At 40.0% G+C, this 271,666-nt stretch overlaps 6 protein-coding genes and 3 long non-coding RNA genes across 34 annotated transcripts; 4 read left to right on the forward strand and 5 right to left on the reverse strand.

Annotated features, from left to right (window-relative positions):
• Positions 1 to 6,250: 6,250 nt before the first annotated feature.
• Positions 6,251 to 21,092, reverse strand: LOC101914754 (plasma membrane ascorbate-dependent reductase CYBRD1). Its single transcript, XM_055812106.1, has 4 exons — positions 20,640 to 21,092; positions 13,194 to 13,402; positions 10,577 to 10,731; positions 6,251 to 10,385 (listed from the first exon to the last, which is right to left on the reverse strand). The coding sequence occupies exons 1-4, from the start codon at positions 20,824 to 20,826 to the stop codon at positions 10,085 to 10,087; spliced, it is 852 nt and encodes a 283-aa protein (XP_055668081.1). The 5' UTR covers positions 20,827 to 21,092; the 3' UTR covers positions 6,251 to 10,084.
• Positions 20,759 to 22,704, forward strand: LOC114012081 (uncharacterized). The gene is made up of 2 exons (XR_008748418.1): positions 20,759 to 20,838; positions 21,642 to 22,704. It is a non-coding gene; the product is annotated as an uncharacterized LOC114012081 (long non-coding RNA).
• Positions 22,705 to 31,192: 8,488 nt separating this feature from the next.
• DCAF17 (DDB1 and CUL4 associated factor 17) lies at positions 31,193 to 48,259 on the reverse strand. Of its 2 annotated transcripts, none has more exons than XM_013298858.3 (14): positions 48,113 to 48,259; positions 46,772 to 46,875; positions 45,328 to 45,418; positions 44,261 to 44,400; positions 43,436 to 43,514; positions 43,166 to 43,255; positions 42,178 to 42,285; positions 41,543 to 41,648; positions 37,879 to 38,021; positions 36,370 to 36,479; positions 35,886 to 35,973; positions 34,207 to 34,290; positions 32,646 to 32,801; positions 31,193 to 31,893 (listed from the first exon to the last, which is right to left on the reverse strand). In XM_013298858.3, the coding sequence occupies exons 1-14, from the start codon at positions 48,257 to 48,259 to the stop codon at positions 31,705 to 31,707; spliced, it is 1,635 nt and encodes a 544-aa protein (XP_013154312.2). In that variant the 3' UTR covers positions 31,193 to 31,704. The 2 variants fall into 2 exon arrangements, with proteins under 2 accessions (XP_013154312.2, XP_055668064.1); XM_055812089.1 differs by having other exon boundaries at positions 34,195 to 34,290.
• On the forward strand, positions 48,236 to 83,294 carry METTL8 (methyltransferase 8, methylcytidine). 16 transcript variants are annotated; one of them, XR_008748417.1, is made up of 16 exons: positions 48,580 to 48,599; positions 49,240 to 49,352; positions 51,535 to 51,586; positions 51,677 to 51,750; positions 55,742 to 55,897; positions 60,320 to 60,411; positions 65,148 to 65,539; positions 66,113 to 66,162; positions 68,669 to 68,732; positions 69,064 to 69,203; positions 72,265 to 72,371; positions 72,467 to 72,532; positions 77,604 to 77,744; positions 78,087 to 78,211; positions 82,138 to 82,192; positions 83,186 to 83,294. XR_008748417.1 is itself a non-coding variant. In XM_055812094.1 (15 exons), the coding sequence occupies exons 6-14, from the start codon at positions 55,755 to 55,757 to the stop codon at positions 73,861 to 73,863; spliced, it is 1,245 nt and encodes a 414-aa protein (XP_055668069.1). In that variant the 5' UTR covers positions 48,581 to 48,599; positions 49,240 to 49,352; positions 51,535 to 51,586; positions 51,677 to 51,750; positions 54,430 to 54,530; positions 55,742 to 55,754; the 3' UTR covers positions 73,864 to 73,899; positions 76,965 to 77,104. The 16 variants fall into 16 exon arrangements, 15 of the variants coding, with proteins under 15 accessions (XP_055668072.1, XP_055668078.1, XP_055668074.1 ...); XM_055812094.1 differs by lacking the exons at positions 77,604 to 77,744; positions 78,087 to 78,211; positions 82,138 to 82,192; positions 83,186 to 83,294 and adding exons at positions 54,430 to 54,530; positions 73,673 to 73,899; positions 76,965 to 77,104 and having other exon boundaries at positions 48,581 to 48,599; XM_055812097.1 differs by lacking the exons at positions 48,580 to 48,599; positions 77,604 to 77,744; positions 78,087 to 78,211; positions 82,138 to 82,192; positions 83,186 to 83,294 and adding exons at positions 48,236 to 48,361; positions 73,673 to 73,899; positions 76,965 to 77,104.
• A 1,350-nt stretch (positions 83,295 to 84,644) lies between these two features.
• TLK1 (tousled like kinase 1) lies at positions 84,645 to 176,173 on the forward strand. Of its 7 annotated transcripts, XM_055812083.1 has the most exons (22): positions 105,392 to 105,808; positions 111,485 to 111,541; positions 130,845 to 130,963; positions 134,790 to 134,861; positions 140,546 to 140,621; positions 143,276 to 143,322; positions 143,689 to 143,775; positions 144,887 to 144,976; positions 145,839 to 145,931; positions 147,158 to 147,268; positions 148,981 to 149,117; positions 150,364 to 150,552; positions 157,737 to 157,803; positions 161,425 to 161,522; positions 165,430 to 165,511; positions 165,788 to 165,879; positions 165,966 to 166,055; positions 166,843 to 167,012; positions 168,183 to 168,318; positions 170,908 to 171,019; positions 171,315 to 171,422; positions 174,416 to 176,173. In XM_055812083.1, the coding sequence occupies exons 1-22, from the start codon at positions 105,664 to 105,666 to the stop codon at positions 174,590 to 174,592; spliced, it is 2,355 nt and encodes a 784-aa protein (XP_055668058.1). In that variant the 5' UTR covers positions 105,392 to 105,663; the 3' UTR covers positions 174,593 to 176,173. The 7 variants fall into 7 exon arrangements, with proteins under 7 accessions (XP_055668063.1, XP_055668061.1, XP_055668058.1 ...); XM_055812088.1 differs by lacking the exons at positions 105,392 to 105,808; positions 111,485 to 111,541 and adding an exon at positions 84,645 to 84,896; XM_055812086.1 differs by lacking the exon at positions 111,485 to 111,541 and having other exon boundaries at positions 105,367 to 105,466.
• On the reverse strand, positions 97,519 to 105,080 carry LOC114012079 (uncharacterized). Its single transcript, XR_008748419.1, has 3 exons — positions 104,960 to 105,080; positions 103,276 to 104,833; positions 97,519 to 102,692 (listed from the first exon to the last, which is right to left on the reverse strand). It is a non-coding gene; the product is annotated as an uncharacterized LOC114012079 (long non-coding RNA).
• Positions 176,174 to 176,605: 432 nt separating the features above from the next.
• LOC114012076 (uncharacterized) lies at positions 176,606 to 193,923 on the forward strand. 2 transcript variants are annotated; one of them, XR_003554308.2, is made up of 4 exons: positions 176,606 to 176,764; positions 179,849 to 179,944; positions 190,937 to 191,010; positions 191,828 to 193,923. It is a non-coding gene; the product is annotated as an uncharacterized LOC114012076 (long non-coding RNA). The 2 variants fall into 2 exon arrangements; XR_008748436.1 differs by lacking the exon at positions 191,828 to 193,923 and having other exon boundaries at positions 190,937 to 191,752.
• Positions 193,924 to 194,583: 660 nt separating this feature from the next.
• On the reverse strand, positions 194,584 to 209,631 carry GORASP2 (golgi reassembly stacking protein 2). 2 transcript variants are annotated; one of them, XM_055812306.1, is made up of 11 exons: positions 209,466 to 209,630; positions 203,112 to 203,207; positions 202,099 to 202,179; positions 201,113 to 201,316; positions 200,610 to 200,696; positions 200,012 to 200,142; positions 199,272 to 199,404; positions 199,028 to 199,151; positions 198,578 to 198,664; positions 196,426 to 196,521; positions 194,584 to 195,635 (listed from the first exon to the last, which is right to left on the reverse strand). In XM_055812306.1, the coding sequence occupies exons 4-11, from the start codon at positions 201,254 to 201,256 to the stop codon at positions 195,316 to 195,318; spliced, it is 1,122 nt and encodes a 373-aa protein (XP_055668281.1). In that variant the 5' UTR covers positions 201,257 to 201,316; positions 202,099 to 202,179; positions 203,112 to 203,207; positions 209,466 to 209,630; the 3' UTR covers positions 194,584 to 195,315. The 2 variants fall into 2 exon arrangements, with proteins under 2 accessions (XP_055668281.1, XP_055668280.1); XM_055812305.1 differs by lacking the exon at positions 203,112 to 203,207 and having other exon boundaries at positions 209,466 to 209,631.
• Positions 209,632 to 226,817: 17,186 nt separating this feature from the next.
• Positions 226,818 to 268,039, reverse strand: GAD1 (glutamate decarboxylase 1). Of its 2 annotated transcripts, XM_055813094.1 has the most exons (18): positions 268,023 to 268,039; positions 266,452 to 266,529; positions 261,013 to 261,159; positions 259,112 to 259,174; positions 254,100 to 254,258; positions 253,137 to 253,379; positions 250,529 to 250,619; positions 245,842 to 245,954; positions 244,329 to 244,444; positions 244,145 to 244,224; positions 243,886 to 243,940; positions 242,705 to 242,821; positions 242,480 to 242,544; positions 239,090 to 239,168; positions 237,320 to 237,469; positions 234,901 to 235,008; positions 234,099 to 234,188; positions 226,818 to 232,478 (listed from the first exon to the last, which is right to left on the reverse strand). In XM_055813094.1, exons 3-18 carry the CDS (start codon positions 261,080 to 261,082, stop codon positions 232,305 to 232,307), a joined length of 1,773 nt encoding a protein of 590 aa, XP_055669069.1. In that variant the 5' UTR covers positions 261,083 to 261,159; positions 266,452 to 266,529; positions 268,023 to 268,039; the 3' UTR covers positions 226,818 to 232,304. The 2 variants fall into 2 exon arrangements, with proteins under 2 accessions (XP_055669069.1, XP_055669068.1); XM_055813093.1 differs by lacking the exons at positions 266,452 to 266,529; positions 268,023 to 268,039 and adding an exon at positions 262,443 to 262,825.
• Between the last annotated feature and the right edge of the window lie 3,627 nt (positions 268,040 to 271,666).

Below are 271,666 nucleotides of genomic sequence, written 5' to 3' on the forward strand. Positions count from 1 at the left end.
CGGTATATTGTTTCCATTGTAGTTGGACATTTGCATTAAAACACAAATAGTTTCTTTGCTTATCTGTGTTCTTGGTTTGAGGCTAGTGGCTTTCCTGCCTTTTATTAGTTGCAGCATAATCTAAAATAGAGGCTGAATAAAATAATTGACCAAGAATATAGCTTCAGATAATGTTGTCTATGTGCCCCACTCTGTCTTTCCCTTTTCTGTCTCTCCCTGGGGGAAAAGCAGTTATCTTCCTTATGCTAAATCTAGTTCCTATCCACAGCAATCATGTAAATCTTGGCATCAGTCTCACAGCAGAATAAAAAGTCAAATCAGCAGGAAACTTCCACATAAACGCAACAGGCAGCCCCAGGAGGAAAAAAACCCCAACAAAAAAAAAATCTTCTCAAACTCTTCCATTTATTTTCTCACAGGAATAAGAGTTCTAATCATTAGACACACTCGGGTTTTCTTGTAATTTTTAAGATAAAATGCCTTCAAAGAATAACAATTCATTGTTCAGCAAGCTTGCCAGCTTTTCAAAGCCTTTTATTTCAAAGCTTCTTTCTGAATAAACAAATCTATAAAGAGAACAAATTGAAGTTTCTGCTTTTCCTGGTGTTTTGCATAAAGGCTACACAAGCTGTCTTCTCTCAAAAAGGGTCACACCTCAAATTATAGATTTAAAGTAACCAAAAATTGTTGGATGTAGCCGCTGGGATGGATTTTATGCATTTTACATATAGACTGACTCTAAAGCCACCAAAAATATTTTTAATGGAAAATTCAATGTTATATCAAAACCCCAAGGTATTCTTTATTATTACAATCTTGCGTATTCAAAGATATTAATAATAATTTGATAAGGGGTATTTTAAATGTTTAGCGATAGACAAAGGAAGACTAAGTCTAATACAAATAACTATCATATAAACATGTTGACAACATAATAAAACTAAAAGTGTGGTCTGTATTATAATCTGAATTTGTACATGTTGGACTGAAGTGCAAAATGTCTTTGTATCCAGTTATTACATTCCACAAGAGCTTATTTCAGAGTGAATTAGTCCTTTAAGGCATTAGGAGGAACTGTCTTGTTATGTCTTAGTATGACTAAACTGACTTGCCTTCCCCAAAATGACAGAATTATTACCAGTGCTATAAAACAGAGAAAACATACTCGGAGATAAAAAGATTTTGTTTGCTAGAGCAGAGATTCAGGGAATACAGTCAGGAATAAAATGTCCTTAGAAGCACTGGAGAAGGGAGCTTGAAATAAGGAAGTATTTAGTGAATAGAGCACATGTAACTCGGTGGCTTGGAAAGTTTAACATTAGTAAGTGCAAAATAATGTAATTTGTAGGGAAAATGTGAAGAAATGTCTGAACTCTCACAGGATTGTAAATACCTCTTAACTTAGGAAGGAGACCTGGGCATTGCTGTGAAGAGCTCAAACCGTGTGTAGATTCCGATAGAGGTTCCCATGTTTATTTCTGTGTTAGTACTTGAGTAACAATTGAAAATTACAAAGAGGCTCAGAGTACATAAGACTCCATGATGACTGGCATAGGCTTATGAAGGAAGAAGCGAATATAAGCACTATGTGTAATTCTGTGCCAGAATATTTGACTTTGTAGAAAAAGCAGGTACAGAGTAGAGGTACAGTCAGAGATTGCAATAGCATTGAACTATACTCTCTCTGAAGTCCACTAAAAACTCTGGAAGCAAGTCTTAAGATACCTTTTTTCCAAAGTGGAGTAACACTGCTGTGGGGGATTTGAACCCCAGCTGCTGTGGGAACAACTGCCTGCCTGTGAACTTTCATTTATTTTTATTTTGCAGTACCATTGTCAGGGGCCCGCTGCTTGGTAGCACAGAACAGTTCATACAAATCCACATATAACAGTGCTTTGTTTCCTGGGCTGTGGTCGTTAATTTTAAGTCACCAGCTGTATAACTGTCAAGACAGACAAAAGAACTAGGAAGCCTTCTACTGCAGCATTTTGAAAGCTGCTGCTTGTTTTGCAAGGCCCTTCCAACTTGTGCTTACAGTATGCAATGAAGTGAAGACCAGTTTTGCCTCTGATTTTACATTGCTACAACTTTGAGAAGCATGCTCACACATTTCCAGCTGCTGCTCTTACTAGGTATGGGGGCCTGTGAACTGATGGTATCATTTAGTATCGCTGTGTAAAAGCAGAAAAAAGTGGTACTTTATTTTTATTGAGTAACTGTCCAGCAAACATCTTTGTTTACTCCACACGCCTCATCCATTATTTGTGAATTATAACTAAAAATGTAACTTTAAGGCTTTATAAGCAAAGTATTTCCATAAAACCATTTTTTGCCAATAGACAGCATCAGCACAAAGGAAACAGACACCTAGTTAAAGAAGTGAGTTTATCTATACTTACATTTAAAGCAACAGAAGAGTAAGTGAAATAATACAACAAGAATAAAACAAGACAAGGTAATGCACCCACTCGCTAGTACATATAACAGACTATAGTGGTTAAAAAAGAAACATCACCAATTGCCTTAATATTTTTACCATCATCCAGATCCACAGTCACAGCAAGGATTTAAAGAGCCAGCGACAGGGAGGTCCCTACACAGTGCACCTACTCATAGGTGAGGTCTCCAAAGTCACTATAAGAGGGCCCAGCTTTTATACTGTTAAATAAACAAGCTTACCTAGTTTCAAATGTGGAAACATCTGGTTTCACTCTTGTCTTAGACCTCACCAAAGCCTGGCCAGGGCCCCATGAGGAACCGAGGGAGTCTCCCTTATCTACTTTATTTTAACCACCAGCTGGCAAACAAGGCCACGTACCTGGTTTCATAGCCTTGACTACCTGCCTCTAAGCAAGGAAGGGTGCCCTGTATCTTCACTAATGATTAAATTCTATCTAAGCTACATCTTTCACTAATGATCACATGTATTTTGCTAATGATTGGATACTAAATATATATGTATATAATGTTTGGTTGGCAGATTCTTCTAGAGGTCAGCTTTGGCTCAGCGCCTGTTGCTCAGGCCTCAGTACTTCAAGCATATGAAGAGAAGAAATAGTTATAAATGGAGAAGCCGCAGCCTGTCTACAGCAAACAGTCCACGAAGACTGATCCATTCAGCTCAGAACACAGGCTGGGTGTGCAGGAAGGTTGCTGTCAGGAGCTGGCCGGGAGCAGGGCAGGTGTGGAAGTGGCCGCCAGGCTCAGCACCACCAGGCCAGTCCATGGTGCTGAGGCAGGCTGGCAGTGGTGCTAGGAAGCCAACCCACCCGCCATAGCCAGGCCCGCTGAGGTATGGGGCCCTGTGACCACCAAGCAAGTCCACAGTGGTGGGGCCAGGCAGAAACCAGGCCAGGAACAGGGCACAGGCAAGGCCCAAAGCACCCAGGGTGGGCTTAATGAGAGCCCTGGGGCTCGTGAGCAGGGGTGTGTGGGCGAGGGTCCCAGGTGAGGCTGGTCAGGGCCATTGAGGCCTATTAGTGCATCTGGGGCCCTGACAATTCTAACAATAAATTATCCATGGGAGGCTTGCATTTGGGACAGACTAAAGTGATTTCAGGGGCTGTGTCTTGTTTAACTTTGGTTTGAATTCCTTATTACAGATGCAGTAATAACAGCAACAAACACTGGTGTAAATTTTCTTACATTTTTAATCCTGTTCTCTGTATCTGCTCAGAAACAGTAGCCAGACAGTATTAGTCGTCCCATTGCCACAGCAATCTAATGGGCTGCCTCTTAACTGTAATGGCAACTGGTGTTTCTAACAAAAAGTTCAAGCTGAATTGCTAGGGTACTGCCTGTACGGGAGGTCTTTTAACATGCTACCAGATCTAATAATCACAGCAGCAATGAGAGTAATGTCCTGGAGGACCATAATTACACTGAGTTTTGCCACTTTGTTCACCTAAATACAAATACTAAGCTTTCTGAAAAACTATGGTGCCCTGTCTACATCCCTACTCCCACTATTACTAGCACCATAAACTCATTGCCACAGTTAGCTATAGGAGACAAAATAGCTTCCAGTATAGCCTGGGAGGACAGGTAAGCAAGTCAGTTAAATAGCTGTCAGTAGTACTGAAACCAGTATATTCAGTGGAATATATCAGAAAACATGCTTACAAAGTCAGTATCCACAAGTAAAGTAAATTAAAAACAGTTTGCATGTATCAGAGGTAAGAACTTTACTTTTTGGTTATTTGAAAATGGCCGTAATGTTCACTTTTTGAGGCTCAAATTTTATGTGAGACTGCAACATCAAATGGCAAAAATACTACAAGTTCCTGTTTTTTTCTGATTCTTGCTACTTTCCTATCTCATATATGAGCTTATCCTTAAACTTTCATGCTCTTATGTTCTCTTTGTTGTGCCTTTTAACCGAGCTTGCACTCACACAGAAGTCTGAGGTACAGCATAATGTAGAACAGTTGCCCAACACCTGAGATGAAGAAATACTGTATTTTAAGTGATCCCTTTAAAAGAATATAAAACTAAATATATAAATTCTGACATGACTGTGTGTTTTATGTCTACAGACCTTGTAATTTTATTTTAAAGCAGATGACTCATCATACTGAATAATCTAAACCAATGATAAAGTAGCATCTGCCAAAGGCCGTCTTGGTACTGCTTGCCACCTAGTGGATTACTGCTTGTATACACATATACGAAGGATCATCTGCTACAAAAATACTTGAAAATCTGCTTATTAATCACACTATTTAATAATATCCTACAGGTTTGAGTACCACTAGATGGAATTTTTTTATATTGAAATGAAATGCTAGTGAAAACAAATAAAAATTGCAAACATTTTCACAACTTTTACCCATTTTCCGATAGCTCTGTTTATAGCTATTGCTTGACTTGGTGATAGGCAAAAGATGGAATTTGAGAGCCAACAAGTAGTCAGTATACATGGCCATGGAGTCAACTGTAAATTTAAGCCCCAAGCTAACATATGTTTGTTGCTAGTCTCTGGTGACCGTAATTGCCAGACATAAGTGAGCTTATTATACCAGTTGTTTCTACTTCCTTTATTAGAGTTAGCTGTGGCCTTGTCATTTTTTTAGAGTTCTGATATGCATACAGTAGTAACTGGATTTTCTCAATGTTACATCCTCTCTTCTATTAGCCACATCACTTGGAATGGTTGTCATGCATTTTGTTGACCTGGACTTTAGTCTCTTCCTGTAGAGTAATTTACCCTTCATTACTGCCCACTAGCCTTACAGAGATCAAAAGTGTTGCACATACCTTAACACAAAAATCTGTACATAGGTTACAAGGGTTCCATCAACTACTTACAAAAAACACTTCTCCACACAAACACAGTCCTCCTGCCAAAATTTTGAGTTCCCTCTTTCAAGTGTGAATACAATTGAGCTTTTACTGAATTTTGTAATAATCAACATATTGAAAAAATAGAGACCATTTTATCATAATTTTCCCCCCAAAATCCAGCCTACAGGAGACTGTTAAGAGAAGTTATCAGCAACAGGGAATTGTCAGGTTTGAATACAGCAATTTTTCTGCTATACTGATGATTCTAACAGTATGTTTTACTCTTCCATGATGATGATGATCTCGGGAAGTTTTAACCAACAGTTGTATGATATTCAGGAATAATCAGTTTATGCTTTATACTTTTAGAAGAGTTTCCAATTAATCTTACTAAGATCGAGAACATACCTTAATTCTTACTTGTTACAGATATATTCATATAGATGGTTTTGCCATTTATAGCATTTTATGATCAATAACTTAATAATTGTGCAGGTGTTAAATCCGGGCCAGAGGATTCCATGGGGTCAAAACTTTTGCTCTATGCTCATTTTTGTCTGAGGGTATTTGGATCTTACAGTGCATTATGTGACCATTATACATCAGAATTTATGATCTTTCCTTGTTTGCTGTGGCAATCTTATGACTGAGGATAGTTTTGGGGTTTTTTCCCCTTCTAACAACTGCTATGAGGAATTTCTATTGTGATCAGAAGGTGAAATACACATTCTTTCTTTATACAACAAATTCCTTTACTTTCTGTTATATACTTATTATCCTTCTAACATTACAGAGTACATAAATTCCATCAGGAAGATCATCAGGAATACTTGGAATTAAGAAATATTTAAGAAATTTTGTACAACTATCCTCCTGTATTCAAAAAAGTAATCATAATTTGATCTGTTGCCAAATTTAGAAAGTTGTATTTTAGTATAATAATATAAAACTGTACTCAGTGGTATCATAAGCTTGAAAAATAATTTTTATTGACATACAAAAAAGAATAAGGAAAATAGACATTGTAATTAAACATTTGCTTTCATCTACAAATAAGTACTGCAAGTAACAAAATAATTCTTTATGGTCTCGTGAACAGTTAGAATCAGAGGAAGGAATTTTCTGAAATAGATGCAAAAGAAAGTCTTCTGAAATAGAAAATATTTGGCAATATCTTTTTAGCCTCTCAATAAAATATCCACATAAACAAGTAATCCATATTTACAATATCATAAGCGATCTTTTTGGTTACATGTAGTAAGAAGTGTATGTGTAATTACTGTACATTCAATTTTAAAATCTAATTTGCACCATCATTTCTCACTTTTATTCATGTTGGAAACACTGTTCTGCTTCTGTTACTGCGTGACAGCATGTAAATACATTTAAAAGTATTTTTTTTCAGGCATCTTAAAAAGGTAGCACTTTTAATGTTAGCTTTTGTAACTCCCTATGTTTTTACAGGAATCCAGACTTGGAATGTAAGTTCTACAGTCATGTCCCTCTAAAAACAACAATGTAGAAGATTTTCAAACGTGCACAGAAATCCCAGTAAAACCCCTGAAGTTCTACCTCCCACTTACATCTTTGAAAATACACCTTTTTATTTCCTGTGTCGCTACTATTACCTGTAAGTACAGGTAAGAAAAGTTACATTAAAGGGAAGTTAATGGAAGGCCACTTTGAGAAGCAGCTTTAGGACTATGGGTTGTTTTTTTTTCCGAGAAAATTACTCTCCAAAGTCCAATGTATTTTTATTTAGCACTTGAACTAACCTTATATGTTGCAAGGATTCTTAAAGACCTTTTAAAACAGTTTAGAACAGAAGCTAAAAGCCTATAGCATGTTGAATCTGTTTTAAATTGCATGCACCAAGGTTGAGCAAGGTTTAGGAGCTCATAGCTACTGCATCTCACTGGGATCTTCCAAAGACCAAAGCAGCCAGAAGCCCACAGTTCGTACACATGAGATAACACTGATCATGATAATTTCCCAGCATGGAATCTTCCAGCTCCCACTGAGTTTCCACTATGATGTTTAACCTCAAAGTTGAAAAACAAAGATATAGTCTGGCAGACTACCCTCAAAAGGTCGCTAATCCTTGATTTTTGGTTAGTTTTGTATCATCAGAATAGAGAAGTAAAGAAATGCCACCATTCTTTTTCAAGTATCATTACACTTGAATAGTACAGTACATGGAATAAAATGGAAAACAGAAGGCACACTGGTTACTATAGCTTAACTTCAATAGCATATAGAACCATTCACCTAAAAGCAGTTGATTTCAATACATCCAAGTCAGTGTTGTAACAAAATCAGTAACAGATTTTGTGGGTTTTTCCCCAATATACTGTACAGTTAAAGTTTTTTCCAGAACCATCCTTAGACAATTGTCTACCTTCTGCATAAACAGATGACTTAGTACTATGCAAGTGTTGAATGAGCTCATTTTCACAGGTGGATGAAACACAGTAACAGGCCAATACATACTAACTTCAAAGGCTGTCGCCTGTGTGAGTGCAGTATAAAAAGCTAGCACAGTAAATTACTAGAACAGTTGAGTTCCTTTATTCACTTCACCTGTTACACTTCAAAAGCATTAATACAGCACCTCTCACAAAGACTAAATGTGCCTCCACCAGCTGTAAGATGCTTACTGATCTCACCAATAAAAGCAGACTTGTTGAACAGAACAAGATCAGAAGAAGACAGCACAGTTCAGTGTTCTCCAGAAGCTGCTGCTAATCCCTCCTCCTACTTAATGTTCAATATATAAATTTGTAATAGGATGCATAACATAATCACGTGTCAGGTGAGCACTAATGTCATGTAAAACAAGCGCTCTTGTTTTTCTCTCAGAAAGCTGCTATCAGTACTATATGGATTTTATGCTGAAGCTGCGCAGAACATTTTTAGGGAAGACAGATAATTGTGTGGAACTTGAAACACAGGGAAGAAGCTGTCTGATCCATTGCATGCCGTGGGACTGGAGGAATGCTCACACAATAGTTTAGTATTCCTTCCGTCATACTTGGATTCTATACTAGTGCATTTAAAAACAGCCATTTTATCAAATTAAACAATACACCAGTGCTAGGTGGGTTGCAGTCACCCACCAATATATGTAAGTGAAAACCCAGAACTTGGGGATGTAGTCCTTGAGTACCAAATGGTGCAGCAGAAAAGTATTTCAAATAATTTACTGTGCTAGCTTTTTATAACACATTCAGCAAATAATCAAATGTTAGTACAAATCAAGTAACAGGAACTGAGGTGCTTCTTGTCAGACAAGATGCAAAATAACTCATGACCAAAATTGTTTGTACTGATGCAACACTGAACTACAAAAATTGCATATTTTCTAAAGGTTAATGTTTAAACATTTTAAAAGGCTGAAGATTATAAAAATGTATGTAGTCTTTAAAAAAATAGGAAATTATATGCTGCCTGAAACTGTCTTTATTGCAGCACAGTGGTAAATTTGGACTTGTAGTGGGCTCTGCAGCTTTTACAAGAGATTACAATAGAAAGGCTCACAATTTTGGCCATGTGCAATCAAAATAATCTACCATAATTATTCTTCTATACTAATAAAAATATAAATATTGTTTTTATCTGTGAAAATAATGAATGAGGTTAATACTTTAATATTCTAATTTCTAGAAAGAGCTATAAAAGTAAAGTGCCAGTAGAGACTTAAACTGCATTATTTAACACTTTAATTTCAAATAAAAAAGTCATAGAGTTTATATAGTTTGCTTACAGACTAAGGTATGTCTTCATGCCCATCACGATAATGATTTTGAGATTTGGCTTTCATTAAATGGGTAGTGTTTTAATCAAATGAGCAAAGCTCAGCTGTTTCTTGGAGGAAGCATGTCTCACTTCAAGCTCCTTTCCTCTGTGAGACTGCTAGCAGTCTTCTCTGGTTTATAACATCCTAGTTTCTAGTCTATGCTATAAATCAATAGAACCATGCAATCAAATAAGATAGTAAAATACTACCTTCTCGGAGAAAAGGAAGACTTGGCTTAAGTGATACATATTTTCCTAAGTGTGTATATGTAGCTTTCCAAATAAGACAAATTCTGCATTTGGATGTCTTACAGTTTTCTTCGCTTTCAGTAATGATTGTGCATAATCCAAAGCCAGATGTTGTCTGTATACAATATACTTGGCAGAGTCAGTTAAGAGTCCAACAGATGTGTTCTGATTAAAAAAACACCAAACACCCAACATAGAAGTTTTTGAAGGTAACCTAAAGATCTGAATTCAAAATTTTAGACTAAACATTTTTATGGTGCAACTCTGCAAATTGCTGAGTGACCTCAAGTCCTATAGATCTTAGCAGCTGGTGAGGGGGTTAATCAGCCTGAAAAATCAAGGCTTTAAAAAAGTGGACATTATCAGAAAAATTATGAGTGACCAACTAAATTCTGCTGTCTGGTATACTTCATGAGTCTGATACGTAACCTGCAAAATCACTCAGAGCAAAATTTAGTCTGTCTTGTTAACTTTACATGATTATAAGAGATATAAGCATTAAGTTAAGACATTTTCCAATTTTATGATTTTCCCATTATGTGATGTCATTCACACTCTCATTTTTTAAATGTGGACTGGGCATGAACCAATATAATATATTTGGGACTTACTGGAATTTATATTCATATGCAGAATACTTGAGTATCTTTGAGCAAGCTATACTGAAAATATAACTCCAACCTATATATCTATCAATATAACTAAATTGGAAGGAACCAAGGAGGGGTTGGCAGTATCATAGTATTGTTACTTTTCTTTACATAGTTGATCGTTGGCCTGCTTCATCAAGTTTGAGGTTTTGTTTTCTGGCTGCTTCACTATTGGTCCTCAGATCAGATTTATCTGCATTACTACTGTCTGTCATTGTGGATTCTGCTTCCGTGCCTTCAGGAGTCTCTCCAATGGGCTGCAGAAGTTTAGCATTCTCTTCTGGGGGCCGCTTCCAATGGGGTCTGCTTGCCATCCACAAAATAAGTGCACCAAATATGACAAGCAAAAGACCAAGACAGTTGACCAAAGTTGCCTCTGGTGGGGATGCACTGTATGTAGGATTTTTCCTTTGGAAGGGAAAAAGAAAAAAAGGTCAGTTGTTTTAAAGATAATCCTGGTCTAAACCCAGCAGTCTCCTGCTGAGTAGGAGGTCTTTTTAAAACAAACCAAAACAAAACTGTCCCAATACTATTATTCTGTGCAAAAAGAAGTACAGTTTGCAATGAATAACCTTAATAAGTGCAAATTAAATACTTACAATGAAAATATAAGCTTTTCTGTGATTCCCATGAGAGCTGTTGCAATCACTGTTGCAAAGATGGTAAGACCCAGATAAACGTGTATTGGCATGAACGCTGCTCGGAGAGGAACTGGAGCAAAAGGGAGCAGAAAGACAGCAAAACCCAAGAAAAGCTAAACACAAAACAGATTCATAGTTAAAGCTATATGGGAAACAAGCTACACTTCTCAGGCAGAATAAAAATCATCATAAAAAATCAATTTTGAGACAGCTTCAGGTACATATTTGAGAAGAATTCGCGTTTTTATTTCTGAATGTGTTTCCCTTCAAAACCAAACCAATAATTCAGGATTAGCCCCTGGGAAGAAGACATGAAATATTTCTTAAATAATCCCACCTAATCTCAATGTCCAAAGTTACTGGTAATGCTAGAACTGCAACCAAACTAAGTACTGGGAACACAAGTTTTTAGTGTCACTAATTCAGCAATATATTAAAGTTTAAATTAAAGTACATTCCTTTAGAAAGACATTGGTCTCTCAATATGTCAATCAGTTGGCATTTACAGAGTGAAGATGTGTGTGGTGGCATGAAGTTATTCAGGGGACACGAGTCCTCCCAGTAGCACTAATTTTGTGATGGAAGATAACCCATCATGTCACATGGTCGCAGTCACAGGCTTGCCCAGTAATACTGAAGCTGCATCCCTTCTTTGGTTTGTTCTACCATTATTAATCCCTGCTGCTAAATTAGAAATAGTGTATGAATTTGTATTTCATCTTGCTTTAACTTCCAGTCTTAGTCCTTGGTTTGTCTTTCCATGCTGGAGAAAAGACCCAGTATTTTCTCCCTGGGAAGCTTTTTAATACACTGTAATCAAGTTGTCTCTTAATCTTCTTTAGATCTGCTAAGCAGTTGGAGGTTTTAAAGTCATTCACTGGAAGATAGTTTTTCCAGCTCTCAAATTACTTTTCCAGATTTTCCTTGCATTTTTTTTCCATTAAAAAGAATGTATTCCATAGCATTTCATATTAGTTTTGCTAATGCCATATATGGCAATCAGATAATCTCTTATTAGAGAATTTACTTTTCCTGTTGTCACAGCATTGTGAGAACTCGTTTTACATTTTTGCCCTATGCTTAAATGTATGTTCTTGTGCTATACTATACTAACATATGTTTGGCTTAAATACAATATATGTACACTATTGTTCCTGTAGGTATAGTATTATGTGAGCATCCCTCCTTGATAATTTTTCAATTCTGAGATTAACATGCCATTTCTGGCAAATGCCAAGTGTCTTCTCTATTAGCAGAGATCCTACTTTACGAATATTTTTTAACAACAGTGCTCAATCACTTAACAAACATCAGTCTCTTGACTGGAGACTTAACATCCCAGTCTGCCGTAAGTAATGCCACAGTTCTCTTGATGAGACAGGCAAGGCATTAAGAGCCATTGATCATGTTTATAGTAGCAATATTAAAAGTAGAATTAAGATCTTACAATTCTTTATCTTAACCATTAGAAAAGGTGCTGATATTCAGTATAGTAGTAACACACAGCAGCAGTAGTAGTAGCATTTCAGCCCTGAAATGAGTGCATTATTAGGATAAGGAAAATCTTAACATAGCTCCTCATTCATTTGTTCAACTGTAAAGAATATACTCAACAATGCTGTAATATGCTCTCTTTTCCAAGCATTAAAAGCACTGTTTCAACACTATTTCCTGTACCTCCTGGCCTGAGCAGTGAAGGATAAAAGTTCAGAACCCTCAAAAAAGTTCAAATCCCTCAGCTGGGGATCTTCTGTGCTTGGTCACCAGATAATTAAGTCTTATTTTTTCTTTTTAGTGTTCTGGCAAAAAAAAAATCAAGAATCATAATTTGAAGGAACAAAATAAATTTCCATAGTGTAATAATACAATATAGGGAATTCAAAATGTATATGCAGAAACATCACATCTGTATGTGTACACACTAAATGTCATGGCATGCCTGCTCATCTTCTATGTCAAATGCAAAACATACTAAGCTCATTTTAGATTATGATAACTGGAATTCTCTGCCAACAAGAGCAGTTACAAGTATGCACACAAACATTTATCAAAGTTTTGCTGATTCAGGAAAACTGGTTAGCCAGCAGTAGCTCATTCAAATGTCAGATCCTTTAGATCTGCACTGCTCCCTGCTGCGCTTGTTCTGCTGATAAACAAGTCTTGAGGCCAAGACGTGACTACTTAAAATAATGATAGCTGGAAAAAAAGAAAAACAATAACTTCATTTGAGACTTCCTTAATAAAAGCTCTAACTATATTTAAATATGCTGCCAACAAACCAAATAACTTGCTTTAACTTCAGCAGTTTATAGAGCTTGGAAACGCACTACTGTATAACTGAATAGTAAATAAACTGCCATTATCTCAGCAAATCAACAAAATATGCTTTAAAATACATTTTTCTTTGAAGTTAAAGATACTGTATTTGCACATGTGCATACTAATTTGCCAAATCACATAATATAAAATGGGTATCCCAGTAGTTAGAGGGTATTAGTGAGGGCCTATTGTGCCTGAATTACTCAACACGTTCTTCAAATTTACAACTTGTTTATAAATACAGTTAGATTCTGACCTGGAGGGAATAAAATATAACAGCAGCCAGCCCAATCCAGCTGTGCAGACTGTACATGTTAGGAATGTTCCTGGCATTGTGGTATTCAAAGACGGCTACCATAGAAACAATCGCAAGAATCATAGCTATGGTATTTAATCCAGCATGTATGAACTTCATTAGGAGTTTGCTGCACTTCCAGGTCCAGGGCAACCTGTACACAATAATAGCTGAAGAAAGAACAAAAACAAGATGTTATGCCTTACAGGGTAACTTCTCTCAGATTTTAATAATCGTGCCTCATTCACATAGTTCTGTTGTAAATTACAGGAAAATCCAGCCTTTAATCCTCTAAAACAGTCTATTAAAAGGCTTTTTCTCCTACATATAGCACAGCATATTCCAAATATACAACTGAGGCTTGAGTACAGCTTTAGGGAGATTTCTTCCTAGTTTAAAATAAAACCTTCAGCATGTTTCAAAAAAAACAGCAAACAACTTGGTGTCATCTTTTCCTCATTCCTTAAATTGATCTAACAGGGATTCTGCACAGGATTTTGATTTTTCTACTACTAGTCAGATGGGAGGAACAGGGCCCAATTCTTCGAAAGACCACCTATTGAGAAAGTGTGTAAGGTTATTTTGTAATATTTATTCTCTTTGCCAACTTTGGATAAAGCTGTTGTCACTAATTGTGCAGATACTTGTATGACAATCTATTGCATTGATATTAATAGGACTACTTTAAATGCAAAAATGCTTCTCAGCATAAGGGAATCATAATCGGACTCTTAAGAGACCAAAGGATTTGGCAACTACAACTCTCCCACCACTGTTAGATGAATATAAGGGAGTTTTACCTGATTTTGCATTAATAACTAGCGGACAGCGTTTTGTCCAGTCTGAACAAAACCACAAATTCTAGTGATCTAACTCCACATGGTAGTAAGAATACCTTGGCCTAGGGCTGCTTCTTGCCAAGCTCTTTTCTCAAGGTCCCCACAGCTCCTTCCCTGCCCCAAGGTCCCCTCCCTGTCATATGACCCAGGTGCTTTCCACAGGGGACACACACTGACCAGATTAGATCACTGAAGCCCCAGGTACATCTGATTACAAGCTAGGTAGTAATTCTGGATGTGTGACAGCCCATAAGTATATTCAGATAACAGGGGACAAATATTTATGAGGACACCTGATCACTTGACCAATAAGGCTAATACCTACATCCTTAATGTCTTGCCTGAGCAAGACGACTGAGCTCCATTCATCTGATTCATCACATCCTCATTTAAGTTTTCTGCTTATGAAATTACATTAAAATATTTACACACAATTAGCTATACTAAAAAAAAAAAGAATATGAATATATGCAGGTTTTTTAAAAAGTTCCTGTTCCTGTTCCAAACATTAAGAAATAGTTTTCTTAATGTACCAGGAAAGAGTTTTACCTGATAAATGCAAACATGAGGAAGTTACTTAAGTGATTCTCGTATGCCTTACTCCTTACTTCTCCATAACCATAGCCTTTTATGCAAAAAGCATAGGTTATAGAAAATAAACAGAAATATTCATTCTGTATGTCATGATGAATAATAATAAATTACTAATTTCCAAGGTCTGTTTACACTTTTTTTAAGCTTGGATGCATGCCAGGAAATACAGTAGTGCACTAAATATTTCACAAAGAAAACACTGTTCACAAATGAAATTTCCAGACTACGATCAGATTTTAAATCAATGTATGCTTTTACATACTGTGTGAAAATATAGTACTGGAATGAAAGTGTCTCTTAGAATATTTAAGTGCATACAGTACTTAGGTAGTTCTCAGCTTTCTACTTTTTAAAAGTAACAATAGTAAATCCTACAAAACCAGGAAGATAAAAGCCTTGGTTTTAAGACAGTTTAACATTAATTAAAATTATTTTTATAGACACCGGTATGATTCAGCACAACAAGCTTATGATCACCTCCAACAGTTCCCCAAAAGATACAAGATAGTCTTATACCTTGTTAATATTGACATAATTGCCTGCATCAGACTATTATTAATTAACTTAGTACTAATGATTATGATTTCTAATTTTGTATGCCAAAAGGCCCCAAACAAGCCTCAGCGTCCCACGAGGATATTCCCATTAAAACCTCCTTACTCCATCTTACCATATGGCCCATAGTATTGTCAGTGATTTATTCCAAGTGCAACAGAGTACTGGACTCTGTATGTCTTGAAGTAAACTTGATATGCGTAAACGCTTGTCTCACTTTTCAGTCTTTGATCTCAGAGGATCAAGTCCAGAGTAAAATTTTTGTGTAACATTTTTCTTTGGTGCATAAGATGCTGTCATCTACTTGATTTAATGTCCAAAATCACTATCAAACTCCCTAGTCATACGTTCACATAGTCTCAGATCTCTGTCTGGGCCATGAATTTTCTGGGCTGTTTCCCATAAACAGTATGATAGGAAAGCAAAGATTACAGACTGATGGTTTGGACACTTGTTAACAGTCCTGTGCATTAGCATATTACATGCCACAGCCCAGGACATGTGCCTGATAGTACAATTTGGTTTAATCCTCTTTCCGTCAGGGCTGTGCATGAAGTCATACACTGCAACTGGAGCAGACCTGACTGTTGATTAGTCCCATTTCTTCTGTTCCCCTCTTGTGTGCTTCCCCCTGCCTTTGTCGTAACTGATGTTTTTATAACCAGCAGGAAGAAGCAAGACGATGTGGGGAGCAAAGGGGATAGGAGGAAGCATCTGCTTTCAGTGGTGCAAGCCCTTAAAAACTGACTCAGACATGATGTGTAATTTCATCTCAAAATGAAAATAGCCTGGGTTAGAAGGACATACACAGTTACAGCATTTTCAGTGGTGACATGCTAAAGCAGTCCTGTGAAGAACTTTCTCTACATACAACTCTACTACTGTTAAGAGAATTGACAGTCTAGGCATCCTTTGACACAGCTTCTTCACTCAGATCTCAGCTCCTGTTTCGATCTCTGATTTTAAAGCACATCACATAGGGGAGAGTGGTCTTGCATTATCTTGTATGTGGCATGGGACACCTGTTCTTTGCCAAACGTACAAAGCAGAATTCTAGGGTTAGCTCTTGTGTATTTCTGACTGGCACGTGCTTCACATGCTGTAGGGAGACGTCATGGATTGCTCATGAGATGCCTTCCTCCTTAGAAGGCACACAGCGTGGCTCTGAGAGTGCACTGGGGGGTCACCGCACAGCACCTTACAGCTGCCAGAAAGAAATGTTCCTCTTCACTCCACCTAGTTCCTCTCCTGCTCCTTCTTGGCTGATCCTGTTGCTTACCTTCAGCAAGTTTTGAATGCCCACTAGATTCTTTGGGAACCACTTTAACACCAGAATGGACAAGTGCCCATTTATGACTTCAAAGGGACTGTCCTGGTCTCGGCTGGGATAGAGTTAATTTTCTTCTTAGCTGGTGCAGTGCTGTGTTTTGGATTTAGCATGAGAATAATGTTGATAACACACTGATGTTTTAGGTGTTGCTACATAATGTTTATACCAAGTTAAGGCCTTTGCAGCTTCTCAGGCCCTGCCAGCGAGAGGGGCTGGAGGGGCACAAGCAATCGGGAGGGGACACAGCCAGGACAGCTGACCCCAACTAGCGAAGGGATATTGCATACCATGGGACGTCATGCTCAGTATTTGAACGGGAGGCAGCTGGTCAGAGCCAGCTGATCAGTGCTCGGGGTCTGGCTGGGCATTAGTCAGTGCATGGTGAGCAACTGTATTGTGCATCACTTGGATGGGGGCTTTTTTCCCCCCTTTGGGTTTTATTCCTTTCTCTCTCCTTTTCATTACAATTGTTGTTGTTATTATATTTTATTTTATTTTAATTATTAAATTGTTCTTATCTCAACCTACAAGTTCTACCTTTTTTCGAATTCTCCTCCCCATCCCCCTGAGGCGAAGGGGGAGGGAGTGAGCTGGCTGAGGTTAAACCATGACAGGGACTCAAGCCAAGCTCATCATGAGAGCTACCTGCATCTTGACAAGTTGGTTGTGATGAGACCCTTAGAGCTCAGCAGTCATTTGCCCTTCCAATTCTTGAGAATTCCACAGCCCATTGGATGTTAGCAACTCCAGCAATTAGATATTTTTCCTTTGAACAGTTGTTTTGTTATGTTTGAAGCAGAGGTAATCATGTTTGTCAGATAACTCAGAGCAAGCATTATTTTTAGATGTGATTTCAAGATGAAAGACTGCTTATTTTAGGATATATTTGCACTCCTTCTCCTTGCTTTTGCACATTTCCACCATCTCCCTTCTCCCATCTATGGCACTTTAGAGACCCTTTGTGCAGGCGATTCAACTTTCTATTCCAGCAAAAATTGTACTTGGTGTGGCTGGGTGGGTGTTAGTTTTCTGCTAGTTGAGTTAATTCAGTTTTTGGGTCTGACAAGGGGCAGAGCTGGAACAAACCAACCAGTAGGAAGTTGAAATCTGAGTCAAGGAGAAAGCTGAAAGGAAGAAGTATAGGAAAAGAGTAGGAATATTTCAGCCACAGCGATCTGTTAGATTCTCTCACCCACCTAAGTAATTTCATCCGTACGGATGAAATTTAATTGACTCTGTAATACCACATGATAATGTGGCAGACCAGGATTTTTCCTTCTCTTTTCTCTGTAAGAACTCTTAAGTAACATTCCTGTTGTATTCTTTTATTAATATAGTGCTGACATTAGGCTACAGCCTTATGTTTTAAGCCTGTTTAAAATACAAGTTATATAATATTTATCAATATAATTGTGCAAGCATCTCTCAAGATTTCTAGTGTCAACCTACAACTTTATTGTATAGTGTTTACATGTGGTTTTTTCCTATCTTTTTTTTTTTTTCAAAAATGTTGCTTTACAAATATGCACACAGACTTTTATTGCCTGTGTTTTTCCCACTTTAAGTCTAGAAAATCATCTGGACAATTACTGTGCACTGACAGTGTTTTGTCAGGTATCATTTACCTATAGATGCTGATCTACAAATAGTAAGTATTAATACTAACATGCCTACAGCCTTTTCATTTGATTGACAAGATATATACAACACATTTATCGGGGCACATGTTCTTCCTAATATGCAATTATAGTCACCCCTTTGCCTCCTACAGACAACAATGTAACATTTCTGTCCTTTGTATAGACCTTCATGAACTCAAGAAACAGTTGATACAGTTATTATTTCAAACACTCCACACATTTAACCAAGATATTTATTAGCTGTTCCTTTCTTCTTTTAACTACTTAAAGAGTTCTTGTACGTGTGAAAGAGGTATCCTGTTCCCCAGTCTTATCCAAATTACTTTTAATTCAATGGCAGACTTCTGTCAGCCAAATTAGAATCAGACTCACAGTGGTATCATATGTTGTTTCATCTTATTTACCACAATACTCCTTCAGTCTCCAACTTCGCTTTTCTTGTTATATAACAGGATTTCCTCCCTAAATACAAATAATGCTCTATTATCAATGAATTCCTTGTATATGTTCCTTTTTTTTTAAGCTATGGTAAACTTCCATTTACTTTACATATAACTTTAACTACACAAGGCTTGAGGCAACATTCTTACTCTGTGACATAGGGAAAAACTGAGTTTCAGAGGGGAAAAAAAAGAAAATGTGTAGGAAAAACCTGCAGAAAAACTCCCCCCTATTTTCTTCGCAAAGCCTATGCTTATATAAAAAACAGTAGTTTGATCACAGTACAGATCTTAGTGAAGTCACCAGGTGTTTCTCATTGCTTATTTATAGCCTGAAATCACACTTCCTATTGAGCAATATTACATAAAACAACTTCAAAATATTGTTTATTGCTCAATAGCAATTTGTAACTTGAAGCCACAAAGCTGAGAACACCCCCCACACCCACTGAAAATACGAAATTTGCAGTGCATGTTCAAATCACAACATTCCCTTCATAGCCAGAACTGGACAGCCACCCCCTCCTGCATCTTCCAGCCTCTCACTGGCGAGGCTCCTGCCGAAGCAGATGAACCAGCACATGTGATGCAACCATGTTCCACTGGAATGAACGTCCGGATGTGCTGGACAAGCTTTCTGGCTGGACAAATGCAATATAATACTCAGCAGTGAAGCAAGTGTATGTAACGTTATTAAAAATTAAATTCTAAGTTGGTCTAGACAAAATTCGAGCTTATCTTCTGTTATAAAGAAAAAATACTCCTGCTTACGTTTATACCTTAAGTCTTCAGGAGGTCTTTGTTACTTAAGAACAGTACAATCTCCGTCCTCTCCCCTCAAAAGTCAGTGGTAAAGCTGTGGGAGAATTTCCACTGTTCTCTGCAATATTTATTTGCCCTTCTTGGAGGAGTTACTAATGTTTCACTTGGTTCTCTTCATGTTGAAACTAGCAAGAATTTTGTCACTGACTTTATAAAAAATTACTGTGGGAAGCTGTTACCTGTGTCAGATTTCTCCGTTAAGTTTTAATGCCATCAGCAAAAAATTGACACTCCCAGATTTCAGGGGTTTTAAGGTACCTTAAATAAGGTGCCTTTATTTTTGCAGTATTTAGGTCTCATTTAAATACATTCACAGGCTAGATAAGCACCTCTGTGGTGCTCTACCATTATCTGCTTCTCAAACTTTACTGGGAGCACGGTGTATTTCTTTCCTAAATTGATACTATCAACTGCAGTGTGTCTTATTTAGGTTTTTTCTTTGAATTAGCCACTTACGCTAACAGCAAAAACAGTTCAAAGTCCAGTATTCCTGCTGGCCTTGAGGAACAACCCCTGTACTTAAGACCTAACATACTAATTGTGTGGGATGGAAAAGGAGATACTGTTCATGTTGTAAGTGTCATGGGAAGCATTTAAAAGCCACTCCAAGGCTGAGCTCTGTGCAATCGAAAGTTCATATACTCTATTAAAAAACAAACAAACCAAACCCCAAAGCCACCACTGCACCGTAATCGTTTTATATTATTTAGGCAACGGGCTTCAGAATGAATTTAAAAGCTGTGGTTTACGAAACAATTTATGCTAAGTCTGGGCCGATGAACTGCGTTTGGACGATGCTTATGACGCTACATTTTCTCTGGCACAACCCCCATTCCTGGATCTGGCTTCAGTGGTACTGAGCTTCCCTTTCTCCTCTTGGGACACGGGAGAGCCAGAAGAGCGGGAGCCAAAGCCAAAACTTTCCTAGGGGGCATTCCTGGCGTGTGGACCCGCAGCTTTGCATAAACACGGGCTGGCGGGGAAGCGGCACGTCGCCAGCAGCGCTCCGAGCGCCGGGCCATCCCCGGCCAGGGTACACAAGTGCTCGCAGGAGAAACACACACGGCACTGCGGGCTTCTTACAAGGGACCCTTTGTCCCTCCTCGGTGACCCGCTGTCAGCGCTGCCGGCCGCCCCCGGCCCGCCGCGCCCCCGCCCCTGCCAGCCCCGGCCCGGGCCCCACGCACCGATGCCCTGGATGAAGACGAAGCCGGTGACGACGAGGACGGGGTGCCAGTTGAACTCGCGCGCGCTGCCGTCCCAGCTCAGCCCCTCGCGGTAGTGGAAGACCCAGACGAGGGAGAAGATGACCGACACGAAGCCGGCCAGCAGCGCCGAGGCCAGCAGCGCCAAGAACCGCCCGTAGCCCTCCATCTTCCGAGCCCCGTGCGCGGCAGCGGGCGCCGCGAAGGCAAGGCGGGGCGGGCGGCGGGGCCGGGCCCGGGGCCGGTGGCGGGGCGGCGGGCGGTGGCGGGGCCGGTGGCGGGGCGGCGGGCGGTGGCGGGCCGCAGCGCGCTGCCCGGCCGGCGGGGAGGCCGCGCCGCAGGGGCGGGAGCAGGGCGGCCCTCCGCACCCCCCGCCCTGCCCGGCGGCAGGCCAGCCTCCGCCGGCCGCCCCAGCCCGCTCCTTCCCGGGGAGGTGCCGCTTGGAGTTGTTTCAAAGCCCGTTTTTAGGGGCTCGCCGGGAGCGTTCCCCTGGCGTGCGCAGCTCCGCCCGCCAGGCCGGGCTGCCCTGCAGCGCAGCCAGGAGCGGGTCTCGGCGGGGTCTGCGCCGCGGCTGCCGCGGGGTGGGCCGGGCGGTGGGCGAGGGCCGGTGGGTGCAGGAACTTACAGACGTGCCGTAGCGGTGCCGGCACAGCCGTAACCCCTCCGCAGATCGCGCAGCCCGGCGCCGCTGCCACGGGAGGCAGGCGGCGCGTGCAGAACGTGACGGGCAGGACACGCTCCCCGGCGAGATGATCCCGACCGGTCCCGGCGGATCGCCCGAGCGCCGCGGCATCGGGCCTCGGCAAGGGAGCAGCCAGGGCAGTGCCCGCAGGCGCGGGAAGGGCCGTGGCGGGAGCGGGCGCGGAGCGGGCGGGCACAGCAGCCTCGCCAGGGGGGCGACGGGCAGCGCCAGCCAAAACCGTAACTCGGTAGATTAGGCCAGGTCTGTCAGACCGCATTCGGTCACTTTTTCCTTCGCTGTAGAACGTTCAGCTGGCTCTGAAGCCTGTCCGACGGAGCAGGAGGATACGGCCAAACATACATTCAGCGCTGCTTTTCTGGTATTCGATTAGCTTACTTTTGAGACATACATAGTGTCAAAATACATAAGGATTAGAAATGCATTAATTGAGAGAAAAAAACCCTACTGTCCTCTCTGGCTAGTCTTTGAGCTGTCTGGTATCTTATGCTCGAATTGAAGCTTAAAAAATGAAAGGAAACAGTTTTAGGGAACTTAAAATAGCTTCAGTAGAATAACTGCCAATTACAAACCCAGTGCTTACCGAAGTGTTGGAAACATCTACACAGAGACATGAAGACCAAGCCAGATTGGAGTGGGATGCAAATATACTTCATCATTCTCTCTAATCTCTGAAAAATAGATGTTGGTCCCCGACGTCAGCTTGAGCATCACTTGCGTAATGATGTTCAGCTTTAATTTGCATGGATTTGGTGTGACCTGTTCTCAGCATTTAAGTAGCTGCTCATCCTAGTCACAATGGTAACTAGAACATTGCTATTGTTCAGGTTCACAAGTCACAGCATCTAAAAGAAGTCAAGATCCAAGCCCTGAACCTGCTGATGAATGCACTCGTGTGAACTTCCAAGGATGCCAGCTTGTCAGTAGCTCATGAGGCAAGCAGGTCGTCTCAATATTATGTTTATAAAAATTTTACTGAGTTTTCTGTGGACTGCTTAAATGAAGTTAAAAATATATTTTTCTCTACTTTTCTGGAATCCTTTACTCATTGTCTCTTAAACCATCAAATTGTCTCTGTTGTATTTTCAAAAATTTAATGTTTAGTTATAGAGTATTGTAAAAGCTTCAGATTTGTGTTGAAATGTTACATATCACAAAGCCTCAGTTTCATACTGCTTGTCAATTCCATACAGGGAATCACAAAATGATTACATGTAATTAAAAAAAAAAGGATTCATAGGACCCCAAATGTGTCTATTCTTTCCGGTTACATGATGTGGTCTAACAAAATGCCTTTTGTCATTGTAAAGCCTACAAACTAACATAAAATATTTATTGTAATCTGCATTCTATGAACCTAAATCTCCAAATTGCAAAATGCTTCCAGTTCCCACTGATTTCACAAGCTTTGATTACATCCAGTCACCCCGACAGTCCCGTATAGGAACCTTCTACCCAAGTGGATTTTAATTATGCCTAAAACTGTCTTACAGAAGACGATCAATTCCTATAGCTCAAACTGGTGCACCTTGTTAAAGCAGTCTATAACAAGAGCAAACACAGAATTTTATTGAACTGAAAAATGAAGCCCGGTTTTTCCAGCTAACCGTGAACAAGTTGTTTTTAAACCAGAACTGAAGAAACATGAAAGCTTACAGAGTGCTAAATAAACCAAACCTGAACCAAGCGCTAAATAATTTGTTAGACAAAGTGAAATGTGTTTTATGGAACGTCTGTAATGCAGAAGATATTTCAAGCAGCACAATTAGTAACTTCCATCTGTATTTCTCCTTGTTTGCTGTTCTTCCACCTCTTCATGCCCACTTGATGCAAATGTCGGATTGGTACAGGATCAGAAGCAATATTTAGCACAGCAACGATGTCCAAGGGGATTGCATGTTTACACGGGGGTGGGAGCTCACCATCATACAGCTGACTGCTGAGGGCTGAATGACGCACTTGATGATCTGTTTGGAACATAAACCCCCACTGGCATAAAAATGAAACTACCCCGTATGGGGCTTTTAAGTCTCTTGGATCAACGAACACCTGCTTTTGTTAACCATTACTGTGGATAGGTGCCACAGCAGTATGTAATCTCTGTTCTTTTCTACAGCCTCCTTCTCCTGGAGCATGTTTGTCGTGGTTTAACCCTGGCTGGCAACCAAGCACCGCGCAGCCACTTGCTCACTCCCCACTGGTGGGATGGGGGAGAGAATCGTAAAGGTAATAAAACTCGTGGGTTCAGATAAAGACAGTTTAATAGGTAAAGCAAAAGCCGCACACACAAGCAAAGCAAAACAAGGAATTCATCCATCACTTCCCCTGGGCAGGCAGGTGTTCAGCCATCTCCAGGACAGCAGGGCTCCATCACACATAATGGTGACTTGGGAAGACAAATGCCATAATGCCCAATATTTACCTTTTCCTTCTTCTTCCCCCAGTTTATATACTGAGCATGACATCCCATGGTATGGAATATCCCTTTGGCTAGTCTGGGTCAGGTGTCCTGGATGTGTCCCCTCCCAGTTTCTTGTGCCCCTCCAGCCTTTTTGTTGGTGGTCCCTTAGGGTGGTACCTGCTTCAAGTGGAGCCCTAGCTATGAGCCACTTCTCTCCAGGGCTATGGCTGCTGCAGCATGAACTTATCCGCAGCCACAGATGCTTGGAGGTGTACCTTCTCCAGCATGGACTGGTCCTCAGACCACAGTCCCTTTAGAGGCATACCTGCTGTGGCACAGACATGACCATGGCCACAGATGCTTTGAGGTATAACTGCTTTGGCATGGACTTATTCATGGCCACAGATGCTTTGGGGTGTCCTGCTCCCCCATGGACTCATCCACAGGTCACAGCCCCTTAGACTTGAGTTCACACTGGAGTCCCAGCCTGTCCAGTACAGCAGTGATGCCCTGGCTATCTGCCAGCCCAGGCATTTTGCCATTGCTGTTATCAAAATGTTCCTGGGCACAGCAGAGTAAGATGATAAGCAGTACGGCAGCACAGCAAGCAGCAAAAGCAAAAAGCAGCCACTAACGAGCACTAGGCTCTAATACACAGTAAGGCAAGCCGGCCCTGTGACAAGCACGGACACCTGCCCTGTAATAGCTAAACAGCAACAACAGCTATGAATTTAAACTAGTACATTCCAATCAAATCTGTCATTATCCTGAACCCTTTGAGGCCCACATTGGGTGATGAAAAAGGACTGTCATGGTTTAACCTCAGCTGGCAACCAAGCACCACGCAGCCACTCTCTCATTCCCCCCTGGTGGGATGGAGGAGACAATCAGAAGGCTGAGTAATAAAACTCGTAGGTTCAGATAAAGACAGTTTAGTAGGTAAAGCAAAAGGTGCACACGCAAGCAAAGCAAACCAAGGAATTCATCAGCCACTTCCCCTGGGCAGGCAGGCATTCAGCCATGCCTGGGAAAGCAAGGCTCCGTCACGTGTAATGGTTACTCAGGAAGACAAATGCTGTAAGGCCGAATGTCTCCCCCTTCCTTCTTCCCCCAGCTTATTGTATACACTCAGCATGACGTTCCATGGTATACAATATCCCTTTGGCTAGTTGGGGTCAGCTGTCCTGGCTGTGTCCCCTCCCAATTGCTTGTGCCCCTCCAGCCCCTGTTGCTGGCAGGGCCTGAGAAGCTGGAAAGTCCTTGACTTAGTGAAAACACCACTCAGCAACAACCGAAACCACAGTGAGCTACTGACATTGTTCTCACACCGAATCCAGAGCACAGCACTGCGCCAGCTACTAAGAAGAAAATTACCCCGATCCCAGCCGAAACCAGGACAATGTTGATTTTTTCCAGTACAACACCAGCTCTGTCAGCATGGTGCTCCCTCTTAGCAGCTCTGTCAGGACACCATCTCATACACACTTCTTTATCTGCACTGCTGCATTGTCAGATCTAGGAGTAGGATGACTGTGACTTCAGACCTGGAAGAACCTACAAAGCAGACAGACAAAATAAGACCCATAAAACAGACAGAGATTCACAGATTACTTTGAGGAGGATGGAGCGGACCCATGCCTGTAGTGTGGCTGCAGTATGTGGCTGCTTGGCAACTCCTGTCATTATTGCTAAAGCATTCGTGTATTTTGAGGGCAGCAGCCTGGGCATAAATATACATGAATGTTTATCTAAGCAACACACCATGTCACCATAGATCGTTATTTTGTGCTTTTGATGTAACTTTTTTAATACAGGAAGTTGTTTCCAGTGACCGGTAACTTGTCACAGCTGTAGTTAGCATGTGGCTATAGTCTCTTTTACCAGCTACAACTTTATCTCTGTTTTTCCATGCTGGACAAGTCCTTGAAGATCCCAGCCTTAAAACAGGACATTCCAGACGAGTTACAGTCTCCTTCAAAAGATTTGGATGAGTTTTTCAGAAGCCCTGGTGGCTGTTCATCTTGTAAACAAACAAAACTGCTGAGATAGTCCAGCCAGGTTTGCTCTGGCAGCCCATTTAACTGACTCTTGTGGAAGCTTTAGAAATTAGTCCCTCAGAAGTTACCTTACCAGGAGTAACGCTGACCAATGAGCTTAGGTAGTTAGTGTTTCAGTGGCACAAACAAACCAGAATGATCCTTTCACTCTTTTTGGCACTGAGTTCCATGTCTAAGCAGCAGAACCATTTGACCTTTGCTTTTGAGGGCATTACTTACTTATCTTTGCAAAAATTGTGACTGTTGAATGGGACCCTTCCTAGAAATAATCTTTTTGTACTTTCCACCCTGGAGGGAGCTTTCACTGAAATAGCATAAGGTACGCAGTGCAGCTTTTGTCCAAAATTCTATACTAGTTATAGGCCAGTCATTACTACCTGTGCAATGAAACTCTTTATTGTCCTTCAATCTGTAGACATTTTGCTTCTGTGAGTTATGAAATACTTTTCTAATAAAGTATTTTGTAAATTTTTTTGAAAATTGTGGAACTGTGGGGCAGTAGTTGGAACTGCCAAAGCAAGACTGTAAAATTTTACGGCTTGCACTTTTTATTTGGCTTGTGCTTTCTCATTTTCTTCCCCATTGCTCAGCAGCCTTGTCAGTGAATATGTACTCAATGACAAGAGAAAGACAGGATGTGCAATCTTTTTATGCTCTAAGCAAATCTTTTCAAGAGAGACCAGTCCTTCCCATCTTTTCAGTCCCTAGGCACTGTCTGGGAAACTCCTCCTACATTTATCAAACACAAACAGAGACAGCGGTAGCACTTCTGGGATCCCATTTTTGCCTCTCTGGCCAGATAGCTGATCATTGAGACATCATGGTGAAGTAGAAAATAAAAAGTGATTTTGTTGAAGCAGAAATGCTGGAAGTATGCTGCTTTGGCCACAAAACAAATGTTTATAAGACAGTTATAAAACCAAGCCAGCTTCCAGGCGGTAGAAAGAAAGGGCAATGGCATTCCAGAGGGCTAAACAGATCTCAGCCCAGGAGCATGGAAATGCACTGTGACCGTGCTGCAAGTTGCATGTTAGAGGCAGGCAACACACGTACGTACCCAAAGCTGAGACTCAATGCAGATCCAGAAGATAATCAGGAAAACTGTCAATGTGTGAGTCGGAATGTGGGGCATCCAAGCAAACACATTAACAGACTGATTTTCCCCATCTGGCTTCTGGCAAGCAGCTGTTGCTGGGGGCTGGCTGGTGACCCTGAAATCCTGTGGATCACGTGGAGTGCATTGCTGCTCCTGCAGCATCTCAAGTACGCCAGAGCTCTTGAGCCACTCTGCAGAGTAATTCCAGGGAATTTTATCTTCCCCTTCCATGCTTCTTTTATCTTTTCCTGAGAAGAATGTGCATGTATTCTTCTCTAAAAATGTAATATTCCTAAGAACACCATATTCCTTACCCACTCAGACAGGAATAAGGCATTTATACTCCTAGTTTACTAGGATGTTGTTAAGCTGTACCAGCCAAAGCAGTTCTTACAATTGTTAATACTGTAACTCTTCACTCTGCTAGGATACCTGGTTCATTTTATTTTTTTAAAAAACATATTTTTGTATTCATTTTATTCTCTTGTCATCCGAAGCAAGCAGTCTGACTACTTTAAATTTATTTAATCTATAAACATTAGAATGCATTGATAGGAAATTCTTTTGGAGCTCCTGAAGGTTATTTCGGTCATAATTTTGGTCAGCAAAGCAGAAACAAATACTAAAGTTATAGTTGTGTAAATGCCAAGTCTACCAACCAGAGTCAAGTGGTCCTCTCTGAAAATCTGAGATTGTGAAATAGCTGCAAAACCAAGATGTTCGGTTAAAGATCTCTAACATTGGTTTAAATACTGGAAAACTTGTTTCCTTCTTTCAGTGCTCATAACCTATTCAGTCTGCCTACCAGGAGAGACACCTGGAATTCATGTTGATACACAGAAACTTTCTTCAAGTATGAACAGGGCTAGCTGGCAATTACTATACTATTCATCCATTCCTCAAAAGTAACATTTTTGCAGGAAGTGTCTGGGTTCTTTTTTTAAATTTCTTCAGTTCACAGAGATAAATAAAAGATTTAGAAAAGGATCAGGTATGCCATGAAATTATTAGTAGTGAGGCAATGTGACATACGTATCAGATCAATTCACACACCTTCCAGAAAACAAGCTCTTTCAAGGTTTTGTGCTGGTGACTGTAGCAGTACTTGGCAGTTATGAAAGAGCTCAGTCACTGTTTTAGCCACTGTCATGTGGTTCAGCCTTAGAAAACCATGTTTTGACAACTACTTCCCCTTTTTCATTGGTATCATTTAGATTTCGTACATTTTGGCAACAGCAGAAAGCTTGGATCAAACAACCCTAGGTGAAACCCAACAGGAATTCACTAGTCTGTGACTTTTTTACTTAATAGACCAGCATTTTCCCTTTTGCAGGCAGAGTGCCCGGAGACTTTGCTTTAAGCAGCTAACAGCAGCTCCTCACAACTGTTCTTTAAGAAAACACCCAGTCTACATGCCACGCTATATGGGTGTCCTCCTTAGCAGGCATTCCTAATAGCAATCTTTAACATAACTAGGCAGCAAACCAATTTGTTTATTAGCTGTTCCATCGTGTGGGATAGCTGTCACAGTTCCATAAGGAAAAAAAATGTTCCTCGCTGGTGAATTTTTGGCAGTCTTCAGTTGCTGTTAAGTAATATAAATGGTATTTTTCTCAATAACAAGAGGAAAATAAAAGACAAAATGAGAATAAAATCAGAAAGAAACTGTGCTGTTAAAGTAACTGGATAATTTCAGAAAAAAAGAATAAAGAAACATTTCTCCACACTGAAAATGCAGAAAGTTTGGGTAAGGTTACCTAATTGAGATTGTTGGCAAAAATGGCTAAGACCCTTCCAATTCTATGTTTGCAGTACACATTTGAGAATCTTTACTCATGTTAACAGTTCATATAGATATTTACATTTTCATACATACACACATATATATTCTTTTTTCCTTAGGTATCTAGTCCTAGTGAAAATAATGGAAGCATGAGCTTTTCAGCTTCAAGCTTTTAAAATATGTACTCGGCCCAGTTACTCGAGACTGCGTTTGATCTAATTACGTGAGGCTTTACCTGCAGGCTCTGGAAGCCGTGGCGGGAGGGGTAAGCGCCCCCTGAAACACACAAGAAATAAGGGAACTCAGCATGTCACTCCAATAGTTCCTTAGTCCAATCTTTTGTAGAACTGAAAACTGTCAGTAAATGGGTTTCCTAATCATAAAGCAGTTAGCTACTGCCTGTGAAAAGTGAAGAACATTTTGTCTTCTGTATTTTATTCATCTTAATTTCTGAATGTATAAATGCAAAGTAAACTGCATTTGAAGAAGTTTCTCCCGTTTTTCCAAAGCCATTTTGTTTGTCTTTTCTTGTACTAATGTCACACTTCAGTGCTTGCAGAGATAATTATGCTGGGCATGTGCAGAAGAATAATTTTTCCTCTGTAATGGAAACCACATGAGTATCCTCAGAATTTCTCCACTTTACAAATACTGTTATTCTTTAGCATACTGAATTATTCAGATTGTGTAAGAGATTTCCAAGTACCTAATTTACATTGTGAAAAAGAGAAAGATAAGTGCTCTAGAATCATCATAAAAGGACAAAAAACTGTAGGTCTACAGGTCAGACCTAATGCATTTATTCAAATTTCGTATCAATTCGATACTGCACAATAGTACAGCTCTGCCAGCAACAGTGACCACAAGTGCTTACATATAAAATCTCCCAGCAAAGTACTACTTTTTTTTTTGGTGGATGGGTTTTGTTTAAAAAATTTAACTTGAAATAAAAGCTGTTGATTCAGGTGGGCTACCACCAAGTATGCAGGTATTTGTGTTTGGTTTGGATACAGGGCTATTTTTAACAATGTAAAAACCTACTGGTTTGTGGTCAGGATTTTCCTACCGTTTAAACAGAAGTTTATTTTTAGAATTTTCTGGGGCTCTGCATAGGCATGAAAGCAATGCTGCTGTTCACAGCTTGAAAAGCACAGTCCATAAGCATTTAGTGATTCTGCTTCTGTGATGAGTCCCAGGCCGTTCCTCTGTAGGCTGTGAATATACTCTTAGAAGCGTTCAGCGCTAGTCATTCTGGATTCTCTATCCTTAAACGGCTTTCTAGGTGTTCTAAAGTAAACAGAAACACCTCTCCTGTTTCTGAATGAAAACATCTGTGTGTGACATTCTAGGATGGAACATCTGCCATTATCTGTAGTGCAGCAACACACTATGTAGAGGGATAGAATTTCTTACACAAAGCCCATAATCTTCATCAAAGTCTGGACTGCCTTTCAGTCATTATAAATTGCTACGTTTTTCAAAAGATGGACACTGATGTACAGTTGTTGATTTAGCAGGATATCACTGCAAAATTCTGCAATAATTTAAAAATAAGTCACTGGAAATTATAGCAAACTCTCAAAAGCTACAGCTGATCTTCACGAGCAATACTTGCACTACTTAATAAACAATGAGGTTTAAATGTCTTGCTCCAGGAGGTACTGCTTTAATAATCCAAACAGAAATGAGCATAAAATAGCAGTATCTGCTTAAGAGTTGGATTTTCTGCCCAAGAGTACAGATTCATATTAGTTTTTACCTTCGTATCTTACTTCTATAGTAGCAGATAACAGACGGGTGCTCTTTCCTGGTTGAAAAATTATGGAAGCTAGGGTGGAAGTAGTGCTGCTGCTGCTCTTTATTTCTACTGTTGTTTCATCACTTTCGATGTCCTTTATGTGTTTTTTTATTTTTTTCCCACAACTGTATTTCACTTTTTCTTCTGTATTACACTTTTTATAAAAAATTGCAATAGGTAATTTTTATAATACTTCTAGAGCTCTTCACTGCTGCATCAGCTAGAATGATCCACTTTATTAGTAAAGCTTACACGGAAAAGAAACATTTGCGTTTAGAATTACCATGCTCATGATAATGGCGGTGGGTAGCAAGAAATCAGATGGTGTTCGTCCCTCCAAGAGCTAATCTCCTGAGCCCATCTTCGGCTTGCCTTTGGAAACACTCTTTATCACCACAACGTCTGCAGCCTGTGTTCTGTCGTGGGTGTTTTTTAATTTAAAATGAAAGCTTGCATTCTGCAGAATCTGAATATACCACATGGAACTCCTGTGTATCAGACAGGCTGCACACAGGGATCAGGCTGAGCATCTGGTAGTTTTGGCTCAGACTGAACAACTCATGACCCTGGATACAGGGAGCACCAGATAATTGCTTGGGTATATATATACACGTATATATATATACACACATCTCTCTCTCTCTAAAAACCATATATAAATATATAGTTATAAAAATATGTAAAGATACATAAGAAAGGCTGTAAAAATACATGATTTATTAATACTTCTCTTTAAGCCAAAATAAACACAACCAGAAAAGCTGAATTATTTCATTTCTCACAAAACCAACAGGATTTTTTAAAAGTGGTTTAATGGTAACTCTACCATTTTCATATTACAGATAAAATTTATGCTATACAGTTTTACACACTTTAATTAACAGTCTGTATTAAAGTTGCATCGGTAAAACCTCATAAGACAGATCACAGCAGATGGTAGGTTACCTTTCTCCTTGATGTCCAGTATTTCAATCCAATTGCTGAAGAGAAGCAATAAATGCTACATCTAGCATCAATGATGAACTGATAAATACAGGAAAAGCCATAATGGACAAATGTACAAAGTTATAGAGAAAAAAGAAACAAAACCTGATGCAGTAGTATGAAATGTTAAGATTAAATCCTGCCTGCAAACCAGCAGTTGACTAATTTATATGTATGAAGTCCTTAAATAATATCCAAATTGAAATCTCTGTAGTTGTTGTTTATGGCTTAAATATATTCAAAAATTCTCCCTCCTTTTTTACAAAATGCTCTTTCTGTTTTTTCATGGCTTGAACATTCATCATCTTTTGCAGTATCACAGACCATTTGGTAAACGTAACAACTGAACCTCCTGTTAGGCTTCTGTTCTATATGTAGTACAAGGTCTTTGTCAAAGTAAACTTCATGACTGTAAGTCTGAAATGAAAAAAAAGAAATTCTGATTGTAGTTGCTATTGCCACAACTTGCTAATACACATACCAGTTTCCTTGGGGAACAAAAAAAATATTTAACCCTGGTGACCTCCATGATCAGACAGAAATTTTGTATGGATACACACAGACTGCTCTTCCAGATAAAGGACAGATTTTGTAAACTTAGAGGTTTCCCACATGCCTATTTTAAGAACCTAAATGTAATTCAGAACATCTGATTTAAGATCCTAAGTTGCCCATGCGGTCAATGATAAAAGAGGTGCCAAAGGTGCTGAGTATTTCAGACCATCTATACTGGATGACCACCTGAGCTTGGACTGCATAAACAGCCCCTTCCATCTCTCCAAATGTGAGATCCATGCTTAATTCTATGCATGAATAGTCCAAGTTAGTGAGACTATTTATAAAGTTAAAAAGTTAAGCTGACATAACTAGTCAGAGCATGAGTAATGACACTGACAATAGTTCAGAAATATATAAGGACAACCCCTCCCCCAACCAAAAAAGTAAACAAATCTACCAACAAAAAAATCTTAATTTCAAAACATGGAGATTTTCAACTACTGTCTGATAGAATACTTATAATTTTTGAGTTACAATATTATTTTGTACAGATCTCATCTGTAGTACTTGGCAACACTATTTATGTATCTACTTGAAATATGAACAAATAAAGGTAGGTAAATGGGTATGGGGAAGTGTTAGCGTAAACAAAAGACAGGAATTATTCTCACCACGTCCCAGGACTCCAGTAATGGAATACTCTTAAGTAGAATTCCACGTTCATTACAATGCAAGTCAAGGTGAGCTCTTCCATCAGCTCCTACCTGAGTAACTGCCACAGTGGATAACAAATCCAATTCATCTTCATAGTCCACAATTTTGAATGTCTTAGGAAAAACAAAACCTCATTTACAAAACAAACATAAATTCACATTCCCCTCCACCTAAACTGCATAGCTCTTCTTTCAGATGAGAGCAGAATTGGAAAAATTGTAGTTCTTGTCTTCTGGTCTGATAAGATGACTTTGCCAGCCTGATACCCAACAGACATCCTTCCCAACATAAGTTGCCCAACATATTTCAGCAAAATACCTTAAGAGAGAAGAAGTGATGTTCTGAAAAATCCTAGTGTGCAAGTAGATGTATTTTTTATATATATGTCATACAGGAAATAGAAAAAAGTGCTTTGAAAGTGGTAGAAGAAACATTTAAACTCCATGCCCTCTCCTGAAGCAGACATGTTCAAGAAAGAGTAGCTTAAAACCATTGCTGGTTTTGAGGGGACGGGTTTATTAGGGTAATTCCAGTCACAAGAACACCTTTATGTTCTGCTGAGAGCTCTCTCACGCTCTGCAGAGTAGTGACAGTGAACAACTAAGACCAAAAAGCGAAGATTGTGAACTGCCTTAACTGCCTCTATCTCACTGTCATGAACCTGGTAACACACTCTTTAAATTCAAGCCAGTCTTTTTCTTCCAAACTGGAAAACTATATATTGGAACCACAAATAAAATGTGACAGCAAGAAAAAGAGTAGTGCACAGACTAATTTTTTTTTTTTTTTTTAAAGTGGATAGAAATGAACCTTAAGGGTCGTATTGGACTGTCCTGTATTTTTACCATAGGAAAATCCACTTCCTCAGAAAAAAGTCAGTGCCAGAAACTGATGAATTTTAACTGTTGTGCTTATGTCAATTACAGCTCCAGCTCTAGCTAGAGAGCTAAAAAATGTTCTTCATAACCTTTCAAAGACTCAACATAAAGGCATGTGGTGTTTTCACTCTCAAGAAGCAGTTGCTCCAAGGAAAAGTGTTAAATACCTTATCCTGCAATCTAATCAAAGTAATTGGGAGAGAAAAATATAGTTTAGAGATACTATGTCAAAGACTAAAGGAACCTAAAGCAGAGGAAAAAAAAGAAATATGTTTCATAAAATGTTTCATAATAAATGTTTAAAGGATATGCTTAAATGGAGAGAAGAGCAATGGTTCATCACATTAACATCTCATTTCTGTGCCACTGAAATTGCATGGAGTTATGACTGTATCATGGGGCATAGATCAGTTCCTAAAAGAAAGAGACTATCCAAAGCGCACATGCCAACCAAGGAGAAAAGATGACAGACAGGGGAAATAAAGTAATCAGAAGTTAAGAAGACAGACATAGAAGAGAAATAAAGAACTCAAAGATTAACACAGCTAATGGTTACAGCCACTACATCTGACACAAGAATGACTTCTGGCTAGCTAAACATCTTAATCCATGAAATGCTTTTACTCACTACATCAGTTACCTCTTGTTCTGGGTCATCATCCAGCAAGTTAAAACGCTTTTTCACTACCCGACCAGAAGCTGTTACAGTAGCAGCACTGTTCACCTTTGGAGAAAAAGAAAAATGTGGCTCTAGACTTTGGAGCATTTTAGTTCCTTCCTATCTATTTGACAATGTATCTATTTCATGTCTATTGCTTCCTGACCTTGTTTTAATCTCAGCTCTTGTTTTACTCACTAGCTATGTATGGCTTTAGTCCTGCTATCTCTTCTTTATGAGGGTTCATGAACTCATTTGCTTTAGTTGAGATACTACTGATGTTTAGTTATATTCAGAGGTTCTCGGTCCTGCAGAGGTGGCAAAGGTTCTCAGCTACCATAATTTTGAGAAAGGAAGTGACTGGAGCCAAGATGCTGCAATGAGAATTAATACAGCTGAGTCACTACCCATTTGTTTCTTAAACTCTTACTTACAGAAGACAGGAAAGTAGTATCTTAAATCACCACAGCTGCTTCCACTGAGCTTCATTAACACCAGAAAAATTCAAAACTGGGGTATCAGTCTTGGAAGTCAAAAGGAAAAGGCACAGCACAGACCAGCTTAGTACTTATATTTTTGCTCTTATTGCAACAGAAGTTATCTAAACAAATGTTAACAACAACAAAAAAATGGTATGGCAAGTCATTAGATGACAACACTTATCCTTTCTGAATTCAGCAGGTTTTATTCCTAAGTTACTGTAGATTGTTAAAGACACAAAGATTTCTTCTGCAGAAGCTTCGAAATCAGTATTACTGATTTCCAGGGACTTTACAGTACTAATAAACTATAAAAACTTGCTTCTATGTAAGACATAATTTTATATGCTGAAGCAAAATGACAGTTCCAGGCACTGCCAAAAAATCTTCTCCACGAGTGTGCTCTTTAACCTTTTTGACATTTAGGTTATCTTTGTGATTTTTTTGTTACAAAAGACTTCATGAAACAACCAAGGTGATTTAACAGCTCATTATCCCCTCACCACTTGGTTCTACCTTTCTGCACTCTTCTGACCCACCGATGATTCAGTTATGTTCTGTTCCAGCTCCAGTTAACCTCACCAAGTGAGCTGAAAAGTACTCATCTCTTCTGCTGGGTTATAATTCTATTATTTCAGTGTACTGATTTGGTTCACCAAGGGCTAGATGAATGCCAAACCTGTCCCAAGGGGGTGACAGGTATCTATGGCCAGGACAAGAAACAGACTTTTGGAAGCTATGTACTGTCTTTGTTGCCTTACGAAGACTTATCCCTAAGTTACAAGAGACTTCAAATATTTCTAAGCATTTGTATGATCAACTTACCTGAGCACCAGAGATGCGCACAATTATCACCTGGTGGCACCTTCTTTTGAAGGAAATCTGTCACCATCTTTTAAGAACTTACTGTTTTATATCAGTGATACATGGTTATACTGCACACCATAAAGAATGCCAAAAACTAAGGAACAGACTGGAGGTTTCAGAAAGCTATCCTGAACGTGTTACTGTTTTCAAGATTTGTTTCGTACATGTTAAAGTCCAATGAAGATACACAATGTCTTTCAATAAACTTTGAATTAAGCCCATAAAACACAGTGATTACTCACATAGGCAAAACCCCTGCAAAACCCCTGAGTATTGCTCAAAATCGTATGTTGTGATCTTGGACTTTAAACTCACACAGTTTTCTCTGTTGGCCACAATCGTAAAATCTTCTGCAATCTCCATTTGATCTGTATTATTTTTAACTTCCTTAAGCTTCAAGACTCTACAAAAGAAAACAGAAATGACAAAATAAATCATGTATTCAAATCCACCTACTACAACAATTCTATATTTATAATTTTAAAAAATCAGGTATATTAAAACACCAGAAAAAACTGAAATGAAATTACATTATTTTTCTAATTTATATTTATCAGTGAAATTTTAACAGAGTGGTCCTTGAACATTTTTGATATCAAAATCTAGTGTTGTCTGCTAGTGCCCACAGTCATCACGTAGAAATCTGCAGCCAGAACTTCTGATTCTAAAAAAATTAATAAACTTTAGTTTCTAGGCCTTGATGAGTGTTTTGTCTTGCAAATTGTCAAACTACTGAATCCATGCAGTTATGCAACTTTTCCTCTAATGAAAATAAGATTTGAGAAAAAAAGATTCATACTTTATCAAATCTGGTCCCACGTGGATTATTCTACCTGACATATCTGGGTGGAAATATATCCAATCAGGTTCCAGCGAACAGCATTTCATATCCTGTATGCCATTTTTTGCCTGAAGAAGGAAGGGAAATCTTAGAATATTAGTATTTCAAAAGTCTCACAGATCTAATCGAAGAGGAAACACTGAGCTCCTCTCCACGTACCTCTGAAGGTTTTAAAGTATTGCCCCTAATCATGACCATAAAGGATGGCAGTGGAACAGTAATAATGAGGATGATAATAACAACAAATCAGTTCCAATTCTCAAGATAATCCATGGAACAGGTTCAACTTTTTTAATATGCAATAAACAATGAACTTGTACCACAGCTATACATGGTCCTATCTCTTCTGAAACTAAGCAAAATAAAGATTTAGACTCACTCTACAGATACTGCAACAATTCCAGCAATTTGACTGTCAAAGACACGAGATGTGTCAAGACATGAGAAAAGCATTACCACAAAGTTTGACTTGAGCTTCAAACCTCATGCTCAGCCTCTTTTGTGCAAGTTATTTCTGGAACATGTAAGCCTGGGATAGGTTGTGATTTCAGCTGCAAGCTGGTCAGAATCTTGGGATATTGGTAGTGGCTTTTTGTTGTCAAATTTAGCTGGCCCTCATTGTTCAAATTTCAAATGTATGAACCCACATAGAAAAAACCTAGGTGAGAAAGGATTGTATAAGTCCCTTTGAATCAAAATTGATCTTCAGCTATGGTTGTGAAAGATCTGTTTTGAAAATAAGAGATAGGAGGGGGATCATTGATTTGGTCAGGCTAGTAAAAGAGATGAGGACATTTACAGACGGTAAGTTCTTCAGTGAAGAACCTGAACAGGCCTAGAAGTTGCTTGTATTACAGTTATCTTCAGGTCGAAACCACAACCAAAATAAAAGCTGAGATGGAAAGCTCACACAAAAGAATATATAATTAACAGTACATAAAACCAGTTAGGAATGTTGGATTAAACTGCATAATAAAATCTTTCTAGGGAGAGAGGGGTTAAACTGAGTAATAAAATCTTTCTAGGGAGAGAGAGAGAAGGTGCAAATCAGGGATAAACTACAAACATTAAGGAAACTTAGTCTACAATTTCTTAAAATATTTCTTTAGTCATGCTATTTGGTAGGCTGACTAGTAAGAAGAGCATTAAGATGTTACCATGCAAGGAATCAGGTAATGAGATTCTGCTTGAGCCTTAACTTTTAAGTTGAGAATACAGTGCTGTGTAGCACTGACAGTGCTATGATTATATTGGAACGAAGGAAGTATCAGAAGCAGTACTAATTCAGAAGAACGTATTTTGTGCATGATTCCACTGGATAGCAGATGTAACACTGTGGGGTGATCCCTGTGAGAGCACCACACTGGAAAACAAGGGTATGGTTACCTCGAGCACTACTCAGAAGAAGAGATGAAGACAAACGTTATACACATTCATTTCAGAGAAGCTGCTATCTGAATATATTACCAAAGCATTGTCTTTCAGAGAACAAATATGGAAGACTCCTTTATGTTTTTTCTTGTTAGGTGTGATGATATAATGCCAAGGGTAACCTCCAATTTGAAATGCATTCTCCAGAGAAGATGCTTCAAATAGCAAAGGTGGGGTATCTGCAAATATTCAGTAATGTTAACACCATTAGTAGCAGCACAATCATAATTCCATTGATCCTTACAATTCTAAATTCCAATAAAGCTATTAATTCTTCAGAACTTTTGAAGATCAGTGGAAATACAGTGGCTGTGATCTTTTTTCTAGCTATCCTACCTCACCTAGCATCCAGGCACACATCTGCAGTTCCCTGTGGAAAGTTACTGCCTTCTCAGATCTTCATGCTGAACTGCTCTTCTGATACCTTTGACTTACTCCATTCCAAATGAACTGGACAAGCAAAGATGTAGCAAACAATTAAAATTAATCTAGCTCATCCAAATGAGAAAGGACATACACATGAACAGATCAAAGAGCATATCAAAAGGGTCACTATTCTCCTGGGTAAAATAGTGATAAATAGCTGGAAACAGACTAACAGCAGCAACCTCAGATCACAGAATTAAATGCAGAAAAATACCCAAATCTGAGTGTTTCTTCTCCTTTTGTGTAATACGAATGCAATCTGTAGTATTCATAAAAATCTAGGAACTTTTGAAATTAGTGGCAAAAGGTATCTAGTTTTCCCTTCAGTTCAGCTGGGATAAATTAAACAAATGCAATAGGCCATTCTTACAAGTCTTCTGCATACTAAATGAGAGAAACATCTTTGAACGAAATGGAATGCATGGAGCTTCACAACTTCTACCAACTAGCTAAATAAAAGCAATTTCTACAGCTGCTATAGCTGAATCAATTTTAGACTGAAGATCAGCTCTTTCTAACAGTACAGAGAAGTGCTTGGGAAAAAAATGAGAAAATGTAGAGAAAACCTGCAGTTAGAAGGGGCATTTAAACAGGCAGAATATAAAAACTCAAGCTGAATCAGTGTGAGGAGAAGAAGGTTCTGATCTGGACTTTTGCGCCCCAAAGATCTCATCCAAATTTCTAGTTGTTCTTGTCCTGCTTAATTTAGATCATTATCCAGATCCTAGCCAACTGTGCTAAGATGTCACATGATATCAGAAATTATGTTTACGGACCCCTGCTCTATTTTTCCTTCATTCAAGTTTCCAACAACTTAACCATGCAGATTGAAAGGAACTGGTTCACTGCTTATGGAAATGAAGTCTTTTCTAAGCTGCAAAGTGGCTGTCTTCTAGTTGTCTTTTGGACTAACACATAGGAAATGGGAGATTCTGTACAAAATAGGTTACAAAAATCAAGGAATCTACTGAAAATACAGATAATGTTGAAGATGGAAGCATAAGCAGAGGAGCTATTGGTATTAAAATACATCAGGAAATGAAAAACGAGTCAGGAAAATTTGTTAACATTTTATCCTATTAATTTTTTCTTTTTAAATAAAGCATATACAGCATGGGCCCTCAAAAATTCTGGTAGATGGACTAAATGATAGATTTAAATGTGTTTCAATAATATATCAATCCTAAGCACTACAGGCTGCTGATAAAAGATGTCTGTTCATTTGGCAAAGACTTGCAAGATCATAGCCCACCTAAACCACTATGACAGGTGATTCTGCTGCCTCAGCTCCCTCCTTCATGATATGTGTCACTTCCTCTTGTTGCTCAACACCTCCTTTTCTCATTGTTTGCAAGTCCTTTCTCTAGCATTGCCAGTTTTCAATCTCCAGCTGAGCTTCTTTGTTCACTTCCTTAAAACTCTCCAGCCTCACCTAAACATACAGCCATAAAGTTGCTCCTGGCAGCACTAACAAGTGTTTGTTCTAAATGTAAAGAGAAAGTCTCAGCAAAGTATCTTCCTCTCTGCTTTTTAAATGAAATTACCTTAACCTCTAATAATAAATCAAACTACAGTTTTAAGTTCTGGATCTTTCAGAAAGTGACATAATGAAGATTTATAGGCACCGTTCCATTCCTTGCACTGTGACCAAAATCAAATTCCTTACTCATCGATAGCTGTAAATTACATGGTAGGTACATGGTAGCCTATAAGTTTTGACTCCTATACACTTCCTCTTGGGCACCTAACACAGCATAAAAATAGCACCATTATAACAGCCATGTCTTCAGGCAATTTATGTAGGGAGGCTAGGAGTAAGCAAGCAGGAAAATTACACAGTTAAATTATAGTAAATACAAGCTTAAACTCTGCAACTGTTAAAATCTCACTCACTGAAGCATTATGTTACACTGAACAGTCAGCCAGCCATCTAATTCTTAAAAGAAAAAAAGCTCAAAAACCACAGGAATGCAATTATCTCCAAAGAGCAGCCACGGCAAATGTCTGTCATAAGTTCAAAACTTCCTAACCACAAATTCTTGAATATGATTCAAGATCAAAAACGTTTTCTCCAGTACATGGGTTTTAAATCTCAAAACTAAAAACTACAATGATCTGTAAGACATCTTGAGAACAAACAAGAACAAACAAGCAAAGGCTTGCTATTAAAGCTCCCATAGCATGTTTTCCACAGGGCCCCTAACATTAAATTATGGTTTTGTAGACTGAGACAGAGAGGAAAAGGAGGAGAAATTTCTCTTTGCAGAACCTGAGACATCAATTACAGGAGCCTATTACTTGGTTTTGATAAAACATTGCATTATAACTGAAAGCCTTCACTATGTAAGTCTGTATTTTAGTTTTGTGTATTTCCTCAGGTTTAGGTAAATCTGGTTTGGTTTGCCTGTTACTATCTGACACTGTTTGCAAACACAAAGATCAAAAGCATTTTTTATGTGGACAGTCAATAAAAACATTTAATACAGAAACATTCAAGATTAAATAAATAAAAGCATGCGTTATTTGACATTGGTGAAATCTACTTTTTTTTTTTTGGAAATGCCTCAAGTGTGAACCTATGAGAATGTATTTTTATAGAGTTTTAAAAAAAAAGTTTCAAAGAAAGTCTTAGGCTTTGGTCATTTATTAAGATTCTTAGCACAAACTTCTAATCTCAAATGCACCAACAGAAATTATTGGTTGGTTTCAGAGAAATTAAAGTTATTACATAAAGCGAAACATTCATAAGTTAATGATCTGAGGCATAAGAAATGTTTTTAATAGAAAACTTGTTCTCTCATTGGGAATTAATTTTACTGAAACTGGCACATTTCTCACAACTGAGAATTACCAAAATGCAACTTGGACAAAGTTTATTTGATCTCCTTGAATTCCCTCTGCAAGTTAGATTAAACATTCTCACATCTTTTGCTTACATACTGTATACTGTTTCTGGGTGTCACTAACAGCTGTCCTAGCCCTTCCTCTTTCCCAAGATCAGCTGTGTCTCAGAAATAAGGAAAGAGGAGTTTCCACTTCATGCATTGCTTATGAAGTTTTTCAAATAACTTAGTTGCAGTACTGGTTTTCTAGGTAAGTCCTATGTAATCAATCCTTGTAATTAGAAGCAAACCACATTTTCATTATAACATAAACCCAGAAATACAGCTATAGCACAGTATGAGCACAGTAATTTCAAAGGGGTTTTTTTGGTGTGAAGTCATAATCAATCCTTAAAAGCCCCCAGCCAAGGTAATACAAAGATCATAAATACCTGTTATTTTAATGTTACATGGAAGACCAAATGGATATTTTCCTACAACTCCCACTTGACCATTCCAGTTGAATTCATGTCCCAAATCAAATGGCTGTTCCATGAACTAAAATAACACAGAACAATTTAGCTTTATTGATGCATATTTACTTGCTGTTTAGTTTTACTGCTCTGTTACTACTGCATTCTTTATCTTGTTAGATACTACTTGAAGTCTTATTTTCGAATTAATGTTTGATTTTTGATTGGAAGAATATAAACTCAAAAGTCTCATTGCAGTTCTGTTTCAGATCAAACAATCTTCTATGGCCATCAGTTTCTAGCCTTAACTCTGACCTTTTACTACAGACTAGTGTGAAGAAGGGCACATCCTGGTCTGGCATTCACATAGCTCCTCTCTGTATGTGCTGAAGTGCTGCCTGACTCTGTAGCTCTTACATTTTGCCACCTGTAACTGGTGTGGGTAGAATTTTCTGATGGTTTACCCACTTGCATCTTCTGACTGTAAATAGATTTAGGCAAGAACTCTATCCTTTGACACATTCCCCATGTACCTACATGGCATTACATGAATATTTAAGATTTACTGCCACAAACTAGCATAAGACTGTATGAAAAATTTCATATTTCATTACCTGTTCTGAGATGGCCTGGAAGTTATAGAGCCTGACCAGACCCATGCTACACATTACAATCAGGATTCCATTAGAAACAGCAACATCTGTCACACTATTACCAAATATCTGGAAAAAAAAGGAAGACAAAAATATTCTATTAGGGAAGAAACAATTCAAAGACAATGCATAATACCGACACTATGCCCTCAATTTTGCAATCGCTTTAATTTTTCGTTCTGACCAAACCCTACGGTCAGTGTTTTATTTCATGAGTTTTCTGTAACTCATCTGTTCTGCTGCGTTTCTGTAATACTTTGCACTCCAGTAACACCTGGGGTTGGACTAGTCATATTCTGCAAGCAGATTCATTCTTTAATCAGTTCTCAGTATATATTATGCTACCGTCATTATGATACATGAATAGATTATATTAATAAACAGCATTCCATAGGAATGTTAGCAACGCTAATAACTCTATCTAAAAATACTGATTTCAGATCTTTTCTTTCTTCATCGCCAGAGTGAAATGCTAGTCTAATCACTGCCCTATGACTGTGTACAACCGTACTAAAACGACACTATCCAGCTGTCACAGAGTACAGGATCCTCTCTGAATCCGAATTTGCAACTGCATATAGAATTCATAGACTGTTACTAGAAGTGGGTCAAAGGCACATCTATCTTTTTTTGAAAAGGGGAAAAGAAGTCTACAAACACTTTAGGATTCCCCAATTCTTATGACTGCTATTAAGTAAAGGCTAAAGTCCTTTTACAGGTCAAAGAGTAATCCAATAGCAGAATGCATTTGTATTTTCTCTTCTGGTCATTCAAATTAAGTATCTTCCCCATAATGCCCGTCAGACACAAGAACATTACTGTTAATTATTATTTCAGGGCACAATGCTTTTATAAGCTGTATGACTTCTGAAACTCTGGGACAATTGTCTAAACTATGCCTCTCCTATAATTACAATACAGATCACCATTAATAGAGGAATTAACTTACCTTTTTGTTTATTTCTAGCATTCCAATGAATGAAAGAGGCAAAACTTGGAACACAGCAAGATAGAACAATACAGATTGTTGGATACCTGCCTGGGAAGGAACAACAATACTGAATATCATTATTATCCTTCAGGCATTTATTAGTGGTAGAACACCTTCATCTCCTGCCATAATAACATAGCATAATAGTTCCATCTCTGTCCTTGTAGATTTTTTTTTTAATCGATTTTGCAAAAATTTAAGAATGTCAGAGTTTTTCAACCAACTTACCTGCCGTGCTGCTGCAGGGAGCTTATTCTGAGCTGACTTTACAACCATTACCTCTTGAGGAGTATCCCAGCTCAGATACCTATTTGTGGCAAGAAAGACCTATCTTAATTACTTAAAAATAATTTGATAATAAATACATTATTTCATATAAAATATAATCTGCTATAACCAGGCAGATTCCTGTGTCCAGGCAAACTGTTCGGTATCTGATTCCAGAGGTGCCTGAGATGTCTGCTGTTTGCAATGGCTTATTTCATTCAGAATTGTCAAGAATACTGAAAGTATGAACATTCACTATTTTATTTTCTCTACTTCCCTTCACAAATCACTGCTTTCTTATCCTTCAGCCTAAAGGAAACAATTTCTCCTGAGAAATGAAAAAAAGATGCAGTGTACCAGAAGCAGTAACTGCTCTGCTTTTCAAGAGCGTAAGAGCTGCCCTATGGAGAAGAATGCTTGCGAGTTAAAGATGACTTAAACTTCAAACATATTTTTCTTATGTTTTATGAAGTTTGTTTAAAACTCTTAAATATCCTCTCCTGGTATGCTCCTATTGCAATATTAAAGGTTGTAAAATTGTCAGAGAAAAGGCAACAGTAGCCTAGTTTTTGTAGCTTTTGTTAAACTTAATACCAAATTTGAGACCCTAATACTTAAGCAGCCAAAATTCTTCTGTAGAAAACAGCATGCAGGAACTCCAGGCAATGGGCTAGACTAACAAACCAGAAGTCAGCCATAGGATAGTACTAAAATAAACATGATTTCCTTTCTCCAGCAGAGTACTAATGATTCTTAATTATATAAAGGCTAGTCAATGTTTAATACCTGAATTTGCAACAGGAACCAGCAAGGTATATTTTTTCCAGTATTTCTCCAGTATCAGCAGAGAGACGTAGAAGCCAGTTCTGCACTGTCAAGACTATCAGGGAAGATTTATAGTCTGATGGACTTGGTAGCATTTCCCCCTGAGTAACAAGAGGTTTTCAGAAAAGAGTTTGTACCAGGAGGATAAATAACATTTTGACACAGTAAAAAGAAAACAAAAGTTAATATACATTCTTCAAAAACTAAAGGTGGAAAGCGGCCTGCTAATTACATCTGGATGTCTAAGCTCATGTCTGTGCCAAACAGTCATCTATCACATAAATAATCTGTTGTCACACTTCTCGCAAGACATTTACCTTTTCTAGAAAAGACACATTTAAAACTTTCTTGCTTTGCAAAAAGGAAGTATAACTGCTTATCGATCTAATTGATGAGTCTTGAGAAGACAATTGTTTAAGTATTGCAGAATAAGACATTGTGTTAACTCGACAATAACTGCCAAGAATGGCATTTACACTGCTTTATTTTTAGACACCTCAATATTCCTAATTGAGGGACTAATATTCCTAAGATAAGGATACTGGATGAGAGAAAAACTCAACGAGGAGGGAAATTATAGAATCTATTCGCTAGAAACCGCAGAAGAGCTTTTGGGCGGAGTCGCTTCAATGTGTTTTCAGTTTATCTGCTTTTTTATGTCAACAGATCTGGTAAAAACTAAAACTCCCACCTACTGTCGTTGCTAATTAAGACATAAAGAAAAAATTAAACAGAATTTATATTAGAAGGTATTAGAGTTAGTTGCAGAAGCATAAAAGCACCATTTTTAAAATCTTCCACAAAAGCTCATAAAAAAGCATTTGAATGCGCTACTGAGGAATTCAGAGTATACCTCTAAACATTAGGTGAAAATAGGTAAGCGTGTTGCAAACCTTAAATGACCTAACTCCATAAAAACACTGAGAAAAAAGTTTGCAGGGAAAGAACGCTCTAGTCTAAATAAGTTTCATTGGAAGATATTAATCTGGTTTTTTGCACATCAATGCCCTATTAAAAAGTAATCTTACCAGTGGACTTTCCAACAATAAAGCATCTTCTATTTTTTCTGACTTTGAACACTTTGGCTTTTGATAAAGTATTCTTGGCTCTTGTGCAATGCTGGAGGAAAATGATTGCTAATCATTAGTATACTTTATAAACTACTTTCTATCAACAAGTAATTTCATACAGTTTTATAAATCCTGCCTTCTCTTTAGGCAGGTCAGAAATCGAAACATCTTATTTTTACTTTGTAAACATAACCTGAAATTGCTCAATAAACAATAGTTAGTATAACATAATACTTAAAAGCTAACCTTCTCTGTATTTGTGATTTGGTATTGTGGGGGCTTTGGCATTTTTTGGTTGGTTTTTGTTTGTTTGGTTTTTTTTTCCCAAGAGCAAATTTAATAGTAACAGTCTTACTTTAGTGATGTACATTTAAAAGAATGCGTATTCCAGAAATTAATGATCACCCTGGAACCTTCCCCTTGAGCTCTTCCAGTGTTGCCTTTCATAATATAAAGGCATGGCATCATGTACAGGTATTTTTTAGAAAACCCTGCTACTAGAATAAAAGCTTCATACTATGCACAGTTTTCCCCTCAGGGAGAGGATGAGTCAAAGATAAACCTGAAAGATGTTAGACAGGTTAATCCAGTACTGGAAAGCATTCAGACAATTTAGGAATAAAACCTGACTAAGTAGATTTAGATCTCTGCTGTAAGTGATAGATTAATTTAATTAACTCTCAGTCGTTCACACTGACAGAGTAATTTGTCTTATGTACCATATGACACTGTCTCAAAACTGTTCTGACAACAACCTCCAAGTTCCTGCTACTTCCCTCACAAGAGGGGTGGGCAAGGGCAAGGACTGGTGTATGCAGAACTTGCTGTCCACTGCCGTGCCCTGTGCTGCCTCCTAAGCTGTGCCTCTGCAAAATGATCATGTAACAGGAAAGTACATCAGATTAGAGAACCGATCTGCAGAATACATTAACAAAACCCAGCAAGTACTCGGCACACTGTACTTACACGTGAACAGTAATTTACTTCTTTAATGCAGAATTCATAGACATAGTACCAAACTTGTTACATAGGCTGATTTTGTGACACGTTCTTTAACACACTGCTAGTTACCAGATCACAAAGAAGTACTTGTTCATTTGGCTTTTTAGTGCAAAAATATTAAATGGTGGGAATCTTCCCCTCCTGTTAAAGTCCTCTGACAGCTGAAGTTGCACAGAACTAGTAAGATCAGACTTTGTTTCACCAAAGCAGGTGTCACATTAAGACGCAATGGCATCAGAGTGTCATTTAACGAAGACTTATGCGCCTGGTTATTTTTTGTTCATAAATTCCACTCAGTTCACAGGGGCTATTTGGATGAGTAAAGGCAGCAACACATCTAGAACAGATTCACAGTGTTAAAACTGTAAGCCAGGGTAACTTGTAACAATAAATTTATTACCTGCTAACACAGCGCTGGTAATTGTCTAAGTAAATTCTTCCCCTTTCATATGCAATAGGAGATGAAGAATGAGTTGTCCAAACATTCTTGAATTTAGTACTTTCCTGAAACAGACAGTGGTTGCAGCAGTGATAGCTTCTGTAACAAACCTTGCTTTGCTTTTGGAAAACATTTTATTTGGCTCTTGCAGCTTTAATAACTTACTTTAATTGAACCTTTGCTCTTGAATACATAAAGGAAAATGTTTTCTTAAACCAGATTAAAATACCTTTCTTAGGGAAATCCTGTCTTTTTTTTAAACCAAATTAAAATATTTTTTATTAGCTATTACGGACAGCATGGGTAATTAATATTTCGTCATTAACTTTCCTGCATTGAAATTAAAACTGGCAACTAAACTTTGATGGCAACTTTTAAAATCAAGGATAAAACTAAATACGCACACAACTATTTTACATGTAATTAATTGAATTTACTGAACACATGATTACACTCTGCTATTGGTATTTTGTGTGAAAGGCAGAAAAATGTGTTTACAGTTACTTGCAAAAAGTGGCTGAAATGCTACTGGGATAAACTGTGTAAAGTTTCTTCCATGCATTAGAGACATCAGGAGCTCCATACCATTAACAAAGGTTTGGGTCTTAATAAAAAAAAAAAAAAAGTATTTCTGTAAGATGTCCTAATTTTTATTTCAATAAACCTTGCATGCCCATTGATGTAGTTGCATAATCAGACACTAGCTGACTTCCAATAAATATGTTTTCAATATTACACAATTGCCAATTCACTTCCACATACTGTCAATGCATTTCTATTAACTACTGCATGGGAGTATCATACGTCAATTGGTTTGATAAAAAAAAAAAGTTCACTTTAGTCTGTAATTAGTTTAATTACTATTTGCTCTGTAACACACATTGCACTGACACATTCAGGCTTTATGTTTGCCTGAAGACCTCTGCTGATTATCTTGTTTTGTTGTGAGAACTCCACTCAAATTTAACATTGATGCTCCACCAAACACTATGAATTTAATGGTTATTAAATATTAAGCCACCTCAGAAGAAATAAGTGATTAAAAAAAAAATCTCAAAAAAAGCTATTTCTAGCATGATTATTAGATTTACAAGTGCTTCTGCAGTTTTTCCACAGCACAGTCCCCACACTTCTAGGTCTGAGCCTTATGAAACAAATTCAACCAATTTCTAAATCTCTTCAGCAAAACTGCAGCTTTTTTCTCTCCCAGAGTCGGTGTGACCGGGGACCCGGGACCCTCCCGACCGCGGGCGGAGCGCGGGGGGCGCCCCAGGGGAGGGCGCCGGGTATCACCGCCGTTACCTGGCACATTATCTTTCTGAGAAGTCCCAGGTTTTGTCTGTGGGCGACACCAGCGTCTCTGGCGTAAAAGCCGTGGGCCCTGCGAGCAAGCAGGCAGCAGACGTTGGGGGAGGCGGCCCTCTTCCCGCCGGCTGCCTGCGGGCGCATCGCTGGGCCGGGGCAGGCCCGCCCGCTTCCAGCCGCTCCGGCGGGGCCCGCAGCCCCACGGGGCCCGGGCCCGCCTCGGATCGCCTTCGCCCCCGCCGTGAGGTAAAGCGAACCAGGAAAAGGCCCGGGAGGCCCCGGCTCTCCGGTTCCCCGGAGACGCCAACGAGCCCCCCCGACAGGGCTCTGCCGCGGCCGCGCCGTCCCGGGGCGGAGCCAGGCCCGCTGCCACCGCGCGTACACCCGGCGGGGCGCGCACCGCGTCTCCCCCGCCACCGCCGAGCCACCCACGCCAGGCGGCAGCACCCCCGCAGCGCCACCGCCTCCCCCCGCCGCCCGCCGGGTACTGTAGTTTTCGCCGGCGGAGCTGCGCGGCGCGGGCGGACTACGCCTCCCGCCATGCCCCGCCGCGGCCCGCCCGCTCCCTCAGGCCAGGCGCGGCGGGCGCCGCCCGGGGCGGGCCGGGCTGAGCCGGCCGGGAGCAGGTGGAGGTGCCGGGCCGGCCGGGGGCCCGCGGGGCAGGAGGAGGGTCGCTGCACGGGGGTCGGTGAGAGCCGCCGTTCCCGCCCACGCCCCGGGCCCGCTGCCCCAGGCCGGGCCCCGCTGCCTTGCGCTGCGCTGAAGGGAGCGGAGTAAACGCAGCGCGCGTCGCCGTGCGGAGCGTGTCAGTGGAAGCATTTTACGCGCCGATTTTTTGATCAAAAAAGGCGGGAAGGTTCTACTAGTGACAGCTCAGCGCAAGCAAAGCGGGAACCTTTATCTTTTTTTCTTTCCATGCCCTCCCGCTGGGGTGAGCCCCCGGCGGCGGGGCGGGTGGCGCCCTCTGGCGGAGGGCGGGGGACGCCCGCGGCAGTTGGGGTGCCGCGGTGGCGGTCTGAGGGTACCCGCACCCGGGGTGAGGGGTGGGCTGAAAGGGTTTGTTTAAAACTCCGGGGTCGCCAGCAAGTCTTCAGATGTGTGACACTTGGTTTTTATATTTTTAGAGCTGCATCCCAAAAGTTGTCACTGCCCTCGCGAGCCTCTTGCCAGCAGAGCCCCTGAAGTCTGTGGAAAAACTCGTGTCCCTTCCTTGCCAGAGGCCAGGCGCCCAAGCGGGGTAACGTGGAAGCTGCTGATCTTTTATCTGTTTCTGTCTCTCCTTCAGGATCTCTGAGCGGAACCTTTAGTCTTTGCTGATGCTGTAACAAAAGAAAGGTTCCCCTGGTTTGCTGGGGCTTTGCAATTATTGCTATGAAGTGAGCTAAACTCGCAAACACAGTGGCTGCAGTTGCTCCTCTGAAGAGGACGTTAGAGGAGCATACTGTTAGCTGGATCTGCAGCATTGCCAGTGACTTCAGAGCTGACAGGGCAGGTTGCACCTAAGCAAAGTCCTCGTGGACATCTGGAGTCTTGCCAGGGATGTAAATGAACGAGGGTCTCCAGTGATAGTAGTTAAATGCATCTTGCTCTATCTCTACTTTCAGCATCTTTAATAAAAGAAAAATGTGGTGGTTAGGCAACACAGTTACATGTCCAGTATTTTGTAGAAAATAGGGTTGAAAAACAATTTAAGTGATTGAAAGATATATTTAGAGACTTAGATGGATGTTCACTGGGCCTATCTATCTATACATAAAGTCAAAACAGCTTTTTTTTTAGTTGTTTTTTTTCTTCTTCCTCTCTAAGCACCAGCCAGCAGAGGGTGCACAGGTTAACTAGGAATCCTTATTTCTGAGCTATGTTTACCATTGCTCTTGATGTTAGACTTGTGAGTAGATTAATCTAGTAAATCAGCTTTGTGTTGTATTTTGCTGTGTAAGTAACAGGAAAAGATAGGAATTACCTCATGGAAGAAGGGGGAAAAAGTAGAGGATTACACAGAATGCTTCCATACTTAAATCCCATATCCTACCAACACTCATGGTTACGTGGGAAGACAACTTGTCTGTTAAATTAAACAAATGTACAGGTATTTACCGAATTGTAGCCTAAGGAATTATTTATGAATTTGGCTTTTTATGTCATGCAATATCTAAGAAATTTGTACTGAGTGACTGGTATCTTCTTGATTTTAATTATTCAAATTATTTTAGTTGCACTATTTCTGAGTGTGCCTTTAGTAGGTGTTACAAACAGGGAACAGGAGGACAATTAACACTGAAAATGTTGTTATAAACAGATTAAGTACAAAAGTAGAAATTCCATTCCAAGAACTATTCTAGAATATTGAAATATAGTTTGAGCTTCAGTTGGAATGAAAGTATTCTTCACAAGTTGAAGTATCTTGGATTCAGTGTCTTGAATTCAGTTAAAATACTTTATTAAAGCTTCATTTTAAAGGTAAAATAGCCTTTGATAGTTAAGTCAGAACATCCATATTATAAATTGAAATGATGCAATTTCAAAAAAACACTTGTCCTGATCAAAACAAAATCTCTCCATGATTCAAAAAATAAAAATGTTTGAATATATCAAAGTGTCAGCAAAATTCCTACATTTCCTTAAAATACTGATTTTCTTGAGTTAGCATTTTTTTAATGAGCTTCTATCATAATGTTTTATTACCTGCCTTTGCAAGTGAAAAAACAAATAGGAACTCAGGTTTAGTTTAGGATAGAACAAATTACATTAGTTGCCTGTAGCACCTGAATTCCATCCATACAATTAAAATAAAATGCTTCTGTTAGTTATTTCATGTTCACATAAATTGATTAAAGATTCAGTAAATCTGTCTTTCTAAGGTAGCTGTTTCTTCCTTGTTGGCCATTTGTGTCTCTGATTTTGCAGTTGCCATTATTTTATCTTTAGTTGCATTTTTTCAAACTGTCTTCATTACTTAAAAACAGATTAACTAGCATAGCTCATTCCCTCGGTATTGAGGAGAAGGCTTTCTTTGCTTCCACTGTTTTCTGAGATCAATAGATGCATATGCCATCAAGAATTAATGCCATAGTTCATAGTCTCAATGGAAGAACATTTTCCCTTTTTTATAGGAATGGTATGATTGCTTCTTAAAAATAAAAGAATAAAAATACAATTATAAAACCTGTAGTTTCATAAGATATTGCAAAAATAGTTTATATAGCAGAATAATTCCAACACGAGTATCATGATGGAGAATAGTGGCTGTGAAAAAATTCTCAATAAATACAAAATTAGGATATTAAATAATAATTTTTTTTTAATTCTCAAGGGGTTCTAGCTCTCTGTTTATCCCTAGCAGCTGTTTGTCTGCTTTCTTACTTTTAGAAGTGATTGTGTAGTACCTACATACTTTTGTGGTTTTTTTTTAATCCCAGATAACATACCTTCAAGTTCTGTTGCTGATCTTCTGGATGCATGGTGATTCAGGTAAACGTTTTCAGTAAATGACTTGTTTTATCTCCCTCTGTCCCTCTACCACTGTGTAAACTGTTTCCTCTTTGCTTGACTATTTAACAGGCCACCTGGCAGGTGGTGTAAGAACAGGATCTTCTTACTGAATATTTCTGTACATGCGGTTGAAATTGTATCTGGTAGGGTTTGTTTGTTTTTATCTGCTGTTGTTTTTTAAGTGATGTTAACTGTGCTGTCTCTACAGGAGTCAGAATAAATTTAAATACCTTTTTGTTTTTGTTTTTCTTTTCCCCTTGGGAGTCAGTTCTCTGCAGAAGTTGCTGTGTGCCCACAGGGAGGTCTGCATCGTTACTGGAGATGATGCATGAGAAGGAAAAAAACTTGAGAGTTTTAGATCTGCTGAGTTTGAGAAGTTGTGAAATATCCTATTGTTTCAAATGTGCATAATTTTAAGTATATCATTGAAAGAGAAATCATGAAGCCCCAAGAGGGCATGTTTGTAGTGTAGAATAGCATTAAGTGTTCACTTAATGAATGAATGCAGTTGACAGTAAAGTCATCGTTGTCCCCCTGCCTTGATTTGAAATATTAAGATGTATGTATGTAAAAAATAACCACTGTCTTACCATTATCTTGAAGAATTTTTAACTTTATGTCACTGATTACACAAAACTTATGCAAGTGGCAAGGTGTTCTGAGTTTTGGTAGCGTTTGATGGTGATAAAACAGGTCAGCTATGCTTCACAGGAGAGCATTGGGGATTAATTGTCAAGTATTGTGTAGATAAGCTTCTAGGTGCCAAGCAGAAGTAATTGTATGAAGTTCATTGTTTCCAGAATACTTTTCAGTCTAGAACTGTAACATAAGCTGCACATAATCTTCCTAATATAGGGGCGTTTTTTCTTTATAACAGAGACTCTACAAGTAAGCTTAGTTACTGGAGATGGAAGAAGTTGTTAGCTTTGTAGGTGGAGATGAGTCAAATTTCAAAATGTTTTCATCCAATAAGTTCACTGAACTAGGTTCTTGGACAAAACCAACAAGTTATTTCCATGTGTTGTGTTCCCCCTGACCCCTGACATCTCTCAGAACTGGTACTTCTCAAGGGTTTTACTCTTCAATTAAGTGGCTTATGCATGCTTTGGTGTGAAATTCACTATTTTAAAAACAAGATTACAACAGTTCTTTTCTCCTCTGTCTTTAGTTTTTCCTTGGTGGATGTAACTGCTCAGAGGTTTTAATGCTAACATCAGTTAGGAATGTATTATTTCAGGTATAGCTAGCTAGCGCTTCATGGGTATGCTTTCTTCTGCATGTCTGCCTTCAAAAAGCTGTACTAAAGGTGCTGTGTAGACTGTTTGGGGAGGAGCAGAGGAGTTTCAAGGCTGTTTTTTTTAAAGTTTCTCAACTAAACTGAGAGCCTGATCTGTATTCATAATAATGACAAAATTCTAAAGGCTAAAAGGCAGTGCTCCACAGGTTAAAAAAAGCCTTCCATGTTGCTTTTCAGCATGGTTACCAAGTGTGTTTTTTCTTTTAAAGTTTATTTCTGAAAAATAGTTGTGCTGCTACAAAATGTAGGTATTTTTAATGTAATTCAGTTTCATGATGATATCCTTAAAGAATAATCAAACATAAAGCCTTTCTGACCCTCTGAATGAGGAAATAACACCTAATTCTTTCAGACAACATTTCCTGCTGCTATGGCTTCAGGGTATGATCATCTTATCTGACAAAGAAAAAGAGTGTTTGCCTGTTTCATTAACAAAATCAATTAGAGAAACAATTGAGCAATGACTTGCTTCTGAAAATGTAATTTAGATGCTTTTTGAACTTTTAGTAACCAGATTGCCTATTAATCTCATGATCTATGGATCACACTAACTCTCAGGGATATACATACACATCCCCAAGGAGTTCCTTCACATTTAACACCGGATATAACAGTGAACTCGACTTACCCTGCTCTCCTTGCATTTTCTTGATGTTTCAGAATGTATCAGCAAAAATTGGTGCAATTATCACTCAAAGGATCACATTTTCATAAAAAGAGTTGCCTCTGGATTTTACTGATGCAAGATCATCTTAGTCATCTGACTATAATCCCATCTGTGCATCTTTTCATGTTCTTACTGAGATATTTAGAAAGCCAAGAAAAATTATGTGACTAGCCTAGCAGCTGAATCACTGTATTTTATGTTGAGTATCAATGCTGGCACAGGAAATGCAAGATACTAACTCAGGTCTTTTTGAATGATTGAAGGAGGAAGAGGATTTGTAAACAGTCTGCAACATAATCATGGAATCCTTATCCACACATTTCTATAATTTAATAATAATAATTTTATATCAGATTGTGGTTTGGGGTTTTGGGGAATTTTCTGTTTGTTTTTGTTTTCAAGAACATTGCTTTTATGTAAATTACACATCTTACAGAAATAGTCATGATGTCTTAATTTTCATGTCTCGTAATTACTATTTCATAATATCTCTTATATGTTAATAATTATGTGTTGTGTTATGAAAAATGCATACATATTTTCAAAAGCAAAGCATGAACTGTTTGTAGTAATTAAAGTATAAACTGGAATTGTTTCAGTTGCCGAGCCACATTAAAAAAATAAGAAGGAGCCATAACAAACTCATTAACATTAGAAGGGGGGTTAATTTTTTAATAGGACTAAATGTTAGATTTTCTCTGTATGGTGATGCCCCATATACTGCTAACATTGCAGTCCCAGCAGCCAAAATTTATCTGGATTTATTTGGCGTTGACAGCCAAAAAGCAAACCTAATTTTATTTAATCTTTGACAAATAAAAAGAAATATTAATATTTCTTCCTGTTTTTTTCCTGTAGGCTTAAAATGAGTAAACAATGCCCTTTTTGAAGCATATCTCATTCAAAAGTACACCTTAAATGAGGAATTGTTCATTTAATTGAAGTGATTCCTTTGCCAGGTTTTGTATTGATGTGTACAAATTATTCTTTTTTTTATTGTTCACAATACTTGTGATGAAATAGTATTGTTTTCTGCAAGATAAAAATCTTGAGTTTGTAACCAGTTTGCACAGAATGTTTTCTAATAATGTCTCGTGCCTGTTCTTTTATAACTACATTTTGTATTTCTAGTGCATTAAATTTGTATGTGTGGTTTATACAGAAGCACTCAAAAAAAAAAAGGGGGGGGGGGGCAGGAAAGAAAAATAGGACTAAGAATAACGTTTAAAGTCATATGCAGAGCACCTGAAGGGAAAAAGAACAAAGGCCCATCAGGAAATTGTATAATAGGAGAGGTATTTCGTTTTACTCATCTCCTAGAAAGGCTATCTTAATGAGAATATGCAAAAAAGTGCAGAAAACCAACCAACAAACCAAAACAGAACACAAAAATACCCCCTAACAATACAAAATTCTGGTAGTAGCTACAAACACTTGTTATCTTTCATTAATACTGTATGAAGAGATTCCAAGTAAAGTAAAATATAGCAATTTAAGACAGAATTGTACATGTAATAGAAAAGCCTCAGGCACTTTGTAATATGCATGAATAGAAGTCAACATTTAAACCCGCTCATTTCAAAGAGGGCATTGAACAGAGATCAAAAGAAGACATGGCAGAAAGTTTGGAAGTCTCTCTGGTGCATAATGTTTACATGTTAAAAAAAATATCTTTAATTTCCTACCTAAAAGCATAAAACCAGAGTCACAGTTCTAGAATGAAATCTTTTGAAGACCTAGTCAGGTGACCAGTGAGTTACCTAGTGAGTGGGGTGAAAAATGTTAATCTTGGTGACAGTGTGTACCCACTAGAACAAGTGGTTTCTTTACGGGTCAGTCCTTGCTTGTCGTCTTAAAGGTACAGTGTCAACTTGGTTTCTTGTTTTATTGTGTATTATCTTTTTTTCATCTGCCTGACAGACCTTGAAATGATACCAAATAATTCATCTTTCAACTGGTTTCATTCCAGTAGCCTACTTTGGGATTATTTGGGCTTTCAGTGTGCTAAAGGGATGTTGCTGTTTTCTAAAAAGCATTTAAATTGATACTACAGTAAAATATTATTACTAAAGCTGATATTGGTGCTTAATTATTTGACCAGTTTCTCATGTAAGTGACATAAACAATTAAGTTACAGCAAAACTGTAATTTGAGTTAATTGTGTTTTCAGGTCTCTAAACAAAATGAATTTCATTACAAGGCTTTCTGCTTTCTGTCTGAGAAAAAGCAAGATGCAGCAGAGGCACCAAAGTAGTAGACGCCCAGCTGTTCCACTTGGATCACGGATTTTAACTGATCCTTCTAAAGTTTTTGAGCATAATATGTGGTGAGATGTTTCTTCAAGACTGATTTTCATAAATTTTTATGTATTTACTATGATGAATAATGGGGGGTGTGTGTGTGTATATATATATATAACAATGGACTGCCAGAATAGACAGTGTAAAGTCTACTTACACTAATTGTGTAAAGGTAGTATTACAGAAAACTTGAGGTTGTCACAAGTAATGTGACAGTTATGAGTTTTCAGTGTCTTGACTAAAAATCTGCTGAGCCAATAGTTAGTCACGGAATGAAAGACAAAATATTGTTATAGATCAGTAATTTATTAGAAGACAGAAGGTGTAGAGATAAGATAGCCTGTGCTTTTTATAATGGCAGAGAGTACTAGTTCAGTACAACAGCATTTGCATGCTGGGTTAGTGCTGTATTCTAAAATTGACACTGTTTTGAAAGGAACATGCAAATTACTTGTGTTCTCCTAAAGGTATACTGAAGATGTTACAGATAGTTCAGGAGAGATTTCATACAGTGCACAACTGTTAAAAAAAAAAGTAAACTGAATCTTAACATAAATAAGTGATGTAACAGCAGAGAAAACATTAACATGTAAAGGTTAACAAAAATAAGAATTGCCCTGTTTTGCTGCAGTACATCTCCATCTATGAATGGTATTTTTATGATTAATGCGGGCTCAGAAAAGAGTGAGAATGCTGGTCAACACGGGGGGAAAATTGAGATTGAAAAGGCTAGGATTTTTGACCATGGAATGGAGGTGAATACAAAACAATAAGTGATACAGGAAGTGTCAGAAGGATATAGGAATACCTAAATTTGTCTAGAAAGTAGAAAAGTATCTACCTAAGATATCTGGAAGATGAGGAATTTTTATTCTTATAATTCATAACTTAAGAACAAGGAATACTTGATGAGAAGAGGCGAATTTGGAAGCTATACAAGAAATTATTTTCTGGACTATTTTAAAGTGTATTTTTGATTTCTGCCACACGCATTTTTGAGAGCAAGGATTTAGCAAAATTAGAAAAGGGACTGGATGTGGCTAATGATAACCAATGGCTAACATAACATAGGAGTAACAGATGACAAGTTTCAGGACTTTACTTCATGAAAGTAATCCTCAGTTCTTTTAAGACTTGTCCCTTGCTGGCAACTGTCAGAGGTTAATAGACAAGCTTTTGTTCTGAAATGAAGTTTCCAACTTGCTGGGTTTTTTAGAAGCTATTATTCTTTTTAGTAGTCCATTTTATTTATTGGTTGGTCCATTTTACTTTTTAATTAGATTATTTCAGAAGTTTCTCTAATAAAATTCTGATGAATAAAAACATCTTAAGAGAAGACTATGATGCAGAAGACTGTCTTCTGGTTAATAAACTAATATCTTCATTATTCTTTTTAGTCTCTAAATTTGGGCTTAACTCATGAGGTAAGATATGCAACTAGATCTGTCATCTGTTACTGTTTTCTAAACCAGATGTCCCCAAGCCATGGTCCTCAGCGCATGCTATCTTATGGTCGAATGTGGAGTTATTTATACTTCTGTAAGTTCCTTGGTCAAGGAAGCTGGAAGCTGGCTAGTTATTGTGTTAAGAGTGTGAAGTTTGTCTCAGTGTTTCATAAATCTATATGCAGTATAGTGTTTAAGCATCTTCAAGACTCAGTAGCTCCTGCTAGGTGGAAAAATCGTTTAATTGTGTGAATGCTTGTTCAAATGTAGGCTATATAGTCAAGGCAGGAAAAGATTTTAAGATAAAGGCCATCCTTTTCTGTAACATTGGACCTCAATGAAACTCAGTTTTGTTTCATTTTTTAATTTCCTGCCAAATAGCTGATCATGTATTGCTTCAGATTTTCTTGCTAGCTTTTGGTGACAGTCTAATACAGAGTTATCAAACTACGATGCAGGTGGTTGGGATGGATTGTGAAGATGGGATTGCAAGGAACAGGGTTGTTTAGAAAGTGGATCTGCAGATGAATCCGTCCATGTATCTCAGAAGGGAAAACAGGTGAAACTGAGTGGGAGCAGAGGTTGCATGGAAGTTGTAATGGTCTTAAAAAATCAAGAACCTGGCTATGAAGTGAGAGGAGGTCCTTGGATCTGGAACTTGCTGAGTCAGCCGGGGTCTCACCAGGGAGGTAAGGGGGATCAGGATGAGTGGTGGTTGAACTAAATATTAGATCATGCAGGGTGAGCATAAGAGAATCATCTACCTTAGCATTCAGCTATGAAAATTTATATCATTTTGTTTTCCACTTACCATCTTTGATACTTCATAAAGTGGCATCTTTCTTTTTGCCTGTGTGTAAATTGGCAGGGAGCCAAAAGCTGCTACCATTGCTGCTAGGAATACTAAGCAAATTAAATCTGGAAACTAATGCTTTAGATATTTGCTGTGGTCCTTTTCTGTCATTTCAAGAGAGAATAATGAATGATATTAAACATTGGAGCAAAAAATGTCTGCTTCTATTCAGGTTGTTAACTGGCATAGTTTTCATATGTTTGTTTTCAGAGATAATTAAACCCTATGTTAGCAAACAAATTAATGGAAAAGGGCTATGTTGAATAAGCTGAACTGAAAGTAGCATTACTCAATCTCATGTCAGGCCTACTCATATTAACAGATCTGGTGTGGTTAAAATGGGTAGTTTGCTTTGCTGCTGTCAATGCTTAGCTTAAAACACTTCTGTATTTAAAAACTTCTGTGCTTAGAATTCTTCTGTGTTGTTTTCCTGCCAACTTCTATTGCTGAAGGAGCTGCCCCATTTGAAGCATCCAAAATACGTAAACAGTTTGCATAAGAACTATGCTATGTCCACTGTCCTTTGGATTTTGATCAAGACATGCTGCTACAGTCCTGTGTTTGGGGTCTTCCATATAGAAATTTATAGGAAAGAGCCAAAAGATCTTTCTTCAGCTTTATGAATTTCCAGGGAGGGGCAAAAGGAAAAAAAGATGTTGATGATGATGATGGACTTCAGGCACCTATAATATTGTGTGTAAAGCCTTTAAGGGCTCTGACAGACACACAATAATGGATTAAAATTACTCAGCTAAAGCTTACACCACAGCAAGTCATCTGTCGGAAGGGCTGGCTATAATGTTGTCATCTGTATAGTCCTTGGTTTCAGCTTGCTGAAATAGGCAAGGTCAAAAATGGTGATGGCATTGAGGGAAGCAAGTCTTTCCGAGAGGATGACTGCCTAGTAATGCTTTGGTCATTCAGTTTTATTCTACTACGGCACATCTGTCAGAGCCTTGACACTGCACAGAAACATTTGGTATATGAACAAATACAGGAAGGGGAGAGGCAACCTGCTGGGGACAGTAATGAGAAATACTTCAGTACAGATTTGGAAATCAAGTCTGAGGCAAGCAGACAAATACATACCAATTAGCCTCCCACAATTAACAAAAGAGAAACAGTGAAGGTCTAAGGATTAGATTATCTATATGTCACCAAGTATGGAGCAGGAAGATGCTTGTTAGCTTTTAAAGACAACTAACTCTTTTCAAGTTGGCACCTTGTTCCTTTTCCCATAGTAACCAATGGAATTTTAGTCATAGGCTTTCAGTTAATTAATTTCAGTAGGATTAGGATCTAATAGCGTACATGAATTATATTATCGAATTTAATCTGATTTCTAAAACTGTTCAGACTGATTGATTTGGAGGGACAGCTGATTTGCTTTTAAGAGCTGCCAGCAGCACGTTTTTGGGCACTCCCCATTGTGGCCTGATCCAAACAGAATCTGCAGGGAAGGCAGTTTAATCATCAGGGTCAGATCTTGGCTTGATTTTTTGACCATTTAATGTAGGAAAATAACATTTTGTTAACCACTTTACACAAATAAAGATAGCATAGACTGGAGCCATTGTAGCACTGTTTGTCTTTTCTTAGGAATGTCTCATTCTTTTTTCTCAATGTTTTCTGTCTCTATTCACCAAATCAGTAAAATCCTGTTCTTCTTGAATAGGTGGATTATGCTCCCTGTTTCAGGAACAGCTGATTCTTTTGCTAAATTAACTTTGTTCCTCATCATGAACATTAGTAATGTGAGAAGTTTCTTGCATCAGGATGTTTGCTGATAGGTCTGTTATTCTATTCAGCTAAACACAACTTTAATGGGACACTCAAAATACTTTCTTATACAGGCACTCAATTTATAGGATATGTGTTAATTCTGTTATTAAGAAAAAAATGCATACTACTACAGTATATATATACAGTATATATACTCAAGTATAACTTCAGTTTTACCTAACTAGTAACTTTTATCTATTATATGCTGAAACTTAGTTTTTAGCTGTCAGTCTCCTTGTGGTCATTTGCTTGCATTCAAAAAGAAAATGTACTTGAGACAGTGTAGGTAATTTGTGACTGTTTTCCCTGTTAAAAAAAGATTATGGAAAATGCTATTTAAAGGCTGGTTCTTCAACTGTCTTTTGCAGGGACCACATGCAGTGGTCACAAGAAGAAGAGGAGAATGCCAAGGAAAAAGTGGCAGAGAACTCACTTGTGAAAGTCCAATGGGAAGATCAAGGTAAACAATTTCCTAATGGCTTAAAATGGCTTCCTATTTTAATGCTATTAAAGCATTTAAAGATGGTTTGAAATCCAGGAGCAGTCTTTTTATTTCTACATTCTCTTGTCTAAATTTGTGGTTGGGTCATGTCTGTTCCCTCCTCCCCTCCCTTCCTTTGTTGCCTCAACAGATCGTATCAAAGTGTGTTTTTCTAGCAATTCAGTTACTTATTTGAGCAATTTTGCATTTGGTGGGTCAGTAGGCTCTGTGTAAAACAAGTACATCAGTATGGTGGAGTTGCAAGTTCTGGCTCCTTTTGCAGTGCTTCAGAATAAAACTGCTAATACACAGGACTGTTACTTCATCAAAAGGAATTAATTTGCAGCCAGCTAGGGTGCTGGGGATTAAAATTCCCATGTACAATACTCAAATGCTTTTTAATGATTTGTAGAGTATTTAGAGAACTAGTGTTTGTACATTGCACCATTTAACTTTCATTTAAGTGCCATGAAATTGTACTGGTCCCAGCTGGTGCCAGCTTGCTGCCTTGGCTGGGCTGAGCTGGGAGTGCTTCAGGAAGCAGTGTGTACACTTTGCGTGGAAGGTATTCCAATACATCATGCGGAATCTGCTCTGTAAATGATTAAAGAATTTCATACCTGTTTTTTAGAAGGGAAACTGAATGTATTCTGCATTTCTGAAGAATGATAGCTCTAGGTTCAAACTGGTAAAATAAACCCTAGACTAAACTCTAGAATAGTTATGTATGCTAAAGCCCTAGTATCAACTTGATAGTAACATAGAAGACTGGATTCTTGATTTGTTCCTTTATTAGAAGGATATTCTGAAAAGAATTACTTGGATGTCCTGGAACCTCAGTTTACTTAGCGTGTCTTGAACCTGTCAAATTAGATGGTGTCCTTATGATCCTGTGCTCAGTTTCATTGGTGTAACTAGGGTACATGTTGGATTTTAATTGAATTACCTGTGAATGCATCTTGGATTGTGTGCCCTTCATCACTTTGAATGCTATGGGATTGTCACCCTGCCCTTTTCTGTTACCTCTCATATTCTTTATCTAAATACAGGAGTATGATGTTTGTTTTTCAAAAATTACGTCTGGTATCTGGTATTTTCATTTGGTTTGTGTATAAAAGTTGAAAAAGAGCTCATAATTGAGAAGTAAACTGTGTAACCATGTGGCTCACGGAACCTTTCATTCTTCATCTCCAATCAATTAGAACTTAGTTTGTGCTGGTGAGAAATGGAATAATCAGGCATTTGTCTATTGCCAAGAAATACAAGAATTCAAGGACATTTCCTATGAATGCCCCTCTGTTTAGAACTTGAATAGGTGAGCATTGCTGATAGTGTTCCTTCAGAAAGCTTCAGCTTCATTCTGCAAGTGGAAGTACATTTTGGCCTATTTGTGTGAACAATGAACTAGACTGAAGCTAACAAGCAGGTTATTTTGGGGCCTTGGAAACTACAGTAAGGGGGAAAAAAGACAAGACAGATTTCAACAATACTACTGCATCACTAAAACAGAGTAGTTCTGATGAGCCTCATTAAAACAAGGGAAGTTAAACTGAATGAACTCATGATACTACCTTCTGGAATTTGATTTACTTATTAACGCATCCAGTTTCTTCTCAGGCATACCTATTTGTATTGAAAGATTCTGTTAAGGAGAAAGATCGATTGACTAAGGGATTTTTTTGTCTCAGAAGGTTATATGTTTATTAGTTTTGTCATTTTTACAGGCTTTGGAAAATTTGGTAGTCAGACTACTTAAATATAGAAACTGAAACAAAAAATTGATAATAATACTGGATGCGTGGTTATTACACAGTGGTGCAGGAGTGACCAGAGAAAGAATGGAAAGTAAAGTGTTCTTTCACTTGAATCTATGTAATGCCATACTAATACAGTCTGAAGGGCTGACTTTAGCTATTGCTTTCCTTCAGTTCTGAAATCTGGAAAACTTGATGGGAATCAAACTACAAGGGTTCTGTGCAGACTTGTGGGAAAGTAGTGACTATAACAAGGGGTGATGATGATTTAAGAACCTTTTGAGTAGAAGGGTTGGGTTATTTTATACTGAAGCTGAGCAATCTGTGAATGTGCAACTTACACTATCGAAATCTGGTATATATGACCTCAATCAACTCTGCAGTTTTATTATAAAACAAGTCTGTACAATTACTCTGCATGGCTGGGTCTTGCCCTTTAATAATACAATTGGAGGTATTAAATGTTAATTTTAAAATATTATGCAGATTTCTAGGACAAGGCATTCTGCCACCTCCTTTCCGCTTCCCACTGCCTGTCTGTGCCTCTAATGATAATACTCAGCCTTGTTTATCTCTGAAAAGCTGTAGCGATTAAGGAAATAGTATGTTAAGATTTAAATGAGAGAAGCAGGAGAAATGCACCATATATTTATTCTGTGCATTTGTATTAAAAGAATTAATGGGTCAGTGTATGTGAGTAAGGACAGAATAAAAAAGGCAACACATTATATGATGTACACTTAATAAGAGATGTCAAACAAGAAACAGTTCTGTAAATGCTTTGGGAATGAGGGGGGAAAAGCAAGAAAAAGATTTGGTTTGGTACTTAAGGATGAGGAAGGGAAAACCATCAACAAAAGAGACATTGAAAAAGCTGTAATTCTTATCTTTTTATCAGTCTTGCTTTGAAAGGGTTAGCTGCAGTCCAGTGGCTAGCACAATTAGTGCTAGAGAAGGAGGAAAGATCTTGTTCTGGTACTGAGGAAGAACAGGTTACAAAGTACATCCATAGAGTACATGAATGACTAGGAAAGCAGAAAAGAGAGTATTTACTTTTTTAAAAAGGGAGGTGGGAAAAGAAAAGAGTCAGATAATTAGTTTCAGTTCCTGGAAAAATACTGGAAGAGTTAATCCAGAGCTTGCAGACACTGGGTTTGGAAGAACAAAGGATATGAATACTGGCCAAGAAATGTTTTTCAAAAATAAATCATGTAAAATCAAGCTAATTTCCTTCTTGGAGAAGGTTACCAGCCCCGGGGATAAGGAAAGAGCAGCAGAAGTCCTGAAATTTATCCTTAGTCAGGCTTCTAACTTGCTTTACTTGACATTTTCATAAGCAAGTTAGGCAAGCGAGAGCTAATGAAACTGCTTTTGGGTGAATGAATGCCTAGAGAGCCTTTCAGAATTGGAAGGCTGCGCTGGGCAGAGAAGCATTTTGTTCTGTGTCCAGATCTGCTTGGTATTTTCATTAGTGACCTCAGGAAATGGGAGACTTGAAGATGATCCTAAGTGAAGAGATGTTTCAAGTATGTTGAAGGATGGGATTAGGATTCAGAAAGATCTGGAGAAATGTTGGAAAAAAGGATCTGAAAGATAAAAATTTGCTAAAAATATATGTAGAATACTTTGCTTAGGAATAATTCCTTGAAAAATATACTAGGTTCTGGAACAATTGGCTAGGTAGTCATTTTGCAGAAGATCTGAGGGTTGTGGTGAATCACTAGCTGAATCAGCAGTGTCACGCTGTTGCAAAATGGCAAGCTGGGAGTTATAAACAGGATTACAGCCTGTAAACCTTGTAAAGTATTTTTTTTTGCTCTGTGTTGATAATGCCTTTACCGGAATACAGCACCTAAAGGTAATAAATCAACTGGAGACAATCTAGAGAAGAAAAATAAAAATGATCAGAACTTTAAAAATCATGACTTCTGTGGAAAAAAAGGAGAGTTAGGTTTAGACAATCTAGAGAAGAGCTTGTTTATGGGAGACATAGTGAAAGACTTCAGTTGCTTTATCTGCTTTGTTAATGGGCCAAGAATTACTGGACTTAAATTGCAGTAAGGAAGTTTCAGATTAGGTAGTGGAAAAGGTCTCTATCTGTACAGATGGTGAAGGACTGTAATTATTACTGAAGAAAGCTGTCAAACCTATATGAAAGGTTGTATTTTAAGATTGCACAAATTTCTGTGGAGAAGGAGTATGAGTTCCCTGACCAGTGAAAACCTTTCCAGTCCTATTCTTTGACATTCTAACACTGCTAGAATGTTTTGTGAACTAAAAGTTAACTCAGAGGTCTATTGTAAGACTCTCTGAAGTGTTTTGCAAGTAAGAAAGCAAAGATTTTGCTTCTGACTGTATTGTTACATTCTGTCAAAACTGCATTGTTGAATGGTTGAGTGAATTACTGTCTGTTGGCTGCGCAGTAGCATTTATCATTGCAGTTCACAGAACTAGGTTTCTAGTTGATGACTTTTTTGAGACATGACTACCTACCAACAAATTTTCAATAAAACATAAATCAATCAATAAAACAATTTGTTTATAGAATTTCATAAATAATGAAATTAATTTCAATTTAGTATTTCTTAAACAGGAAGAACATGGAGAACATTCAGTTGAAAAGATGCATTGTTTTTATTGAGACATGAAAGCTTGCCTAAGAAATTCACAGGTTTATATTTTGGTGATGTTTTGTTATGCCAGTATATTAAAAAAAAAAAGATGCAGAAAGCCTGTCTGCCCCATCCTAAGTAGCATAAAATCTAATTAAACCCTCATGGGAGTTATTTTGAGCACAGGTTAAGACAAGACCCAAAATTTGTATGTTTTTATTTAAATATGTACAATGTTGGAAACTATGGATTTTTAAACTGTAAATTTGGGTCCCAAGTTCCATTTTGCTTTACAGTATTTTGTAGCTAAGCTTCTATTCACCAAGTTTTTGTTTTGTTTGAATTTCAGATAAATATGAGAGAGAAGCTAGCAAATATTGGAATGAATTTTACAAGACTCATAAAAATAATTTTTTCAAGGATCGCAATTGGCTGTTTCTAGAGTTCCCAGAAATTCTTCCAGAGAAAAGGAGACAAGAGTTGAAAACAGAAGAAAGATCTTCAGAACACACAAAAATAAATAGTACCAACAGTTTTTTACACAAAAATGAAATGTTTGAGGAAGGAGAAAAATATTGGAAGAAAAATGATGGAGGTGGTTCTACTGCTGTACAAGGATATGTATATAATAAAAAGCAAGAAAAATCTCCTGCTGACAATCCTCAGGGTAAAGTCTGTGGAGGAGAACTTGGCAGGCTAGAATCCTTCCCTGGTAGTGATGCCACTTACAGAATATTAGAGGTAATGCACTGCAAATACTCTACCCATCATACAGAACTCAATTGCTCAAAAGCCTGTTAAAGACGCTTAATAAATATCAAGAAAGTAAGCTTTCAGAATTGTACGTACTACAGTCACTTATGGCAGAAACTTTCAGAAAAACCTAGAATCTTGGCTTTGTTTTCCCTTTAAAGTTTATCCCAAATCAGAATTGAGGGCTAGACTGTCAGATTCAATTTTCGCTGGAATTTGGGTTTCAGATTTCCTAAGGAAACTTATGCCTTAAAGTGCTCTGTTCTTGAAGTACAAGTACTTGACTAATTTGTGCCAAATGGTGAAATTGGACAAGAATATCGTATTTTCCTATGCAGTTTGAGAGGTGGATTCTCTCTTAACTTTAGAAAGCCATTGAGGAGAAACATGATCATAGCAATGATTTGAGAATTGTAGCACGAGCTGTTTATACCTTTTCTGTCCAAAATACCTTCAGGCCTAATGGGTCCTGCCTACCAACTCATGTAAGACGAAAGATAAAAAACCAGGAGGTTTTATTTGCTCATGTATTTTAACTTTTTGATTTTCTTCTGATTTTAGGTTGGTTGTGGTGCTGGGAACAGTGTCTTTCCTATTTTGAAAGTTCTATGGTATGTAGTGCTGCATTTTCAAATATGAAAATTCTGTTCTCATCTTCTTAATTTTCTGCAAATGTTGGTGCTAGACTGGTGCTGCAGGAAGTGTTGAGAGTCCTGAAATTCTGATTGCTTGCAGACCTCAGATAATGTTGGTAGCACCAGCACAAGATACTCCTCATACTGGTCAACCCTAGTCTTGGGAGGACCATATTTGCTTACAAGGTTTGTCTTCAGGTGTGTTCAGGCTGATTTCTGGTAGTTAAAATCAGTCAGGTAAAATAGTCTCTTGTCTTATATGTCACTGTAAAGCTACCAGATATCTCTTCAAAAGTCCAAAATCGGGGACAGTAGATAATGACATGTGATCTAATGGTAAGAAGTTGTGTTATTTCTGAATTTGGCTGGTAAGCTTTGTCATATTGCTTCAGGTTTTAGTGTCAAGGAAGGTGCAAGTTCTGTATTGCATTACTTAATTCCTTGAAACATCTTAATCCACTTAGCGTCCAGTTTTAGAAAAAGCTGTTACAACAGCATGTCCTCTCTCCATGTAGGCAGGAAGGCTTTATTGGAAAGGCTGTGTATGTATAAGGGTTGAAATAGTTTTCTTTTTATTCATGCCTTGAAGAGCTTGAGTTTGGTATTCTATAAATGAATTCTGATTGCTGGCATCACCACTATACAGAAATACTCAGTTTTGCAGATATGGAAAGAAGAGAGCAGGAGGAATTGAGTGATGCACCAAGGTCATACGTGCAACTCATTAGTGTTACCAATGCGTCTTCATCCCACAAGTTCCTTGCTTTAGACAGCATGTAATGAAAGGGGAGCCCTGTTTCGTATGAAAAGTTTGGAAAGTAACACTATATAGGGAAAAGATATAATGTGGCTGTATTAAAAAAGATGAGACAAACTTTTGTGTCTTCCTCACAGGAGGCATTAGTCATAGGTTGGCATTTCTGCTAATTAAGAATCCACTCATTAGGTATTTTTCCTGGAGATCTCTATTCTTATATGTAAATCCTCCAGTCAATCACATTGGCTGGTACATTGAACAGCTCACATTTATCTTGTATGTGAACTGATGGAAACCCCTCTTATCTCTTAGCAGACCTGGCTTTATAGCACAGTTGGGTTTACTATTATTTAATAGTATTAAAGTTGCATAATATAAATACAGAAAAAATTATATAAATAATATAAAAATTTTGTATGCCTATAAAAAGAAGCCAGTGTCAAGTATGGGTGTATCCTGGCTACAAAAAACAATTCCATTTAGGTTTGTAATGTAACTTCTAAACAGCTTCCCACTGCCTTCCTTAAATTTTAAGTTACTGCTTTTTAATACAATGCATCATGAAATCGCCATCCCGATCAAGCTGTGTCTTTGTTTTAAGTTGACTTTCTACATAGCTCCTCTTCTGTTGTAAAAAAAAATTGAAATAACATCCTAACAAGTCAATTGGGTAGTCAGCCTGACCTTTCCCAAGGGACTGGCTGGGTCTAAAGCCAGGCTGCTTGTCTTCATCCATGACAAATATCTAAACTCATCAATCCTCATGGTGGGCACAGAACTGATAAAAGTTTTGCTCAGCAACAAAGATGGAATATATTTTGGTCCACAAGGGTTCTCCTTTTGAGCCCTCAGAGAAAAGTCTCTAACTTAGCAGTGTATACTGTGAGATCTTATGGTGCTGCCGGAGTTTGATTCCCTTTCTAAAGAAACCATCTGTCCAAAATATCCAATATTTTTAAAGACACCTTAATTGATCATGAGTTGACTGTGAGGTCATCCCTCACTAGGTTTTGAGGGGGTTGCTCAGTTTCTCTTAAGTGATTTTTTTGGAGATGAAAAAAATCTCTCCATAGAGTTACTAGTATGTGATGAATGGTACAAGGAAATTTGCAGCTGGCTGAGTCTTGGATGGGACAGGAAGGCAAAAGACAGCTACAGTAAATTCTTACTCATTTTGGCTTACAAAATGAAGGGGATAATGGAGGAAAACAACCAATACTGCTTAATCTAATCAAAAGCACAGCAAGGCAGTGCATGGGAACCCAAATGTCTACAGAACTGTGGATGACTTTTTCAACACCCCACCCCTGCCCAAATCATATTGCTAATTAATAATTGCTAATGCATACATGGGCTAATGATGGAGACTTAACACAGTGCTTCTGTAAGAAAATGTGACCTATTAATGTTTAATACAACACCAGGACGTTGTCATCAATCCTGACAGCCCTCTGTGACCTTCTTTCTTTTCCTTTTCACTTCCTCCCTGACAAGGCTATCATTCTCCTTTTTATACTAACTGCCTGTTGGTATTCTTATGAATTTGTCTGCCCTATTGGTTCATTACAACCTATGTGGCTTTCCATGTGCTAGACATCAATAAGGCATGTTTGATCAAACCTGTGGAGAACCCCAAAGGGCCCTCTGTAGTTCTATGAACACTGATGTAGACTTTTATCTTTTACAATAATAATTTATTAACTGGTGTTGGTTTTGTTTTCCTAGCAATATACCCGGAACCTTTCTGTACTGTTGTGATTTTGCTTCAGGAGCAGTGGAGCTGGTAAAGGTAATTCATATGCTTGCTTTAGAGACCTTATAAGCCTGTAATTCAGGAGGCTGCCAGGAAGCTGTCTTCATGAAAAAGACTGTGATGGCTTTGACAACTTTTAACTGAAGTTTTCAATATTCCAAAGAACAAAGTCTTACTCTATGCACAGAGGAATGAATACCATCAGTGAGCTTGTTTCTCAGCTTGAGTAAGATACCAGACAGAATAGGCTTTTATATGAAATGTTTTACAATGCTGAATAATTGAAGAAAAAAAGTTTCCTGAGTCACAGTAAATGTATTAACTACTACTGTTCTCTCTGTGCCTCTTTTCATCTTTTTCCTAACAGTCACATTCATCCTACAATTCAGCCTGGTGTTCTGCCTTTGTTCATGATGTGTGTGATGATGCTTTACCCTATCCTTTTCCAGATGAGATCCTGGATGTCATTCTCCTTGTCTTTGTGCTCTCTACAATTCATCCTGACAGGTAAATGAAGACTAAAGCACAAAGCAAATGGGTTAAATCTCTTTTATCATTGGAGGTTTTCAAGAATAGCAAAAGAAGACGATGAATCTTTAATGTATTATTTACTAAGCTTCCATATATATATTTATATAAACCAAGGTATTTTAAATTCTGTTTCTCGTTTTCAGGCTTAAGAGAAAAGCTGGTCAGACTAATTCATTAGTGAGCCTCCTGTCTCCATCATAATACAAGGGGTATATTGTAACTAAATACATCCCTTATTAAAAGTGACAGTGATTCAAGAAAATTACAAATTAAAAAAACAGACCACTGGTCTTCTAGAAGGAAATTATTTTCAGTGATCATACCGAAACATTCATGATTTAACACCTTATGATAAATGCTTACGTTGCTGATTTAGCTGCACACAAATGCTTACATGCAGGCCTTTTACACCAAGGTGCATTCAGAATTTTGTAACTTGTTTGGATTAAGAAAACTTGATTTACTTTTAGTGTATAGCATTATGTTGAGTACTGTTAGCCTTGTTACTAATGCCTCTGTCTAAGGAACCAAACTTTGACTGTTAAGGCTGGATAATTGTGAAAATCAATGGGGTAAAAATGCAAAAGAGGGCATGTAAGTTAAACTCCTTGACTCTTCCTCTAACTAGATCATATGAAGGAAAATACATGCTGTCATTAAAATGGGCTTGGCAAACAGAACAGTATTTGCCCAAGTCTGAGAACTGTTTCCCTGCCTCAGTTATTAATGATTATTAGCTTTTCAGAAATTATTTCCCATATAAAATATTGCTCCTTCCTATTTGTTCAGAGATGAGCACGTGAGTCATGCAAAGCCTGGGTCTAGATTTCAAAAACAATTCAAGCAGTAGAGTTCAGATCTCTGTAACAGCAGTGATTCTGCCAGGAAGAAATTGGACAATAGAGACACATTCATTCAGTCGCTTTGCCTGTAGAAGCAGTAGTAGGATGTTCTGTCAGAATTTCTGTGGATCTTTTCCTGTTAGTCTTTTGACAATGTGTTTATCTTTTTTTGTCCCCATGTCAGCCTCTAAAGGCTGACATGGATACTTGTGTGTGTGTGTGTATACAAATATGTAGAAATTTCCATGTAATTATCTGTGTTGTAAGACCCACTTTCCAAAGATTTGTTAGTCACTACTGTCATGTCATAGAAGTAAAATGGCTGCATAAAGGCAAATGTAATCCAGATTCATCTTGCTCAGTATACATTTTTTCTGGAAACTTTGAGACTGGGAAATGAAAAAGAAAACCAAGAGAATGATGATGCAGAACTTCCCTACTTTGGAGACCTGGAAAATTTATGAGGGATATATTTGTATTCAGCACAATTGTTACTTAGTGATTTCTCTTCAGGCTGTTGTGTTTAGTTTTTGATAATTGCTACTCTTGTACTCCATTTTTAACACACTTTAGTTCTGTGAGAAGGGCCCTCTAAGAATTGGTTGCAGAATTTGAAAGGTATTAAACTTTCTTCAAGCTATATAATTAAAGTGCTTTAGTCCTATGGGATGAGATTTCTCAAAGCACTTTCACTTTTTGTACATGTACTTTTTTTTGTATGTGCACAAAACTTATGTTTATAGGAAAAGTCCGTAATTCTGTGCACAAATACCTGTCCTGAACAGTCTCTTATTCTTAGGTGGTGCTGCCTTTTCTGTCTGTGGCAGCACACTTGATTGCTTGTGTTGAGCATGAGCAAAGAGGACAACTTTTAAAGCACTTGGCTTCCTCTAAGGGAATTCTGTGTTTAAAAAGTGTGTGATACTTTTTGTTCTTGTTTGTTTGTTTGGAGTTATGACATTATTTTCTGCTGAACTACCTCATAATCCTGTCTCTTAAAAAGCAGGGTAAGATGCCTGCATGACTGTTGTAGAAGGACCAAATTGCATTAGTGCTTGAGTTCTGACATTCTCGGGGTAAGGGGGTAAGGCCACCTGAGAGACAGGGATGGTGTAAAGATGGTGTTCTTGGCACACAGCAATTTTATGCTGATTTTGTATAGGTATGTAGGACTTACTCTTCTTTAGCTCTTTTCAGATACAGTGTACTGTCTTTCCTTTTCATTCATTTCACGTTCTCTCTGGCTCCTCATCTTCTACGTGGTCTATCTGCTTCCCTGTGGGATTTGAATTAGGCAAGGGGATTTCTCTACCTTGCAGTCTGCCCTGTGCAGACTGACTATTGTGGTCTCTCATGAATGTGGAAAGCCCAAGTCCTTCAGTTTATTTGGAAAGAGTGAGGCAAACCCAAGCCATTACTCATTAGTAACATATTTTGCGGAGCAATGCAAATGTATTTATAAGAAGCTCCAGTGTTAAAAAGTGAGAATGAAGATACTCTGGTCTAGTGAAGGGGAAAGAATACTGTGTATGGTACTTACTACTATCATACATACAGCAGGCTGGTGTAATCTTGATAAGGAAAAGCTGATGTTAGATATCACCAAGATTCACAAACTTGCCAGCATTTTGGAGGATGCAGGATTTCCTTCTCTAACTAGCAATATACAGCTGGAGTTCTGCCAGATTCCTTGCCTGAGGTACTACTCAGATTCTTCTTTCCATCCTCAGCCACTAGGTGTGGAGATACTGATTTTGTGTGTATGATCAGTGCCTCCTAAAGAAATTGGGTAAGTTTTTGTCTGCCTTCCAGGCCCTTGATTTTAATGTGTATGGGAAGGAGGCTCAGTCTAGCTCACCAATGCGCATAGCTAACTGTTCATTCACTGTCTGTCATATCTACTTGACCCATATGACCTGTATACTCAAAAACTGTGGTTTAATCCATCCTTGAAACTCAGCTGAAGTGAAGGAAAAGGGCTCCTTTTCTTTTCAGTTTGTATTCTCTTACATTTCCTTTTAAATTTTTGGTTTAGAGGCTTTTTTGTAGAGTTCTTCCTGTTGACTAGTGCCTGGCCTTTTTATCGTAAATATAGACACATCTCACTGTAGTTTGAGTAATCTATGTACATTCCAAGCACCTAGAAATACAAGTTATGTTTGCAGATTTCACCAGTATCCTATCTATTTTCTAAGGATGCAAGGGGTTGTAAATAGGTTGGCTAAACTACTGAAGCCTGGAGGAATTTTGTTATTTCGAGACTATGGAAGATATGACACAGCTCAAGTTCGTTTTAAAAAAGGTAATTCCTGAATGCTTTTGTAGTTCATTGTTCATTTTAACTTTTTTTTAAAAAAAAGTGACATGTCCTTTCTTTGTATTGCTCTAATGCCTTAGGTCGTTGCTTGTCAGAAAATTTTTACGTACGAGGAGATGGAACCAGAGTGTATTTCTTTACCAAAGGTATGAAATGGTATAGCTTCATAAAAAGGATTGTGTCTCTCAAGATGATTTGGGTTATAAAAGCTCATCTTAGGACAGAAATTTAAAGAAGGTTTTATTGGCTGCTTTTTAAAATACTCTGCTTTTACAAAGCACAAAGCTAACTGTTGTAAGAAAATTCCCTTTATGTATACACTTGTTGCATCTGGACTCCTGCAAGATTCTTTACTGACATTACTGGAAACTTCTCTTTGTCTAAGCATCTTGTGTCTAATCGTATGGTCAAATTCTGTTATTTAAAGATGTACTCAGTTTCTTTCTTAAAATTTAGATAAACATGCTTGGAAGGACAGTTGGTAGCAGTGCTCTGATATTTTGTTCTGCTGTGTTGGTGAATCTGAGCTACGACGCTGCTCTTTCTGCAGGAGCTAAACTTAAATTCCTGATGATGGGATGCTATTGCTCTTTTCCCATCCACTCAACTTGGTTCTGTTGGCAGTCAGCTTAGACTAGTATGTTTTCGCCCAGCTACTGGAAATTGTGAAAGCAAGCAGCACAGTACTTTTTCTTCCCTTTCACTCTCTGCAACCTAGACTATAAGCAGTAGAGATGGATCAGGATTTATCCCAACCTGAGTAATTTTAGAAGTGAGAAGGAGGATCTGGGATGTGTATGGGAAGTCACTTGAATTCAAAGTTTTCTCATTTTTTAAATTTCTTGGTTTGTGCTTTCTCATGACAGAGAAGCATAAAGTTTTCCAGTGGTGACTGGCAAGAAGGAGAAAATTAGGTTGGCATAAATGTGTGGATTATCGTTTGGCAGGTGAAATAGCTTTATCTCAATAATGTACAGTGACCAAATGACATGCATTTGTTTTCCTCAACGGCATACTGAACCCTCTGAAGAAGCAGGATCTGTGAATGCCATGAGTAATAACCAGTGTGGTTTGGGCCTCAGCATAACATTTTTTACTGTAATATAAATCAAGACCTGTGAAAATTGATTTCTAACAAAAGACTTCTTGCAGGCAGTTTCCTTGATCTTTCAAATCTCAAAACAGATTTGGTTCCATCTTTGGTTGAACTGCAGGCTGTTAATTACTACGTTCTACAAATGTATTTATTTTTTTTAATTGCAATACTTCTTCATATGACAAAATAGATGAGGTATGGAACATGTTCAACTTGGCTGGATTGACTGAAGTACAGAATTTAGTTGATCGGCGATTACAAGTAAACAGAAAGAAAAAAGTGAAAATGCAGCGAGTTTGGATACAAAGCAAGTTCCAAAAACCATTGCTGCTATCTCTGAATAATCCTGAAGAAACCACTCAAAGGCACCCTTACAGATAATTGTACCATGAACTCCAGAAACCGGAGCAAATTTGAGTATGTATATTTCCTGTAAATCTTGTGTTAGCCACTGAAAAGGAGAAATATACTGAACTAAAAACCTTTCCCTGCTTTTTTTTTTTTTTTGTGTGTGTAAACGTATGTGTGAAAATGATAACGATCCAGGGGGTGGGAGGGTGAGGGGAGGCAACATTTCTGACTTCTGCTTTATATGTTATAAAGGGATATGCATTAATCTAGTCATAACTGTGACCAGGAACTATTTTACTTCCTTGAAAATGAATAGTCAGCAAGTATAAGCATGTATCTTGTTCCTGTTGAAATTCACAATATGTAAAAAGTTTTAAACTGAAGCATGCTTATTTCAGAGATTTAGAGAAACAGAGTATCTGTTCTTACTATCACTACAAGCTGTGCAGTGTTGATTTGAGTCATGTCTCTTTTAACCACTGTGTGTCTTGCAAGTGTATTTCCTCTTTGGGGGGAAATTTCTTGATGCATAAATAATGAAGGCAAAATCTCTTTCTGATTTGCATGTAAGTTATCATTTCATACTAACTGCATGTGATATGCATAGGTATCAGTCAGTGATTGCTATCTTCTACTGCGACTGACTTACTCCTCTGAAGTCTCTACTTTCCATCTACATGCTCATCAGAAACATGCAAAACTGGTGTTTCTGTAACAGCTTAGTGACACATACATTAAAGTGCTGTAGGTTGTAAACTGAACATAATGTAGAAAAGAATTATCAAAATGCCAAAACCATGCTGAAACCAAATAGTTAACATTTGCCTGGATAAGTACAAGCGTTATTTTTATGATACGTCAGATACACTAGAGGGAGGAGCAAAAAGAGTAGTTAAGCGTACATATTAATAATACCGTTATGGGGTAATGTAATCGCACTAAAATGGCGATCTACATGGCAGCTGAGATATTTTTGTTGTTTACAAAGATAGGTTGCTTTCTTAGGGCTTGAGTCTTAGAAAAAAGGCACAATGTTTTTATATTGACCCTGTGGAGAGACAGTGAAAGGACAGAACTACACTAGTATGTCAAGTGCTTTTAAGAAGAAAACAGAAATGCAAACACTGTTTTCAGATGCTGGCCATGATACCGAGGCTGTTGAGCTAGTATTTAAAGATGCCACTTCTGCTATTTAAATGTAATTTTACAATCAGTTAGCCACAAGGAGGAGAGGGCATGAAACAGGCGAATGAATAAAATAAATATCTTCAACAAGGATATAGAATGCATGCAATCCATAACATGTGTGCAGTTTTGAATGCATTAATATAGTGACACTCTTAAAGTCTCTTTTCTTGCTTTTGTTTTAGTCTGAAGGGTAAGCATGTCACAGCTGACAACCTTTTTTTTTTTTTTTTGCAAGTTGTTAGCTGCTAAGCTAAGTAGAACTGATTGTCTTCTAGAAAAAAGAAATATCTAAATTTAGAGGTTAAGTATCTTCGTCATCTTTGACAAGATGAGGGACCTGTTTAATTTCCACAAACCTAGATTTATTTCAAGAATGAGTTGCAATAAGGGGTCTTTGAAGGTAAGATCGGATCCTGCATTTCTAGTGTATTCTAAACTCCTGGTAGATTAAGATACTGTTTTATGAATTAAGTGGCTTAGAAAGCTTTGGCTAGCAATGGCGTTATTGTAACCTGCAATAAAACTCTTGTGGTGTAAGTCAAAGGTGAAAATGTAGCTGTGTTTCTTCAAGCCCTAAGTCTTAAGAGACAGTAGCATTTGCATGGGAAATGTAAATAAATATATGCCTATATTTTAATTAGGTTGCTACCTTGTGTTATTAACCTTGACTTCTGAGTATGCATAGCTCTTAGTCTAGCACAAAGCATTTCAGTTGTAGAATTTTCCAGGGGTGGTGATGGTGATGATAAGCTCTTGAGCACCATGTAGTCTTATTCATGTGTGTGATGTAGATTTTCCATGTGTAGAGGCTAATGGAATGTTTGCTTTGGCTTTCACACTGATATGTTGATTCTGGCAAAATCTTAATATGCTATGTTTTTAGTTTAACAAAAATGTGACATCAGAAGAAACCAAACCCTGAATTCTCATATGGCCTTGAGCAAAACTGGCTGTTTCTCTTCCACACCTTGCAGCAGTAGTATTGCTGCGTCTTTTAGAATAGTAGTTACTTTTTAGAAGTAATAAGATCAGCTACTATTTGTCAGTGTAGAATATCCACTATAAACTGTAAATAGTCTGAATAGTTTTAAGATTGATAGAAGGGGAAATGGACAAAACCATTATTCCTAATAAGAACTTTTGAATCTGAGTAGGATGCTCTGTATTTTGGCTTCATGACATTTCAGTTTTTAAAAAAATTAATCAAAGTCATGTTTTAAAATACTTCTCAATTACCTGTATTAGTTGGGAAAACTAGTATTACAATATAAGCAAAAGAAAGGAATTATAACTATGAAATAAGAGAAAGAGATGCAGACAACTATATAGGAAATCCAGTTTTAAATCACTTACTGTTAATTCTGGGGGAAAGAAAAATTAGGGTATTGCACAGTATAGAAATGTAGAAAACAGCACAGAAAAAGACTGTAAGTTTCACTTTTGAGATCTGAAGTTACTTCTTCAATCAGGTATGTACCTGAAATCTCTAATTATATAAACTTATACAAGTACAGAGTATGTAAATACTAAACATTTTAATTGTGAATTGCAAATAGGGGTTTTTGGTTGGTTGGTTGGTTTTGGGTGGTGTTTTTTTGGTTCACCATGACTTCCTATACTAGTAAAGAAGACTTGTGAATATATACAAGTGGCAATTAGAGAAGGGTAATCTTGTTAGAATTGAGCTTTGACTTCGCTGGTTTTATTGGCTTAGGCTTGCTTGATCAATAGTGTGTACTTTTTGCCAGTCTCCACTGGTGTAACGTTGCATGTACATACAGGGATACATGAGAATGGTACTCACTGGCTTAGATCTTGCTTGTTTTTTAAGGAAGTACATGACAGCTATAAAGTAAAGAAAGTGATCTTTTTTTCCTACACTAATTCTGAAGTATCTAGTCACTAACAATTAACTGATACAAAAAATATTGGTTATTTTCCAGCAAAACCAAGGCAGGTGCTTGTGCAGTTATCCACAAATCACTGAATCTGAAGAGGACAACCAAAATGCAGGGCAGATGGGGAGACAGCGGGAACCCTAGTGACACTAGGGTGAAGTTTCTTGTATTGAAAACTGCTGTTTCTGCTTTGTCTTTGGCTTGTGACTTGGCTAATCTGTAGATTCCACTGTTCAATAATGACTAAAAATTTGTAACAAACCATCCTGAAATTTGTATTAAACGCCAGTGGAAATAAAATAAATTTCGCTGCTTCATTTTGATTTGTGGTATGATCTTTTTTCACTGCTGTGGTGTGCTCTTAGATTTGTTGACATATGCCTTATTTCCCCTTTTTCCTGTGCTTAGTAGACAATTAAGCAGTTTCCACAGAAGCCATATCACTAAAGTTTGCTGGATGGGTTACTTCTAGGATCAAAGCAAGAGAGTTTTATTTCCTTCTGTACAGAACAGATTGCTTTTTCTTTTTGTATGAATGCAATTAATTGTAGAGATGCTAAATTAATACGGTGGTATTAGCTGTATTTTTAAATTATTTTAAGCCATACATACCTTAGGGTATGCTGTTAGTAATGGCAGTGATAATAGTAGACAGTTCATACATAAACCATTTCTTCTTTATAGAGTGTCTTCATAATGGGTGGTTCAACCTTGGAATGGACTGACCAAGAAGAATGAGATGCAGAGCTGAACAGGGGACTGAGGAACAGAACACCATGGGCACCATATAGGGAGGAGACGCAAAACAGGAGACAGCGTGGCAGGGTGAGGACTCTGTGCTTAGAAACGAGTGAAATTAAGTGTAGGAGGGAAGAAGAAAAAGGGGACTGATCTGTCACAGAAATAGGGTAAAACCCTGGTAAACAAAAGAAATTGGGGTAATGGTTGGAGGTGGAAAGACCTATCTTCTAAGTCTTTTTCTCCCTAGTGGTATTGTATTTTCACAGCTTAGTGGAATATTATAGGCTTTTCATCCATATGTGCACAACGTATTTCAATTTATTACAAAGATGGAATGTTTCATTTGTTGTAGTTTATATGTGCTATGCACATGTTTGCAATAGTGCAGGCAGGTTTATGATACACCTGTTTTTGCTTTTTCTTTAGGGAAAAATGTTTTTACCTTCTTTCAAGTAGAACTCTATAGTGACAGAAGCTACACTCCTAACCTCTTGGGAAGCAAGTACAAAAGAATAACAGAAGTGTCTGCATCCGTATTGTGTTCCATCGAGGTATGACAATTAAGTTTACTCCATATGTTCTGATGTTGTCCCATTTAAATCAAGACCATATCTGCACATTATCACCTTGAAGTGCCTCCCAATCTCAATTTCTGTTATACTTGCATCTGTTCAACAGAACTTAAATGAATTTGTATAAACTAGGAATACAATTTAAAAGGAAAATAGCAGAATAATCTTTAGGTTTTACCTGGGATTACAACAGTTTAGAGAAGGAACATGTTTATTGTTTTTAAACGCTTTCACAGTTGCAGATCAGCAGTCATCCAAGAGGCTGAAAATACAGTTATTCAAGGTATAATGTGCATCATCAACTTTATTAAACCAAATATCCATGTTATGAGTGTTAGCCACAGGTATTTTGTCACTTTTTACTGTGAAAAAGGAGTTAGTAGTAAGGGATTTGCATTTTCAGAGGATGTTTTATTGATCAGGTTACTATAATTTTGAAGGGAACATGAAAGATTAAGAAAGCAAGTGAATTACTTTAATGATGACTAGAACCCATTGCTGACGACATAAACAATTTAATAAATGCTCAAAGAATAATCTGAGGATTCCTCTGTATTCATACTAAATGAACTTTTAAATTCATTAAAAACACTGACTTGGTGTATGCTGCTAGTTATAAAACCAGCCAAAATGTTAAAATTTAGAAATATGATGTAAATAATAGAATGCTATATAGTTATAAATGTAATGTAAAAATAGAATGCTTTATAGCTACTGCATAAATCCAGTGTTTAGTCTTCTCTATAGTGTGCCCTGTTCAGCTAGAAAAAAGATGCAGGTAGAAATAGATGGTGAAAATTCCTAGAGACAAGAAAAAACTTCGTATGAAAGCAAGTTAGGCAAATGAATGATAGACAATGTGAGGGTGGCATATAATGTTAGTATTTAGGTCTAGTTCATCCCTTTTACATGATACAAAAAGCGATATAAATTGGTCAAATTGGCAGGCAACAAACCTGCATTGATAAATATATACAGCACAGCCTATAAAAAAACCAAGGAATCACAATGTTCACAAGGCCAAAAGATTGGTGAGTTACCAAAAAATGGGTTATATTAGATTTTTCCATTTTCATTTTTATATGTGTGAAAGGAAAAATCTGCATATTTACTGTTGCTAATGCCTCTGATAAAAAAAAAAAACAACAGTCCTACAACTTTTCTCATTACCTTTTGTGAGATCCTAACATTGCTCAGCAGTAGAGCTAGAGAATAAACCTGAATACAAAATGGGTGTTTAGTAGGCACAGATTACTGAATTATGAAAAGATAGAGGGGAGAAAGTAGGAAAAAAGAGAACATACTAATTGGCATGACAACATGTAGTTCTGTAGCAATCATACAGCAGTTAGTATTTTATATGGAATGACAAATTCAGTACGGTGCCTGAGAGAGACAGAGAGACTCACCACACTTTCCTGTCACTTACGACAATATCACTGTAAACTGGCATTTGGACAAGCCAAAAGCCGAAGAATGAAAGTAATTGGTTTGCTAAAAGAGCATACAATTGATTAATTATGCTTGGGTCAAACTGGGTGTATTGGAGGGTTTCATTGCAGAGCCAACATTAATTTTTTCTTTCTTTAGTGTCAGGCACACTCTAGCCTCCATTTCCGCCCAAATAACAAGTGCTCTTTAAATGGAGGAGTTGCATCTTTGAACTTGAATAAAAGGGTGTTTGTGCAGTGTAGGATTTAGCAGATGGGCTTAGAGAATCCGAATTTACCACTGGTCTTTTATTCTATGCTAGGAAAAGCTTTGCCATTTTTAATGGCTCTGCTACATACCCTGTTAGGCACAGTAGTCAGATGTCATTCTGAGGAATGGGGCAGCTTAGTTTCCAGTGACACTGATTACACTCAACAGTGAGAGGATGAGAGAGAGTGGTGGGTGGAGAAGTGAAAAGGCAGTGTGAGGTATTTGAAGGAGGAGGTTTGCACTCCAGCACTTGTATGTGGGTGACAATCCCTCTGAGAAACAGTTTTTACTCTGAAGTGGAGCAGAGTTGAATCTTCCGCACTTCAGGTTTAATCTCCATCCCCATGTACTACCAGTGCAGCCTGTAGTTAAATGTGCATTTACTTAAAATGAAGAGAAAATAGCAAGAAGCTGCATCTTCAGAATGGAGCTGTGATTTCACAGAGAGACACCCTGGCATGTTAATCCCTGGCATAAATGGGTGTAATTCTCAATGACAATGCTAAGCCTGTTTACACAGGGGCTGAGCTAAACCCAAAGATGATACACAATGCGGTTCAAAATCAATCATTTAATCCTTTTTAAATTTTGGTGATCTATACATCCAAAGATGTTTGTGTTAATAAAAGATGATGTGACAAAGCTGTGATTGTCACTGAGCATAACTTGCTTTGAGATAAACATTATGACAAACACAATCCTAATCTTGTTGTAGATAAACATTTCATCTTGTTATTCAAGACTGAATATTAGTGAGTTGAACAAATACTTGGTGGTAGTTACCGCACTCTGAAATAAGCTCTATTTTTTAAACTGGAAATAGTCTGAGCTAGCTTATACAAAGAAAGAAGAACAAAGTCACGCTGGCAGTGAATCTATGTTTTATTTTTCTGAAGTTGACATGGAATCAATATAATCAACAAGAACCTTGGTTTTAGTTTTTTTTTATTTTGCACATACTTATTTTAATAGCAAATGAAAGCAGAAGAAAAAGGAAAATTCAGGGCACGCAGTCTGCAGAGCGTGTAAGTAGTAGTATATTACTTAAGATATTTAACAAACTACTGAACTACACTCTTTCCTTCTTGCATCAATTGGCTTGAGGCAGAGTATCAGCAACAGTGAAGATTTATTTTACTTTGAAGTAATTAATGTTAATAAAAGGCCTCAGGGTTAAATCCCACAGAAAAAAATATCTGAATCTTTGACCCAGATTCCCAATGTCATTTATATCAATATATGTCCAGAAGACTCTTAAAGTCTATGGAGTCACTTCAAGATATAGACTAGTTGCTTGAATCCAGATTAACTGGTGCCTAATATTCCTTGTAGAAATAAAAATGCAAACATAAAGTACAAAGATGTTCTGTCCGTAAGAACATCTATGCTAATCATTAAAAAATTTAATTAAAAATCAATTGCACAGACACAATAACTTTGTTCACTCTTCTTTAAGGGATGAAATTTGGTTTAGGTTTAAGATGCTCACATATCTTTGTTTATATTTTAGTGTAGGATTTTCAGATTTTTTTATCCTACAACATTTTCTAATGAGTGGTATGAAACTTGACAACCAACCAGATAAGCATGGTTGGTAAAGATAACTGACTTACAATAAAATGCTTAAGACATGTTCATTTTTGCTATGTTTCTCTCTCAAATACTTGAGAAAGTACCTGTGAGAAGGCATGCCTGTTCTTAAACTTAACAGTCCTTTGAAGTCCAAAATAAGAAAATTTGCGAAGATTGAAAAAAAAACCAATAAGGAGAAAAATGGCTTTTTTAATGCATTGTCAGGAAGCGAATATGCATATTTATGTCTCCCCATCTTTTTAGATTTTATAGAAATTGTGTTATCCCATTACCAAAAGACTTTGCATACCAGTAAAGCAGTGTAATTTAAACTTACATTATGCTTTAGGCTTCCATTTTTTTCACAATTGTTTATTCTCCTTTTCCTAAATCAGTCCACCAGATTAAAAAAGAAAAAAACACACATAATAACACTCTTTGAAAGCCACAAATTGTGGATGATATTGCAGGCAAATATTAACTGAGTGTTGTTTCCAGTGGATTTTCCTGCCATCTGTGAGATCAAGAATGGGACAGTTTTATCTGCTACGTTACCAGCATTCTTTTTTAGTAGATATTTTCTATATGCATGCTTGTAAGGCTTCATATAATTTTCATGTTCTTGTTTCCAGCTACCCTACTTTCTGATTTATGTTAATAAAGCTTATGGAGATTCCCAAGTGGAATGTAAGTATTACTTACTTTATCTAAGTATTACTATTTGTATTCATAAAGTGAATAAATACAAAGTTTAACATAAATCTCCACGTGTAACTACATGAACAATGACAGCTTCAGGCCTCTTGGTTTTCATACCCAGCTTACTAGGTGAGATCAACAATGAACGTGCAAACTTTCCCCAGGGGAGACTAGAGCAACCTTTTTTTATCTCTCTGAGAATGTTGCCAATTATTTCAGTGCTCCCTGATAATTATTTAAAAAAAAACAAAAAAACAACAACAACAAAACTGTTACTGCTACAAAAAAGCCTAAAGGACTTAGATTGTATACATACGTGTGTGTGTGTGTGTATAAAAATAAAATGAAAGCATAGAGAACGTCAGCAGGCTGGGAGGTAGAGAAATGGAAATTGGCTGGCATCCAATTAAAGTCCAGGCATGAGAAAAAAGAAATTCTTTAAAGAGGCTTTTTTAACATAAGGTAAAAGAGAAAGGTTGTATGCTTAGTTGTTCTTCCTAAAACCAATGGTAGTATGGGATGAGAAGTAAAAAAAAAAAAAAAAGAAAAAGTTATTACTGGTCTTTCAGTTTTTAGTCTGGAAAAGCGTGTAAGCTGTAACTTTCACATTTGGACTTTCTAAGCACTTTTATACAAGGGGCCTGCTGGGGATCCACATTCTTCTGCAGTCAGTATGGGTGCTGAGTCATCAGGAAAATTGGCCATTTGGTTTTAGGTTTCTAAATATAGAGGTGAACGTTTAAAGCCCTAATCTGGGAACAGTGGACACTCGTATGCAGCTTTGGTGACCTGAATGACTTCATTCTTAACAGTGCTCGTATCAGAACCAAAGCTGTGCCTGTATTACATGTGCTGCTGAAAAATCGTAACTTCTATGACAAGCAAAATATAATCAATTACAATTTAAAAATGAGTAAAAGAGATACATAAGAGTGGCGAGTTTCAGTCTCTGCTAAACATCAAACCTCTCTCACACAACAGCTCGTGTGCCCCGTGCAGAGGAGGAGGAACAAGCGGGCTTTGGGGGAGGGAACAGAAGAGCAACCTCGCTGAGGGAAGGAGGCCTGGGTGAAGCCTCGGAAGGGGTGAATTTTGACTCTCCAGTTGGGTTTCAGCTCTCGTGTTCAAGGGGTAAAGGAGCGTGAGTTTGTGCGGTTCTGCCTGCCAAGTGTCAGTTCTCTAAATAAACGTTTTCAGAGAAGATTTGTACTAACGTTGCCTTTGCAGTTGGTATGTTGCACCAACATTCGGTACACAGGTTGGTGTTGTGGTTTTGGTTTTTTTTTTTTTATTATTATTTCTGATGAACTTCTGCACACTTTGGTTAGTTTGTTTGGGAACTTTGCTAAAAGCAGGCCATTGACATTCAAAACTGTGACAGATTCCGAATTACAGAAGAGTTTTCGCATTCACTGTAGATAAATTTGTATAATGCAGTGTTGTATAGCAGGAGGGCCTTCTTTAAAAAAGCGAGGTTATACATTGGTGATTCAGTGTTCTATTTCAACAGTGTTCTGTGCCTTCTGCATAGATCCTAGCTGCAGAACCGCTTGCTTAGCGCTTCGCCACCTGAAAATGTGGGGTGGGGAGGGAGCGAGTCTGGTCAACAATTCCCCACGTTTGGCTGAACGTGGGCGCTGCTGCCAGCAGCATCGTGCCTCCCCGCCGCGGCAGCCTCGGCCATGGCGTCTGCGGGTTGCCCCTCCACGGGGGCCGGGCCCCCTCCTGCTGCGCTCCCCACGGATCCACTGCCGCAGGTCTGGCGTGTGCAGTGTGGGTGCCGTCTCCCCGCCCAGTTGCCGAGGTCCTCCGGGGAAGTGAGGCCTTGAACGAGCTGTGAGGTCTGACGGGGTTGTTCTGGCAGGCCAGGTATGGCCCAGGGGCACGCCATCGCCTGGCTCGGCTTTACGTGCTTCGTTATTCAGATTGGTTACGGTCCAGGTAGGCCAAACTCGTGGTGTTTTTTGAGTTAGGGTAAGGATATCTAGCAAGTGGAGAGTGGCAGAGGGAAAACTGTTTTAAGGGAAAACATTTTTTTCTATAAACTTTGTATCTACCTTTCATCCTGAATTCATACCCACAATGTGCTTCAAGAGTCAAGTGAAATAGCTGGGAACAGAACTACTTAATAGGGTGTAGCCATGTTGTGTGACGAAGTACCAGCCACTGCATCCAACGTGTAGTCCTTTTGTGCAGTGGCCGTTCACGTGTAGCTGATCGGTTAGTCAAAAACCAAAGTCATTACTGTATTATGTGAGCTTCCAAAGGAGACTGTGCCCTCATTTTCTGTGAGAAAGTACAACATGCAAAGTTTGAGGTTTTAGAAGTTAGTCAGCCATGTGTGAGTTACCAAAACACAAGTTAGCAACTTATGTTAAAATTTGAAATGAGTGGGTTTTATTTGCTTTTAGCTCAAAACCGACTTTGTCAGTTTCCTCCCAACTGCTGTAAGACTCAGACAGACGATTTTACAACAAAAGGGAATTTCTTGACAATATTACAGCAGGATGATGAGAAGAATCTGTTTCTGATTAAACTTGGGCAGAGGACTGCACTGACACTGTCTTCAAGGGCACTGTTACCAGTCTGCCCCTAGCCGTAGGCTTCTTGCCCGTTGCTCTGTAACACCTGCTAAACTCATGAAGCTTCTCAGCAGCATGTAGAGGGAGTCAAGATCTCTGGGCTCCTGAAGGTAAATGTCTAATATGTGACCTAAAAGTGTATTTCTGCTGCCTGTGATGGATATAAAGAAAGCAAGAAAGTCCTGTTTTATTCCACTGGGAGAAAAATCAGTAGATGTTATATTATCCAGCCCTTTTTATTGGGACTTTCTTATGTGGTGTTTGGAGAGGACTGAATCCTGCTTTCAATTATGCATGGTATGCTGAAGGTATCGATTTGGGACTTTATTACCAGTCTTTATTATAATTTTTATTTTGGGTGCTGTCCTGCAAAGGATCAAAACCAGAATGTGTCTGTTTTTCTTAATTGAACTTCCTACTGTTGTTTGTTATTTTATACCTACAGCGTTCAAAATGCTAGTTATTTCCTGTGTGCTACCATTAATATATAATGGATGAGACCTTGGGACCATTAAAAAATATAGGATGTAACTGAGACGAGATAGAGATACGAGATGTGACTTAGTGATTGTCTAAAATATAGCCACCATTCCAGCTTAAACTCTTCAACAGTGTGACCAGTTGCTACATTTCATTTGAACCCTGTATGAAAAGAAACATGGAAAATGCAAAATATTTCCTGTACCCACAAAACTTATAATGCTTCTTTTCTCCTGTGGAAATGACTCCCCTTGTGTATTTAGCAATGAGATATACCCAGGCAGGTAGCCATAATTCCCAGTAGTACCTTTTGGGGTTTGTTTTCTTGTGCAATTTGATGCTGTTTTCATTCAGTCTTCTTCATCTGAAGGCCCTGAAGCTTCAGTAATTTCTGAAGATGTTAATTCTGAAGATGTTGCTGTATGAGTTGTGGTGTGTTGTGGGTTGACCCTGGCTGTATGCCAGGTGCCCACCAAAGCCGCTCTATCATGCCCCTCCTCAATCAGGCAGGGGAGAGAAAATATAACAAAAGGCTTGTGAGTCGAGGTAAGGACAGGGAGATCGCTCAGCAGTTACCGTCACCGGCAAAACAGACTCAACTTGGGGAAATTAGCTTAACTACCTTTAAAATCAGAAAAAACCCACCTTCCTCCCACCCCTCCTTTCTTCCCAGGCTTAACTTCACTCCTGATTTCTCTACCTACTCCCCCGAGTGGCACAGGGGGACAGGGAGTGGGAGTTATGGTCAGTTCATCATATGTTGTTTCTGCTGCTCCTTCCTCCTCACACTCTTCCCCTGCTCCAGCATGGGGTCCCTCCCGTGGGAAACAGTTCTCCATGAACTTCTTCAATGTGAGTCCTTCCCACGGGCTGCAGTTCTTCATGAGCTGCTCCAGCCTGGGTCCCTTCCATGGGTGCAGTCGTTCAGGAACAGACTGCTCCAGCGTGGGTCCCCCATGGCATCACAGGTCCTGCCAGCAACCCTGCTGCAGCGTGGGCTTCCCAGGAGGTCACAGACTCCTTCAGTTATCCTCCTGCTCCACTGTAGACCTCCTTGGGCTGCAGGGGGACAGCCTGCCTCACCATGGGCTGCAGGGGAATCTCTGCTCTGGCGCCTGGTGCACCTACTCCTCTCCTGCACTGGACTGGCCTTGGTGTCTGCAGTGTTGTTGCTGTCCCATAGTCACACTCCTCTCTTTGGCTGGTGCAGATATTTATTTCCTGTGCCCCCTTCTTAATACGCTGTTCCATAGGCACTACCACTGTCACTGATGGGCTCAGCCTTGGCCAGCGGCAGGTCCATCTTGGAGCCAGCTGGTATTGACTCTGTTGGACATGGGAGAAGCTTCTTGCATCTTCTCAAAGAAGCCACCCCTGTAGCCTACCCTGCTACCAAAACCTTGCCATACAAACTACATGGTGAAATTAAATTTCCTTAGAAAATGGAAAATTTGTGTATAAAATATGCTTGTGGATTTCTCTAATGAATGTGCCAACGCCACAAAGGGCCCACAGCAGCCTCTTAGTCAGTGGCTAGTATTATGCAGTGTTTAATTTATGCACAAATATAGTCCATCTTTTAGAGGGCATCACTAATATGATGGTTTTAATATAATATAATAAAACATAACAAAATATGGTAGTTTTCTTTCCCATGATTCCTAAGACCCAAGCTCAAAATTAATATAACAAATACTGTTCTGACCCACAGGAACCAAGTAAAAGTTTTGCCACTGACTTCACTCAACATCTCATCAACATTTCATAGTCAGATCTGCAGCTGTTATGCATAACTGTTCAGGTAGATCTGGTGACACTTTGATCAGTTTAATATCAAGTGTTGTTGGACTACATTTAGTGGGCCCTTCTTGATATTTGTGGTTTTAGTCTTCTAGATAGGAAAATGTAGAATCTTTCGGAAAAATTAAAAGTTAAGAGAAGATCGTGCAGCTTGAGTGTATTTGTGCACTGCTGTGTTGTTGGACTTTTTAAAATTAGTTTTCAGTTCTTCTCAGATGTGCTTTAGTAAAAGATTAATGTTGATGTTCAGCAGTCACAAGACAGAAGCAGTCCAGAGTCTGTGTCTGCTCCTTATAGAAAAGGCCTGTAATAGAAGCAGCAGGATGACTTAATACGAAGAATTTTGAAAAAGGAAACTAGGCTGCTCTGTGTTCTCATTTATTAGACAGAGAGAGGGAACTGAAGAGTAACCTTTAAGGAACTCAAATCGCACCTGAATAATTTGCATTTAGAATGGATGTTCCTTTCGTGTTCAATTGGTTTATTGAATCTGTGTCAGATTCCTGTAAATGCTGCACAGCTTTTGCATCTCCAGTACTTTGCCTAAATGAAAGACTAACCTTTGGAATCTGGCTTGGCTATATTACATTTATGTTTAGTCTAATAGAGGTGATGAAAGTCATTGAACTGAATGGCACAAATTCCCTTGCTCCTTTAGAAGCAGCTTTAACAACAATCTCGCTTGGATGTTCAGAGTGACAGGAATTAACATCATTCCTATACATAGGAACATGCTTCTGCTTGAAGCAGCCTTCACAAATTCATGTTTCAGTAATCTTCTACGAGGGCAGAGTGTGGTGCCAAAGGAGGAAAAGCTGAATATACTTTTCATTCCTGGGAGAAATTAAAAAGAAAGCAAGTGCTTTGAGTGGTGAGCAAACCTGCCTTCGTTTTGATTCTGCTGACCTGCCATAAAGAAACTTGAAACAAAGCTCATGTTACTGAACAAAAATATTTTGAAAATAAGTGTTTTAAGGAGCTATGGAGTTGGTGTGAATGTGGACTGAGTTAATTTTTTTTTCCTCTAGCATGCAGTATATATTGACAGTAAATTCTTCCTGAAGGTGGTGGTCATAAGAAGTTTTGCCCTGGGGGTCAGACAGAAGACTGTATCAGAAGTGTAAAAGAAATCTCACTGTGTATGTGGGACCTCTATGTAATACACCTATTTCAGTCCCTTTCTATTTCAGCATTTTTGTGTCAATCTCTCAGGTATCTTGTACAAAGTCTTTATAGACAAGGAAGTTTTTATCGAGGTGTTTGAGACCTGTAATGTTTTGGGATTTGTTTTTGGGTTTTATGCAAAAGCAAAATCATATTGAAATTAGACATGAATCTAGTTTGTGAATTACATTCGGGAAGTTCTTTGTGGAAAAAATACCCATAATCACTAACAGGGATTAAGGATTTAATATTTTACTTAATATACCCAGCATTAGACACATCAGATTGTAAGTAGCATTTCTGAGTTTATTCATAGCAGTAACTACTTGCTTATATTAAGACAGAGTGATAGTCTGGTTCTGATCCTGAAAAGCAGGAGAAAGCTAATGTCTTTGTGAACTCTGCACTCGCATTGTCTTTATAGGAACTTTGCAATAACAGTGCAATTGCTCTTTCGAGCTAGTCTGGGATCTCCTGAGTTATTCTGAATGTGTGCTAGCTGCAGTTATTGGTGTCCGGGTCCCCAGCTGGATTTTTTTCCTCTACTGCCCTGCAGTATTCCTTGCCGAAAGGGCCACTCTTACCCTTTACCACGTGAAGGTAGAAGGGCTAGAGTCTGGAATAACAGTACTGAAAAGCGAAAGCTTCTATAAAAGAAATCATAACCTTTTTTCCCAAAGAAAGCTATGTAGTCTTTCTTTCATATTGCTGAATCCCATGCCAAGAAGCTATCTAGTGAACAGTTTGCCGTTGCTGAGCATCAGGACCAAATAACAAGAGCCATGGATAATATAACCACCATTGTAAGGGGCCACTAAAGCCATATATAAACAAAGGATTCTCAAACAACCTGGGTATTTTGTATGTGTCACATCAGCAAAAAAGGCATGGCTGCAATCCCGGAGTTCAGTACAGCTGCTTAGCTGTAACTGGTTATGAAGCTGTGTAAGAAATTGTCCCATCCTGGTGAAAAATCATCTCATTTCACTCATCATTTCACTCATTGTCAACTCACTGTTAGCTCATGGTTTGGTTAGAGCAGGGGTGATATGATAACATGCATAGCGGTAACTTTGGTACTTAAGACTCACAGCTAGCATAGAACAATGCTGCGTATTCTGAGATGGAGGAATACTGCCCATTTGTCTTCTGTTCCTTGCTCTGCCTGTTCAAAGAATAATAAATCAGCATCAGTATCCTGCTTTTATTTTCTCTAGCCACTCCAAGAACGAATTTTGGAGTATTTAAGGGATCTAGTAAAGCTCAGAAATAAAACATAGGTCATCTAGAACAGCAGATCTTTCCACAGAAATAGCAAGTCTTGAATGTGTGAGGAGTTTTCTTTGGAAATGTTTCAGCTCTGTCATAGAAGCTACAGGAAAAGAACATTTCTTTAGTGTTGTGTGCTACAATGTAAGTACCCATATTTGTGGGCACATGTGTGTAAAACAAAGCAAAAATTCTAAAATGAAGCAAGCTGACTTGCTCCTTCCCAGCTCCATGCAGACAAAATCTTAGAACTGCACAGATAGCAGTTGTGTTGCTTTACACACACCTGAGACATAGTCAGGAAACAGTATAGAAAAGATTAAAAAATAGAATGAAAATATAGAAACTAATATGCAGAAATGTCTTGCTGCTATTTTTTTTGCCTTTAAATGAGGTTATAAGTAAATGAGTATATGCAATTAACCATGGATTATTCTGTACCCCTGAGCATCTAAAACCTTGATTTGGAACAAGTTTTACAGGATATTTTATAACTTTGGTTGTTTTTTTTTTACTTTTCAATAACTCAGCATATGAATTTATGAGTGTACTGTGGTACTATCATCAAAAAGAAGATCAAAATAGTGACTAGAATAAGTGAAAAGGAGATAGAATTGGCATAAATTTGTATGGACCAAAGAAGTTACATTTATTAGTCAAAATACAACTCCCGTTGGGAACTTGGGTAGGTATCATACAAATCATGATGGAATTGGTTCTCTAATGAAGGACTATTACAATGAGAAAGCAGGTAGTCTCCATTTAAAATAAAAAGCTAGGCATAATTGTATTAGTTGTTAGCATGCAAGCAGCTAAAGGAGCCCTGTGTGTTCTTAGGCACTTACCCTTACTACCTAAAGTGGAATTGTCTGATAGGAAAATTGGGTAGGACTTTCTGTTAAAAAAAATGCAAATTGTATACAGAGTTGTCTGTATGAGTCTTATGACTGATTTTAGTGCTTCAAGGTTAAGTTTTGTTGGCAATGAAACAAATATTGTAGCTGTTCCTGAGGTCTGTGAGCTTTATTAAGTACATGAATAACAAATACACTTAATATATCTGATAGCAGACTCTGTTCCTTTGCTTCTCTAGGATCCTTAAACCTTGACTAAATGCCATAGTCTGAGACCGGCATTGCTTTCACTGTTGTTTCTATGACAGTTGAATGTGAATGGTGAATCTATCTTTGGAAGGCAGAAAATGAGATGCATTGTCTTTTAGTGGTCAGGTCTGATAGGTATGCTTTTTTATGTGTTGGCATTGAGTCTTACTCTCACTTTTGCAAAATCTTATATAAGTTTTCCCTAGAGAGACAGATAAGAAATAAAGGATTAGTACATCTCTCCATACAGTAACTCCTAATGTGAAATTCTAGCCCTATTTATAATGAGAGCTTTGCTACTGATTTCAGTAGGATCACAATTTTACCCCTAAGGTGCAGTTGTGCTTTCCTAGGAAAGCTAACGTATAAAATACAGCCTCCGCCAGTACATCATCAATGCAGTAGCATAGAAAGAGGATAACATTGAATGACATCCATAGCCAATAACAGCTGCTGCAAACATCCTGTCAAGCACTGTATTAATGTTAGTCACCAGCTTTCCAGGTTTGTCTAAGATTATTTTCTTCATACCTGAACGAGGTAGACTCAGGATGAGTTGGAGTTCTTTGTGGAAGTGTGGTTGGCATTTGTGTTTTGTAATTTTTTTTTTAACTAATCAAAGATTGTCAGATGTGGTAATGCTGCTTTGATTTTTATTAATAAAGCACACCATCTATAACTAATTTTTTAAAGCCCTTGAAGGCACTGTTTAATTTTTCAGCTGTTTTTTGTTCTATCTAGTTCTGTATTAGCTTCCTATCTTCAGGTCTTGACTTCTGTAAAGCAGATATTGTCAAGCACACATTGCTGGGAGGTATCTTGTACCTCATAAAAGAAGGAAAAAGGCTCTTGATTAGGATCCCAGTCTTCACTGACCCCACTGCTCAGTAGGTAGGGTGTTGTGGACATTAACAACGTTACAGAGGATCTTTGGCCAGTATGTTGGCTGCAAGTCATGGATTGAAGACTGCTGCTGCATATCTTGCAGGTAAGACTAACGTGCTCCTTTTGATAGGGCTTGTTTAGATGTCAGCTAAAAAAATAACTCCTTGACGTGTTTGCATGAGAATGATTCCTGTAGATAAAATTATATTGCCTAATAGTTTCCTGCAGCTCCCCAGATACTTGTTAGAGTAGTCCAAAATTTAATTCAGCCTCTCCCTATGAAATTGGATCTCTACTTTGTACTTCTGATTGCTTCTCTCAGCTCGATTAATAACGTGGAAGCATTTGTTCTTTCTCTGAAGGGTGTCTGGGTGCCTCCTGCCAGAACAATGGAGATCACCTTCTGCTGAGCTTATACATATATGCAGGAACAGGAGCCATAATGGATGCTTCAGAGCACTGTGTAATATCTTCTTCCAAATTAAGGAGGCTCTGACACATCAGTCAGTTTTTCCCTGCCTGTATTTGATTGCATACTTAAAATCAGCTGACTCTCAGATCAAGTGGTGCCTTGTTGCTTTAAGTTCAGCAGTGGCTGTTGTCTGTGTTAGGGAGGAGTTCTGTCACTGAATGGTAAAACAAGACACATCCTAAAGCTGGCCCTGGAATTTCTTTGCAGTGTTATTCCCTGAGAAACTTGAGCTTTCTTGATTGCAAATAGGAAAACTCTTGAAGGAGTGTGTGCACATGGTAGGGAGAACTTAAGAAGGGAAGAAAAGGATTTTATTGAATAATTTCAAAAAATGAAGTGGAAAAAAATGTATATATATCAAACCAGAGAGAAGCAGAACAGTAGTGTGAGGTGATAGAGGCCTTTTAGAGTCTGAAAGTACTGGAAGTTTTACTCGAGACTGGACAAAGTTCTGCACTGTGGTATTAGATATCTGTCACCATCCTGAGACATTCAGCTTGGCACAGTGAGACCACTTCATTGCCTCATTTCATGCTAGTGTGTTTCAGGCTACGTGCTGGGTATTTCCAGTATTTGGCTTTTTATACTACGTGCAATAGATTCAATTTTCCTATTCTTACAGGCAGTATCTTCAGCAGTATGCCCTGAAATGCCTTATGGATTCAAGCTGTCCCTTAATCAATGATGCAGAGGGTGCGGTTTTGATCTTTTTCTCTAATATATGAACTATGATACTAGATTCATCCTGGCATACATCTGTCAGACCAGACTGAAAGCATTCAGTTAGAGACACTTCATCACCAGAATGGGGCCAACAAATTGGAGACAATCTAAAAAAGGGAGATTGAAATATAACATAGATGGGAAATAGAGGATATCTCAAAATAAGGTCATAATGGAGGACTTAAATTGCACATCTATCCAGACAGCAGCAGGACATCCTCAAAATATGCTATAGTATCTGCATACTGATACCAACTATTACAAATATGCAACAAGTATGGATTGTTTGTGAAAAGAACAGCTATAGGTCAAGATGTAACACAACAGAGAAGACAACTCTGCAAATATAAATATTTATTATTACAGTAACTGCTTCCTACTAAAATTGGCAAGAATGATGAATCCAACCCTCTAATATGTATTTGAGAATTAGGAAGCTAATGAGGGAGTGCAGCAAAAAGCCCTCTTCTGCCTTCTAGAAAAATCAGCAAAGCTAACATTGCTAGACCATAATGAAGAATGTGTGGTTAGAGCTACTGGGCTGCAGATCCACCACTAAAAACCCACCAGTGCTTGATACTGAACCAAGGAGTGAAAAATACAAAATAAAAAATCCTGCGTTGGCTGAAGGACATGCAGAATTCTTTTACGTCTGTAGTTTTTGTGATCGTTAATACTTCTATGAAACACTGCTGAACTGCCATAGAGCAAATTACAAGCAGCAGATGAATGTGTCTGGTTTGATCTTTGAGCTTCTTTGATTAGGTGCAGGTAAAAGTCAGTGTCATGTCTGCATACTGTGGCATGTTTTAATATCTGCTGTTACTTTCTGGATTGGTTTGCAGCTTGAGTCCTTAACTTGTGATTTATTTTTTTTTTTTTAATTTAGCCATTGATTACACCCCAGAAGATGTGATTCACTTCAACTACAAAATCCCTGCTTGTTGTGGTACTAACAAGCATTGTGCCTACTGAAAGCTGCAGCAGAACGGAAAGGGAGGAGGCCTAACAGGCTTGACACCATCTTTTGTCTGTGTTGCAGCAAGGGGTGAGGGAAAGATGTCTAGGAATTGTCTTATCATCATACGGAGAGATACACATACATAAGCATTTTTATTTGTTTATCTAATCTCTTGGATGCTTTTTCAATGCCTGTCTTAAACCTTTGTTCTTGAAGTAAGCAAGGAAAAACTGTATGACAGGCATTTAATTTTTTTCTTTCTCAAGAGCAGTTAGTGTCCCTTCTGTTGAGAAGAAAATGGGACCATGTGGAAAGCTAGATTTCAATTAACACATCAAAGGGCAGTTTGTGGGGTTTTGCCTATAACTAAGGTTTAACTGAGTTGCAGGACTGGGAATTTCGTGTTTTCCTATACGCTCACATATTGCATTCTTACCTCTCCTACTTCTCTACTTTTCCTCTGTTTCTCCAAAGGGGCCGAATGAAAGCAGTATAATCTTGTTGAATATATTCTATGGTTCTTGCTTATGAATTAGATGAACAGCTGCTGGGAACAGTCTGGGAATACTATTTGGTGAAAAAAAGAGATGAGACACAAACAAATTCCCTTATGATGCCATTCATTCTATATGCAGTATTATACCGGAGGGGCGGAAAGATGGGAAGGCCTAAAATTCAGTTTCAATATGAGCTGGTTTGAAAAGAAGCAATTCTACATACATTGCACCCACAAAAACTTGTATTTATAGGCACAAACTTTTTTGTAGGTAGAAACTGCACAGCTGGTTGTATGCATTCGTTTTTTTGCATGCATAAGAACTTACTTTTACAGACACAACCGTTGTACTTCCTTCTCAGTATTTCCCCGTTACACTAATTCTTACATTATATAGTTCATATCTTTTCTGTGTGCTTTAAACAAGGTGGGGAAGGGGGGGAAAGGCCTACGTTTTGGCATGCAGGACAATCAAAATTAAACAGACAAGCAGGCAAAAGGACAATCCACAAAATTAAAAGGGAGTCATTGGTACATGTCAGTCTTCCTGCAACATTCTCCTGCTCACATTTCTGCACTGTAAAAATCTGGCACGCAGTTGTGTGTTAAGGCTGGAAATTAAAGCAAATCTCCTCAGTTGCCTTACAAATGTCATACAGCAACTGAAGCAATGGGCATTTTGCTTTCTTGTCTTGCTACTTCAGTAAATTCCTTCTCAGGTCCTTTTCACCTACTAGCGTCTGGAAGACACACACAGAATTAAACATGCCTGTCTACAGAAACAGGAGACCCAAACATTAGGATTACATTAATCTTAGATAAATCACCATGCAGCGTAGTTCTGATAATTCACACTATTTTGGAAAAGTTGATGAGATTTTTCGCTGGGCGTCTTGGTAATATAGAACATATTATGGGCTTTGGCCACACATCCTGTATTTTGAACCAGATGTCTGTGGTTTACCAACTTGTTTCTTTTATTCCACTGCAGGCCAGTAGTAGGAATTGGATTCTTTTATTGACTGGTTGGTTGGAACACATGAAAACCCTCTTACGCTATGTACGTGTTGTAAACTACAAGCTTGGTCTGAAAACATAACCATTTTAGAGTTCTAGGGAAGTGATTTTAAATGAATATTTTAAAATGTTATTCTGGAACAGATTTTTTTTTCATAAATTGGATAGATTAGATAATTGGAAGAGGCCTTCGTGGTAGTTATGAAAAACAGAAACAGAAATACATATTTTTTTTTAAATTAACTCTTACAAATCAACTAAAATTTTATTATTAGTTATGAAGACTTCAACAGGAATGATGTTTTTGTTTCTTTAAAGGGATTGCATTAGCTCTCAGGATGAAAGTGTCATCAGATCAACTGTAACTATAGCCTGACACTTTGCGCCTCTGTGCATGTGCATAGCTTGATACTATCGAAGTACCAGTAACAGTGATACCTAAGGCTACCGTGGATAAACACAGAAGGTTTCTGATGACAGCATCTTAAGCAGAAGGGAAAAGCTCTTGTGTGGTTTATGATAGCGTCATAACCCTGAGGTGCTGACAGAGCTTAATTCACAGTTTTTCTGTGAGTCGTTTTTCTGCATTTCATATATCACTTTTGTGTCTTGTTGAAAATCATAGATATTTTTTCTCTTTAAATAAAGCCAGATTAAAATTAAGGATTAACATCAAAATACCTTTTACTGCCCTGGTTATTTTAAAAGAATTCAGAATCTCAGTTTGATATCATAATAATTATAAAATGGATGTTTTGGTCAATAGAACTGTATTTTAAGAAATAATGTAATTAATCATGGCATTTTTTTAGTTAAATTTAACATAAAACTATGATTTTTGCCATTTGGTTGGTTTTTATCACTCAGTATGATATTTGACTCTATAGGGGATATTGAATGAAGTTTTTGCAAAGATACATATGTGCAAGCTGGCTAAAAAAAAATATTGATGGAATTTGCCATTATAAAAATCCAGAGTTTGTTTATCTGGGGTTTTTTTGACACATTGATGTTTAAAAATCGCTAAAGTTAGTGTTCTTTGTTTTATCATTTTCTGAATTACTACTTATTTTACATTTACAGGTTAGTACCACTCAGGCCTTGCCTGCCTACAGCAACTGTACTGCCTAAACTATAGCAACCAAGTTAAAGGAAACAGGTTCGGTAGTACTGAAATCATTATAGGAAAAAAAAGGAGAGGGGTAGAAAAAGACCTTAAAAGGTCATCCAGTCCATCCCTGTTCTGAGGCAGGAAATGGGTAACTAGGTCATCCCTGACAGATGTTTGTGTAGGCTGCTGTTAAAAACCACAAATGAAGGGGGTCCACAACCTCTATAAACCTATTCCATCTATCTAGACTTTAAGTTGAAAGGGACTTTTTTGTTGTTTCTTTTTTTTTTTTTTATCTGGTCTACTCTGCAGCAAATTAAGCTTGTTATAATTCAAGTGGATACAAAGAACTGTTGATCGTGGCTTTCTGTGTGCTGCCTTTTAAAACAAGTGTTTTCCCCCCAGTCGTCTTTTCCTGAACAAGCCAAGCCCCATTCCTTCAACCTTTCCTTGTAAGTCATATTTTCAAAATAACTTATCATTCTTGTTGATTTCATTTCAACTCCATCCAAATTGTTGAAATTGTTCTTGGAGTGCATTGGCCAAAATTGCACAGAACGCTCCAGCTGAGGCCTCAGCGGCACTGAAGATTGCAAAATAATTAGGTCCTGCATCTCACATACTGCGCACTTCCTAATACATCCTGGAATGTGAAATGCTCTTTCTGCAACATCATCGTGTTGTTGACTCATATTTAGTTTGAAATCCACTCAAACCTTCCTATCCTTTTCTGCAATCCTGTTGCCTTGTTAAAGCATCATCATATTATATTGATATACTCTGTTTTATTTTTGTCATGGGCGATGCTTAGTTTCCCTCTATGTAATATGAGCTTGTTGCATTTATACTGTTTCTCACATTATCTAGGTATTCTGAGTTCTGATCTGTTCCTGTGTGTTTGCAGCCTCCTTCCAGATTTTTTGCAAATTTTACAAGTTTATTCCCGGTTCTATTATCCAAGATGTTCAATGAAAAATTGAATAGGATGGGTGAGAAATCCCTGAAGGATGTTACTGCAGTGCCATCCTGCTTCATCAGTAAACTGTTGATAAATACTGTTCAGAAGAAATATTTAACTACTTGTGTACTGCTTGATTTCATCTATACCATTTCTTGTATTGCAGGCAAAATTAGAAAGGACCCAACCAAAAGTATGTTAAAGCATGGATATCACATTTACTGCTTTCTTCTTACTCAATAGGCCTGTTGCCCTTTCTGAGAAGGAAATCAAGAGAGGTTTGACACAATAATTATCCTAATTACATTTTAACATCTTATTACTTAATTGTTTTCTATAGTATTGTTATCTTCCTGCTTATACACTAACACTGCCTAATAACCTATGGTAGTATGCCTGAGAGATGGATGATGTATTTATGAGAGTTAGGTCAGTTGAACTCTAATTCCTAAGACAGGCCAGGCAGTATTTTCATCCTTCACAGTCTTCTAGGACCTCCCTTGTACTCCAAAAATTCTCAAAAAAATCCAAACAAACCCTAAACCACAACTCCCCCCCACCCCTCAGTCATCATGCAGAGATTATTTTATCTTTTTAAGTGCTCCAGGGTAATTTTTAGCACATTTTCCTATGGAAACACAGTTCGTATAACCACACTGTATGACCAGCCAGACCACACCATGCCTTTTGAACTTGTTGCTCACTTTCCAACTGAACTGGACTGAGAAGTTGTGGTATCAAAGGTACCACATTTCTACAGTTTTTGTGAAAATGAGCAGGTAAGTAGAGAGTCCTCCATGGCAACAAGGAATTCAGAGTAAATGAAACCATGATATTGGGCATTGGAAAACTCACAGAAGAACATTATGAATATTCCAGCCATAAATTTCAGTCTGAGCTTTTGCTCTGGGCTAATCCAGACAGGAGACACAAGGCTACAGGGAAGCAGGCTTTATCCATTGCTTTCTGAACTACACTTTTAAGTCAGCAGGATCAGAAACTGGCATGTCTTAATATCACTTAACCCATTCCCTCCCTTTTCTGGTCTTTGCTTCCGAGACCTTTGTTAAAATTAATTGCTGTGCATATCTGATGCTAAGATTTTTGTAGACACACTAGGCAAAAAAGATAATTGAATGTTTTAGTCTTCTCTGTGTCACATTATTTGCTGTCTGCCTTGATAGATATTGGATTTGAACCTTCCTTTGTCTCCCTTACTTCATGTGTGTGTGTTGTAACCTTTTATTGGCTTTTAGGTCCTTTCCTAATTTATCTCATTTTTCCTCTTAGCCTTCCCAATTTGTTCCCTGTGCGAGCTTGCTATTCTTTAAACTCATTTTTAGTCACCTGTTCTTGTTTCCACTTTTTTGTGTAGTTCCTTCTTTTTTTTTTATTTGATCAAATAGCTCCTGATGAAACCTTGCTGCTCTCTTTCAGTGCTTTCTTTGCATCGGGGTCGTCTGCTGTTGTGCCTTTAATACGCTTCTTTCAGTATCTGTCAGCTCTCCTATGCTCCCATTTCCTTCTGAATTTCTTCCAAAAGATCTACCCACCTATTCATACCCTAAGCCAACTAAAATCTGCTTTTGGAAGCCCATTTCTTTGTGTCACTCCATGCTTTCTTTGGCATCATGAATTTTATTGTTTTGTGATCAGTTTTTATATGTATACCTTCCACCGGTGCCTTAATTGAGAAGTATTAACTGATAAGGTAAATAATATGCAAAACAGCCTTTCTTCTCTTATCTCCTCAACTGTCTGAAATCACAAGTAGTTGTTCTCTGTACCCTTCAGGAATGTGCTGGGCAGCTTGTCTCCTGTACTGCGCTCTGTGTGTGTGAATTTGAAGGCCTTATTCAACAATTAGAAAAACCCCAGCAACCCTAAACTGGTGTGACTTTTGCCTGAAAAAAGCATCAAGACATGCCCCATTGCTATTAGAAACCACATATAGACATGGCTTTCTGCAAACACTGTCTGTCTCTAATGGCTTAAAATCAAAGGCAACAAAATAAGCTCCAGGCAAGACAGATACTTCAGGAAGGAAGATACAAGGTGTAAAGAGTGAGACAGCAGTATGAAAGATGTGTGGAAAAGCATGAGCTTAAAAAAAAAGATTGAGAGGAAGCCTGACAGATAAGAGGGGCCTGTTTACCTGAGAGCAGTGTTACAAAAGGAATAGTCTCAGTGTCGGAAGAAATTGCAGGGGATAGCAGGCAAGTAGATTGCAAGGGACACAGGAAGAAAAGCAATAGAATAAAATGAAAACAGACAGGTGGGGAAAGTGAATGTAGCATCCATCAGGATGGGGTTTTTAATTTCTTCACCAGGGAACATTTAAAACCAAATTTTTTTTTATTAAAATGACATACACAAGGAGGGATGGTAAAACTGTCCTTGATTCTGACTGGAATGTGGCTAATAATCTCAGTAGCTAGAGCAGGGAGACTGGAGTCAAGAGGAACATTTCTATGGTAAATATACCCCATTGTTTAGTTTTTCTGTTTGGTTTGAAGGGAGGCTGTGTGCAGGCTTCTTAGAGATTTGGAGTACAAATGGTGATGATATCAAAGATATGATAAATGCAGTTTATGACAATTACATGGATGATAAAAATAGATCTGTGCTTACATAGTGTTTGTGTCTATTTCGCGAACGTAGGCTTAATGTGATACCATTTTTTTCATTTTGGCTTCTCTGCATCTTGATATGCTGGTATATTTAGGGAAGATATTTTTGCTAGTATATTATTTATGTATGTTTTTGTTACCTTGCAACTGAGAGTTGCTAGCAAGTTCTATATTAAAAAAATTATTAAGCATGTAGTGCGGTATATGGCTCAGGGAGACAGCTCTAATTCAGTGAGCCTCAAAATTGATTTAATCAAGATCTAAATAACTTTTTCCTATAAAAATATTATTGCTCTAAATCAGTTCTAGAGAACTTTAGCTAAACTTGAAAATTAATATTAGTACAATTGCAACATTCCTATTTGCTCATAAATAGAAATGGTATGTGAGAACCAGGTGCCGAAGCTGTTACAATCCGAGATGGTGTTCTATCACAGCAATGCACTTGCTGTCACAGTCACTTGGCATTTTACCTTGTACTTGTGCCAAAATGCATTTTGAATCTTCTAAGCTGCAGGACATGGAGACTGGAAGATTCTAGTCGTCATTCCAGCCCAGACTGGCCAGGAGTACATTGATCTGATACTGGGAGGGTCCATACATGTGCTCAGCTGTGTCAGGAGAAGGAAGGACAGAGTGTCTGAGCTACAAGCTTCCAGTAGTCACCAAGTCAGAAAACAGTATTTTCTTCTCTCAAGTTATGTTTTCCCAGCATACCTCATTCCATCTAACCTAGAAATGTCATAAATACATCATTTGGATGATGAAATAATTTAGGTGTTTTCTACTCAAGCTGCTGTACCGGTATGTCTATTTAGTTACAAGAATACTTTTCTACTACGATAGTTAAATCAGATTGGCTGCTGGTATTGGCATACTTATAGGATGTGTGTATGTCCTTCTATATATGGGGTTGGTGAGTGCATGTGTATATGTGTGTATACATTTATCTACATATAAAATTAATATATATTGGTAAATACACAGTGCCTGTAATGGCTTATGCTTTAAATGTACTGCTACAGGTCTATTATCCAAAGTGCTAGGATGACAGGGAACTAGCAAAGAATTTGAAGCCGCTGTAACAAACAAAACTGCAGTTTCACTGGCATTGCAAATAAGTGATGGGCTAAATCCTGGTCTAGTGGAAGGTGTCCCTGTCAACGGCAAGGAGGGGTTGGAACTAGATGATCTTTAAGGTTCCTTCCAACCCAACCCAGTTCCATGATTCTGTGATTCTATGATAAATCAAAGGACTTGAATAATGCTTAAAGAAGAGAATTGCTTGTTTGAGAAAAGGGTAAAACCAAGGCTGGGTTGCTAGGCTGTCTGTTGAAGAAGGTAACTTGCTCCAAGTCCAACAAAGTGGAAGAAGGCTACATATTTCTGATTAACTATATGAAAAGGTAAAAGAGAGACGTAATACCTTTGTTAGGCATATTTTAGAAATCTTGATCAAAAGAAGCAGGTGAAGGAAATAGATACCAAAAGCATCTGAAGAAAAGACACTAATGATCTCAGACTCCTGACGTTTTCCTGATCTCTAGCTGATAGAGACAGAGTTAAGTTTGGAAGCATATAGTTTAATACTTTTCCAGGGATGTTGTCATTTATGATAATTTCTGGAAACTCTTGCCTTTCATTCCTAGAAGCACAAGCCTGCTAAATCAAATTCCTCTTATACCTATGCTCCTTCCACTTGTCCCATGAATTTGACACTTTCCTTCTAATTATTGACACAATTTAAAAATGGTCTTAATTATAACCTATATGTAAACATACATTATTCATATAATCTACTCCCAGGTATTGCATGAAACCTAAGCCAGTGAATATCAAATAGATTTTCATGGGGAAAAAAGAGAAGACATACCCAATTATTAAGAATATGTATTATTTGATGTTATTGGAGTACATATTTTTCATAATGACACCAAAATGTATTTGGTGCCTGTGAGGAGTGAAGATGAAGGTCTCTGAACAGGGAAGAAACTCTCTCTCTGTAATTGGTCCCACAGTCATAGCATATTCTTCCTCAAGAACATCTAGGATAAACTCAGGATTTTACCACATGTAGTGTTTGGAATGACGATTCTTTGTCCTGTAAAGGATGTATGTAAAAATTTTGAAATTGACGTTTGACCTGAGTGCATGGTTATCTTTATAGATGCAATGCAGATGTCTCCAGAAACTTGCTCCTGCTGTAATCTTCCTTGTTTTCTCTATGCAGCCCATCAATTCTTTTGTTTAAGCCCTTTCCTTAACTATCTGCCAGTTAACTTCTCTTACTTTTCTAAAGATTTTGGGGTAAATTGCGAACTTACTGTGATAAAAATTTCTTGCACAAATAATTCCAGTCGCAAAGTTGAAACCTCTCACAATTTTAATGTGGGGTCTTTTTATTTTTAAGATTTTTGTTGCTTGGCTTTTTTGTCTTTGGAATAATGAAATTTCATGATGCTTTTCTGTTCTTCAAGTGTCCTTGATTTGAGGGTTACTACTGTGATAAACCTTGTGAACTTCCATTTGACACATTCTCATGAGAAAAATAGCACATAGGCATTTCACTCCTCTCCATTTTGGTCTGAATTTTGAGGTCCTCTTCCTTAGCAGTTCACAAAACCACATCAGCTTCTTTGGGCTTTGCCTGGAGTCAAGCTTTCCCTGGTACATAGGTGTATGGCACCTTTTTCAGCATTTTCCAGTGCAATCCCATTGAAAGGGGATCTCTCTATTTTTGAGGATCCATTTGAGGATCTACCTCAAGTTATGCCTGATGTTGATAACGCAGTGTTTATGTAGGAAACCTTGATAGCAGACTATTCTGCTCCTGAAAACTAGAAGGCAAAGAAAAATTTATAATATTTATTATATTTTTAAAAAAGAATGAGTGATACTTACTCAGTACTATACGAGTTGGACTAAGTCAAAACGTAATGTTTTGAGTGGGTGACACTGAGCAGACTCCTCAACGCTGTGAGAGACAGGTTATTCATCTGGCCACTGGACCATAAAGTCTTATTGCAACGTGAAGGTAGGGCACTCACAGGAAAGCATTATGTACATTTATGATGCTATGTAATAAGGGAAGACTTTTAGAAGATGTTTGGAAAGTTCTAAGGTGTTAATGAAGATGTCCTTTCCTGCCATGATACTATTAAACTGGTAACACTGAAGCAGCGTGGCTTTACAAATAAAGGGGTACCTTAAAATCAGCATCAGCTCTACTTCTACATTAAGAAAGCAATTTTTCTATGAACTACAGAGGGGAAATATAACCATTCCATGTATTTTTAAAGTTATATAGATCGTCTCATCTGGAAATGATCTATATAATTCATGCTCTGCTTTCAGTCTACATCAACAGGTCACAAAACCAAGAGATATAGCTCTGCTATATTAAGAAAAGTAGATCCCAACCTGTATTTTGCAGCAGGTACCCATTTCTGCCAAGCAGCAGCAGGCACTGTTTAATAAGCGGTCTGGTGGGGAATCCTGCAGTACATCCCCACTCACTCCTGGTCCTTCAGTGAGGTGCCTTCTAACACATGATGAGATACTGTGAAGATCTGATTATTTTTCACAGTGTTAATTTATGACAGTTTAAAAGACATCTTGACGGTTTTATAATATTTAAACTGTGTGTCTGATAGAAGATGCAATGAATGGGATTTTCCTCTTCGTATCCTGTTCCCCTGGTCAAAGCGACTGATGCTTGCTTTAAACACGGAGTCCCAGCTGTATTAGTGGAATGACTTGTAGGCATTTTTTTTGTTGTTGTTTGTAAGCAAAAGTGGCAGAAGGAATGCTTGTTTATGTATCTTTTTGTAAGGCTAGCAGGGGTTTGTATGGAGTGGATGCAAATGAGTATGAACAAAGAACCTGAATGTCTTTAACTTACTGCGTCTTGGCAGATTTTGAAAGCAGTGTGCTGCAGCAGGATGTACTCATCAGGAAATGAGGTGTATGTTCACTTATGCTATCATGTGGATTATGGGATTATGTTTTGTTTCTAACCTTGCAAGAAGTTTCTGTGCCAGCTGTAAAATATTAATATTGCAGTCAGAGTGAACTAGCACTGTTTTACGTCATGCCTAAGTACTAGCAATTTCTTGGTGTAATTTTCTTAGGTAATGCCTGAGAAGTCTCTAGGATCAAGTCCTTAAAAGCAAGTAAGTCTCAGTTGAAGTATCAAACCACTTCTCTCTGCCAAAAAAACCTGTATAGCTGTTACTAAATAGATAGCCTGGAACAGACTCATTTAGCAAGTAAACATACTGATTTTTACTTCAAGTTAATAGTGAATTGTGAAGAAACTCTCAGCTATGCTGTATACTTGTGGGAGGTGAAACTCTTAGATAATTTGACAGATGTCACTTTAAAAGGAAGAGACAGAACCGGTAATATCGGTGTTGTGCGCAGATCTGCAACCCAACCTTAGTAATCTACTCCTGCCATTCTCAAACAGAAGCAGGGTAGAGGACGGCCAGGATGTCTCCATACAGCAGCCACAAAATGAGCACCATGCCTGGCTGAGGAATATACTTCTGTATACATGCAGAATGCAGTATGTCTGCAAACCATGGCATTGTTTTAAGTAATCGTTGTCCTACCTAAGTTGCGCTCATAAGCTGAAAGGCTTTGTTCCAGAACTGACTTTGCCAAGATTCTCACGTTCTCAGGGAAGACACTGTCAGTTTTAAGAAAAAGCCGAAAATTGGAAAACTGGGTTTAAATTCCACTATGCCTGCACTTTATCCTAACTCAGGGTGGAGAGGTGCGTTTTGAAGGATGCACAGGTCAGGGCTGGTGCCTAGCGGGGAGCCCCCGCCTGCCGGGGGAGGCAGGTGGGGGGGGGCCCTGGCCCAGGGCTCCCCCAGCCCGGGTTGGCCGCTCCTCCGGCGGGGGCTGCCTCGCAGGTGGCGGCTGGCGAGCGACACCTTCTCCCGGGTCCCCACGCCGCTGCCGCCACGCTGTCCTGTTCGGGGAAAAAGAAACGCGCTTGAAATCCGGCAGAGCCCTGGCAGCCCCCGCAGCACAAGCCGCAAAAATAACGTCCGCGCCGGCAAGCGCCCAGCTCAGCCCCGCCGCCGCCCCCACTCACCGCAGCGGTGGGCAGGGCTCGCCCCGCGCGGTCCCACGCCGGGGTGGCGCCGGGCCCCGGTGGCGGCGCGGACGGGCTCCCCGCCGCCGTGCCTGCTTTCCCCCCGCGCCCCGCCACAACGGCCGTTGTGGCGGGGCGCGGGGGGAAAGCAGACGCGGCGGCCGGTGCGGGGACCCTGGCGCGGGCGTACCGGGCCGCCCGGGCGCGCATGGGGGCAGCGGGCGGGCGGCGCGCTCAGGCCGCGGCAGGGCCGGGCAGGTGCGTGCGCGGGGGGCGCCGCTCCTCGCCCGCCGCCTCTGGGCGGCTACGGCACGGCTAGGCTCGGCTGGGCGCCGGCGGAGCGCGGCGCTCGCTCGGCTCGCGATCGTGTTTGCGCATGACCCCTCCCCGCCTGCGCCCTCCCCTCCCCTCCCCGGCGGCAGCGGCAGCGGCGGCGGCGGGGAAGGTTAGCCTCAGACACAGGCGGCTGCTCGGCGGCGGCGGCGGCCGCGGCGACGCAGTGCAGAGGTGCGGGCAGGTTGCGCTGGCCCCGCGCCCCGTATTTCCCGCGCCCCGCCTGCCTCCGGAGCCCGCTCCCCGCCGGCGGCCTCCCCGCGCCGGTGTCGGGCCGGCCCCCCGGCCATGAGCGCGGCGCTGGGTGTCCCCCCGCCGCGCCGCCTCCCCCGCCGCCCCCGGCGGCTGCCGGGCTCCAGGAAAGTAGCTTGATGAGTGTCCAAAGTAGCAGTGGAAGTTTGGAGGGGCCGCCATCTTGGTCCCGGCTCTCCACGTCCCCACCGAGCCTGCAGGGCTGCTCCGCGGCGGCGGCCTCCCAGCTCCACGGCGCGCCGCCCGGCAAGCCGCCCAAGGAAGGTAACCAGCGCGCCGCGGGGCTGCGCGGGGGGCCCGGCCCTCGGGGAGGGGCCCGGCAGCCGCCGCCGGAGGCCGGTCCCGGGCTGGCGGGGAGCGGCGGCGGGAGAGGTCGGTGCCCCCGGCGGCGGCGGCGCGGGGTCAGCGCTGGGCCCGGCGGCGGTGAGGGGAAGCCTCGGGCGCTGGGCGAGCGGGGCCCCGCCGCCCCCCCTCCCCCCGCCGCCGCTCGACAGCGCGGCGGCGCCTCGTTGTTCCCCCACTGCCGCCGGGCCGCGGAAGGGGGATCGGCCGCGCTCCCGCCGCTGCCGGGCCGTCCGCCCGCCGCCGCTCGCGTCTGCTCCCGCGGCGGCTCTGCCGGGGCGGCCGCCCGCCCGCCGCGTCCTCCGCGGAAACGGTTCCCCTCCGCCAGCGGCAAAGTAAAAGTGCTGCGCCGGAGGATGCGGCCGTTGTTGCTGGATAGAGGGAGTCGGGCACTTTTGGCATCATGGAGGTGGGGAGGAGAGAGGGGCTGACGCCGAGGGCTCGTCCCTGTGGGGAAGGCGCCCTCGGGGGCGGCCGCTTTTACGGCCAGAAGTGACAGGGCGCCTTACGGCCACCGCGGAATGACTGCAACTTTCTCCTGTCCTCCATCACGCCTTGGATGATAATGTTTTTCTCCTCCCTCCCCTGCTCCTCCCCTCTTGTGTTACACCGACAGCGACAGCAGGGTGTTGTGGGTGTTTGCAGGGAATATCTGTATGAAGGTTATGAGCAAACAAGTCCCTTCGCTATTCCCTTTCGGGTATTGTCTGCTTTTCCTCCTTGCGTTGAAATGTGTTGCCACAAGATGTAGCAGTTATACAGCGAGTGAATTCCTCGCAGCGTTTAGCTAAAATAACTACTTGCTGAACGCCCGTTAGTGGCGGAGGAGAACTTTCATGCACGGCTACTTGTATACCGAGCAGTTGTATAATTTTACTTGATTTGCCCCAGTTTAATGAATACCATGTAGCATCTGCAAAACGTCACCGCCCAAGCAGGAAACTTGCTAACTTAAAATAGAAATAATAGTGAAAATGGGGAGTCTTTTGTTTTTCAGGTCTTCCTGTAGCTGCTTGGTTCCTTGCTTGCCTTTTTGTTGTGTTTTTTTTCGGTTGATATGCGATGTAAGGACTTGGTAACAGGGATCCGACATCCTGAAGGCGCAGAATGCAGCCTGTGTTTCTCCATTTTCCACACCAGTAGTTGTCAGACTTGTATCACTCTGTGTCACTTTTGCACACGCTCCTGCAGGTAGATGGATTGACATGAAATGCTCTAGAAAATACCTGGAAAGGGATTATGGTGTATGTTAAAGATGCTGAATAAAGTGGCAGGCATTTTGTGCTCATCTTCTCTGGGAAACTGAAGCTCTTACAAAACCAACAGCCACTGGCCAAATGCATAGCTTAAGTTTATCGAGAGTAGGTTTCTTCAGTGTTGCAACACTTGTTATGAATATGCATGCATACAGTATTCACACAGTGTATATATGAGGTCTTTTTGGATGTAGTTCAGGTACCCGGTGTACAAGCCTGACATGATTACCGCAACACGACTTAGATATCTGTTTATTTTAAAGAAAAATGTTGTTCCTTCACTACCTCTGTTTCAACAAGGAAAAACATTTTTGTGAAATTAATTTTTAATGTAATGATTATGATGCTTTTCCCTTTGTTCTGTCTCTGTCTTACAATTCATGCTGTTGAGTTTTTCTGGGTACTGTAATTTACATCCCCTAATACAGATTCAGGGGTTACAGAGTAGTCAAAGGCCTGGTGTTTGCTTGGTACTATAATGTACTGTATTTGCACAGTGTTCCTGGATCATGGTAATTGCGCATCCTCACTGGGTAGCTCTATTAAAAAATCAGCATGCTTGCTGATACTCAAAAATGCTGATATTCAAAAATACCAGCCATGCTTGGGGTTGTATTTTATGTTCATGCTCGTGGGACGTTATCGGCACACCTTACTTTACCTAAGTAACATTTTACAGTGGAGTATCTTGCCAGAAAGCAATAGGCCCTGAGGTATAAACACGTCATCATGGTCACAGATATGTTTTATATACATGAAAGAATGATGTCAGATAAAGCTAATAAGTGTTCAGTATTTGCAGTGCAGTGTATTTATAGGAGTTTGTGCTCTCATCAATTCTGAACTTGTGATACCTTGTGATGTTACAGAGGTTATAAGCTTTGGAGCAGTGCACAAGGCTGCTGGCCCATGCCGGATCAGAGCTGCATCGCTGCTGATGCCTGTACTGCTTTTGCGTGGGTAATATTCCCAGACACAGTGCGTTTGGCATTTGAGCTGAGCTTGTGGCCTGGCCTGGCCTTCTCATTTGTGGATTCAGATCCCTTTGGATGGCTTCTCTGACCATTATGCCCATGTTGCCTTCAGATGTACAGGCCTTCACTGAGCACGCTACGTGTGCTGTGGTTTATCTGACCTCACCTGTGAATCACCTGTGAAAGTTTGGCAAGACCCCACATCTCTCATGTGGGCTTTTAAAGGTTCTGATTTATTAAGAACAGAAACTCCCAGCACCCTGATTTAGGAAGTCCAAAAAAATATTCTCTGCCGCTGTAATACGGAGAAAGCAAGCAGAAAAGCTCTGGCATATGTAACTACTGCACAAAGTTATTTTAAAAGAACATGCAATGCCTTGTCAGTATCAAAAAGGGACTACTTGGGAAATACAGGTGAAATTAAAGAAAATAACCTTTTTTTTGAAATGTACTACAATGTTGCAGGAACATTTTTAGTTGGATGTTACCTTCTATATCTTGACTTACAGGGGCATCATGGCTTAGCTGTATAGATTTGAATTTATGTTTTAAGGTTTTAAAATGAAAGGACTGGGGTGCACTTCAGTACAATTGCATCTGTACACTTTTATTGTACCAGAACTGTCTCTTGTTTGCATTTCACAGCATAGCTTGTAAATGTCTGTACTTCTGTCAGTTGTTTTATATGCCCGTAACTTATGTGTGGATATGTGGTCACTCATTCAGAAGCCCTGCAGTAGGATGCTATCAGGAATTTAAGGGGACTGTTATGCAGTATTATTTTACATACAGTGTGATTGTGTGGCTAAATCTTGTGCTGTAGCTCATGTAATTGCAATGATGCAACTTCATGTTTGAAGTTTCTTGACTTTTGACTGCTTTCTGCATGTAACTAAAGAGACCAAAGCACATAGCTGGAAAGTGCTGTATTGTAGGTGGGGGATGTTCAGGCTATTGCTGACAAGGCAGAGAGACAGAAGAGATTTCATAGAATCAGAATGGTTTGGGTTGGAAGGGACCTTAAAGATCATCTAGTTCCAACCCCCCTGCCATGGGTAGGGACACCTTCCAGTAAACCAGGTTGCTCAAAGCCCCATCTGACCTGACCTTGAACACTTCCAGGGATGGGGCATCTATAACTTGTCTGGGCAACCTATGCCAATGCCTCACCACCCTCGTAGTGAGGAGTTTCTTCCTTACATCTAATACAGAGCTACCCTCTTTCAGTTTAAGGCCATTACCCCTTGTCCTGTCACTCCATGCCCTTGTAAAAGGCCTCTCTCCAGCTTTCTTGTAGGTCCCCTTGAGGTACTGGAAGGCGGCAGTGAGGTCTCCCTGGAGCCTTCTCTTCTCCAGGCTGAACAACCCCAGCTCTCTCAGTTTGTCTTCATAGCAGAGGGGCTCCAGCCCTCTGATCGTCTTTGTGGCCCTCCGCTGGACTCGCTGCAGCGGGTCCATGTACTTATGTTAGGGGCCCCAGAGCTGAAGGCAGTACTTCAGGTGGGGCCTCACAAGAGTGGAGTAGAGGGGGAGGATCCCCTCCCTCAACCTGATGGTCACGATTCTTTTGATGCAGCTCAGGATGTGGTTGGCTTTCTGGGCTGCAGACGTACATTGCCGGGTCATGTTGAGCTGCTCGTCAACCAACACCTCCAAGATTTGGGACATACATGTGAGTGTCTTGAAAGCTTCTCTTTTGAGGTTGGGGGCAGTGCCACAGTGTCTGGTAGTCAAGCATGATGCATTGCGAGTTGTTTTTTGTGTGTGCTGTTGGCTTTGAACACTTCACTGAAAGCAAAAGAGAATGCCAAATAAAACTTTGAAATACCACCACAGGAATGTGATTTTCAGTTTTCAAATTTGAGCCCAAATTAACATGTGATGACAAAATGGTAAATAAGCTTATGACATATCTTTGATACTCTTTGAAGAATTAATGTTGTAGTAGTAACTTTTGTTGGTGACTTTTTGTTTTAATTTGATAAATGTGTATTATTTGTATTTATTGTTATCTAAAATGTGATGGTAGTTGTTTGCTTGAGCACAAAGGTAAAGTTTATTTCATCCTTAAGTTTCCAGCCTAGCAAGTGTTCCCAGGTGCCGGGTTGTGTCACATATGGTACATACAGTATATTAGCCCATGAACGTGGAAGTTACCTGATCTTGTTAAAACTTACAGGGTTGTTTTCTTCCGTTCTTTGCTTGTAGTGTAAAAACTCAGCTGCTTTGCTTAACCAGTAAGTTCTCAGTAAGTTTGTTGGGTTTTATCATTCAACTGTAGACTGAGAATTTTATGGATTTGGCCGGTTTATGTGAGAGCAGAGAATAATGGAAACACTTTGTGTTTAAAGGTGATGGTATATTTTTACTCAGGATGAGCACTGCAATTATGAAAGATTTTTTAGGCTGGCTGTAGCAAGAGCAGGTGTGTAAGACTTCATCGTTCCACTGATATGCGCAGATTCTAGCTTGTGATATTATTGCTGGTTTTGTTGCAGATGTTTCTCAAGTGAGCTGATACTTATGCCAAATTCTTATGAGTTCTTCTAGCATGCAGAAATGATAAAAGAGAAAAGATGACTTTTTTTTGTTGTTGTTGTTAATACGGACCCTTGTTTGAATCTGGTTTTCTAAAAGACAAGTGCTGCAGAGAATAGAGCAAATTAGTATTTGGGTGATTGTTTTGTTTTAATTCTGTTTTAACTTGCCTAGAATGGAATTTCCCATTAACCTATTCCATTTTAAATGGGGAGAGAATCAATATCTTTAAGGACAGGCTGTATTTATTATTACCTCCATTCAAATAAAAAGCTTTTCATTTCTCTCATTCTTTCTCTATATGTTTTTTTCCTGTTTGCTTTTCCTTTCAGCAAGTAATTTTTTTTCTTCAGCAAGCTGAAGTAAACTTGCTTATTAGTAATAACTCTGGTCTGCAATTAGTATTGACATTTCTTTGGATTTTCTTAGGGCCTGGTAGTCCTGAATGATTGCAAAATACTGTTGGGACTCCTGGGAAAGGCTACTGTATGTATGTGCATCACAGTCAAAGTTAGGTCTATAGAATTTTGCTACCTGAAGAGTGGAGATTATGGGAATATGACAGGCTTAAATAATCCTTTATACTTTATGTGTTCTTGATGTAGGGTTGTATATTGAAGTTGTACTTGCTCCCAGTTCAGATTACTCCCATACTAAATTTCAGCCCCCATGCTGATATTTTTTACACAAGAAAACATTTAAGTTAGTAAACTGTGTTTATGCAGTAGAATATTTCCTGAACTGTAGCTCTCCTAACATATAAAAGCACACCAAGGTGAGGGGAAGAAAAGCTTTATGAACTACTTTCTGTTTGTCTTGGTGTGTTTCAGCTGTAAAAGAGGAAGAGGAAAATTTGCTTTGCCAGATTGCTCTGCGTGGAGGTGAAGGTGGGCAGAGGAAGAAGAGCAGTCGGGGTTTCTGTTGACAGTGCCAGTGCTCCAGTTGGGATTGCTCAAGAGCAGTTAAACAGAAGCTGGCCACCACAATATAACCCAGTTTTTCAGGTGGGCTTGCAAGTGGGAAACTTTTGTTGGCTGAAGGTAAGGGATGAGTACTGCATTTCACATTCAGTACTGAAGGATCGAGTTCAGTAGCAGTAGAGAAGGGTTAGTGAGTATCGGAAGGTATTTTGAATTCTACATTTCCCTTCATCTTGACGCCATCCTTGTTGAGATGCTCTGTTTGGGATAGAAACCAAGGATCTGCTTCCTTCCCAGGCACCTTCTCTAGAGCTCTTATTCCTTTCTTTCATTCCTAAGCAGAGTGCCGGGTTGTGCCAGCAGAAAAATCCTGGCAATCAGCCTTTCCCTGGGGAGGATGCAGTAGGTGGTGGGAACATGAATGCTCGTAAGCTTTAATCGACCTCAGTCAAACTTAGTCCCAGAAGAGGGGAGCAGAAGGGCTTGAGTGAGGCTGGACATGCTGAAGATTGACGGGGCAAGCCTGGGGCTGTGCGAGCCTTTGAGGGTGGGTCTGTGCTGGAGGGATTGACTAAAATCAGAGTGATTATATTACTAATTTTAATCATGAGTTAAATCAGCAAGCAGGAAATCCTGATTAAATAATTGTTTTTAATTTTATTTTGCATTTGTGCTTAATTATTTTTCCTAAAGAAAAGTTGATTCTAATTGGTCTAATTTGATCATGCCTCTTACTAGGCAAGAGGGTACCCGTCTATATGCATTTATTTAAGTAGTTATACAGCTTAGATTCTTAATGTTTAAGAAACATAATTCCCTATGCTTTAGACAGCTTTTAGCTAACTTTATTAGCTAAATAAAATGAATGCTAATTGTGCTAGATACATAAGAAGAAACAAATATATCCAAATGTGTTTTGAATTTAAACCAAATTAAGTAGAATTGTTTGTGAAATGAGTCAGTTATTTCTGGTCATTGTGCCTTGTGAGATTCACAGTAATAGATCAAATCCAGTTACCATTCCTTCTTGTTCATTTTTTGGAAAAGCAAGCCAGGCTTTCCTGCTTTCTGGGTTGTCAATTGCTTTTTAGTAGTTCAAGTGAACCAACTCTTGAAGTAGTTGAATGAACGAAAATGGCAGAAGTTGCTGGCAAAAGCCAGCTGAGCGCTTCAAGGGCTGGGCTTTGGACGGCTCGCTGGCGGCTTCCAGCCATGTGCTGCTTTGGCTGCCAGCAGAGCATTAAAGTTTATATCGTTTGAATGTATTTCCCTTGTATGAATTTAATAGATCATAAACTTTAAACCTCACCATAGATTCTTATCACTCCAAGTTTAATGCTGGAGCATATTTTTTAAATAACACAAATAAGAAAAATTATTCAGCCTGTGCTAAAAAGGCCTTTTTAGCTTTAGCTGGAGAGGCTCTGAGGCTGACAAGTGTCCTCCAAGGATTTAGAGGGAAAGCTAGGGGTTATTGGATGATTACACAATGGTGACAGGAATCTGGTTGCTTTGGAATGGGAAACAGTTTACTGGAGCTTTTATGTGAAACTGAACGTCACTAAAAAGGTCAGTATTCCCTGGGACCACCTCTGCTTGCTGAGAGGTGGCAGCAGGAGCATTAGGCAATGTATCTTGCCTCATCATATCTGCACGGTTTTGGGTGGGTGGAAACTGAAAGGCTGTGGTGCTTTCTTTATAAGGTCCTTAAGAACAAAGCGCTCCGCACTTCACATTTTGAGAGATGAGGATGGTGGTAAAAAACTCCAGAGTGCCTTTTACAGGAAATTAAACCCTACCATAATTACTTGGAGGTTGGCGAGTACTGGATTCCCTTTCTTTGGACTTCTAATACAGCTATACTTATAAGAGAAAATGAGGAAAAATATGTTTTTTGAGGGTATAACAGGAAATGTTGATGCTTTTCTAGAAAAACCTATTGTATGATGTCACATACACCCAACCTTTTAGATACTTATTTTTATGACTGTACCTTGAGCTCAAAAGCTTGTAGATGTTTCAGGCACTGGGTCCTGCAGCTGTAGCTTCTGGTGGATTGCAAATTATTATTTTTTTTGGTGATTAATAGAACCTCTGAACTATATGCGCAAAGGCCACAAATTGGAAAGTAATGTTAAATATACAAATAAATATTTAATTTGCTTTTCATAACTCCTGTAAGTCTGAAAATACAATTTAGATCCTGGTCTTTGCTCAGTGGGTCTCAGATGTCCTTGGGAACACACAGCTTTAACAGCAGAGGTGTTACCCATTTCTCTTTTCCACAACTGAGATTCTTGATTCTATGAAGACAAATTCAGATGATGCTACAAGTAGGATTTCTAATACTTCTTTCAGTCCTGTGGCTTAGGCTATTCGGGTGTGTACACTACATAGCTCTATTTGTTGAGTATTGTTTTTTCTAGTTAGTGCTGTGCTCTCATAGGTCCCAGTTTTGTCCTAAATTTTGCAGCTGTACTTCAGCCAATGCCTTTTTTTGTGTGTGCGCCCTAATACCCTCTTTCTAGCTATTTTGTTCCTCAGGGAGGTTGCTGTCTTTGTTACTTCTTAGCTTATTCCTAGTAAAAGTGATGAGAGAAATAGTGTCCTTTAATAAGTTGATATTTTCACTATAAAGCATTTGTAAATAAAACCTACGCATTAATAATATTCTCTTTAACATCGATAGAAACATGTATTTTTAATATATACAGATTTATAGTTTAAATGGGTTTTATTTGTTTAGACAGGACAAATTCTTTTTGGTTGACACTGGTGACTTACAGCAAGCTTTATATTTTGCTAAGGAATATCATTGTAAAGACCAACTGTATGTGCACGTACAAGACTGTAATGAAACCAGTTCTCTTAATGTTGTTTGTATGGTGAAAAGTAGAGTAACTTTGAAATAGCTTTGGGTTTTTTATCTTTTAGAAATACTATGTTAGTTTATTAAGGAAAACATTTTGCAGGTAATATGCTGGAGGTCTTAATTTGTTGTCAAATTCTTTTAGTCTTGATGGGTAGTGATGTGTTTTTAACAGTTCTATGAAAAGTTGTATTAAAAGATATATCAGAAGATTTGAAACTTCTCAAAATAAAAGCCCTTTGTTATTGCTAAGGTATGTCCAGGAATGTCTTGCTTCCCTTTCCCAGCTCTTTACCCCCCAGTGTGTTCCTTTTACCAGCCAGGTGAGAACTTACACTGTGGTGAGAAGAGTGGTGATGGTCTAGGTGGTGTGATTATCTTCATAAAGTTTTGTGGGGTTTTTTTTTTGGTTTGTTGTTGTTGTTTTTGTTGTAGTAGTAGTAGTGGTGATTATAGATTATTAAGACTAGGTTTATCAGTATTAGTCACTAAATTTTTTGTTTATTTTTTGTTTCTTTTGCAAGTCAGTTATTCCTTGAGCTGGCTGTTGTTTGGGAGTGGTGGTTGTGTTTTTGATACATATTTCGGAAACTTTCTGATTGTTAGGGTTGCATTTTAGTTTCAGTAGTTTTGTTCATGGTACTGAACTCTGGTAGAAGGCTATCTCACAAGTTTTCTACAAGCTTTAACTTTGAATAAAGCAGCGTAAATCTTGTTATAGCACCTTTGTATTTAGTATTTTGAAAGGCCATTATGAGGATTGGAATTTTCATATTTTGAAGTTACTATAGGATACAAATAGAAGTAATTTCTGAAGATGCAGGTTTGACATTTTTTAATGAGATACAAAGAGTACTTTTTGCTGTGCATGTTATTGCTTCAGTATGAGAAGTTCATTGCCTATTTAATTTACCTCTACTTACGTAATCAGATTGCATATTACCTCTTTCTAATTAAATTGTATTATTAAATTATTGTGATGCTAATAATGCCTAAGAGGGGTAACACCAGTGTTCAAAGGCAAATCTCATGGCCTTTGCTTCCTTGTTAGATGGTATTTTGCATTCTGCATTCATAGATTCTTTTTTTTTTTTTTTTTATTGGTGCCTTGCTTGATGCATGTTGTCACGTCCAGAACATCCAAGTGGTTGGTGTTGAGGAAGAGGCAATTTTATATATCATGCATGTACACACTTTTATATATACACAAAATGTGTGTGTGAAGCCTTGATGAGCTGTCTGTTTAGTTGTTAGGAATACTAATGTAGTTGTTAGGACCCCCCTCATTCCCCATAGCAGTCTCATAAACAAGCTAAGCTTACACAAAAACTTCAGCTGCTTTTTAGTAAAAATGTTCTACAATCCTGTTGTCTCTTATTACATAGTTCTTAAAACTTGTGTTATTTTTTCAAATATATAATTTTGTTAAACCTGCTGATGAGTATTTCGGATGATATGAAATTCAGCTGCTAGATTAATGGTGCCTAGTTTTGCCATATCTTGAGTTTTAGCTTTTTATATTGCTGTTTGCTTTTAAATAGAAGAATAGAAACATGTAGAGTTCACAAAAAAGCAGAGTCTGGTTTTGTATTAGATTATATATTAATACTATATTTCAGTATTCTATTTCTTGCATTTTTCTCCCTGTTTGTTATACTTGCAACATGTACCATAATTTGAGAATGAAATACTGAAGCTGTGACAACAAAATCATTTCCAGTAAATGACCTTAATAGTGATTTTTTTTTTTTCCCTCAGTGTCGTGTGATTGAAAGTTGACCTGATTTGTTCTCCTGGCTAAATCACAACGTGCTGTTCCCTCCAAGCCTTTCACTTGTTTTTCTCTTCTAGAGAAGTGCAAACAACAGGCACCAGTCTCTGCCAGCGTCTGACACCACCTTCCTGCTGTTTTCCTTAAATCTCTCTTCAAGTTTGTTCATACGAAAAAAGAGAGAGACAGAGATAAGCTGCTATTTTTACTGTTTTGTTGTTCTTGTGGCTTTGGAATCCTGTCTTTCTAAGGGAAGTGAGCAATGAGGCAGCAGTACTGACTGTCACAAGTTGTGGAATTTGGCAGTGTTCCATCATCCCTATGGCTCTCCAGGTGGGGTCTGTGCTCCTAGACCAGGTCCCCAAGCCTGCCACCTCCCAACCTTCCTGACCAGTGCTAAGCCACAAGGGTGACCTCCAGTCTTGTCCTGCTCCTCTGCTTCCCCTGTGCATCCCTAAAATGTCATTTTCCTCCTCAAATTGCAGTCCCTCTGCTCAGCTTTCATTTGCACATGCTGTTGATTTTGCTGGAGGGAGGACAGCCATTGATAAAGAGACCAGGTCGATGCGGTAGAAGCAGGAACCTTCCGGACACTGAAGCAGTGACCGCCAGCACTTAGCTGGAGGGGTGCTGGGTGCTGTGATTTGCAGGGATGTAGCTGGGAGTCTCTCCTCGTGTCCTGCGGTGCGTCCCTGCACAGGAGCTCTCCTGCTGTAGTGCTGGCAGCAGCGGTGAGTGCTTCATGCAGTTAGGAGTTTGCAGGTGCCTGTGTCTGGAAAGACCGGAGAGGAATGTTCGTTTATCTTGGGTGTCAAAATTTTGCTTGACCACCAGTTACCACTTGAGAAAAGGCAAAATCTAGTTTAAGGTTGTTGTGGCTAAAGATCCAAATGAGGGATTTTTAGGAAATAACAGATGATGTTAGTGTTTCTTCAGTCTTTAATAATGGGAATTTCTGATGATTTTTAGGTTGTGAGTCAAGACAGGTCATTACAGTCACTTTTTGTTATCAAGTAATTGAATCTGTTGGGCTTGTTATATGAGTGGTGCAAGGATACTTGAGTGGAAGAGTATTTCTGGCAAAATAAGACATTTTTAGTACAAGTTCTCTCATGGTAAGTAATCACGTTAGCATGTAGTACTCACAGAACCGTATTTTGTTATGTGAAAGCGGTTCAGGTGGCTACCAATATAGGTAGTGTGACTGGCTGTTAGGGACGTAGAAGGGTTTTGTTAGAGACTAAACTGATTGTTTTTTTTCTTTTCTAAAAGTTACACCAAAACCTGTGTGGTGTACTCAGTCATTTGTGTTTGCATTTGCCAACTTCTATTCCAGATTTTTCCCGTGTGGTGGCTGGCCCCGTGTGCATGTTCCCCAGGTAGCCGCAGCAGCAGCGGCTGCCCCCTCTGGGGGCACACAGCATCCCTCTGCCCTGCTGCCAGCCACTGCCCAACCTGCTGCTTCTCCCTGGGAACTGCCGCTGGTGAAACTTTCTCCTTAGTGACCTGTTTTTATTCAGTTGCTTTTACTAGTTCTTAAATTTCAGTTGTCTTTTTGTCACTGAGATAGCCCGCCAAAGCAGTGCCCTGGGAGGCGAAAAGCATGGCGTGTGCACTGCAGGTACCCTGGTACATCTGGAGACTCATCAGGGCTTTAGCCTTGCCTGACGGTAGAGGCACTGGTCTCATTTGGACTGTTGTCCCTTACTAACTGATGGAGGTAAGCCTGGCCCAGTTCTGGATCCTCTCTAAGTCCAGCATAGATTGCTTTATAGATTTTTTCAGTTTAAAAAACATCTCCTGTGTCGTTACCTTGGTGTCTAGTTAAGCCCAAAGTCAGGCGTGTGGAAGCAGTTGTGTTAAATTTATGCCAGGTGAAACGCATCCGGGTTTGCCAGCGGTTGGTAAGGTGGGCTGCTCCCTCCTGGTAGCGCTGGCTGGCTGCTGGCAGGCTGGCTGTGGGAAGTAGGCACCAGGAAGCCCCTTCGGAGGTCCGAGGAATCTCATGGTCTTTCCCTGCCTCTGGTGGCAGCTGTTTTAAGAAGTTCTGCATTGTCTCCTGCCAGTTGGGGCAGAGAACTTGGATGACACTTGTTCAGCTTATATTGTGGCCGCAGTGATCTACAGAAGCCAGTGTAAGCATCCTTACCCTTTAACTAAGAAGACGTGTTAGTTTTCTAGGGCAACGAGTAGTATGCATGCAGCTGAGCTTTCAGGTGCTTCTCCATGGCAGATTGAGATGTTAACTGCACATAAGTATTTTTACTGGTGTCAAAGTAAGTTTAGAATAGATACCTGAAAAAATAATTTTATTTTTCAATTTGCAATACCAGAGACTTGTATCTCTGTCCTTTTCTGATTTCTGGTTGCCCTCAGGGCTTTAACTGCATTTAAGTTACAAAATTTTAACCACATGATCGCAGAATTTTTTCCATGAAGTCTTTTCTTCACTCAGCCTGCAAGATGGGCAGTTCTCAGGAAGAGACTGTGTTGAAAGGAATGAGAATCCCTTCTCTCTTCTAAAACTTGAGTGGAAGTGGTAGTATAGCAGAAAAGAGAGCTGGCTTAAAATTAGGCAATGAGCGCTGATAGGAGAAATGGCTGTAATGCAGGTTTTTTTAATGATAATGCTGAGTAACACTAAACCCAAATTTTTGACAAATGATTGCATAGGATGTTTCTTTGTGAACTGGGGGGGTGCTGAATTTTTAAAAGTGTTCAGTACACAAGCATGCAACTGAATTTCATGTAGATTGTTGGTATCAACGGGCTTTGTAGCTGTGCTGTAATAAGGATGAGTACAAAGTTTAAAATGTTTTTTTTCCCTTAGCCTTAAACTTGATTCTTCACTGATTCATGTGTGATTTTGTACATGTCTCATTTTTTCCCTGTCTTTAGAATGGGAGCAATTCTGCAAGGTCATAAGAAAATGTAGGTGTAGTCGGTAACATGTCAGCTTTGTGTGTGCAGTTTATCTATTTAGATAAGGTATAGATTAATGCATTTGGAAAGACTTAGGATTTTTTAATTTCTTATAGTATGTTCCTTACCATGTAATGGCAAAATCAACGTAAGTTAAGAGTTACGTGCTGCTATCAGCTGTTCATGGTGTCCTGTGTGCTGGGGGGAACAAGGCGCTTGTCTCTGCCTAGAGGGTCGGTGGGCTGTCTGCACTGGGGAGATTTTGGAGATCATGAGGGCAGAAATGGCAGTAGGAGCAACAGAAGTAAGGGGATTAGGAAGTTTAGGGAATTAAAAACTGAAACACACTCCTGTTGACACAAATACAGCTTTCAAATACCAGATGACTGGTAGTATAACTCAGAAAAATAAGATATATTTATTCTGACAAATTGTTGGGGTTTTTTGGCTTGCCTTTCTATCCTATACATAACTTCCAGACAAATCTGGTTGGGGAAAAGGTGCACATTTTATGTTTGTTCCTTTGTGGTTTACTTTTTCTGACTGAGGGTGAGAACCAGAAACCCTATGGGAAGGGGCATTGCTTGCTCTCTTCCTGCTCAGTAGGTGACCTCTGCTTTTAACTTCCTTCTCATTCCTTCCTTAGATAGCAGAAACTACTGTTTATTTTTGATACGGGCAAAATGCCCGTGCCATTTTAAATTCTTGCAGAACAGCCATTTCGTGGACTCGAGGGTTTAGAGATAACTGAATGCAGTAAATGAAATTTGCTGCACTTTCTGGGATTTCTCTAGGTAGATGTTTTTCTTCAGAAGCGCTCCAGGCTTTTAGTCCTTTTCAGCATAGAAACAGAGAGAGGGGTGGAAAGTAGTGAGCTTTTGTTCATAGTGTGATTCACTTTTTGAGAGTATCACAAAACTGTTGTTATCTAGTGACCTGTTAGTCTGCATCACCAATAAGTGACCCGTGAACTCGCTTCTCCCTGCTCACTGCCTCCTCCTCAAGGAGACAGGGTGTGTGTGGTTTTCCAGCAAATGAGGCTGAAATGGGCAAATTCTGCTTCTTTTTCTGTTTGGGTACCTTTTACAGAGCTGTCCGGAAGCAACAGTTAATTGCAGCAGATTCCGCTACACAGAGGGGAAAAGGGAGCTGGTATTGATAGGCAGGCAGCACGTCACCTGCATGTGTGCAGCCCAGGCTGTATTAGTTTTTTCTCTCTCTTGGCATAATGTTGTGTTCAAGGCAGATGTTTGCTACCTAGGAAGACAGTCTTCTAGTGTTCCTGCCACAGATGTCTTGCATAATTTTGGCCAAGAAGTTAGGTGCTTTCTGTAAAACATAAATAGGCTTTTCTTACCTTATAGGGGGATTATAAACATAAACTTCTTGTCTGTGTATTGTATATTTGTTTATTGATCATTGTAGTAGTACAGTGCAGTACAGCAACACTGATACTGCCCTATGGGACACTAACAAGGACTTCTTTACTTTTGATTGACCAAGGATCTCCAGTAGACTAAAGCAACCCAAAGGGGTGCCATCACATTTTCTTCTAATTTTTCTTATAACTTGTTAGCATACAATCGTAAAGCAATGCATTTAGTGTAGTTTTTCTTTTAACCAGAACATTGTTCTTAACTCTGAAGATAGAGGAGTTACTGCTTTGGACCTTACAACTGTGTAATGAATCTTCCCTTTCCAGGAGAAAGCTGCATGGAACCTAAGGTGATGGTTTATAAAGCTTTATGGGAGACTTCAGAAGAGACATTAATATCACATTTCTGCAAGCACAGGCTATAGTGGTCAGAGATTACAAGAAACATTAGGAGAATGTATTAGTTGGCTACCCAGTTGCTGCCAAAACTGACAGTTGTCTTGAACAAAACTTTATTAAAAGCACTTTAGATGAGTGCTTTGTATCTCTGATTATTCTGTCACTAGCAGATGTTCAAATCAGATGCTGTCATTAAAAAAGAGTTTTACTGAAGATGCATTTGTTTTTCAGTATCTATGTTTGTTCTAAATGGACTAAATGCTTAGAGCAGTACTTCAGACAGAGTCAACTAGTCAATAAACTGCTTTCATGTATTACTGTCTTTAGCAGTGATGAGTGCAGAATGGTCAGTGAAGACTATGTTAGCAAACCTACTTGTTTCTTTGAAATGTTCTGGTTCTGCTACTTCGCTATTTAAATGTTATAGGTTGGTGATGGTGAAAAGCCACCAAAATCCTGCCAAATCAGAACCAGTTCTTTGATTGCTCTTGGCAGTTCAGAGTAATCTAGAGAACAATTACAAGTGAGTAATCCAGGTTTTTGAAAAAGCAGGAAAATATGACACTTGTTACATAGTGACAAGTTTCAAAGGCATGGATACCGTTCACTGTAAAAAAACATGTTCAGGGTATCACCCATATAGTTTGTATATGTTCAGAGTGTTGACTTCTTTGTCAGGCTTGTTCTGCATATGGTATTGTAGCCAACATTTTGGGAAATCCGTTTTTAGCAAATTTTTAATTATTTGAGCTCCTGATTTTATGAGTTCAGAGTAAGTCTTCATAAGCAGGACATTGCAGAAGAGTTGTTACTCACTGATGCTACTTTTCTGTGGATTATTTTTTTGCAGTGGCTTTTCTGTTTGATTGATTATAGGAGGGCTCTCATTACGGGGAAGGATCTTGCGCTTCGGGATTTCAACATAGGAACACTCTGACCGTACCTAGCTCTATATTGTTTTTAAGAGCCTAGAAGGGATTACTGGACACTGGGAGGGATTTTGGATGTGGGGAATTCTTCCAAGTGGACTGTTCTGCTGTTGGGCACAGCAGATGTTTCTCTTACTATGCCCATGAACTGATCTGTTGAATTCAGGTTTTGTCTAGTTATGGTATGTGGAGGAGGGGAGAAAATAACAGTGGTAGCGATCTTCAAAATCTGTCCTATTTACTGCTGTTGAGGCGTGGCAATTCCAAGATAAACAGCTTTCAGGATGCTAGTAATATACTACATATTCTCTCAGTTGTCCTTTTCCTCTTCATTCATTGCACTAAACATTATTCAACAGACTCAGGAAGGACCTTGTCGTGGTTCTGTTGCTCATAGCAGTATTTGCTATGCTAACGCTTCCTGTACATGGTGCACATGGAGTTATATTAGAAATTTGGGAAATGGATAGGTAGATGCCATGTTGAATGTTCTGTGCTATGTCTTAGCGTCTCTTTAGTAATTATTCGTACTTGCCAACTACTGTCACTAATACGGAAAAAACACTGCAAAAATAATGGCGTCATAATTTCTGGGGCAAGATGGGACAAATTTGACCTGTGAAGAATTCCTTCAGGAAAAGCTGGCATAAAGAAAAGGCTGGCTAAAAACTGACTTGTTATAAGGATTCACATGCCAAATAAAACTAAATGTTGTTTTCTGAATAATGAACAGGATTGAAATGAGACACAGCACGCTGTTGTTTCAGTGAATATTGCAAAAAAGCTTCGGCACCTTTCAGACCCATCAGCACCATTAATTGTTAGATAGACTTCAGCCTTGAAAGCTGTCATCGACATACAGGTGGAGTTTACACCTGTGCAATGGGTTTGTTGTCTGTGATGTTGAAGGAAAGTGAAATTACTTACATGCAATATGTAGGAGAAATGCTGTCACTCCGAAGTAAGAGCTCTTTGTGGCTTCAGGGGGCCTGTGTGCTGCTCTGAAAGCACCACACGTGTGGCTTTCAGGCAGTTCAGTTCTATTTCAAACGGGTGGGTTTGGTAGAGGGACTCATCAGATGTGAGGCATCACCAGCTTGCCTTGGACATAGTTGCATGCCTGGTTCAGTCCCAGTTACAAAAGAATGGACCCTTGGGGAGCTATTGTCTTCTCTGTTGAATGAATCACTCCCTGACATTGAATGAGCCATTCTGAGTTGCCATCCTTGTGGCGTATACCCACATAACATGAGTATATGTTGTTGGTTTGTGGCCAAATAAAGGCATTGGTAGGCAACTTGTAAATGCATCTCTGCCTCTGCTGCCTACAGCCATCTGATGAGACACATAATGGCCAAGGGATCCTTACTGGGTGCCTAGCTGAAAGGCAGGGTGAATTAAACATTCTTAAATTGTTACCCACAGATGTCTACTAGCTGATCTGGAGTTGGCCCAAGTGGTTTATTCGTAAGTCCTTCTTCAAGGTGCTAGCAGAAGTTCCCTCAGGAACACATTTCCCTTTAATTCGCTTTTCCTTTCCAGTTATTGGCCAGACAATTGAAATTCAAAAACTAGCAGAACAGAGATGAAGTCTAATGATCATTACAATTTTTTCAGTGTTAAAGAATTGATTTCTGTTGCAAAATGATTTGCAGAAAATTACTTATCTATCCAGCAGCCAAAGTTTTCTTTTGTTTTAGATCAAAGTTGAACTGTTGGGAAAAGTGAAATGAACAACATTCAAACATTTTTTAAAAAGTGAGCTACAGCCATCATTTTTAAAAAGCCTTTGAAAAAGACTTCCAAAAAGAAATAGACTGCATCTTGTGGAGAGAAGGGACACAGGGAATGTTTTCCTGTTCAACACTAGAAGAATTAAATGTTGAATGCTAGAGTTCAGGTAACCCAACAGCAGTGCACTTCCTCATCAACTCTTTCGCTCATGGGAAATTGGTCAGTTCTTCCCCCTCCACGTCAGAAAAAAACCTTATTTTCCCTACTTTGTATTTTAACAAGTTTGCATCCAACAATCAAACAACTGTAATCAGCAGATGCAAATTTTGTATTTATCAAAAACTGCTGTCTTCTGATGTTTACAGGAAAGGTTATTTTTTTCTTATAATTTGTTAGATTAGCCATAGTTGTGCTTTTTTTAGGCCAAAATTTGCCAGTTATATTATTTCGCTCCCCCTTTTATGTAGTCTAAAGCGTGATCTGTCTGCCTGCTAATTATCCAGCTTTTTCCCTCCTTTCATCCCCCAGCCTCCTGTAAGCATTAGTCACCTTTTGCTTGCCTGCATCCCTCTGCCTATTCCTTTGGACAGTCTTTTTCATTTTAAGAGGATCAATTTGTGGAATAAACACTCTCTTTAGATTATTAAGAAAAGCATTTTAAGTTCATCTGGGCACCTTAGTAGTGGTCGGGGCAGGGTGGGGTTGGGGCGTTGTTAGGAAAGAGAAGTACCTAAATAGGGGAGATAACTATTTTTTATACTACTTTTCCTGTGTTGTGTGCTTCAGTGTTACAGGCTCAGGTGCTAAGAAATGTTGCATTTTCACTGTGCATTTAAAATGACTCTTGATTAATCAGATGGGTTCTGTTCTTTCCTGACCCTGGGCTTGGATATGTGTGTGTCTCATTTAGGAATTTCTTCTCACTTAAGATCTTTTCAGACAGCTAGTTTCACTTGAACATCAGGATGTATTTTCCCCATTTTCTATTGCATCTATTGCTGCTGTTTAATTTCAGCTGCAGTGAAGGTTTTTAACTGGAATGTAGTACCCTGAACTTTTTCATTTACCTGTTTGGAGGTTATAGTATCTACATAGTTCTCTGCAAAAGAAATTAATGTTTTTTATGGGAAAGGCAGTGATTTCAAGCATTTCTAAATTTCCAAGTTAAACTTTGTAATGGGTAACCTATACCTGTTTGTTGTTACTTTATTAAGTATTGTGGAAGAGCTGGAACCCAGAGGGCTTGGTAAACGGTCTGTCCTCTAGGCTTTGGTTGTGTAGCTGTTGTTTGGAGGTAAATATATATAGTTTGGGGATTTTTTTGTTTGTTTTACTTTAAATCTCAGAGATTGTGTCTTGCTGTCTGCCCTGTTGACTGCTGATTTAGGTTGAATGGGACCTTCCTGGCTTCTGAGGCCACAGTACTGAATGAGTGTGGCCTCGGGTTGTGATTCATGTTGGATGGTGATGCATTTCAAAGCCTTCTGCTAAGGGCAGGCTGTGTTTTTGCTGTTGTCTTGGAATTGAACTCTTCTCAAGTTACTGCTGCTTGGCTTTATGCCATCATGCTAGCATCTCAACTTGTTTTCTTAGCACGTTAGTAGTTTTCAGGGCTGTTTCCAATTATGTTTTCTGTGATTCCCCAAAACATGCTGTGGAGGAAAGACTATTCAAGACATGGTTTAGCAACACAGGTCAACTTTGTGGGTTTTGTCTAATTAATTTGTCAATCTCTCACCCCAAATATTCTATTTTAAATTGAACAGGTGTTTATTTTTTCCAATTTAAAAATCAAGAAGTTTGCATTCACTCCACACAGTTTGATGTCTTACTGTATTTTGGTTTGCTGTGCTTTTTGGCTTGATTAGACTTGTATTTCAGAGCTCTGTGTGCTTCTTCTCTGAAAACTTATTTTGGGTTGCTTCATTCTCCATTGGCTTTATGAGGTACTGAAGCATATATATAAAGTATAAGCTGTAATAAATAGGAAGTTCTTCTATTAACAGGAAGAGACTTTGATCAACGTGATGATAACTTGCTAGTGTTTGCCTAACAACAAAATAGTTTGTTACCAAATAGTTTGTTTTCTTGGAGGCAGAAATGCTAGCTTCATTACCTTATTTTCCTGGAGAATGAAAAAGTCATCTCTGGTTAGTTCTGCACTAAGGAATATCCAGAGTTTCAGACAGGTAAGAGAGAAGAATGAAGTTGAGTGCATGGTTTTGTTGGTTTGGTTTTGGGGATTTGGGTTATTTTCCAAATGAGGCAAGAGAACGTGAGACAAGACTTGAAATACATGTGGATGCAAAGACAAGATGCATCTTCGTGTTCGCACAAGAAGAAAAGAAAGTAGTTGTGTGGGCGCTTTTTTTTAGGAGACTGTGTAAGGATTGTAAAATCTGTATTTTTAGTAATTTTCATAGTCTGTTTTGCATTTGATATTTTAAAGCTTTTCTTTTATCTGCTGGTACACGTGTATTCTAGAATAACAAGAGCTGTCATACTCAATTGTTATGAAGTTAAATTATTAGACCATCAATGTAATGGGATCAGTGCATTTTAGGATATTCCAAATTGAAATAAACAGTTACTTAATGACTTTTGGGATTGCATTGCAATGCCGTTAAACAGTGGTTTCTATACTTGGAATGGTTACCATGCTTAAAGTCTGGTATTCCTAACTTCAAAGATTGCTTAATACCTTTAAAGGAATTGTGACTTAAAAAACCCCAAAACTGCTTTCCAGGCTGCTTTTTTTGTCATTTGAAGTGTGTACCGTTCCCTCCCTCCCGTTTCCTTTCTTTTCCCACCCCTCACTTTTTTAGCTGGATATTAGTTAGTTTTACTGATCTAAAGGATGCCACTGTCAGTGCAGAGGCTACGTGATGGTAATGTTATCAACATTAATGTGAAGTGTTCCTAAAAAGTACGTTGGACATAATTCACATGCTATGTGTGTTACCATAAAACCTGAGTGCCTACTGGGAGCACATCAGGAAATTCGATTTACATTTGCACTGTTGCAGAACTCTCATCTTCTATTCAACAGATAGGTCTCTGTGTTGGAGTATTTTGCTCCAACAAATATTTGGAGAAACCAGACCAAACCAGTATGCCTTTCATTTAAGTGAAAGGTGGTTTGTGCCTGGAATTCAGGAGAAGGGGGCCTCAATCTAATCGGGAGGGTTGTTCTAAGAAGAATCTGGCTTCTGCATAATGAACTTTATCTTCATTGCAGAAAGCTGATAATGTGTGAAGCTGTTGATCTTCGTCTCCAGGCTGTAATTGATTGCCAGTTAACAAGAGTCCATTCAGGGTAATAAGAGAGTTGAAGATAAAGATTGAGTCTTGGCTCTGGATTCCATATTTAGTGGAAAAGAAAAATATGTCTGATCTGTCAGGTCTTTGTGTTTGGGTCTGCAAATTGCTCTGTAGTCTAGTAGTGTTTGAGAGAGACATTGGAGTACATTTATATCCCAAAAGTTCCTCTCTGCTAAATTTTTTCTTGTAAAATGTCGGTTTTACTGAGGTTTGAGCAAGTATTTGGTTAAATAACTGGATCTTTTGCAAGTTTGTATATTTGGAGGTGTAGGGCTTTGGGCTACAGGTGTAGTTGCATTCTACTATTTTCTGGACACTGGTTCTGAAAAATTCAGATTACCATGGAGAATCCTCTGATTCCTTACACCTCTGTTTTGCTAAGGTAGAGTATGGTATAATTGATTATACCAGATGCCATGAAAAAGCTTATAAATTGCTTCTCTGAATTTATAACTTTGACTTTTGACATAACCCATTGCTTAATAAATTCTCAGAGGAGTTTGTAGTTCTTTTCCAAAGAGTTCTTGCAAAAAGTGTCCTTTTTAGAACAAGAAATCTGTATATTTTATGTTAGTTTTTAGAGGAGAGGATATATATGGTACACACCACTCCGGAAAAATACAACAGCTAGGCAGTGTTGGTAACTTCTTAGAAAAACTACAAGAAGCATTCCAATACCTGTAGCAGTTACAAGAAAAAAAGTGCATTTTTTTTTAGGGCTCTTCTGTGAGTTTTGGGTGATCTTCCAGGTGTTCTCTTCAGAAGACAGTAGAAGTTTAAATGGTGGATGGTAGCAATGCCAGTCTTCCGTTTAGGAACATTGTAAGTATGCTGTGAGCACTTGCGTGTTGTGATTGGTTTCCTTTGAGTTAGTGAGTTGCTTTTCAGGGGTAGGAATTAAGTTAAAGTCAGAAGTCTGGGTGTATTTTCAATTTAGGTTACGTTGATCTTGTGGGCAGCAAGGTATTCTGTGAGCAGGAGAATGTATAAAGTCTGGTGTTTAAAAAAATTAAAGTTTCATTTTTTTGTCCCTTACATGAAGTGTCTTAAAGCTTGCGGTACCTTTAAAAGTAGGTAACTTGTGCTGAGAACTGAAGGATTGTACAGAACTGCTTGTTCTTGAAAAAACAGCTGTGTGTCTGGGAGTGAATGGTGTATTTTAAATTACAGCATGAATGAGGAAAGCAGTTTAATAGATCTTCCTAGGATTTGCAGTGTGTTGAATGAAGGTTTGAATCCAGCTTTTCTATCTTGTCCTTCAGATCACCAGGATGGCTGAGTGTGTTACTTTTTGGTTCTGGATATTTAACAATAACAAAAACCAAACCAAAACAAAAATCCCAAACATAATAACCAAAAAACACTCCAGCAGAAATAATGAAGAGAATTCAGTGCATTCATTAGTGTGTGTAGGCTCTAAAAGGTGAGCAAAAAAAGTGAAGAATTGTTATTTCATCTGTGGTGCAGACAATCTCTACCTGCTAAATTACTGTTCTGACTGGGAAGGTAACCCAGGGGTGCTGGTGTACTTAGTGCATTAGTATCTTGGTACCATTCATGAGATGGCAGTAGCAATTTTACTCTGTAGCTCTTAAAATGAGCCTTGGCTATCCATGATGATTATTGCTTTCCCGTATTTCATAAAATAAACAAAATGGGTATGGTGGTATCTGTTTCTGTAGTATGTGTATGCTTTGTAATTGCTAGTTATGTCAGTAATTTTAAGTAAGTGCTGAACTTTTGTGGGCAGTGTCTATCAAGTAGGCTAGTAAATCAAAATATTGGTAGTCCTGCTTCATTAAATGGGTTACTGTGGTTATTTCAGAGTGTCATACACTTAAACACTTGGATTGTTAAGAAGAAAACCAATAATCATTTAAACTTGCCTGACAAATCTGGTGTGATTAGTTTCTTATGCTTTTTCAGAGCAATACTTTCCCATTAATGTATAGATTACATACATACTAGGAAAGGTATGCTGTACACATCTGCCTTTTTTTTTTTTTTTTTTTTTAAGCCTTACTGCACAATGTGTAAATGTAAGAAATATATTTTTGTGCATATGAGAAGTGTACAATTTGTTTTTGAAACTCTTGAAAGCAGTACACAAGCACATTTTAGGAATGAAGAGGATTCTTGATTGTTCTGCACTGCGCATACATGTAGTAAAACAGTCTTTTACCCTGGAGACCTTACAATCTAAAATATGTAGAAAGTGGAGGAATTTTTACTAGGCAAATTCAGAAGTGGCATTACAACTGCTGATAAAAAGCCAGGTGCAGTTTCAACCTGGGAAATTCCTCTGCGTTGCTGAAAAAGTGACCTGCAGCTCCAGATTTGGCTGTGTATGTGTGAACTCCCCCACCTCCAGACACAAGATGCGGTATCCTCAACTTGCCACTTGTGGTTTGATTTTTCAGAAGGAGGCTCTGCCAACAACACATTTCCCGAATGTCTCCTTTTTGACTGAGTTTCTCTTGGTGTGGTTTTCTTCCATCAGAAGTCTGGGTACCAGGGCCTGTGGTAAAGGGACACTGACACCACAGTCACTGTTGTCTGTCTTCCTGTGGGAGCAAGGGCAACTTGAATTAGCCAAATAACAGAGCCAGTGCTTTCCCTACTGAGAGTGTTAGCTGCGTGGCCAAAATGTGTAGTACATAAAGGTCTGTCTAGTTCTTGAATGTTAAAGGTTTGTGAGATACCCACAAGTCATGTAAGAAAGTGTCTCATCTCTTGTTAATGGTGAGGAAGGCTACACTGATGCCTTGGTTGTCAGGATGCTTAGCTGACGGGTAGAAGTTCATAGGAGCACTTACTTTGCAACCTGTAGTTTTCATGAAAAGGGAATTCCAAAAGCTTTTTTTGTAGAACCATTTGAATATACATAGTTCCTACTTGCAGTCCTTTGTGAACTGCTGTGTTGTCCTGTGGGACTGAAAAGCACAAACTTGTGTCTTTAGTTGAAAAAAAAAATGAGGCAATATCACTTTATATGGTACTTGAAGGATATGCTATTAAAATAGTGCATAAAGACTTTCACATTAAATATCTTATTTAAAATAAAGCAACTGAAATGTTTCCAGTTGAAGATAAACTGAATGTTCAAGTAGTTGAAAAGATAAAAACAAAGAACGCAGTTTGTGTAAATACGGAAGACTATTTGTCTAAATCATCTTTCAGACTCATTAAACAGCCGTAAGTGATTTAAATACAAATTAGAAAGCTGCACATCATGCTGCAGCCTACTCATGTAGGCTGAACTCATCAGAAACTCCTTTTGTTCTTCCATTTCCTTCCACCTTACTTTCCCTGCTGATGCCAGCAGCGCCGCTTTACCCCACTCAGCAGGGCGGTCGGGGGCACCACCTGTGCAAGTGTCTCTGTTACTCTTGGCTCCTTTCATATTGCTGATCCTGCTCCTTGCTTCTCTGCCCTTCGAACTTCCCTGTAACCCTGCATTCCCTTGCACGTGTTGGGGACTGTGGTCTACATTTTGATTTTCCTTTTTTCCCTATGATTCTTAGTTGTTCTTCTTGGATGTTCATATGTTGATAGCCTAAACAATTTAAATAATATGGAGAACAAGGGGCTTGCAGAATTGGGAGGTTTTATGCTGGAAAGTATTTTGCTGCTGTCAGCTAGTTTTTAATCTATAAATAATTGCCTGGTTGGTGTATCGCATGCTGCAGACTCTATGTCTCTCTCTTACATGCCTCTAACAGGTTCTAGTTTTCACCAAAATTGACAAGGCTATTCTGATAGACAGAAATTTCCTCAAAATTTCTGGAATTCATTGAGTGCATTCTTTATTAGGTAACAGATGGTGAATCCATTGTCAAGTTGAGGGTATAAATCCTTTCCTTGCGTAGGCCACTGGTATGTTTGGCTTATTTGTAAAATATTCCACTGCAAATATTAGGGAATATAATGAATTTATTTATCTTTTTTAGGAGCAATGGATGAGCTTCATAGCCTGGACCCAAGAAGACAAGAATTGTTAGAGGCAAGATTCACAGGCGTAGTAAGTGGCAGTACTGGGAGTACTGGAAGTTGCAGTGTTGGAGCTAAAGTAAGTTCTAAGAGCAGTTATCCAGACCTACCATTTTTAAAATACTAATTTATCTCACACTGTTTCACTTGCATATTGTCCATGTGATTTACTTGCAAAAGTACTGGGCTGGAATTGGCTCTCAAGAAAATCCTTGTTAATCTGTTGTTTTGCTTTGAGGGTAGGACTGTTTATTCTGAACCTGTCTATGATGCAGACATTGAATTGTTCTTAAAAACATCAGAGAATGGGCTTATACAGGCTTGTGGTTTTGCTTTAGTGCACATGTGATTGGAGACAGAAGTTTTTCCCAGTATTTAAGTTTAGTTGTCCTTTCTGCAGATGGCCAGCTACTTACAGTTTGGCTTGAAATAGACCCAGGGAATCTGGTGTGACCTCTGTTTTTAAGATTAAACTTGTTTGAAGACTAATATATCTAGACTAACAAAGCCAAATTCTTTTAACTTTTCCAGACATTTATATCAATTTTGCCTACTTTCATTGCAGACTTTCTATAGTCTATTCGTTAATATCTGAACCAGGATGCAACTTGAGGAAAAACCTTACAAACATTCAATAGGGGCTTAATTACCTTCCATATGTCATACATTACCCTTCAGCTGATACATCTGCAGAATAAATTTTCCCTTTATTACAAATTTTGTTCAAGTTAGTAGCTTCAACTTCCAAGACTGATCTCTGCAATACTGTTGCCTAGCCAGAGGTACTCCATTTTGTATTTGTGTCTTTGAGTGTTCTTCACCAAGTGTAGTACTTAATAAACTGGTGTGTCAAAGATACAATACTAATTTTTCAGGCACAAATTTCCCTGTGGCCAAAGTACTTTTGAATTCTGTTTCCAAACTATTTGAAGTGTCCTCATATTTGAAGTATTTTACACAAACTTGGTTAGTATTTTTCACTTCCTATTCTACATTGTAATTACCACTCTAGATTACAGAACAAAATACTACCTGATAGCAGATGTTGATGAAATTTCTGGAGACTTGTGATGTATTGTTGACTGTTAACAAACAATAAGGAATAGAAATCAGTGCATAGTGATCTAGCATCATGACTTTTTGTTCTTGAGAGTGACATGAAGGTAACCGTCACAAAGCTGTAAAGAAGGTGACACATCACTTCTGTTACTAGTGTCTTAACCAAGAAGTGACTTAAATGATCAGGGGAAGGAATTGGGTTGGACTGACAGTGTGGTTGATGCACTGTTGTCTTCTAATTATGACTGCAAAAATGTATACTCACCATATGTTATGATAGAGGCAAACGCAGTGGTTCTGGCCCATCTTTGTTTCTTTCTTCCTTGGATTCTCTAATACTGCTTATTCATGTAATTCATTAGCTCATTATAATTGCTCAGGCCATTGCTTAGTATTCAGGTGACTATTTGTCCTTTTCCATTACTAGATCTGTACCTTCTTTTAACTTCATTTAACTTTTAGTGTATAAATAAACCTTTCTATTAGTTCTTGATACAGCTGTGTTGGTCCCTTGCCTTACTGCCAGTCTTTCTTCCTCAGAAGCTGTCTACTGCTATGTGTGTAATGCATTTTCTTTAAAAGTAATTATCAAGTTTCTTGGGGTTCTTTTTCTTTGAACTTTGATCCCCTGTGAGTTGCTGCTTACCATTTCCATAAGTCTGTTCAAGTCTTTTTGTTGTTGTTGTCTGTTGTTCAGCTGATTTCACTTTTAGGCAAATTACATTCCACTTTCAAGTTCTCGGTTTGTGCACTCACATTAGCCAGAATAAAATGAAGTTTAAAACAACTAATTTCCTTTTTCACTCTACCATGTAAAATAAAAGTTTCTTGTCCATGACACATTCCAAGATCTGTTTGAACAGGTAATTGTACTTGTACAACCAATGCACTTGGTTTCCAAATGGGTAGCTGGATACAGCATTTTTTTTAATACCACTTTTTTTAATACCAAATGATTTGATGATTGCTTGCAGAAGATGCTATCACCACTGTCTTCTGATTGATGCAGGTCCTCACCTCAGGCACTGTTGTTCTTATCTTTGACCAGAAATATTCCATTAGTGATCTTCAGTATACAGTGCAACATCTCTTCTTCTTCCTGCTTACTTTTTGTTTGGTTTTGGGAGGCAGGGTAGAATACTAGTATCTAGTCCTGTGATTAATCCTACCATCAGTAAAACAGCAGTTATGTCAGTTTTGTTTGTATTTCTTTTATTTCTGACTATTCAGTGTATCCAAATAGATAGCATGAAATGTAGCTGATCTGGGCTGTTTGGAATATGCTTTTTTTTCTTTTTTCAATATAGTCTTCAGTCTTGGTGGGGGATGTTAAGAGAGGCTTGCTTATCTGATTTTTATTAAAAGGAAAAACAGATAAAACCTTTTATGTGATGTGCAGAGGTTACTGGGGAAATATGATGTATAAATATGATCTCCATTGGTCGTCTTTCACTTTGAAAACAAAAATGAGAAAACTTCCTCTTCGTGTACATCCCCAAATCCACATATACTAAATTCTCATTTTCCTAATGTAGCAAGACAATGCAGAGGTTGCAACTGCACTTACTGGTTACTTTTGGAAACATTCTAGGTCATTATTCCTCTAGTAGTTAAACTGAGATGGGCTCTTATTTATTGGGACTGCTATTTTGAAAGCCTACCCCTATGTATTTTACTGAAGAATTTTGGAATTGTTTGGCGGGGTGGGGGGGGAAGCCCATCATCTTCAAACTTTCTCAGTAAGCGAGGGTGGAAATATGAATATAGGTTACTGAGATTATGGTCTTGGCTAACTCCAATGACCAGATTTGAGACATCACAAGCAAGAACTACATATAGGCATTTCTGTACTAAAAGACTGCCTGGGGTGTGGAACACACGTGGAAATTTTGTGGGGTTAGTTAACATTCCTCCAGAAATTTTAATGCAGAGATGATCTAGTTATTCAGAAGATGTCACAGATCAGTATTGTCCTGCAAACTGACACAGTTCTGGAAAGCAAGCATGCTTTGAAGCAAGCTGAGTGTTTGCCTTGGAACTGGTTGTTTCACTTCAAAGTATTTGTTCTGCCTTCCTGTATGGAAGAGAATAACCCAGCAGTATAAGATTTTATATTTTTTCTTTTAATAAGAAGAAGCTCAACTGCTGTTGGCATTTTTTGTTCTCTGAACGTGAAACAGACTCTTGCTGTAAAATGTCCTTGTTGCCATTCTGTGTTCAAAAGACCTCTGAATAAATCAGCCTTAGAAAATTCCTAAATAAATACTGTAACTTGAGACTATTTTACAGGTTTTGTCTTTTTTTCTTTTTCTCATTAGTCTAGGTTTGTTACTTTGGGGAAAGTGGTTTAAGAATGTGGAATAATATTGTCAATAGCTTGTAATTTTCTGTCATTGAGTGAATTAAAAAAAAAATATCTCTGCCGTAACCTAGTGTCTGTCTTGGAGAAAATTAAACATTCTTTTTCTTTGAAAAATTAAAGTTTTTAGTAGTCTCCAGCAGTTTCAACAATACTGGCTTCTTAAGCCTATTCTGTGGAATTATTTGGTAGGATTTTTCATTGGATGTTTTGCTTTTCCCAAATAAGACTTAAGTGGTTTTGAATGTTCTAGGGTTTTATGTGGCTTAAAACCAATCAAAATACAGAATTTACTGTGCCCTGTCAAACCATCCACGTGTCAAACTTCTTATCCCCCTTGAAATCACCAGTGCTTTATAGTTAATAAATTTTTCCTTGCGAGCATGAAATTTTATTACTGTTACTTGTTATAACTGTGAGTGATAATAGTGGATTAGCTGTTTTATAAATCTGTATATAATGTTCAGTATTTTATTTGTCTTGGTAGGCTTCAACAAATAACGAAAGTTCAAATCACAGTTTTGGAAGCTTGGGATCTTTAAGTGATAAAGAATCAGAGGTAAGTATATAAGGCAGGTTCATTATTACGTCAAAAATTTAATGTTAACAAATCATAATTTTATATTCCACTGTGATGCCTTATTTCATGTAGAAGCTTTTAAAGTAAAATGCAAAATACACAGCTAGGTAGGAAAAAGCATACATTAATAAAATGTACCATCTCTTGGATGAGGAGACATGACTTCATAAAAGTTTCTTTGGACTTCTGGTCATGAAACTAGCTGCTTCTGCTTCTTCATTATCTATGTAGTCATGCTGTGAGGATACATACAGCTTTTGGAGCTGAAAATGGACAGTTTGCTGTCCTTTGTTTAGTAAGTAATAAGGTTTTCACCAGCACAGATAAAACTTTGACGAGTCTTTGGCTGCACCTTTGAAAGTACCCTAGAAACTAGTTTGCTGCGTTTTCTTGAAAAATATGGATTTAGTCCAAGGCCAGACACTGGCTGTCATCTGCATTTGTAAAGCTGCAATTGTCACTGCGGTTTTTCTTGCCTATTACCAGTTCATAATCCGTTAAAGGATTCATACTCTTATTGGGTTTTCATGTGCAGAGTGCAGACTTCCCTGGAGTAGAAGGTGGTTCTCTCAGTGACCAGCACTGATACAACTGCACTAATGCAGCTCTTACAGTTTACCTGGTTTGGGGTGGGTGAGGCTCTCTTGACAGTGTTGCCTGTGTACGTCACAGTTGTGTCGATAAGATTATACCCATAAGTAAGCAAGAGCATATTTTTAGCCTGGGGTAGACCTATGTTTGAGTGACATGTCATGTTGGAAGAATAGTTGTTTGGCGTGTGCTTTTGATGTTATTTTTCCATTAAAGCTTTATTTTGTGGCCTAACTGTACATTCACTTAGGCGCTCAGAGACTGTCTGATTCTTGATTTTATACTGGGCTGACCAGCAGGTGAATTTAGTTAGTTCCCAAGACCAATACCTTATAAGTAAACATTTTGTGTGTGTGATTTCATGTTTTCCTCTTTGGGAAAGGCTCTGCTATGTTTCTTTCCCCTTGCCTTTCCCAGCGAGATTTTCCTTTCAATTGTATATAGTCTTATTTTCTTAACCAGAAGAATGACTCTGTCTGCCCATTGTTTTTCTTCATGGCTTTTCCTAGAAATACTTTGGGCAGTGTTGCAGTGGTGCAGTTCTGATGTTCTGGTGTGGGAATGGAAATATGCTGCAGTAGCCTGAAGGTTATGATGCATTATTGCAATTCCCTGACAAAAAAACCCATGTCTAAGTAGTTGAGTGATCTCAGAACACTCACTATATGTGTAATAGCTTTTTGGTGTAGAAAAATGTTATTTTACAGTTGTATACATGAGACACGGAGGCATGTAAGTTTGAAAGTTCAACATGTTTCTTCTGTCTCTGCACAATGTTTTAACCTAAAGCCATGCTTCTGGATAGGGATAATTTATTTTTTTTTAATTATTCTAAAATAGAAATAGACTTTTTTTTCCTAAAAAGTCCCTGCACAGATGTCTAGTGTTCTATTGCACAGGTCTCCAGGTTTCTTCTGTGTTTTCTGAAGGATGGTCTTAATGACATTGAATAACGAAATATGATTTCTTGACCCATTTTCAGAAGTTGTCAGTTGTAGTCACTTAAATTATAATTGTGATGCCAAATATGTTAATAAGTTTTTAGAGTCTTTTCTTAAAATAACAGCTGGTTACTTATATGCTGTAATCCTATGAGAAGTGCAGTTTAGTGCTTAATATTGCAAACAGGTTGTGGGATTTGTTTGTGTGTGTTTTCTTGGGTTTTTTTAATGGTGTGACAATGAAAATTTCATAATAATAGGGAATTCCTCTGGTGGATGATAGTGTACAAAGACAAAGACTTACGCAGGAAGCAGTGCCATCATTTGATGATGAGAGAGAACTGTTGTATTATAATAGATTTTTGGAGGAAAAAAAAGTAGAAATACACATCTCAGAATCATTAAAACTCATTTCTAGCAAGAATGTCAGTTTCTGATTAAATTGTGGTGGTACATTCACCATTCTGTGCTCTCATCACTAAATGGCACATTAAAAGATATGAATTCTTTCACACTTAGTATTCAAACCAAGGCAGGCTTCCCACACACAAACAACCCTTTTTGGTTTTCTGATGTGAATTTTTTATTTTTTACATTTTAATCACAGGATTGCAGAAAATATAACTATTACAACTGTAGTATTCCCCCCCCCATGTGATGGATGTATGAAGAGGGGCAACTTGCCTGAATAATAGTTTTACTTGAGATACTTCACAGAGATAAACATTGAACTGCAAAATAACTTGAAACCAGGCATTATCCTGGATTCAGTTCAGCATCGTGAGTGATAAACATGACCTGAATGTTTGATCTTAATATCCAGACCTGTATTCCAGTTTCTTTTAAAATTTTTACATATTTTTTTATTAATTTCTTTGCTGTGATACATGGATCTTTATTTGCGTGTGTATTAGCTACTTGTAGTTAAGATAATTTCTAAACTGGCTACCTCAGGTTGTGAACAAGTGCTTCTAGTAGACTTCCAGTATCTTGGCCTTCCCCACCATTCCTCATTAAAGAAGATTACTCCTTGTTTTGGTTACAGATACATACTTTTATTTATCACTAGTATTTTCTGTTCTCTGTAGATAATTAATTATTTAACGGAGGGCAGCCTTGTCTGTGGTTTGATTTGTACAGTTTGATAAGTTACTTAAATGGTTTGCTCTACTTGCTTGCAGCTGTTAAGTTGTGGTGGTTCCCGATAATACAGAACCATCGTTATAAATCTAATTTCAGAAGTAACTAAAGATTTGATCTAATTGGAATTTATAATGTGTTGCAGAGGAAAACAGCACTGCTGTATTTGTTTGCTATAATTTTAAAGCTTTGTGGGGAGGGTAGGATTTAGAAGAAAATAATGGTAGAAAATTGTCAACTCAATGTTATGTATATGAAAAATATCAACAACTAAAAAAGGCATCACTATTAAGCATGCTGGAGGGTTAAGTGTTGAGACATATAAACTCAAAGTGGGTTTTTTTTTACACAATTTTAATAATTTTTATCTACAAAAATAACTTCTTGAGTTCTGCTGTTACCAGTTCTACAGTAATGGCAGAAGATACTTAACTGTACATGAAATATATAAAAATACTTACCTGAGTATTTTTTTAAAGGACATTAACTAGTTGAGAATTGGTACTTAGAAATGTTCATTTTATAAAAGAGGATGTGAAAAGCCAACATTTAAAAGTATAAATGTGAAGAGAAGACTAAGGGGAAGCACATTAGAATTGAAGGGTAAGCTAGGATCAAGACCACGGCATATGAGGCTTTGCTAATACGCTGGGCTGTAACTTTAACATAGCTTTACCATCTGACTTTGGATAACTTCAGAGCTATTTTTGTCTTGCTTATGAAATAGTGGGGTTTTAGTCTAAATCTTGGCTATATGTAAATCCTTCTGAGTGACTGAAAACAGCGTAAGTCTTCGTTTACTGCGAGGATAGTCCTCAGTCCTATTAGTCTTCAGTTTCTTGTAACTTGTATGATTCCATTCATTAGAAAGGATTTTGGAGAACATTTTCTGGTGATTGATGTTTGCTATACGTTACCATGTGAATTTTGTACTTAGAAAAGGTGAACATGACCTTGTTGGGTAACCTCATTAGTAACCTCATTAGTGTGCTAATACTTTTTAGTTTCGAAGGTTAAATTAAACACTGGAAGAAATCAGAAGAGCTTAGGGAAATAGACATTTATGAATTACTTGAGTTTCAGTTTTAAAAATATAAACCTCTTTAAATGTCTGGCTTTTAAATACAAGAAATCAGTCACTGCAGTTGGAAACTAATTTTGGTAGGAGAAATCTTAAATATTTAGTCATTAATCAGCTTTTAAACAACTTTTTTTTTTTTTTCTTCTGCTTCATATGGTAGGTAAAACTGACTACATTAGAATGATAACCTGCAAAATTGAAAGCTGGAAAATAAGAATAACATGAAAATGTTTGGTTAAGTATTTTAAATTTAGTTTTGTGGAAAGGTACCTTAATGTTACCTATTTACCTGGCAGTAACTGTAAATTATAAAAGTAATATTTCTAAGATATGCTTTCTGCTTTTTGAATCATACGGCCTCAAAATAACTTCATTTCCAGGAGTCTGTGTTACACAGTTTGCTGATGCACGACAGCACTGTAAAGGATGCAGCTTTTGGTTGGAAGAGTTTATTTAAAATAAAATGTATGTAATTGAACTTCATTTGTAGCATGATAATACAACAGCTACAATTGTAAAACTTCTGAAGGTGTTTTTATGAACCTATCCACAGAGCTAAAACTTCTAAAAAATACATGGTATAGGTAAGGAAGACCTTTCTTGTGCTGACTGTTCTTTTACGGACTGATAATTTCTACAGATCACAGCTAACTTAAAGTGGTTTTTTGCCAAAATAAATATTTTAGGATATTTGTAGTATATTTATATTTGAAGATACCCAAATGAAGATTTTGGAACAGAAACATGCCTGAAATGCTTTTAGTGATGGGTTGAAATCTGAATTTTGATATCATTTGCTGTGCTGAGGAGGAGTACTTGGAGAACAAAGTGACAAATACAGTGAAATGATAAAATGGTGATATCAAAAAAAATTAAGCATCTTACCATTGATCTCACATTTAGTCCGAGATACTAGGGACCATTGATTTCTTGATTGTAAAACAGAGTTCATGCAGTGGCTTCTGTGCTTTCTCCAGTTACTGGTATGAGGCTGCTTGGGGGCTGAATACACACACAGCTGCAGCATCTTTTCCTTGAACCAAAGCAGCTTGTAGAATTTAACTTACACTGGGGAGACTAACCGGTTTGAATCCTCAGATCAAGGGAGAGCAAATACAATTTAGAGATGCCTCTGATCACATCCCTTTTTTATCATCTGTATTGTACGTGCTGATTGTAGTTTCTAGGCAACTATATGTAATATTTCTGGAATAAATTTTTTACAGGTCTGCATTTTTTCGCTTGATGTTTTTCTTTGACTTTCTTGAGATACAAATATAATGGGGAGGGGACAATGACACTTTCCAAGTGGATAGATATTCAGGTTTTGAGCAATTGTGCTTTTTTCCCCTCTCTTTTTTTTATCTCTCTTTTTTAAAAATCCTAAATAGATTCCAGAAATCTACAGCTCATAGTATTTTGGAGATTACTTCTGCACTTCCGAAAATGTGTTAACATTATAAGCTTCCTATTGAAGCGCTAGAACTTTGTGTTTATACTGTGGCAATATGTAGAAAACACCATCAAGAATCAGCTTATCTCACCAAGTGTTAAGCTTTAAAACACCCACAACTATAATAGGAAGATCTTGGTAAAATGTGAAACCATATTGGGTGTTTATAAACCTCAGAATGGATGAAAAGGTATAATTGCTTAACAATTAATATGTAGAATTGCCTTTTGGGAAATTATTAAAGAATTATTTCATACTTAAGTATCTTTTCTGGCTTGAATTTATCTTATTGACCAAGGATCGTATTCTCTACTTTAACTACAATCTGAAATTACATCCCTCCTGAATTGTGAAATCATATTTTATGAATGAGTATTTAAAGTTATTTCACAATAATAGGGCAATAATGTAAGTAAATAGAGCTGCTGTTGGATCATGTTATTTTTGTTGTTTGTAGACTCCAGAGAAGAAACAGTCAGAACCTTCCAGAGGAAGAAAACGAAAAGCAGACACTCAAAGTGAAAGCAGCCAAGGTAAACTAAAATGTAAATGAATTAGGTAGTTACTGCATGTATTTAATCCAGTTATAAGGCACAAAGTTTTGACTGTTAGCCTTAAAAAAATCTGTATTTTTGCTTGCATAAGACAGGTGTTGCGTTTTGGATGATAAATTATGTATCCCCCTCCCTCCACCCCCATTTGTCACTGGAAAGGATGGGCAAGTAAAACCTGAACTGGGCTGGTAATTGCCCGTAAGAATTGTGCGCTCCCGCACATGTAACTTGCAGCTACGATACAGTTCTGTATACTTTCAAGAGTTGTAGCAGCTCTTCTCATCCAAAATACTTCTGTGGTTTGTATTTCTTTTCAGTAGGTAAGGGGGACAAGGGATTACAGACTATAATATGTGATTGCTTATTTTTTGGGTATATTTAAAAATTGAATTTTATTCTTTTCTATGGATTATTGTACAGTGTAGTCAAGAGGAGTGGGGAAATCAAGATGAGGCTGATTCACAGTTTAATATTTACAAAGCTTATTTTTTGTCATTCTTCTCTCTAGTGTGGCTTTTGGGGGAGGAATGGGGGAAATTTAACCTCCAGACAGACAAGATGATGTCAAAAGGGGAGGAGGAATAGTTTTGATAATATCTGTATTAGCTTGGGGTTTTTTTTGTTTCTAACTGAGCCAGGAAATGTCACTTCAGATACATACCAGTGGGTTCCATATCTTGAAGTCTTCGTGATGCAACATACTATTAGTAGAAGAATTATGTAGTTTGACTACAATTTCTTTGTTAGTATTGCTTCATAGAAACCTGCTTTGTTTCAAGAACTTGAATGAAATTTCCTATTTCCATTGTTCTAGTAGCCTACCCTTCCTCCTACCAATGAGAGTTGAAATTAGAGATGATAGAAATGTTAGGAACTTTTTGGCATAGACAACATGGTTATAATGTCTTGTAATTACTATTCTACTGTCAGCAGCAGTGAAACTGAATAGGCTGCACTGCAATATTCTCAAGGAACTAGCCTAGGAAACTGCAGCATATTGGAGTGGTACAGTACAGTTGAAGCACTGCAAATACTGCTGTTGTACTGAAAATAGGAACAAGAGATCCATGTCTTGTATATTGCATGCCTAGGACTTTGACTTTATAGCATGCAAAATAATCCATAAATGCTGAAGAAAAGTATTGTTTAGAACATGGAGGTGATTGTAAAGTGGGATAAAATCAGTAGAAATTAGGAATAATTGGCTGGCCCAGAATAATTTGATGTATTTCTTCAGGGCAGAGTTCTGTAACATGACATACAATAGATTTTTCTATGCTGAAAAGGAAAGCAGTCTGTCTCATTTATCTGGATGAAAGCAAGTTTTAATTTGATAAAGTGATAGATGAGAATTAAGCTTAAACCCAAAAATCACTAGCAGAATTACAGGGTAGGTAAAGAACTGGCTAGAGGGCAGTAACAGTGATGTACGCTAACTGGGTAACTGCTGGGTACTGGAAGAGTTAGCTGGGTGCTGTTTGAAGTCTTTGAATTATTTTACCTAAATATTTATGTTAAAAGTTTTGACACAGAAAGGGCTGCCAAATGCTTCTGTGTCTTCATGGTATTTCTTAGTGACAAAGTTATGCAGCAATGCCAGTATAGAGGTATATTGGACTAGAATGAATTCTTCAGGGCTGAAGCAATAGAAAAGCTTAAAAATCTTTGCTAAAAAGTCCAAAAATACATTTTTGGACCTGTGAATAAGTAGTGATTTCCTAATTTATAAAAAAAATTTCCTTCTATAAAGAGAACAATTTTGAACAGTGGTCTTTTTTCAAGATGTCTTCTAACAGGTAGTTTGACCTATATGAGAGACAAATAACAGTCTTAAGATGTCAGTCGTCTTAGAACCTAATAGAAGAAAGTATTCATGCCATTGGGTGAAGCATTGGTGCAATCTATGGAATGCCACATATGGGTCAGGTCCTCAAGTTGAAGAAAGATCAATTCACACCGGTGCTCCTGAAGTGTCAACACTGATTAAGATAAAAGAAATTCTGCTCTCTCATTCTGATCTGTTTATCTCCCCAGTTAACCCTGTGAGTTAGCTGATTCATCATCAGGTTGGGAAGAATGGAAATACTTGTCATCCTCCATGCCCCCACTGTTATTTGTACTTAGGGAAGTCCTTGAGCTAAACATTTGGGCATAGTAACTCATCTGGAGCATATAATAGTTATATTAATTAATAGACTTGTTTATTAATTTATTAAAAATAGTTTATTAATTAATAGAGTTAATAGACTTGGTTAATTTGATATTTTGGAAGTGGATAAGCTATGAGGTAGTGCTTGAAAAGGGGAGGGGCTCGGAGCTGAAGGTATGAATTGTAGGATGAGAGATGAGTTTTCTGGTATCTAGAAGAGGTCTAGGCTTACTGCTAAGTCTGCACTAACCTGGTTTAGGAATTGTAGCGTGACTTAATTTCTGACTTCTCAATGAATGGAATATGCAAATCTCTTTATTGTGGCCAATCCCTTGATTATTTACATAGGGAGATCACATCTCAGCACATCAAAGAAAACCATTTAACCAGTGGTAAGATTTTGCTGTTTACTGTATAGGTAAAAATGTAAGACACATCTGTAAGTAATTTAGTCAATTCTAATGTATTGATGTCTTTGTTTCAGGAAAGAATATTGGGGGACGTGGTCACAAGATTAGTGACTATTTTGAGGTAAGGTTTTTGTGTGTTTGTAAAATTTATTTTAGCTTTAAAATTTACTTTCAGCTTTTTTTGAAAGTTACAGATTTTTTGCTTGTATTGGACAGGCCTCCTGAGAGGATACTTTTTTTTTCTTTATGTAATTTTATAAGTATTAAACCTTGAAGTAGAGATGCAGTGATCTCTTGGTGCAGCCTGAGCTAAAATACAAAAAAATTCTCTCTCACGCTTTTATATAAATGGCCAAAGACTATGCTAATAAAAGTAATACAACGTGATACACAAATTCTGTGTACAGATGAACTGTATCATTTGGTAGGTGTGTAATGTATTTTGAGAAGAAGGTTGACTAATTGGAGGTTCCTATCTTCTCTATAGTACCAAGGTGGAAACGGCTCTAGTCCGGTGCGAGGCGTACCTCCTGCAATCCGATCTCCTCAGAATTCACATTCCGCTCCTTCTTCTGTAAGTTTGTGAACTTTGTAGCTGCTGGAGATACTTTCATAGTCTGAAGGTAGCATAATTGAAAAGAATCTATATTCAAGGGAAGAGTTTTCAGAGGAAGGAATCCTGAGGAGGAGTTCATTCTTGCAACAGTAACAAAACAAACAACCAACAAAAAATCAAGTTAAATATTTAACTAAATTTAAAACTAAAGTTTTCTGCTAACACAGGAACTTTTTTTCTAAAACATAATTTTTAAATACAAAGTAATAATGTAAAATGTTGAATAAATGTTGAAATGTTCTAATGATGTCTGTTCACAAGGCTCACACAGAAAAGGGGAGGATTTTTGTTGCTTTGACCCCTAACTTGGGACTTTAAAAGCTCAGGTTTTGATAAATCATAAATTTTTAAATAATTGACACCTAATTTGCCAGTATCCTTTAAAAAGTCTCTTCCTTGGTTGTGCTAATATTTTCCCCTCCTCATACGCACAATTTCAGTGTTAACATACCTACATGTGATTCTAAATGGCCAAACAGATTCTGCCAGTTACAGAAGGGGTTTGTTTTCTCTGCTGGTAGGCCTCAGCTTTTGTTCCATGTGCTTTCAACTTCAGTCTGACAATATGCAGTATAATACAGATTGTGGAATTTGTCTTGAAAACAGCCTCATTCAGACAAACTAGTGGGTTTGGGGAAGTTCCATTAATGGAATTTGTGTTCTGATCTGTACTAGCTTCCCCTTTCTGGTTCTCCCATGGGAAATAACCACTCCAAAAATAACTCACATTATTTTTGAGTTGCGAAAGCTTAGAATCAGAAAAATAAGTCTGTGTAAGACTGGCATCACCTTATGTCAGTTTTGTATTCTCTTAAATCTTTCAGTCTGTTTCCTAAAAGTGACAGCCTCAGTTTTCTCAGAGAATCTATTGCATCCTTTCTAAACTGCAAGTGATAAATAACAGCATAGTGATAGTTCTCAATGCAATGCCACGAGTAGTGTCTTCTGTAAGAAAGATACCTTATTTCCCTATTCTATGTGATTTTTCTGCCAAGAGTTGTGAACAGGGCTATGTTCATAATTTAATATTGCAGTTGTATCTAAAATCCTTTGTTTTCCTGCATTCCAGGTTCGACAGAATAGTCCTTCTCCTACTTCATTAGCTTTTGGGGACCACCCTATCACGCAACCAAAGCAGTTATCTTTTAAAATTACTCAGGTAACTTTTTTTGAGTAGAGCTATCCTGTATCACTTCAAGACTGCAGAAAAAACAGATAGATACATTTATTTCTTTGTCTTTCAACTTCTTGTAAATTCTTAAAGGCTTTCAAAACCTTTGCCTTTTAGAATCCACCAAAGCATTTTTCTGTTAAGTTCACCAGCTCATAATTTAATTTATATCTCTCTGATTAGTTTGGTATTCTGCACTTGCTTTGCTTCCAGTGTCATACTTCATGTGTAGTCAGTTGACCATGTCATCGGTAGGCTTTTGCTCAAGATTTTAGCTGTGTGTGATCTGAGAAGTAGAGGCTGTTCTTTCAGGCAGTATTTGAAGTGACAGCTGCTGTTGTCATATTGCATTTAAAGTATGACATTGAAGAAGAAAAATGAGATGGTAATCAAAATGATCAAGATATAGTTCTGTCATGACTTTCAAAAGCCAAAAGCAACTGGTTTATCCTTTCTGCCATTTCTGACATGATCTGTTCTCTTTAGCAAGTTAGTCAGAACAAGGCTCCTTCACCTGTTAACCAAACACAGAGACTTTCAAGTAATTAGCTGGCGTTGACATTCTTGCTCTGTTTTATATGCTTTTTTTGTGAACAGTAAGTTTTCAGTTAGTGATTAAGTCTTTTAACACTGTTAGTGGCTTATCCCAAATGTTGACAGTCATCCTCATGAAGAGGGAAAGCAATTTTGAATAACAACCTTCCATGTCACTTCTAAAACACGTGAAAATAAGATGTGCTGGTCTTGTTGAACGTTTTAAAGTAGTTTATTTCTCTGTGTAACAAACATGAGAAAAATAATGCTATAATTGTTAAAGGAAAGGATGAAATTTTCAAAATGTTCTTTTTAGACTGATCTCACAATGCTGAAATTAGCTGCGCTAGAAAGTAATAAAAATCAAGACTTGGAAAAGAAAGAAGGTCGTATAGATGACTTACTCAGGGTGAGTATTGGACATGGGGTAAAGATATTTATTCAGATAATTCAGATAATGAATCTGAGGCAAATATTTTAAATGTTTGAATAATCCTTGTTTTTAAAAATTACCCTGGAGTTACCTAAATTAAAAGGCAGAGTGAGGTTTTAATTTTTCTGATTTTTTTTCTGAAAATGCAAGAAGTCTATAAAATGAAATGCATAAGGTTTTTTTTTCTGCCTCTGTGCTATAACTTTTTGATGATTAAATACGTTTATAGAATTTCTGAGGGTACAAAGAAAGCTGATGCTGTTTTGCAGGCAGTTCATTAATTCCTTAACTTCATAATATAATTTCATGTGACAGGTGGGGGTTTTGTTGTTCTGTTTGTGAATAGCAGTTATCAGGGGGCCGACTGTTGGCAGTTTCAGAATGGAGGTGATTGTGACAATTATTATGGGCAATAAATAAACTACTCTTAGTAAGAAACCTGTGCTATACTGTGCTCTAAGACCTGTTTTCAGAACAAAGTCTTAATACTTGTGCTCTTGAAAGAAGTGTTAGAGAGGTGATATATAGAAATATGAAACAATTCATAGTCTGTTTAGTGTTTATATGTGCACGAGTACATATTAACACATGCAATCATACGTTACAGAATTGTACATACAGTCTTTTAGCACATGTTCAGCAGTATGGAATAGACAAACACAACCTTTTTAAAACTAAAAAAAATAATTTAGTTTTAAACAAAATAATACTGCTGTGGTGTTTTTTAAGGTAATAAGTTAAATATAATTGGAATGCAGGGAGCTTGGTAAATTTCCTACTCAGATAATTGAAACTTGTATCATTGGGAATTTTTTGTTTCCTTTTAAATCAAAAACGTTAGGATTTCACGTGACTTCAGCAATCAGGTATAAAGGATACAGAGCTAAAATTAAACTTTCAGTTTAACGCTGGAGGACTGGAAAAATGATCAGTACAGTGCTTTTATATATTATTTACATGCTGAATGCTCTGTAATACAGTATGCAGCTCAGTGTAAAGAAAGTGAAAAGGGAGCAAGGTACATCCTTCTACAGATTGGGATAGATCTGGGAAATTATATTTTTGCCTATATATATATATATATATATTATGCATATTCCTTTACTTTAGTCATGTGAAGGTAGACATCTTTATTTTCTGTGACAGCTGATTAAAAAAAAGTGTTTCAATATGTCTTTTCATATTTTGTATTTATTTGTTAGGCTAACTGTGATCTTAGAAGACAAATAGATGAACAACAAAAGCTACTTGAAAAATATAAAGAAAGGTTAAACAAATGTATTTCAATGAGCAAGAAGCTTCTAATTGAAAAGGTAAGTTTGCTGCTTTTAAAATCTTTGTGATAAAAACTGTGAGGATGCTGTAGAACTCTGTTATGATTCCTTTATTTTCATAATAACTTTTTCACATTAGTCTCTTAGGCTGAAACATCATATGTGTGGTCTTTATGTGGCAGTAAGTATTCTTGTAAGCCTGAATAGGCAAAATAAAATGTTGAGCCTTTTTCAGATCATGGAACATGTAACTACTTTAAGGTATGTGGGATGGTTTTCATCATGAGTAATTCAAATATAGGAAAACATAAAAGATAAGAATTTAGTATGTGGCAAATTTTCGGGACAAACTTTAAGAATATGATTACAGTGGATCAAAAAATTTCTGAATCTGTTGTGGAAAGGAGATAGATAAAATCTCCTTGTGAGACATTTAAGTGCCTGAGATAATTTTTGCTGTTAAAATGATAAAATGCTATGTTAGCTCAGAATTAATGGAAACAAGGAAATGGTGATCATTTACCTGCATACTACTATGAAAGAAATATTTATTTCAAATTTAATGCCAATTATATGTAAACTAACAGCAATTTCATAAAAGACAAGAATATACCGTGTTTCTCTCCCTCTTCTTTAAAACAGCCCTATTCAAAAAATAGTACTAGAAAATCATCTTATTACATATTAGGATACAAAAAAGTTCAAGGTAAACAGCCAGGTCTCTTCCCTTACACTAGCTGCTGCTGTCAGATACAAGGGCGCAGTCTGATTCATTGGAGGATTGGGGAGAGTTTCCTCACTGGCATGGCATAAATAAATTATTGCAATCCTTTGTAAGTTCTAGCATGAGGGGAACGCAGGACAATGATGCATCAGATCTGTTCAGCATGATGCTAGGTGAGCACCTTCAGACTGAGAATATCACAGAGGCCATTTTTCACAAAAGGCCATGTAGGCGGCCTCTTCATTCTAGAAGTCTGTTTGCGCAAAGATCCTTAATTCTGTCAACTTTTCACTTCTTTGTGTGTGTGATTTGGGGCCATCGGCATTTCTTTAATTGTTACAAATGCTTGCTTCTTAAGTTTCTGTCCGTCAGTGGTGTTCACAGTGGTCTGTCTTCTTGTACTGAAGCAAACTAGGCAGCCTCAGTCATTTACCACATCCCAGGGATGCTCGTGGTAGCAGTGGCTGGTTGTGAGAAGGGCATCGGCTTCTACTTCTGCAAGTGAATAGCTGACTGCAGTTAAGTCTGCTGCAGTGCGTCCCCACGTAGAGATTCCTGAGCTCAGTCAGTTCGGTACAGATAGTAACATAGGTGGTCGTTCAGGGGAGTTTCCAGGCTAAGCATGGTAGGTGCGCTCTTTCTGATACGTAAGCAGGCTTATTTAGTATAATAGACATGTACAGACATCATTATATGCCTGTATGATGCTGATACTGTTACCAGTTTTGCTGTATTTACAAATAAAATGTTTTGTTAGTTATGAAGAACAGTGACCTTTGTAGGAAAACTGAGTCCAACTCTGATTATTTTTTTATGTGCCCAAGTAGTCATTAGTACCAGTTCTAACAACTGCAGATGTTTGGGCTCTGCAGAAGTTAGAATAAGTGGAGTAAAGTAATAAAAGATATTTTCATCTACTCTCCTTTTATCCTTCCTGTAGGAAGTTGCTGGAGGAAAAAGAAGTGTTTTACTGACTTTTTGAACACTTCAGTGTTACTAAATATTATTTTTTTTGTTGTTTTCTTAGAGCACACAGGAAAAGCTGGCAAGCAGAGAGAAGAGCATGCAAGACAGATTACGCCTGGGGCATTTTACAACAGTTCGTCATGGTGCTTCATTTACTGAACAGTGGACAGATGGCTTTGCATTTCAAAATCTTGTGAAGTTAGTCAATGCCATGTTCTTAAAATTCTCACTAATTGTTAGTTCCCTCTAGTGGATTTTTTTATTACTGAGGTTCTAGGATTGGAGCAGCTTTTCATACGTTGTATTTTGCTTTGCCTTTTGAAGACTGAGAATACAGTGCAGAACTCCCTTAATCAACTGAGAGAATACTAAGGCTGGGTGTCTTTGAAAGACAGTTTGGTTTCACTTGATTTTAACTATCCTTAGAAAAGCATGAATGTGCTAAATGGGTGACACGTAATTATTCAGCTCAGCTGGTAGAAATTGCTATAAAACTGTATCAGTGATTTTACAAGCAGCTAACCGCGTATCACTGGTGATGACTGGGGTAGAAGAGATCTGTGAAGTTTTCATTGGTCACCTAAGTGCTGCCTGCGCATCCATCACTGTAGCACCTTTTTCAGGCATTCAGCTCCTCAGTGCCATGAAGGAGGAGTGACAATTCTGGCAGCCTCAGATAGGGTCTAGTGCAAGTGGATGGGGAAGAGCAGCCACCTGGAAAAGAGCTGCTGCAACACAGGTATTTCAGCAGAGATGGAGCCAAGGAAAAGGGCTCTGAGAGACCATCAGAGATGGTGGTAAAATAATTATGCAATGCCTCAAAAGTTGTTCTTTGGGAACGAGTCTGATTCAGTCTTTGGAGATAGATATGTATATATAGAGAGATATAAAAGTAATTCACCAAGATTTTAATTTTTGAAGGGCAACATATAGTCTTAGCGTTATGTGATTGCCTAGGGATTGGTTTTTTCAAGACAATCTTAAAAACCATCTGTATGTGTGTTTTACATAAAAACTGTAATTGTTTGCCATACAACCAAACTGATGATTTATTTGGGAACAGTCAGATCAAATTCAGTTTTTGGCCTTGAATAATCAAGTACTCTATTGACTGTTACATTTCTTTTGATGGTATAAAAGAAGTTATCCACCAGATATTTTTTTTTCTAGTGCAGAAATCATGTGTAACACTTTCAAAAACAAAACAAAACAACCCCAAAACAAAAAAAAACAACCCACCATATATTTCAAAAGTAAATTGTGCCTAAACTTTAGCAAAATTTTTTCCACCTCATGAGGAACATTGGCGTTCTTTTTCCTAGGAAATTTTCACATGTACAGTAAGTTTTCTAAAAATTTCTTAATGCTTTATCAGTTAAAAAGATAGTTCTTTAAAAAATGCAAAATGATGAAACTTTAATAAGGCTTTTTTTGGGGTTTACAGGCAGCAAGAATGGGTGAATCAACAAAGGGAAGACATTGAAAGGCAAAGAAAGCTCCTGGCCAAGCGAAAGCCGCCAACTACAAATAATTCTCAGGCACCATCTGCCAATTCTGAACCCAAGCAGAGGAAAAATAAAGCTGTGAATGGGGCAGAAAACGATCCCTTTGTTAGACCCAATTTACCACAGCTGTAAGTTTAACATTTCAATCAGTCTTTTACATAAATTCTCAGATATTGTCTGTGTGAGTTCTATTCAAATAACAGCATAAAAAGGCACTCAGTATATTCAGCAGCTATATTCTCACTGAGGACTTGCTGATGTTAGGGAAATTTGCACCACTGCCTATGAAGATGTCGTACAATTGCCCAACTTATTTTTGGTAAAGTCACCAGAGAAAGGCCCATTCTGTGTTTATGCAGTTCCTTCTGTTTTCCTGATCTAGAGGAGTCCTTATTCTGGTTTCCAACTCTTGTAGTGCCACTGATACCTATTGAACTTTTCTTGATCCACATTGGTTTAAGATCTTCTCCTTTAGTTAGAGACCAGTTCATTTTTCACATAACAGTCTTTAGCTGACAACAAAAGCTTTTTTCAGCCTTTACTATTTGAAGACGTGTGTCTAAAAACAAATTAAAAAAATATATTTTTTTCCCTTCTGAATGCTAGATCCTGAGAGCAACTGTCAGAAGTTACTGATCCCATTTCATATATTGACAGTGTTCAAATTTTTTGTCACTTAAACATAAAAATTGAGAGCTATCAAGGAACGCTTCATTTTTCAAGTGACATTTTTTACTGCAAACAGAAATGGTGTAATTCAAGGCACAGACAGATGTGTTCTTGACATTTGGGTATTTTAAGAAGTTGCTGCTTGCAGGTACTAGTTATTGCCCTTGATGCTAAGAGGCTGCAGCTGATAGTGGATCTGTTTCTGGTCAGCTTAAATAAAAAGTAAATAACTAGGGTTAAAAAGACCAAGAAATTGATTTATGTTACATTGCAGAAGTAAGCTATGTGTGTTAAACATGGTCACTTGTTACCTCTTACTTCTGGAGGTAGTAATTTATACCTCAGGGTCCGGGGTAAATAAATTACTGTGGTTAGATATACAAAATAAATGTTTGGACCATCAGTGTGAAGACAGCTGCATAGATTTTGCATAATGCATCATTCTTAAAGTTCACATTATGAAATTGTTTGGCTGTGACAAAAATACCATGAAAATACAGTAGTAAGGGTGGCGATGTAAGCAAATCTTGATTAGTGTTACTTGTGTATTTTGGTAGAGAGCTCAAGAGTCATTGCTCAAACTGATTCTTTAGTAATAGTGCCTACGTTTCTTTTTAGAACATAATTAATACTTCTGAATAGTACAGTAAAGATTACAGTCATTTTAAAAATACCTTTTTGTTTGAATATAATACCTTTTAATAATAAAAAGTAACATTTAAGTAATGGAGATTACCTGAAAAATGATAAAACTTCTATTTTGCCAGCTTTTGGCCATGTCTTCATTCACGTTACGTTTCCGTAATCTTCTTGCTGCTTTAGGAGGTGATAAAATACACATTTGGGAAAAAATACAGAAGACATGTTCTAAATATTAAGTAGGACAAAATTAATTCCTGATAATAGACTTCTGAATGTTTTCTGGTGTTAAGCAGTTTTAAATAATTTCCGAATGATCAAAACTTACAGATTTTCATTTCTTTTGACTTAACCAATTACATGTTAAATGGCAAGTGAAAATGCTTGGTGGCTATGAAATTGCCAAGAGAACGATCAGAATTGCCCTTTTGTATCTAATGTTAGCATAAATGTAAGCTGTTATTGAATCAAAACTGTTTTGCCTTTAAGTATCCTAATCTGATCATTATATAATCTAGATATTAGGTTGTTTGCCTATATGGTAAGCTTATAAATTTTGTTTCAGACATTTGAGAAGGTCTATAATATGTCCTGAGATCACAGACTCATTAAGCTTAGTCATGCTCTTTGGACTTTACTTCAAAGGGGTTTTTGAATGTTTGTATTTAGAATCCATAATAATTTTGTATAGTAGTAGTAGTATGTGTTGACTCCTCTGTGCTTCTCAGTACAGAATTAAACGTGTTTTGTGTATCTTCGTAAAACAATTAATAATTGTGCACATCCATTTTAGAGTAAATTTGTGGTCTGCCGTATGTAATTCCCTCCTGTTCCATTGTGCTTATCACTGTTCCTCTGTTACTTTCAAAGTAATTATCTTAATTAGTATAGCCAAATTAAGAGGTTCTCTTTATATGGGGCATGGGGCAATGCAGAGCTGCTTGAGATCAATAAACTAAACCAGCAATAAATCAGTACAACATATATGCAAGTGATTAGGCAGATCTTTTTTAAATAAACAAACAACTTGCTAGCAGTTGTTCGCAACAAGTGTCTCTACCACTGCATTGTTTGCTTTACAAAATGTCTCCTGCTGCAGGTATTGACAAGACAACATGATTTATAGCTTTGTAACAAGCAGAATTATTTAAGCTTTTTCTGAAAACAGGTGTTAACTGTTTTGAAATGGATTGAAGGTGTTGCCTGAGACTTCTTAATAAGGACATTGTTTTAGTTTAGCTGAATATACTGTTGTCTCAGATAAAAATTTAAAAGCAGAATTTTTGCATTGAAGTTACTAGTGTAAAGGTGGTCATCTACCAGTATACTGTGAGTGAATGGTGCGTTTAGTGTTTAAATAACATGCAACAGATGAGTCTGAACAGTGTCCTGGTTTTCCATCATTCTTTCCCTTTTTTGTGGCCCAAACCCAAACTAAAAAATAGTTTTGATTTTGAGTAATCTCTTTTCTACTGAGCAAAGTATCTTTCTTATTCTTAAATTTCAATTTATTCCTTTCATGTATTTAAAGAAAAAACATTTATTTGAAGTAGAGTTTGCCTTCTTAGCCTAGAAAAATTGTTCAAAAACTCTATTCCAAATTCTTTGGAGATTTGAGAGATTATAATGCTAGTACCCACTTCTTGGAAGCAGTTCTTATTTCACTAGACAATTATTTCTAGGATAAATGGTGTATTTAGTTTAGGTTTTGTAGTCCTCCTTGTGCAGCTTCAGCTGTGTCAGTTATATTCACTTCCCAGTCACCTCTTCCTTTGCTTCCCAGTTCCTCCATGGGACTCTGCATCCATCCTTCTCTCTGCGTGCAGTTTGGAATGGGAGAGCAGAGGGAGCTGGCAGAGTTTGTTACTGTAGTTGAACAAATGCATCATTTAGAGAGAGCATTCTGTTCTGTATGGAACAAATAAAAATATTTTCAGAAACTATTTCAGGCTGAAGTGCCAACAATGTGTCTGGGCTTTACAGGACAAGTAAAGACAGATCCTTAGGCAGTCTCTTTCTAAGGCAGACATGTGCAAAAAGAACTCATAGAAGGCTTTGACTTGGTCAGCGTCTGCCCATCCTTACAGAAAATCAAGGAACTAGAGTGAGAATAAGGTTGGACCAAAAAAGGAACGCTTCAGAAATTGTGGCCAAAACCTTGTATTGGACATATGCAAGGCTGTTTGGGGGGCATGGCTGCATTCTGCTGTGCCTATGTATCCAGGATGGTTTTTCAGCTGGGAGAAGGAGGGAGGAGAGATAGGCCAGGCTTGATCATCATGAAAACCAAGGTGGCTATTTTGGTTTTTTGGTTTTTCTGTACCCACTAGTAAGGGTGTTTTAATCATAGAAAGTGGCTTTGTCTGAACTTGTGAGGAAAAAGTGCAGAGCAGGTTGGTTACAGTCCATGCGTGCTGTGTCAAAGCCTTTGAAATTTGGCTATGAAGACATTGCTAAACAACTGGAAGGCCTATTTTTGCTAATTAAAAGAAAATGTTTAAATTTATGATAATCAACCCTTTCAGGCCAGGTAAGCTGTCTGCTTTCTTCCAGCTACAAGTAGAGGTGGCAGCCGTGTCCCTACATGTCACAGGAAAATTGTTACATGCACAGAATATGTCCAGTGCTTTTTTGGGAATTTCAGGAATTCATTGCATGTGTACAATAGTTCATTTGGCTGTAGACAATTAAAATGCAGCATTTCTTGCACAGTAATTTTGAGTGGAAAAGGTCACAGTCAGGACCAGACTGTTACCGGATTAATTCATGCAGCCTACTCCCAGTGCCCTTATTGCCCAACACCCATCAGATGAGCCTCCAGGCTGACTACCCAGCTAAAGTTCACTTAGTGGCTAGCAGCAGCCTATTTCTGGCCAAGGGCCCTCTGCTGTGCTTGCAGACCTTTTCGTCCTCTGGATCTGATGAGACCTGTGTTTCAAGTGTTGGAGGGGCAACCCCTCCTGCAGGTAGCGATGGTGTCTCATAGATGATTTCTGGTTTCAGGAGGTGCCTCCAGTGTGCTCCTGCCCTGCAAAAGACGGTGGGTGGATACAGGTGGGAAGCGATGGGCTGGTAGGAAGGAGTCTGTGTGCTGGATTGTTTTCAGCCTGTACAGTGGGGTGGTGGCCTATAACCAGGGAACAAACAACATGCACACTATCATTGTTTTACTATTTGTCATATGTTATTTTAATATGAATATAAAGTACAGTATCTTTATAGATAAAAAGTAATAAACTCCTACTTCTAAAAAAAAAAAGTGTTTCTGAATATGAGTGAATAAAGTTTTGTTTTTCAGAAGTAAACAAAATCCAAAGTGACTACGTCTGTGTACAGTTCAGTGGTTTCTGTGCCTTCAAAATGTGGTGGTCAGTAACAACAGTTTCAAATTGCTGTGGATCATGCTGTGTCTCTAATAGAGTTAGATTTGTAAGGAAATAGAAAAATGGAAAACAGTCATTCATCGGGATATAGCATGGAAACATGGAAAGAGTGACTTCGAATCTTAATGTTTTCAATATGACCTCTAACTTGTACTCTGTGCTCAAGAGGGCTGTTTAAGAACTTTTTGGAAGGCATTACTTGCTAGAGCTGTCTAGGCACTTTGTCGTAACTCTGCGCAGATAGCTGAGGTTTTATAAAAAGGACCAGATTTTCTGTATTATGTTAGTTTTCAGGGGATCTGTGGTTTTAGGGCTCTCTGCGTTCAATGAAAAATCTGGAAGGTCGTGTCATAAACTTTGTATTTTCAATGTGTTTTACTTGTGGTTCAGCTTTGCTAAGCCACCAAAATGCTCTTCTTCCTGAGAAGACAAATTTTACTATCTGTGTTTCTGGAAACACACAAACCTGTAATTTATACTGCAGGCGGGAATCTGGAAAGAATAATACTCAACCTCGTACACATTGACATTGATCCTTTGCCTTTTTTAATTGAGAACTTAATCCATGTTAGAGTAGTTCGCTGTTTGAGTAGAAGTATTGAAACAATGTCAGGGATGCCACTGTGAGTTGCCTAGCGTGGCCTTGGTGCTGTCTTTGATAGGGCTAGCAGATGTAGTAGGGCAGGAATTAGAGCGTTGTTTTCTTAGGTTTCTTGCTGTTGTTCGAACTGTGCAGAGAATGCATTGCTGGCTTTCTTCACTATTGAGACACCCCATTTCACATTTGCTTTAATGCCTTTTTTAAAATGTAGCGTAAATCATCTAAACCCAGAGGAGATTCTGCCAGGAAAATAATACAAATGTTTGGTCCCAAAATCTGGTACTAAGGGACCTTTTGCCTTTCTTGGAGAGGCAAATTTCCTCACTCTATTGCCTTCAGAGTGTTTGGGGATGCATGTTGACTGGAATACAAGGCTGCTTTTTATTCCAGTAGAAAAAAAAGGTGCAGGCTAACTATGTTTGATGCTTCTTAAAAGGAAAGTTCGCTTCCTTCTCAGATTCTGACAGGATGTGGTGGTGGTGCTTTTGTCACCTGATCTGGGTGTTTTTTCTATACGTTAATAGACCAGAAGGTTGATGAAATAACTACAATCTTGTGAAGCTGTTTCCAGGTTGCTGGAAATTTAGATGCTGCAGTCAGAAAAGAATCCAGCAATTTCACTAATATTCATGGAGATTATCTGGTGAACTCAAGCTTCTGTCCTGGCCAGGTCAGAAAAGGGGCAGCAAAATTCAGTATTTATGAAATCTGGAATAGGAAGGAGCTCTGTGAAAGCTTCAGAACGACCAAGTTCTATCCTGAAAAGATGCACTCCATAACAACTTTTGAGACCCAGTAAATAACAGGGTTTAGAATTCTGAAAAATAATGGTGAACTTCATATAAATTTAAAAGGGAGGAAGAAGTCTTACAGTTTATTAAGGCTTCTGCAAATTCTACTGAAGTTAGCACTTGCATAAATCTGAATTGGTGTCCTTCACTTCTGGATAAACTACTGGTGATTCTCAAGACACTCCAGTTCCTTAGACTTGCAATATGGACAGTGTGTATAGCCTTCCAAACACTTTGTGTAACTTACCTTCCCAGGACAGTTGATAATTCAACCTGCTAAAACATGGACTTTGTGAAAACATATGCTATTAGTTTTAGTTTTACATCAAGCAAGAAATAGTAGATCTAGGCAAAACTATAAAATGTTTAATTTTAGTTTGTTTGTAGGGATTTGTGTGAATCCTTTAAAGGGGAACATACCTCTTTGTCCTTCCCCATCCCCTGTTTCCCTTCATCACGCGCATATGGTTTCTTCCCTGGAACCTGAAGTCTCTTCAGTTTCTTTTCTTTGGTGGTTTGTCCTCTGTGTGTTTTCTGTTCATTTGTCAGATGAATATTGCATGCAGTCAGTTCATGGGTTTCTTAGTTACTAATCCATATGAACAGTCGAGATCCTCTGAATGATAACCGAGTTTGTGTCCTAGCAAGTCTACAGACAGCGAGGGACCAGTGAATTAATTGTAGCCAGGAATCTTTTCTCAAAGGGAGATGAAAAGAGAACAAGCAAGAGTCGCATGCCAATTCAAAACTGAATTTGTGGTCTCATGTAAAATGTAGCGTTAGTGAACTTGGAATGTATGGTTTTACACAAAGTTCTTTAAATCACAGCTCAAAAATCCAGTGTTAGCAGTCTTGTCTAGTTGGTTTCTGGATCTCCATCCTTTGGTTTGTTAAGTTTTAGAGTTCAAAACCAAACAGTGAAGTAGCATCAGCTAAAATACTGGTATGGTGATATGATTTAGGATGCACCCAGGTATTCTAACAGGCTGTCTGAGAGAAGAGAAATGGTCCAGTGGGAGAGGCAGTTAGTATTCCAGAATACTAGACACAGAGGCATTCTGTAAGTATGTTTTGACCCTGAAGTTAGAAACAAAGACAAAAAGGTAGACTTAGTATTGTGGTAGTAAATACAGTATCTTATGTTAATTATTACTGTAGTATTTGAGTAAGAATGCTATTGTTTTGATTACAGTTATATAAAAGCTATAATTACGTGTTTGTTTTTTCAGTTTGACTTTAGCAGAGTATCATGAACAGGAAGAAATTTTCAAACTTCGATTAGGACATCTCAAAAAGGTATGTGTACGGTCTGTTATTCTAAGATTTTTTTGACCATGCCTAAATCTGTAAAAACTAATATTACCAAAATAAGAAGAGGGCTTATTGAGAGCTATCTGATTAGAAAATGTAATACTAAAAGTGCTGGACAATTTTATGCCTGATAGTGGTGCTTTTGTTTTGTTTTTTGGTTTTGGGTGCAACTTGGCGTGAATGCTTGGGAGTACGGGGGAGCAGTAGTGACTCCATCCAGTGTAACACTGTACTGATTCCTTGAATCCTTCTAACAGTGGTAACAGTGATGATGCCACCAATACTGCTCTTGTTTCAGGGCTGAGGAAGTGGTGTCAGCCAAGTTTTATATATGGGCTTTTTAACTTTAGGTTTTGATCTTTAAAAAGATTGAATTTACAAACCATTTCATTTCTGAATCAATCTAATGTTTTGATCATCTACAGTATCCATTTCAGTTGTTGTCATTTAGCATGCTACCTATTGTAAGAGAGAATAGAATTTTCCTGCTTTTATGAAAAGTCTTTTTCTCTGTGTCTTAAATTATTTTTTCAGTCAGGTATTTTACTCCAGTTTTTTACTTCTGAAAAAAAAAAGCAGCACTTTTTTCTTGAAGCCCATCATTCTAATAAATCTGTGTAATGAGATAATTATGATATTAACAAACTATTGCTTACTCAAGCTTTTGAGGAATAACCTGTGAAAAGGAATGAAAGTTGAAACAGGCAGAAATACCTCGAGTGTGAAAGGAAAGTACCGTTGTCTGCTGAGCGGTAGTTCTTGAGGTGTTCAGTCAAAACCAGGTCATAGTGGTTTTCGCCTTGAAATGTTTCAAGGGTCTGTTTCAGGTCTGTTCTCATCAAATGTACAAGTCATTTGTTAAGAATCCTACTGTAATAAATTGAACTGGGCCCCTTGAGAACACCGATGCTGTTTCTAAAGTATATGACAAGAAAGTACTTGAATATGTGGTAGGGAATCTGCATATGAACTTGGTTGGTGCTAGTGGAGTAGACTGCCCACATAGTTCTTCATTGTTAATGCTTTAGAAATAGCACCAGCTTCACATGAAATTCTGTAGGGTTTTTTTTCCGTGCTTGAACTTTTTTGAAATCTAATGGAAATTGCAAGTGACATATGAAGGAAGCTGTTACAAATTTGTTTAATACCTGGATTTTGTTTTCACCTTGAACATCAGTGCCGGGATAGTCAGTATAAGAAGGAACTTCCTTGAACAAATGCCAGAGGGGAAACAAACGTTATTTATTAGCAAATCATGTTTGAATAGATCTGAAAATAATAATAAAAATACATACTTGCATTTTAATTCTTATGTGCGATAAAGATTTTGTTCTAAACTAAGAAAAACAATTTTCTTTTTACGTGGCTGTATTTCTTTCCTAGTGCTTCTTGGCTGGTTACATTTTTTTCTTCTTTCCTTCTGCATATGCTGTTTTACTGTCTGCTCCTCTTCCTTTTCACTCTCCAGATGCTTTACTGGTGCTCTTATTTTTGGTGCCCTGTACATGCTGCCACCACCAGTTTTCTTTTCCTTCTGCTCCCCAGGAAATTCTTTTCCAGCTAGCAGCTTTGGTCCTGGAGAGAGGCTCTTGTTTTCTCACTTCCTTTTATATAGCAGTGACCTGAGGCAGCTAAGCTGGTTCATTCTTGCTTAAAGGTATTCACAGCCTGAGTGTCCTAAATAACAGCTGGAAACAATGCAACCAGCCAGTTCTCTTTGGACTAACATTGGCCTATGAACCACATTTTGAGAACCACTGAATTGCATAATATATGAACAAAAAAGCCCAAAAGAGGCATAACTGATGGATTTTTTTTGTCAGCCTTTGGGAAGAACATAGACAATTGTGTGTGTAGAAGTGTGTGGCCTTTTGCAGGGGGAGAAGGGCTAGAATTCTTTATAAAGGACTATTGGGTTATGGGGAACTGCATATCAGGGTATTTAACAGAGAACTGCAAGGATAAATCTAAATACATATATAAAAAAAGAAGAGTTTAACATTGTATAAAGAGGAAAAAAGCCCTTCGCATTATGTGTTAGGAAAAGCAAATGGTCCACCCAGATCTGCTAGCAGATTAGTGTTAGTTAGTACAGCTTTTAAATTATTAGGAATTTTATTTTTGTGTTCTGAATGGATGTTCATCTAGTGTCTTGTTTTGGGATGAGAGGTTTTTTCCTTAGCTTATGGGGAGGGATTCAGGATATCCACTGAAATCATCCAGTCTGGACTCCTCAGCTCATTGGAAATGTGATATGTAATGCATGGTTTAGATTTATATAAATACAGTTGGTGTTTCAGGATGTGGTTTTATAATATACAATGTTTGGAAATACCAGCTTTACAGCATTTTCTCTGCCCTCTGCTGACTTCCATCTTCATCCCCTTGTGCCATGACTTGTTGCCCTGTTGCTTTTACCAGCACCACCAGATTGTGCAGTCACAGTGTAAATTGGATTGTAGAACTGATCTAGATTCTTTCCAAAACCAAATATGTATAGGTTTTTGAGGCTTGCTTTTTTTCTTTTTCTTTTTTTTTTTTTTAAAAAAAGAAAAGACTGATTAGTTTTCCAGTTTGGTTCATCGTGTGGCTGTACAAGAGGCTGTGCCAAAGTAACAAGAGATGATGTGGGGCATTGCTTCCACTGGCACTGCTACTAAAAAAATACGTATCAGATGCCAGGCCCTCTTTTTCCTTTTCAGCTAGAATAATTCCAAAATGGTGAGCTTTCTGATATGGACTAATTTTGTCTCCCCTTTATTCAAATTTCCAAGTTCTAGAGGTACTAACTCTGATATCGATACAACCCTTTCTACAATGTCTTTCAATGAGTATACATTTTTTACTTCGAGTATAGATACATAGGTTTCCACAAACCAGGCATTGTGAGTTCTTTCCTTTTATAGAGAATCTGAATAAACAACTGTTCCAGTGTTCCCTAATATGTAGCATAAAGATGAGATAATTTTAAGTGCTGAAATTAGTTAGGGAATGTGCTCATACCTGACACGCTTCTTTTGAAATTGCATTCAATCTTAGACAATACATATTCTGCATTTGTAATTTTAATAAGGTACAAATGGGAAAATATTTTTAAATTAGCTTGGGTTTGGTGTTTTGTATCAACACCTTAACATTTCTGCTGTAATAACATTCTTTTATTCTTTTTGATTTGCACTTCAGCTTGAAAATATTTTAAATGTCTTTTCTTAATTTGTCGGTTTGTACAAAATCTATAACTGCACATATCTGTTTTTTCTTCTTTGTACATCAATTTCAGACCGCTTCCCAGATAATTTCTCTCCTTGGCTGAGGTACAAAACCCAGCTGCCTATCATTGCAAATAGCATCCCTACAGTGCAGAACAAAACTGTGAGCATCCCATTACCTGTGGGTTCATGGACAGAAAGGTTCCTTGAAACAGGCTTTTGCCTTATCTTTCTGAATTTTTCTGGCTTTAAGAGAAAAGCAGTGCTTTTCTTCTAGTTCAGCAGGGTTTTGTAATGTAATGTTCCTCCATCACCACTAGTATTGATGCAGGGGTAAAAATATCCTTTTCAAATGGGGAGTAAATGAGCTTTTATATTTCATTCTTTTCATTTGCAGGAAGAAGCTGAAATACAAGCAGAACTTGAACGTTTGGAAAGAGTTAGGAATCTTCACATAAGAGAACTGAAAAGAATAAATAATGAAGATAATTCACAGTAAGAGACTTACTGTCTTAGTTTTGCATGTCTGTTTTTAAAGTAAGGCTCTAAAATCACATTCTACCTAGAGAGGAGGGGCTCGCTCATAAGTTGTTCTTTGGTTCTCTTTGTTTATGTATTTTAAACACCAACTTACCTAAACTTTAAAAAAAATAGAATTGCTTATAATTTGGTAAACTTACTAATGGTTTTGTTGAATATGTAAGAAATAACGTACATACACAGCTTATACTGCAGAAGAGCTAAAAATTGCTAGATGATTTTACTAGGCTGAAAAAAATACTTGTAAGGGAACCTAATGCAATTCACTTAGCTGACACTAATGCAAGAAAATGGCGGGGGTGTTTGATGCAACAGCAGCAATTTCACTATGCAGTTAAAATTAGCTTTGGTTTTGTTGCACTGTAATTTCATTCCTACTTGGTACAGGTACATAGTATTAAAAATATGGGTTATGTTAAATTTTGCTTTGTACTTCAGCTTGCATGGCAATATATCATCATGTTAAATTTTTATTTAAGATTAGCTATTACTATGTAGATTTGAAAGTAATAATTGCATAACTAACAAAACCCAGTCTGTTTTCCGTTACGGCAAACGCGAACACTAACACTATGGTTTCACCAGCACTTTAAGATGACACTGTTGCATGGAAGTAACTGGTTCTGCTTCTCCCTGACTACGTATGCCCTTGCCCTCTTTCCTTTCACATGCTTGCAATGGCAACGTCTTTACTAAATAGACACTGGAAATTGATCCAAGTTAAACCTTGGATGCATTGGGATCCTGGGGTGCATTAAGAGGAGTGTGGCCAGCAGGTGAAGGGAGGTGATCCTGCCGCCTCTGCTCTGCCCTGGTGAGGCTGCATCTGAAGTGCTGTGCCCAGGGCTGGGCTTCCCAGTTCAAGAGAGACAGTGTGACAGGACTCCTCTGTTGGAGAGGGGCCAGCGGAGGGTGATGAGGATGGCTCGGGGACTGGAGTGTCTCCTTTATGAGGAAGAGCCGAGACCTGGGCCTGTTTAGCCTGGAGAAGACTGGAGGAGGTGATCTTATTACTGTCTACAAATACCTTAAGTGCAAGTGTCAGGAGGATGGGGCCAGGCTCTTTTCAGTAGTGGCAAGCAACAAGGGGCAGTGGGCACAAACTGCAACACAGGAAGTTCCACCTGAATATGAGGAAAACCCTCTTTAGTTTGAGGGTAACGGAGCACTGGAGCAGGCTGCCCAGAGAGGTTGCAGAGGCTTGTTCTGTGGAGACATTCAAAAGCCACCTGGATGTCATTCTCATTCTGTACAACCTGCTCTAGGAGAGCCTGCTTGAGCAGGGGGTTGGACTAGATGGTCTCCAGAGATCCCTTCCAACCCTGACCATCCTGTGATTCTGTGAAAACCAGCTCCTGTGGTTTCTTTTTCTGGATTCATTTTAACCCCAGATCAATTTCCTTGTGTAGTTCTTTGCCCCAGCTGCAGAAATGTTTTGTGCTGCTGTGAGGAGAGAGGGCAATGCAAGGATGGAATGAGCAGCCAGGGGGAAGGAGATGATGGGACTGGGCTTCTTTCTTTCTGCGGTAGTAAATATTTGTGAAACAGTAGCCTTAAGACTTCAGGATTCAACTTTATTTTTTTTACTTTTTAGACACAGTAGAATTATATATACAGAAATACTTAAATGTTAAAGCAACAAGATGTGAAATTGTGCTCAGTTGTTTCAGTGGTCCCCATACCTACCCTGCAGGAATACAGAAAATTTTTGTTACCATTTAGTGCTAATTGGTAGCTAAACTGGTGTTGTATTTTGGATGTGAAAAATAGTGGCTGTTGATGCTTGGAATTCAATGGCAGAATACTTTCTTTTAAAAATAAATGCCCTACAACAAATAAACAAGCCATTCTTTGCAGGTTAAATTATAACCTTTTTTAATCTTATATATTTGCATTAAAAGAAGGTGTTTTTTTTTAAAAAAAAAGGGGGGGGGGTATCCTTCATGAAGTAGTAAATGCCACAGAAAAAGGACAGGCTTTGACTGTGTAAACATTTCATATGTGGGGCAGAGAATGTCCAAATTACAGTCCCAGTTGAAAGCAGAGTTCCAGGTCATGGACAAGCAGAATACTGCAGTTTCAGTGCTCATTTTCTGCAGTCAGTGTTGACACATTTCATGGTACAGAACAAAAAGCTTTAAGCTGTGTGTTTGTGGTTTTGTGGGAGTTTAGACTTGAGGGTTTACGGAGTGGCCAAGCTGCAGCTTACACTCATAATGTAGAATATAGAAGCAGTGGAGTGGTATTTTAGGTCTGGGTCCCTGCAGTTTTTACTAACACATCTTGGCAACTTCGGCACTTGGTAAGAGGGAGGGTTCTGAAGTAGAGCAGCTGTTGGGTCCTGACTCAAATCCTGTTGGGTTTTCAGCTTCCAGATGCGGAGCCCTCTTTCTTGTTCTAGCAACATTCCCTTCTACATCTCTTGCTCATGTACGCCCTCCCCAAGTGTCCCATATGCAGTAGGCAGCAGACTCACCTGTTCAGGGTTCCAGCCTTGACATAGGAAGTATTTCCAGCCATAGGAAAATTGCCCAGTTTAGAGATGGGTAAATTTGTATGTCTGCGTGTGATCTTTACCCCACTGCACTGGGATAACAGGACAAGTTGAGAGTGTGGGTTAGGGTTTCACTGTCTGGATTTAGAGTCCGTGTGATGCTGGGACTACCTGCAAGGTGCAGGTCCTGAGCCATGGAGAGCCACACACGGTCGCAAAAGCAGCAGTGGAGAGGGGAGGTGGTAAGGTTCACAAGATTGGCCCTACTAGAAGCATACATGTAATAGAAGGACTAAGAAAATAAGAATCTAAATTTGTCAAGTGTGGTTTTAAAGAATTGAGCTACTGGTCAGATGACATCAATTGCCTAATGTTGCTCTCTCTAAATTTGTTATTTCTGAGTGCATTACTTACTGTTCAGGATTTTGTAAAGAAATTCCTTTAACATTGAAATATGTATTTTCGTAGTGAGGAAAGGGAAAGCTTTATTTTTTAAGGGGCACAGAAAGCAAGAATATGCATTTTCCTTCAAACACTTTACTAGCTATGACCATGCCTCCAGAACTGTAGGGAACATGGAAGGGTGGGATAGCCTATTGCCAGACTAGCTCTAAACCCTTCCTTAAAGTTTTCTATGGAATTTAATTGGCAGCTGGCCCTAGATTCATGAGTGTATTTGTCTTATCATTGCATTAGGAATATGGTGAGTATTCGCTTCCCTTCCCCTGGTTGGATGGAAGGATGTATTTTTGTCTTCAGCACATTTCAGGAGACTATGGTCCTTTGCTCAGTCCCACAGCATCATTTTGTGTTTGGAAGGAGTGTTTTCTTGGTTTTGATTAGAGTAAAAGCAGATAGTCAGTCCTTTGGTGTGTTTTCCCCATATTGCTGTTCATTGTTTGTTAACTTCTTAGTGTTATATAGAATTCATTTTTGTTAAAAAGAAGCAGGTATGTTCAACAGATATGGTCCTGTTTGATGTGAAATGGGAAGAATACCCTCCTTGTCTGTTCCAGAAAGCTGAAGTTTGAGGCTGCTTTAAAATTTGGCACAACAAAGAAAGTGTCCGTGTACCACATGTTTAAATTTAAGGATGTTTTTCTGGCAAAAATAGAAAGAAATAACAAAAAGTTTACCAGAATTGACTGATTTGACAATGGTATTGTGATAGCACTTGTACACAGAATAGTCAAAAAGTATGAAATCGGTCACATTGTTTGCCATAAGGTTAGTCACGGTGTCAGCATATTAAATACTGCTAGTAAAAAGAAACCTCCGTTTGAGAAGTAATGCTAAGACGTTTACATTTTAGACTCTTTATTTGTATAACTTAATTAGAATTAAATCTTTTTTTTTTTCTCTCTGTAGATTTAAAGATCACCCCACATTGAATGAACGGTATTTGTTACTCCATTTACTTGGCCGAGGTGGCTTCAGTGAAGTATACAAGGTAGAGTGTGTTGGGTCTGCTATATCTGATGTTTGAGCCACGTATATATTTTTACATTTCATTTTTGAGGGGAGGGAGGGAATCTAAATAAGCAGAAGGATTGTAATGTAGTATACTCTTTAAACACTGGTTGAGCAAACTTCGATTAACGTGTGGAGAGAGGTAACATTACAATAGACTTGTGAATTAAATGCCAGGTTTTTTCCTCTCTTTATTGGGTGTTATTTTTATCATCTTTGGTTATAACTTTCCCATATTTTTGGGTTTCTTTTTTAGGCTTTTGATCTTTATGAACAAAGATATGCTGCTGTGAAGATTCACCAGCTTAACAAAAGCTGGAGGGATGAAAAGAAAGAAAACTACCACAAGTAAATATTAATGACTTACGCTTCATATGTTAAATTGAATAGCATTTTATTGTTTGTAGAAGGTTAATATATCCGTCTTCTTTTAGACATGCCTGCAGAGAGTATAGAATACACAAAGAACTGGATCACCCCCGGATAGTTAAACTGTATGACTACTTCTCCCTGGATACAGATACGTAAGTACATAAAATGATACATTTTCTAGAACTTGGCAAGGATTTTAGTGGTGTGTACTAGATAAACAGAAATGAAGATTATTTGAACAAAAGTATGTTCTTGCTTTCAGCCAAAGCATTTAGGGTTTCCTTGAGGGGACATTAAAAAAAAAAACAAAAAACAAAAAACAAAAACAACAAAAAAAACCCCAAACACACTAGTTGCAGGATTTTCTTTCAGCTAAATATTGCAGACCTTCTATGAAGTGTTGAAAACAGTTTTGCAACACTTGACTAGCAAGCCCTACAGGATGTCGTGAGGGTGTAAGGGATGTGCTGTAATATTTTTGGGTAGAGCAAGGGCTGCTGCAGAGCAGCTCTGAAAGGTTGCTGTAGCTTAGACAAGTTTCCAAGATTAAATGACATCAGAAGCATTTATCACCCTAAGTGTAGCCCATAGTCACAGGGCTGCACCTCTTTGCATGAAATGATGGCACATCTTAAGGAACAGTGAATATATTTTTCTATTTAGAAACAAGCCTACATAAATAAGTGGAGGGGGGTTTTGTTAACCTCTCTTCAGTATGGATGCATTTTCTCTTTTGGTAAGTATGAATATTCTGATTGATGTCAGTTTCCGTAAGCCAATAGTTATGCCATGTGTTCTATTAACAATTTCATTCATATAGTTCAATATTCAGGCAGCCATTCTTAAACTTGCCAGTATCAAACTGGGTTGTCACATCTCCATTTCTCATTGTGCAGTTTGATATGTTATTTAATTTTGTCTCTCTGAATTCTGCTGTAGGTTTTGCACGGTGTTAGAATACTGTGAAGGCAATGACTTGGATTTCTATCTCAAGCAACATAAATTGATGTCAGAGAAGGAAGCTAGGTCCATTGTAATGCAAATAGTAAATGCACTACGGTATCTCAATGAGATCAAGCCCCCTATTATACACTATGATCTTAAACCAGGTAAATGAGGAATGTTACGATTGAAAATGTAACCTTTTTTTTATCATCCTTTATTTTCTTTGTAATTCGTGCCTGGAAATACCAAAATTACCTTTGTATGTCAAGCTTATTGTAAGCAACTGAAAAAAGCGTGTACTTTTCTTTCTAGTTCTATTGCCAAAATCATCTGTCTTTTCTTTGGAAAAAAGTTTGTCGTAACTTTTCTGCTTCATATTATGTTGATTTGAATTTGTAAAAAAAAATCATATAGCACATAGATGCATATACTGGTATTTAGCACTGTAATCAGTTCATTAGTTGACTCAGTCCTGTCTGATCGTTGTGGAATGCTGGTGTGTAAATAATTTTTCCCTTGGGTATTTCTTAACCTGTGAAGGATTGAAATAGGTAATCAATCACTTTCAGCATCCTAGCATAAGCACTTCAAAACAGGACTTTACAGAAGTATTCTTTACAATTAATAATAAGCATTGTCATAAACGATATATTCTGTCTTGATTCCATGCCTTTGTTTTACCACCTTGCATGAATGATGCTTGTATTCTTTATGTACTTTAGTCTGCTACACTTCCAGGTGTGGGGTTTGTAATGTAACTCAGTGCCAGCCTGTTTGCTTGCTGCTGTATAATAAATTGTTCATACAGATTTCTGGCATATTATGGAATTGTACAGAGTGTATTCTTAGTCTCATTAATTTCTGTTCTCAGAGGAACTTTATCAAATAACTTTCACATCAAGAAATTATTGCACAACTTTGATGCATGGAGTACGATTCATAGTATGGCAGCAGTTTCTTGGCACAATTTTGTGGCATATGCAAACCCTGAAACCCATAGTGTAGGATATATTCTGTGCAGAAAAATGTGAAACTTGATTGTAACTGATATGCTGCTATGTTTTGGTGTTTTATTACTACATTTTGATATTTCCTCACTGTCCAGCTGCTTCCCAGCTGAGGAAGCCATTTGAGATCATGATGATAACCTAGAGTTCCCAAGACTGCACTGAAGTGTGTCATAGTCAAGTTACTGTGGACTTGAGGATATAAAGATGATGTAAAGTTGTCACTTAACCTTCATGAAGTTAGATATTTCTGAAAATTGTACCTGGTTTTGACAATAAAGCATTCTATTATCTTTTTTAAGTAAGTATTTTTTTTCCCCTGGATAGGTAATATCCTTCTTGTGGATGGAACAGCATGTGGAGAAATAAAAATTACGGATTTTGGCCTGTCCAAAATAATGGATGATGATAGCTATGGTGTGGATGGAATGGATTTAACTTCACAGGGAGCAGGAACTTACTGGTAATGCTTGGTTTGATTTTGCTGTTTAGACTCTGGGTCATTGTTTAGATTTCATAAAAGCTCTTACAAAGCCAATTTGGAGAGAGAGCTAGGATTAAAAATACTAACATGGATGAGAAACAAAGATTTTTGTGCAGTGCTGTGAATGTTGATATTCCCAAGTATTAGAATGGTAACATAACAAGTAAGATAAGAGAGTGTGAGTATGTGTTGTTTGGTTTTATAGATGTATAAAAAAATGTGTAGATGATCACTATGACTTGGAAACATCGTTTCCCTGAAGAAGCAGGTGTTTAATCTTTGGCTGCGGGTGGTTGAAGATGTTTGACAGAGCTATGATGATTTAAGTGTGGGTGCTTAGTCCTTGGAAATCTTAGAGCAGGGATTACCAGCAGGTAACCTCCTTAGGACAAAAGAGTATTTACTCTTCCATCTTAAAGGTTAATGACAGCTCAGCAGCTCTGATTTGTTTTCTGTGTGCACTTGCATGCTTGTCCAAAAACCTGAAGTTTTAGAGCTGCCTACAGAGCTGGAATGACAATAAGCATTTCATTGCTTGCAGAAAAGCTTTCTAGAATTTGCTCTCTAAGGATACAGCTTCTTCATGGCACAGTAGCTCTTTGAGCCTGTGTGCATGGTAGCTGTGTCTGGGTGGGTGGAATAGAAAGCCTATATTGGCCAGGTTATTACTTGTGAATTCATTTCTCTTTTTCTTTTCATTCTGCCTGTAGCAAGCTCAGGGTCAGGAGCTGAAACCTAACCCTAAATGGAGAAGCCAGTTTCATTCCATTTCCTCTGCAACTTTTCCCATATTTGGAAGTTGCATGTGATAAAATGTTTGCCTTTTCCCTCAGATGCTTTAGAAAAGAAAACACACATACTCTTGCACAAATACCAATGTGCAGACGATGCAAAAAGATGATTGTTCAAATCGAAGCATTTTGGAAGTGTTAGGCTTTTGCTATTCTTTCTATTTAAACAACAATTTAAATATTGTAGTGTAGGAATGTATGTAAAAAAATTTTGGCCTTTCAATTTCATCTAAAATGCTACAGGCACCTAGTGGTGCTGTAAACTAAGATCAAAAAAGGTCTGTGACCATTATAGGTTCACGATGAATCTTTGCATTTTGAATCCACACTTTCTCTAAGCATAAAATCTTCATTAAGGAAGGAAGTATCTTGAGTGAGTTTGAGGTGGGGGATGAGTCTGTTCAGAGTAGATTGCACAAACTGTCAGCAGCATAGTTCTGGAAGGGGTTTCCTCAGTCGCTGGGTCTGGCTACCTGTCTTTCCATGCAGTTAGGTCACATAATCTCTTCTGTAAACTTACAGGCGTTTGATTACATTTAATGTTTTGTCCCCAGTAATCTGATATGAAGTGTGTTCCATAACCTCAGTTCTCTGATCATTAGAAACCTAATCCTCTAATTTACAGACTCTGTTTATTTGTGGCCAGTTTATACTTGTTTGTTCCTGTGCCAGTACTGTCCTCCCTGAAGTAGGTTGTTTCCCCTCATAGTACTGCTCCTTGGTGTTTTTATAGCCTTCAATTTTTTTTCCCGTGAGTTGTAGGCTCTCTATTCTTGAGATCATTTTAGTATTTTTCTTTGCACTTGCATCACTTTAAGCTCATTTTTCTTGATTGTTGTAATCAGAATTGTACATGAGTATTCCAGAAGAGATTTGGTGATACTGTGTGAAATTCAAATTTGTGTTACATTCTTATCTCATTTTTCTGCTTATTTCCATTTCCACAAATATTTCTTCAAAATTTCTTTGAAAGCCTTGTGTGCTGTTGATGGAAGAATGTCTGAGTTTTAGTTGCTCTAATGGGTTTTAGTTGCTCTAACAACTTTTATATCTTTTTCTGTTCTAGATACTACAGTCAATAATATTTAACTGCCCCCATATTGATATGTTTGGGAGGTTTCATTTAGTTTTTAAAGGAGGTTCCATTTCACCAGTTCTTTTGTAATTCAAAAATGGCACAGGAACTGCCTCAACTTTCGGCTCTTGAAGTATGGCTTCCTGCAAACTACAGGAATGGAAATAACAATCATCTTTGTCTCATATACTCCTCTGGTTAATGTCCTCTCTTACTAAAAAATTAAGTAAAGGGTCTTTAAGCCACAGCTACATTATCTTTGATTCCTAACCGGGTCTTGCTGTAAAATACCCTGTGTGGCTTTCATCTTTTCTTGCTCCGATAGATAGAGAAGGTTCCTATTTAACCTAGGATCCCATTTAAAAAAAAAAAAAAAGTGATAATTACTGATTTAAGTAAAGAATGTTAGTATTTGTGCTTGAAATAAACCCTCTATTTGACTGACTGACTACATAAAAAACTGTAATGTCAGTTCTGATGGGTGTGCAAGGTGTTGGAATGCCTGTAATGTCAGTTTTGGTGGGCGTGCAAGGTGTTGGAATGTGGCTCATAAGGCAACTGTACAGTTGTCAGAATATCTTGTTAGAATGTCAGAGATATGTACATGAAGTGTTTATATAATTTCATATTTGAACAAGTTTTAGTGATGCTGTACTTCTACTTGCAGACACTGAGATCCATGTTTTGCATTTTGTTTTCCAGGTACTTGCCTCCAGAGTGTTTCGTAGTTGGCAAGGAGCCACCAAAGATTTCTAATAAGGTTGACGTATGGTCAGTTGGAGTAATCTTTTTCCAATGCCTTTATGGTAGAAAGGTAAGGAGAATGTTGTTTGAAAATGTTAAGAGTTCTAGTGTAAATGTCTGATTCCGGTAGATGTGAATTATAGTCATAAAGACATGAATCTGTGTGGAAAATCACTTGTGTTACTTTTTGATGGTGTGCATTGATATTGCAAGAAATGTAGAAAATCTGGAGTGAAGCTTTCTTATTTACAGAATAGTTAGCAGTTTGTATTAACACTGCAACAATTTACTATAGCATAAATATTTATGAAGTTTATGAGTAGTTGGATAACTCTCATGAAGAAAATCATGTGCTTATTTTTCAGCCATTTGGCCACAATCAATCACAGCAAGATATCTTACAAGAAAACACAATATTAAAAGCCACAGAAGTTCAGTTCCCTGTGAAACCTGTTGTAAGCAATGAAGCCAAGGTAACTTTTCATATGAACTCCATATTAACAGTTAAAACATTCATCACAAAGGATTCAGGTGTAATTAACTTAATGCTGTGTGATGGAGTAACTAAACATATAGAGAATCATGATGGAGAACTAGTATTTTTATGTTTTTATTTAAGCAAACTTATTCGGGGACTTCACAAAATCATGTATTTCAAGGCAAGACTATATATATATATATATATGTTTTCCAGAAAATTTCAAGCATTTTTAAAGTAGGCCGCCTAAAAAATTGTCTGCTTTGCTTTTTCCCAGAGGAGCTTATGTGTCTCACTCAGGCTGTCTCGCTAGAAGTTCTTGTGAAATACTTCTAACAGTAACGAGCTTTTCTGAAAATAGTGAATGTTATTCTCTGCAGCCTTATTGGCTTGAAGAACTATTTGACTACCAAATACCTGGAGGATATGCCTGATAACACTCTTCTCCTTGAAAGGTCATAGTATTTGTGTATTAACTGAAAGCTGAGTTTAGAAAGATAAATTCTTAAGAATCTGTAAGATCCTGTTTATGCTGATTCAGGAGGTAAGACTGCCAAAATAGTTGATCTGCCACAAAGGTGTGGATGGCAATGTTTCGTGTATTTAAAAATCTTATTCTGAATCATATCTAGTATCAAACTCATCTCCATAGACCAGCTATTCAGAAACAGATTTAAGGTGGTTTCCCAAATGATTGCTGCTGTGAGCATTCGTAACACAAATCCAAGTCTGTGAATGTGGAAGAAAACTGTATATGTGTTACTAGTTTTTAAAACTCCCAGTTTTTGAAAGATACATTCATGGCCAGATGCAGTAGAGATGTGCTCATTGAAAAAAATGCCAGGATAGTAGAATGCCTGTTCAAGTTTCGGCAACTAATTAGACATACTTAGATCTGGGACACAAGCTGCAAAAATTCAGCAATGTTAAGATTTAGCTTCTAAAGATATAAAGGAAAGGAAACCTATTTCTAGAGGCTGTAACTTCCCAAGAAAGTCAGTCATTTGGGTACATAAGTATGCTGTTACAATTCATGGTGTATTTCCATGGGTTATATTCTCTAGAAGTGATGTTAGTGAGCGAGTTGCAGTTAAGGTTATGAGATTTTTGGTTGAAGAATTGTAGTGTGTCCTGGGTTTTTTGTTTGGTTGAGGTTTTTATTTGCTGGTTTTGTTTCTTGATTCCTATTTGGAAAAATTCTGTCCCTTGAATGCAGTTGACAAATATGCATCATATAACTGATAACATTACATGTTAACAGTTTATATCCCTGTCCTTTAACTTTGTGTTTCTTTGTCATTAGTAATTTTTTATATAGAGGAGATTGGGAAAGAGTAGACAGTTCAGCATGGAAAATTGGCAACTTATTTTACATTCTCTGTGTATTCCATATTCTGTTTGTTTGTTTGAAAGACTAAAATAAGCTTTCAGTGTTCTCTACTTTTATTAACATTGTCACGATAGCTGTAAGAGAGAGGGAGAAATTATTCTCTGGTGAAAATGGTATAAAACAATTTCAAGCTAACTTGTAAATTCATTCTATTTATGATGACTGTGTAGAATCCAAATTGCCTTTCAGATTTATAGGCCTGGCTGTTGGAAAATAACAGATTGTAAACTGAAATTCTGATTGGGAAAACATGGAGATGAAATAAATACGGAACCTGAAATTACGTTGTTAGTTAGTTTTCAGACTGTAACTGTCCTTTGATCTTCCTCACTTTTTCCTACTTTGTGCAATGTTCTCCTTTGCATTACAGTAATGTGTCCACACTGCCACAGAAGCATGAAGCATTTTAAAAACATTTTAGACACAAACTTTTACTCTGAGTATATTGCAAACAAATCTTAACAATTCATTCATTATGAAGGATTTATTGTGAAGAATTTCATTAAAATCCATAATATGCACAAACATCTGAATATATATTAACAGATGTGCATGATTTTTGTTTTGTGCGTTGTTCGTGCTGGATATGTAAATGATAGAAGTAAATTCTAGCAGGATTCTTAGGAACTTTTATCACAGATTTTTTTTCCTTTAATCTGCAGTTTTTAATTGGAGCAAAGAACAAAGAGCTGAACAGGTTTATCAAATAAAAGATATGTAATTCTTTTAAATTAATTTCTAAATTAAGTAATGATGTGCTAATCAGTTCTGTAGCAATACTAAGGATTTTCTATCATTAAATGTTGAAGCCCAAGCTCTCAGGAGACCAAATGTTCTGGGTATGCTAGACATAAGACTTGACAGAAACTTTCAGCACAAAGTGATTGGCGTACATTGTATGGACCTAATCGTAGGATAATGTAGTGTCTCAAGAACAGTCCTAGCTACAGAATTTTTCAATTGATTAAATATTTTTTAAGCAAATGGGATTAAGTTTTTTTTTTCCTGGGAAAGGAGTTCTAGCTAGGTAGTGGTTTCTTAAATAGTCTATTTGTTACCTAATGCCTATTGGACATGGCAACCACCATTGCCAAATTCCATATTTTGCTCTATGCTGTCATGGCACATGTGGCAATGTCTGCTGTCAAAGGTCAACTAAAGTGTTGAAATTCTGTCCCTGCATCTTCTGTCTGTTCTTCATCTACCACACAGTTGAAAGGTTTTAGAAGTTCCATGGAGCTTCTACTTCTTCAATCTTCTGACGTTTGCTGCTGGTTTTTACTAAGCTGTTCAGGGATGCATCATTGTAATTGTGTGAGATGCTCATGTTTTACTTGTAAATATAGTTCCTAAACATGGAAATACACATTGGAAGTGTGAGTATTTGAAGCCAATTAATTTGCTGATTTTTTTTTTCTGCTGTGACATTATATTTTTTCATTGGACTCAGTAGTAAAATGTTACACTGTCATGATTTGAATTACATAAAAACATGAATTTGTTCAGAACCAGTTTATCCTGGAGGACATGCATGTTTGCTTATAAGCAGACATAATTATTTGGGAATAGTATTGTAATGTTTTACATTTCTTTCCTAGGCCTTTATCAGACGCTGTTTAGCATACCGAAAAGAGGATAGATTCGATGTCCACCAGCTGGCTAATGATCCTTATCTTCTTCCTCATATGAGGAGATCAAATTCTTCAGGAAACTTGCATATGACTGGGCTAGCAGCATCCCCTACACCACCTACTTCAAGCATTATTTCGTACTGAAATTTCTCCAGCCGAAGTATGGCATGATACCTTTGCGTAGTTTCCAGATGCAGACTTGAGCTTGAAAGCATTTGAGTGTTTTTACACAGGACAAGTTTGATAACTGTGTTTTCAGGCTGAAGTCCTGTTACATAGTGTCATTTGTATGATTGGAATGGATCATGGACTGTGAATAAATGTACCCTTCTGAGAAATACCTTTAAACATTGAAGGATGACACTGCCTGTTACACTCTTAACAGGTATACTGTGTTTAAGACTGAAGAAAAGGTTTTTAGTTTTTTCTGGGGAACATTGTAAATAATCTTTTTAATACTTAAAGTACATTTGGTTGATACTGGAAAGTTCTAACATGAAGGGTAGTTTTTCATTATTTAAATAAAAAAGGGTAGTGCGCAAATTTGAAAACACGGGAAAAATTCTGTGCCTGGTTGTAAACTAAACAAACTGCCATCTTTACAAGACATTGATCTTTTGAAACCAAAGGAAGGAGAGTGAGATGGTCAAAGAGATGTTCTGTATCAGATTCCTCAGATAAAATTGTAGTATTTTATTTGGCAACTCAGGCTTGTACCTCCAAAACCATGGTGGTATTTCACTGAATTTAGATTGGAAGGGTGATATGGAATTCCTGGTACTTATTTCTCAAATAGATTGCTAATTTTGAAATCCACTCGGTTTTCTAAAAAATACTATACTTGCTGTGGTATTGAAACTTGTGAAACTTTCCAGGCTTCTGATAAAAGCAAGCAACAGTATGAAACCAAATGCAAAACAGGCCATGTATAATGTTCTATGCAGGAATAATGATAAATTCCCTTCTAGCTCTATTGTAAATTGTTGTACAGATGTCACATTTTCAGTTAAATTTCAGCAACTTATTCCTGTACAAATGTTTAAAGTATGGCTTTTTCTAATTGGATATTGTATTTTTTTTAAGTCTCCCTCAAGGCGCTTTTAATTGCTGCTAAATGACGTTGCTTTTACTTCTGTGAAAGAATCAAATGACCTCCTTAAGTGCAAGTCAACTGTACGTTATAGAGAGATTAAGAATAGGTAATTCATTAACAATCAAGGCATGTAAAACAGATCTGTGTCGGCAATATACAGTACAGTTCTTTAAGTCAGTTTATTGCGTTCTCAACCTGCAGAGCGCATTGATACTAGATGTAGAAGTTACTCATGGTTATTCTCTGTTTCTGGAAGTTCCTATCAACAAGGAAATGTTTCTTGTGGCTTGTACAGATATTTTAAAATGTGAAACATTTTCTAACTGCCTTGTATGGTAGAAACTTATTTTTCAGAACATTGTATCTCTCCCCCGTTCACTATTCTTTTTACTATCCCATTCTTGAGGCTGAATACCTATATGTAATTTTGTCCATGTTACAGAAGAAGGAGGCTATAGTACCACAGGTTTTCATTTAGTATTGTACAGTTAAACTGTTGCTCTTGTTTCTGATGTTGCAAGCCATTTTGTTTTCATTGTATATAAGAAACATTTACTGTCTCTCTAAAATGCTGCTGAAATTGTAGAGAATGTAGCCAAAACAGTAATAAACAATGACAGTTGAAATTTCAAGGTTTTCATTGCGTGTTTTTGCATTTCAAGTAAGGGTCAATCAGCTAACCATATCACTGAGCTACACTTCGCTATTTAAAGCAAACTCTTAACTACAAGTAAAAAGCCAATAGAATAATTAAGTACCCCACACCACTAGCCTGGCCAGGCCGGTCTTCCCTACCCCACAGCTCTCCCGGCCTGGCGGGACATGCGGGGAGCCAACCAGGTGCACAGCCCTGCTCCAGATCCCAGGCAAGCTCCAGATCCCAGGCAAGCTCCAGATCCCAGGCAAGCTCCAGCCCTGCTCCAGATCCCAGCCCTGCTGGGCTGAAGCGGCTCCCGCCAGGCTCAGCCTCAGCGCGCGGTGGCCCTGAGGGGCCCCAGCTGGGCGGCCGGTGGCCCCGCCCCCCCTCCCGCCCCCCCTCCCGCCCCCCCCTCCCGCCAGGTGTTGTGCGGAGGGCGGGAACAGCCCGCCGGGAAGGGCGAGAGGTGTCTCCGGGACAGTTACTTCTCTTCAAGGAGCCCTCAGGACTTGCTGATTTTTTCCCAGAAGTGGGGCGTTGCGTTGGGAAGGGAGACCCGGCAGCCTCAAGATTTGGAGGCAGAGCGGTAAGAGAGTCTCCTGATTTTTGGTGTCTAAAACACAGATTCACAATTACGGCTGTGTTTTTTTTAATATTTTTTCTTACTTATCGAGTGCGGTCGGAGGGAGGCCCCTGCTTTCGCAGGCGAGGTGCTTGGCACCGCAGAGTGGCCGTGTTCCGCGGTGGCGGTCTCGCACCCTGTGCTGCCGGCTGCCATGTCGCCAGGGCCAGGGCACTGTCGCTTCCACAGTCCCAGTGCAACCCTGCCCTGAGCTTTGGGGTGTGTATACCTCTCCGGAGGCGTGGAGCTTACCCGGCTCCAGTAGCCATGGATTGTAGAGTTGAGGGCTGTGTTGTGTTTGTAGGAAAGATCAGACTGTAAACATTTTCACAGAGATAATGAATAATCCAGCAATTTCATGTCTGTGATCGCAGATTGATTAAAGGAATCTAGTAAGATAAACAGAGCTCCCCCTGAGTCACCAGCCAGCCTGGGGGCCTGGCATTATATACCCACCACCTGAGGCCAATGTAGTTCCAGGTGCCCTTTCCACACAAAAAAACCAAGTTTTACTTGATCCTCCACACTTACTAGGCAAGCGTTCCTGAAAAGCTCTCCAGTCTCTGCCAGTACCCAAGTTTAGCTCAAGTTTATTTATATCCTGACAAACTTGTCCACCTTATCCTTAAAGATGCCCATCAGTGAAGGCTGCATTACTTACCAAGCAATATACTCCAGTTTTTTCCTAGCATGCCGTCCTTGCTGCTTATTAAGCCTGTTATTTCTGATCATATGCATTATAGCACAGAGTTCAGTGGCATGTGTAGTGCATGAGCCTTGCTTTCTGTGTACCTCCATGTATTCAGTTTTGAACTTCATGCATGCTTCTTGAGTATTCCTTTGAATTAAGATTATTATCCTCTGAACAAGTGAAGTTCTTGCATTATTTATTTCAGATATTCAACTCCAACAGAATGTTAGGGAAACTTGCTGTTGAAGAAATATTTTTTTTCTATTTTGCTCTAAGTAACTGAGTCACCTTGTGATCTTTTCATTGTGCTATGTTTCCCAAGCCAGTAAAATTCTATGCATAAATCAAGGGATAATGCTTTCCCTAGAAATCTTTTTTGTATCTGGTGTCTCTAGAGCTAAACAGGTATCATTAAGAAGTTACACAATATTTACATTTCAGAATCCCCTTGTGCAAACCTGGGGTATCTTCTGTGCAACATTAACACACACACAGGGGTTTTCTGTTTAAAAAGTGATGGAGATCAAGACCACATTTGATATATCCTCAGAGGATGTGTTATTATCAGACCAGCAGGTCAGCTAGAAAAGTACGGTGTTTTCTTGCTTCTGTGTGGAGGCTATGCCATAGTATTCAGCAGAGCACAACTCTGCAGCCCAGTGAAACAACTGTTTCCCAGGAAGAGAATGCCATGGCCTCAGCCCCAAGCCTGGCACTGTTTTTGTAGTCTGGCAGTTGTATTTTCAGTATAAAAAACATAAGCAGTACCTGGACATCACCCTTGTGTTTGCTGTTACTCTTGGAAAACCTGTTTACCCGTATACAGGGTTCAAATCAGTTTTGCAGGTGGTCTGGGGTTGTGACTTCCTGTTATTTTTAGCATTGATGTACATGGGGCTTGCATAAGTGCTCCCTTCACCGAGACTGGAAGGACAGTCCTTAGCAGAGCCATTGACTTCAGTAAGGTCCAGGAGCAGCTATGGATCAAAAAGACATAAGCACGATCCAGTGCTTCAGCACTTAGAAGTAACTGTCAGTACCTTGCTGAATCAATATCCTAGTTTATTTTTAATGTTGAAATTCTGAAATATTTATAGTTCAGGACAGAAGGAAAGGAGTCTTTATGTACTCTCAAACCAGCCCCTTCTAAATATTGTTCACTAATACAGAACTATGATAGTTAGAAAATCAATCGTATGCAGCTCTATGAAAGGCAGTATATTAAGTTGAATGCATTGGCTGTATGTACAAGCATAGGGTTTATTTTTGTGATGATTCCAGGTGAAGGGTTGAAAGTGCTACACACATCTACAAGTCCATGGCTGGTATGTAATATATGCAAAGATGAGATTTCAGACTGTAGTACTCCTAGGTAGGATCTGGCAATATGTGTCTCCTGTTACCCAAATGCCTTTTAACCTAAATGTATATATTGTGTGCACACCTTTCACTGCAATGAAATAATTGGAACTGGGGCTGGTAGAAAAAGAGACTCTGTGATGCTTAAATGTGCATCTACCAGGCCTCAGGCACTGGCCTTGCAACTTCTAGGACAGCTGGGCTGTTGCTGTGCCCAGGAGGGCTCCAGGATGTCACTGTGTAGCCACAGTCCATGATGTGTGCAGGATGCATTCCTGAAACGTGCAGTGGTCAGCAGTTGGACTGCTAGCAAAGATTCCTGTAGGTATCCGTGTAATAGTGGATTGATGTGCACAAGGCCTTGAGAAATACTATTTGAATGCAAAATTTTAATTTTGCAGCCTGAGCTCTTTCCTATTCTTACCGCACTAACGCTTCCAGAAAAGAGTTCTCAGTGGTGTGAATGCAAGACAAAGACAGGAAATACGGTTTCTTGTGTCTTAACCTGTTGGGACAGGCTCGTGATTTCAGCAGGCCCGGAAGGAAAACTGGAAAAGGGAACTGACTCCCTGTTATTATTGGTAAGGGCTTTACAGGACAGAGTACCAAGAACTGCGCTGCTTTGTGCATGTGTGAGCAGATCCAGTAGATCTTTGCTTGCCTTCATTGGTAGAACAGCAGTTTCCCCTAAAACCAATGGGACTAGCAAGAACTTAAAGGATTCAAAGTTGTCAAACGTGTTCCCTCATGCTCCCAGGCTTCTGCCTTTTACCCCATCCACCCTTGGGCTGAGCATGACAGAGGAACAGGACCTGCCAAATGGTCACATACACGGGGCTGACTTAGCGAGGAGGTGCAGCTTCTTTCACTCGCCTAGGTTTGTCCCTCTAAACAGCCACATGAAGAGTTATTGCACAGCTTTGTACATTTGCATAATGGAAAATTTTCTTCATGACAAAAATAATCACCCTAACTAGTGCACAAATGGTTCTTTTCAGGCTTGCAGCTGTGGCTCATTGGCAGCGGGCAGAGCTCACATCAATGATTTGAGCATTGGAATACCTTCCCTGCATGCCCTTCTATTGCAAAGCCAGGTAAGTAACATATTAGCTGGCAAACGACACATAAGCACTTGCCCATAGTGAGTTTGGAACATTTTATTCCATTGGTTAAATGTCAATTCACGTATATTTATATGATACCACAAAATCCTCATGTTGCTTGTAGGGTTACATAAGGATGTATCAGATGCTGAGCTTGGTCTCATAAATTGTCTTCTTAGAGCTGTCAGATGTCAGGACAGTTTCATTACTGAGCCCAAAGGCATTCCAATCTAACAAATTAGCATATCATAAAGGTGTACCCATACAGATAAAATAGAAGAACTACTCCTCTCCTGTCCTTTATCATCTGTCAGAATTCCTGTGTGTTTAATCCATTTTAACTTTTAATACCTTAATATGTTGGTAAAATGAAAACCTTAATATATAGGTAGCATGTTAAACAAAACATGGTCCTAATGGTGAAAACTGCAAAGATTGGGTTTTTTTCTCTATCCCAGAGACAACTGAGAGGAATTCAGCTGAATTATGTTGAGATAGCTTTTCTATTTTGGGGCATGCTTTGATGTGCTCTGTTAACATCAGGCAGCAATGTGAAGGCCTCCTTTTTTTCATTTTGTGACTCAGGTCATGTTTTTCTCCTTTCGGGTTTTGCAAAGGATTACTTAGGTTGCAAAGGATTTTGCTAGTTTTGTACTAAGGAGCAACACAGATGGGGCACAGAGATAATGGAGAAAAGCCAATATGAGCCATTCCTATTTGAAATTGAGGAAAAGCAAGCAGGAGTCAGCTAGGCAAGGCTCCAGATGGATGGTGTGACTGAAATGAAACTTCAGCTCTGCTCACATAGATAGCTTGCTGTATGCCCAGAACACTTTCAGCCTCAGCCACTATGCACTGAGTAGATATAAGGTGAATAGCTAGTGGCAAAGTTTTACACTGTGTTTCATATTCAGATATACAGAAAGCAAGCCCAGGGCACAAGGGGGAAGTAGTGGTGCCTGAACCATCATGACTTTATAAACAACATGTTGCGGCTCATAAATTTGCCCCCTCCCAAAATCAGGGAGGTAGATCAAATCTCAGCTTGCCACTGGAGATCTGCATCAGACATACTTGCTAGCAGCCCAGGGGAGAAGGAAGCACACAGTTTGCCAGCACCCACTAGATGGCAAATGCCAAAAGAAGGCAAATTCAGACTGCTACCATCTGCTTATATTTGATCTGCACCTCACACTGGCCTGACACTGTGCTTGGGCGTGGCAATATCAGAGCAGCTGATGATGTGACTGAGCTGTCAGGACTGCTCATCCTTCTGGGATATTGGACCAGGGCTTCTCTACAGGCAGAGGATTTAAATACTAATGACACTAATTTTCCTAGGAATTGGCATGGGGTATTGGTATTTGCTAGTATTTGGCTGTACTTGGCTAGCCATCGTTTCAACAAATACTTAGAGAAAACTTTCTCCTATAGTTTATGTAAAGCAGGAAGGAGTAGCTTATAACAAAGGGTGGGTGAAAACTTAGCAGTTTTTACAATCCATCTGACTTGGAGCAACAGTCTGAAAATAAGAATCAAAGCTCCTCGAGTGAAGCTTGGTTCTGTTTGGAGTTCACAGCAGTATTGAGTTGCAGGGTCTGGGAAAAAGATCCATAAAATAACTTAACTCTAACAATTCTGAATTTTGTCTCCCAAATTTTGTATCAAGCCCTAGCCTTTTATCAAGAAACTTTAGACTTTTAGGTGCTCAGATAGTGGATGAATCTATAAAATGCATTGATTGATACCTAATAGTTTGAAGCAATATTCACAGAATATATTTATAATTGAAAATGGCTGGAAATATTGTAATTCAGCTCTTTGCTCTGCTCTGGGCTTTATTCTTATTACTGCCATTCTTGTCATTTGAAATGACACGATTCGATTCAATGAAGATGATCAGAGGGCTGGAGCCCCTCTGCTATGAAGACAAACTGAGAGAGCTGGGGTTGTTCAGCCTGGAGAAGAGAAGGCTCCAGGGAGACCTCACTGCCGCCTTCCAGTACCTCAAGGGGACCTACAAGAAAGCTGGAGAGAGGCCTTTTACAAGGGCATGGAGTGACAGGACAAGGGGTAATGGCCTTAAACTGAAAGAGGGTAGCTCTGTATTAGATGTAAGGAAGAAACTCCTCACTACGAGGGTGGTGAGGCATTGGCATAGGTTGCCCAGACAAGTTATAGATGCCCCATCCCTGGAAGTGTTCAAGGCCAGGTCAGATGGGGCTTTGAGCAACCCCTTCTACTGGAAGGTGTCCCTACCCATGGCAGGGGGGTTGGAACTAGATGATCTTTAAGGTCCCTTCCAACCCAAACCATTCTATGATAATCACAACTAAGAAGCCTTTTGAAGTATCATTTTATCATTTTCAGGTCACACATTTCCTTGTGATGGTCACTGCTTATGATTTCTAACACGTTATTCCTAGGACATTGTGCTGATAAAGTTGAATTAATGAAAGGATGTAGTTCTAAACTGATCTCTAACATGGTGAAAGAAACTGATAGCTACTACAGTATATGATCTGCAAGAGAGTTTTTCACTTTAAAATAATGTGGTAGTTACTAATCCTAATAGCATGGCTGTTGTGTTTTAGGGCAATTAAATATCCTTTTAGCATTAAAGATTTTGTTGTATTTTTGACCTAAGGCAAATATTTGATGTGAAAATTATCCAAGTGCTTCACATAAGTTGATTCATTAGGGTATGGTTGTGTGTTAGAAATGTCTATCTTAATAATTTAAAATGTTTTGCACTCATTTGTGTGTCTGGAGGGAAAAATGCTATTTTATACTACTGGGCTAAAGTGTGAGAGCTATGATGCTCTTGGTCTTCCTCCAGGGTTTAATACCACTCAGGTTTAAAGTCCTAGCTGGAGATGTGTTTCTTGCCATCAGTGTAAGTTAACCCAGAGCTCACCCCTGAGCTCTGCACACCCACTGCTGCGCTTGCCTCCAGACCATCCACCATGCAGCTGTGTGCTAGGTCTCATCAGCGGGCAGACCTGGGTGAAAATGCAGCGTTCTTTCTGCCTGGGTTACTTCTCAGCCAGGACTGAGAGCTGACCCAAGGCTGCAAGCAGCCACATGGGTGTGGGCACAGGTGGGCATGGAAGCAGAGGGAGAGACACTTTTGGAAATGGCAGTGTCTTAGCTTGGTGCAGGACAGGTCTTCACTTTCAGCTCAGGCTGCCCCGCTGCCAGGCTGTGCTCCCTCTAGAGCCCCTGGAGGAAGAGGGGCTTCCCCAGAGGCAGGCTTACCCTCACAGCTGGGCTTTGGTGCTCTGGCTTTCCCTTGGGAGGAGCACCTCTCTTAATGAGGCTACCCTACCAGTATTCTCAATTGTTCATTGTGTGGACATCTTGCCAGGGGTTTTCTCCTTCCATCCACAGTTACACAAATAGCTTCCTTCTCCAGGCACGATCCAACAGTGTGCTGTATCCAGCTGAAACGACAGGGGGAAATTCAGACACAATGCAATAAAGCAACTGGAATTTGTTTGTCATAAACCCCAAGGGCATGTTCTCATTAAAGCAATGAGTTGCATCCAGCAGTTATGTTCTTTCATGTTTGCACTACACCCCTCTAAACTGCCAGAGATTAGAGTCTGCTTTCAGTGTTGTCTGTGGGTCTCTGCTTGGTTTGACAAGGAGGAAACTTTTCAGCCAGAGCTTGGAACAAAGAGCATTCCTCCACAAAACAGCTATTAATCCTGCCCTTGTGGGTGGCATACTAGCTTCATTCACTGACCAAAATTAGTTGTGTTCAGAGGAGGGCAAGAGGATGAGGAGAGGTGATCTTTCACCCGACAGCAAACAGCAGAGATGCTTTGCAGCAGCAGGCAAAGCCACCAGTAGGAGACATAGGAAACACCCCCCTGGGAGTCAACACCACTTCCTGTGGGGCCCTCAGGTAGCTGGTTAGTTTAGCGTTTCTTTTGTGCCATCACGCAAATACTTGACCAAGCCAATTCTTTTTTTAGCATATGAGAGAGACCTAGCACACAGTCCATGTTGGACTGTACTGTCTGCTGAGGGATTACACAGAACCAAAATTTCCAAGAAACATCAATAATCACAGCTGCTATCACAGCAATCTGGGTGCTACCAGCATTTAAACATTCAGCTCCTCTTCTGCATAATTACCTCTAGAGCGTAGGAGTTACAAAAAAACACCATTTTTTTTAAGCATTCCTTGACTAAACTAATGTAGGAAGAACCTGGTGTTCTAATTATCCCATATCCCATGGGCATGAAAGTGATTATTCCTATAGGTCCTGCACAAATTCAAGCATCTGAAGCTCATATCTAATACTGCATCTATGTTTGCTGTCCTTTGGACACCCAAAGCTGAGCCTACACTGAGCATCAGATGCCTTTTGTGCACTGTGACTAAGCAATTACATCTGTTCTTGGCAGATACGTATGAATCCAGGATGCAAATGTAAAATGTTTTCATAAGTGCAACAAACTTGTAGTTTCGAGGGCAGTAAAATTCTCACTTGATCAATAGTCTTTACATGTGGTTAGATTAATTAATAGTATTTCAGAGTCAAACAAAACCACTGATGAAGGATTAGCAGACTGGTGCCATGCTAGGCAGCATGTCTGCACTCACTGTGCTTTGAGAAATGCTGATGATGTTTTGGAAATGTTTGTCTTCTTAGATGGAGCTTCTTAACACTGTGAATTTATAACCAGACTGGGAAGGGAAAAAGGGTGTTTGCTTTCTCCTCCCCACTGAACTGCCCCATTCCCTCCTTTTAGCATTGGCTGGTGCAGAAATGCTTGTTTAATCTTCACCTTTCTCACATTGGAGTAACTCCCTTGCTGATGTTTTGGACAGGTACGTTGTCCATGGGCTAAGGGTAGGCTTCCTCTTGGTGAGCAGAGAACTGGCTCTGGAGGCTTTTTCTCCAGGGAGTGAGTCTCCACTTTTTCTCAGCTAAACCCCTTGGCAGAAGACCCAGATATTTAGGGGGGGCTTTCTCAAATCCTGCTGAAATCTACTAGTAACTGGACCAAGTAGTTAGAAATAATATTTGTTACCAGGTTTGCAGTGATAAACTGGTAAAGAGGTTAAAAGTAATCCCAAAGAGGGATGGATTGGGTCAAGTGCTTGACCTAGACTGGGTAAATAACTCAAATTCCTGCAAACTTTAATGCTTTGCATTTAAAGACGTAGACAGACAGATAGACAGACTGACACATACACATATTAATATATACACACAAGCATATTGCAAGTATACTGCCTCTGCCTTGTTAAGCGTGTAGGACCCTGTAGCAAGGACTCTCTCCATGTGTTCACACAGACCTAGTATAGGAAGCTGAAAAGTCAGCTGAGACCTCTGGAGTCTCACAGCAACGCAAATGTCAAACATAAACCATTGCTTAACCAACATTTTCACTTCTAAGGGTGACATGTCAGCATGTTCCTTCTTTATGACTCAAGTAGACAGGTCCTTAAAACTGTTGATCTTAAAGGAGAGGGAAGTATTAGATATGGACAGGATTACAACACTGGAAGCAAACACTTGCCCTTGTGAATGCTTATGAACTATATTTAGAATTTGAATCCAAGCATAATTAAACAGTGCTAATGAGACAGAGGGACTTATCTTCATTTGCTGTATAATTGGTATCACTGATTTCCTCATTCATTTTTTCCTAGTTTTAAAGCGTTCTTGTTCCAGTGAGATTTGATGGTAAAAGTTACCCTGCAGAGAGAAAGTATATGGCCTGGAGCTTAAATTCAGCTGGAAGCCTTTTAAGGGCTGCAGCTTTCTTGATAGCATCAATAACTGACAGAAAAGACACCTGTGAATGTGTGGCCAACAGTCAAGCAAGGCACTCTTTGCAGTGTACTCTTGAAAAAAATGCCATTTCATACAGTATTACAAAGATCATAACGGGAAAGAAAAGCTTGCCCCTTACTTCCAGTGAGGGAAACAAAACACAGCAGGAGTTTTAATCGTAGTAGGTGTATAATCCACCACTATGAACTAAGTTTGAGTTCCTTCCCAAAGTATGCTCTCCAACTCATCCAGGAATGTGAAGCTTGCACAGGAACTCTTGGTGACATTTTGCAGTGGGCATACTGTGGCAGGTCAGGGTGGAAGATGGTAATCATCTTGCCTGGCCTTCAAAGCTCTGAGGCCATCACCAGAGCAGCAGCCTCTCTTATAGCTCTGCTCCAATAGCTGATTTTAATGGCTGAGCAAAGGACAACAGCTTCCTGCAGCAGCAGGGGCTGGACATTTTTTTGGACCCAGTCAAAGCCAGTAGAGAAGTGGGTGCAATAGGCAAAGTCGAGTTCACCCATTTTGTTTTTCAGTTTGTCTTTGGTTGGACTCAGGCTCCTTTTATTAGGTACTACTGCCTCAAATGGATTTTTGGAGGTCTTAGTCCAGATCTGTTGCTGCAAACTGCAGCAAAATCAGCTGTTTCCTAAGAGGCAGCACAGTGACAGACCATACATTTCAGTGCTGCCATGTGTGCCAAGGTGCTTGAGCTCACTGGCTGACAAGGGCGCTCAGAAGCATCATTCACTTAAGACTTCGCTGTTCACACTTAAGACTTCACATCCTAGTGGGAGTGCTTGCAGCCAGCTGGAATCTGTTCTCAGTGACTGCCCATAGAATAGATTCCCCAAACCCTCCTCCCTCCAAAGTGACCATTGCTAACTAAATGGCCATCCACCCACTGAGCCAAACCAGTTCAAAGAGGAGCACCAGTTCAAAGTGTCTGTGAGCAGGCTCTGCTGGATATGAAGAGGGTAGAGTGAGATGAATCCCACAAAACAGCAAATGTTTTTCATCTTGCTCCAGTAATTCAGCACAGGCTTATTCTTTGGGTTGCCCTTTTCTGGAAGGCGATTTGAACACTTCCCTGCTAAGACTGTTTTGCACATTAATCTGAGACATAGGAATTATTACAAGCATTTGGTCTAAACTTCCTTTTGCTCAGTTTTACTGGACCACTCCAGCTATATCACTTGCAGTAAATACCCCTCCCTCTTTTTGAGGCTGCCTCTTTCAACTGCTTAGGCGTTTCTTGCTGTTCTAGGAGGTGAAACACGTGGCTGTGCTTCCCCTTCATCACTGCCTAGCTGAGCTATTCAGTCAGCCCACTGGCTACTCATTCATAGTCAATAATACTGGTTTTAACTTTCCAGGGGAACAGATCATTTTAGAAGTTGTTCCACACCCCCAAAAATATCTTCATCTGCTTATATATTTCACAGAATGACATGTGTGCTTATGCTGCTTTTCCACATTGATAGTCCAAGTGTTCAAAGCACTTAACACTGCCTTGTGGTTAAACAGCAACGAGAAATACCATTGGTAACCAGAGGGACTGAGAGCAGCAGCGATTACAGCTGCTCCACTTGTGAGCAGTCCAGAGCCACAACCACTTGTCCCTTGAGTCCAGCTGAAAAGATGCCCTTTTTCAAAAGCAAGATTTCCTTCTGAGCTGTGAAACAGAGGTCCTGACTGGCTACAGCCATGAAAAATCCCACAGCTCTCAAAATATCAGTGACTGAAGTCTTGTCAGATTTGAAAAGTCTGTCATCAATGCCTTCCGATATCTCAAACACGATTTTCAATTACATTCCTTTCTAACCATCTTAGTTTATCTGCTGGGGAGTCCCACTGTCAGGATTAAACAGATGTTTTATTTCCTGCCAAAGGTGGGTGAAATAATAATCAGCAGCTCTGCCTCACTGGCTGCACGAGGTCTGGAAAGGCGCCATATGCCCAGCACTCAGAGATTGCTGCAGGCAAAAGGCTGAGGGCATTATTTGTTATTTGCCTAATTAATTTAAATACTGTCTATGTTTCAGAAAGCACATTTCTAGTCTTTATATGGAAATGCATATAAGACTTATCAAAAATACCCTCCTCTAGTGATGTGCACCTGTTGTTTAAACAGCCAATGTCCCCCCTTGCATAGCACAGGGGGCTAGGAGCAAAGACCTTGCACTTGAAACTGCACTGGGCTCATGAGCTGTTCTCAGCATCGCAATCAGTCATAAAGGTTATTCAGGTTCAGCCCTGTGTGCAGTAACAACAGTTTTCTACTACTCTTAATCCCTTTGAAGAGTTTTCCTTGAAGACAGTGTGGTTCCTCACCTTTAGCAAGCAAAAGATGTGAGTGTGAGTGAGCTGCTTGTTGCTAATCTGACTCTTGAAAACTGCTGCTGTGCCTTCACAGTGATGGGATTTGGTGCCTTGGGTGTCGGTGCGGGGCAATGTCTGTGGGCACTCTTGCCCACCAGCTGACTCATGATCCGCCCCCCAGGCCAGACCTCATCTTCTGCAGAAGCTGCAGAGCTCTGACATGGAGCACAGGCTGCAGCTGAAGAGGGGCTGACCAGGGTGTGCAGAGTACACCAGGCAGTCGATGTGGGTGCTGACTTCTGCTTCTTTCTTGGGACGTCCAAGAAGAAGTAGTTCAAAAAGCATGGGAACTTGCCATGGGAGGATGGCAAATGAGTCCTAGGCAAGGGGTGACAGTAGGACCTCTCTGCTCAGTGGAGTAGCCAAGCAGAGTGCCAAATGCAGTGATTAGTAAGGGGAAAGCCATCTGGCTTCTGTCCTTTAACAGCTCTCCTTCAGCATCTCTCTCCCTATACACCACAAGAAATTTTGCTGTGTTTTTAACAACTCTTTCTGAATGATACTGCAAGACCACATCTAGAAATTACATGGGGAATAAGGTGAAGAGAGAAAAGGGAGGGAAGATGATACAGGTCACATACACCCTCAGGCCCTATTCTGAAGTGTTACTTCTATAGCATGGGATATGGCAGCAGCTGTCAAGGCAGCAAGTCCTTTAAAGAATGTAATACACTAGTAATGTACTTAGTGAGAGATGGTGGTGAGCTGTTGAAGGCAGAAGTTTGTGGGCTGACAGGTAGGCATTGCGAGGGCAGGATTCAAGGCTGAAGCAAGTAGTTCTGCAAGTTGGTGAGACTCTGGAGCAGACTGTGCTTATACTGAACCCCATCAATGTGAATCTGCCAAGTAAAGATGCGTGAGCATGCCTCCATATGAGTGACGTATGGCAGTTTCCAAGGAGCATTTGAAAAATATTTGGTTCAGTTCCTCAGAGTTCTTGATATTTCACCCCAAATTCCTCACAGTCTTCCTACTCCTTTATGATGCGTACTTCTAGGCTAAAAATATTCAGAAGCACAGTGCAATCCAGAAAACCCCTATTTTTGTTACAATTTTTTTGCAGTAAAGCAGTCAAAAAGTGAGTTAGGAACAGTAAGTTCCTTTTCATTATTAAACAGTTACTACCCAGAAAGCAAGTATGGTTTTTTTGGCTTTTTTTGTCTTCTCTCTGAATAGGTGTTACTGGTAAGATGGGTAAGAAATCTGTTTCAAATAAAAATGTAACCTTGAAACAAAAGGTAATTGTTTTACAAATTCAGCCATTTCCAGTGCCCAGCATGTTGTTTGGCAACACGCAGACTTCCTGTTGGTTTCTATTTTCTTAGCAGTTGCAGTCGCTCTCTAAAAGGGTTTTACCCAAGTACTGTTTATATGTACAAAAACATCTCCCATTGTCAGATTTCTGAGCTTTGGTAAAGTAGTGTCACTGCCTGGGACCACACTTGTTCTGTTCCCTGTTTCATGTGAACACAAACACCTGAGGGCATAAACAGTGTTGTGCAATAATAGCTTCTCCTACCTGCTCTTACAGTTCTAGCTTTTAGCATTACAGCTGATAAAACTTGACTGATGCCTAGTAACTGTTAATACTGAGCTGCTGTTTATAAAAATGTCAACTTTTGTTTACAAGTTCTAATGTTTCTTAAGTTATACTATTTTTCTGAGTTAGCTTCTGTTCCCAGATTCTTTGTTTAGATTGTTTAAGCGCTGACTGATGGTAGGTGCCAACCCAAGCACATGGTACGTGCACAGCTCCAAGCCCTTGCAATGGGTTCTTAGAAATGCCAGGATGGGAGGTTTGAAATCTTCAGTTTGTTTTTAAAGACTGTTTTGAAGACTCTGAAAACAGATTTTCAGGGGAAATCAACTTGAAGGTTAAAGGTGAGATGGTAGCAAATGCTCACTGCCAAGTCTTAGCTACGGAACTGTCTCTATGCACTGCCTCTCTCCAGTGCAAAGAACTGGAAGCTAATTACTGTTATACCAGGTGAGAATGTAGTGGTGTCGGCTGAAGATTTGTTATTTGTGATTGTTCTAATGGAGAAAAAACACTGAGATGAGCTGTTTGTTCATGAAAGCTTCCAGCAGAGGATGTTGACTGATAAGTTGCAAGGGCTGGGAAGAGATATCTTCAGGGAGCAGGATCCAGGCAGCACATCAGAAGGTCCAGACCAGTTGACCCTCAGTGAACCCCATTATATCCACTGCCCCTCATCAAACATAAAGCTTATAGCTCTGCAACGCTTTTGCTAATATTGTAATCTTACATTGTGGTATTTTCTTACACAACTAGCAAGCCTATGTTGATTATAGACTTAGCAGCTGGAGTTCATCACTCTTTTCCTTTTTTTAGCTCCTGTTGGAGTTTCATAGCTCACCTAAGCTGCAAGGGCCATGAGCAAAGTATGTGAATATGCAACCACTTGCTGGCAGAGTAAACAGCTCTCAGACAAGTAGACTGTTATTAAAATGGGTTGTTTTGTTTGCAGAAGTGGCTCTCACGGTTGCCATGGGTTGCCCAAGGTGAGCCTGACCTCTGTGGTCTCTGAAGCTCTGTCTTATGGGTGAGCTGAGCAATGCTGGCATACAGCTTTTAAGATGGATTAACTGTGAACCTCATACAGGAAACCGTTCAGAGATTAAAAACACTACATTGCACAACTAAGGATGAAACATACCTTTTGATCCCACAGGATGAGCGTTCCAAGGCTGAGAATATGATTAGTTGATAGGGCTATAGTCAGCTCGTCAGTGCACAGTAATGTTTGCAGCCTCCTCTTACAGCAAAATTCTGCCTTTCCAGGTGCAAGGGCAAGCAGTGGAGAGGCAGGCGTGTGGCCAATGGACAGAGACAGGACTGCACCTTCCTGCCGTAAGGTAGCAAAACCATGCACCCCACCTAACCTTTCTCAGCCAAAGCAGGTCTCCACATGCCAGATCTGTTGCTTTTGAACTCTAAGTCTTAATGCAGTTATGCCAAGTATGTCATAGCACAAAACCAGCTCTTTGGTACTAACTTGCAACTGAAATAATGTGCAAAGGCTGTTCCTAAGAAACACCAGTCATCCACCCAAGTGAAATTCTGATTTGCTAGCTGCACCCTGGCAACAAAATGTATTCACAAGGCCTAAGGATAAACACCAATTGAGGCTTCTGGAAAAGGATGTGTTTGTTCCTTGCTCAGCTTACTAACTCTCTAGCCACCATCTGTAAATCTCTTACTTAGATACTCTACAAAATGGCAGATTGCTATGCTTTAACTTTCAGCAGGGCTGCAGGGCAGGACTGTTAGGAGATTCACCTGAGCTAAATGAAGTTTTCTGTTTGATTGGGGTGCTGGGTTGTTTGATTTTGGTTTTTTTGAGATTGGTTCTTGCACCTTAAGTCTTTAACTTTAAAACTGTGCTGTGGTAGGTGCTGGCTCCCCGTTATACCACAGCTAAGAAAAGTTTCTACCACAGACGTTACAGGCAAATCAGTATGAAGATTTTTGCTTTCTGAGCTAAAGTTACTGCTAGAACTCGAAGCACAGTGCAAGACATAGTGGGCTGGGTTGCACAAATAAGTATTAAGCCACTGGCGCTACCATGAAGAACGTACAGAGCATGACTACAAAGCAGGAGATTGTTTCTTCATCTGTAAGTGTTTGTAGTTCATAACTATTTTGCAGTCTGATTCTTGCCTACCATTGCAGGATTCAAATCTAAAATGAGACTGAATCTACGTGTCCAACTGATGAACCAAAGAATCTGAGCATGGTGCCAGTGGGGCCTCCATGGAAGGGAGCGATTGCAAGCAGTTATTTGACTAGTGCAGCCAAAGCCTGTGTATAATTGAGCAAGAAAGGGTGCCACAATCCAACATTATTCTTATCCTGCTCCCTTCAATTTAATTCCATAATCAGCACTTGCATCACTGAGAAGTTGGAAATATTACCCAGGCCTCTCCTTCAGCATGATGGTATCCTGAACAGGTCCCTGCCTGTAAGGATCTGCTTTCTTCAAAACAAACTTTCACTCTGCCCCGTGGTTAGCTTGGCTTAAGTCAGCAAACTGCCAGCAAAATTCTAGAATTTAGAAATAGCTTAAGCTCAGCCCATTTCAGCCTTCAAATCAGTTGGTTTAGTTATGTGCGATTCCTTAAAGTACTATCATTCAGCATCCAGCTGGCATCCATTTGACTACAGTTGCTGCTGGGCGGGGGCGGGAACCACCCACCCTCCCTCATTGCTGAGCCTAATCCCGTAAATTCAGCAAGAACTATTGCACGCCATCTCGTGGCCCTGCACAGCTATTTCCAGGGAACAAATGCAGCTCCGATTGCGACTGGGTTTGTTGGACAGGATTGATTTGAAAGATGGCTGTCAGGGGCTGAGAAACAGCCCCCTATATAACCCCATGAAAGCTCTGAAACATTCAACATTAACGCTTCGTCCACACTCCTACCTTGACCCTGCAGCCTGAGCAGCTGTTTCCAGGAGTGGCAGCAGAGCCTCGAGCTGCAAAATGCACCTCTTCAGCACGTGCTCACGGAGTTTCTCAAGCAGAGCTGTAGGGACGGCCCTGCACTCACAACCACTGAACACCACCACTGCCCCAGAGCAGCCTTGGGCAGAGCAGGAAACTACCTTACTTATTTTACAGTATGTCACACACATGTTAATGGTTCTTAATTATATGCAAGGCTGGAGATGTTCATGGTACATCTGTCTTCTTGTCTGCTGTCAGTACTTGTTAAAGAACTCCATGTGTCAATGTTTTAAATAAAGCTAATATGCCTATTCATAACTGTTCATTAACACCTGAATATATGAAATTGAAACAAGGTTACATTGGCTGTCAGTCCCCTGGTGTATCTGAAGTCCTGATCCTCCCCTTACTCTCTTTCCTGGGGGAAAAAGTCGTCATTAAGAGACCCTTGCCAGAAGTGATTAAGGTACGATTTCATTAAATCTAGTTGAAGGAGTTAAAAAACAGGGACAGAATGCAATAATATGACTTCAAGGTCCTTGCTTCTATTTTAAGTGGGAAGTTGTTGACTTCCCAATGTTTCTGACTTTTTGGTGGGGAGATTACAGCTTAAAATCTGCACCACTGAATCATCTCCAAATGTGAAGTCATGTTAACTTGAGCAGAATTACTCACGTGCCTTACTTCCACTGCTCTCAAACCTATGAAAAGGCTGGATCTATAGTCAGCAGCAAAAGACCTTACAATGGGTAACAGAAGTGCATGACTTCAGACTAAGCATCTTTCTTTATCTGCTAAACACAACACCACAACACCTTCAAAAGTTTGCAGCTTGCTGTTGGAAAGCATAGCAACATGCCAACTACAGATGTTACTCCAAAGGACACTGTGCCATACAGTAAGAATAAAAAAAAAAACTACTCAAGGATTTTAGTTCAAGGCATCTGATTATGATCAGCAGTTGCTCTAGATTTGGTATGTGACAAAACTTCTATTTCTACTGTTCTTGGGTTAGAAAACAATACTGATGAGGAGACTGGCTGTGGAAGTAAGGAAGTTACAGGAAAGACCGTTTAACCTGTGAGACTTTATGAAGCTCAATACTAACATCCTTTCTCTGTATACAGCAAAGAAAAGAGGGAACATCCTTCTTCTCATGCCAAGGTTTAATTCTGAGGTATGTGACACTGGATTTACAAAGGTAAACCAAAAGTACATTCTGAGAAACAGTGAGCCCCCTACTTAACAAGGCAGAGGGATTTCACACTCCAAGCAGCTGAGAAAAGAAACTGCTCACTGTGTGGAAAAAAACAAAAACCCAACAGTATTTGGGGTCTGACACAACAGGCAATGAGGAAACACAAATACTTAAGTGATAGAGATGAGACAGGACAAAAGGTATTAGATAAGGCTTCCACTTAAACTAGTTCTTTGAGATGTTATGATCAGCACTTAGATGCAACAACTATTGCAGTGACCAGCAGAATTGCCAAAAGGTATTATGCAGCTGTTGAGACAGACTTTAGCTCCAGCCTGCTGGTGATACGGCTGAAGTCTGATTACACTTGTAGGAGACATGTATAAATGAAATCCCACTAGCTTAGAAGGACTGGAGTAGTACAGAAGAGTTTTCCACATAAACTGTACCTGGTAGCAGGAGTGAAGGCTGTCACCTGGAGTACAGTGCACACAGCAGTTTATACAGCTACAGAATCTACAGCTGATCTACAGCCTTCATCCTGAACATCAATTTTAAAAGCCAAATATGAATCATATGCAGGCAGATTTCATGACTCATTGCTGCAACAGATCTAACCGCCAGTGCTGATCCTGCTTGCCATTAAGTCTGGCATTCCCTCTTGGATCCGTTCCTCTGGAGGGGAGCCCTTTCACAGATCTGGGCTACAGAGCTGAGCTAAAAACAGTCAAATGAGAATTTAAGCATTAAACAAATAAATGTGATATTTTCTCACACAAAGGATAAAATTCCAGGAATTTATTGCTCTATGTATGCTTAATCCATTAATTTGTCTTACAGTAGTCTTGAAGTGCCAAATTGTGTGCTACATTTAACATATCCTGTATTCCCTTCCAAATGCCACTTTACAGGGGGAGTACGAAACAACACAGCAGTGGTCACAAAACATGGCTTGAGCATCTCTCAAGAGCTTAAAAATAAAGATTTGCATACAAGCTGAATAACGAGATGTCAGTTAACAGGTCACTCAGCAACTTTAATAGAAATATCTTTAGGTGGCAGTTTCGTAGTGTTAAAATTTACAGCTTGAACTAAACATTCTCATCCCCACTGCAGTAACAAGATACTTGCAAAGAACAAGAACTATGGTACGTAAATGTTACACGCAAGAACCACTTCATTTCTATCAGAAGCAAAAATTGCTAATTATAAGCAAGGACAGGCCTAGCAGGCTAAGGCCATCACCCTATATTAAAAACATATACCTCCGAGTTTGGCAGTGGAATTCTATTTACCACGTTGACTTTTTTTTTTTGGTTACATACAAGTACTCTTCCTCCCCTCCCACCACACACACTTTATAAACCCCCTTTTATTTTTATTATACCTCCATATTATTTACACGACTCCTAAAGATTAAGTACAAACTAGTATGAAATTAATGATAGCTTGCTCTTCAAATATGTATCCCATGGCTAAATAGATACCAAGCCAATCCAAGAGAGTGATCTGGAGTTATGATTTAGAAGCTTGTGTATCTGTGACTCCAGATGTTTTCTTATTAACTGTAGAGGATTCACTTGATCTGTCAACAATAGTTGCCTTACAAGTTGGGGTAGCGCTATCCAAGGTGAGCGTAGAGGTCTGTTCTACATTTACAGTAGTGCCAGGGTTGACAGTAAAGCTCCCAGCTTGAGTAATGGAGGGAAGCAAATACGCAGGCACTGTAGATGCCTCTGTGACCAAAGGAAGCAGAGGAACACATTTGGGTGGCATTGATAGAGGTGTTATTCCCGTTAGATTCAGAGGTGGTAAGGAGGGAAGGGATGGCAAACCTAAGGAGAAATAAAAATAAAAAAAAAAAGGCAATGAGGTGCTGCATACCACAGACAGATCTGGAGAGAATCTCTGCTTCAAATTTTTATCTTCTCTAATCTATTTACTCTAGGAGAGGAGGAAGCTTTTTGAATTTAGTGCGAACATGATGTGCGTGCAGCACTGACTCAGCAGGCTACTTTCAAGCTTGATACTTTTCAGATTTCAGACCTGCAGAATCAGAATACTCTTGTTTGCTTCTGCCTCCCCAGAGGACTAGGTATTTAGGGCATTAATACTGATGATTAGATTCTTCTGGCATTCACTGAAACTGCCAGAAACAAGAAGTTAACAAGAACCTTATTTCATACAAGCTTCCAATTTCTTTTTGCTTCCTCCATGTGCACTTTCAGCAGTTTTGTTTCATTCAAACCCATAAATCCAGTATTCATTCGTACTTCTGGCATTCAGCCAGGGCGCTTCCATCTCATCTTCTAGCACACAAGGAAACACTTCATATTTTCTTCTACCCATAAAACTATATATTCTCACTCTTGGCACAATCTCTTTTGAGATCATAAATCAAGTAACATAAGAAGAAACAAATACATACAGACACAGGTTTAGAATTAGTTTCTCTAAAGACATATTCCTTGTCTACCTAGTCTGGGCACTACCGTCAACTCCCATCTCAAGCAAACATTCAATTTATCCTCTTCAGGACTCCACCAGATGGCTCTACGCGAAAGCATCAAGGACCATCAAGGAGAGACCTGCTATTACAGCGTTTCAGTTTACAGAAGCACATACCAGGCTGTATGATTTCTGGAACAATGTGTGGTGCAGGTAAATTAAGTTTGGACAGATCAGTCAGGTTGGGAAGTCCTGCTGGTAACGGCATCAGACCTAAGAGAAGAATGGAAAAATTACAGCTGAAAAAACTGGGTTTTTTCTGTTTCTGAAATCTTATTGATCACTTAAAGTTATTTTATATTGCTTTACATCTTGATTATCATTTTTACATCTAAGAATGCAAATTCACCTGAATTTCAGCTTTTAACATGTATAGTGAAAACAGACACCTATTGCAGGAAGTCTGGACTAACAAATGTATAAACCAACCTTTCAGATTGTTTTGAGGAATTTTATTTCAAGGAATTAGTAGATTTGCATTCCAAGTTCAGCTTTTAACAAAGGTAGTTATTTCACTGCAGCACCGTACCAGAAGCCCTCCATTCCTAATTTGAATGGCATAACATAATTATAGGATGAAATACATAGTATTTCTGATCTCTAATTTTGATTATTATTAGTCTTTCTACTTAGTTATAACTAGAATTAAACACAAAAATATATAGAATAGGCAAGACAAAGTAACTTTCAAAGTCAGAAAGGACTGAAAACAAGAGAAACATGATGAACACAACACACCCCCTTCGATCATTATGTTTGCTATGGAACACATTCCTGCCTTAGATGAGCTGCATTTCTGGGAGAAGGGCTCTATTCCTACTTTGCGTTTAGCTCAGAGAAGGCTAATTCTGAAATAAACTGTTGATACTACAGCAATAAGATGGAGAAAAGTCTTACAGCAAGGCCACCATACATAGAATTTCATTTAAAAATGTCACCTTTACCTACCTGTGAATTCAATTAGCCACAAAGACTGACATAATCTGACTCAAAGTGCTTTAAAGCTCAGCTACAAGCAACTTTGGTTTGAACATTTTTAAAAATCTGAAAAAAGCTGAGCTTCACACAAATTCACTCAAATTTTAAAACCCCTGTATATTTAATACTTATAATTTCACTAGTGTGGCCATGCAAATGGCAAAAAATATTCTAACCGCTTTCAAAAAATAATACTACTCAGAACAAGGTGAAAGGAAAATCCATATTTTGGGGAAAGGGGTGGGTAGGGGGCTGGAGAAGACTACTGCGTTAACAGAAGCTGAACTTCTTAGTAGTTCGCCATTTTATCTAAGCAGTACAAAATTATTAAGTTCGCTGCCCTTGTTTGCATGCACTTAGCTCTACCACACTTTTTTTTGTGTTACGGAGCATACCTCCAAGCATTACTTAAAGCTTTTGTGCACATCTTCACCTACTTGTTTCATACCATACAAAACATAAAATACAACTCCTTCAGTGTTTTGGAACGCATGACAGTTCTGTGCCAGCACACCAACTACACAGCAAAAGCCTGTACAATCCTCATCTTACCCACTGTGAAAAATTCGGGAAAAATTCGGGAATACTAGTGCTTGAAATGTTCATTATTATCAGGCACACTACTTTGTAGACAGACTCTTACTTTTGTTATACCAGTTTAAATTACCAAATAATTCAGAAAGAATAACTGCAACATACAGTTCTATATTGTTAGCCCTCCATTTATGCTAGGAAGAATGATCAAACTGAGTATTAAAAAGGAGTTTCCTAAAATGGAGGTTTTATAGGTGAAAGGAAAGCAAAAAATATGCAAAACATGCCTTCTCAGATCTTCCTTCTGTCATGATGTCAGTGCAAAGGACAAACCAGAAACTGAAGTTATTTGCAAAAATATTTTTGCAAAATACAATTTATGAACTGGGGAAAGTAACAATATATCCATGCAGGCAATGTTGCCAATATCAAAGCTAATACCTTCCTAAGAAATGTTGAATGCTGCACCTATTGTGCAGGGGGGCCTAAAAGGTAAATGATTGTAAACTTTGTTGCCAACTCAATCCTCTCTGCTACAGACACCCTATGCACCTACTCTTAAAAAAACACCACACAACCACCAAACCAAAACTCCTAACATTGTAGAGGTTGTAGAGAGATCTTCACCATGACACGTGCAAGTTGCATGAAGTTATACCCTCCTACACCACAAAAAGCAGTGGAAAAGACAGCTCCCTTCCCTTGCTCCCTTAAGATTTTTGTTTCAGAAACATTTTAAGAAATTTTACCTACTCACCTGGTAATGTAGTTGCTGGATTAACTGGTGGCACAGAGGTAAGGGACTGACTGACTTGTGGTGGTAATAATGGAACCGTTGGAACACCTGAAGGAGTACACAGGAAAACATTAATTTTAAGCATACAACACTTCAGCTCCCTTCCTCAAGAAGTGCAAATAAATAATTGCTTGCAGGAGAATTACTACCTGCCTTAACTATAAAATGTTAATAAAGAAAAACAGTATCCTAAATAATATGTATTTTATTTCTGATAGAATTTTTTGCTATTATTTTGTGAGCAAGTAGGGCACAATTACAGTACTCTAGCACTTTGTTGCCAGGAAGAGTTTGAGAAGAGAGAATAAAATTTTCTCTTTCTTTCTTCTATAAAATTTTTAGAAACATCTGTGATGCAAAAGAAGTCAGAAAACCCCATGCATTCCAGAAATCAGTTACTTGCATACTAACCTGTACTGAGAACATTACTGACAGTAGTTGAAGGTGAACTAATAGAAAGTCCTGAAAGACTCTGCTCGAGGCCTGCTGACCCTGGGGGTAATGCAGCTGAGGGATTAACTGATGACAGCTGAACCTTATCGAAAGGAAAAAAGAAAGTTACATCATTAGGGTTTGTAATGGACCAACAGAAGCACAAAAGCAATACAACATCATAATCCATTTTTACCAAGCCAGACAAGTGGCTAACACTTACCTCTGTGAAGCCATCTTTGAGGGGACTGAGAGATGCACTAGGCAACTGTCCTGGGAGAGAAATTTTCTTTCCCTCTTCAAATGGACGTGTAGGTATCCTATGCAAATACCCATACCCAATGCCACATCCTAGGCTTTTAAAACATGAACATTTAAAAGTCAGTGAAGTGATCTTACAACTACAGTCTCCATAGCAAACAACAAACAAATGACTCAAGATGCCAACAAGTTTCAAGGTAAGTTCTGTCCAACTTTCCCCTTCCCACCGCCCCCAAATATTGACTCATTTTCTATGGAGAAACAATCAATACAAGACAAATTAAAGGAAATTATGTAGCTTTTAGCAATAAATATTTAGCACAAAATAAATTTCATTGTTATTTAAACCAAGTAGCTATATCAGGTACGCAGCTAGGCATTTAACTCTCATCAGTTATTTGCAATCCTCTATTCTGGCTACTGCACAATACTTTTTAAGAATATACTACAGCCTAACGAGTACTTAAGTCTAATGCAGAAAGCAACCATCGCACTTTATGCATTTCTGCACTAACTAATTTACTGTGAGAATACACACACACAATTAGTAACTAAACCTGAATTTCAAGGAAATATATACTTTATTATATCAGAATGCCTTTGATAAAACAACACTTTTCCTATGTTTGTAGAAAACTTAAGCAAGCAGCTTTTAGGCTAGTGCTATAAGGTGGTCATCCCCATAACACACTGTCTCCTTACCTGCCTTCTCCACCCCAGGCAGAATTTGGAGTAATCACCACTTCTCGACAATTATCTGTGTCTGCGTTGTACACATAAAGTTTTAATGGCTTTGCTTCATATGCTTCAATAAGGGAAAAGAGATCTACAGACTGCAAAGGAGTAAAAACAAGTAAGGGCTTTCTTGTCCTTATTTTATCATTTGACATTAGAACGATCATCTTTCTAGTCCTAAGTTTCTGGAACAGAACCTTGTAACTGCTACATGTTGCAATCGTTGCAGTGCTGCTGTTTTATCACAAGGCCAACTTTAATATGTCCTTTGCTAGCGCAACTCAAGGTATGCGGCACAACACAGATTTCAAATCTGCTATTTGAAATATTAATATTAGAGTACAAAAAAAGTTTCTATCTGACTTCATGAAGATATTTAAGAGCAATTTTTAATTCCAGAATTGCATTTAAGCACAAGGAAGAGGCACCATGCCAGAGCTTCTTCCTCTTTGCATTAACTTACATCCATTAGCACTGAAAGAGACAGAACCAGAGATGTTTCAAACTGCCCTGGTACAACCTTTTTTTTTTTTTTTAAATCAAAATCTTATTTTTATATACTTACCTCATTCATAACAGTATCTGCTCCAATGATATAGTCACTATGAGGTCTAAGTCCAGCTAATGCAGCAGGAGAATTTGGTTCCACTTCCTAGTTTTAAGATGGAAAGTTACAAAATGCTACATGTCAGGGTGCAGCAGGACAGTTAGATATGTACCTCACACAAGTTTTGAATCAGACAGACAAACTGGTCAACTTTTCAATGCAATTAGTAGAACAGTCACTGAACTAGTGAAACAGTGGCTAGATAACAGTCTCTTCTGACACCATTACAAGGAGCTCCGAGTATTGTACAAACCCACTGATGTAAATACAAGATCTGATAAAATACGAACAGACATACAGTTCTAGTTCAAAAGTCTTTCCAAACCCAAAATCAATGAAGACAAAACAGACCAGTTTGGTCTCATGGCTTGTAAACCCCCTTGCAAGTTACTTATCAGTAAAAAATATAAAGTTTAACAGTAAGCAGTGTTGAAGAAAAATATCTGGAAGTCCGTACGTACCAAAACATGCCACACATTTTCATTGGCCCCGTCAAAGCTGCAGAAGCGAATGCTCACACCCAGCAGGCCCTGTCCACCCCACATATTGCTGGGGGTCACTGATGTTTCTCTCAGCTCCAGTGTTTTGCTACTGTACACCAGCATTTTTACAGGTTTTTCAACATTTGCTTTCAACAGGTCCTTGAGAGTGTCATTGTCTTTATTCTGCAAATGTTCAAACAAGAGCTTGGTTTAGTGTTTTAACACAGCAAGCATCCAGTTCTATAGCACTGCTTTTATATTTCAAAGGTCCTATAAACACCATGCATTATCAGAATATGTATCTACAGCTATAGTATAACAAGCTTTCAGTCCCTTCACAACTCTAGAATACAACTCTGGCGAAAACCTGGATTTCACAATAAACAGGTCACACGTTCCAAACATGAAAGCACTTGAATTAAACCTGTGATACGATGCACCTTGGAGCTTTTCAGAGGCTTTCTTTAATCCAGCCATACTGATGGAAGAGCTTAACGACAGCTGTTCTTTTCCACTGGTATGATGGTTTGCTGTCTCACTAAAGCTCTGCCTGAAAACTCTCTCCCCTGACTCCTGCCCAGCTAACAGCTTTGATAACAGCTCTTTCGATCAACCTGTTCTGACTGAACTGAGTTTGCAAGCTCTCATACAAGCAGTTTTACAGACAGAACTAGGGGGGCACTAACAAGCACACCAGTACAGTCTTCTGCTGGCTCAGATGTCTGCAGAGAGCATGTCTGTTTGTCTGCATCCTTATTCTTTTCATCCTTACTCACCTATTTTTGATAGAATTATAACTACAGCGTGAAGGAAATTCATTTCTGATGCAGTTAGGCTTTCTCATTTTAAACTAAGGAGAAACAGTATATACATTTAAATAAAACAAATGCATTTGTTTACCTATAAAAATAAGATCCTCAGAACATTGTTTATATTCAAGCGTTATAAAACAGCAACACACTTACCAATCTTGAACCATTAATGGACACAATAAAATCAAAGAATGGCTCCAGTCCAGCTCTATGCCCCGGTGAGTTTTCTTGTACCTAACAAAGTTAAAAAAGAATTTAGCAAGATGTGTACCAATGCTGATCTACAGATTAGAATTATATTTCTGCTTGTGCAAACTGTAGTTCGAGAAGCTACTGATGTTTCTGTGTACAATTTGTAAATGTTCAAATATAATCCTTTGGACCAAAAAATCTCTCCCTTAAAAGAAAAAAAAAAAAAAGGAAGAAAAAAGAGCACAAAACATTTAAAAAAGAATCAGTAATTTATAAATCATTGAGGAATGACAACAGTAGCCACTCCCTGGGACAAGCACTCCGTAACAGCTGCAGCACATAAGCTGCAGATATTTATTTCAATAAAGGAAATTATGATCAAAGGACAAGCTCAATGAATTCTGAAAAAATTGGTTAAAACACAGTATCTTTCCACAGAAACACCAGTGTTGGGCCTTGCTTTTTAACTTATACTTACTAGAGGAAAAGGAGTCACATCTGTGCAAGCACAGGTTGTTGTTATCTCATGATTAAACATCACCTGTTGACATTCTCGAGACACAGAGGGCATCTGTACAACAGATGATTTATTAACATACCAACAAGCTGCAAGAAAAGGGACTTGTGCAATTTTGCAGCCATGGCAGCTCAAACAATTAAACCACTCCACCACGACAAGGCCTAAGTATAGGATACACGCCACGCCCAGAAGTTTCAAGTAGCTTTTAATTCCAAATGGAGTAACTCAGACATTTTGCCAGTGTTGTTTTTTCACCATTACACACACTGCTGACAGACTAAAGTAACTCCAATATGGCTATCAGGTTTTTCCTACAGCCTTTGTAGTAAAGGCTATCTTTCTTTATTTGTATACTGATTCATTTTACCCGCTGGCTTTTTCTTTTATGTGCTATGTTCGTCTTCCAAGAAGATCTAAAAAGTGTTACCCTTTACAGTGTGGTTTCTTACATTACCTGTTATTCCATCTGACAGAACCGGGTACAAATCTGCTAGTTTGTTCAAATACTGGTCTGATTCTGCAGGAATTGAGTTTTCTTAATATGACTCATCTAGAACAAAATATTACAATATGAAAAAAAAAAAAGCTCAATTACTACTAAAACTGTCCTCTTAAGAGTCTATCTACCTCTGCCCAACACATTCACAAAATCAGAGCTTGGAAAAAAAACCAGATTACTTGTGGATACATTTCTGTAACAGATGCCAGGAGATTAGAACATTAATGTCACATAACCTAAACATTTATTAAAGAAAAAAATAATCTGAATCAATAGCTCCAGAATCACATCACACATACTGATTGCTGTCCAAGATTTGTAAACAGCAAAAAAGTATGAAACAAGTATTATCCAAAAGTAATAAAAATCACTGATGCAGCAATAGCATCCTCAAAACCATATTTATAATTTCTAATTAGAACTTGAAGTGCGTCTGCAGAAATGTCTCTTCAAGAGGCCTGCATGCTTTGGAAATAATTTCCTACAACGAGGGGTACAGATACTCTCCCTCTCTGCCACGTGTTAACTGTACGGAACCACAGCGCTCTCAGTCACCAAAGGAACTTGCAGTCCCACTAAATAGATCCAAACTACTGTCTCCACGTTACTTAATCTGTCGGTTCAAGACGCCTCTTGCCAAGAACAACCAGACAGCAAGGTGTGCACCAGGTAACAGGGTAAAGGTACAAGCTCAGCTCCACGTAGCAGACCCTCTGGACACTAGCTGCATAGAAACATTGTGGATGTTGATATGACATTAGTGGACTGTCCCTGGAGCTCATTTTAACTTTAGCTATCAAACTTTTGGTAATGTAGAGCTACCACAGAACAACATCCACAAAAATTTTAGCTTAGAAGTAAAAAAGTCACATGAAAGCAGAATTAAAGAACTCTGATCTTCTATGGATATGGGCCATAATTACATTCTCAAGCTTGAAGTTCCTCTTGTAATTAAGTCATCCAAAACATCCTCTCCTCTAATGTTGTTCTTCTAGTAGCAAATGTAGAATGAGCTTGTGCTGTTTGTTGCTCATCCCTCAGTTTACAGAGATGATATGAAAATATTTTAATAGCGTCTCTCTCATTCCACCACCTATTGCATATGACATATAAGAGCTTAAATTTTGTTGCTTTAATGAGTCTGACAAAGGCTTTAAATCAGCAGATGCTTTCAGAAGTTACTGGAAAACAGGAATGTTAAGAGACAGAACATGTCTTTCTAAACCTCATCATTAAAGATCAGCAAATCCAGCAAACTGATGTATTTCTTCAGATAACATGTAAGATTGTTAGGACTGGACATATGGCACGGCCTTGAAATTATGAAGCGCCAGACTTCACTCAGCCACTAGGTCAGCTGCAAAAGCTGTCCTGACGTGGTCCACTCTTTATTCAGAGATTTTCCTCCACTTCCAGATGAACTTCTTGAAAAACCCAAACACAAATCCCCTACACCCTGACACAAGATCCCTCCCCCATCACCTACACCTCTACCTCACTGCCTCTACCAATTACACCCTGAACACTGCGAACCAAACGTGACCAGTATTCAATAAGGTAATCTTTCAAAATGAGAAGGCGCACCTACAATAAATGAGAATTACGTATGTTCAGCATCCATCAGTGTCAATCTCACTGATACCTGGGATGTACAGAATTGGTGTTCTAAGTAAATTATTTATAGTCTGCCCCAAACTGATGGACTGCAAGCGTTTCCAAGTTCCAAACGATTAGTTTGCAAAAGAGTCTTCAGATGTTAAACACCTTCCCCCAAATCAATCACAATCCTGAATGTTTCTGCATGATTTGTTTCTAAGTGGGCATGTAAAAACCACCAGGAAGCTGTATCTAAAAGAAATCAAGCTCTCGCAGTTACATCAATCATACATGCACCTCAGATGCATGTAGTTGCATCCCTTCTGTCATCACATGCTGCCATCACATTTCCTCATGCTGCCACGTACAAGTTCAGTCACAAAAAATTCCCTATTTCCCTAGTTTGTTTGGCCCAACATCACTGACAGAAAAGCACTTTTCATGCCTGGCAGTCCCATAAATGCAGAACAGAAGTTCTGAGTTCATTCCACATTGACACGTCTCTTCCTTAAAGTGGTGACATACTCAAATTCATCACCATCGCGCAGTACCAAACGCACACCACAGCTCTCTGTGGCCACGGTTCTCTTTCAGGAACATCAGCAAAGGATAACCAGGGACCTTCGGAAATACAAGGGCACAAAAACCTTCTTATTAATGATGGAAATAAAGGTTCCACGTATACATACATAAACTCTAGGCCTCCTAAGCAATCTGGCTTTGTGCAGCTTTGCTGTATGCCCCAAGCAGGTATTCAGTAGCTTGCCTTTGTAATTGAATAAGGACTGCAAAAATAATCAAGTAACACCATTTACAACAGATGCCACTGCAGGCAAAATACCATCCGTGGCAGCTTAGGAAGCCTAATTCTCTCGAACCCAGCTGTTATTTCAGACATATAAGTTACAGACACCTGTGGGTAAATGCCACGACTTTCCAACAGCAGAGAAACACAGTGGAACAGACTATCCAGGGAAGCTGTGGAACTGCCACCCCCAGAGCTTTTTAAGAGCAAGCGAAGAAAACCTCTATCAGAATGGTGAATGTCAGAAGGCAGATACGGGCTGTACGGCTCTTTCAGCCTTGTATAGTGCTGCAGGACTTCAGATTCTCACTGAGATGACAGCAGGGCTGCTGAGCACATAGATTACAGGCTAATTATTCCACTTTTAATTCACTGTCAAGAATTAAACAGGGGAAAGGTTTCAAGGTCAAGACACTAATTTTAATCTGCGTTACTAAAGATACTTCTTCTTTGGTAAATAACATGAAGTTTCTCTTTGCTGAACACCTTTCCCGACACTACCAATTCATGCCTACACAGTATATATTGTACATTACACATTTTAATAAGGTTGATCAGCAACACAATGGTCACGAATTTAAGTCCTGAGCCAGAAGTCTGCCATAAATGGCATTAGGCATGGAAACCCTGATTTTCAGAGGCAGATGAAGGCTCTCACCACTTCTGGAAATCAGGTATCTTATATTAGTGTCCACTTAAAACTTTCAGAAGCTTAGCTTCAAGCACTAAATACACAATTCTCAAGGAACACAAGCTATGAAACTTTTTTTTTTCCCCACATAAGAAATGCTTCCTAATATTTATTACCAACAAAATGCTGAAGGAATCGTGTTGGTTTTTTTTTTTTAGTTCTTCCACCCACTCTGTAATTGTTAATAAAATTTCATTATATATCATGGATAAGCAATTCCTGTTAGGTCTGACAATCTATTTTATTTCTGTCAGCTATTTTAACACATTACACTATAAAACTGTATTGAATTTCCTTAAAAAATACCCAGGTTTTGAGGAAAAAAGCTTTATAAGCTTTTTGTAAGGAGGTAAGATTCCCTATATTAGCATCAAATTTTATTTTAGCACTGAGAATTTAACTTGAGCTTTTAAAATGTGAGCCTCCTTCAAAAATAAGTCATCTCTTCATGGCAACATGTTTGTACCCCCGCTACAACAAACCAAAGCGCTCAAGTAAAAGTTAGAAATCTAAACTTTGGGCACTTGCTGTTCAGTATCTTTTAGGGAGAACAGCATGTAACACAGTAGCATACAAATCTCATGCAGATAAAAATTCTTACATAGAATCATAAAATCATTTGGGTTGGAAAAGACTTTAAGATCACCAAGTCCAATGCAAACCTGACACTGCCAAGTCCATACCTAAACCATGTCCCCAAGTGCCACATCTACATGCCTTTTAAGTATCTCCAAGAACAGTGATTGCACCACTTCCCTGGGCAGCCTGGCTGTTCCAATGCTTCACCACCCTTCCAGTGAAAGGATTTTTCCTAATAGCCAATCTAAACCTCCCCTGGCAAAATTGAAACTGTTTCCTCTTGTCTTGTCACTTGCTACCTGGGAGAAGAGATGGACACCCACCATGCTACAACCCCCTTTCAGGCAGCTGTAGAGAGCAGTAAGGTCCCCCTGAGCCACCTCCTCTCCAGGCTAAACATCCCCATTTCCCTCACCTGCCTCTCATAAGACTTGTGCTCCAGCCCCTTCACCAGCTTCGCTGCCCTTCTCTGGACACGCTCCAGCACCTCCATGTCCGTCTTGTAGTGAGGGGGCCCAAGACTGAACACATAGTATTTGAGGTGCAGCCTCGTCAGTGCCAAGTACAGGGGGACAATCACTGCCCTTGTCCTGCTGGCCACACTGTTTCTGATACAAGCCAGGATGCTCTTGGCCTTCTCATGTTCAGCTGACTGACAACCAGCACCCCCAGGTCCTTTCCCACCAGGCAGCTTTCCAGCTGCTCTTCCCCAAACCTGTAGCATTGTGTGGGGTTGTTGAGACATCATCTATGAGTTCAAGAAATTGTCAAGTCATTACAACAGCCTGGGCAAACTGTAGCAGTTTCACACTGCTGAACAAGAAAGTTACTAAAACTTTCCTTCACTCTGTTTTGAAGAGCAAAAAAGAAAAAAAAAAAAGCATACTGAGCAACAGAGTCAGACAGTTGCAGCCACACAACTTACATTAAGGAAACTTATGGAGGAGAAAAACAAAGGAGAAAATTCCTAGAGGTAAATAGCATTGCATGCTACCAGTCTGGAAGTACTAGTTAAAAATTATTTATAAGCATGACATGAATCAGTAAGTAGAATTCAAACAGCAAAAGCACATATGATAAATAAAAGTATATTCAAGTAAGAACTGTGTCAAACAAATGACTGATTATTAGGTCTACCTATGAAGACACCAGGGCAACAAAACAGTTTGCAACTTTCTCTCCCTCTTAAAAAAAAAAAAAGAGCTACCTTTCAAGAAACCCCAGCAGTGCAACCCACTGCAACTTTTCCTGTCAAGTATGCACATGATGAAATTGCTTTCCTTCAACAGCGCTTCAGTCCTGAAGCGTTCCTATTTCCTGTTACAAGAGCACTGATAATAAAGCTCACAGTGAAAGTGATATTGCGCTGAATATTAGCAAAGACAGCCAAAAAGATTTAAGTAATTTGCAAAAATTACATCAGAAATTAATGACTGTATTGTTCACTTACTGTATGTATTTCCGCTCCTGTATGAAGCGAGCAGAGCAAAATACTTGCTACCAGTTTTGTAGGGAGCCAACATGTACAGTCTAAAAGTCTCACTGTAAGAAGCCTGTGACTTGCAACAGTCTCAGTTTGCTCATCTCTTTGGCAACTTGTACTTGGCTCCTATAGTCATTCTTAACAATGTTAGCTCATTTGTTTCATGCCCTTTTAACACATATTTTTCATTTATCTACCCTACCCAAACAAATTATTCCAATAATTAAAAAGATTTTCTGACATTTCTCTAGTTTTCCAGCACCTAATGAAATCTTAAAAATAACCACTAGCAAATGACTGCTAGCGAGCTAGACCAAGCACGGAAGTACTAACTCATGTGAGCTGAAGTCTTGTGCTCTTTCACATGTCTGAAACGTGAGGCTTGCTCTAGACAGAGAGCTGACCCGAGAGGATGCTATGCCAACAAACAACTAGCCCAGCACGGTGCCTGCAGTGAGGGTACTCACGGTGCAGCTGCAGCGGCAAAAGCGCTACGGTGCGGGCAAGTCTATCGGTAACTGGCAAAGTTACTGCACGGCCCGGTGCACCGGGCTCACGGACACAGCCCAGGCACCGCCCCGCTCACCGAGCGGGACACACGTTAACGAAGGGACCTGCAAACAGCTGCTCACAAGACCTTTAACGCAGCCTACCGAAGCACTCTGCTGCACGCCCAGCCAAGGCTCTGCGGCCGCGGTGCGAACAAGCACTACGCGGAGCAGCAGCGCTGCCCTCCGCACGGCCGCAGCCGGCAGCACGCCTGGGTCCCGCACCGCCGGCGCGGGGCGGAGCGGCTGCGATTCATGTCGCGACGCGCCTGTCGAGATAACACCGCCCGGGCGCCTACGGGGCGGCTACCGGCGCTGCCCGGCAGCCGCGGCCCAGCCCACCGCCGGCGGGGTGAGGCGGTCCGGGGCAAGCGCCAGGCCGCGGCAGCCCCGCGGGCTGAGGCGAAGCCCCGGGCGGGGAGCTCCGGCGGGCACCGCCGCTGCCCGAGCGCCTCCTCCGCCGGGCGGGAAGCGCGGCGGGGCCGCCCGGCCCGGGGAGCGCCTGAGGCCGCCCGAGCGCGGACCCGCGGAGGGAGAGGCCGCCGGGCCCAAGAGCCGCCGCCGGGCCCACGGCCGCTGGGCGCCCGCCCGCTCCCCGCGCCCTTACCCGCAGGACGTGGTAGCCCTCGGTGCCCCCGCCGGGGATCTCGACGCTCTGCGAGCCGCCCATGGCCGCGGCGGGCGCGGTGGCGGCGCTGTTCCCCGCACAAAGCCCCGCGCACCAGGGACGTGGCACTCGCTCCCTCCTCCCGCCCAGCTCGCGAGGGGCGGGCGAAGGCCGCGCGCGGGGCATGCCGGGAGGCCGGTACGCAGCGCCCCCTGCCGGCCCTCCCGCCGGGTGCAGGCCGTACGGCGGCCGCCCTGGGACAGACCTCGCCCGCTCGGCTCCGGGGCGGCGCGGGCGCTACGGTGGCCGCGGGGCACGACTCCCCTCCCTCCCGTCTCTGGCGCGGCGGCGCCCCCTGGCGGCTGAGGGCGGCGCTGCCGGGTCTCCCCGGGCCGGGGAACGGCGGCGGTGCTGGGCAGGAGCCGTTAATTACCGCCCGTCGGTGCCAGTTGTGCTGGTGATGTGTAGCAAAGCGGGTGCACAGAGCACAAAGCTGGAGCGGAAGCGCTAACGGCCCGGGTGCGGCGCCGGTCCGGGCCGCCCTGGGGGCTCCCTGCGGTTTGCTGGGGAGCTGCGAGCCCCAGGGTTAGGCAGCCCCTGCAGAGTGTCCCGTGTGCCTGGCAGGCCCCCGGTGACACTTTCGCACAGCCCGCCCGTGCGAACCAGGCCGCTGCCGTCTCCGGTAGGGCGGGTGACACCCCCCCACCCCCACCCTTGGCCACCTCGCTGTGCCAGGTGTCCCCCCCGGCACGGCCAGCCCTGGCTTGTGCCCGCACGTCACTTCAGGTACCCTTGTGTCCCTGCGCAGCGTCTCCTCACCATCACAAGAAGAAATCATCTCTAGGATACCCAGAGGCAGCAATGCAAAGTAAAAAGGCAAAGTGTGTAACATATTTTACAAGGATTTCTGTGCATTTAGTACAATACATCTGTTAGAGTGAGCTGATGAAGTCACACAAAGAAATCTAAAAACTAGACTGGCTTCAGCAGATCTCATGCCTCCATGTTCATGCCGTTCAGATTTGGGAGGAAAATCCCAGCCACATCCGTTTCTCCCTTGCTGTTAGAGGTTCACGACAGACAGTGGTATAACTGTGTTCACTGTGACCCAGGGATGGCAGCTGTGGTTTATCGCCCTTTATCCAAAGCCTCCTAAAGGATCCATACCTGGTGGCAAACTACCACCCAGTCATTCTTCGCTCTCTTCTGGGAGAGCGGCTCCCACATGACAGCTCTCCTGCTGCTGCAAGGTCGGTGCTGTCGATCTTGTGGATTGCTTGTAGGTTTTCTGCGGCCATGAGGCAGATGCTACCAGATGTCCTCCTGGCTTACCGGCTGTGTTATGCCAACCCCTCCTTTATTAAGAACAACTCTATGGGTGAAAAATCTTCATTTAGTGAAGGCTTCTCTACAGTATATTCAGTTTCATTACTTTGCCTTTGGACTGCAAGACCCTTGAATTACTATTGCTGTGTTAAGGGGAAAAACTCCCACCACTCAAAAACCTCAAACAACACTGCCATGGGTGGCTTTTCTCCCCCAGCCAAAGCTCCATAAATTCCAGTGCATTTTTAGACCACACAGTAAATTTCAATGACAACTCTGTTTCCCCAGAAATTATGAAGAGGTGAGTGGCTCTACAGCTAGCAAACATTTTATTAATGGCAGGCATTTCCTACTCAGAGTTTATGTTGGGTCAGATGTAATAATTGTTGATGTGCTTCATTGAGGGCACTAATTCCTCACCTCAGCGTGTTACATACCTCATCCTTAAAGAGTTATCCCTCAGCAGAGGTTACTGTAATGAGTACTACATCACAGTGAAACACACTGTAAAATACCTCTTAGAGGCCCTTTCCCGTGTCATTAAAGGTTGTAAAGAAAAGATCTGAACTTGGATTTCTTTGTGAAAAAAAAGGTGACTGTTACCCCAAACACAATACTTCTGTCCACCAAGACCAGAACCAAAAAGAGTAACAGTGTTTTGCCATTGAAAATTTGCCATTTTGATGAATCCGTGTGTTTGAAAAACCCTGAGGTGAATACCAGTCTTTCACACACTTCCACCTGGCCTCTAAACATGTAAACAGCCTTAAATCTGGGATTGCCCAAATGGCTCAGCATTGATTTTATGAGCCTAACTTCTAATCGGCCAAAGCCAAAGCCACCATGTACAAAGCAGAAGATGAAGAAAGCCCCTGTCACTGACAGTAACACTTCCGTGGCTGAATTCTGCTCCTGCAACCACTGAGGGTTGTGTGAGGGGCTGAGGAGGAGACAGAAGTACCCTGGCAATTTGCAGCAGCTACTACATCCAGCTGTTTGTGAAAGGGAATATGAATTGTGCCTATTCTGACTGTGGTTGCAAGGTGAAATGTTATCAAAGGAAGAATTCTCTTCATGTTTCCTAAAGGTGCTAGCGGGGAGACAAGTTGACAGAGATTTTGCAAGTCCGTGAGTCTGCTCAGACATTACACCCTCTGTGAGCCAGTCAGTACTGTTGCATCAGTAGTCAGTTTGGCTTCTTCTCACAGAACCTAAGAAATTTTATTTCCCTCTTCCTCAGGAAATCTGTAAAAGTTTCATGCCTGCATGTGGTCAATCCAGAAACAGACAGCCATATTTTGTTCTTCTTAATCACTCAAGTCAACCCCTTCAGAGAAATATGAACTTGGCCCCTCTCTGGAGACATAAACTACATGCATTGCTGCAAGACCTGAGATGCTTTTTCTTAGGGCTGTTTGCCTTATCACAGCATCTCAGCTTTCCATCAAAATGCAGTCACTCTTTTTGGGCTGGCTCCACCTCAGTGAAGAAAGATGGTCTCTGCAGATGTCCATCGATTCCCATTAAGGGCTGAACTAAAACACCAGATTTATCTGAGGAAATATCTTTGAACTTGGTCCAGTGTTCTATGGCAAAAGACTAATCTGTAAAAAACAAACAAACAAACAAAAAAAACCCCACAAAAAACCCAAAGAAACATTTAGAACCTTTTCAGATGAAAAAGACACAAAACCTACCTGAGAAATAGTGAACTAGGTTATCTGAAAAGGACACAAAACCTACCTGAGAAATAGGGAACAAGATTGCCTGAAAGTATTATTTAAGACCTAATGAAAACAAACTCCATTTGCAGAAATCAACTTGTCGAATATAACCTACCTGTTCCTTTCTCTGTGTATCTCAGCAGCTGCATTTCAAAAGTAATTAAAGTTAATGAGCTGTGCTTTGTGGTAGAATCACGAAAACTTAATTGGCATAATCAGTTGTGAGATAGCAAGTGCATCTTCCTGGATAACAACATGTCATCATTTGATAATAATAATGAATTTAATAAATAAATCAGAGCCCTTCTAATATGTTAATAAAATAATGAAGCAGAAGGCACACGTGCAAATGATGAATTATTAGTTAGGAGACTGCACACAATTGTTTGAGTAAGATGGATGGGGAAGTGGCCTTCTTTAAACTGTCAGCTGCAGCTGTTGGCTAAAAATCCACTGTGCAATAGATGAAACAGCCACGCTGCCCTTTGCAGAGAGCACGTTGCAAATGCTTTCAGCGGGGGCCAGAATCCCTCTGCAGAGCAGGATATACGGTGGCTGAAGAAAAACATCTCTGCTTTTTTTCTTTTTTTTTTTCCTTCCCTCCCTAAGCCCTTCTGTATTGTTGGTGCTGGGCAAACAGGAGTAAAGATGGACAGCGAAACCCAGGCATACGTAGCAGAATGGGAGCTATTGAAATGCAGTGTACAATCAGCCTGGCTGACCCAAATCACTTAGAGGCTAAGACAGGCAGAAAATGATGATTTATTGCAGAAATGGCCTTAAGCTCAAACACAGACAAATATACCAGAACAAAAGCTTCTGAGGCATTATTAAGAATCAGTAAATAGAATCATTTTATTTGATTAAAATTAAATTAAGTGAATACTGCCAGAGTTATGGGAAGGCTTGCATCTCCAGTGGGTAAGGTAATAAAAGGGATTGTCCCAGTAAGCAAACACTGAAGATAGTTTTAGGCAGAAACAGAGAAGCAGTGTCCAGTGACTGAGAAGAGGATGGGTCATAAGATAGCGCTTGGTCGTAACACCTTTTATCCCCTAATCAATGTATGACCTCATTCATTCCTGCTCTTAATGTATTGCCCAAGATGAGGAACTGCGGGTCAGAATATCTGCTTGTTGAACCTGGTCCCAGCAGAGCATGAGTGGGGTTGGAAAGAGCCATGAAGTCTGATGTACGACTACAAACAACTCATCTGTTGGCAGCGCCCAAGAAGGCTTTATCTCCTTTGCAAGCATACAGGGAACAAACTGCGGCTACTTGGAAGGCATCCACCTGGCTGCGCACCCTTAACACTTAGAACCTCACCTTAGTAGAAGATGTAAAGCACAGATTCTTCAGCTCTACAAAATAAGTAGCTCTAGCTTGCACAATGGCTGGTAAAAGCCTGCTGACACAGAGAGGCCATACAGCCATTCGTTAGGCTGCAGCAGTACTCACCTATGCTCCCCACAGTCTCAGTTTAGGAGCAGCAGGTGTTTTGGAACCGAGGCTATCTAGTAAAATAAAGTAAGGTAGCAATGGCCAGCAGGTGTGCAAATGCAAGACGTGTGAGACTGAACCTGTTCTTGACCTGTTGCTGGCAACAGCTGTGAAAAGACCAGAGCATGTCTGAAATGTAAAGAGAAATTAACAGTGAAGCACTCCGAATGGAAGCCAAGCATTAATGAGCCTCAGACCAAATAACCCCCCAAAACCCAGCAGGCTGTGATTAAATACTATGGTCTGATGCTCTAGAAGTTAATTAAGTACATGAATGATATGGGGCTTTTGTAAAGCTGCTTTTATGGACATTAGTTGCTATGCAGCTGAAAAGGGAATGAAATGCAAGGGAGGAAGGCACTGGCTGGACAGGTCATAGTCTTCTCAGTGGGGATGCAGCAGGGCTGCTTCTCCCCTTACGCTGTACAAGGCACAAAAAGACAATGCTGAACTCAGAAAGCCCAGTCTTGACCGCTTGACATTTTTTTGCCGCTTCAAAAATCCATCAATTTCTGTTGCATTCTTGCTGATTTACACTCATGCACAAGGCAGGGGAAGCAGTTTCAGTGAGATAATTAGGAGCGACTTGTATCCAGTGAAAGAGCTGGAGCTAATCAGCCTTCAACTGAAAACTCTAACTTGATAATACTGCAAGATGTAGCAGCTTCCTCATGTCAGTGGGAGGGAAGGGCCACCATGTCAGCAGGATCAGACCTAGCACACTGCATCTCTGTAAGGGGAATGCTCAGGTGGCAGATAGCTGCAGAACTGCTCTCTGCTTTCCCCCCAGAGCTCCTAGCATGGGCACATATCAGAGATGCAGTCAGTGTTGTCATGCTCTGGTTATTATCAGGAACAGTTCCTCTGGCTGCCGTAATTTGCACTGAGGACTGCAGATGCCATCAACAGATCACAGGGAGAGGAACTGCAAAAGTAATCTACAGCCCTTTTCCCCAAGTGAGTCGAGACCAGAATCAAGGCTTTTGTTTCAGAAACCAGAAACCCAGCAAAACTAATTTGTGGAGGTGCTATTAATAGAACACAGGAAATTAACTTAAGTTTTCGTTACTTTAACTTGTAGAAGTGATTGACTTGGCTGTAATACAGGTCAGCGCTGCCTGTCTTCCCAAAGGTGCTGAAGACCCAGTAGCTCCGAGTTAGACACTGGTTAAGCAGTATTCACACAAATCTGTAAGGGGCACAGCTTTGACAGTTAAAGGTATTATAGCCATAGGTTTCTGACAGAACGGCTTTTTATACAATCTTTACTTGTTTCCTACAGCTACAGTGGTTTCACCTCAGACTCTAAGAACGTAGACTCTAAGTAGATGAAACTCCAAAATAGACATCTTCTGCTCCTACAGGCTTTGAAACTGTGTGCCTGAATATTGGCATGTGTTTAGTGAAATCAATGTCCTTGCTCCTCTACCTCCAGAAATTATTACTTCAAACTTGAATCCTTACTCTGGCTTGTTGCCCCATTTCATATGGCCAGCAGACCCCAATTTCTGGCCTGAAGGATAGTGTTAAGCATTTTTACAGAGTGTATGACTAAGAGTAGGCATAATAGAGGAGAATAACCTTTAAATACAGGTATTCACAGTAAAAGATGCATTGGTGAATGGTTAAGAGAGGGCACAGACCTAATGACAGATGTCAGAATGTTTCAAAGATTTGCTTGATTATTAGCTAGGAAATAACACAATGTACATGAAATCACAGACAATAGGTTTGCTTCTCTGCTAAAAAAGAAAAGCCTCTTTAAATTATATTGGGCTGAAAACAGGGCTCATAATAGAAACACTGATAGAATCTTAATTATAGAGGCAATTGCACAGACTAAGGTTCAGGCCACCCAATTTAGGAAGTAGAATGCAAATATTTAAGAGGCTTAAAAGGCCTGCTACTATTCAGCTGTAGATAGCAGCTGGCTTTGGGACTACTGCAGCTAGGGTTGCCGCAGAAGAGGGGTTCATAATGAAGGATAAATTAAGTAATTTCCAACCACTTCATTACATGATACTTACATGCCTTGTCAGTCATTTTTGACCTAAGTGGTTAGCCTAAAATCTGGAGTTTTAGAAATTGCTTACAGTAAGAGACTTGGGTGATAGTCAAGGATTTGCTGCTGCAATCCTTTTTATTTACCAAGGACACGTTAAATCCTGTTGTCTTAACCATAATAAATCAAACAAGAAGCATTTTTGCTCACAGAATCCCTTCTACAGCGTGGCTTGGGTGGCCAGTACTTCCTACAGTGATATGTACTATTTCAGCTATACTTCTATAAAGTGCTTTAAATTCTTTTATCTTAAATTAAGAAGTCAGCTACACTTTACCCAGAGTTTTTCTAGAGCCCTTTATCTAGAGTTCACACTGAAACATAAAAGACAGACATCAGTACACATCAACCAAAAATAAATAAAAAAGGCCTACTTCTGAGTTTCCCAACGCAGATTTTATGCTTCAAGAAGAAGAAGCAGTAAGGCAGAAAAGCAACTGTACCCCTTGGCTGTGTTATCAAACTGCCCGGTTCTGCTGAGGGCTGTTTAGAACAGCGGTTGATGAAGACTGTCCTGGAAAAAAGCAGTATTGGAGAAAGGCTGATGCTGAAAAGACCCGTACTTTAAAATGGATCGTACATTAAATCCTTTAGTGTCCCATCCTGAATAGTGCTCCATTTATTGTACCTGCCGCAAAGGTTGAAAACATGGCTCTTCTTGGCAGAAAGTCCGGACCTTTTCTACAGGCCTTACAGAGTTACTGCAGACACACTGAACATTAAGAAAAGAAATTGCACTTGGCTTGACAGACTTGAGCAGGCAGAAATGCCAAGTATAATTCTTGAGTATCAGGGATAAAAGAAACCTCTCTGATGGTTTCATCCCTAGTATTTCATTTCATAGCTTTGGCCTTCATAGATTTGGCTGTCAGAGCACAGGAGCAGTTCTAAGAGCCGTAAGAAACAGGAACTGCTGAGGCACCGAGGCACAACTACCTGAGAGCTGCCTCAACCCAAAGCCCTGGCATTTTCCTCTCTATCCCTAAATACAGGGCAGCGGCCTTCTGAAACCAGCCAGTCTATGAACACCGTCATATGCTACAGGTGCGCTGTTGCTGGGCTTCTGCCACTTGGTCTTGCCTGTGACAGGTGAATAGGGTAAGAGAAGAAGAAATACAAAGGTCCAAGGAGGTCTCTCTTTACAGAAAGAAGGAATAAACAACTATTATCATGGGGATTTTGAGATTAACAGGGCAAATACTGCACCCAGGCTCTGACACAGGGATGATCTGACCCCACAGGCTACAGATGTTGTTCACAATACTCCTCGTCCCTGCTCACAGAGCTCCAGCTCTCTGGCAGCTCTCCTACTTGCATTCATTACTCACAGAAGGGCACATGCCTCCATCTTCTGGACGGCGACAAACCAAACACCATTAGCCTCTTTCCAGCCATGCTTGAAACAAAGCATTGTTAGCTCAGAGAAAGCAATCTGCTTTAGCCTCAGGAAAGGATCTTTTTAAAGTCTTTGTTATATTTTTAGTTGTTTTCACCTGAGATGTTCTATGAAAGCTTCCACAACTGTGTATTTTTTAAGCTATTCTTAATCCCTCCTTCAGAAAAAACTAAAACAACACAACACTCAACTCCCTCTCCTTTATCTTTTCTTGCTCTGAGAAGTCTTTCGTGATTTATTTTCTTCTGCCTCAGTAGCTGATAACTTCCTTTCCTTCAAGCCTCAAGGAGAAGGATTCTGTCTTCCACAACAAGGAAATACAATTTTTGAGCAAAAGCAGGATCTAGGCTTTTGCTGTTATTTACCGCATCACTGAGACAGCAGGATGCCTCCGCTGGGACCTTGTGAACATGCTTTATTTATTTTGAGATTAGATTTGGAAGTTTGAATGCAATCAAACAAACTAGTAACATAGCATCATATATTCCCTGAAAGTGGCAATCCTCTATTCTGGCAATCCTGAAATAACCACCTTAAAATCCTAGTAAAGACTGTTACTTGGTAGCATTATGCTGTAGGTAGAGTTCATAAAATCCAAAGGACCTTTCTCTTAATGAGCTGTCACCAGAGGGAACAAACAACATGGTCTGAGAGAGAAAGCTTGGGGTATAATCAGATCCTATGAGCCTAGCCACAAAGCAATCTCATCCCAATGCAATACCCTGCCTTTCTCCCCAAAAATTTTTACTTTGTGTCCTCTCACCTGCACTAATGAAAGCAGCTAGAGGCTGGAGCTGGGGTTAATCCTTCCCTTGCTGGCTATCCGAGGGCCCTTGGCACCCTTTCCCAAAGAGGAAAAGCTACAGGACTTCCTGGGCGAATTAGCAAAACCCAGTTAAGTTTTAGAAAGAGAAAAACGTGTCAGAAGTTACTTCTACAGCTACCTAGATATGTTAAACTAAACTAAAGCATAGCTGATGACAAGACACACTGTCCCTGCGCAGGCATCTATTTCACATGGTTTTCCATTTCACTGCTGGCAGATGGAGTGCTCTCTGCTTTCTGCAGTGTCCCGAAGGCAGCAGCAGAGGATGTCCCCCGTGTGTTGAGCTCAAGAATCAAATGAGCAGTTGGTCACCTGAAATCAGTGCGCTGAAAGCCAAATGACACAGAACAATAACGCTTTTCTGTACTGCTGACATCGATTCAAGGGTCTTCACCAGTGCCACCTACTTGAATGCTTTCTCAGCAAGCACAAAGTTTGAGAGATAGGAGCTGGTGGGCCTGGCTGGCTCCCCTGTGCTGGAATATGTTTTACATATTTTGAGATGCAATGAACAGGACTGGTGATTCTGTGTAATGTACCAGCTGGAAAAAAACAGCCAGTTTCTGGAGCTGCCCCTTCGTTCCTGCTGTCACTGGCTCTCCTGCTGTGGTTCTGGGCACATCCCTATTAGAGCCAAGAGGGCTGAGCCCTGCAAGGACCAGAGTACCTCTCTGAATGCAGGGATTAGTTTTTATAACACATTATGAAGAGTGTGGTGATACTCATAACAATGATTGACTCTTAACCATTAGAGAGCTTCTGCCTTCCTACTCGTAGGGGTAGCGTTTTGCCATGTGTTGGAGAGAGCTGATGAACAAAGCATTAACCTGGACTTTCAAATATGTTTCTGGAAGATGTTTTATCTGTTTTCAGGAAGACAGACACCATCTAGCAAGTATTTCTTTGAGTGTCTTGTCTTGATATGGTGTCAGACGTAGTGATGTTCCATGTGGCTTTTAAATCCCACCACAAACTTGAATGTTGTCCAAAGGTCAGACGCTGCTGAAACAAGGATTTGGACTGAGAAGCTGTTAAGATGTGGCAAAGCAACATCAAGGATAGAAAGAGTTAAATGGCTGAAGAAAATTGAGTACAGAAGATCATTTGGGATTTTTTTTCTGCTTAAGTCAGCATGAAGAAATAAAACACGGTCACCATGAAGAATCTAACAAACAGAAGCACAAAAGAAATTGCTGTGGCCAGGAAATGAGCTGGGGAAAGGCAGTTTACTCACAGAACTCCTTAGAAAAGGAACAAAGAGTGCTGCGAGAGTCAGAAATTGCAGGCCCAGATCCAGCAGGAGCTGGAGGAGTCACAGGCTCACAGCCATATGCCTACCTGGAAACAATTCTCAGATCCAGGTCTCGATGTGAGCTCTGTCCTCACCCAGACACTGGTGCACAGTTGTCCCCCATGGCCTTCCCTTCGACTGCCTTCTCTCCAGCTACTGCTTCTCTTCAACGACTGCTGAAAGCCCAGCTGGAAACACAAAATCTACTGACAGGGGGCTGTATGCAAACTTTAAATTTGCATTTTTTTCATATTAAAATATCAAAGGCAGCGGGACTATCTCTATTACAAATCTCCATTTTGTATAGGCCAATTTTGCCAGTTGAAATATGCAACATAATATTTGTAAGAGTCTTGTAACTCATTGCAGCTTTACCTTGCTTTTCCTCCTTGCACCCTCCTTGGTAAAACTGGTTACTCCCTTTTGCTCAGGCTTTAAAATGTCCCTCACACAGAGACTTAGCTGGGAAAATGAGAACTGGAAAGTGTCAATTTCAAAATCTGATCAGTGCAAAATGCAGCCAGAATGCAAAGTTGCACAGATGTCTTAGAAAAGTGGTTCTGATTTGTTACAGTTTGGTTTTTGTTGGGTTTTTTTTCAATACAGAACTCATTGACCTAACTCTATCATAATGAGAAACAGCAACATTAGAAAGCTTTAAAACTAATTGCTGTAATACGGGTAACAGTTGAGACAATCCCACTAAGTTCAACAAAATTAGGTTAGCTTCTAGTTCCCTTAAAAAGTTATGATTTGCAAAGTGTTAGCAAACGTGTTGAGACAAATCAAAACCCAACAACTTTAAAAACAGCAACACGATGTCAAAAGGCTGCCTTAGTCAATACCAGTCATTCATGACATAGTCCAAGCACATCAGCCACAGAGGACCCCATCTCCCTACCTCTTTAATATTTTCTCTGTTCTCATGGAAATCCTTAACTCAATATAGGAGTTTTCTAACGGTTAATACCCATCCAAAATATTAAGATGATTGTGGGAAATCATTTTATTTCTCCATTGTAAATGCACAATATAATTGTCACCTGTGAGGTATTTCCAGCATGTTTAATATTACATTTTTCATTACAAGTCATTAATGGGGCTAACTCTTGACATTTGATCCTTCTGATGTCTGGTAAGGGGATGTATTTCATTTTGGCTCCTGCCTTTCTATTGTGTCTCTCCTTGTTTGTTCAGGATTTGTTGTTGTTTCGGGGTTTTTTGTAGATTTCTATTTAAGACTTTATTAACCAGGTCTCCCTCCCAATCCCAAGTGAAATAATCTACTCCCACTTCCAGATAGGTGCTAAGGTTTCTCTATCACATACAAAAGGAAAATAGGACACACCAGAGATCAGGTTCATTCTCATTCTTCATCCTTAAAGGTACTCAAAAGCAATCTGGACATGGCCCTGGGCAACCTGCTCTGGGTGGCCCTGTCTGAGTAGGAGGCTTGGCCAAGATAACAGGTTTGGTCACAGAGGAAGGACAGTGCCCACCATTCTTATACCATTATGTGCAGCTGTACCACAGCATTAAAGCTTGGCAGGTTCAAGTTGTTGGATGTTCAGTCATGAAATATGGACCTGAAGTTGTAGCTGGAAACTCAGGTGCAGACTGACAAAACGGACGCAGAGCATCTCCTGTGGGCACCCTGGCCTCATTCTTTCCCAAACCTGTCTATTTCTTCTGCTATAGTCCCATTCCTTGTAGAACCAGAGCATTACATCTGATTCTAATCCATTAAGTTTCATGCTATTTTCCTTTGTGTAATTTCACTAAAATTCAAAAGAATTACACCAGGGTGAAGTCACTGTTTTGGTGGGGTTTGGTTTGGTTTTTTTTATGTTAGGTTCTAAAATACCTCCTTATTTATGTTGTTAGATGGTAATCTGTTAGAGAGACATCAACAGTTTACAACCGAACTGCATAAATTAGGAATGTAATCTGTTGATGGTTTCCTGTTGTGGTGGTGGCGCTTTTTTTTAAATAGCAGTTCTACTAAATCCCAGGAATTACAGAAAACTGTAAAACAATTGCAACCATTACTGAACCAGCTAAAAGCAATTAAACAGCTGCATCTTCTAAATTGTTACTGAGTCCAGAGGCCTACAAATAATACAGACTCATAATACCAGCTACAATTACAACTTGGCTTACAGAGCACGGCTAAGTATGAAATACATGATAAAGATCTTCAAATTATGAGGTAGTTTAAAAATGATTTGTAGTGTGTAGTACATACAAAAGAAAGCAAAACCAAATGATGGCTAAAATCTTCCTAACTTTTATATGTATATGTTTCAGATCCATTATTTTATGTTGTTTTCTTTGCTTCTAATAGAATAACTGATCAAGATATTGGGACTAATGCAGGCACATATATGTATATAAACACACAGTCCTCCATGAGAACAGCAATTGATTAAAAATTAAAAAAAAAGGGGCGGGAGGGAGGGGTGAGTGTGACTTGGTGTTGGTGGACAAGAACCTACCAGAACTCATCTCCTCATCACAAGTAGGCATAAAAACCTGATTTTATAGTGTAATAGGGAAATGGGACTCCATTTTTCTAAATCCTTGGTGTTCCTTGTAACTGCTGAACAGCTAGCTGCCCAGATTGTTGAATCTGCATTTCAAAGACCACATCAGATTCAAAACAAGTAGAGACAGAATAATCTGTTAGTTCACATTACTTGCTTCTACAAGTCATTGCAACAGTTTTCTATACAGTATATTTGCCACTGTTTTGCTTTTCCCTTTGCCATTTCAAATTAATTAAATAATGAAACTTGCATTATTTAGCCTAGGAAACCAACACATAATTTGATAGACATCCACACTATTAGAAAATCAACCTGATTTAAGATAGCTAAACGTAAGTAAACAAAGTGGGTAGAAGAAAGCTTTACCTCTCTGCACAATTCTCCTTCGCAACCCTTGCTGAGTGATGTAGCCAGTAAAAACTGCTTCTAGTACTTATGGATGTAATGAAAAAATATTATCGTTAGAAAAATCTTGTGCATTTAAAATTACATAAGCAAGCAGTTAGGAATAGGTAGATACATACATTTCAATGTCAAATTTATTCCTACAAAACAACATACTGTAAGCTGGTATCTTTTTCAAACTACATGCAATGAGTGTCACTTAGTGTTGATTCTGTTATCAAATTATTTATTGGCTTCTTCTGATGTTTTACCACTTTGTAAATTATTAAGCCTGAAGTGTGTTATATATTTGCTTTTTGCCTACTGGGCAATTTTACTATTTTGAAATTAGCCCTGTGTGACTCTTCTTTGGCGTACCACTACTACTCATTTTATCTGTCTTCCTCCTTGCATTTGTACCTAAGAACTCCACCAAAGTGACAGTGCCTGAATTATTTTGTTTTGTTGTGTTAGGACAACCTCCCAATCTACTCTTCCATTCAAAGACAGAAGGGACTGGTTTGGTAGCCTAGCAGGGAAGCTTTTCTTGTATGCTGTCTCTTACACATGCGTTTGAAAGGATCTCTTAATCCATTCATCGGAAGGATGAGCAATATGCGATGCTGGGAAGATGGCTATACAGATATATATACACACATATATATACACACATATATAAAAGCATTATTTACTTCTAAAATTTTGTGGGTGTCCTGTAAGTGAAGAATAATTTTCTGTTGCAAGCCTAGAGATGTACACTTGTATATTAATTATGCTTATTTAGAAATTATCAAGGTAGGTAGACAGATGAATTAGTAGTTTGCTACGTAAACCTCAAACTGGGGACATAGTCCCAAGTAAGGGCCATTTGTTTGTTGAAACTCTCCTAATTAATTGTTTTTGATAAAAGATGAGAGGGCAAGAGGCATTCCTGTTGTAAATTCAAGTTATGTACATTTTTCTGAGTATCCAACCCAGGTCTCTACAATGTAATCCAGTGATTTCCATTCCTTCTTTTGACCACTTTGCCAGCTTAATGGAAACAGCTCTGAACTGAGCTATGGAGTAAATGAAAGACTCTTGAAATTCCCCTGACGACCTCCATTCCACCTCTGGACTGCTTCCAGTACACCAGTAATTGTGCAATTATAGCAGCATTATATTTAGAAAATCAACATGAGTTCTGAGGTCGTTCAACAATGGCTAAGCATAATTATTTACATTACAGTCACAGAATTTATGGGAGGGAAAAAAAACAACAAAAAACAACCTAAAATTAGGCTTTTGGGGAAGGCAAATTGTAGCAATTACTGGCCTAGTAGCTCTTTTTAAAGTAATGTTCATGTATTCAAAAGGAAGAAATGTTGGGTTTCCTTTCAGCTGCCGTGCTAGCTCCAGCTCTGCAGCCAGCCTGTGTGTACTCACTCAGGAAAGCAGAAGGAGCTGTCTGATGGCAATGACAGTTCTCACTGCTAGCAAACCAGGGCACAAATTAGCGATCTGTGACTTCTTGTCAGATCTTGCAAAAAGATACGCCTCAAATCCTTGGAAAGGCAAGAGAATATACACTGTATTATACTGTAACATAGAGCTGGTAATTAGTTTATACCTACAGAATAATTACATTTCACTGGGACTGAGTGAAAACAATAAAAACTACTCACTGATATGGGGTATTTACAGCAGGGAAACTAAACCTGGTTGTTTTGTAGTGGTGGGGGATGAAAAAGCCCTCTTCTTGAAAAATATGTAGAATAATTGAAGAGATAATTAATTTGAATTAATTGAAGGTAATGCAAAACAGTATAAAGAAATGTAATAGCCTTGAAACAACATAATCAAGTTCAAGTAATATACTATGAAATAGTATGACTGAGGTACGTGAACACACTACATTACTGCAGCAGCATACCTATTGGCAAATGAAAACAATGGTTCTTGAAAGTCATAGTTACAATGAATTAGTAGAAGTCATTATTTCCACAAACAGGAAATCCCACTGTAATCAAAGCAGCCACAGTGCTTTAGGTCAGCACTATCAAGCCCAGCACATGGAGATCTCGCCCCGTGTCCCAGTGAAGCTGAGCTCCTTCAGATAATCGAGAGCCCTGCCAGTGCATTAGTGAGTGCCTGTGCTGCACGTGTGCCAGAAGAGTGAATTAGCTGAGGGATACAGTCAGTCAGGGCCTTCTCTTCCGAGGATGCTCATAGCCAGGCAGCGCAATGAGGAACCATAACAAACCCAAAGTAATGGAAGTAAAGAGTTCATTGCGTGCGATCGAGTGGTCTGTCTGGCCCTACGTCCACAAGCACAAATGTCAGTCTTAGCCTGCAGGCAGCCTTCCCAAAAGATGCTTAATTGAGATTAATGGTCTTTTTTTCTGGGGCCCATGGAAAATCCTAACTAATAAAGTAATACATTCAACAATAAACATAATTTATAATATGTGTAATCATTAAAAGACATAAAAGCCCTGACCAACATGACAGTGAGAGAGAAATGTCTTATGCCTTTCCCGTTTTGCTTTTTAGAGACACTTTTACATGTTCAGTTTAAAGTTAGCATTCAAGTTCCTTTTTTTTAAAGGCAAATATGCTTGCTTTATACACTGGCATTACCCAAACTCTTGCTGATGTCACACCAAGCAGATACAACTTCAAATCAGCTTACATTGTGGTCACAAGCGACAGGCTTCTGTAATTCTAAGTCAAAGTAATTGTACTTACATTTGTTGATTTTGCTTGTTGTGACATTTTTCTAGGCTTTCTCGAAAAGTTGAACTTAGTCTTTCTCCATTTCCTATCACCTGCAATGCTCTTACACACTTCTGCTCGCACTGTAGTGGCACAACACCTTTCCACATAAAACAAGGCCAAAACTTTTCACAGTAATTCCTGCCTCAAATCAACTGTTCTCTGATGAACTAGGCTGGCATCCTGTTAAAAGGCATATAATTTAAGAATTTAACGTGATAGAGATTTACTCATTCATATACATACGCAACACACACATATACTTTCAAAGGGAAGGGAAAATAATTTACTACTTCCTTCAAGATATAGTTATTGAATGTTATACTTCAAGAATCTTTGCAGATGATCTGAAAGGTCCTACATAAAATGGTCAATATCATGCAAGATTTCCTTTTTTCTGATGCACAGAGTATGTACATACATGTGTCCTTGTGTTTTATACCAAGAAATATGAATAGAAACATAAAGTATACTTATCCAGTTTGAAATAATTATACCCAGATGTTGAACAGATTACCTAATAACTAGCAGAAATAAATCAAGGCGTGTAATATTTTATCTTCATATTTTTCTGTTATCATTATTACTAAACAATGCTCCACTTTTCCTCAGTACATAGACCTATTAAAACAGAGAGCCAGGACTTTTTTCCTTTCTTTACCAGGTCTGCTGACCAGGTTCTGCTTGCATCCTATCTTTTAATCTAACCGTAATTTTAATTCTGCTTTGTCCTGAAGTCTGATTCTTCCAAAGGCTCTAATGAAACCCAAATCCTTCCGTGCTGTGCAGCCATCCTTCCTTTTAACCTTTGCTTTCAGCCAATGCTTGTGCTGCCTCACTTCCCCTTCGCTAGCTTAGTGGCAGCTCTTCAGTGAGCAGTACTGCTGGCTGATGTGTCATCGCCCTGAGCATAACTGTCACAATTTGGGAATTACGAAACACTAAGGAATTCATTCAGGCAGATGTAATTCTGCTGACCACAGTGCACTTTAGCTAACGACAAACAATTTCACTGGGGTCCTAACATTTTATTGAACAGTATGAAAGTCTGTATGTAAGCTGAACATTCTTTAATACTCACACCTGATGCAAGCATTTCCCATAATTTATATTATTTTAATTTGCACACTACACTAATGGACTTAAGTTTCTTTGCAGCATGTATTTTCCTAATGCCTAGCTTGCTGCATAAAATTCTTTAACTCGAAAACTGTTCTTGAGAAAACTCACCCTACTTCAAGGATGCTCATCCTACCCTAAAGCAATCAAAATAAAATTTGTTACATAGCATTAAAATCAATGACAGTTCTAGGGATAATAATGCATCAAGTAGTAATCAATCAGAATTTCTCTGTATCATGAAAAAAATAATTTTATACTTTTATGAATTCAAAATTTACTCTTATTTTTCAATATATTTGGTACACACACACAAAAAAAAATTTTAACTCCCATAATAGAATGGCAAGTTACCCCAAAATATGGTCTAGAATCCAGACTTTTTAATCACCGTAAGACATATCATGTGCCAAAAGCTTTGCCATAAAAGCTTTTATTCATACTACATTTACACAGGGGAAGACTTGTATTTTGTAATTACTATGTTTCACTCAAGTCCAAATAGCGGAAAAAAAAGCATTTCCCTGAAGTTACGGCATTCTTATAAATTTTACGTTTCAACTATTTTATGCTCAAACTCAGTTTCTGTTGTATTTTAAAACATCTATGATTCTATATGAAATACATTGAATTTGTTTGATGTTACTGCATTATTCATAGCCTTTTTTTAGAGAATATAGGGAAAAAATACTGAAATTCTTATCTCAGACTTTGGGTGTCATTCTGTTGTTTTGTTAGGAAATGGTCTTTCACTTCCAGGAACGGGAAAGATTGATTCATGCACTCAGCAGTAATTCTCCTCTTGACTTCTGTGGTGGCAAGACTAGGCTTCCCTTGTACACCTTCACAAAATCATTCCCACAAAACATATTTACTTTACTCACAAAATAAAGCTGTCAATATCTCATTTATTTGTGTTTCAAGGAAACTTTTTTATAACCGTAAAACCCCATGCATTATAATGCTTAATTTAAAAAAAAAAATGGCTGAACAAAGAAACCCAGTTCCAACTGACTCAGATAAGAACCCTCACAGATTTTCTGCTCTACAAACTTTAAATGTTTTTGCAGTCAGGCACCCCGTGCCCTGCAGTACTGATTCCACAGTATGTTGCCATATGGCCTTGAGGGCTCCTCGTCCCACCTCTGTATCATCTCTTGCCAGATGCGCGGAAGTGCTGAAACATAACACTGTTCAAAACACCTTTAGGCCTGGTCCTCTCTTGTATTTTTTTACATTACATACAGAAAAGTACTTTTTCAGTCAAGTAGGTTCTTGATTGCATAAAAATATCCTAGTTCTGATTGTGTGCAGATTTAAAGGTGCTTAATAAACAAACACTGAGACCAACCAGTGACATTGCAAACTGTGCAAAGTTAAGCATGTATTCAAGTCTTTCTGGGAGTGAGACCTGCATTACAAGAAATAAGTTTTATAAATATATCAACAGATTAAATAGCAGGGCTTTTACCACAAGGGCTTGATATTATTTTTTTTTACCTATTCCAAAGTTCCTGTTTACTTTCTTGGGTCCTCTGTATAAACTGGACACAGTTATAAACCACACAAAACACCATACAGAAAGATTTTTAGATTATCTATTTTTTAGCATTTCTACACAGCACTAATGTCTTGACAGCCCTATTCAAGCTGATCAAGGTTCAGAGCTTGCGGTTCTTCCTCAGTCTGCGTTGGTACAAGCTCACATTTAATTCACAATTAAAACTAAATAGTAGCCTTAACATTTGCCTTACTGCTTTTAATGTGAGGGATAATGTTGTATGGCTTTTGTCTCATATTCTTAAGGAAACAAAAGAGCTCACAAAAATTATATGAGACAAATTAGACAGTTTTAAGATCGACTTTTATTGAAAAATTAAAACTGCATTGCATATCTCCTTTATAACTTTGACATTTCTTAAACCACAAAACAGAGATTCTGTTTAAAAAATCTCTTCATATTTGTCACTGTTCAAAAAACAGATCATTAACTAAGTCAATGATGATTTTAAAATCCTGGGTTATTCCCAAGGCCCCTGGTTCCGTCCGCCTGCCATGAATGGTATAATCTATCTTCTCTAAAAAGTACCTTTAATAATACCATCAGAATTTTTCTCATTCAAAATCAACAGCTGCTGTTGATTTTTATCCAACAATCAGACTTTTCCAAATGAATTACATCAGTTAATAAGCACTGCAGTTACATGTTCAGCTCAGGTCTTACATATCGTTTATTTGATCTGAATTCACCCCCACAAAAATTACAGTGATTGTCCATGTGATTTTAAAGGCAATATTGCTATCTTAGAGTGTATTTCAAACCTCAGAAAAACGAAATCACTCACCTGGAATTGCAATGCTTTGAATTAGTCAACACTTCTGTATATCCATACTTCCTGATCTCTCACAGCCAACAGAGTATGGATTAAAAAGCAGGAAAATTCCAGGTAAGCTTTTGTCTGAGAAGCTGTAACATATTACTCACGTGAAAATTACCTACTGAGAAGAAAACACAGATGAGTTCTCTCACTGATGACTGTAAATGCTCTGTTTAAATCAGCTGACCAAGTCAGAAATTTATATGAGCCCTGTGCCTGTGGAACATGGTGCATGTCATAGGGAAACACACCAACATCTGATATTAGAATTAAAAGCTTTGCAAAAACCTAATTGTGGGTGTCATTTGTGTCAAGACACAACACTGCAGAAAGGCAAGATAAAATGCAGAGAGTAGGAAGATAAATTTAAACACCCTGTCTTTAGAGAAAACAGCTCAGTGTTAACTGTCTCAATTCTGGAACAAGCAGGAGGAGCTCCATGGTTCCCACCTAGCTGCAAACCAGCAACGGCAATAGGTCGAACCTCTGATGCTTTTGACCTTCAAAACACAAGATACTCTATTCAATGAAGAAGCAGACATTTTAGTAAGCAAAACACTGTGTATGTGCTGAAGAGATCTAGATCTATTTCCAGCTACATCACAGAACTGTCCAAGGCTCGCTGTATGAACGCCAATAAGCCATATTGTATAAGTCTTTCCTATAGTTTCATGATTGGTTACATGAGGATTATTCCCTTTACCTAGCTTATATGTTTCTAGGAGAATGACACTTTAAATACAATAAATTATTATTAGAATACTGGGATGATGATCTGGATACAAGGTCCATGAGGTTAAAACATTAAGGTTAGAGGATTAAGGGTAAGTTGGGGTCTTTACTAACACTTCTGCTGAAATATCTTGTCTAGGGAGGTGAAGGAAGTCAGAAATTTCCACCCAAGAACTGGTTGAAGAGATTACAAGGACCATGGTGCTGTTTGCGTGGAAGATGTAAAAATCCTCTGGTGAAGCTAAGTCAGCAGTAATACATCTTTGCATCGATTACACTAGTTCATGTTGTTTCTCGTAAACAAGGAGGACTGAGGGAAATCTTTCAGTCTTCTGTAGCTGCCCTTTGAATAAAGTAGAACTGTTACAGAAACCAGATTCCAGGCAGAAGCCCGTAAATCGAAATGTGACATGTACTTCCTCTTCAAAACAAACTCCTTTCTGTACTCTAAAAACAGCTCTTAAGGAGAGGCCCTCTGCTGTTGATGCATAGCTGGCATCTATAAAGAACAGCATTTAGTGTTATGGAAGCTGGTGCTGAAGTCAATATCCACGCTGACTACTTCTCTATTGCAGGCCTGAGGTCATACAGCATGGATGTTTACATTAAGAAATTTAATCAGGGTAATAATTAAGGAGGATTGAGGTTTAATATCAAGAAGACATGAAACCAACTACAGTGTCTTAAGGAAAATAACCTAATGAAAGAAATACTGTACTGGTGAGATCACTGGGGGGTTTCATGGCATAATAGTAACTATGTAGGTAATCTTTTGAAAGTTGTACTCATAAATTTAAATGACAGTGACAAATTCATAATAATTTTTAGATTCCACTCAATTTCAAGAATGTTTTACAGAAGGTTATGGAAGAGGGATAAGCAGCAGTCCTATGAAAAGCTAGAAAGGCTATGCTATATGATACGGCATTTACCATGACAGCTTCTTCCTTCTCCCTGCTCTGATGCAGCCAAAGATGTGAGACAGCATCCTCAGGAGATGACCAGTGGGACCTGCAGGGTGGAAATCTCTCCTGGCTGTAGCTGTCCTTCCACTGGGCTGAAGGGGGCCATAGGGGCTGTGAAAACTGTATAGCATGACTGCATTTCACTGAATGTTTCTAAAATAATTTAATTTTATTGTGGATTGGGAAGGGCGGGGGGGGGGGGGGGGGAGAGAAAAGAAAAACAGTTAATTAGTGACTTGCATAGGACATAGCCACAGAATCATGTATTAAAAGATTTGAAATTAACATATTCTATTTATCACTATGACAGTAACTCAGTAGACAGAAGATTACTGAATCTTCATTTTCTTCCACTAGTCTGCTTCCAGTGTGGCGTTTTCCACTTGGTAGTATGGGTTATCTAATGAGTAAAACTGAACAGGCTGCAGATGACTCTGCTGTCTATACTTTGAAAAGTCTAGCCAGTTGAAATTGTTATGACGAGCCAGCTGTATTTAAAGATTCTGAGATTACTTTTGTTTTTATTTATTTTATAAGCTCCAAACACATAGTGAATTCCATTTCACTAAAAGAATGATGCTGGTTAAAACTTCCACAGAATTTAATTAAAATGGTCGTAGAGATTAGTCCTGAAATACAACTCAAAAACAGGGGCCTTGGTTAACAACCAATATTCACTAGAAAAGCATTCAGAACACTAAACAGACAGTCTGACATTACAATAAATAAAACTGAAAATTCTAATAGATTTAAAGGATCTCATCATTTGACAGTCTATACACAATGTTAGAATTCCTTATATTCAGTAAAATTATCTGTAAGTTCTTATTTAAGGGCACTAGGATTTAAATGAAAGTGTCAACTAATATTTTTGTATTTTTTCTTTGGCTCACAAAGACACTAAAATACCATAAACATTATTTAGAACTTCAATAATATATAAATAGGATACATTACAAATGGAAGAAAATACAAGACAACTCTTCAGCATGGTAAATCTCTGCATATAAATAAGCAAATATTTCATATACCTACAATTCAACAGTTATCTTGCTGTAAAACTATTACATTTAAATCCTTTTACACAAAGTCATTTAACAATAATATACACAATCTACACAAATTAACCTCTAAAAATACAGCAATAATATACCTGTTACAATAACTCTGCTACTATTATCCCCTGATGTGACACTAAAGGAGAAATACAACTATTTTACTCGAAGGTGCTGTTAGAGATTGCTGTTTTGTATGTGAGAGAAGCACCAACAATAAGGTTTGATACAGTTATACGTTTTCTTTAGCTCCTAAGAATCTACATTTTAGAAATGTTTCTATATGTCTATTTTTACCTGGCAGAAAAATCTGTAGCACATCGTCCACATCATTAGTTGTTGAAGGAAAAGTTAATTCTCTTAAAGTGGAAAACATGCTGTGGCTTAGATCTAAGTTTATAACCACTTTATATATATATATATATATATGTATGTATATATATATAATTATATATATTTATTTATACTGTACATATATACTGTGCAGAATTCTTAATTTGCTATTTTAGTACTTACTAATTTCCTGCTGACTACAATAAACAAGACCAATGTAAGAGTCAATAGTATTTCAACTTCAAGATAATACATTTTCCCTCAGTAATATGATCTACCAATACATATATGTTTCAGTAGCCTATAGGTGTTTTGTTTAAGGATGTCTTAGGAGATTGGAACTTACAGAAAGATAATTTCCTTAAAACATGTTCTGCAGAACTGGGTTACAAAAATAGCCAGTGCTGGAAAAGAGTGAATTAGAGAAATAAATCATTCAACAACTGTACTACAGCTCCTGCCCCAATCTCTCTATTTCCTCAATGAGGAAGTCAATGTCAGATTTAGTTGCTGCTGGGTTTGAGATGACCATTCGGAAGAAGTTGACTTTATCGCCCTGAGGCTGATATCCAACCATGGTAGTACCTGACTCCATCATCAGTGCTTTGATTTTCGGTGCCACCTTTATAATTTAAAAAAAAAAGAGAAAAGAGAGAGGGAGAGAAGAGTAATTTAAAAAGTCAATCCTTTCCTCATATGTCACAACATTTATTAATTTGGAAAAAATAAATTGATAGATCAGAAAGACACTAGTTTTTATTAAAAGATCTGTAACAGAAAAAGCTTGAAAAACTAAACATCTAAGACTGGATATTTAAAGGAAAGTTGACAACAATAACATCCATCTTTTTGACTAATAGACTAATAGAACCCTAGAGTATTCACTATATAATAATTTTATATATTAAATATATATGTAATTTCTTTGTGCTGAAGATTTTTTCATGAAAAAGTGTTTTCTGTGGTTTTATGAAAGCCTTCTCCAGAAATATCTTTTTTGAGGGTATTTTCCATAAGAATATTATGTATTCTCAAAGCCGGGGGGGGGGGGGGGGGGGGGGGGGGGGGGGGGGGAGCAGGGAACAATGATGGAAATTTTTCAAAAATTTGTATGTCATAAAGAATATTTTCTGTTAGCATAAGCCACGGAAACCTTCCAGTAAGTTTTGCTGTACTGTGCATTTACCACAATTGCACTTCCTCACTGAATTTACAAGGAATAATGTTCCAACAATCGAAAAATTTGATATTGACTGAACCCAGGTTTTCCATCCAGACCTTCTTCTGCTCTACTCTCTGCCAGCCAAGGTCAGATGTCTGGCTTTTTTACTGTTTGGTAGGATGCTTTATATCTCTAACATTTAACAGGGTCAAGTCAAACATTTCATCCTTCCTTACCAGTCTCACCTATCTTCCTCTTTTATTTTCTTTGGCAATTTCTTTATCTAACATGTCACTGGGTTGACCCAGGAATTTCTATTCTCTTTCCCCAGTGTGATGCAGACATAAAATCCTCTACAAAACCTCCCAAGTTTGCTCGTTCTTCTCCCTTCCCAAACATAAAAAAAATTGCAAGTCATTTTGACAACTATTAAACCATTCTTTTGTCTCCTGCACATACTTCATTCCACTTTAGTCTGCCTAAAATGCTACTACAAAATAAAAGTATTTCACTTCAGCTGCGAGTCCTAAGCGGCGGTGCCTTTATGAAGCCTTCACTTCCTTCTATCATTTCTTCAAATAAATTTATCCTACAGTCCTTCAAAGGGTATTCATTTTCATCGAAATGTATTAATGCATGACCAACCAAGCATATTTAAAATCAAAATAGACCTGAGAAGGACGTACAGGTTTCCATGTCCTTTACCTGTCCCAGCATTTTCAAGTAACTGCCCTTCCGTTTCTCCCTTCTCTTGCTGATATGCTGTCCGATTCAAACAGGACCGAGGCATCTTTGTGCCTAGCTAATTTTTACAGATTGGTGACACTTCTGGGAGCACAGAAGTGCTACAAAACAAAGAATGACTGTGTTCTGTGTCTGGTTCTACAGGTGAAATGTGACTTCAGCCTCAGTATAAATAGGAGACAAAGCTGAACAAATGCCAAGGTCATAACAAGCAATTGGAAAACTGCGTCCCAGAATTTGAAACATGTCAACACCCAGATAGATTATTTTTAATAAACAGAATACTTTGAGTTGAAAGAGTAGGCTATATTTTTGCATTTAACATAAGCCACATACCCTGTGTAACTTTTCTCTTCTCTCATCACAGTCTGGCATGCCCCTGAGACTTGGCGGAATATACCAAAAACATACATTTGTATGCTCTGGCTGCAAAAAGAACCAAATACATACATCAATAAACAAAATAATACAGATCACTCACACACTGAAGGCTAGTTAGTAGCATGTTTTAGCACAGACATGAAAGACAAAACACAGTATTAACTTCCCGAGCTCTGCATGTTAAAACAAAGAAAACTGATTCCAGTACTGCAGGTTGCACCTGCTGGCTTGGATTCCCTATGCATTGTCCTATTTACAGTGTTTTAGGGTGCTAATGAAGTGCAAATGCTTTTCACCTTCATGCAGTTTCATGAGGAACTGTTTTCCAGGATCACAGCAAAGGCAACACAATTTTCCTTTTTTTACTAAGCAGAGAGATGAAGCGTATTTGTTATTCTATCAACCAGGGCTTATGCAGTGGCACTAACAACAGAACGTACAGCAAAACCAGCAGATTCTCAGTTATGTATGTTATAACATGGAATCTCAGCATGAGTAGATCGTATTAAGGTAGTCTTTATGCCCTAAACTGAGAAGTCCTCTGCAGAAGAGCAGGAAAGATGATAAATCATTCATGGTACAAAACCACATGCTTTTGGCCAAAAAACTTCCCAGAAGCCAATAGTCATGTAGTTCTTTAGAAAATAAGACCAGTTTTGCATAGCTGGCTTGAAGAACTGTGAGAAGTGTTAAGATTGTTTTTGAAATTCCATACAGACTTTGCTCCTGCACACAAGTTAAATGAAAGAAAACTTACCTCCCCTTCAAAAACCATCTCAAATTCTTCTCTGTTTTTTATTTTAGTGTAGAGATATTCCGCCAGCTCCAGGCATTTGTTGATCTGATTTTCAAATCCTACTGTACCCTGTTTTACAAAGAAAGTAAGTATTAATTATATCGTCATTTTTCCTCCTCCAATCAAATCATCTTTCCAGATAGGCTTCACTATTAAATGCTTTTAGTCAAAAAACATTGAGCAGTATTGTTTCTTGTAATTTAAAATTAAAGTTAACTGACACTCCAAAAGTGGCTAAATGTGGCCTAACTGTAATTGCTGTTTGGTTTTGGTCTTGTTTTAAGATAATTCATTATGATGACAAGGGCTTTTGTGTTACTTTTCATAGATTATTTTTAGGTCTTTTTTTTTTACTTCTCATTTTCCAAAAATATTATGACTGTTACGTCTTGGCTGCCCAGTTCTTGCTGAAAGACTAGGAACATGGAATGAGAACTCAACTGAAAGGGTAAGAGTTGGGAAGTAATTTATTTCCTCTGAACAGTTTGCTAGAAATTTGCATTTTAAAAAAGTCATCAAACAAAAGCCTGCAATATGTTTGCTAAAAGTCATTTCCCTACCCACTGACCATTTGTCATATCTGATTTGTTCTGAAAGATCATAATCCCAGAAAAAGTAGATGAATGCTGATAACAAATAAAATAAGCGGAAAAAATGTTGAGAGGGTTTTGGGTATTTTTTCAAGTACACTTTGTATATGAATGAAGAAGTAGAAAAGACAAGTACACTCCTAAATTATTGCATATGTGGGATAAATTCTTTGTGCTGAATAAAATGACTGAATTCACAAGAATACCTCTGGACCTAGGCTGTATATTTCTATAATGAGGACAAGAGTATGGTTACTCATGGTGACTAATGCTGAAGGACAAATTTCTATAGCTCCTAATATTTTGTTTTCTTAACATTTTTGTAATATAATCATGCAATCTGCTAGAAACAAATTCTATCTAATACCTCAGAGAATTCAGATCCAAGAAATACGAATCTGCCTCAAGACCAAACAGAAATCTGAACTAAGTAATTTCTGGACAAATTTAAACTCCAGATATGTGGATCAAGTTAGCAATTTTAATCTATATTAATTTTTTAAAAATCACATCCACAAACAGACCACTTCTGAATTTTAAATATGACCCACATCCATTATGGTTTCCACTGTATTTTTTTAATTTATTGTGAAGTGTTCTACTTCTTTAGTGAGGTCACTTTAACAGGTGACTATAACAGCAGAGCTAGAATCAGCATGCTAGTTTTAACAGAAAGTGTTTGGCTAGTGTTTAGGAAAATGTTCAGTCCATGCTCTGATGGTGTCTGTAGTCAGCACTTGGTAATTACGACCATAAACAACACACTACACAGCTGCAAGTCACAGCCTGATTCTAATGTGTCATAAGAAGTTTCATGTTGCTGATCACAGTACCAAAATGTTTTATTTTTGAGGAACAACTGAGTCTGGACTGAAATGTGCTTAGCCTGGTAATCAAATCTGTGCTGGTTGCTGAAGTCATTCTTTTAAATGTTTTGTGTTTAAGTGTTGTGTTTCTTTTCTGAAGTACTTCTAGAAACAAATAATGACGACAAAAGTAACTGTATAACTAAAGTTCTGTCACTTTCTTCCCTCAGTCTTCAGGACTAAGGAAATCTGCACAAAAACATCTTTTATCGTCATAGGTTATTTACTATTGCCATCTAACTTTCACCCAAAGTGAAAACTGTTTCATGGTTGTACATTTTGCCATTAGGTTTGATCTCAGTTTCATAAAAATAGATCAGACTGTGGACAGGCTACCATTTTGGCAGCAGAAGAGCAAGAAGAATAGTAATAAGATGACTGCACATAAACAAATAAAAATAAAATGTGTTTTCTCAACTGTATGGACCTTCATCTTGTGAACATACAAGCCTGTATGTAAGCCCATGCTTAAATTCAACCATCCAGGCATATCACAGTAGTACCAGGGAACCATCTGTTAAATCATCAGTTGGGCAAAGCTTCTTAAGAAAAAGGCTTTGCAAACCTGATGCTCAAGGGACCCCTGTAAGTCATTGAGTCTGCTCTGCTGCTACTACAAGTAATCTGTCATAAAATACAAACATAAGTGTATAGAAAAGACCATTTTGTTGTCCTGTCCTCACAGGTTTTACTGCAGGACTCATCTAGTGATTTACACTTTCTTCTCATTTCCAGCTGAATTTATTGATGTCTAACATTGTTCTACAATTCAAATGGCTCTTTTCTGACAATATGCAGATACCTGTGTGTTTAGTGATTGTAACTACACAAACATTTATGTTAAAAAAAAAGTGTTCCATTACATGAGACTTGTGAATTAAATAAATACATTTCTGATTTTTGAGCTGAACTTTTATTATTTACCTTTGCCTTCCACATCAACCAGAATTTGAAAATGTCCACATGTCGACCACATTGTATCGCCTTATCTCCAGTGTCATAGGATACATCATACTGCTTGTCTTGCTGGAAGAGATAGCCTGCACACATTTGATTGCAGCCTTGGAGTATACCCTGTAATGAAAAACATGTACTTACATGACTTATACGGCATGTGTGCATATGAAACACTATGCATTAATAATACATTAAACATTTATTTCAAACATACACAGAAGAATTGTTCAACGGGCCAAATTATAAAATACTGACCTTATTTTGTAAACCTGAGCTACAAAAATAGTTTCATAACCTAAGGTGGTTCTCTTAGAAGTCCCTGAGTAGTCATACAGTTTTAAACACCCCCACACCAATACCTGAAAAAACATTCTCAGTTTAATTTGGATTCTTAGTTTTTGATACTGAATTTGTCCACTTCACTTTGTAAGGCTATGTTCTTAAGACTTAGATTTTTCATGTGTTAAATTACACTAGAACAAAGCTATGGTCTCTCAGTGCAGCAGATAGATACAGAAAATGAAAGAAAAAAAGTAATTGAAGGCTTCAACTTTATATATTGCCCAGCTTTATGACACTTAACATTAGTGATAAATGCAAGCACAAATGACCTAAACTAGACATTCTTTGTTTACAAATAAATATGATCCACAGACCAACAGAAACCTATGGATTACTGGTAAACATCTCTGAAGAAAACTAAGAAGAACAAATTCCTGTATGTTACACAGAAGTCTTACACATGTGATATTTCTAAAATGGTTTGCATCTGCTTTAGAATTTATCAGTGGTTCTTCAAAGAAGCTCAAAGACACCGGTGTATCTGATAAATACAAAAACACCTGTCGAGGTTCTGATATAGTGAATAAAAATTTTTGCCCAAATCCTGCAATCGTCAGGACAATAAGCATGCATATTACTAAATAATGGCTAGTGCTTCCCTCTAGTAGACGTCAAAGTGTTTTACAAAGGGAAATAAGTCTTCAGTTTAGGGACTGGTCACTTGGAAGAGCAATGTCAGACCTGGGGCTGGAACCCACAATTCCTTCATCCCAGTTCCATGCACAGGGACCACTTCTTCAACTAATACCTTCTAGTAGCAACTGACATGCCAGAAATTAGTAGACAACAGAATTAGTCCTATCCACAGATTATATGACTTTTTTTTTAAATCATCTACAGAAAATACCTATAGCTTAAAAGAATTAAGACACAGGTCTTACTTTCACTGATGACAATAAAGAACCTAGGAGAAAGCCCTAAAAACATATATGAAGTCATAATAAAAGCAGCATGTTTTCTTTTCAACAAAACTGAGAAATTTTTAAACCACTGTGTAAGGTAAAAAATTTGGGGTTTATTTAAGCAGTTTAGGCCGTGACCAATTACTAAGACCAAGGGTATATGTTCAGTATATCATAAAAACAACGGGGCAGATGCTCAAGTGAATATGTTAGTATGGCTCTAGTGTTGTTAACAGAGTATGCAAAGATTTAACAGCTAAAGATCTGACCCATCTTGTCTACAGCTTTAACAAAAAAAGCCAAAGAAATAAAAAACCCAGAAAAGATAAAACAACTTCCTAAACACAACATAAATCCACACAATTATTCCTTCCAAAAAGAAGGAAAATTTTGAAATTAAATGGATTTTGCACTGCCCTCTTAAAAAGTAGGGCTTGATATTTACTTTTTTTTTTTTTTTTTTAACTGCTTAATTATTAAACATAAGGCAGACCTTTTCCCGGACAAGAATGGCAGAACATTGTAACAACACTCCCATCATCTTGTGTGGATTCCAAGTGACTGAGTTGGCTCTGCAAAAAAATTACACATTCAGATAGATCTGGAAAACAGAAACTTGACCTGAAGCAGTCACCTTTGTTTTCTGCTTTCAGCTGGAAATGTACTGAGTTTTGACCATGATGATTTCACTATAGAGATTATTACTGTCTGAAGTGTCTTCTTTCCCAGCTATACTGTCCAGGACAGGAATTTTTCACATGTTAACATTGCAATGTCAGACTTTTGATTAGTTTATATTATTACTAATACCAGCTAATTAGTGTCAGACTATGCTGGTTAGCTGATACAGCAACTTCATCCCCAGCAGACTCCATTTCTGGAAATAGCACTAACAAAACTAACAAGAACAGTTTGACAGGTTATATCAATTCAAGGTACTGATTGAGGGGGCTGTCAGAGAATTAAGGGAATAATATGAATTCCAGGAGAACAGAGTTCTTCACTGAACAGCTGCTGGAAATGTGGAAAGGAAAGGACAGAACACTGCATGCTCATTTGCTTTCTCAGTTAGAGCCACAAGAGGCCTGTTCTGTACTAGCTTGTCAAGCCCACAGACTGTTAAAAGGCTATAAAACTTACATCACAATCCTACCATTCTGTGTGTAAAGCTTAAAACTTTTTACATGTAAACACAAGTGGATGCACAAGATCACCTAATTTACTAACCAAACAGATGAGATGTTCTGTATTTTTAACGTACTATCCTAGACAGTTTAATGATGATGCTAAAATAAATGTGCCAACATTGCACATCCATTGACCTCTTCACCCTAAGTAATTAATTACCAAATGTCCCCTTGATTCACTGTGTGTTCCAGAGAAGGAAAGTGTGTAATCGTTTTTCACAGACTATGCATGTGTTCTTACAATGTGGTTGAGAGAAAATTCAAAGATATTTCCTCCTCTCTCTTCTACACCCTGCTCTCAGAGGACACGACAACTGTTCCTTTGTTTCGAGCAACACAATGACTGCTTCACCCCAGCCTGAGGACCACCAGTTCCATAAAGATTCCAGGTCAGATTCCAAGCTCTGCCTGCGCTAGGTTAGACCGTAGCACCCCTCAGCCAAAAGAACAGCGCAGCCTGTGCTGTACCGGGGAGCTCACCATCCCTCAAAAATCTCCTGCTTAGGCAGTGCAAACCAGCAGGTATATAGCTCACACTTAGGAGGCAAATAGCTTTTAAAAAACTCCATTAATAGTTCAGATGAAGTAGTCGAGAAACAGAAATTTATATAACAGCTCATTTCCTTCTGAGTGCGCTATGGTTTCGGTTTAGCACATTTATTTAACTGTCAGGGTTCCAATCAAAGACAATTTAAAGTCTTTTTTGCAAGGAGCATTAGGTCTATTCTAATATGAAGCCGTCACTCTCCACCTGGCAGCCCCAGCCCGCCTCAGGCTGTCCCACCGTGGCCAGCCCCAGCCCCGTCCCAGTCCCACTGGGGCCCATGACGGGCAGTTACCCAGCATGCATGGGCCCCATCCCATGTCTGAAGATCCACACAACTGATTAGAAAAAAAATAGTATCACGCTGCATGGCCTGCTGCTTCCTGTATTTGCTTAAGATTATGGTCTTAATTAGCACCTCTGGGTTGACCTCAGGTCAAAAGAGGTGTGCTACACCACTGTGACCAAACCCATGTCGCTTAAGGAAATTACATTGCTGACCTCGTATTAGACATGTTGCCATAACATGAGTGACTAGCAAATTGGACTGGGCAGAGGTTGGCAATGATTCTGCTTCTTCAGAGTACTCCTGGCACACCACACACTGCTGGCCCTGCGACACGAGGGTCCACGTAGTTTTCCCACCAGTCCTTCCATACATTATTCTTTACCTTGTACTTGTTTTTCACTTACCGTATGGGATGCCCACCACTAGGAAAGTTTGTTTTCCATAAGGAAGGGCATTGCTCTCTGTTGTTTTATGCCTTTACACAGTGCCCACATTCAGCACTGTTGACTCAAGGAAGCAATTTGGTGCTAATTTGAGGTTACATGGGTAGAGCTTGTTTCAAACCTTTTTTGCTTCCCTGAAAGCTGATACCTGCAATGATGGGAAAGTTCTTATGTTTCCAGATCTTCACTTGTTTTCTGATTTTTATTGAGACAGATGGCTTTTTATGATAGAGCAGTTTCAGGGGAAATATAGAGACAAACACACCCATGGGGTTATAAACATGGCATCTTCTACAGACTGCAGCCTTGTCACTGTTGGATATGGGAACAACTGCGCCAAAGCCTGCACATAGGACTCCTCCTGAGCCTGAATTGCAAGGGCTAGGGGCAGGCTCTCACTCTCACTTTGCTGTCACTTCCAACACAAACACCTTGCCTTTTAAATTTGGTTCAGTTAATTATGTAACAAAGGCTGGCTTCTGGTCTCACTGGGCATCTTGGTAACTTGCATTATGTGCCTGGGGGCACACACGCACTCTTTTCTGCAGACTTCATTTGGGCCTCTGCAAGAGTTTTCTGCTTGTTTCATGTAATCCTGGCATGGCACCAACTCATAACACCTGTGCCCTGAGATGTGGTGAGTATCCGTGACTCTTTCTGGCCTCCCTGGAAATTCCCTCAGTCTTCTGCCTGGCACAGTATATCTGTACTAGCTCTGTGCTGTCATAGTCCTTTCCAGCCTCACAGGTACTGAAATTTGCCCCTAAAAACTGCTAATAATTCAGTCTCTGCCACATGTTCCTCTCTTTCTTGTATACACATACATGTTTGTGTGTGTGTGTATATATATAAGCAATACAAATGTAAGCAAATATTTATGTATTTATAAACTTTCATTTACAGAACACTCATTTGCAAGCAGGACATACACTATTTTCTGGAAATAACTGCAAACATCTTTCAGGAGAGAATCTCTACAAATTCCCATCACGTCATGGCTTCCCATTATACGTACTCATGCTCAAACACCTTCTCTGGATTCCTCATTTCTCACTGCTCTTCTCAAAGCCCTACATTTCAGAGATTGTCTAGCTCTCACGCTTCACACTTCAAATCTTCCTTCACCCATTCCCAGACTTATGATTCCTTCAAAGCTACGCATAGAACAATCTCCCTTCCTTTTTGCCAGGCAATATCCTTGTCCTCCTGAAAATCTGCTGAAAACTTACCTTTCACTCAGCTGTACATCACTGTTTTCTTCTGTAGTATTGTTTCACTCTTCCTAGTGTGAACCTTTCTTGCCTGTCTTAATTTAATTTAGTGGCTAAACTCCTGAATGTAGCAAATCCATCTTTTCATAAATTTGTCAAGTGTCATGTAATATTTGATAACAATATTACAAATAAGCACTGCGTAGTACCTTTCTATTCCATTCAATTTATGACGATGCTTTCGGGACATTAAGAGCCCACCTCCCCAGGCAGCCTAGAAGAGAAAAAAAAAAGAGAAGACCCATTGTTTTGGAAAAGCCTAACATGTTGCAACTTACTCAGGATCTAGTAATAAATATTTTAATTCAAGACAAAACAAGTGTAAACAAAAATTGTCTTTTGCCTGAATAATAGCACTTCATTTAGTTACTTACATCTACATGGAGCCAGAGGTTATATTTTTCACATATATCTGCAATCTCCTGTATTGGATCAAAGGCTCCATATACTGTTGTGCCTGCAGTTGCATTTACAAAGAGAGGAATATATCCCTACAATAAAAATAAAAATATTAAATACAAAATCCAACCCCTTTCAGAAAAAAACCAAAATAAGTGAAAATAATGTTTAAAATGTTGCTATCCCATTTTCCAGCCTAAAAGTGGATTTCTTCCCATGTGAAAGGTACATATAAACAGTAAAACCTAACAAATTTTATACATGGTAGGAACAAACTCTGGTTTTACTATACTGTAACTTCACAAAACTAACTAGTCAGAAGATAATATTATTTTGTCTAATATCTTTTACTGAGAAGATTCAAACATTCTAGTGAAAGACTAGTAATAGCCAAGGAAAGTTGAGACTTTTAGAGCAATATAAAGGAAAGTTAATTAAATGTGATTGCTAAGTTGTGATTTGAAAGGCTTGAAGTTGTTCCTTTTGTCTTTATCTATTAATAAACAGAACAAAGCAATCAAAAAAGTAATAAATGTGGAACTATCAGAATAAAGTGAGACAACTTTGAATTAGATTAAATAAATGTGAACGGCAATTTCATGGAGTGCCCAAATGTAAAGAAGTTAAGAAATAAAAATATAATCTCAATTGCTCCAACGTTGGTGGGTTTATACAGAATTAATCATTGCATTGATTCAAGAAATAACAATGAATGCCTCAAAAAATTAAACTTACTGGCTATGTGTGCTAAACCTGCAGCCTCACACTTGAAATCTATAGGAATTTTTAGGATTACCATAGAATTTTTTATGGTTTTGACTGAACTTCAAAGTTTGGGGCAAAAGTAGGTTTAGTTTCATGTTTTCATAATTTTTTCCATATGTTTCCAAACAGAAAGCTATTTTTTTAAAGTCATAAAATATAGATATGATTCAAGAGTTTAAAATACCTTGTTTTTAAACATCAAATGAAACCCTAGCAAGACATATAGATAATTCCCTAAACAACACATGAATGTATAATTAAGCAACTGAAAATATTATTATAACATTTATATCATTCTAATGTTCTCTTTTAATGTTAACCCTCAGCCTTCAAAGGGAGAGGTAATTTTACTAAACCAAGCATTCAAGCACTAATTTTAAGAAACACAAACCTTTTGTTTTGCTTCCAAAATTTTTGCCTCCAAATCAGCTGGTATTATCTTGCCTCTGTAATGATTGTAGAAACAGAAAAACAAAGAAAATTAAAGAGTGCATATGGAAATGCTAGCTACAGTTGAAATAATTTAATAGGATTTTCTCAACAGGCCATTAGCAACTTGACACACTGTACTGAACCAGTCCTTAAGCACAATACAACAAATTTAACAGACGAACACATTTAGTATATCAAAACCTTAGCATTCATCCTACCTTTCATTGCATTTTATCAAAATCACATTGTCTGTTCCAAATCCAAGTGCAGCTCCAGCTTTCTTTATTGAGTAGTGACTCTGCAGCAAAACATGTGCACATTTAATGGAGTGGTTGTTTAATGATGAAGCATCTTCACAACATACATCAATAAATTAAGAATTAGCACTGTTATTAAGCTCACATGTTCCGAGGTAAAGAGAACCAGTTTAGGAACTGCAGCCATGCCTTTGGTTTTGACTTCAGGGAAATACTTGTAGCGTGCAGCCATTATGCTGTACATGTTGGAGATAGCTCCTCCTGTGAACGAATAAATGAATGAATAATAAAACAGTGATAATGAGAAAAAACACATATTAGACCGAAGACATCCAAGTCTCATTTGCATTATGCAGTGAAAGTGGCAGTGGACTATGAAAAAATAAATCTCTGAAATGCATGGTCATCTGCCCAAACAGCATAGGGATAGACCCTCTAGAAAGTCATTGCTGACAGTCAGAATTTCCTATCCGTCATCTCTTTCCATCGCTAATGTTTTGTAACACATTCCTAGAAATTTCAGCTTTCACTGCGCTGCTTTTGCATGACAACTTCTTGTTAGCAAGAATAACAGGAACTTAACCAAACTGTCTGAGACTGAAGAAATGCCACGTACTGGATGGATTTATCCCATGTCACTGTAAATACAGAAATAGATCCCTTAAAGGTAGATTTCTACAGCCAAGCTAGTTATTCTAAGCTTCCTTATGGTCTGATAAGGGAAAGAAGCACTTTGAGGGTTATGATTCAGCTAACCTTTTATGGCACTGACTTTTAAGAATGGGAATTGAGGGAAAGCACCTGTTTCTCTTGGTTTACTGCTAAAAAGAGCCCGGGACAATTAGCTCAGCTCTACAACGCAGACCTCAGGATTTAGTAAAGTGAATCTCATCCATAAAGTCTAGGATAACTTCTTCCTCTAACATTTCTTCATCAGCAAGAACACAGAGGATAGGACTGGAGACCAAGTGAGCATTCCCAGATTTTATGAGGGCTGCTCCAAAAGGGGGTGGAATTGTCTTTCATCCTCTAAAACAGGACGGTGTGTCCCCCACACCAAACTCAAAAATCTGGAGTTTTGCTGGGCACCCATGTTGCCCACACATGGGCCCAGGACCTCCACATGGTTTACCAGTCTTTTCTGTCACTGCTGACTGCCTCTGTATCAACTTCATGTGAAGACTTTGTCTTGGTCTTCATACTGGAATCCTACTTGTGAATCCAGTCAGATTATATCCCAGATAATAAGTCTTAGAAAGAGACAGGCAGTCACAGTCTTTTTCTGACTGTGAGCCCAAATCCTCACTGACCATCAAAGAAGTCAGTACCTGATTCTCAAGAGCTATTGGTCGGCAGGAATTGTGGTTGCTCAACACCTCCAGAAATTAAGCGCAAAAAAGGGTGGTTAAATGCCTAACTATACACCAGAGCTTGCAGTCAAGTTTTAAAATGTTGACCAGCCATGATACATAGCCATACTTAAAGATAAGGTTTTTTCCCCAACTTTTTTGTAGGATATTTAAACAAAGCATTCCTACTTCTAAATATCTGACACACTGCTTTTTGTTGCAGTGATTGTGGGCACTCAGACCCAGCTTATGTTTATTTTAACTTTTGAAGCTTTAGTCAAACTACCAAAATGGAGAGGAAAAACTCACCGGGTGAGAATATTCCATCACCATCTTTATTTGACCATCCAATAATCTCTCTCATCTTTCGAAGTGTTATTTGTTCCATGAGGACAAAAACAGGGGCAATTTCATAGGTAAACCTGCATGGATAAAGAAAAAACAACCCCAAACAAACAAAATCAAATACAGATTCTAAAAACACACAATAAATTCCCAATCTATGATTCTTTGTGAAAATGCTTAAGATTCCTAAAAGTTTTCCTATAAATTGAAGTTCTGATATTGCAACCTTTACCCAAGCAAAAATCCTCAGGAAGACAATACTGGAAATATTGGTCAATGAAAATGGCAGTATTAGCTCTTTTGCAACTTTCTATATAACCAACATAAGACCTAATGCTCACCACCATAGCGCTGCTGACTGCTATACAAGATTGTACTGTAAAAACATTTGTTTGCCAAAGAGCCAATTCCACACTTGTGGAGGGACATGTTGCCAAATCCTTATGAAAACAGTGAACTTCATTGAGCTAAACACATCCATAATTAGAAGTATTGAGCTAGGGCTTCAAAGGCTAAATACAATTAATTATGTGGATTTATTCTGTTGGTGATCTCCAAGGACAACTTATTTCTACAAGACCGTGTGATCAATAACTGTCAAGAGTAATTATGAATGATGATTTTCTAATTACCAATTACCAAAACCAAGTCAGCAGTCAACTATTGTATCCATTTAATGAGGGCAAAAACCATCACATAGTCTGGTAGCCCTGATGTTACATGCAATACATGGATGGAAAGTGACAGCCATACAACCATTTTCGGTTGATACACAGGTAAATTGTGACTTCTAACGAAGTGGTTGCTATGTATGCCAAAAAAAGTCCAACCAAAAACATAAAAGGGAGGCAGGGGGTGGGGGGAAGGAAGCTGAGAGAAACTAAACAATCAGCCTGTGATTTCCGAAGGAATCTGTAAGAATATGACACCCTGACACTTTGGATCTGACTGATGTCTTCCACTTGATTCACCAAAACGCATACGTTGCCACCCTAATAGTAAAAAGATTTTGAGAATAGGTACAGCAGACTAAGGAGATGTGGTGATGAAGAAGGGAATGTGTGCCTGAAAAAGCTTGTCTTTTATTTACAGCTGCACTGGTTAGTTAAAATATTAATTATTTTCTTCAGTCCTTATGTGTCCTTAGTCCATCAGAGAAACACCACCACCACTTCTAAAACACTCCTTTAAGATTAAACAGCATTTGTAATTTAACTGTTGTAATTGCTATTTTCAGAAACCAAAATACTGATTATTTTGCTTTTATTATCATTAGATCTGTCAGAGACAGACAGTTGAGTCCTGATCTGGTTTGTGTGCGGCCAATATTTACAGAGACAAAATTAATAAACCAGTTGGTGTCTGCTAACAGTGGGGAATTTTTTGGTTTGTTTTCAAGCACTGCAAACCTAGGATATATTCCAATCTTTATTTAGGCAGAATGACCAAGCGAAGTCAACAGGAACTTGGCAGTGTATGGATCACTGTAGCCTAATACAAGATACATTTAAGTCAATGTGATTTTTTCCACCAGTTTAAACATTTTGATTTTTGTCCTCAAACCTTGCACACCAATTCCTACATACTTCCCAGAAGACTTAAAGGCTTGTACAAAAATATATATAATGTTAAGCAAGTTTTTTATATATAAAATATCAAGTGTTCACAAGGGGAATTTTTAATGTACTTAAACCCAAGTAAAACACATTTATTTATTCTATTATGTAATTATTTTCCAAGTCTCCAAAGACTGACAAAGAAAGACTGCAGATGATTGGAAGTGATAAGGCAAATGCAGCTATATTAGATGATGACTAGATTTTAAAAATCACATCTTACTAAAGTTCACTCCAACTTACTTGTTTTAAACTTAAATGATTTTGAAAAATTCAGTTAAATGCAGAAAATGTGCTTGGCCTGGAAAGAACTGTCTGACTTCAGTCCTGACAAAAAACGCTGGTTAGATTTTTCATACAGTCACAATCTTGACAGGCATTTGTACAAATGAACTAAACCAGTCATGAGTCTCAGCTTTTTACTAACAAAATAAATGAATGGGTTTTTTGGTAGTGGCCAGTGCTGGCTTAATTCTGCTCTCACCAAGAGGCCAAATCATTCTAGCTACCTGTTCTCCTGTTTGCCAGTATGTAAAAAGCATTCTAAGAATAAATGTAAATCATTTTACATCATTTGTCTACGTTGCATTTTCATAAGCATAAATGCATAATACTGAAAATACCAACATAATTCTCTCATCTCAGCTAACAGCGGGCATAAAGAGAACTTCCAGATAATATTATTGCTTTTTAACCTCTGCTGGCTGCTGCATGGTGAGCAAACACCCTCTATTACAGATCCCTAGAGCTAGATAAATAACAGCATCTTCTGAAAATTCCACCCTAAAGGTCTTATGATTAGTGATTGAGCTATGAATAGCACATTGATACAGTATTTCCAAGTCAGTGTGGGAAGCTTATTATGTTTAATTTAATACATTTTCTTCACAGTGACATTTCCTAATGCCGATTTAAAATTTTAAGAAAGTACAGATGAATGAAAACATATTTTTTAATTGTTATCAAATACGTTAAGTATTATTTATAGGTAGAAAAGAAAAAATGGCAAATGGAAAACATTCCCTATCATAATCCAGTGTTACTGTCACTTGTTTGTTACATGTTTGTATAGTTGTGATAGGTTAGAACTGTTTCTAGATAAGGGTCAGAACCTGCACTTCTGTGCTGAAACACCGCTCAAAACAAATACGTTCCCCAGAGCTCACAGAGACGATGTGGTTATTTTTAATAACCTCTTCTGTCAGTTCCTTGAATTATATGTTACAAACATCTTGCTTTAACATTACTTGCAATTACTGTGTTATTTGAAAGCATATAATATTGACCTTGGTTTGCTTAAAAAAAAAGAGAGCGCAATGTATTATTTTGCATTTGCTAAACTTCATACAAGCAAATAAATATTCAATTTTCATGCTTACAGAGAAATATTTTCAAGATAGGTTCTGTTTAAAGTATAAATGGATCAGAAACTAGCTTTACAGAACTAGCTATTTAACAATAGACTTTTAAAACCAAATGAAAAAGCAACCTCATTTAAAAAAGAAGTTACTCTTTCAAAAGTGAAAGTGATGTTCTTAATAATGACAGTAATGTTTCATAATACTCTCACAGTCTGCCACACGACTGAATTCTATTATGTCCTATCAGATTTGTGCAATTTCACCAATTACAAAAGTATAACTAAGCTAGGATAAGTAAGTTAGCCAAAGGAAAAGGAGCTTGCAAAGAGTGACACACTCTGAAGAATGTTTTTGTCACAGAGGAATGATATTTAAGCAAAGTTTTCTTTTAGAAATGTAATCAGATTTGTTTTCATTTTTAATTGTGTACCAAGAAAAAAAACATCCCAAAACCAACACTTTGAAGCACTTTGCAATACTTGTTTTATGATTAAAATATATGTTGCTGGTGTTTCTTCCCAATCAGCCTTTAAATCTGAATCTCTCATACCAATTTTTAGCAGAGACTAATTGAGAAGATGATTATTACAAAGAGCAAGCTGGTTTTGGCTGGAGCACCTTATTTATTTTTCTGTATTGCCAATGTCACAAAACAGGCACAGCTCGTAATCAACATAGAGCTTCTAGTAATCAGCTACACTTAATGAACCATATCCTCATGGATAAGCCAGTTAAAATATTGTTCATTTTCCAGTCTGCAGATATAGCTCCTACATTCTGCAAATTAGCAACAAACTACACAAAACAGAGGTAGCTTTGGAGTTTAAATACATCCAATGCAGAACTAAAGCAGAACAGCCTGTTACCTGGCGAGTATTTGGACTCCCATCACATTTTTTAGCATAAACGAATCAATATATAGATAAAAACTAGCTAGAAGGTTTTTTGTTTGGGGGCGTGAGGGATGTGTTCATTAATTACGCTCTGTTGCAAAAATTCAACATAATACCTTACATTTACATCTAGCTTTTGTTAATTTTGTGTTCAAGAAAAATTAGGCAAAACTTCCTCATTGATATGTTCTAGATGTAAAATTTTACTTTTTTCTACTTCCATTTATTTATTTAAACACAACTTTAATGAATTACTAATTCCTTCATTATCATCAAATTCATTTTCAATGTTATGTTTTTAACCACCCTGAAGCCACCCAGAAGCCACTTTTTACCAGCACCTGAACAGGAGCAGGTGATGCCCTAACCCTGCTGCCTCTGGAGTTAACAGGAGAAAAGACAATAAACTTCTACGGTTTGTATTCTAGTGTTCATATATGGATAGAGGCATAATTATTCAATCTAGAACCAAAGCTTAAAAAAAAAAAAAAACCACACAAAAACACAATCGGTCAAAGTTAAAGGAGAGTGATCCAAGAGAAGAAAAATAATTTCAGGTTATTTTGTTGGAGTCATCGTGTCTTAATTAGCTCTGGGGTATTTGCATTTCTATTTGGCAGAAATGCCAAACTGTTCAGCTTTACTTAACCGTTCTCACTGCACTGCCGCCACACCAAGGAAGACATGAGGAGCTAAAGACCTTCATTTAAAGCCGGACCCTACACAGGGCTGGGCCAGCGCCCCCTGCCCCGCCGGGCGGCCCCTACCGCACTCCGCTTACATGTTGGTGTTAGCGGTGGATGTCAGCCACTCCCCCGCCAGGCCGATGATGTCCAGCCCTGTGGACAGCTGGTTGAAAAAGCGAGGATGACCTGGAAATAGAATTGAGAGCAACTCAGCACCGCTCCGGTGGCACCGCTCCGGTGTCGGTCCCACCCGCCCCAGCGCCCCGGAACGGCCCGCGCTAAGCGGCGCCCACCGCTGCCTGCTTCGGAGCCTGAAAACCCGCCTTGGAGGGAGCTCCTGTATGCAATCACCGGCCTTTACACGAACAGGGAAAGCCTCGAAAGCCTCAGCGCCGGCTGAGCCTTAAAACACCTCCGGCACGTGGGCTGGGGCTAGCCCACCCCCAGAGGCCCTCCGCGGGGCGGGGGGCGGCGGCCGAGGGGGGAGCTCGCCAGGGACCTCCTGCAGGGCGGGGACATCTGCACCTGCGGGGACAGGAGAGGGGGCTCACCCCCGGGAGCGGGGCTGCGGGTGGGGGCAGCCCGGGGGTGCTGGGCGGGCAGTGCTCCCTGCCGCGGGATCCCCGGCAGCCCCCGGCGCGGGCGTTCTCCCCGCGTGGTTGCAGAGGGTTCACCTCATACACAAGGGCTTTGCCCTCAGGCCGCAGTCGATCGTATTCCTGTGCTTCTGCTAAAGTTCCTTTAACAACTTCACAAGCCGGACTATCGGGGTCTGCTTTTTCTGGCACCGAGAGAGGAAATTCCCAACAAACGATGAGGGGCTTCGAGGGGAGGGGGAGGTGGCGCCGCTTAGCCCTTATCTCTGCCCTCCCGGGAAAGGACACGCTGGAAATACACCGGGAGCACAGACAGCCCGAGCGGGGGCTTCAGCGCTCGACGCCCGGAGCGACCCTGTCACGTCGCATTTGGCTCAACGCGGGGGACATCAGCATCTTCTGACATAAATAAATGCGGTTCTGCTCCGAGCGGTGTCAGCGGGCAGCTTTTGGAGGCGTGACTCGCCGGCGCGGCCGCGTCCCGCAACGGGCAGAGCCGGCGGCTGCCGCGGACACGGGCGGGCTGCTCCCGGCGGGGGCGGGCGGTTGGGGCTGCGGCCCGGAGCCCCAAGGCTCAGCCGTTCGCTTGGCCGGCCAGTGCCGCCCCGCCGCGCAGTTGTAACAGTCATTCCGCTGACCTCCAGCAGCTGTCAGAGAGCCTGCGGGTTCCTGAGGCTGGGCTGCCGGTGCAGCCCCGCTGGCTTTGGAGGGAGCTTCGCCTGGAGAGGGAACGTGGGACCTGGGGACCCGGGAAGCCAGGGCATGTGTCCTGGGTCGCCACAGGGTCCGAGCAGCTCTTCTTTAAAGCCGCACCCGGTACTGCTTCGAACAGAGCTGGTGTCTTATCGGATACCTCTCAGCTCCCGGGGACAGGTCCTGCCGGTCCCGCAAAAGCTCCGGGGGAGGTCGAGGTGAGGGGAAGAGCTTGCTCGACATCCCGGCTCAGTGCATAGTGGAATGCCGGTGCAGGCCCACAACCACAGTGCCTCCCGCTTTGCTGCTGGCCACCTGTTCCACAGCCCACGGGGCCGGGAGTGAAATACACTCCCTTTTGATTAAGGGCACAAAAAATAAAAATATGCCCCAACACTCTTGAATAAATCAAGCCACCGTGTAAATGGGAAAAGACAGGAAACTAACTGCCACATTTATTGTCAAGATCTTGTTCCTTGAATGCACTGCGCTGGGTTTTCACAGCTGCATGACTAAACAGAGCAGAAACTTGCGCCCCATCCTTAGGAGCTATTGCTCGCAGCTGCCTAGCCAGAGACTGGCGAGAGCATCCCTCCAGACCTCCAGCAGCTTCAGCTCCGCGGGGAGGCCCCTGCCCCCCCCCCCCACCTGCCCCGCCGTGCCGAGCCGAAGGGGGCAACTCGCCAGGCAGCGTTTAGCAGCCCTGAAACGCTGGCAAGACTGGGGAGAGAAGACACGGCCCCTGCTCCCTTACTGTTCCAGTTCCTGACCTGCTTGGATAAGTACAGCAGGCAGGGCTTGTGGCCAGCCAGCTTTCTGCTGATACAGATGTAAAACGTTCCAGGCCAAAACAGCCTGAAAGAGAACAGACTTTGCTCTGGAGCCTGGCTACAGCTCACCCGGTAAAAGGAGCGATTATAAACGGGCATTGCTATCCGATTCGGAGGGACCTGGAGAGGCAGGGCTCTTGGCTAATGGACTGAAATCCACAGGGTTCCTCTACTGATGATTCCTAGGATTTCAGTCTCTTTTTCATTAAACGTCTGGTGAACATAAAGAAGAAAAACTGCAAATTCAGTGTCATTTATGCCCTCATTTACCTAATGATATTGCTCCCGGGGGATACCTACAGCTCGCATTTCATCAAGTGAAAGAGATTACGTCTTAAAAACTTGTTTCTGGGCGCTGCAAACAGCACTGAGCCCGCCCCGCCAGGGACGGATGCCACATCAGTAACGGAAGCTTCTGAGCAGAGACACTTCCAACGCCCGCAGCCGCGGAGCTGAGCCACCAGGGAGGCAGGGCAGGGGCCGTAGGCTGACCTCCGTGGGCCTGAGCCGGCTCCCTTCACCTTCACCGGCGGCCAGAGAAAAGCCCCATGAGAGACCCTCCAGAGTCGCATACGGGAACCTACCTGTCCTCACTCCGTATTTCAGTGTGTCCCGACAGTCCACCAGGATCTGCTCCAGGGACTCGGGGTTGTCCGAGAGCTCCAGGTTAAAGCCCTCCATGCCCTCCAGGAGCTGGTGCGGGTGGTGGAAGTCCAGCACTTTGGTGGACCTGTCAAACGTCTTCCTCACGTAGTTGAGGAGGATGTCCACGACCTCCAGCAGGAACTGCATGGTCTGCTCCTCGCCATTCTTGGCGGGCAGCAAATCTGCGAGGCAAACCAGCTGTCAGCGCTTTCTTTGGGAGCGAGAGGTGAGCCGCGGCCCCGGCGCAGCCTGGCTGTAGCGGGGCAGGCGCCCAGCCCCGGGCCGCCCCGCTCGCTGCCGAGCGAAACCCGCCGCGGCCGCCGGGGGTCCCGGTCCCTCTCGCCCGGTGGGGAACGGCGAGCCCAGGTCTCCCACGGGAACAGCAGGGCCACCGCCGGGGCAGCCCGGCCAGCAGGACGCGCTGCAGCGCCAGCGGTGTGCGGGGGCCCTCCCCTCCCGCAGGCCACAGGCACCCTAAACCGCACCCGCCCTCTCCTGCAGCGCTCCCCTCCCCTGCCCCACAGAGATGGAGTTCCCATCCTCACCTTCCTCGTCAATGGCCCCGTACCAGCGACCACAGACCGGTTCATTGCTATTTTACGGAGGAGGAAATAAAACAGAAAATTCCTGTGCTCCCGGAGGCTGGACCTGGAGTGACCCCGGAGGAGCGGCTGGGGCTGAGCTGCAGAGGGTCAGCCCTAAGTACGGAAAACTGCATTTCGGGAAACCTGTGCACATCGCCAGTGGGGCTCTCAGCAAACACACACGCTCACAAAGCTTCCTTCAAAAACAGCCAAGCAAAAGCACAGTCTGAACGTGGCCGCCCTTCCAAGGGAGGCGAGGGCAGACTACAAAGGGATGTGGCCGAGCTGGAGCAAGCAGAAGCTGTAAAGAGCATTTACCTCTGGCATACAAATTGGAGAAGTCTGTCTCGGTGCGCCGGAACCTGGATCCCTTCTCGCTGTTCTCGCATGTCAGCAGGCTCTTGGAGGACTGCCTTTCCTTCAGGGAGCTAACGATCCGGCCCTTGTCTTCCAGGCTGTTGGTCCTTTGCAGGAACCCTACATTGTTATTGCAAGGTGCACAGGTCAGAGTTTTCTCACTTCCCAACATGTTTAGAAATATCTAAAGCTGCTCTCCAGCCAACAGTTCAAAGCAGTGTTGGCTCTGGATTTGACTAATGAGGTCAGGAATAAGAGTATTTATGGGGATTATTTGCCTCCAGGAGGGAGAGCTCAAAATGCCATCAACTGCAAAAATGCAGCCATGCAAAAAACAAATTTTCATCATTTAGTGCAGTGGTAAATTCTTATTAAGTCGATCAGACAGATTCCACTTCAGTAATCAGCCAGTGGAAGAGAGTTCAGGATGAGTCAATGCTATTTCAGCCTGCAGGCAAAGTTTATGGACCTAGCAGACAGGGGCAATGATGTATGATTAAAATCAGGGCCACTTTCAGTTCTCCTCGTGGTGCTCTCACGCACAAAAGGCATGAGAACGAGCAGCCACTCTGGAGCAGCCGTCCCAGGAGCGCCAGAGCTCCGAGGATACCAGTAGTGCCCACCAACCCTGCTTTCCTGTCATCAGTACATACCAGCATGTGTCTGGGAGATGCAGATTTTCCACCTGGAAAGATGCTTCGATACTAACACTAATCATCCCCAGGGGTCTCAAGGAGCTCTGCTCTCACCGGAGACGCAGCCCTGCAGCCAGGACCCGATCACAACCGCTGCTATGTGCAGCAGCAACAATAACCCACACACACCCCAAGAATTACAGAGGTGGGCACCACGCAGGGCCCGTGGCGAGTAAGTGAGCCCATCTACTTTAACAAGGCAGGGAGAACAATTGATTTTCAGGATTTGATCCATTAAATCCATGCCCACTAAAACATGCGTAGTGTTGGGCTTTTCGTTATTAACGAAGGCATCGGATTTTAACCTCCCAGGCTGCAAAGAGCACGCCTGTGTGTTTGGAGGAGACAGTGCCGCAGCGCCGGCCTCCTTTTGCCTTTCTTTTGTTTTAAAGCAAGTAACAATTGAAACCAACGCTTGTCACGGCCAGGGATATCCGCCAGAGAGGAAGACTTGGCAAGGAGGAAAACCAACGCCGACCCTTTGCTCACCCGCGTCCTCCGACACCGCTTCCCTCCGGCGCCCTCCGCTCTCCGGCCGTGAGTCCCCGCTCTCCGGACTCCCGGACCCCCGACAGCAAACCGGGAGTGCGGCTCCTGCCGCTGGGCGCCCACTGCCGGCCTGCCCGGGCCCCCTGCAGCCTGGGCAGGCCCCGGGGGCCCATCGCCGTGCGGAGAGGAGGGAGCGACGCAGAGCCTCTGGGCCAGTGACTCCCGGCGCGGTACCCGTGCCCCAGACCCGGCCGCCAGCCTGACAGCCCCGTAAGAGCTACCCAAAATGGAGCCCCCAGCCTGCAGCCGCTTCTGCACCAGTCGGGCCCCCAGACCAGTCTCCAAGAGGGCGGTTCGCAGGCAGGTTTGTCGAGCCCATCCTTTCAGTGAACACGTTTTGCCTTTTAACGTTGATCTACTAATCAGTTTCTTTCCATTATATTCTTAGGAATACGAATTATATGAGAAATTTAAAAAATATTTAAGGGAAACTCTCTTCGTGCATAATTTAGGGGTAGCCGTCCAGGAACACTGCCTTTTTTTTTTTTTCCAGTTTTAGTTTTGGTGTCGTTACTTTTAACGATTCTTGCTGCAGTGACCAGCTCCTGCAACAGCTAGTGCTGTCTCCCGCTCACGAGGTGGAGCAACTGATACTGGGGCAGGTGCCGTCTAGACTAAATTCCGGCGCGATCCTCTTTCCCCAGATCCTGTGGCTTCATTTCGCTTTATCTTCTTTCTTCTAGGCTCTCGGTGGCGATGCTCAGCGGGAAGAGTTACGTGACAAGAGACGTCTGCAAGAGCAGCGGCCCCCCTGGAGCCGTGTCCCCATCCCCCGCCCCACGACGGGCGGAGATACACAAACAAACAACAAAGCCCGAAGGGAGGAACCTGCTGCCGCCCGGCACCGGCTCCTTCGGCCGCGGAACGCACCGTGCGCCCCGGTCCCTCGCCCACGGCGACCTGTGACGGTCCTGCCGGGCCCCGTAGGTGGGGAAGCCCAGCAGGGCAGCGGCCGCCCCCCGCTCCGGGGCTTCAGGGCCCTCCCCAGCCCCGCTCGCGGGAGGGCGAGGGACGCTCCCCGGCGCCCACCCGCGTCCCGGGATGCGGGGAGGCGCGGCAGCCTGCCCTCCCGGGCTCCTTCCACGCCGAGGGGAAGCGCAGGACTGCAGCAAATCTTCCATCCGTATCCCATGCGAAAAGCAAAGCGGCGTAGGAGAGATCCAGCGAGCAGCGGCGCGTGAAATAGCGTCCGCGCTGCTTCTCCCGCAGCGGCGGAGAGCGCAGCCTTTCCCCGCAGCAAGCAAGTGCCTCCCCGACAGGTATTTTCATCGATGCGCTTTTAGAGACCGGGTTTTTAAAAGCCGAGTGAGACCAGACTGGCGCCGGAGTCCCTCGGTCCCCATCGTGGCCACAAACCCGGCGTGATTTCACATCAGGCTTCGCACAAGGCAGGCGTGTGACCCCCCGCGGGGACCGCAGCTCCCGAGGCAGGGACAGACCTGCCGGGTCCCGGCCCGTGGCCGCCGGTCGACGCCGTCGGTGGTGGCTGCAGGAGACCCTGGTTCCCTCCACGGCAGGGGGTCTCAGCACCGCCTACGTGGCTCGGCAGCATCAATCCCCCTGACCCCGGAGACAAACTGATGTTTCTGAGTTACACGGCTCCTTGTGAAAGCCCACTCTCCGGCGCTGCTCCTGGGCGGGGGATCATCAGCTGGCCGGGGCCAAACAGCTGAAGACGCACCTGAGCAATTTTACTACGTCGAGTATTTCCGCTGATGCCGAGCAAATGTTAGCAGGATCGGTCCCAGCAGCAATAATAATTGCCGAGGTGGGAGTGAAAGGTGTGGCATGCGACTCCAGACACAGGGGGAGATCTGCCCGTACTTCGCCTGTGTGACAGTTCATTAAACCCCTTTAAAATATGTTCTCTTTTTTAAAGTGAGTATGTGCAGAGACGAAGAGCGGGGGGTGGCAGCGGCAGGGCTCTTTTCAGACGGTGCCTTTCAACCAGAAAGGAAAGGAGCTAATCCTTAAATCGGTCAGTTGTTTGAGAAGAAATTAAATACATCTTGGATATGTAATTACTGAAAACGTCAAACACATAATATACAACATAGGTGGAAGAACCGACTCGTTCACGACCTGCCTTTTCTCTCAGCTCAATTCTTATTTAAAGTTTGCATTCAAAACAATTCCGCGGCGCCTGGTTTACTATCGCTTTGTGACAGCACAGTATTTAGGGTCCGAAGTGACGTTTTGTGAAAGGTAAGGATAAGGGGGATATCTTATGTACTAGTCAAACGTCAACTTGTTTGGCATGTTTAACCAAGATTCTTGGCAACATCAGCACTTCATGCTATATATTTACCGAAGGCAACCTTCCCTCTCTGTCTTTGTGCGGGTGCTAGATTCGAGTGGGAGGGCTCACACGAGCAAGAAGAGTGGTCGCCATCGAATCCGATTATTCCTAATCACCATCACTATTCAGGCTATATTTTCCGTATGAAACAGAAAAGAGCCAGAAAAGGAAAATCGAGCACCGAACCTGAGCCAAAACTACATCAGCCCCGCTTGTTCTGAGCTCCCTTCACAAACCCTCCACTACACTCTCTTTTGCCTTTCTCAAATCCAAAATGGTGGGATCTTTAATTTTCAGTGTATTTGATCTCACCGAGAGACGCTGCGACGTCCCTCTGTAACCCTGGTAGTCTAGCAACACGGAGCAAGCCTAACGGTGCGTTACTTTATCAGTTCTGCTTGCCGGGCTAAATTAAAATGATGATGAAAAAGCCCATCGCTCCAGCCACTGAAGGGACTGGTAGGGAAACGGTCCATTAAACTCAGATCAGGAGCTATTTATAGAACTAAGCGACTACTCGTTAATGTCGCCTGCGGGTACCAATGAATTCTCTAATAGACACAGGGCTAAACATTCACACCCTGATTCTTTTCCAGTCCAAACTTCCAGGTGACAAAACGTTTAGTGAATGAGCTTCGACTCGGGCAAGTAGGGCAAGAGGTTTAAAAATATCGTTGCTTTGACAAAAGGCCTGTTTCTCCCGAGACATAATTTCCCATCCCCCAAAAAAGCAGTAGCCGGGGGAAATGGGACATGATTTCAATTCATAAGGGGCACGGGCTAGGCTGAACGATTCTCCCCGTCAGAAAATGAAGATTTGACTGTCTCCAAAAGCGAAGGCACCACTGAGAAATCTGGAGAAGGAAGACAGCTTGTTATCTGCAAATGAATCTCTTGCTATAACGTTGTGATCTGATTGTGCATTTGTTTTCCTTCCTGCATTTCATGTGCCTGCGCGCTGACTGGCTGCCAGCGCTATCTTACCAGCGCAGCAAGCTGACGAATTGCTCTTTAATAAGGCTCTCGTTAATCTTTTTCCCCCAGGAGATCCGTATTTTCTAGTCAGATAAGGTTGAAAAATTTCAGACAGGGAGAGGCGGCCAACCCCCCCGCCCGTTCCTCCTCACCGCCGGCCTCCCCGGCGGGCCCTGCGCTCCCCCCGCCGGGGGCGGCCAGCGCCTGCACGCCCCCGGTTATGGCAAGAGATGCAGCGGGGCCCGCGGCCGCCGCAAGCCACGGGAGGGCCGGCGGCGGGGCCGGGGCCGCCGTGCAGCCGGCAGGGGGCGCCCGAGGCCGCCGGCAGGGGGCGCCCAGGGCCGGGGCCGCTGGCCCGGCCCTGCTCCCGCGCGCCCCTCGGGCTCGGTGAGGCATGGCGCGCCGCCAAGCGCGGCCGTGTGGGGTGCCGTTCGGCGGGGCGCGGCCGGACTTACCGCAGATCTTCAGCCCGATCTTCCTGGTGCACCCGTGAGCCACGCCACACCACGAGTCGTAAGCTGGAAGAGAGGGCAGAGTGGTTCCGTTGGGGCGGCGGACCCGGCCGTCCGTCCCCTCGGGCCCCCCGCGCAGCCCCACGCCGGGAGCGACAGCGGCTTCCCGAGCCCCGCGGCGCCGGAGCGTGCCGGGCGCGGGGCAGCTGAGGCTCGGGTGACAGCGAGGTGACGCGCTGGCCCGCCGAGAGGAGGGGGAAAGCGCCTCGGGACCCGAACGTCTAATAATTTACTGGCGGGGCTCCAGGGAAGTGGCAGCTTAAAATAAAGTGGTGTGAAATGGGGTCACCGAAGACTTCGGGAATTAATTGGGTGAAAAATAGTATTTGACTAGATGACCAGACCTGCATGACCGAGCCTCGCCCGCACTGACGAGCCTGCGACAGCTGCACTAGGGACGCTCCCGGCCCGGTCCCCGCCCCGGAGCATCGCTGTGCGCCCCGCGGCCCGGCCCGGCCCATTCTGTGGCGGCCCCGGGCCCGGCAGCCCTTGGCCAGCCGGCCCTGCACGCCCGAGGGCACGCCGGGAGCGACCGCACCGACGGAGGGGGCAGGCTCCTTCCCAGCCGCTGTGAGCCGCGGCCATCGGCCCCAGTGGAGCTCGGGGAAAACGGGGAGCCAAGTCCGGGGCTTAGACGCTCGGGGCACCGGCCTCGGCTCAGAGCGCAGCCGAGCCCCGCCGGCCCATTGCCGGCGGCAGCCGCAGGGCCGGCAGCGGCCACGGGGGACCCCCTGGCCGGTGACCGCATGTGTGTGTGCGGGGGAGGGGGGAAGGCGGCAGAGGCGCTGGGACGGGGGCGGTTCACCCGGCGAGGAGGGCAGCGGCCGGGCCCCCGAGGAGGGCGAAGCGGGGGGAGCGCCCAGGCGCTCCCGGCCAGGCGGAGGAGCTCCGGGCGGGCGAGGCGGGTGCTGCTGTCAGAGGTCATCTCATTTTTAGCTGCGTGGCCGGTTAATTCGATTTCTGCATGTGACACCTCAGCCAAAGGCAGCCGTGCCTGTCACCCCCGCCTGGAACAAGACCCGGGGCTGCCGTTCGCCCCCTCCCCCGTTCCTTCTACTTGCAGAATAATGACAATAACGGCTTCGATGTTCGTGCCTTGTAGCCCTTTCAGGGTAAAAGCTATTCCCCGCTTTGCTGTGCCTGACAACCTTTCATTTCTTACTGCTGCCCGCTCTTTGTCTCTGATGCGTTACAGCATCGAGCCTCTTATAAATTTATTTTCAGTTAAGCGACGGTCTGAAGTGCCTGGCAGGGCTATAAACTGATTCTCTATCCACCTGCAGCAGCCTCTGCTTCCCACTCACACCTCAATAACTCAAGGCGAATTCAGAGCAATTAGGAATGTAAGGCTTTGAAAAGCTACAATTAGCATCCAAATTTCGCTTGATTACAGGCTTCAGCGTAGGCTGAAAGGAAGCTGCAGCATTAGCATTTATAAAATGTAAGGGGGGGGCGGGGGCCGACACATCCGCTTTAAGCCACTGGTGTACTTCGCCCTTTAACTGATTCATTTTCTCCACACCCCTTACAACATCCCGATTTTTTGGCTATCTGGGGGTTCGATTTATTGTCTAAATCCCTCAAATGTGGCTGGAAGATAAAGACGGCGCTGGCCGCCGAGGTGGGCTTCCCCCCCGCCCCCCCAGCGTTTTGTTCGCCACGAACCAACCTCTCCCGCTCCCACCAGAAAGATGGTTTCTTTGTGTAGACCACTTTCCGCACCTTGCTTAATGGCGCGGAACAGGGCTACATGGATTTACCGTTTCGTTTCGAAATCGGTCTTTCCACGCCTAGGTGGAGAAAACCTCCAAAACACTTTAAACGAGGAAAATAATAAAACCTACCTGTGGGCCGTAAATTAGTTGGGGTGGGGTCCGGAGCGTCGTTGGAGGACGAGGGAGCGGAGGAAGCCATCCCTTCAGAAAAGCTCCTGTCCCCGGAGCCCGGCTTTTCTCCGATATTCCTCTGAGGGCTGGGCAGCAAGGAATTTGCTGGAAGGAAGAAAAGGCGGTTTTAGTGGTCCGGCCTCCTGGAGAACCGCACAGGAGTCCCGTCCGGAGGCCGGCAGGCTGCAGCCCGGCATGAGCGGCGGCGGTCCCGGGGCGGCGGCGGGGTGTGCAGCGGCCGGGCAGGCGGGGGCGGCCGCGCCGGGGCCGCGGGGCCAGGCGCAAGCGGCGCGCCAGGAAAATGCCTCGACAGGCTGAAGCGCAAAATCGTCCCTTCGCTGGATACCGAGGCGCTACCCCCGCGCCTGAATGACGGATTTAGCGGAGCGTGAAGTCTATCGCAATTTTATCGGTGGCCGCTGAGCAGGACAATTATGCGGCTCGCGTCAAATGGCAACCAACATGCAAAGCGGGCTTCGAAATTACTAGCCCAAACGACCTACAGTCCCAAACGGAGCCCGTCTGTGCGTTGTCATCCGAGCCCCAAACACACGCCAGACTAAGCGTTCAGTAAAGACCGACAGACGAACCCCGCCACCACAAAGCTGCATTTTGCCCAGGTCCGAGGACAGGCACCACACGTGTATTTGCACGCACACGTTTCAGCCAAGCGGGACCAGTACGTGCTCCGGCGCTAAGCAGCGCTCTCCCGTGCCCGCGCTTGCTTTAGCGGCACAAATGGCAGGAGAAGGCATGTCTGTCTGGGGAAGGAAGGTGCTGACCAGCCCTCGCTCCTCGCCAGATGTTCGGCTCTTTCCTGGCGGACACGGTGCTCCGATAACCAATACAGGGTCGCTGATCGAGAATTGCCGGGTCAGTGCCCCGCTCGTCTCTTTGTCCCCACGGCTACCTGTGATTTATTTTTTTCCCCTTGTAAAGAAAATGAAGGTCGCGGTAACGAACGAACGCTTTCTTTGTTAGCGGCTTTTTCCGAGTCGGTAGCTACCGATTCATTTCTACTGATGGGCGGATTTACGCCCGCGTGTAAACGCAACGGATCAATGATTTCAATGGAGAACAGGTATATCACTTTTTAAAAAGGAAAGAGAAAACAACCATAAAGCAGAAGAGATTCTCTAGGCAATGCCTGGAAGTGAAGTAACAGGTTAACACAATGTCTAAGGCGCTGGCTGTCTCAAAATACCCGTTATCCCTCTATAGGTACGACAGCGACCAAAGCCGATTTTGGGGGGGGGGACGGGGGGTGGACGGACGGACACGGACGGACGGACGGACGGACGGGGGACACAGAAGGACACACGACTCCAGATCCTGAAAGAGGTTCCCGAAGGTTTGAAAAAATAGGATGCTGGTTAGAGGAGACTTACCGAGGGGGCGAGCGGACACTCTTACTGCCGGAGTCCAGGCAGGCAGGGCGACTTCAGCCTGGGAGCGACCCGCCGCTTATAAACTCTGCCAGAAACGACGTCGGAATATCAATCGCGCCGCGGAATTTAATGCGAGATGACCTTTTTTTCCAGAAGTGCTCGGATTTGCTTTTTCAAAAGCGTGAATCGCCGGTTGATCTGCTTCGACGCAGGCATGAGTCACAGGGCTGCCGCCACCCCCTCCGCGCCGCTCCTCACGGGGGCTGGGGACAGCTGGGGCGGCCGGCTGGGGCGGGGAGGGGCGGCCCACCCGGCCCCGGTTGCCGCCGCCGGTCTGCTTCGCCCCGGGGCGGCGGGTCTGGCACCCGCGGCGGATGGGGCTGCCCAGCAGCGGAGGGGGCGGCACCCCCAGTCAGGGGTTTCTGCCCTGCACGTCTCTCGTTGAGTGCCTTGGGCGGACGGCGCCGGAGGCTTTCCCTAGCCAGCACCGGCTGGCCCCGAGGTCGCCGGCTGTGCGAACGGGCGGCACGGCGCCGTACACACAGGCGCACCAGGTCCAACTCCCGCTCCGGCCGGCCCCGCGGCCCCGGCACTCCCCTGCGCGCCACGAATGAGCCGGGCGGGGTCCGCGTGAACAGTGGCTTAGCAAAGCCCCCCCACAACCCCGCAGCCCCTGCCGAGGCTGGCCGTGCCCCACTGGCTCGCCCCGGCGGCCCCGCTGCCGGCACCGCCCGCCGCCCCGCTCTCCGCCAGAGGGTGGCAGAGGCCCAGGCACCGCCGCGGGAACACCGGCGTTCTTGCCCCTTGCCCTCGGCGTTGCCGTTAGATTACGGGTTTATAGCAGACGTCTTTTTGCTTAAAACAAGAACCGCTCAGACAACATCTTTTTTTTGTAACCCCGACAACCCCGAATCTGTGCTTCTCCGTCCCACACCCCAAACGTGCCTCGCCAGAATTCGCGGTGCTGGCCGCGGTGCTACATTTCGGCATGTCGCGGAAGCCACGCAGATGCCTAAACCGAACCCTTCTCACAAAGATGGCACGTAAGGGGGCTGGGAGGAATCTGCAATGAGACGGGAGGAGGGGAAACTGCCCGATGGAGCCAGAGAATTTCATCCCGTGCGGGGGGTGCTGGGCAGCGCAACGAGCAGCAGGGACGTGTCCTTGAAGGACTCGAGGGAAGAGCAAAAACTTACAAGCCTTTGTTCGAAAGGAGACCGGCCGACTAACAGCATTAAGTGACCAAGACGATTGCTTTGTCGAGCACACTTACTGTCCAGGAACTGGACACGTAACGAAAACACCGACAGCGCCAAAGCCAGCTTTTAAACATAGTTTTAAAGGTATTCACAGTCCTTGCTGACACGACCTTTTTCTGTCTATTCCCGGCTATCGTTTTAAAGGCGGTTTCAACTGATTGAGCAGGTTGCTTGATGCAGACCATGACAAATAATGCAACTGTAGCTAATTGTCTTTATAAACGTAAACAAACAGTCACTGGAAATCGTGGCAGGATTGCAGTGTAAAGAGTCAACGGAAGATCATGTAAAGAACTCCCAAGCCAGTCGTCACTGCAAGGCACGACCCAGCTGGGTGTGTGCCCGGCAGGCACACGCCGTGTGCGCTCACACCTTCGCTTCTGGCCCTCCAGAAGCGCGTCTGGAGCAGACAGACAAGTCTTAACAGAAACATTTACATCCTGGGAGGAGCTGGGGCCCGTCAGGGGCAGGGGCCAGGCACTGGGGACCAGCGGGCTTTGCCGCCGCACGCTGGAAATAAGAGGCGTTCTGGCACCTCGATGCCCGCGGCGGCTCCCGCCCCCCCGCGCCCTGCCCGGGCCCCGCCGCTCGGCTCAGCACCGCGGACAGCGCCCGCCCCGTCCCGTAGGCCCGGCAAGGTCAGCGGGCGGCGCCACAGGGCCCCAGGCGGGGGTGCGACCGCCGCCCCCGCGCGGGCAGGAAAAGGCCGACACAACCCCCCCGAGCCCGGCGCCGCTCCCCCGCCCCGCGTCCCCTCTAGGTGGTGCTGTATCTCAAGCCCGCACCCTCAGCGCAGCCGGCTCGCACAGAGCCCGCCCGCGGGCGGCTGCGGCTGCTCGCAGCCCCTGCTGACGAGGGTCCCCTCGCCCGGGCCCCGGCGGCGGCAGGAGCGGGAGGCAGCAAGCTCCGGGGCTCCGCGGGTCCTCCCCTCGCTGTCCCCCCGCTCATCTAGAGCGCGGCTGTGCACGGCGTCAGGAAACGCTGGGTGACCCTCACTTGCAACGGAGCCCTGAAAAATGCGACCCAGAGCCGAACCGCTCCAGCTGTGGAGGCTTCATTCGGCACCCGCCACGCCAACGGAGACCTTTGAAACACCCCTGCCAGGCGCACACGGCCAGGCGGGCCACGCAGAGGTACCACTTTCGGTGGGAGTGCAAAGCCCCCTCCCCGCAACGCTGCGCTGCCCGAGCCCTCTGCTCGGCCCCTCTTTGCCGTTTTCCCTGTCCATCCATTAGTCCCTTCCCTGTGGCTACTGCTCGAGTGCACGGCAGGCACAGGTTACCGAGACTCTCTTTGCAGGTTGGAGTTCCAGAACACTTGGGGTTTTGCTTTGAACACAGACGTTTACTGAAGATGTGAAACACACAGGAAAAACCACTGACCCACAGCAGCAGCAGGGAGCGCGATGCAGATGTACAATTCCCTTAGCTGAAGCTCGTAAGCAGCGCATCGGTTAGAACTCATTTACAAAAGCCAGACCACGGGGTATCTTTTAAGTTCATCTCCATCCATTAACTGGACATGCTCAAATACAAATCTTGAGTACCCTGGGTAAACACGGGAATGGAAGTGATGCAATAAATATCTTTAGCAACAAAGACCAGTCAATGATTATACAGTGTTTATAACTGTGGGCGTATAAAAAATATCTGTTGATCAGAGGAAAATTTTTTTAGTATTAGTATTGCAGCCTGTGGGTTTGAAGAGTCATTGTGGTGCCTCCTGCCTATACTGTAAGGAGGTCACAGTATAACTACATGCCCATGGAAAAAACAAATAGAGGAAAGGCACTCTGCCATTGTGTTTCTTGTTTCTTCATATTCTGAACTATATGTTCATATATAACATATGTTATATATGCATTTAGTTGCAGGCAGGGCAGTAAATTGGCCTTCTGGTGATTATTATGATTGTGGTTTTTTTCCTCCCTGAGTGTTCTCTCTCTGTTGCCTTTTAATTGCCATTTTGTTTGGATTGTGAATATTTTAACTGATTGGATCAGGCATGCTCTTTCCCTAAAAATGTATACAACAGTATGTACACTGAACATCTGTGATGTTCCCGAAATCATGGGTTTGTATCTTTGCAGCCTGTGAGGAGTTGTTGTGGTTTTTTTTTTTAAATCACACAGTTATAATAACTTGTAATCCAGTACATTATTACAAAATATATTCATTGCATCAGGTATCTATTACTTTTCCCACCATTTCTGGTATGTAATTATGTATCATTTACGTGTATCTTTTCTAGAATTGAATAATTTAAATGATAAATTTCCTTAACTCTTGACAAAGAAAAAGTGGAAAACTGTTCAAAACTAAGTATTTCAGAACTTCCCTGACTACCACCTGTAGTGCTGAAGAGTACAGATATAAATTACTGTGTATCTGTAACCAAGTGAAAATGCCAAAAAAAATCCCAAACCCAAACCAACAACAAACTATTGCTGTAATTATTTGGCCCTGTCCAGAAAATTCTACAAATGGAAATTTGGTGAAGACTATGGATTTATGCTCCTATTTGACAGATAACTTTTGCTGTTCTACAGCACTTTATAAAAACATATTGAAGGTGAGCGATATGTTTGCTTTGGCTTTTATGATCAGTCACTAATGTACCCAACTGTCCCATATTTAAGGATCATGTCCATCACCCAAATTTCAAAGATGAGCTGCCAGCTAGAACATTCAGCACTACTGTGATGAAGGGCATTTAGAAAAGTCTCATCTGAAGCACATTGTTTTACTTACTTTGTGGCTTCTTTTTTCAGGATGTCCCCTTCCTGATCCATGCTGGCATATGTTGCTGTCCGTTTTGATCTGCTTCATCTGAAAAACATCCCAAAGAACAACCCACATCCTTAAACAATAGCAGCAGCGAATCCCAACTCTCGATACCCCCAAGCAAACATGGAAGCAAGCAAAGAACACCCTTACTTCCAAACCATAATGAAATAAAACCCAACAGAAAATCTTATTTATCTAGATGGATCAAACAAAATCACTCAGGTTGGGGAACTGTGATAGTAGCATGAAGGAATAACAGAAATGATCGTACATTCAGTAAGTTGGCTCTCTACCACTTTTAGGGAATTACAACTTTTTACTCTGTTTGAAACAAAATTTATTCCCTGCCTCCCCCAATAACCCTGTAGAGCCAAGACAGCTAATGCCTGGATTTCCCCCTTGTGATATGTTGTTATAATTGTTACATGTCTCACTGAATTGTATCTTTTTATCCCATAGGAGGGCATCAGTTTACAATGAGAACATTCAAATGCTTTTGCAGGAGATGATGTGGTTTGGCTCTCCCATCTCAGAATGAATTTGGAGAGCTGGACTCTGGGATTTTTTAATACATAATTTATTTAAATTAAGCATATTTCATAAATAATCCTCAGGAAACAAGAAACATGTGCTTCTCTGCTACTTTTAAAAAATACTTCCCAAATCATAACTCAGTCTCATACAGGCTTTCCCACATCTCTAAAGTTTTCAGGATCATTACAGTTATGAGCTTATCTAGGCTTTTGCTCCATTTTATTCTTTTTTCTTTCCCCTCTTTTCTCTGTGGTTAAGTCAGGTTCTGCCTTGATGAGTCTGTCAGTTGACTGTTCACAGTCATCAGTACTATTGAAATAGTAGGCCTTCTGCAGCACCATACCTGAAACCCTTTACCCTTCTGGTTTCTTTTTAGCTACAATATTACAGAAATAAAATTAAACCTTACTTTTTGGAAAAGTTTTAAGTGCACCTGATTGAAATGCAAGTGGTTTAAGCAGAAAAACAATACCTACATTTTATAACAAGGTGCAAACATAGCACAAAAGCACAAATAGGATGATATGAACAGCTACAAAAATGGACAATTGGCACACTATACTCTGAGGAGTTAGATACTGAGTTTTTCCACCTGAAAAAATAGATGGGGAGGCAAGAAAAATCTTCTTTCCCTCTGTTTGACTGAGTAGTTCATATTCCCTAATCTGAGTGGATTTCATTAGCACTCTCACAATAAACAGATACACCTATTTTGAGGTAACAGAGGATTGTGTGAGCTTCAAGCAAAGCCATCAGCTGTTACACAAGTGTCTCTCTTCAGCATTAGTATGGAAGACTGTGAGAGCATTGAGGGTGAATATTAAGGAGAAAACACTTTCCCCAGGTCAAAAGACAGGTAATTCAAACTGAAGACATCAGCTCCCAGGCAGTATATCAGATTAGTGTTGTCATGTTACAGACATATATTCAGATCTATTTATGTAAGAAATTCCTGTCCTCTACTTTGGCCTGTCAAAACTTCCTTGCAAGCCCACGCTTACCTAACGCTCTTGACTCCTCTTGCTGGTGTTTTGATAGCTGTACCAGAAGATGATGACCACAGGAAAAGAGCAGAGCCGCTGGTCATCTGGGGCGGTGTTAGCAACTCAGCACTAGAACAATAGACACAACATAGCCATGTTATCTTTAACAGTTCGAATTCAGCCCCAACAAAGCTGTTTAAAGCTTATCCACATCAGATAAAGAGGAGCACTGCTCTGAACAATGAATCAAACGTAACCTCTCTCTTATTAATTTTAAGCAATGCTTAATGTTTGCAAGGGTTTAAAGGAAATGTCTGGGAAGGGGTTCAAGAGAGCACAGTGGGTAGTGCTCTAGTTTTTGACAGTCCTGTTCTCTACAGCAGAGGTAACATGGCTACTTGCACTCCTCTCTGGCTACAATGAGAGAACACCAACCTAGGACTTCGCTCCTCAGCATTCTCCTACCAGCCATCTTTTCTCTTCAGAGATTAATAATATCTTTTAAACAGAAGTCTGAACTAAAGTGCACTGAAGGCAAGGTGAGCTAGCAAAAATTCTGAAAGATTTTTTTTGACAAGATATTCAGGCTCATGCTATTCATGCCATACAGAAAAGCTTAGAGATGTAGTTCCACTGGCCTCTTCCTTCAGAGAAGATTCTGTACAAAGGTTTTAGGGGTCTGAAGACTGCAAAAAGACCAACACGTAGCTTTTCTAGGATGTAAGAGTGTCCAGAATTTCCCCCTTGAGTATCTGAAATATTAGACTTGGAATCTGGCTTGCATATTGGTGTAGATTAGCTCTCAATGCCTTCAGATATTAGCATGTCTACTGCTTGCTAGAAGCAGGCTGTATAAAGCACTGCAACAGATTGCAGCCTGTAGTAAGCAAGACAGGTATGACTGCATTCTTGTTACTGCTTTATCATGTTAAAATAAATACTGTATTTATTTGCAAGTGAATAGGCTCTTCTTCAAGACACATACATCATAGAACCTAGGTGAGTGAAGGATAACTGCCAAGAGTTTTAAGAAATTCTTGTTCAAGTAAAGGCATTACAGACTGATCTGCTACTTTCAAATGTTTGTTGGTCAACAGGCAGTCTGAAAATGCATATTTTAAACCAAAAACCCCACAAAAGATGCAAAATCCTTTCAGAAAGTATTTGACAAATTTCAGCCACTCAAAAGTGTTTACTCATGAGGCTTAAAACCCCCCACATTCAGCAGAGTGAAAATCAGTTTTATGATTTACAGTTATAACTGCAATAAGAAATAAGATCCAATATATTTCATTAAATACTTAATTTCCTTAAAAATGTAGGTAAAGACAAACTTTTTTTTTTTAAAAAAAGCCTACTTCCCAGACAGGCCTGAGAATCCCTGAAAAGCATCATTAAAAGCCTTCAACACCTTCAGCTGAAGGGTTAACAATCCATTTACTGTGCTTTGCATATTCAGTTTTAGTTATTCATAACAAACTCTATCATTATCGGAGTTGCTAGGTTGATCCTCCCTACAGGTTCCTAATTTTGATTAACCAGACAGAATTAGTTTCAGTAAAACTTCAGAGCCCTTCAGAGAGAGACCCTTTATATTAGTCCATTTGTCTTTGCTTATGCTTTTCTGTCCAATTTCTCAGTAATGGTATGTGCGCTAGTCTCATTTATGGACACTGTATGAAGATAACAAAATAGCTGTGGCAATCATTCCAACTTCAGAGCAACTTAAGCACTCCCCATTCCCAGAGGGCCACTGAGTGCTGTGACGTGTACCTCATTTTTTTTAATGGACATGGGACTGTGAAAGCAGATGACACACCCGTTTTGAAAGCAGTTTGATAAAACCCCCACAATTATCTTTCTCTTTCATTTTGCAGTAATTCTCTACAAGAAACATGAAGAGTAAGGATATGCTGGTAATGACAGGGACTCCAGGAATGACCTCAGATGCCACTGAGATACAGAGACATTGTACCTTGTACCAAGATGGTACAAGTACTGGAGAACTGCAAAGGCACCTCTGCAACACAGGAAGATCTCTTCAAGTAAAATAACTTTTCTCAAAATCCGTGGTTTCATGTTCTTTATGCTGCTGGGGTTAAACAAAGAAACAGACACTGCAAAGCTAAGCCCTGTTAAAAGTCACAAGTATTTGATAATCATCTTCTCTGTCATGTTCACCCAAACAGATCTGCATCAGGAATTACTGAAAGAAAACCAACACAACACAGAGATACCACAGCAGCTAAAGACATAAGAAACCAATGGAAGTTTCCGTATATAAGCATATCTATCTAAGCCTGAGAATATTAACCAATCCCAAGATTTATAAACTTGGATAGTCTCACTATTACTTCAGCACTTATTTTTCATATGAAAAAGAACATGTAAAGCATTTATGCAACAACATTTAGACACAACATTGGTAAACAGTTTTTTCTCACACTGAGGTAAAAGGAAAATATACCCTTAAAATTACAGCATGAAATGGCTGCTATATAGTCTGAAACATTAATGTCAGGTCTTCTAATTTCTGTAGTGAAAACCAGTACTAAACTTTAGTGTACTCATGAGTTTAATAAAGTATGTTTATTGTATCTTTTCTTCTGCCTACCTCAGAACAGCATGTTAGCTATGTTTGGTTTTCATTACTTGACTTTACTGAATTTGGTTACACTCAGTCCAATTCATCATCCCCATACAACTTAAGGTTTTGTACAATTACATTCTTACTATTTTGAAAAAATACATTGTAAATACAGTAAAAGCTGGCTACAAGCCTTACCTGCAGTAGCACAGCTTAATCAAAGCATTTTTTCATCATTTTAAAGCAAGAAATTGCATTATCTCTCGAGTTAGATGCATACCTTTTCACAGGCATGCCAGCCAGTTTACATCCAAAGTTTTAAAAACATTTAACTTATTATCGATTTCTTTCAGCATTGTAATATGGTTCGCTTAGTCCTCACCATGTGGACGCCAACTGATCTGAGGTAGTACATATGGCAGACATCCCATATAGATGCCTGCATTAAAAATGGTAGAAGATATTAGAACAAAATGTAAACCATCTTGAGCTTATATATCCAATCTATTCTGGAGATATTCTACTAAGAGGGAATTTTCCTGTCAAGAGCATATCTGAATAATTTTTAAGTTTTAATGGCAGTCCAGAAAAATCAGCATATTTATAAAGTATGAAGAATGACTCCCAGTGCATGATTTTCCCCTGTCATTTTTGAAAGCATGAATACAAATTCATTTAGGTCTTGATCAAATTGTTTTATCTTAGAAAAATCTCCAAATTAAAAAAGAAGCAATAGGAACTTAATTATGTGGATACTAAAACAAATATTAGTAATTCAGGAACCACAGCCTCAAAGAGGTTGATAATTTTCATTCCTTTCAATTTAAGTGAGAAGGGAGGTGCTCCACTTCTCTCTGGAAAGCAGCTGGCTTACTTATTTTTATCTACTTCTAGAAACTAAATTTTTGTTCTTTCTACAGCCTAGCTGTGGCCAGAGAAACAGCTGAATATCTGTGGTAAATTTACTCAGGAGTCTCAATCCTATAATCTCTCTATGCCGACCAAACTCACCAGGTGTGTGAATTCAAACTTCCCCAGTTGGGTATGAATATTTCACACCACAGTGACAGCTACC

Source organism: Falco peregrinus, chromosome 8 (genome assembly GCF_023634155.1).
Source record: "Falco peregrinus isolate bFalPer1 chromosome 8, bFalPer1.pri, whole genome shotgun sequence".
NCBI lineage: Eukaryota > Metazoa > Chordata > Aves > Falconiformes > Falconidae > Falco > Falco peregrinus.

Excerpts from the sequence above, each read along its gene's own strand:
- LOC101914754 (XM_055812106.1), bottom strand. The coding sequence starts at position 20,826 with ATGGAGGGCTACGGGCGGTTCTTGGCGCTGCTGGCCTCGGCGCTGCTG. Across the intron at positions 13,403-20,639 it reads CGTCTTCATCCAGGGCATCG|CTATTATTGTGTACAGGTTG; the intron begins GTGCGTGGGGCC and ends TTCTTTCTTCAG. Across the intron at positions 10,732-13,193 it reads TTATATTTTATTCCCTCCAG|CTTTTCTTGGGTTTTGCTGT; the intron begins GTCAGAATCTAA and ends TTTTGTGTTTAG.
- DCAF17 (XM_055812089.1), bottom strand. The coding sequence starts at position 48,259 with ATGCGCCCGCAGGCAGCCGGCGGGAAGAGGGCCGCCTCCCCCAACGTC. Across the intron at positions 41,649-42,177 it reads TCCAGGCCATCTCAGAACAG|TTCATGGAACAGCCATTTGA; the intron begins GTAATGAAATAT and ends GTGTTATTTTAG. Across the intron at positions 38,022-41,542 it reads ATGTAACATTAAAATAACAG|ATACCCCACCTTTGCTATTT; the intron begins GTATTTATGATC and ends GAATATTTGCAG.
- METTL8 (XM_055812097.1), top strand. The coding sequence starts at position 55,755 with ATGAATTTCATTACAAGGCTTTCTGCTTTCTGTCTGAGAAAAAGCAAG. Across the intron at positions 65,540-66,112 it reads CCACTTACAGAATATTAGAG|GTTGGTTGTGGTGCTGGGAA; the intron begins GTAATGCACTGC and ends TTCTGATTTTAG. Across the intron at positions 68,733-69,063 it reads GAGCAGTGGAGCTGGTAAAG|TCACATTCATCCTACAATTC; the intron begins GTAATTCATATG and ends TTTTCCTAACAG.
- TLK1 (XM_055812083.1), top strand. The coding sequence starts at position 105,664 with ATGAGTGTCCAAAGTAGCAGTGGAAGTTTGGAGGGGCCGCCATCTTGG. Across the intron at positions 166,056-166,842 it reads TTCTCCCTGGATACAGATAC|GTTTTGCACGGTGTTAGAAT; the intron begins GTAAGTACATAA and ends ATTCTGCTGTAG. Across the intron at positions 168,319-170,907 it reads CAGGGAGCAGGAACTTACTG|GTACTTGCCTCCAGAGTGTT; the intron begins GTAATGCTTGGT and ends TTTGTTTTCCAG.
- GORASP2 (XM_055812305.1), bottom strand. The coding sequence starts at position 209,528 with ATGGGCGGCTCGCAGAGCGTCGAGATCCCCGGCGGGGGCACCGAGGGC. Across the intron at positions 202,180-209,465 it reads AGGGCTACCACGTCCTGCGG|GTACAAGAAAACTCACCGGG; the intron begins GTAAGGGCGCGG and ends TAACTTTGTTAG. Across the intron at positions 199,152-199,271 it reads TCAAAGATGGCTTCACAGAG|GTTCAGCTGTCATCAGTTAA; the intron begins GTAAGTGTTAGC and ends CCTTTCGATAAG.
- GAD1 (XM_055813094.1), bottom strand. The coding sequence starts at position 261,082 with ATGGCTTCCTCCGCTCCCTCGTCCTCCAACGACGCTCCGGACCCCACC. Across the intron at positions 259,175-261,012 it reads AACTAATTTACGGCCCACAG|CTTACGACTCGTGGTGTGGC; the intron begins GTAGGTTTTATT and ends CCTCTCTTCCAG. Across the intron at positions 245,955-250,528 it reads TCCACCGCTAACACCAACAT|GTTTACCTATGAAATTGCCC; the intron begins GTAAGCGGAGTG and ends TTATCCATGCAG.